At 38.5% G+C, this 238916-nt stretch overlaps 5 protein-coding genes, 2 long non-coding RNA genes and 1 pseudogene across 7 annotated transcripts; 6 read left to right on the forward strand and 2 right to left on the reverse strand.

Annotated features, from left to right (window-relative positions):
- Nucleotides 1-911: 911 nt before the first annotated feature.
- On the forward strand, nucleotides 912-8070 carry LOC148801918 (uncharacterized). The gene is made up of 3 exons (XR_016082001.1): nucleotides 912-1012; nucleotides 2048-2128; nucleotides 7055-8070. It is a non-coding gene; the product is annotated as an uncharacterized LOC148801918 (long non-coding RNA).
- Nucleotides 8071-26377: 18307 nt separating this feature from the next.
- Nucleotides 26378-43139, forward strand: LOC104594936 (clathrin heavy chain 2). The gene is made up of 30 exons (XM_010255494.3): nucleotides 26378-26577; nucleotides 27129-27333; nucleotides 29429-29517; nucleotides 29638-29716; nucleotides 29878-30005; nucleotides 31161-31259; nucleotides 31354-31462; nucleotides 31828-31907; nucleotides 31993-32220; nucleotides 32321-32386; nucleotides 32878-32994; nucleotides 35229-35426; nucleotides 35616-35732; nucleotides 35948-36007; nucleotides 36386-36472; nucleotides 36657-36740; nucleotides 36828-36962; nucleotides 37046-37108; nucleotides 37192-37296; nucleotides 37379-37491; nucleotides 37574-37826; nucleotides 37952-38088; nucleotides 38167-38445; nucleotides 38534-39536; nucleotides 39827-40312; nucleotides 40450-40620; nucleotides 40745-40930; nucleotides 41717-41839; nucleotides 41961-42071; nucleotides 42519-43139. Exons 1-30 carry the CDS (start codon nucleotides 26533-26535, stop codon nucleotides 42663-42665), a joined length of 5103 nt encoding a protein of 1700 aa, XP_010253796.1. The 5' UTR covers nucleotides 26378-26532; the 3' UTR covers nucleotides 42666-43139.
- A 7331-nt stretch (nucleotides 43140-50470) lies between these two features.
- On the reverse strand, nucleotides 50471-51339 carry LOC148801919 (uncharacterized; annotated as a pseudogene).
- Nucleotides 51340-56924: 5585 nt separating this feature from the next.
- LOC104594937 (ERBB-3 BINDING PROTEIN 1) lies at nucleotides 56925-65778 on the forward strand. The gene is made up of 10 exons (XM_010255495.3): nucleotides 56925-57093; nucleotides 57176-57293; nucleotides 57463-57547; nucleotides 57693-57842; nucleotides 57961-58114; nucleotides 63501-63716; nucleotides 63812-63948; nucleotides 64059-64150; nucleotides 64284-64466; nucleotides 65487-65778. Exons 2-10 carry the CDS (start codon nucleotides 57200-57202, stop codon nucleotides 65567-65569), a joined length of 1194 nt encoding a protein of 397 aa, XP_010253797.1. The 5' UTR covers nucleotides 56925-57093; nucleotides 57176-57199; the 3' UTR covers nucleotides 65570-65778.
- Nucleotides 65779-83167: 17389 nt separating this feature from the next.
- Nucleotides 83168-89072, forward strand: LOC104594939 (ran-binding protein 1 homolog b-like). The gene is made up of 4 exons (XM_010255496.3): nucleotides 83168-83403; nucleotides 83541-83692; nucleotides 83805-83930; nucleotides 88374-89072. The coding sequence occupies exons 1-4, from the start codon at nucleotides 83252-83254 to the stop codon at nucleotides 88604-88606; spliced, it is 663 nt and encodes a 220-aa protein (XP_010253798.1). The 5' UTR covers nucleotides 83168-83251; the 3' UTR covers nucleotides 88607-89072.
- A 3410-nt stretch (nucleotides 89073-92482) lies between these two features.
- On the reverse strand, nucleotides 92483-199486 carry LOC104594940 (ARM repeat superfamily protein). Its single transcript, XM_010255498.3, has 25 exons — nucleotides 199340-199486; nucleotides 199035-199201; nucleotides 198650-198759; nucleotides 191959-192031; nucleotides 177987-178048; nucleotides 174292-174433; nucleotides 160931-161149; nucleotides 160736-160802; nucleotides 146220-146619; nucleotides 135501-135648; nucleotides 135206-135366; nucleotides 134459-134558; nucleotides 130888-130962; nucleotides 130568-130702; nucleotides 123644-123733; nucleotides 122165-122347; nucleotides 121964-122068; nucleotides 111173-111331; nucleotides 110235-110279; nucleotides 109512-109733; nucleotides 95171-95277; nucleotides 95008-95064; nucleotides 94797-94869; nucleotides 94431-94697; nucleotides 92483-92819 (listed from the first exon to the last, which is right to left on the reverse strand). The coding sequence occupies exons 2-24, from the start codon at nucleotides 199173-199175 to the stop codon at nucleotides 94533-94535; spliced, it is 3039 nt and encodes a 1012-aa protein (XP_010253800.1). The 5' UTR covers nucleotides 199176-199201; nucleotides 199340-199486; the 3' UTR covers nucleotides 92483-92819; nucleotides 94431-94532.
- A 14510-nt stretch (nucleotides 199487-213996) lies between these two features.
- On the forward strand, nucleotides 213997-215910 carry LOC104594941 (uncharacterized). Its single transcript, XR_734807.3, has 3 exons — nucleotides 213997-215114; nucleotides 215198-215354; nucleotides 215480-215910. It is a non-coding gene; the product is annotated as an uncharacterized LOC104594941 (long non-coding RNA).
- A 5130-nt stretch (nucleotides 215911-221040) lies between these two features.
- On the forward strand, nucleotides 221041-228440 carry ATERDJ3A (DNAJ heat shock N-terminal domain-containing protein). Its single transcript, XM_010255501.3, has 7 exons — nucleotides 221041-221420; nucleotides 223987-224042; nucleotides 224162-224235; nucleotides 224446-224969; nucleotides 225105-225446; nucleotides 226031-226384; nucleotides 227776-228440. The coding sequence occupies exons 1-7, from the start codon at nucleotides 221322-221324 to the stop codon at nucleotides 228061-228063; spliced, it is 1737 nt and encodes a 578-aa protein (XP_010253803.1). The 5' UTR covers nucleotides 221041-221321; the 3' UTR covers nucleotides 228064-228440.
- Nucleotides 228441-238916: the final 10476 nt, after the last annotated feature.

The following is a 238916-nucleotide window of genomic DNA, read 5'->3' on the forward strand; positions in this document are numbered from 1 at the left end:
TCCTTCTGCATCAACTCTTTATATTTCTCTCTCTCAAAACTCAGACCCACCATAATGCCTACAAGCGATTTCTAAATCACGTATTCACGTATCCCTTTTTTATCTGGAATGAGATTCTCATTCTAACGGGGGAGGCCAAAATGGGCACTCCCTTAAATAAGGGAATGCCATTCTGCCCTGCCTAACCAAATGGTTGGAAGTTCCAAACCCATATTTTCACAAACCAAACTGATTCTAAGTTTTAAAATTTTATATAAAAAATAAAAAAAAAAATCAATACAGAAGAATATTAAGCGTGGACCCCTTTACCCCAAATAAAACCGAGCAGATATCTAATTATGGGTTCAACATACGATGCCGTAAAGATATGATATTGAGAAAATTTACAACCAATCAATCAGCATCACAAAAGTAGGAACCAATCAGATGAATTTTCATCAAAATTCATGAGAGTGTGATTGTGATGATAGAGTGGCCATAGGCCCTCGTTTGATCCTCAACATGTTGGAATATTCAATGGCTTTGTGACAAATCACATGTTGGTGGAAGATGATTATTTCATGGTTATCTCTATGCAATACCTTAACACACAATCATTTACATTTTTTAAATTATTATCTATTTATTTATTTTCTATACAAGAAAATTTATTTGATTGTTTACTGGAAGATGTTTTATGCATAAAGATACAATATCATTGGATTTTTCTGGATCAGCTCTTACTGGGTCAGTGGATATTCATTTGACCCAGTCTAGACTGGATAACCAAGTGGTTAGATCCGTGGTTAATATGAGACACTTGTCTCAAATCTGATGGGGCATGAGTTATACTGTTGAGTGAAAAAGGGGTCACTCCCAATTGCTTTAATATGAGTGATTACTGAGAAAGGAAAAGATCCTCTCTGCCTTCCATTCAGATTAAGAAGTGTCTGGTTGCCTTTTGGTGTTGCGGACCAGTGTCTTGGATCCTATGAATGACTCTGCTGATGCTAAAATTGTGAGTCCTCTTCAGGTGATCAGCTCTCCTAAGTTCCTTCCTTGAGATTGGTCATATCCCTTCAAATATCATATCTTTCTAACATCATAGACTTTTCTTTATTAAATACTTTCTTTTTCTGTTTTTCCCCTTTATGAGATTTTTTATCGCTAAACTCCTCTAGGAAAAGCAATTTTCCATTGGGTAAAAAACCATTATTGGCTTGCAAACCAAGTAACCGCTATAATCTTCTAGACCAATGTTAGCGTCACGGCATCGTTGCCCACCTCCGAACCTTTCTGATTTGTCCTGTGATTTGAGGCCTCCATAATGGACAAGGCCCATTATCACTGCTCATCTTCATGTGATTTGAATCTTATTTTCTGATAATTCAAAAAAGAATGCAAGGCCATGTACAGAAAAAGAGAGGTTAATTAATAGCAAGGCCCACGGTGGTGGCATTGCTCGTCTTCCTCTCTCGTTTTTTTCTGATCGAGAACCAAGAGTACGCACGGGAAACATGTAAAATCATGAGGCGATTAATAGCAAAGTTGCATTCAGTACAGTAGATGCCTCATGGCTGACTTAGTGACTTCTATTAAAAATGGAACCAACCGTGTAATCCAATAAGTTACTAGGAAAGACACTGTTCAGACTAGCTCTGACAGATAGAAAGGTTGTGGTAGCTTATGCTAAGAAATCTCCCTATGGATAGGTTGACTGTGGAACTTGATGCTTCCATTTCATATGTTATCCTCGCCGAAGGGTACCTTCTTTGAAAATCTCACCAAAATAGTTTAAAAAAATATATCCAGTCGGCACCATGAAAAGTTACTGGAAAACAACAATTAGAGTTTGGTGCAAAGAGCGGCAGAGAACTAGAGCAACTACTACTAAAGTCAATTGCGCAAAGAAAGACCCTTCACTGTGGACCACTAAATGGTTTCCGAGTCGTAACCCTCATAATAAATCATATCCACTCTGGCCAAGCTCAAACATTTTGGACAGTTGAGATCTGAAGTGCTCTTTGCGTCATTGCTTAATTTTCCGATGATCTGTATTCTCCTGCAGGTAAAAGAAGAAGACGTCCTTTCTCAAATTTACAAAATTCAAACCTATGAGGTATCAACTACCAAGTTCAGGTGTTTAACGGTATGGATAATAAGACTCCACTTGTTTGCTATGCAACTTTATTTGCACTTGTGCAAATGAAAATAAAGCAAAATCTGATTGAATTTTGCTTTCTTTTGCTTTACATTGCTTCAGGTTTCATGTTACTACGTCTGCAATGCAAACAAACAAAATAAGAAAGAAATTGAAACAAAAATTAATCAGAATTTCCATTCCAATCATTTATACCCTAATACATTTGCATCAGTGCAAATGAAATTACACTACAAACGAACCATAAGTAGGTTAGCTTACTTATTAGTTCCTTAATTGCTGAATACCATATTCAATTTATTACCATGCCTCTTTTTTTGCATTAATTAGAAAGAGGGGGCTACACAAATCTGGGGGTGGCACTTTTCCAACAATCCATAAAGAAGATAGAGTTCATTATGTTATCATCCGATATAAAATTTGATTGACAAGTTTTTGCTAATCTAATCAGCTGTCTGATTCACTTCTTTGTAGACATGAGTATGTTGTGGCAATCCCTTCAAATAGTTTATTGTATGACAATTGTATCATAATGGGACTTTTCTGGATGTGCCTTTTTTTCCAAAAAAACATAGAAACTTCATTTAGATTGATCATGCACAGTACAAAATGTTCTTATACAGATTTCATCTGCTACTATACTATTATATTTACATGCCTTATAAGCAGTTCATGAGCATCAGAATTTGCATATATCTGATTAATACATACATAATAATATAAAAAAAAAAAATTAACTAAGGGCGGTGTGGATGTGTGAACCTGATTTCAGCCCATTTTAGTGAACCAATCAAATAATTCGAGGTAGGGGTGTCAACAAGATCAGATTTTGTCCAATCCAATCCAGTCCAATATGAGTACATTACATATGAATCAGGTCTAATACAATCTGATGAATATTTTGGACCATTTTGAGCTGGTTTAATTTAATGTTTGGATCAACTAATCTGTTAAAACTGATTTTAATTTAGATTGATTCTAATCAAAACTTAATCCATTGGCACCTGTATTATTATCTTCTTTCAATGGACTAGATATTGGTTCAAACCCAATAAAAATCCATTATGGATGAGTCAGGCCCAATCCAATCCAATGAATACTTTGGCCCATTAAAAAAAAAATTCCTATCTCACATTTTCCATGGATCTAACCTAATTCAAATTTGCTTACAATTACTCCGCCCCCAACAAAGACCCTCCATCAATTATAGACCATTGTAGTTGTAGACTTGTAGATACCTTTAAAGACCCACAATGCTGTACTTGTTGCTATTGCTTTGGATTTTACATTTTTACTTATTAGGGAGCAATTCCCTTTAGAACCGGACCTGTATGGCTTCTTTCACTAGCAAACCCAAAAGAATGTCGTATTCGTTTGTATCATCTCTCTATCGGCTACTCCATAATGCTTAAATAACAAAGGGAAGAGATAGGATGTCAACCTTTGAAAATACCTTCAATGATTTGACTTTCCAATGTTATGAAAATAAAAAATCAATGAAAATATGTCAGCCTAAATGCTTTTTCTTTCTTCTGGAATCTTTCACTTTCAAGGCTATTGCTAAACTTTTGCTACTTGCATGGAAATTCCTGTTCAACAAAATCCCAACTCCTGGTCCTGGAAATAGATCTCTTGTCACGATCCCGTTTCAAGTAGAATTAGCTAGTTAGATTAGATTTAATCCAATTCGTTCAAGTTGGATTCTAATCTGTTTAACCATACCCCATCAGAACACATAAATGAATTCATTACATATTTGCCGAATATCAAATCCAAATCATATATCCAGATAGAATCAGATTTGAATATATGCCGTTTTCCATATTTGATCTACAAATTTGTAGCCTTAATTGCTTTTCCAGAGATGAATAGGCCATAGCAAATAGAAAGGGAGATATTGATTGGTTTATCTGCTATCCTCTTTTTTCCTCCTAGTGTTGGATGATAGAATAGTCTACATGCACATGATCAGTAAATAGAGCCACAGCGGGCATCCTAATCAAAAACCTCGTCATTTTTCAAGATAGAAGTGAGGTGGTATGGTATATTGTGACGAATTAGATTGATTTCTCAGATAAACCATATTCTTACCTGATCTCTTAAGAAATTCTCAATACCTAGTAGCTCATAGGAGTGTCAATTGGACTGGATTTGGTCCAATCCAGTCCAGTCCAATGTGAGTCCATTGTAAATGAACCTGGTCTAATCCAGTCCAATGAATATTTTGGACTGGTTTAGAGACTGCTCAATCTGTTCAAGTTCCTATTAATTTAGATTGGTTTCAACTCAAACTTGGTTCATTGACAAATATGTTCTTATCTTCTATCAATGGACCAGATATTGGCTCAATCCAATATAAATTCATTTTGGATGGACCAGGTCCAATACAATATGTCATATTGGTCCATCTAGTCCATCCAAATTCAATGTCTTATTGGTCCATTCAATCCGTCCAAATGGATTTTGATTTGGACGGAATCCAACCCAAAACTGGTCCATTGACACCCCTAATAACTCATGTGGCCTTTGTCCTTTTTTTTATAACTTTTCTCTGTCATAACATAAAATGAGTAATTTATCCATATTTTCTCATAATAATTTTTAATTAAAATTTATATAAAGAATAAATAAGATAATTTAAAAGGAAAAAATAATTTGAGTTTGATTACAATCCATTCATTAATATTGGATGTACATTAAATCCAATATTTTTCACATGTTAAAATATATTCGTTTATCATTGATTTATTTTTCACATGTTGTATTTTCATAGTACTTGCCATCACATTCAACCAATTATATTTCGGATGGAGTGGATACATCATAGATTTTTTACATAATTTATAGCTAAAAATCTTAAGATAGGATACAATTTGGGCAGGCCCAATCTTAATTTTATAGGCTGGTTTGTACTTCCAGGTTCCTAGCACTGCAGGTTTTGCCTTTGGTTGTACTTGTATTAGGACTAGACCCAAGCTTGACTTAGCTCGGATCAATCCAACCCAAATCCAGTCTGACTTTTTTTCTTGATGAGGTAGGATTCTGTTCTCACAAAATGGTGTTCATATCGTATTCATAGCCACTTGCCGTTGTGCATTGGAAATATTTTTCATTAAAAAAGCATACAAATAAGAAGACATTTTCAATACATGGTTGCAAGTGACCGTAAATATGATGTGAGCACCATTTTGTGAGGACTGAATCTGAGTTCTATCTTGACACCAGTCCAGTCAGAGCTTTTGCCTCAATAAATGTACTATATATAGTATACCTCATGCCCTTGTCATGAATCAGGATTTGCTCTTCAGAAAATACATTTTACACCAATTTCACAGGACATCCCACCGTGTATTAGAAACATCTTTCCATGAAAAACAACACACAAATACAGGAAATGTTCCCAATGTACAGCTGGGACGTATTGTAAGGTTGGAGTGAGGGAATTGGAATTTATTACTCACAGAGCACTCCTCACAGCCACATCCCACTGTAGGAAGATCTTGACTCCCTTACTGCTTCTTGTCTGAATTCTGTCTATTTGTCCACCTTGTATTGCGTAATTTTTTAAGTAAGTAGTAGTCATGAGCCTCATATGGTAGCCAAGAAAAAAAAATCCCTTTCTCTCATTTTCCTGTCAAATCAAACACAACCTTTATTTATTGCGAGATGAGATGCAGATATGGGTATCATTATAGGCTTTGGCAAATCTAGTAGGAAGATCTTTTAGGGCTGACAGGCCCGCCATTTAGTTCAATCTGGGATTGGGTTAACCCACTTGGACTTTACTTCGGACCTGGCTATGTTTGGGCTGAGGGTAGAAATCTTAAGGTTTGGACTTCCAGTTGGCCTAAACTCGGCCCAGCCACCAAGTAGCACCCGGTTTAGGAAAACACTCAGGCACAAGTCACACAGCCTTGGTCCTCGGCCAGCCAGGGGTGCAACTTGGGCTTCGGATTGGGACCATTGAAATTTTGAGAAATCCCAAATCTGTCCAAGTTGCACCCCATACGGCCAGCCCAGCCCAGCCCAGTGCTTTTGATAGGAGCTGTTTTTGTGAAGCCAATAAAATACAGTTTGGACGGGAATTCATGTTTTTGGCCTTCAGACAGTTATTTTAGGCTCTCCGTGGTTTTCATCAAACATGGCTTATAGACTGTGGCTTTTGGCTTTACAAGGTGGGCCTCACACAACAGCCTAAAAGCTATATATGGTGAAAAACCCAGAAAGCTCAAATATGCTCTCATTCGAATTCAAACAGAAATTGGCGTTTTTTATGAAATTCATTTTTACAGCTTTTTAAAAGCGGCTCAGTGAAAGTAATTCAATCAAAGTTGAAGCCTTCCACACACAGTCCTATATGGAAAGACATGATGAGAGTGTTTGGTTTTATGGGCGTTTATTCAATAAATGCTGTCACATATGCGCCACTTCAGTGGTTCCCCTCTCATTCTCTTTCATATGCATCGAGAATAATAAAATGTAATTTTAGTTTTTACGTACACCAATAATTTGAGAAAATTATATTTTAAAACTTCCTCAAACAATTAAATATTTTTTTCATTATTACGCTGATGTAATGCCTAATTGTTATAAACAATTGTACTTGTTACTTTTTTTGGTTTTACAAACAAATAAAATACAAATATTAAATGAAAAAAGTCAAAAACATAATAGGAACCAAACACAGATATTAAAAGAGTTTTCACCGATCAAGGCGCTCCCTGAATTAATTAATTTTGATGAACACCATGTTACCGCTTTTATGATACTGATAAATTGGCTCTAAATTTTTTCATGTCTTTCCAATAACATAGTCGAACCCTTGATTTGGAAATACGAAATTGATGTTACAGACCTATCTGCCGTATGATCTGTGCATTCTAATATCAACTAAAAATGATCTTATTGTAGCAGGGCCTAAAAGTACGGGAGAAAGAATGACCGTGGATATGGAATTAAGGATCTACCCTATCCACATGGACAGGTCGATCAATCAGTGCTGGTGGATGGTAATAGCGATTGTGTGGTACATATGTAAGGTGGAAAGCATGGGAACCATGTTATTTTTGAAAGGGTAAAATATAAAAACCTCTCCTCAGGTTTCTAATAATCATAAAAATCTCTTGAAGTTTCATTTTAACAAAACCTTCTCCTATAATTTTAAAAAATCCTTCAGTTACCTCCCTTTCATCAACGTCCCAGTCAGAAAACTTTGGCTTAATGCATTAATTTTTAAAAATACCCATTTTACCCTTATGTCTATTAATACAAATGGAGATTTATTGAAATACTCTAAAAAAGCATTTAATTTTTAACTAAAAAATTTCCTAGGTCATAATTTAATGTTATAAACTCATTATGATTGAATGAAGTCTAAAAGGACAAATTTGGCTTTTTGATTATATTCAAAGATTTCCTACAAATAATAAAGAAAATTTTGTAATTTAAAGTCTCTATTATGAAAACAATAATATTTTTTTCTTGACAATGAAATGAAACAATAATAGAAGGGAGGTAACTTCAAGATTTTTCAAAACTATAGGGAGGTTTTTATATTTTACCCTTTTTGAAAAGACCCGGCTAAATCATGAACCAATGCAAGTTTTCTGCTGTGTGGAATTTGAAAAGCTGCGAGGGAGGATCAGGCCGTTTCCAAGATGGCAGGAGTGGGGTTTGGTTAGAGATTGAAGAAAGAGCGGTCAGGGAAAGGATTTAAATGGCCATCCAGCTAGCTAGATGCAGCAAAGGTGAATAGACTGAAGGTGGAAAGTGACTCCCAAATGATTACTCAAACACTAAGGCCCCATTCGCTTCTTGGTAAGTTATTTATCCAGGTAAATGTATTTACCTAAGTGAGTGTTTCTCAGGAAAGATTTACCTAGGTAAGTACATTTACCCATACTCTTTCATTTTCTAAGTAAATAAGGCAATGACCATTTTAATTTTTATTATTAGTTATAAAAACTTTTTCCCAAGTGGGAAATTATTTAATTGCCCATGTAGGAGATGGGTATCACTTACCCACATAAATCTGAAAAAAAAAGGGTTTCTTGGTCAATGGGAATCAAAATCTCATTGACCAACTTTTCCCCCTCTCAACATCCCAAAAAATAATACCATTATGGCCTTGTTCATTTTTGGTAAGTTATTTATCCGGGTAAATGCAATTACCTAGGTAAAGTTTTCCTAGGAAATACTTACCTAGGTAAGTGTATTTACCATGGTTTTCAAAATCGGACCGGACCAGACAATCGGACTGGAAAAACCGGGAACTAGTCACCTGACCGGTTCTGTTTTTCTCCAAAACCATTGATTTTGGTCAGCAAATCGCTGAACATGCCAGTTAACCATTCGAACGGTTTTGACCGTTTTTCAATTTTTTTATTTTTTTTATTTTTTCGTTCGAACCGGTAACCAGACCCCTGACCAGTTCGATCATCGGGTCAGTTTTAAAAACCATGGTATTTGCCCATATTCTTTTATTTCCTAAGTAAAAATGGAATTGATCATTTTAACCATAAAAATTCATTATTAAGAGGGCATTTTTGTCTTATTCAAGTGTTAAAAACTTTCCCCAAGTGAAAAAGTTATTTACCCACCTAGGAGAATACCTGTGAAAATAAACTTTTCCCACATTAATCTGAAAAAAGAACATAAAATTCTTGATTGACCAACTTCCCCCTCTCAAAATCCTAAAAAGGAACACCCCCTAAAGAGCACTAATAACTATTCTTGTAAAATATGGGCAATTGCCAATAACTACAAAAGTTCTAGATAGAAAACCTCACATATTTGTTTCCCTGTAAGGATTTTTTCTTTTTTTTTTTGGAGGGGGGGGGCAAAAATGAGTAACTAGCTGTTGTAGCCAGTTCTATGACTATGAGATAAATTCCTAACTGTATATCCTGAGTAATCCAGCAAGAGACGGAGGATGTAATTTTTGTTGATACATGACCTATGTTGAACACTTGACAACGATTTTGCTTGGGATGAAATAAAGCTGGTCGACCTCTTTTAAAGGGAGATATTTCAGGATATGCGTAGAAAAATAAACTGCGATGACTTGTGGGGCGAGTAGTGCTATAGCTTATACTTATAGGGGCAAGTGGAGAGAGAAAGGACGAAAATTTTTACTTGAAAAGTAAGCTCATACATGTTTCCAAAAATAAAAAGGAACTAAAGTCATACATATCGGCCAAACCCTCTAAATGCTCTTTCATGACAATAAGAAAGAAAAGAAGGTACCTTCGTATGCTGCCTCGGGTCTAAATGAAGAAGACTAAAACCCACAATGTCAGTTATCCCATGCAGAAAAATAAACACATATCAAATGATTTTAATCACGATTTTTAAAATCGGATCGGACCAGATGATTGGACTAGAAAAACCGGGAATCAGTTTTTGCTTTTCCCCAAAATCGGATTTTTTTAAAAATCATTGATTTTGGTCAACAAACTGTTGACCCGAGTGGTTAGCTGTTCGAATGTTTTGATCATTTTTTATTTTTTATTTTTTTTGTTAGAATGGGCTAACCGTTTGACCCGAGATTCAGACCCCTGACCGATTCGTTCTCCATGTCAGTTTTAAAAACCTTGATCTTAATAATGCAGACTTACATTATTTTTGATACCATTGCTGATTTTATTTCAAATGTTTTAGCTTCTAGGCTGATAAATATAATTTTTGTGATAGAGATACATTTTTGTAAAAACCATACTGCATTCCATTTTAAATTCTATTGCAGATCTATAATAATTCAAAACTTTAAATACCCCATCTATAACATTAACACCTGCATGTGTATTGACATTAATTCCGAGTTGACACCTACCCTAACTGTATGGCAGAGTTAAGATTTATGAAGTGGACTGAACAATAAAAACCCCTATATTTTTTTCTTTCTGAAATGTTTTGGATTGATGACTACATATTTTTATTGATGTCTCTTATATGTAATGTGATAGGACATACTTTCACCAATTTGTATCAACCCAAAATGTCAACAGCAATCGTATTATCAAAATACAACCTTAATCTGACTATTCTAACATGTGGATAAAAATATTGTTGAAATTTTGAAAAAAAAAAGAACAAATCAAAGGATTAAAATTACCTGATAATAACATATTGGGAAACACCTAGCAGATGGTCTCATGGTTTCATGTGATGCTCTCTAGTCTCTATATGGAACAAATGGCCATTGGAGGTTTCCTTTTCCCAGGCCTGTTTGGTTTGTGGGAATAGAGGTCTGGAATTAGAATCGAAATCGATTGAGTGGAATTGGAATTGAAATCCCATTTTCATTCCTGTTGGAATGGCATTCTCCCATTTGAGGGAATGGTCATTCCCTTCCCCTTTCTTGTGAATAAAATTTCATTCCCGCTAATTCAAATTCTCATTCTCATTTCTGTCTGAACCAAATAGACTATGAGAATAGATGCTTTCAATTCTAATTTGGAAGGTTTTTTATTTCGATTCCGGATGCGAACCAAATGGACCCTCAATTAAAGTGAAGATATCCTCACTGTTATGAGTGATAGTTAATAAAATCATTGAAAAAAAAAAAACACTTCATCCAACTTCCTCTTACTGGGCTCATTAGTGTAAGATTGAGAGATTTTATGTCAGAGACAAAAAAAAAATTGCCAAGGCTTTAAGGCTTTTAAGAGGGGTAATAATAAGGCGATATCTGTTCGTTAAATACATGCATGTCCATGCATGTTGATAGAGAATACATTTTCATTTTATTTGGGGGAAGGGGTGTGGGGCTTTGAGATATGGAATACCAGATGAGCTTCATGTTATCGTTTATTGTTACAACCGCCGATAATGATCTAAATCCAACCATAGGAGATGAATATATATATATATATGGAGGTGTTGTGCACTAATTACATGTATACATCACCTTAACAACGTAGCTTTTAATTGCTCAGTTTGGAAGAGTACAAACGCAAATATGTACAGTGTAAATGCATACAAAATATAAGGTTTTGCATTCTACATATTTGCATTTGTACTCCTTCTAAACTGAGTCTAAGGCAAACTATTGGGAGTGCATGAAGTGGCCCACGATTCAAAAAGAAATGTATGAGGATGCATAAATTAATGGTGCATCACCTTTGTATTCTCTAGTTAATAAGGTGTCGTTTGGTAAGTTTTTTTTAGATCTTTTAGTAGACCTGACAGCCAAAGGACAATGTGAGCTTTTGCATTAATATCTTAGCAGTCTGAAAATTGTTTGGTTAAGGCGTCTTCCCATATGTCTTTTCATGCGAAGACATAGTGAAAAAAAAGTCGAAATACTCCATTTGGAGCTTCCCGAAAATAGTCCAAAACGGGCTTCACATGTCTTTTCGGGGTAACATCTTTTGGTGACTATATCTTTTCCCAACCAAATGAGAAAAGGTCAAAATGCAAACTGTTAGGCTTCTAAACATCCAATAGCCTGTGTAGAAAGACGCATCAAATGGGGCTTAAGTTAATGTACATTATATGAAGAGGCAAATTGTTTATTGTCTATAGCGGGTGCATGAAAAGAATGTTGTGGGAAGGTAATAAGTAATGATATGCCTATTAGATTTTGACACATGGCGGCATTGATCTCTAACATGAATCAATAAAGCATCTCACCTTGGGTGATAACCTCAATCTCCTTAGGGGTGGAGAAAGGACTTTTTTAATGAGGGCAACCAAAACCTAAAATATACATGAAGGGTTGATATACAAAGGAGGAGTAGAGGAGTGGGGGAGTGGGGGAGGGCAAAAATATACATGAATGGTTAATATATAAATGGAGATTTATGGGCCATAGGGCAAAAATTATCGAATTGGATTCAGATAATTCAAATATATAATTGTTTGAATCTGAATATCCTATTCATATCGTTTAAGTAATTAGATCGAATTCGGATATGACCTGATTCGATTTGATAAATATCTAAATTCGACTAATTATTTAATTCTTATATATAATATATAAAAATATTTAAATATATATAATTTATATATAATATTTAATTTATATATTCTTACTTTATATAAATAAAATATTTATTTTATATATTTACTAATTATCTAAAATAATTAATTGATTGAATTCAAATCGAATATTCAAATATATAGTTAAATTCGAATTCAAACATTAATTTTTAATATTTATTGGATATTGAATTGAATTTTGATATCACATCTTCTAGTTAAATTCACATTCAAATATTAACTGATTCAATTCGAATTTGATCCGTTAAAACAGTCTTACAATTCCACATTAGCTGCACCGATTAATCATTGCCACTTTAGTAGGAAGGTTGGGCCTTAATCTAATCCACTTATATTAAAACATGTCAATTCTCAATAAGACAGGTGGTCCAAGGTCATAGACAGTGTAATATCTGTTAAATCTGAAGTTTGAACATCTTCCCTATAAATAAGTGAGCATTTAGTTACTCCAAACAAACTAATAAATCCTAATACATTTACCTCACACACCTCGACTAATCACCACACCTATTCTCTTGCTTTCTTATTTCACACTAAACTCCTCAACTCCCACCTTCTCTCCGCATACCTCACCCCGGGGTTTCTAACAGTTAGATTGTGTTGTAGGTTAAATATTACCCCACGTGTATCACAATCCGAAGTTGGAAGTTTGACATAGCTAAAGTGATCTCTGACCCTACTTATTTTGTAAGTGAGAAATTCAATCGTTTTTTCTTTGAAGACAAATGCATTCATCAAATTATCTTTGGTCGAATTACAATAATTTATCATATCATTCATAGTAAAACTTGGCTCAACTGATCAAGTATACAGATATTGCTATCTCAGGAAATATACTTGACAATGTTGGACAAATCTGATAAGAGCACCCTACAATCGGCTAAAATAGTATTAATTTGCAAAGAAACATAAGATGTTTACTTCAACAGGAAATTGATAATCATATGCATGTCTCTATCAAGTTCAATATATATTAGCGGGATGCGAAAATATCATTTGGAGTTGTAATTTTTTTACGCCCATTTGAAGAGATATCATGATTTTAAAAAATGATTTGGAAATAGAATCATTTTAGCCATCGGTTTTCAGGTTGATGGTTCGATAGTTCGGTTTAAACGGATGATTTGTTTTGACAAAAAAAAATTAATAATTAAAAATAAAAAAACAGCCAAAAAAATATTGAACGGGTCGATGGATTGACGATTTGACCACCCAGGTCAACGGGTCATTGACTGATTCAATGGTTTTTGGACAATGACCGGTTTTGAGATAAAATGGAACCAGTTGCCTGAACGGTTCCTGGGCCGAATGGTCCAACCGTCTTGGTCAACAACAGTTTGAAAACCATGAGAGATACAATAATAAATTAGGTTATATTTTTTAAAATAAAATAACTATAACTATATTATTTTGAATAATAAACAACCACGTAGAACCAGTCTTGAACTGATTATTTAATTGGGATCAAATCATAGACTTCATTATATTGAAAAAAAATAGTCAAAATAATACTAATTTATTTTTATGTTAATAAGTTAAACATTTTGAAGTAATGTTATCACATTTATTATTTATCAAATTTACTATTTCAAACATGATAAAAAATACAAGGCAAATAAAAAATTATATATTTCATAAAATATTTGGTTTGCGGACCTGAATCAATTCTGGACAAGTAAGAATGAAAATCAATCCAATAATTAATCAAAACAAAATCATGGAACCAAAACCGTTATAATTATGTTTAGTCAATTTAGCTTCATCAGGACATACCCAACCCATTGGTTCAGTCCTAGTTTTTCTTAAATAAATAAATAAAAATCTATTGGGATGGGACTAGTATAGGCTATCTCGAACCAGACCCGACTCGTTGACAACATTAAAAATTGGGCTCAAGGGGAGAGAATAATTTGTTAGTAAATTATTTCTAAATAAATAAATAATTTAGTAAAGTAAATAAATAATTGTTTATTGAAATCTATCTCTTAATGTCACATCTCTTTTTCTATAGATTTATTTTATTAAATAAATAAATGTTTAGATAATAATAAAATAAATAAATGAATAGATAAAAGTTAAGATAGAGAATAGGAGAGAGAGAGAGATAGAGAGAGAGAGAGGAATGGCATTTTATTTATAGGATGTCATAATTGTAAATAATTGTATGTGGCACTACTGTAATTTTCGAATGCCATTGAGTCAATTATATAAGGAAATTTGTCTTATATGTGGCATTGCTGTAATTTTTAAATATTAATTATATAAGGAGGTTTTTCTGTAATTTTTGAATATTATAGAGGCAATTATATAGAGAGGTTTGTATTATATGTGGTATTCTTGTAATTTTTCAAACAAAGAGAGGTGGGAAAAAAGAGAAAATAAATAAAAGAAGGGAGAGAGTGTGAGAAACATGTCAATGATTTGGAGAACATAAAACATATAAAGGACAAACTCACAATGCTCTCGTATAAGGGTGTCAATGGACCGGTTTTGGATTGGACCCCGTCCAGTCCAAAATCAATTTGGGCAGATTGGATGGACCAACAAGACATATTGAACTGGACCAATCCAGTCCAAAATATTTATTAGACTGGATTGGACCTAGTCCGTTCGTAACAAATTTATATTGGATTGGGTTGGATTAAGCCAATATTTGGTCCATTGATATAAGATAAGAATATATGTATCAATGGACCGGGTTTGGGTTGAAACAAATCTAAATCAAAATGAATTTGAACAGATTAGACAATCCAGACATTGAATTGGACCGGTCCAAATTGGTCCAAAACTTTCATTGGATTGGATTAGACATGGTCCATTTATAATGGACTCACATTAGACTGGATCGAATTGGACCAAATCCAATCCAATTGACACCCCTACTTCCGTACATCTTCGCAATGCTTTAAGTATATAGATATAGATGTAAGAGTTATAACTCTCTAGATAATTTGACAGCTTCACCTAGCACCTAGGTTAGGGGTTGATGAATCAAATTTTGGTGATGTATCAATTTTTTGTGCTAAGTACCTCGTCATTTGGTCTGCTTCCAAGTGGTCGATGACTCAGAGGCCGAAGTGAACTTTTGCTGGATGAGGACCTGGATGCCGAGCTGGCCAGGCCGAGCTGGAGGCAGATTAGGTGCCGAGTTAACTGGGTCGAGCTAGGTAGGTTAGGTGTCGAACAGACTGGGCCGATCTAGGCAAGTTAGGTGACGAGCTGACTGGGCCGAGCTAGGCAAGTTAGGTGCCGAACTGACTGGGCCGAGCTAGGTAGGTTAGGTGACGAGTTGACTGGGCCGAGCTAGGTAGGTTAGGTGACGATCTGACCAGAGTGCCGAGCTGCCTATTAGTTGTCGAGCTGACCAGAGGGCCGAGCTCAGCTATGAAGGTTGTTTTTTCTTCATAGGCAGGGTCCATCTTAATCTAGTTGTATCCCGAGTATAAGTCCCTAAAAGCTCAACAACTCATGCCCTGAGGTCGCGTCCACTAGGCGGTCGATCTTAGGCAGTGGGAAACAATCCTTTGGGCGGGCTCGATTCAGGTTGGTATAATCGACGCACATGCGCCATTTACCGTTGGCCTTTTTTACTAGAACTGGGTTAGCTACCCAGCTCGGGTAATGGACCTCCCTGATGAAATCAGCCGCTAAGAGTTTCCTGACCTCCTCATCGACTATCCTCCAGCCTCCGGGGCAAGGTTGCATTTTTTCTGTCTAACGGGCCTGACTAAAGGATCAATATTTAACTTGTGAGTTAGGATTTTGGAATCTATGTCGGGCATTTCTGCCACGGACCATGCAAATACATCTAAATTTTTAACTAAAAACTTAGCAGCTGAGAACAGAGTGGTTCCTTGATTGAAGCGTCGATCTGGAGAGTCTTGGCTGGATATTCTATTGAGACCGTGATGTGGACCGTCTCTTCTGTTGGCGTAGCTCGCTCATCGGCCTACCCTGTAGGTCGCTCGAGCTCGATGTTAGCCGCTAGCTTAGCTTTCCCCTTGATGGCAGCAACGTAGCATTTGCGAGACTTGAGCTGGTCGCCTCGCACAACCCCTACTCCATAGTCCGTAGGGAACTTCATCGCCAAGTAGTAGGTGGATACTACTGCACGTAGGGCGTGCGTAATGGGCCGACCTACTATGGCGTTGTACGGGGATGGAGTTGCGACCACTAGGAAAGTGTGCTCGAACCTTAAAATGTTGGGCCACGTGCCAACCTCTACAGGTACTGAGACTCGCCCTAGCGGTCTAACTTCTTCGCCGCTGAAGCCTACCAAGGGTGTATCTGTCGGCTTGAGATCGCTTTCTTAGAGCTAGAGCTTGTCGTAGGCGTCCTTGAACAGAATATCGGCCGAACTGCCCGAATCCACTAGGACGCGCTTGACTTCAAAGTCGTTTATCCTCAGCTTTATTACTAATGCATCATCATGGGGTACTGGATCCCGCGTGCATCATCTTCTATGAAGTAAATGGAATCTTCGAGCCTGTGTCGCTTTGGTGGGTTCTGCTCTTCATGTTCCAGTTTGCGAACTGAGGCTTTACCCGCTGCTAAGGTGCAGCCCACGATGATGGACCCGCCAGTAATCATGTTGATTTCTCCACAGATCAGTCTTTCTTCTGGTAACTGCCTTTGCGGCTGCTCACTCTACCTGTTGCTGGATTCGGGAGCATTTCTCCTTTGCTCCCCCTACCGGTCTGTTTGGCGGTTAGCCTGATCTCTGTCTTCTTTCTGTATGAAATTTTTTAGATATCTGCGACGGATGTGCTCTTCAATCTCATCGCGGGGATTTCTACAATTTTCGGTGCTATGACTGTGGTCTTTATGAAAATGACAATACACATTTCTATTTCTGGTGGCGGGATCTCCCCTCAATCGAGGTGGCCACTTCACGTAGGAGGAGTCTTTGATCGCCATAAGGATTTCTCCTCGCTTCGCGTTGAGGGGCGTGTAGCTCCTTTCAACCGGCGGAGTTCTGGAACGCCAACCTGACTTATGAGATCGTGAGGGAGATCGGCTCCCATATTTGTTTCCTCCCCTAGTCGGGGACTTTCTCTTTCTTCGTTTGCTTCCATTGTTACTCGCGTTGTCACCTTCTCTTTTCCTCTTTTCCGCTGGATTTTCATTCTTCTGGTTCATCTCTTCTTTGGTCCCGATGAATTGATCGATGAGCTTGAGGAATTCGGTGATGTCTTTGGGCTTGTTGGCCACTACATGCCACTTGAATTCCCTGTGGGTAATACCTTTCTTCGTTGTCGTAAGCCTCACAGCTAAATCTAGATCGGGGATCTGTAAGCAGGTGCATTTAATGTAGCTTCTGATAGACTCCCCTACTCTTTGGACTACGTTGAGGAGGCTTTCTTGGGACTTCTTGCTGGTGATGAAGTGCGAGGTGAACATCTCTACGAACTGCGCCTAGCTTTTGATTGTCCCTGGCGCGAGGTTCTCTTGTACCATGTGCGAGCTACTCATTTGAATGTTGTGGAGAAGGCCACACACATGCAGGACTCGTCAGCCCCAGCTAGGTGCATCTGGGACTGGAAGGAATCCACATGATCATTTGGATCAAAAGATCCATCGTACTTATCCAGCGAAGGCATTTTGAAGTCCTTCGGCATCGGGGTCACCAGGAGCTCGGAGGACAGAGGGGATGACCCGGAGAGGAGAGGAGCGGTCTTTGTGCCTACTGAGCTAGCCTCCTCTTTACCTTTTACTTGCTCTGGCTGGCTGGGGCCGGCGAGCTGGTTATGAGCTGTAGTTCGGCGTGCCTTGCGACGCCTTCGTTGCTGCTTCTTGATCTGCTCCACATTGGTGCTGATGACCTCTGTGTGGTCGGGTACCGTTTTGGCACGGAGTGGCTCTGGATGCTGAAGCTGACTGCCATGAACAGAAGGGCCTTGCTTCGAGTCTGCGACCAAAACCCTGAGCCGGTTCCCTGGAAGCAAGCCTTCATGATGCGAGGGCCGGGGTAAAATGGCTCTAGCGGGCTGAGTATCTCCTGACCTGTTCGCAATGTTGCCCTGTGAAGCGGGCGGGGTGACTTGTCTGTCCCTCCTGCCGCAGGACGAGACCTAACTCCTAAGAGGAAGTGGAACTTGGGAGGTCTCGCCTCGACGGGGAGAGCAAGTGTTCTGCCGACGAGATTGATTCTGCACCTCTGGGTGTTGGGGTGGAACCGGTTGCTGATTTTGTTGCAGAGGAGGGAATTGCTACTGATATTGTTGCTGGTAGAAATGATGGAGGACTTGTTGTTGATAGTGTTGGTACTGTTGGACCTGTTGCATTTGGTCCTGAATGGCCCGAACATAGTGTACCAGGTCGTTAAGCTGGGATTGCCCGACTCCAGGGGGAACCACAGATGGTTCAGCAAAGGTCACGCTAACTACTAGAGGGAGCGACGCGTTTACCTGAGTCGTCGCTTGGGGCATGGTTAGCGTTGGGACCCCAGCCACAGTAAGCGATATGGTGAACTGACCGATGCTGACAAACGAGAACTAAGGCTGCCCCCCGGAGACGTTCACTTCGTTGTTTTGTTCGGCGTTGCTGGAGGATGCCATGGATTTGATTCTGTGATTGGTGGTGGAAAAAGGCTTTTGTAGCGTTTCCCACAGACGATGCCAATTGATGAATCAATTTTTTGTGCTAAGTACCTCGTCATTCGGTCTGCTTCCAAGTGGCCGATGACTCAGAGGCCAAAGTGGAGAATTTTGTTGGGTGATGACCTAGATGCCGAGTTGACCAGGCCGAGCTGGGAGTGGACTAGGTGCCGAGCTGACTAAGCCGAGCTGGGGGCAGGCTAGGTGCCGAAACTGATTGGTGGCGAACTGGATTGATTGTTGAGCTTCGTAATTCTTTAGAGACCTGCAAGGAATCAATGTCAGAGGACCCGGGGTGGCTAACCCGGCGAGGTCGCTCCAATGCTTAAGTCAGTACTCTCATAGTAGACTGCGAGCTAAATGTCACAAAGTATGAGAGCTAGAATATGCTTACTTGCGCCCCCTATGCCATTGGGGTTGATGCCTTTATACAGACATTGTTTGGCGTGGGCTTCACGCACCGCATCCAAGATTTCCAAGAAGTCGTCTAAGTGGTATGAGATTCCCTGAGGCAACCGCTATGCACGTTGACCACCCTCCGGATCGTTCAGCATGTGGGCCAACTTCCAAGGATTGTGGGAGTGTTAGGATATGCATGCCGAATTTGTCGGCAAGCACATCTCGCAGGTCGCCAATTCGGAGCCTGGGCCAGGCCGCCAGGCCACCAGGTCAGCGCCTGTGCCAGGCCGCCAGGTCATGCCTGGGCTAGGCTGTCAGGTGGGACACCATCAACTTGGCTAAGGCAAGTTGTTGCCTAAATTGTTCCGGGTGTCACCTAGTTGTTTCGAGGTGCTATGTGTCATAATATCATTGGAGGGCCAAATCCGCCCTCATCACGGGTGTATAGGGGTTTGGGGGAGTGCCACCCCGTGTTGTGTAGCGCATTAAAATAAATAAATAAGAAGAAAAAAAAAAAAGAAGATGAAGAAGATAATTTGGGAGCTTTAAGCAAAAAAATGGTAAACTAAACTGATCTTGGTAGGGTAGGTTTTGGTTACAAACTTCTAGAACTAACTCCTGCATTCTGACTTGGAATGAAACCGAATGACCTATGCCCAACCCTATTCACTTTACTCGGCCCTCTCTCTCTCTCCCCCCTTTTTAGTACTTCTTATCTTCATGTCCTACTTCTTCACCTTTTAATTATTGTAAATTATGCTGGTGCTACAATTAAAGATGTAAATGAGAAATAGGGGAAAATCATCAATATCGATGCAAAATCGATGATTAGTAAGCATTTTCATTTTTTTTTTATTTCCTATACAACGGAACCTATGAATTGAACTAGTTAGAGTCAAAATGAATAAATCGATCTTTTGTTACTTGTTTATGTTTCGCCTTGCCAATTGGGGCAAGATACGGGAAGGGCTATCTGAATGTTAAATTTGTTCAAAGAAAAAGTTCTCAAATTTATATTACCTAGAATGAATGTCCTTTTTCTAAAATTTTTATTGGTTGTTTTCTATAATAAACATAAAGAAGTCATATATGCCCTTTATTCTCATTTTAATAACTAATCACTTATAACTATTTAAAAACTATCCATGAATTAGAAATAGATTTATCTTAAAGATACCGCTACGTGCAAATGCATGTAGACATTTACTAGTACCCTATAAAAAAAGAACAATTAAATTGAATCATCATCCTCTACCTTCTCTAAGAGTTGAAAATGCTTGTAAAGATTAACCAGCCTCGAGAGTCCCTCATATGACATGTCTAGAGAAAGGTGAGACTGAGGCAAGAAAGATGCAAGAGAGCAACATTAGACAATATAACCTGTTTGTAAGTCTTCCATCCTCACTCCCCTAGCTTGTTGCGGTTGATGGTTTTGATTGATGGTTTTAGAGTTCAAAACATTAGGAGTTGTCTCCCTGCGTTATGGTTCTCCATGCATTGCAGAAGAAAGAAATCGGATTTAACTGTCATTAATTGCTTAAAATCGGATTTGGATATGTTTTTAATGCATGGTTGCAATTTAATGTGAGATTTGCGTGAGGTGCGCTTTGTGAGGAGTAAATCCAGATTTTAATTGTTTAATTTCCGTTAATTTTGAAACTCATCAGTTGAAATGACATGGCAGTTACTATAGGTTGGTCCAGGAAATTCATGGACGGAATGATCCAGCATATGCTGAATTGGGATTTGCTCCTCATATAACATATTTCACACCAATCTCACAAGCACATCGATTCCACCTTGTATTTGGAACATCTTTTCATAAATAAATTACAAACATGAGTATGTAAGATATTTCTGACATATTGTGAGGTTGCTGTGAGAAGCAGATCTAGACTCGAATATGTCAATTCGTTTTGAGGGATGATTAGCCACGTGACAAATTAAGCTGTCTAGTATTTTTTTTAATCTTGTGATATTAAGAATTGTAATAGTTTTTTTATGAAGTACAGCAATCATCTTAGTGGGTGCCATCACGAATCAATTGTTACGAACATCTGATGACATTGAATGGTTACAGCCGTTCATCAAGGTCTCCGACGGGTAGACGAATAACAAATCTGTCCTTCAGATTCTCAGTCCATAATCAGAAAAAATAATCGCAGTCCACGATGAGATCGCATTACGCAGCATTTACAGTTCACGTTCGTTCTATAACTCACAACGTTCAATGGCTTAGTTTTCGCGCTAGGCGCTAATGCGCCGGATGCGTACCTTTTGCCCATCATTTGCTTTGAAGCTACGCGGAAAAAGTTCGGCTTCTGCTGGGGGCAAGTCTGTGCTCACATTGTTCGAGCAATCATGCATTGAGAATACATGGACTCGGTTCAGTCAGTACAAGGCCCATCCCTTGTATTGGAAATATCTTGGACAACAAACATGTTAGGGGTCCAGTTTCCGGGTTGAATAATTCGATTGTTCGAACCAAATAGATGGCCCGTTCTAATAAAAATTTAAAAAAATTAAAAAACGACCAAAATTATTAGACGGTTCGAATGGTTTGACCATTTAGGTCAGCGGTTTGCTAACTAAATCAACAATTTTTTAGCGAAATAGTGGTTCTAGGGTAAAACGGAACCGGTCACCTGACGGGTTTCCGTTTTTCCAGTTTGACCGCTCGGCTTAGTCCGGTTTTGAAAACCATGATGGAGATATTCTCAATGCAAGGTTGTAAATGCTGTTTGAATGGGCATTGCACTAATTGAAGTTGATCTCCATGAAATAAATCACATAAGTACGGAGATATTTCTAATGTTAGGCTGTAAAGGTTGTTGGAACGGGCTTTGCCATGACTGAAGCCAAATTCACGCGGACAAGGATGTGACAATGATCCCATTTTGTTGGGACTGGATTCTATAGGCACAATATAGGAAACACATTTAGTGAGCATTTTATAAATATTCTGACAACTGTTAAATGTTGTCTTTAATCTTTTTAAAAGGTAAGTTGGGACATGTGTCAACAAATTTTGAAAGTACTCATTTAACGTGCTTACAATGAAGTGCCTACCTGATCCGGACTTCATTTTGTTTAGCAGGATGGCTGCAAGTCAGAATATTCTCAATCCAAATAACAACCATGAAAAAATTGGTGGTTTGTGGTGCTTTCTTGGATTGGACTCAACAAGTGCCCTATATCATCATGCGATTATCCTTTAGGCTGCATTTGGAAACGATGCAAATAAGTGCGAATGCAAATATGTAGAGTATAAAACGGTTCATATAAATTATAAGGTTGGGTTAGTTTTGCACCGACAAATTTACCTTCTTACCAAATAGACTTTTAGCTGTAATGGATGCAAATATGAATTTCAATCAAGCATATGCTTCTTTTTTTTTTTTAATCAAAAGCCCACTTGAATGCAAATTTACTTCTTTTTTGTTGATGTACATTTACATCTTATTATCAATATAAATATGCATTGGTCTATCATTTGTCAATGCATAAATGTAATATTGCCAAACACAGACAAAAGTGAACCAGAGTGCAAATTAATTTACCCTGAACTAGTATTTACACTCCATTTGCATCATTTCCAAATGCAGTCGTAGTTATTTCAGGAAAAAAAATAGAAACAAAACGGTTTTCAATGATAAAATGATGCCCCTCCCCTAATTAAGAAAAAAAAAATCCATTTGGAGACAAGTCCGGTGGATCCTCTAAGAGGGAGGGAATCAAGATAAACTTCAATGCTTCTCGTGTCAAGGATGGGTCTTATGCTATAGTGTGCGTAGCCGTGATTCTATGTTGATAATTTATTGTCTGAACAGGAAGACTGATATCCCGTGGAGACTAAACATCATCATCGAAGAATGTAGCAAGTTGAACGGGGCAATGGAGTGCCGCATCACTTACCGCCATGTCTTTTGAGAAGCTAAGGTGGCGTTTGATAAATCTGAAAATTCAGATATGGGAAGACAAGGGGAGAGAAAGAGAGAGAGAGAGACCAAATGAGTCATGCGCAAGAAGATAGGGGTAACGCATGTTATTTCCAAAATATTCTAAGGGTATTTTGGACTATGCACCAGCTCTGAAACACGTCTAAGCGCGTTAAGAGCCAGCCCAATCTCTATTATTTTCATATATGAAAATAAGATTCAGACCAAGTTTAAGAGGTAAAACCAAACAAGGGGTGAGATATAAAAAGTAGCATTTTCAGATTCAAACATATGAAAAAGTGCAATTAAACGACCCCTAAGTAAGTTGCTGACTGGGCGGTTCGTCAAGCTCTCCTCTCATGTGACACTCCTCTCCATTTTTTGTACTTTTGAGTCTTCTGACTTTATGATTTAATTTTTATTTGTAAAGTAGATGTTGGGGGCCGAGCTACCCCCGAGCTACCCCCGTTATATTTTAGTATGATAATATTTATAAAATTATTATATATGATATTTATATACATATATGTATATATGTATATATATATGCCACATCATCACAATTTACTCCTAGCTGAACTTTTAAACATGGAACCTCTCACTTTTTTTATTTTATGCACTTTTCAGTTCTTTGAACATTGATAAAAACCAATCAACCGATATCATACAAGTAATAATCATATTAAAAGAGTTTTGATTGGTCAAAACTCATCCATATCATACCTTTTGCCATCATAGGTATTGCATAGTTTATTTATCATCACTATGATATGCGCTTTCACAGCAATATATGTTAGTTGAAATGTTTGTAATGTTAAGTTTGTATCCAAGGGTGTTCATTATATGACATAGACCACCAAATCACATTGAACCAAACCAAAATTTGCAGTTCAGTATGGTTTTACATTACAATGTTTTCGTTTGGTCTAAAAATCTTTTATACTGTTTTTTTTTTTTTGGTTTTTCTGATTTTTACAAATTCAGAAACCAGACCAACTTATAAATTGAATTATTAATAGTGTTTATTAATGTACATAATATATAATACATATGTTTAAACATCAACAATTCGTGCATTATTGTTGTTTGTTTAAAATTTAACATCCAATTTGATGCCCAAGGAGCTGTTTGAGCTTGAGAAAGTGTGAATGTAATTTATATAAGGGTAAATTTCTTAAACTACCCTTATGGTTTAGCTAATTGACTAAGTCCACTCTTACTGTTTGATTATTGTCTAATGTTACCCTTATTATTTTTGACAATTGACTAACTCCACCATTCCCATTAATGTTCTTTTAAAACTCGTATAGACGTTATGTATAATTTTTTTAAAACCCAATATTACCCTTATCGTATTCTTCCTTTTAGCAGCTCAACTTCTTCCTTTCACAAAGGCAAACTGAGCTAGTTCTGTCCTTACCAATGATGGCGATAGCCCCCTCCACCTCCGGCCCCCTCATTTCATTCGAAAGTTTTTGGAATCTTAGATCGCTTCTCCCACTTTTCTCTCCAAACCCACCAAATCTTTGTTACTTCCCTACCTCTCCTACCGATGGCGAAGAAGGGCATCATCGGTGGTTGTTAAACTCCGGCGGCTGGCAATAGATATCGTGTATGATTCTTTCTTTTTCTTTTTTTTTTCTTTCCCAAATCACTCTATCCATAGCCAAAAACCCATGTTCACATTGTTCGCTTTCCAACCGGCGACCAATCGTTGGCATCACCGGCAACTGCTTCTAAAACCATCGTCTGTCTTTTATTGTTTTGGGTTTGAGTTCCATGGCTATCTTTGAACAAGTTCAAAGAAGAAAGACACTAGATAGGAGCTCAAAATCGAGGCCCCCTTCATCAGGCGGCGGCGGTGGCGCTCCCTCCTCAGGCAACTTCTTTGCTTCCGTTGGGGGCGAAGCACCCTCGTCAGGTGACAATGCTCCTCTTTCTACTCCTCAACAGTAGGGCTTTGGCGGGGATTGTCTTGCCGATGGAAACAACTAAGGGGATGGTAGAGCCTCCACCGACCGTTACTATTGCAAAATCTCTCTCTAGTTATTGTGTCACTTGTGTTTCTCATACTTTGCGTATGTTCAACAATTGTCGCTCGTATTTCTCCTCAACAATAGGGCTTCTAGTGGAGGTTATCTTATTGATGGAAACAAGTGAGGAGAGAGCAGGCATGGAATTTCTTTTGCTGCTCATACTAAACAACAAGTACTACCGAGGGTCATCAGCCACTTCGTTAGATCGAAACCAGATCTCAGTTTGGGATGGAATGCTTGAAACGTTCATCGACGATGTTTGCTTCAATTTATATGTCGATCCAGTCTGCGATCCATAGGACAATTCGTTAGCTCCACAACGGTATCTTCTCCAAGGCGGTGACAATCACCAACCGAAGAGAGAGAGAGAGAGAGAGAGAGAGAGGCTAGAGGTGGAGGGGGCTATCGTCGTCTCTAGTTAATGTCCAAGCCAGCTCGATTTACCAACAATAAAGGTAAAATTGGGTTTTAAAAAATTATACATGATTTTTGACAAAAATATTAACGATAAGGGTAGAACTAGGGTAGCGTTGAACAAATATTCAAACAATAAGGATATACTTAGTTAATTAACTAAACCATAAGGGTAATTTAAGAAATTTACCCTTTATATAATAATAATAGTAGGGGCACTCCTTAACATTTCAAATTGATATTCAAATTATATTTGTTATTTATGCAGATATACATGCTATTTGGGCATGGGTAAAATCCAATAAAATGGTTAAAACCATATTATTTGTAATGGAAATATTTGATCTGATTTGATTTTTATATTAGAATAGTGTAATTTGTTCTAAAACCATATTAATTGTAATGGACATATTTGGTCTAATTTGATTTTTATACTAAAATAGTGTAATTTGTTCTAAAAATGTCTCAAACTGTTATACACTCGTACTGATTTGGTGGGATTTTCTCTAAACCAAACCAAACCGCAGCGGAAAAACCCCTATTGTGTATCCAACCATATCATCTTTGTAATAAACTCTAAAGCATGCGCACGACGCATGGGGCACATTTTAGCACGTCGGTCCATTACGCTTTTGTTCTTCCCGTTAATTATTTACATTTTCCCCACCTGTTATATCCTTGATGTAGCTCGTCAATTGTTGGAATTCCATATAACACCGCACTTAAATATAATTTAATCTCCTTACAAAGGAGAGAAGAAAAAGAAGTTCTCGCAGTCTCTCGCTTATATTTTCTTCAGATCCGTCTCTCTCTCTCTCTCTCTCTCTCTCTCTCTCTCTGGCTTGGAGAGCTGGAAAGGTTTTCTCGCTCCGGATCTCACAGGGATCAGTCTCCCAGCGGTTTGCAGTTCCTTCGGTGTAGAAACCCTGGTTTTGAACCCTCGGTCGAGGGTTTCAATCCTTTTTCGCAAATCAGATTTTGGGTTTTGAAGCGTCGATCTGGGCACCATGGCTGCGGCAAGTGCTCCGATCACCATGAAAGAGGCCTTGACGGTTAGTTCTGTTTCATTTCTTCATCTCTCAAGAGTTTCCTGTCTAGATTAAGTGGTTGTTCTAGAATTTACGCTGAATCCGTTATAAGGGTAGACTTTTGGATTGATTTGATGTGGTTTTGGTCGTTCTGAACGTTCCCATGTTTATTTCCGATTTTGGTCTTCTTCTGTTTGTTACTGCTGGCATTGATGAATTTAGGTCATATTTGTCCCTCTCAATTGAAAAGGTTTGTAATCAATTTCCTAGAGAGCTTGTTGGCTGTAGTTTCACTTGAAATAGACTTATAGGAATACGTATGGTGGATTTGCTATTCATAGCTCAGGTAGATCCCGGATCTGTTCAGATCTATCGGACAGATAATTATGTCGTCCTCGAGTGCTTGATCTTTCTGGTCACATTTGAAAATTTCGCCTCTCCCATTACTCTGGATACCAGAAGTTCGGTGGCGCACGATCTTCTTCTATTTTTTTTTTTTTTTGGATTGAAGTTCTGATCCGGGAGGGTGAAGTGTATTGTTCTAATACCTCTTGCTTATTCTGCTTCTCTTACAGTTGCCAAGTATAGGAATCAATCCGCAATTCATCACCTTCACACATGTCACAATGGAATCAGACAAGTACATATGTGTTCGGGAGACATCCCCTCAGAATAGTGTTGTTATCGTAGACATGAACATGCCTAATCAGCCGTTGAGAAGGCCCATTACTGCGGATTCTGCTTTGATGAACCCAAATACAAGAATTCTTGCTCTCAAAGGTAAGATATATTTACTTCATTGAGTTCCTGTTGATACGAATTGTCAACTTCTGGTTTTGCATTCTTGCATTTGACGGAAGATGAAATAACTAAGAATGCTATTAAGCGATGAACAAATAGGTTCTCTGTTTATGATGTCAGTTTCTTTCTTCATAATTTTGAGATGCTTTGATGTGAAGTTTGGGAGTTATTGGCCATTTGTTATTTGCCAGTGTTCTGTTGTCTCCAATTATTGGATAAACTAGAAGATGAATCAATTGGTTTCCTTTTACTCTTGAAGTTGTACTATGCAACGTCAGTGAATTACTAGCACAGTATTAAATTAATAGTCACGGTCCTTTTAATATCTGTCAAACCACTCACAAAATATTGATCAGCATTCTAATTACACATTTTATGTTATTAAAGTTAACAATGTGATATTTCCTATCAATGCATATTCTTATACTACTTTCCTCGAGATATGTTCTTATAGGATAAACTAGGTTGCGGTCTTGCAGATGGTAATAAGCATGCAAGGATGTATGTTAAATTTTGATTAAGGTGTATAATTTCTCCCTGTTTAATTTTAAATGGAAGGTGTATAATGTTTCTCTATTTTACACGGTATTGTTGTATTTTCTGGCTTACATGATTTATTCAGATGATCACCTTACTTGCTAGTCCTGGCTGGAGTTTTAACTTGTGGTTCCAAATCACTGATTCCAGCTTGTTCAAACCTAAATCTTGAAAAAAACCTCCTTGTTTCTTGTTCTTGTCCAAATTCTGGATCAAAAAATAAAGAAGAGGAAACACTAGTTGTATATTCTTCTCTTATCCTATCCATTCTAGCCTTTTCCTACTTCATTTTCATTCCTACGTAAATCTCCTACTACATTCGAATTTTATAATATTTATCTTTCTGAATATTCTAGGTGAAGAAAAAATACAGAAGATGAAGCACTAATTGTATATTCTTCCCTTATCCTATCTATTGTATCTTTTTCCTACTCCATTTTTGTTTCCATGTAATCCCATATCCAAATTCTGTAATACTTATATTTCTGAATATTGTAACTGAACTTCGGAATTTTGAAAATTACTATAAAATTCAAAACTTTCTTTTGGCATCATAGCTTTTTTTATATGAATGAAAATTCAATTTTGGCATCATAACTTTCTCAGTGACTTGTGTTTCTGATGTCAATAATAGTGCATTTTCCAGCATTTCCTTTCTCACTTCGCCCATCCTTATAGTGTCTGGATTCTGGAATTCAAATATATTTTTCATCTACTTTAAGACCTTCCCTTTTCAAGACGATGTCAGTTGATGTATTTTGGACTTGATATGTCTGTGGTGCACTTATTGGAATTGTTGACTGTTGGCACTCCTTGATATGTGACCTTCACTCCCAAATTAGATCAGTAACTTGATCTGTATGAACTGTTACAACATTTTCCTTTTTTCCGCTTATAAAAAAATCCCATTTTTTTCTGAATTTATCATGTAGGTCTTGGTCACTTCCTACATTTGTTCTGCTTGTGGATACTTGTTTTGTGTATAAAAGGACAAAAGGCTGGACATGAATAACCATTAATCTGATGTCATAGAATGCTTTAAATGTCCATGTTCAATTTCTCTTTTTGATTCATGAACTTTTGATGCTTATGTCACATTCTCAGTGTGGATATTCATGAACAAAGTGTCAAGTTGCTGTCAAGACTAGTGCAAATTTAGTTAAGATGGTTAGAAGGTCTGCCAATGGATTGGCGGATGGGTTAACTAAACAAGGAGTTAATATACATTATTTGTTTTGGGCTCAATGTTAATTGGGTGGTGGGGCTCTTTGTTGTAAAGGGTGTTATTTCTAACGACTTCTTGTTGTACTCTCTTCTTTTTAAATTTTAATAAAATTCTTTGAGTTGCTGATAAAAAAAATCATGAACAAAGTGTCCTAAAAAATTCTAGGAAAAAGGCGAAAAAAGAAAAAGAATATAATCTGCATTCTTAATGGCAACATACTCCTTACTGATTCCATTAATTTGTGTACACATTATGGGTGCTTCTTACTGTTTTATCTTCTATCTGGCTGATGAGTTGACATTCTATTTGAAGCTCAACTTCCTGGAACTACTCAGGATCACTTACAGATATTCAATATTGAAATGAAAGCAAAAATGAAATCACATCAGATGCCTGAGCAGGTGAACACTGGACCTCTTCACTCTGTACTGATACAGGAGCTGTTTCTGAAGTTTTATCTTGTTTTGAGGTGAATGATCTCATTCAGGTCTTCAACACTTCCAACCTTTTTGTTTGTTTAGGTTGTCTTTTGGAAGTGGATTACCCCCAAAGTGTTGGGCCTTGTCACACAGACCTCAGTATATCATTGGTCTATTGAAGGTGAGCCACCTTTTTTCTTCTTCATTGCAGTTCTATCTGCATCTACTGTATTTCTTTCTTTTCTCCAATTATCATGTTTGATGAAATATTTTAGTTTTCATGTAATGCTGTCCATGGTTGGGTTGTTTGCTTTATTGTGCCTAACTATATTACTTGTATAGGTGATTCGGAGCCTGTAAAGATGTTTGAGAGGACTGCTAATTTGGCAAATAACCAAATAATTAATTACCGGTGTGATCCCTCAGAGAAGTGGTTGGTTTTGATTGGGATTGCTCCTGGATCACCTGAGGTATCTGTTTTTTTTATATGCCCTGTGTCATCATGTTTTGCTGTATTACCAAGGCCTCTATGAATCTGCTATTTGCAGGCTGAATTGTGTTAAAAAAGATAGCTCTAATTGCATCTCTAATCCTATATTGTTCCTTTTTGGTTTCAAGACCTGGATCTTTCAAGAGAATAGTCACTATCATGCCACAATTTTATAATAAATTATGCATATGCATACTTATGCTCAAGTTGGTGAACAGGAATGTAAGAGATGCATATGTTGAACAAGTTGGAAAATAGGGAATTTGGAATAACAGTTTTATGCCATATTATCATTACCTTGAGGGTGTTACACCTGAGCTTTTGTGACTGTGAACAAAGTATTTTTCAGCCAAAAATTCCGATATCTTTGCTGTTAAGGTAATATATAAAGGATCAAGACTACATTTGATGCTGGAACCTGTGGCATGTGTTGAAAATTATGCTGGTCAAAGGTCCAGCTGTCAATGATGGTAGCACCTATTTAATATATGGAACTCCCCTTTAATATTTCCTGCTTGAGTTGAATTTTGGCCTGAGAGGTCTCCTTTGTGAAAACCATAGCTAGTAATCCTGATTCCATAATTGTGGTATACCATGCCAGTTATAAAGCTTGAAGTGTCATTGTACTGATGTGTAGTTGCGTGAGTAGAATTTTAATTGAAATTGTTAGTTATCTTATGTGTACCACAAACTGATCTTAGTGGCATTTGATAATGGCCGAAGTGGTCAATTTGAATGATTTATTACTTTGACTTGTAGTGGGTAGTATAATTAAATGATAAATGGTATAATAATCAACTCAACTCAACTTCAGCCATTAAGGGGCTCTCAACCTTCTAAATGACTTAATCACTAAAAGACAAAACAACAAGTCATTCAGTTCAGCCACTTCAGATGTTAACAAACATCCACTTACTTTGAGTATAAAATATGTTTAATTACAACTGTTGAGTTTGCTCTTTATTTTCCCTAATTATACCCCTTTTTATGATCTATTACTGGTAATTGCATAGTTTCACAAGATGCTAGTACTATTTTTTTCCTTTTTTATTTTTTGCCTAACTATGCTCCTTTTTTGCTATTTGAGTACTTCTAGAAATCTAATTCTACTTCTTCTTGCTAATCTTGATTGCAGAGGCCCCAGCTGGTCAAAGGAAACATGCAGCTTTTCTCTGTAGATCAGCAACGCAGTCAAGCTCTTGAAGCACATGCTGCATCATTTGCATCATTTAAGGTGCAAGCCTTTCCCTATATTCCATCAAAGAGCTGTGATTGTTTAAATATATACACTCAGTAGTATTGAGGCGTCATACTTGTTTTTGTTACAGGTTCCTGGAAATGAAAACCCTTCTACTCTTATTTGTTTTGCTTCAAAGACTACAAATGCTGGTCAGATTACATCAAAGATGCATGTGATTGAACTTGGTGCTCAGCCAGGTCCTTTTTTCTTCCTTGGCATTTGTCTCCCTTTTTATAACACTTGAGACTGAACTAATTAAACCAATGCTTAGCATTTACTTTTATTCATGCGTTTTTGATCTGGATCTTCTCTCAGTGCTTCCTGAAGTAACAAAATACATTTGATTAACTTTCCATATTATAAAAATGTTTGTAAAAAACATATATATTGGTTCTCTATTTCCTTTTTGCTCTGCATATACTCAAGTTCATGTATGGACTTGGGAAATAATGTGTTTTCCGCATCATCTGTGATATCATACTTTCCTGTTCAAAATATCTTAACCTGTTTTTCTTTATAGCTTTTGTTCTTTGCACTGCTGATGTGCAATTCTTGTTAGCAGGCAAGCCATCTTTTTCAAAGAAACAGGCAGACCTTTTCTTCCCCCCAGATTTTGCTGATGACTTCCCCGTGGCAATGCAGGTACATCTTTAGCCAATTAATTATTGTGTTGGTTCTTGGTGAAATGTGGCACTGGCATTTTAATCGTTGACTTCTTATTTTACAGATATCTCACAAGTATAGTTTGATATATGTGATTACAAAGCTTGGACTTTTATTTGTATATGACTTGGAAACAGCAACTGCTGTTTATAGAAACCGCATTAGTCCAGATCCTATATTTTTGACAACTGAAGCGTCATCAGTAGGAGGATTCTATGCTATAAATCGGCGAGGGCAGGTTTTACTGGCTACTGTAAATGAAGCAACGATTATTCCTTTTGTCAGTGGTCAAGTATGTTTATGAGCTTCCAAATTGTGCTACTAAAGAAATCATGTAATTCCCTTTTTTCTTTGGCTGAAGCAATCATCAAATGCTGTCTTGTGACTTACAGTTGAACAATCTGGAGCTTGCTGTTAATCTTGCCAAAAGAGGAAATCTTCCCGGGGCAGAGAATTTGGTAAGTGGCAACACATTCTCTTTTTGTATCCACATAACCAAGATTCACGACTGTGACTGATTTCTGAAAAGTCCAAGCAGGCAGGCAACGAGTCTTCAATATGATGCCTGATGTTGTTGTGTGCCAGATCCAATTTCTTATATGATCAAGAATTCGGTTGGATCCACCAATGGGATGTAGCATGGTATAATTTAGGACTTGATGGTTAGAGTTGGCCAGTCATGTCGTCACCTTTACATGGAAGGAGGGGTGAGGGTGGGGAATGAGAGGGATAATCATAGTATGATTCTCAGTAAAAAATTTTTAGGCCTTTCTCCATTGATTTACCATTTTTCTGTAATATGCTTCCAAAAAATTAACATGATGCCATTTGGTACTTCTGTTTTATCTGTAATTTTGAAGTGCTTTTTGTCTTACTATTAAATGGTTTATATACTAGGGTCTTTGGTTCCATGTCAAAAGCTTGTTATTGACCATCTTTTCTTTCTCAGGTTGTCCAGCGATTCCAAGAATTGTTTGCTCAGACAAAATATAAGGAGGCTGCAGAGCTTGCTGCTGAGTCACCACAGGGAATTCTTCGTACTCCTGACACTGTTGCAAAATTTCAGGTATTACATTTACATGATACTCCTCTCTTTGTTTGTGAAACTTCTTTAAGTTTATTGTTTGGCATGTCTGCTTTTTCAATTATATTTGTATACACACTCGTAGAAAGAGGCATATAGATAAGGAGAGAGAAGGCAGAGGAGTTCTATTGTAGAAAAAAGATGCAAAAGAGAAGCATGCCTGAAACATGAGGCAAACTGAGAAAATAGAGCAAGGTATCAAGAACACTCCAAGGGACAACATTACATCAAATAAACAAGCCAACCATTTCCAACCTATCTATTAAAAAACCATTTCTAACCTAGTGATAGTACTCACTGCAATAGTGCCTACTAAGTTCACTACTTGACTTTGTATTCATATGCTCAATCTAGACCACAATGATGGAACCTTTCTGATATCGTGCAATGTGTACCATAGGCATTCAAGGGACTATGCAATCATTATCTTGAAGAGGATTCCCCTGTATGATAAATCTCTCATAACTGAAAAGGGAAAAATGCATTAGGCTAAAAAATGTGCAAGGACCATGGATTTGGTGAAGTTGTTCTTCCAGGTAGGGTTCATAAGCACTTAACATGTTACATTGTTACTTTCACAGTCTCTAAAAGCACCTCCAATTCCCATCAGACCTCCAGAATCTAAAGTGATCAAATGTAAAGGCTCGATTCGATGGTGATCCTTTTTTTGTCGGGGGTGGGGAGGGGCACAGATAAATGTAATATGGTATAATAGATCTCAAATCTGTTTCTCACTGTCAAACTATTATGCTTCTTAATATCTCCATCATAGAAATTTTAGTGAAGAACTTGGTCATACCAAAATGATGTCCTATTATAAAGAGTGGTTCTGTACTGAAAGATGCCTCCACATGGTCTTCCTTCTTTTGCTTGACAAGGTGCTGTGCCAACACCCAGGAAGCTTGTCTGTATCCTTTGGAATAGACAACTGAATATAAACAATAGAAGCAAAGAAATAAACAAGTTATTTACCGAGTCCACGTAGGCCATGCATGTGGTTCAGATATTGAGATGGGTTTGCTGATTCTCATTATATTTTCTTCAGCTCTGTTTGTTTAAAGTGCAAATCTGAACCAGATAGAAAATTTGCACCCAGTTCAGATATCAGATATGTATATGTTTGTAACTGTTATTTGCTCTCTTACCTGATGCAAAATTTGTACTGTTGTCTTACTGCACTCATAGATGGTGCAAATTGTGTCCCAAAAACTTATGTGAAATTTGCACCACCTTCTCTCTACCTTAGCATCCTCTCATATAAAGTGTAGAGGACATCATTTTACTCCCTATTTTACTCCTCTGGATCCTGAACAAACAATTTTCCACTTTCATTCTCTTTTATACAAATTGGGGACCACTTCACTTTACTTTCGTTGTACTCATGAAACCAACAAAACAAATTCAAACCTGAAGCAAAAGTGAACTTGAATTTTGCACAGCCATTTGCACTTCCATGCATTTAGATGCAGTGTAAGATAAAGAAGCCTTCACTCTGATGAGATTGTCTTCTTTGTCCTACCTTTCTTGTCCAAAAAAAAAGTGCCACTTTGAATATCTGTTTTTTATATGTCTATTCCGATACCTGTACAAGGGTGCTATATCATGTTGGATATTTCAACTTTTATTGTAAATTGCATATGCAATACCATAACAAGCCCTGTTATTGTTGTAACTGGGTAACATAGGTCTATCTATTTTTCATTTGGCGTCCAGGATACAATAGTAATAAAAAATCTATTAGAAAATATAATGCTTTTATTGTTAAAAAACAAGAAACTACTATTTATGTTCATCCTTTGTTTTGGTTATATTGACCTCATTGCTAGCAATTGTTTCTATTCTACAACAAAAATGTTTCTGTTTCAGACTAGGTTCAACCTTAAGCATGTGCCTTCTTTTATGTTTTGTTAATCCTTATCCAACTATATGTTTTTTTTTGGGTAGGATATCATTCCTCAATAAAATGAAACATTGCTGTTTTTCTTCGTCTTTTTTGGGGTTATACATTCCTTGCTGCTAGTAATTTCTTCTGCTTCCGACTGGATTCAATCTTCTAGATATGCTTCATTTGTACCAGGACTTCTCATTTGCTTTATTGGATATTGTGTATATATTTTGACGAAAGAGATTGCTTTTATTCTCTGTATTCTTGAGTGTCTTAGAATTGTGAATAAGGTTTTAACTCTATTTCAACTTGTGGTACTTGCGTTTTGTAGAGTGTTCCTGTTCAAGCTGGGCAAACACCACCTTTGTTGCAGTATTTTGGAACACTGTTAACCAAGGGAAAGCTTAATGCATTTGAGTCACTGGAATTATCACGCCTTGTTGTGAATCAGAACAAAAAGAACCTTCTGGAGAATTGGTTGGCTGAAGACAAGCTTGAATGCAGTGAAGAGCTTGGAGATCTTGTGAAGGTTTGATTTGGGATTTGAGATTGTACTTTGGTACACTACTTATGCAAGAAATTTATGAGACTGCATTCAGCATTTATGTTTGAAATGGGATCTTATTTCTATTAGTCCAGTTTATGGGTCTTTCCTTTTAATATGAGTTGATGATTCCTGTCACCTATCTCATATCATGTTTGTATGTTTCTATTGTAGACTGTTGATAATGATCTTGCTCTGAAAATATACATTAAGGCTAGGGCTACTCCAAAGGTTGTTGCAGCTTTTGCTGAACGAAGAGAATTTGACAAGATTCTCATATACTCAAAGCAGGTAATTGTTGTATGCTTTGTATGCTGGTAACTATCCTACATCTCTTGTGAACATGTTTTTTGTATTTGTAGTTAAAGAAGCTACACTTAACAAACAGTTGTTTTTTCTTTGTTGTCATATTTTTTATTATTTTATCATTATTTTGATTTCTTTTTTATATTATTGAATTGTGATTCTAAGTCTCTGACCCAGACTTGATTGCTGCACTAATACAGGTTGGGTACACACCTGACTATCTATTCCTTCTGCAAACAATTTTGCGATCTGATCCACAGGTATTACTTTTGTTCATTTCTCTTCTTGCAGGACTGTTAAAGAGTTTCGATTTATGTTATGGATATACTGGTGTAGAGCTCAAGGGTTTAAATTTTAATCATTCTTTTTCAGTAAAAGGAATGCTGTGCTTATCAATCCAAAAATAGGAATTTCTTTTTCCCACATTGAAAAGAACTTCCAAGGATCTTTTTCCTTCTTTTGGTTCCCCTTGTACAGAAGCCCCTTTTCCATTTGTACAAACACAATGCATAGAAGAGTTTAACCTTTGGAAATGGTGTATTTTGAGCCACATGCAGAATGTGTTAATTAATACTAATATTAATGCCTCTTGAAACCTATTTCTCAGAGAATAGCTAAAATTTAGCTCTGGATGGCAGGGAGCTGTTAATTTTGCACTTATGATGTCGCAAATGGAGGGCGGTTGTCCAGTTGACTACAACACTATTACTGATCTCTTTCTTCAGGTTTATCTTTTGTATTTTCCTTCTTTGGTTTTTTTTTTTTATAGTTTCACTGTAAAATGCAGCTATATTCATTTAACCATCCAAAGTGTATTCAAGCTGCAAGTTTGCTCTGTTCATCTCAATTTTTGTTGTTTCTCCATTCGTTTTTTCTTATAATTGTCTTACACGATATTCTTTACTCCAGAGGAATATGATCCGGGAGGCAACGGCTTTTCTGCTAGATGTTCTGAAACCAAATCTGCCAGAACATGCATACCTTCAGACAAAGGTTATCCATTTACCCATTGAAGCTCATAGTTTATATTCATCCTTTTTTTTGTACTCATGTATTCGGCCCCCATAATGCTGGTTCCAGGTCTTGGAAATCAATCTAGTGACTTTCCCGAATGTAGCAGATGCTATCTTAGCCAATGGAATGTTCGGCCACTATGATCGTCCCCGAATTGCCCAACTCTGTGAGAAAGCTGGTTTATATATGCGTGCCCTTCAGGTAAAATATATTCTCATAAGGGATTTATATATTACAGAGGACTTAAACAGTTCCTTGAAATAAATCTGGTGTATTTGATGCAGCATTATACCGAATTGCCAGATATTAAACGTGTCATTGTGAATACGCATGCCATTGAACCACAGGTTTGTGTGCTATACTTCAACATTTTATATTTTCATTTAAGGGAAGAGTGTATAATTGATACTAATTATTTGTGGTATTCCAGTCACTTGTAGAGTTTTTTGGGACTCTTTCCAGAGAGTGGGCACTGGAGTGCATGAAGGATCTTTTGTTAGTTAATCTTAGAGGGAACCTGCAAATAATTGTGCAGGTAATTTTCATTTTGTTGTTGATTTTTTTTTTTTTTATCACTCCCGTTCTTGAGTTGAGGCTAACTTGTATGTTTTCTGCAGACCGCCAAGGAATATTGTGAGCAGTTGGGAATTGATTCTTGCATAAAACTCTTTGAACAGTTTAAGTCATATGAAGGGTTATACTTTTTCCTGGGATCACATTTCAGTTCTAGGTATGCACTGTGGAATAAAAATACTGTCCCTTATTAGGTTTATGCAGCAGACTTTTTTGCTTATCTTGGGTAACTTGGCCAGTGAGGATCCTGATATTCATTTCAAGTACATCGAGGCAGCTGCTAAAACTGGACAAATAAAAGAGGTTGAGCGTGTCACTAGAGAGTCAAACTTCTATGATGCTGAGAAGACGAAGAATTTTCTAATGGAAGCAAAGCTTCCAGATGCACGGCCCTTAATAAATGTCTGTGATCGTTTTGGTTTTGTTCCAGATCTTACGCACTATCTCTACTCAAACAACATGCTTCGATACATTGAAGGTTATGTTCAAAAGGTAAGAGTTTGTTCAAGGAGTTTGATTTGTAAGGATGCTTGAACTATGCTATATGCCTAGTCAAGTTTGGTTATTTTCTGAGATGCAGAGGGAAAATCAACTAAGGTCTTTTATCTCCTTTCTAGGTCAATCCTGCGAATGCTCCTCTAGTTGTAGGTCAGCTGCTTGATGATGAGTGCCCTGAAGATTTCATTAAAGGTCTTATTCTTTCTGTCCGCTCTCTACTTCCAGTAGAGCCTCTTGTTGAGGAATGTGAGAAAAGGTGTGATTGATCCCTTCTCTATCTCCATCTCTATCCTATTTTGCTCACTTGGTCTCATAATTTGTTTGTTCCTTGTAGGAATCGTCTTCGCTTGCTTACTCAGTTCCTGGAGCATCTTGTGAGTGAGGGAAGCCAGGATGTACATGTTCATAATGCTCTTGGTAAAATCATCATAGACAGCAACAATAATCCGGAGCATTTCCTCACTACTAACCCATACTATGATTCACGTGTTGTGGGTAAATATTGTGAGAAACGAGATCCTACCCTGGCGGTGGTTGCTTACCGCAGAGGACAGTGTGATGATGAACTTATCAATGTCACAAATAAGAATTCCTTGTTCAAGTTACAAGCCAGGTTTGTATACTGTTGTCTAGTTTTTATGGTTATTGCATCCAGGGGTATTTTAATGTTCAAAGTTTATTTACTTATTCTTTTCTTTCAGATATGTGGTTGAGAGGATGGACTCTGACCTCTGGGAGAAAGTTCTCAACCCTGATAATGTGTACAGAAGACAGCTTATTGACCAAGTTGTATCAACTGCCCTGCCTGAAAGCAAGAGCCCTGAGCAAGTTTCTGCAGCTGTTAAAGCTTTCATGACTGCTGATCTCCCACACGAGTTAATTGAGCTTCTTGAAAAAATTGTGCTCCAGAACTCTGCCTTCAGTGGAAATTTCAATTTGCAGAATCTGTTGATCCTGACAGCTATTAAAGCAGATGCATCAAGAGTAATGGATTACATTAATCGGTTAGACAACTTTGATGGACCAGCAGTTGGGGAGGTGGCTGTGGAAGCACAATTGTATGAAGAAGCATTTGCCATCTTCAAGAAGTTCAACTTGAATGTTCAAGCTGTGAATGTCCTTTTGGATAATATTCAAAGCATTGAACGGGCTGTGGAGTTTGCATTCCGTGTTGAAGAAGATGCTGTTTGGAGCCAGGTGGCCAAGGCCCAACTTAGGGAAGGGCTAGTGAGTGATGCAATTGAATCATTTATCCGTGCAGATGATGCAACTCAATTTTTAGATGTCATCAAGGCTGCTGAGGATGCCAATGTATATCATGACTTGGTGAGGTATCTTTTGATGGTGAGACAAAAGTCCAAGGAGCCCAAGGTGGACAGTGAACTTATTTATGCTTATGCCAAGATTGATAGGCTGGGTGAAATTGAGGAATTTATCCTTATGCCAAATGTTGCTAATCTCCAAAATGTTGGTGATCGCTTGTATGATGAAGCCCTGTATGAGGCTGCAAAGATTATTTTTGCATTTATTTCTAACTGGGCCAAGCTGGCTATCACACTAGTGAAGCTGAGGCAGTTCCAAGGTGCAGTTGATGCAGCTAGGAAGGCAAACAGCTCAAAGACATGGAAAGAAGTATGCTTTGCTTGTGTTGATGCTGAGGAGTTCCGCTTGGCACAAATATGTGGGCTCAACATCATTATTCAGGTGACATTTTTAGACATTTTCTTTGATGTCTAGTTGCTTACTTTGACGGTCTGTTTTTAGTGTATTCTTTAGTTGTGGCCCTGGGTTATGTGGATCTCTAGAATATAGAGGCCAAAGTGAACAGAGATTTGTCCATTATCCATGACTTTCCTGTTTCGACATGTGGAAAGGTTCCACAAATCATTGTTTGTCTGTCCAACCCTAGCATTTTCTTCTTTCTCAAATTTTGAATTTGATAATGATTGGCATTAATACACATTAATATCACAATATGTTGTTGGCCGTTCTAGGTGGATGACTTGGAGGAGGTCAGTGATTATTACCAGAGCAGAGGATGTTTCAATGAGTTAATCTCTCTCATGGAAAGTGGTCTAGGATTGGAGCGTGCACATATGGGCATCTTCACTGAGTTGGGAGTTCTATATGCCAGATACCGTCCTGAAAAGCTTATGGAACACATCAAATTGTTCTCAACCCGTCTCAACATTCCTAAGCTTATACGAGCTTGTGATGAACAACAGCATTGGAAAGAACTCACCTATCTGTATATACAATATGATGAGTTTGACAATGCTGCAACTACCATCATGAACCATTCTCCAGAGGCATGGGACCACATGCAATTCAAAGATGTTGCAGTCAAGGTTGCAAATGTGGAGCTCTACTATAAGGCCGTGCACTTCTACTTGCAGGAACATCCTGATCTTATTAATGATCTTCTTAATGTTCTTGCCCTTCGTGTGGACCATACACGTGTAGTAGACATAATGCGGAAGGTATGGTTTTATTTATGAATTTTATGCTATTATCAACATTTGTCTCCTCAATGAGGTTCAAAATGTATATGAAGGTTGGAATAAATTATACTGATTCAATCTTGTCCTGGTTTTGGATGTCTTCTTGCGAGTTTCAGGCAGGTCACCTGCACCTGGTGAAGCCTTACATGGTTGCAGTTCAGAGCAACAATGTTGCTGCAGTCAATGAAGCTTTGAATGAGATCTATGTTGAGGAGGAGGATTATGATAGACTGCGAGAATCAATTGATATGCATGATAACTTTGATCAGATAGGCCTTGCCCAGAAGGTCAGCATAATTTTGATCTCCTTGTTTCCCAAACTTGTACTTCCTCCCCCTGAAAAAAAGAAAAAAAAAAGCAAACTCGTTACAAAATCTATGCTTTTTCTTACATTGCAATGTGTCTGAACAGGTTGAGAAACATGAGCTTCTTGAGATGAGGCGTATTGCGGCTTATATCTATAAAAAGGCAGGTAGATGGAAGCAGTCCATTGCATTGTCAAAGAAAGACAACCTTTATAAAGATGCCATGGAAACATGTTCACAGTCTGGCGATCGCGAACTTTCAGAGGAGTTGCTTGTTTATTTCATTGAGCAGGTATTTGAGCCTCTCATCTTTTACCCGACTGTTCTTGTTTTCATCGTCTTATTCTACCTTCACATTTTTTGTTTGCATTTTGTGTTTAGATATCTATTTTGTTATGATATTTATGTTAAAAAAATATTATATTTTTTAAGAGATGCTTTTTCTATAGTCATCAAGCAAGGATATCCAACACAGCTTGTGAATCTTTTACACACGTCAGATGGCATGCTGGAAGGTCTCCACATATTTGCAACACAATCTTAAAAGTTTGCCATGCGACCGCTAATACCACTTATGACATGAATAGGAAATGCATCCTTTTTTTTTAAGGATTGCTGGAACTAAAAAAAATCAAAACCTGGTTAAAACTTAAAAGGAAAAGAATTTTCTGGGGTCTATGGTGCTGAAGTGCAATAGGGCTATGAATTCATGGGCAATCCAAATTTCAGTCAGTTCCCATCTTTAAGACATTTGGATTGACAGCTAATCCATGTGCGTTTGGTGAGGGCAGTTTTCCAGCAGAGGGATATGAATGAACTGTAACTACTTTCAGTAATATCATTTATCTGGAGACTGTTTTAGGTTTTCTACAAATCCTTTTTAGGCAACAGATCATTTATGAATCTTTTTTTTATAAAACTTTTCCATAGCCTCGATAGAGATTTAAGAATTTCGGACAAATAAACCATTGTTTCACCCATTTGCTTGAGTGCACCTGCCTTGTAAGTGCCCGATATGCCTTCCGTTGGGTTTAGTGAACTTGAAGATGATAATTTTTTGTTTATACTGTATGTTCAGGGAAAGAAAGAATGCTTTGCTTCTTGCCTATTTGTTTGTTACGAATTGATCCGGCCAGATGTTGCGCTAGAACTTGCCTGGATGAATAATATGATCGACTTTGCTTTCCCGTATCTATTGCAGGTGATCTCTTTGTTACTACCATCTGTTATCTCCCATCATTCTTGAATTTTATGTTAGAACTTCTACAAATGTATTTCTCACCTTTCTGCCTTTCTGCCTTTCTGTCACACTGTATTTGCAGTTCATCCGTGAGTACACAGGCAAAGTTGACGAACTTATCAAGGACAAACTTGAAGCTCTTAGTGAAGTGAAGACCAAGGAGAAGGAGGAGAAGGAAATGGTTGCACAGCAGGTTGGCCATGAGAACCCTTTTATCATATTTTTATTGCTTCTCTTATTTTACATGTGGGGAGCTTTTCTGAAAGGAATAGTTTACCTGTCGGCGCTTGCACAATTCCAGGTTGTGGATTATTCTGGGACACGGTGTATCTCAAGTCAGAAATACTGTGTTGTTGAGATACTGTGTATCTCAAGTCAGAAATAGTTATTTTTAGATTGTCAATTTCATTAATTTCTCCTACCTTTGGGTGGGGAAATGTTTACTGTCTGATTCATTATGAGGTCATTTTTGGCCATGCATATAAAGTGGACAGTAAAGTTTTAGTCCTGCTGCCAAGGAGGGGAAGGCAGGTGTCCGCTGGCGCTGTTTCTTTTTTGTTGGATAATTTTCTAAGCTATTGGAGATTTAATGAAGTGAAGAAGTAATGTTTAAAATGTTGTTTATGCGTTTTGGTTGCAGAATATGTATGCCCAGTTGCTGCCTCTTGCTTTGCCTGCACCACCAATGCCAGGGATGGGTGGAGGTTTTGCACCACCACCACCAATGGGTGGGATGGGTATGCCTCCAATGCCAGCTTTTGGCATGCCCCCATTGGGCACCTACTGATCGAGAGTGGCAACGAGTAAGGAATAGAGTTAGTAGTCACAACGAGCAAAGGGGAAGTTTGCGGTCTCTAGGATATATCCAATTGCACTTGGGGCGGATGGAATTCTTTTCGTTTCATGTGGGGGGAATGTGAAGGTCTCAGGTCCCGAATAAGCTCTTTTGTCGTGTTTATTTTTGTTGTAGGGTGTGGTTCAAAAAAAAAAATATTTCTCAAATATTCTTTTGGTAGCAGAGGCTTATTTTTTGCTGCCGTTGAGGCCGAGCTGAGCATTTTCTGCCTGTCGAACTGTGTTTTGTGGCGCCGGGAAAATGTTGTGCAGTCGATGTTGTGCAGTCGATGTAATCTGACATTGGCGAATGTTGTAGGCATGGTGGTGGCTTGTTTGCCACGTGTATAGGTCGATGGTCTTTGTTGTTTTAGATATTTTTGTTCGTTCTTCAATTTTAGAGATGTAATTGATTACTTCTTCCCCTTGTTTTGGGCTTTTTTCCGCTCTTGGCATGATGCCTTTTTTCTTGTTCATTTGCTTACACCAATCAAATAGGCCAGATGATACGAGAATTATTTGCGGTTTTGTGGTTTTTTGGCATGCTCACAAACCGTATTAGATGTTATGCCTAACAAATTATTCAAAGACAGAGAAACATGAAATATGCATTCTTATAAAAATGTATAGCAAGGATTTCCAAAAGGGTTATTCCTAGCGTGTACGAGCACTGCTCATTCTATAAACCATAGAAATGCTCCACCCCTCTTGTTTCATGGTTGCTGAGGTTATAAAATGGGACCTGGGGTCATAGTGGCTGCTGCATGCATGCCAATACAAAGGTGGCTGTCATATGGAATGCGCAGTGCTCCTACAGGCTAGTACTCGCCTTTTGTATAGTTGGGGAATTGTGATGGGGGGAATTTGTTGCCAATTTAAGGGGGTATTCGTATTTAGCCGGGGGTGTTGTTAGACCGTGGAGTTAAAATTTCTGAAGTGGGTTTCAATGAGGTTTTCCCTTCAAAATATTTTATTGTTTTATTAATATTTGGGTTTGGAGGGTTTGTCAAGGATACCTTATTATCATACAAATATAGCATGACATAACATTATCATTATGTACTTAAATTTAGGCTCAGCTTGGAAGGAGTACAAATGCATCTAAAATAATACAAAATACAAGGTTTTGCTCTCTATATACTCCTTTCATTTCATGCACCAAAACTAATGCAAATGTCCTCTTTATAATAGTAAAAATGAATATATTTTGACAAAATGAAAATTCATAAAAAATAAGTCATGAACTCATGAGATGTATAAACTATAGAGGGCAAGTGATATAGACATAGAAAAACCCTTGAATTCACTTTTGCTAAGATACTGTCGTAACAGAAAATAAGTCGCTTCATCTAATTCAATGTGGGGCCATAGCAGCAAATAAAAGGCTTCGATTTAGTTGTTTCAGTGCATAGCTAAGACACTGTCGTTGCAAATGTGGATCTAAAGCTTTTGAGGGGAGAAAAATAGCGCACATTGATTAAGAGAAAAATAGCAAATAAAAAATGAAAAAAAAAAAGGAGGAAGTGCCACCTAATCGACTCTTGCTTTGATAATTGATACGTAAGTTGCAGCCCGTGCAACTTAAGTATTTTTTTTTTTTTTTTGGGGGGGGGGGGTGGATATGAGAGAATATAAGTAAGACTAAGAGAGAGAGAGAGAGAGCACATTTTTTGAGTGAAAGAGACAAATAGGAGAAAACGAGTTTCGAGAAAGTTGGCCTGCAGTTATGAGATGCCTGATCTAACATATGGATAAAGTTTCACAAATTTTTCGAGAAAATATGAAAAATCATAAAAACATGGTACCCAATAGACCTTTTCATGGGCCGGGTCGGGCCGGGCTTTTACTGTTATTAATAATTTTTTTTAAGGCCCGAGCCCGAGCCCGGCCCTCATAAAAAGCCTGAAGCCTAAGCCTGGGCCCGGGCCCGAAATTTAGCCTATATTATTATTATTATTAATGTTGAAGCAGCTGAATAAAGAGAGAGATAGATTGAAATTATAAAGAAAAGATTAAAATATATATATATAATTATAAATATATATTTTAATAAATATTATATTATTTATATATTTTATATAATATATAACATACATATTATATATTTTATAAAATATATAATACTGAGTCGGGCTGGGCCGGGCTCGGGCCGGGCTTTTTTGACAAATCCCGAGCCCGGCCCGAAACACAGTTGGGCTTACTGTGTTAAGCCCGAGGTCAGGCCCGCGGGCCTAATTATATGACCAAGCCCGGCCGGGGTGCGGGCCGGGCCGTCGGGCTACCCGGCCCATGAACAGGTCTAGTACCCAACCTGATTTTAGTTTTTCCTGTGTTTTCTATAAAAGGATTTAAAATACAAAAAAAAAAAAACTGATTTTATGCTAGCTAATATAATCCGTCCATTGTTGGTCCAAAATCCAGTCCTTTGGATATTCTGTTCTGTGTTACAACACACTTATGACCTGATTTTGAAAAATTCATAGGGTGATTAGGGAAGTTGTGATGCAGGAAAGACATGATATGGGAAGAGTTTTGAGTTTTGACCAATTAAAACTTATCCATAATTTTGATAAATAACATCTGATTGGCTACCATGTTTATGATTTCAGTTGACTGGTCAGAAGTTTTTCAGATGTCATATCTTTCACATATCATAGTGGAACCCGGGTAACTAATAATCAGGAATGTCACCTCTGCTTTTTTTTTATTTTTTGAACACTAAGGGTGCATTTGGTTTGTTGGAATAGGGGTTTGAAATTCTCCATTCCAATTTCAACTATTTGGTTTGATGGAATGGGAATCCCATTTTCATTTTTAGTGGAATAAACCCCTCCTTTGGGAATGAGAATCTATTCCAATTGATTTCTGAGGGATCAAATATGTAGGAGCAACAAATCATTTCAATTCTGATTCTGACTGCAAGCCAAACAGAGTTAGGATTGGCCCGATTTAGAATTTCACATTACTTCAAACTCGGACCTTTGGGTTAGGCCCATCCAAATTTATCAAAAGCTCAACCCAAGCCTGCCCAACCATAATGCAGTTACTTGTTGACCTAGTGCTTAAGATGCTTGACATTATTTTTATCATGACAATTGTATGACATTGCAGATAAGCTGTCAATTTTTTCAAATTTCAGTGCAACATCAGTTTGGTGATCCAAGATCACCAAGGTGATTAAAGAATCAATTTGGCAAATAAAAAAACCTCCCCTCTCATAAACCCTAATGTGAACCTTTGTAGTAACATTTAAAAAAATTGGTTTGTTAAATTTGATTTCTATTTGATTTATGTTTGCTATCCTGCTGTTCTGTTTTCTCAAAAAAAAAAAAAAAAAGGATTTCTATTTTTTTCTTTTGTGATGAAATAACATTTCTATTTTTATCCTTGTGTCGCAGGCTTGTGAAATGGAACACTTGTGAACACATAGGTGCCAAAATATACTAGGATAGTTTTAGAGTTAAAAAGCTATAGGTCCACCATCCATCTAATATGATTTTGACCATGGGCTTAAACTAGATTCAAGAAAAACATAACAAAAATAGATTTTATTTACATTTTTTATACGTATTTTCTCGAACCCGCATTTTATGGTAAGTAATATTTCATTTACTTTCGAGGGAAACTATGGTGCATGTCAAAATTTTTATTACACAACACCTATTTCAACCAATCGCATCAAAGAGGTCAAATGGTCTACTACCTTTTCATTCATATACATTTCAAAAGATGTATATAACAGTACATATTACTTTTATTTGTTTTCATCTTTTTTTAATTTTTATTATTATTTAATTATGACATTAATGGTGTGCATATTTAACCTAAAAGGTTGAATTGTTAACTTCCTACTAATTAGGAAAATAATTCCATTTTTGGTTGATTTTAATTTTGTATTTTATTCCTATCATTAATAAAATAATTATTCTTTGGTACATTTTTTTTAAGGTAAAATACAAAAATCGCTCCTGAAGTTCCTGACAATCATAAAAACCTCCCCTATAGTTTTATTTTAACAAATACCTCCCTTGAACTTTTGAGAAACTCAACAAAACCCTCCCTTTCGTCATTGTTCCAGACGGAAAATGTTAGATTGATGCACTAGTTTTTTCCAAATACCCATTCTATCCTTTTATAAATTATTTTATATACAAAATTACCGAAATCACCCCATTTTAACTCAACAAAAACCTCTTTTAACGATCATTTCAGTAATTTTACATACAAAATTACTGAAATATGTTTTTTTGTTGAGTTAAAATGGAATTATTTCAGTAATTTTGTATGTAAAATAATTTATAAAAGGGTAGAATGGATATTTGGAAAAAATGATGCATCAATCTAACGCTTTCCATCTAAAACAGTAATGGAGGTTTTTGTTGAATTTCTCAAAACTCCAAGGCATTTGTTAAAATTAAACTATAAGGGAGATTTTTATGATTGTCAGAAACTTCAGGGGAGGTTTTTGTTTTTTACCCTTTTTTTAATATGGTCAATTAATGTAGGAGTTAATGGAAAATTGGAGTTAATACCTTAAATATAATATTTAGGGCATGCTTGTTTCCTCTTAACTCTTATCTCTCAAGAGGAATCTTTTAACTTTAAGGGGGCGTTCTTTTTTCGGATTTTGATAGGGGGTAAGTTGCTCAATAGGATTTTGGTTTCCATTGACCAAGAATCCCATGTTCTTTTTTCAGATTTATGTAGGGACTAAGGAAGGTTTATTTTCTAGGGTATCACTTACTCCTAGGTGAGTAAATAACTTTCCCACTTAGGGGGAAAGTTGCCAACACTTGAATGGGACAAAAATGACCCTTTTAATAATAGATTTTTGTGGCTAAAATGGTCATTGCCTTATTTACATGAGAAATAAAAGAACATGAGTAAATGCACTTACCCGGATAAGTGTTTCCCAAAAAAAACTTACCAAGATAACTGCATTTACCTGGTAAGTAACTTACCGAAAAGCGAACGGGGCCTAAGAGAAAATTGGTTTTTCGTTTCCTCTTATCCCTTATCTCTTAAAGTGCAATAACCAATACCAATATACCTCTTAATGTAATTATTGCACTTTCAGATGTTAGACTTCAGAGCAAATAGACAAGCTCTTAATGAAAGGGAATTGAATGAAGAGAAATGTAGTAGTTCAAATTATATTTTAGGCCCTCTTAATTAGATAGACCAAATTCAAAAATAAGGGTATTCTAATTAAGAATATGATTCAAGGAATGCTATTGAGTGTTATCGGATACTTTAGATATAAGAATTAATGAGAATGATTTGAATGAGAAAAAAATGGTTGTTCAAATCACATTTCTATCTTTACAATGAGAGAAAGACCAAATTAAAAAGTTGGGGTATTTTGGTTAGACAAAAAATTCACACACACTCATTCACACTATTAATAGCATTATAGATGGGGTTTTAAATTTTTTATTCATAAATGTTCATTTGGTTTATTGTCTCAATTAAAGCTTTTTATTAAAATACAAGTTTGCCCCCATGATAGCTCAAGATTAAGGGGTAAATCCTATCCAATGAGAATTCCAAAAAATAAGACCCATTCACAATATATATTTAGTTTAAAATGCCATTTTGATGTGTTGCATTATCACCTTTTATCATTGGTTTTGCATCAATTTTGATATAATGCATCATAGATTTTGCCTTTACTTAAATTGTAGTAATTGGTCTATGGGCCATGTAGTATTTGGAAAAGAACTAAAGATGGAAATAGTAAACTATTCATGGGTTGGGATTGAGCTTGGCTTTTGCCAAAATTCTAATGGGTCCATCTTGAAGCCCAAAAATAAAACATTGTAAAATTGAGCCGAAAGCCCCATTCATGAATAGGTGTTAGGTAGTAGCTTACCCAAGTTTAAAAATAGCAATGGGGCGAGTTTGGGGAATTCGGATTAGTTGAATGTTTTAGCTGTTCAGCATGCTGTGGAATCAATGATGAGGTTCCACACCAGTAATAAATTCATGGGCCCCACTATAAAAGATGCGGACCCATGCATGTAAATAATGGCGTGAAACCTTATCATTGGCTCCTCAGCCCATTGAACAACTAAAGCGTTCAGCTAAACCTTACTCGAGTTTGGGGTGGAGTCCATATTCCCCATCTCCAACCTTGACTTTAAAAAAATATCCATCATTGACTTCAATCCTCATTAGGGATAAAAGTTACCCTCCATACTTTCTCCCCGTTGGAGATGGGTTCCCTATGGGGACCTAAATCCTTGAAAAAAATTTAAATAAAAGTATTTTTTGAAAAATATATTTACTTAAAATAAAATGAAAATTTTAAAATATAAATAATATTTTAAATATATTTTGGTATATATAATATTATTTACAATATAATATATATTTAATATAAATAATATTTAGGGTAAATTATAAAAGCCCCATATACTTTAATGTTGCAACAAATACCCCCGGCCATTAAATAAGATGACAGAAAGCATTAAATTACCAAAATACCCCACTAAACTTTCTATATTTTCTTTCTCGCCATTTTCTCTTAAAACCTATGCAAAAATACCTTCATTGCTTCCATTGGAAAGTATTTTTGTCATATCATTGATGATCGTTGCTGAAAAAAAAAATCTCTGGTAAGTTTATTAAGAAGGGACACTCACCATTGGAAAAGTGTTGAAGAAAATTCTTGTCCACCCTCCACGCAACACCATATGAACTCAAACTATTGGATAGAGTAGAAACTTAGAAAATGATTGGAAGGAGAAAACCAATAATAATGATAATACAAAAGAAACAAAGAGAAAGTCAAGGCCACAATTTTCTATTTTGTAATTAGTGTTAACCCAAACCATAAACCAATAAGAATAGTAATAGTAGTAATTGATAAACATTAACATTTTATTGCCAAAACTAGTAGTCTAGTATCGTATTTTATCATGAGATTACTCATTAGAGGCTAGAATCAACTTCCTAATGGGGGCTCAAACAAACATGCTCACCAGTCACCACTCTATTTATGCAAAGAAGGATAATAAAAGGGGAAATTAAAGATTAGTACCCTGTATTTTGGCTCAAGTGGCAATTTGATCCCAAACTTTAAAATGTGACAATACAGTACTTGAATTTTTAAAATGTGATAATCCAGTACCCGAACTTTCAAAATGTTACAATCCAGTACTTATCGTTAATTAGTCCATTAATCAGCCGCTAAGTGATATTTGAAAAAGTAAAAAATACCCTAAGAATGCATCTAATTCTCTTTATCAACCATCTAAACATTGAAAATAAAATGAACAGTCCCAAATTGTAGATTCTTCTAAAGAATCACCAACTTTTTTGAATAGAAGATGCTATGATTTGGGACTGTTCAGTTTTTTGTCAACCTTTGGATGGTTGATAAAGAGAATTAGATGGCATTTGAAGGGCATTTTTGACTTTTTAAATGTCACTTAATGGCTGATTAACGGACTGGTTATGGTAGGTATTGGATTGTCACATTTTAAAAGTTCGGGTACTGGATTGTTGCATTTGAAAGTTTGGGAACCAAATTGTCACTCGAGCCAAAGTATAGGGTACTGATTGGAAATTTTCCCTAAAAAAATAGGAAAGGAAAAAGCCCAAAGTATCACCAACTCAAACCTTTATCTATATGATATCTCTATGTATTGTTAACATCTATATGCGTGTTCAAACGAAGAGCGAGGGGATTTAAACTCCAAAAAGAAAAGAAGAAGAAGAAGAAAAATTGGTGGAGCTAGGTGACAGATTTAAAGTCTAGATATGCTGGAACATATCAGAACTCGCTCCAGTTAAGTCCTTGGATAGTGACGTCAATGGAAAACAACTGAAATCACATGATCTTTGTGTTTGTTTTTGCTCATCTTGCTATGAATGTAGCTCCAATTATTCATATTTGATCCCGTTGAACTAAAACTGGAAAATAGGTTCCAACCTAGTCTTAGAAGAGTCCCAACAGAAGCTTGCATTGTCGACCATGTTCATCTAAAATTATGCCCGACTGCTCATGTTGCAATTGTTTACTATAACTTTCCTTTGTTTCGTTGTAGAATAAGCTGCTCAGCCTCAAAGTTGAATTGTTTCCGGAAGTATCTGTCTCATTCACACTCGTTAATTGGGGCATCAAAGTAAACTCGAAATCAAAGGTGGTCGCCATATGGATTTGATTGAAAGGTTTGAAATTTTGATGATGTTGAGACACAAGTTTGGAATTTGTTCCAACGGGATTAGTATCCTTCTAGAATTCAAACAAAGGAAAGGGATCAAAGATTTGTTTTGTTAGAAAATTTTCTTCTGAGGTTCCATCGAGTCCAACAACATGGTAGCCTGAACTATTAACGGAAAATGCCTGCCCAAATTCCTTTGAGTTCTGTGTGCATTGAGGCCTTTTAAGCTGAGACGGTTGCAAAGAGGCTTCTTCCATGCTTTTCTTGTCATCCCGTAATTCAGCTTCACTTAGCGTGCGGCTTGTGGGTGGTTGGGTAAATTCCTTATTGCCTCAGTTTCTTCTTCAAGCATGAATTCCATGTAACTGTGCTACAATTTGCGCTCACATGTAAATCAGCTTGAATTGTTTTGTGATAAATCCAAAATTTATAGATGTATGTCGAATCTATGCAAGACATTGTTGCCGGGCATTCTTCTTCAAGGTTGGATCTGTTAACGTCAATGATTTCGTCTTTCTTGGACTCAGCTCCATTGTTTATGAAATTTTGACAAGAGGAAAAATTTTTCTTGTATTTCATTAATGAGTGGGGAGGTATAAATAGATATTACATAACAGAGACCCAACTAATTGACAGTTGGCAAGAGAGCAAGTGGGAACATAATAGTTTAACAGATCTTTAACAAACTCTAGGTGGAGTTAATACTCCCCCTCAAGTTGGCGCGGAAGGAGGTTGGGCGCCCAACCTGGGTAATAGGAAAGCAAACTAGTCCCGACCTAAAGCCTTAGTTAAGATATCAACTAGTTGAAGCTTGGATGAGATGTCAGCTGTAGTAATGGCGTGGGACTGAAGATGAGTGCGAATAAAGTGACAATCAGTCTCTATGTTCCCTTTCCGCTCATGAAACACCAGATTAGTAGCAATATGAAGAGCAGCCTGGTTATCACAAAAGAGCTTCATGGGCTAAGGATGTTGATGCCCAAGGTCTGCAAATAAATGTTTGAGCCATAACAATTCACCAGTAGTTGTTGCCATAGATCTATATTCGGCTTCTACGGAGGAGCGTGAAATAATTGATTGCTTCTTGGACTTCCACGATAAAGGTGAAGTCCCCAAGGTTACAATGTATCCAGTAGTAGAGCAGCGTGTAATTGGGCAACTAGCCCAATCCGAATCGTAGTAAACCTGAAGCATAAGATCAGATGATGAAGGAAAAAATATTCCATGGTCAAGAGAAGACTTGAGATATCAGAAAATGTGCATAGCTGCATCTAGATGACGTTGTCATGGATCACTTAGGAATTTACTGAGGATGTAAACTGAGTATGTGATCTCCGGTCTGGTGATAGTCAAATATATGAGGCGTCCAACTAATCTCTTGTATTGATCAGGCTGAGTTATTGGTGGACCAGAATTAGGTCCAAGGTGATGTTGTTGTTCCATAGGAAAAGAACTTGGGCGACAACCAAGCATGCCAGCTTCCTTAAGAATGTTGAGTGTATACTTTCGTTGGCTTAAAAGGATGCCCGAGGAAGACCAAAAAATCTCAATGCTCAAGAAATATTTAAGGGGTCCCAAATCTTTGATGGGAAAACAATTGTTGAGATATTATTTGGTAGAAGCAATGTCACCATAATCACTACCGGCGATGATCAAATCATCTACTTAAGCGAGAACAATAAGAATGCCCGAAGGCCTTGTAAGAGTGAAAAGAGCATCATCTGCAGAAGATTGAAAGATTCCTTGCTGCTTAAGAGCATGGGCCAAAGTTTTAAATCAATTATGAGAGGCTTGTTTGAGCCCTATATTGATTTATTAAGTTTACAAACATGCTTGTCACCATTGGGGAGGAGGCTCGAAGGAGGCTGCATATAAACTTCTTAATGAAGAGCACCACAGAGGAAGGCATTGTTTACGCCCATTTGGTGTAAATGCCAATGTTATGTTACAGCTAAAGCAAAGAGGCACCGAACAATAACAAGTTTGGCTACTGGTGCATACATCTCGGTGTAGTCCACACCCTCAGTTTGTGTGTAGCCCTTAGATACAAGACGCGCTTTATAATGCTCTATGCTGCCATCTGGATTGATCTTGATTTTGTGGACCCATTTACAACCAATTGGAGTTTTTTCGGGAAGATCTGTCAAAGTCCAAGTCTTAGTGGACTCAAGGGCAGCTAATTCAGTTGCCATAGCCTTGCGCCTTTAGGGATGTTGTTGGGCTTGTTGGTAGGTGGTGGGTTCAAAATGTGTCATATGGTCAATTGGATTTAATGATGGGTCAGGGTGAGAGGGGTAGTTACAAGTGGAATGTTGTGTGCTACAAATCAAATATAGTATAGTTTTGAACCCATCTTTAAGGTAAGACACACAAAGTCATTTAGTTTGGGTGGTGATCGATGCAATCTAGTAGTCCTGGGCTCAAGGATGGTTGTGTTAGTATTGTGGACAACATCTTGCAATGGAGATGGGTCTGGAACATGAGGTTGTATGTTTTGATTTTGTGTATCTCGGACAAAAATTGTCAAAACATTGTCTGAAATCTAAGAATTAGTTTGAGCCTGAAGTGGGCCCAAAGTGGAGGATGATCTGTTGGTCCAATGTCTTGTAATGTGGCTGATTCCAAGGGGATGACTAATCATCTATAACTAGTAGAGGTACCACAACTGTAGAAGTATTTCCAAAATTCAAAAGAGGGAATTTATCCTCAAAAAACACCACATCACGAGATACAAATATCTAAGTTGTGTCCAAATTGTAGACACGATAATCTTTTTGGCCTCGTGGATACCCTACGAAAATGCAACGTTAAGAATGGGAGCTGAATTTGTCCCTTCCATGCTTTTGTGTGGCAGCATAACAAAGGCACCCAAATGTGTGCAAATGTGCATAACATGGAGGTTTCTGAAACAATAATTCATATGGTGACTTTCGTGGGAGATTTGGGATAAGTAGGTAATTAATTAGATATGCCGCTGTTAGGAGACATTCACCCCAAAATTGGATTTGAAGTTCAGCTTGAAATTGTAAAGCTCTAGCCATTTCAAGATTATGACGATGCTTACATTTGACCATTCCATTTTGTTGTGGAGTGTCGATGCAAGACCACTGATGAATAATGACATTTTCAGTGAAAAACTACTACATAGGTCCAGAGAGGAATTCCAACCCATTGTCGGATTGTATGCCCTTAATTTGGGCACCAAACTAAGTGCGTATCATAACAAAAAACATGAGCAAATAACCATAGGCATTAGACTTACACTGTAACAAGTAAACCCAGGTGGCACAAGAGTAATCATCCACAACGGTGAGGAAGTAGCGAGCTTCAGAAGGAGATGGAGTACGATACTCGCCCCAAATATCAATATGCACCAGTTCAAAACAACTACTAGTGTGTGTAAGGCTATGGGGAAAGCATAAACATGTTTGTTTAACTCTCATACAAATGTCGCAACAAGCATTATTGGGAATGCTAAAATGTAAATTAGAAATCAAATCCAATCAATGATAAGAGGTATGTCCTAGTTTGGAGTGCCACTATTTTGGATTCGACTTCATGTACAATATGTAAGGCCACTGATGATGTACCAACTGTGAGATGGTATAGTCTGTTATGCATCAAACCAAGTCCAATCACCTTCTTGGAGCTCAAGTTTTGTTTACACAAAAACTCAAAAAGAATATGACTACACAATTAAGCTATGAGGTTAGCTTACTTATGAATACCAGTTTACATTTGAAATTTGGTATGAATAAAACATCCCGTAAAGGTAAACCATAAGGTAATTTCAAATCACCACATGATTGGACTGGTAACATGGTACCATTAGGTAAATGAACTGGCTTAGTAGATGTGGAAGAAGTATGAGTGATGTGATCTACAATGGGAGGTGCCATATGATCTGACGCTCCACTATCTAGTAACCAAGATCCTGATTCCAATATCGAACATAAGGGAAAAGTCTTACCAACAAAGTTGGATGAATCTATAGACTTATTCGAGTTGAGAAGACTCAAAAGATATTGTTGGAGTTGTTGTATTTGTTGATATTGCTCCATTGATAAACCAGCTATTGGAGATGAATCTATAGGTACTGTCGAAGCTTGTGAAGAAGAAGAAAATTTTGGTGGATTTGGTTTTTTTGGAGCACCACCGTTCTTGGAACCAGTTCTACCTCTCATATCCCAGCCAAGAGGATAACCAACAAGTTCATAGCAGCGCTATTTAGCATGTCCTGTCTTTTTATAGTGGCCACACCATAATTTTGGTCAATCTTTGGAATTCTTGATTCCATTCTTGGACTAACCTATCACATGGAAGGCCGCTGCTTCTACTGAAGGGGAATGCTGACCAACTACTAACTGGTGTTTCTCTTATTGTAGAATAAAGCCATATACATTGCTAAACGATGGAAGAGGATCCATTCCAATGATGCTAGAGCGGATGGTGTTGAATCAATCACCAAGCCCTATCAAGAATTAGTAGACACGATCCCTTTCACGTTCTGTGACAGGATCTTTAGCCATACCATAGGAACAACAAAAACAAATTGGTGTTGGTGCACAAGCTGCAAGTTCATCCCAAAATAGCTTTCAGCTTGGTGTAGTAAATTGAGATAGAGATTGTTCTGTCTGAGTAAATTGAGATAGAGATTGTTCTGTCTGAGCAATGCTAGCTCAGCAGCTCTTGCTTTAGTTGAAAGATACGAGGTCCGTTGCTTTGTGAGAATCGCTCCTCCAAGTCTAACCAGATTGCCTAAGCATCACCCATGTAAGGTACACCATCATGCAATTCCTTAGCCAAAGCATTGTAAATCCAATAAATGACCATTGAGTTGCATTTCTTCCAAGTAGACTTGTTCATGGGCTGGGTAGCCCGAGCACGATGGGCTGGCCCGACCCATTATAAGTCAGGCTTGGCCATAATTTTAGGCCCGCGGGCTTGAGCCTAAAGCACTGGGCCCGACTTGATACTATATATAAAATAATAAAAATATATTTTATTTAATATATATATATATATACACACACACACAATATTTCTTCTATGTTCTTATTCTCTTTTTTTTTTCAAGGTTATCAGAGGAATTGAGGAAATACGTAAATGAAGGATAAGAGAAGTTATTGGCTACATTGCCAATACTTGCTTCAGTCGCCATCTTGTAAAAGTTACGAAAAAAAATGAAGAAGACACCGAGTTAGAGAGAAAACGAGGAGATGCAAGGATAATAGCAACTTGTCGCTCTGATATCATATGAAATGTTGACAAGAGGAAAAATTCTTATTGTATTTCATTAATGAGTGGAGGGGTATAAATAGAGATTACATAGCATAGACCCAACTAATTTACACTTGGCAAGAGAGCAAGTGGACCCAATTGTACAAGTGGGAACATAGTAGTTTAACATATCTTTAACAAACTCCAGGTGGAGTTAATATTGTTGGAGTCTAAACGAAGGGAAGAAGGGAGGCGATCTTGTGAAAATAAAAGAAACCAAATCAATTAGAAAATGATAATTTGGGCATTTAAGAATATTTAAACAGTTGGATGAAAATTTCTTTTAAGGTTAATCGATGAAACACTATTAGAGCGGGGTCTTTGCCTAAAGGCTAAAGTTCAAGAAGGTCTTTGTCGCTAACTCTATAGTGCAAATGGGTTTTATAATTTATCCTAATATTTAATATATCTATAATTGAGATCAGGGTGGGAGAGGGACTTCAGCCCATCATTGTTCTCATCCCTAATTTGGGATCTCTATTAATTGTAATTATTAGAAAATTGTAATTGTAATTGGCGAGAATGGGAAAATTGTCATCCTTACAAGTTATATGGGGTGTTAATTGTAATTATTAGAAAATTTAGCGGAAGATAAGTGAAATATTTTCGTTTTCTAAAAAAATCAATTCTGGTTAAAAAAACAAATGTTTACCCATTATTACATAGGTTGAAGTAACCAATGAAAAGGAGTAAAAACAAGAAAAGGGAGTGTGGCTCATGACCGGTAACGCTTCTATATAAATCAGGGTTGATGCCCTAGTTGCCCCAATGTACAAGCTGTATACTTTATCTAGACGCAGGGAGACGGCTTCGCTTTAGCTCCCCAGTCCTAAAACCCTATTTCCGAACGGGTTGACTAAAACCCTAGTAATTGGTTCAAGTGGTGTTGTTCGGTCAGTTTTTGTGTTTCCCTACATCTTCTATACCCTTCTCGTAAGTATTCATATATTTTTCTTTGTTCTGATCTCTGCGTCTTATTGCTCATTTAGACATTTGACATTTCATTTAATCGCAGTGAGAGATTCAAAGTGTTGTAGTGATGTCTGACGAAGAATTGAAGGAGGAGAAGGAGTTAGATCTCACTTCCCCCGAAGTCGTCACCAAATACAAGAACGCAGCTGAGATCGTCAATAGTTAATATCGTTCTCAATATCTCCCTTTGTCCTGTCTTTATTTTCTTTTCCGTTTTATCTAGCTCTGTAACCCTAGAGATTGAAAACTGAAAATTTGTTAGCTTGTTATTGATTTCCTGGCGGTTGTGTTTTTGAAAATTGGTGAAAATCCAATTTTGAAAAATTGCAGAGGCATTGCAGCTGGTATTATCAGAATGCAAACCGAAAGCTAAGATTGTAGATATATGTGAGAAGGGAGATGCTTTTATCAGGGAGTAAGAATTTGTTTTGCTTGGGTTATCATGTTTATTCATCTGTTTGGTTGTTCTTATCTACTTATATATTTTGCTTAATTTTAAGTGAGTTGGTTATATTGGTGGGTTTTATGTTAGAACATGTGCCCTTGGGTTGTGTATATAGGCAAACTGGGAACATGTACAAGAATGTTAAGAGGAAGATCGAGAGGGGTGTCGCCTTCCCAACATGTATTTCCGTAAACAACACCGTTTGCCACTTTTCTCCGCTTGCCAGTGATGAAACTGTTTTGGAAGAAGGTGATATGCTAAAGATGTGAGTTCAGTTTTCAAGTTCCATCTCCTCGAGTACATTATTTTCCATATGCATAGTTCTTTAAATGCGAAATGAAGTTATTAAATATTGTAGTGAGATTTTTACTGGTTTGTTGCAGAGACATGGGTTGCCACATTGACGGGTTTATTACTGTTGTTGCGCACACTCACGTCCTAAAGGAAGGGCCAGTGACAGGTAGGGCAGCTGATGTTATGGCAGCTGCCAATACGGCTGCTGAAGTTGCTTTGAGGCTCGTGAGGCCTGGAAGAAAGGTAATAATACATGTTAGGGTTATAAGTTTATAATTTATTTTTAGTTGTTTTCTCCATCTGCTTCAGTTCTTATATTTTCTTGATCATCTTTCTAGTGCTGCTATATTTTACTTGTTTTGTTTTTGGAGTGCACTCAATAATACGTGATGCGATACGTCTTTCCTGTTGAGGAAGGAAAAGCAAATAAAGAAAACATAGTATTTCTTTGAATGTTTTCCTCTTGTTTTGTGTATTTTATATGTTGTTGATTAGCTGTAGATTCCATGTGGTATTTCTTTCATATGATATAATATGATTGCTTATGTTACCGTGTCAAATTGCCAACTCCATGGTTAACCATATATATTGTATTCTGTGTCCAGATTATAGAACAGGATTTGATAAGTAATGGTCAACAAATTGGAATTTGTCTATGTATCATTTTTGCTTAGTGAGTGGTTCTGTGTGAGTTAATCCTAGAGGAGTTCATTCGACAAAAAATCTTGCTTGGAGCTTTCCTTTTGTATTTTTTTTTGTGGCAGGCCTATGTCAACATAGGAAAAGGAACATTAAGTTACAAGTTATAATTCAATAATTTGTCAATTGAAGTTATCTGATGTTGTTAGTTTTGTAATCTAGGTGGCTGATTGGAAAAAAGTTGTATAATCTAGGTTTCTATTGTCTTTGCATTATCACATCCATTCTGAGCGAGGAAATTCACTAAATGGCATTACTCATGTGACATTTGACTTTTCAAATACTTTTTAACTAGTCTCACTGTTTCAATGATTGGACATGGTTCATCTGAATGATGTATTATGAACCTTTGCTTATGGATCAATGTCCTTGTGAAGCTTATGTCATAGTTACCCTGACAGAGGGATCATGTTATTGTTTTTAAATTGAAGCAGGGAGGAATCATCATGTCTTCAGTGACTGCCTTAACTAGCAGAAAATTGAAGGATAAATATTAAAAATATTTATGAGCTCCATTTGGGGAGGTTTTTTCTAAGAAAAATTCTAATCCCTTTATTATTTTTCTCCTTATGATTTATTTTTAAGTTTTAATTCTTGTTTGTTGATATTTTTTGGTCTGCTACTCTAATATAATTTTCTTGAATATGGTACTTGAATGTTTCAAAAGTCTTGAACCCAGAATCTCTGGCATGATACTGAGTCCGTAATTGTACAACTAAAGTTCTGCAGCCTGCAATCTTAAATTTTAATATTCTTTTGTATTATTTGGCAAATACCTTTTAATATTATATTTTCTACATTATGTTATTTCAGTGGGTACCTAATGCCTATGTTAATTAGCATGCATGAATGCCAAACCTCAATTCTACTTGGTTTGAGATGCTGGAAATTGAATGCAATCAATAGATTCTATTTTTCTTAAAAAATGACCATCCAAAGGACTGAGGACAGTTGAAATATTTACTCCCGTTTGATCTTATTTTGCGGTTCAAGCAATAAATAGGGTGTAGGTGCTTTTGAAATGCCATTTAGATGCTTAACCCTTAGTTTAACACATTCAGTTTATTTAAACCTGTTTGATCTTATTTTTCAGTTCAAACAATAAATATGGTGTATGTGCTTTTGAAATGCCATTTAAATGCTTAACCCTAAGTTTAACACATTCAGTTGATATATTAAACCTGTTTGATCTTATTTCACAGTTCAAGCAATAAATAGGGTATAGGTGCTTTTAAGTGCCTTTTAGATGCTTACCCCCAAGTAAAATCAAGTTTCTGTTTGCTTACACTTTCTGTTATGAAGTCAGTGGACATGATTTACTAGATGATGAGAACTCATTGAAAGCTATGGAATAAACTCCAAATGCAGCTTTAGTCATAGTTACACTGATAGATTTCATGTTCCACAGAGCCCCTTTTCTCTACCTTTTTTTTGTGGGGGCGGTGAGGGGATGGGGAAGATGTATGGGCACACCCAGTGCTCTTCTTATTCCTTCTCAGTCAAAATTTGCTGCCATTTTCTGTATTCTCTCTGCCCTCACCCCTTTATTTAATTGTGTTACCCAAAAAACTGCTGATAATCAGTTGGTTCTACTTCTGTTGAGTTTCATTTATTATACTAATGGGTATATACGTCTCATTTAACGTGGTGTTTCACCTTTTGCCACTGTAAAATTGATTTCTTGTTCCTATGGGTCTATGGCACTGTTGAATGTTTTTTCTCATATAATTTCACAACATGACCACCAGGTAATTGTTTAAACTGAAGTGGTAGAGGCAACTTTGCCGAGGTGATCAATTGTTTATTGGTTCCCTCTTTTCCCTGTTGCCTATATTGTTTGGCCATGCATAGGTGCTTTTAATCATTCTATATTCTGTTGATTGATATTTGGCATCCTTTATTGGCCTACATGTCTTTTGGAGTCCATTGTGTGGGCTTTTTCTTGGTTTCGGTCCCCCTTTCTCTTTTTAAACAAGGACAGTTCATTAGTACTATGCTTTGTTTGTATGAAATAAGCTAAAAAGTTATACTTGCTGTTTGACTAAGTTGTTGTTTCTTTTCTGTATTTTGAGATTGATTGCTATCTTTTAAGGCGTTTGTTGAATGTATTTGTGAATTGCTGCTCGTTTATGTAATTTGCTATCAGCTTCTGAGAAAACTGATTATACTCTTCATTTTTTTTGCCTTTTCTCATTCATATATGATGAATTTGAGTAGTCTTATGGCAATTTTTTTTTTTACTGCAGAGAGATTATCCAGGTAGCATTATTTATTTATTTATTTATGTGTTAGTGGACATGATTTCTCTATATGATGACTTATCAGAGCTATGGAGCAAGCTCCGATGAAGCTTTTAGTCATAGTTACACTGATAGGACCTCATGTCCCTTCAATTTCCTATTTGTTTGGTGAAATAAGTTTGTTTCTTTTTTTTTTTTGCTTATTTTTGTTTCTTTTTGTGTCTGAGTTGGCCAACTCTAGTTGTGTGGATAATGAAATTTACTTCTGCACAAAAGGTAGTTTCCGGATGGCATTAGAGACCTAGCATGCTTGCTTGTCACTGTAAATGCTGAACGAAGTACACCAACATATGGCTTAAGCTAATGTCTCTATTGCTACTCTATTATTTTCTGCTGAATTATCTTTTCTAAAAAAAAGTAGTGCAATCCAAATGAATCCTTCAAATTTTTGGCTTTCCTTGATCTTTTTTCCTATACCTTTTTCTATCTTCATGTAAATATGCTAGCCTGAATTATAAAATACTTGTAAAGGTTTAATACAGTCTGACTATGATAACCGGTAAAGATTATAACCAATAAATGATATTATAAAAGTGGTAACCAATCAGGTGGTATTCGTCAGAATTCACCAGGTGGGGACTGGGGTGTTTGATTGGCCAAAGTTTTCTAGTGTCATGCCTTTCCAGCATCATATATATTTCTTCATTAATATCCAAACAAAGCTTTTGTTATGGTTACATAGATAGAGAAATATCTTGTTCTCTGCCATGTATTTTTTTTTTTCATTCTGGTGATACTAAAAGATGTCATGATACCCATGAAATACAATAAAGTGGTATTCCTGTTGACTGAATGGACTGACATCCCTGTAGGCAACTTTGCCGAGGTGATCAATTGCTTATTGTTCCCCCTCTTTTCCCTGTTGCCTATATTGAGTACTTGGCTAGGTTTGGGTGCATTGATTGATATTTTGATTGATGTGCGTTCCTTACTTTGGCCAACATATATTGTTAAAGTCTACAGATTACAAAGACAAATCTGTATGGTTTCTGTGGAGCACAAGGTGTTTCCATATGATGTGAAACATGCCTTGGAAGTTTTCCGTTTTTGGTCACTGCTAAGCACTGCTTTGAAGTTATCAATCTCTTGACTATATTGAAAGAGGTGGCATCACTGCAGGGAATGTTACCAAGTTGGCCAATTGCTTATTGCAATCTCTCTTTTCTCTGTTCTAAATATGGTACTTGGCTCTGCGTGCATTTGGTGACGTCTTGATAGACGCACATTCCCTTCCATCAAAATATGTCAAAGCTTACAGAGTAATTGCATAGAACTGCATGGTGTCTGTTCGTTGCCTAGTGTCTCTGAGTTGATTTGATGCATGCTCTGGAAAATTTTCCTTCCTGCATTGAGGTAAAAATCATAGGATGCGCATTTCTTTGTCACTGCCAATTAGCATGTTGAAATAACCAACTTGTTTAGATAGGAGGAGGCAGTGTTCCTGTAGGCAACTTTGCCGAGGTGAACAATTGCCTTGTTGTCCCACCTCTTTTCCCTGTTGCCCATATTGTAATTGGCTATGTTTGGGTGCATAAGTTGATACCTTTGCTGTTGTGCACATCCTTCTTTAGCCAAAATATCTTATTACAGGTTAGATCACAAAAATAAAATTACATGGTGTCTATATGGGGTCAGGTTCTTTGAATTGATGTGGAGTTTATCTTAGAAGCCTTTCCTCCTTCCTTTAATTGTTGGTAAAGGGCATGGGGATGAAGACCTAATGATGTGCATTTCTAGGTCATTGCCATGTTAAAATTATGAGGAAAGTAATATGGCTGGAAGCATAAGTGGGATATTTGCATAGAAACAATATGGAATATTTTCAATATTCTCTTTATTGCCTGTCTTTTTTTTATTGGAAGCCCAAATTAGAAGTTTTATTCAAAGTACAAGGAGGATTCCTGCTGCTAGAAACCACTGGCAAAGAAAATACGAATTTCATCCACAAAATTTTTACTAGGGCATGAGAGTGTGGGAATGATCAATTTCTTGTTAATCCCTTTTTTATTTGTTTCAATGTGGGTAAAGGAGTGCCTTTTCTCAAAATGTTTCTAATTTGATGTATATTTTCTTTTCATTTTATTCTTGATGTATGCTTTTGCACATCAATGTTTTATTGCTTGGTAGGTGCTACTAGGTGCATTTTTATCTATTTTGATTTTATCTATGTTATTAAATTTATTGCCCTGAAATATCTGTATATTTGTGTGCATACACATGCTTGCAGTTTCTTCTGCATCCCTCTGTGCTGTCATCTTTTATGCAGCTTCTTCTGCAGTCGTGGTGAAAGGAGGATTTCTGAAAAGGAAACAACATTCTGAAACTATCCTTTAAAAGACCAATGCTTATAATAGGATCTAATTGGTCTGATATTTTTGTCACTGCTTGTAATTATCATTGTTGATTAATCTGTCAAGAAAGTTCATAAGATAACCTTGGCATCCACAAGATTGTCTGCACTTAAACCAATCATTTTTCTCTTTTTATTTGCTATTATCATTCTTGCTTCCATGTTTTTATCATTTCTTTACTTAGCTAGCTCCATCATGAGTTTATATCCGGACACGTATTTATCAAGTTTACTTCCAAGCTTTCTGCAATTCTTTACCAAGTCACTCTGGGTTTGGCAGAACAAGGATGTTACAGATGCTATTCAGAAGGTTGCTGCTGCGTATGACTGCAAGATTGTTGAAGGTGTTCTCAGTCACCAACTTAAACAGTTTGTGATTGATGGAAACAAAGTCATACTGAATGTATCTAGTCCGGAGACCAGAGTTGATGATGCAGAATTTGAGGAAAATGAAGTCTATGCAATTGATATAGTCACCAGCACCGGTGATGGTAAGGTATACGAATGTGCAATTGACCATGATGTTATTTTTGCTCAATGATATGCCATCTTATTCTTGACTTTCTATTTCTGGGATAAAATAATTCACAGCCCAAGCTGTTGGATGAGAGACAAACAACAATTTACAAAAGAGCTGTTGACAAGAATTACCACTTGAAGATGAAATCCTCCAGGTTCATCTTCAGTGAAATAAATCAGAAATTCCCTATCATGCCATTTTCAGCAAGGTTTGCTACTAGCCTTCCCTATTGTTTACTTCTAGTGCAATTATGATGTTTTTAGTCATCTTGCCTTTATATGTTACTAATTAGTACTATAAGGGACTTTTTCCTATCAGGGCTTTGGAGGAGAAGAGGGCCCGGCTGGGATTAGTGGAATGTGTAAATCATGATCTCTTGCAGCCATACCCTGTTCTTCATGAGAAACCTGGTGAGCATCATCTATCTATCCATGTTGACATTTAGAAATTTCAGAAACTGAGCATCATGCTAGCAATTAACACGCGTATACTGATGTTACGGGGCTATAGTATATGACCAGTACTTTATGTTTGTCTCTGCAGGTGATTTTGTTGCCCATATTAAATTCACAGTTTTGTTAATGCCGAATGGGTCAGACCGCATCACATCCCATGCTCTGCAGGAGCTGCAGCCCACAAAGACAATAGATGATGATCCTGAAATCAAGGCCTGGTTAGCTCTGGGCACAAAGACAAAGAAGAAAGGTGGTGGGAAGAAGAAGAAAGGTATGTTGATAAAATGATAAGTTAATAAAATTTACTAAATTGTACATATCTAACTGGATAAATTGCGGTTTAAGAAGTTGGCCCAGCTAGTGTTGTTAAAATGGAAAAAAGCATATGGTGTATGAAGGTGTGTGACCCGCTAGAAAAGCTAAGTAATACTTCTGTGCCAAGTTTTTGTGGTAACATTTAGTAAGCTACGTCCAGTTATCATTCATTGTATTCGTTCTTGATTGGGATCATGGCATCAGCTAGATGTTAGAGAGCCATCAGTTTTAATTGTTGGCTTATGCTGGACTTGGAATGGAGTTGCCTATTGGGATAATGTTTTTTCCCTGGTTTCTTGTGATTTGTACAGTTTTAGTTGTTTGTGGGGTTGGTGCCATTCGATAGGTGATTTGAAACTTGAAAAAAGCCCTACATTCTATTGTGACACTTTTTGGTAGTTGTAGAACCGAGGTGGACAGAAAGTGATTGCATTTTTTTTGACCTTCAGCGTAATTGAGATGTATTAAAAAATGAAATCCATTTCTTGAAGCTGTTCTAGTCAGTTTAGTTGCATCAACTTGTCCACACGCATAGCTTGGTAGACTGGCTGCTTGCAAATTGTTTGCTCTTTTTGTTCTATTGATTAGCTGAGATGGCTAATGGTCTAGAAAGCGTTAAGGGCATTAGATTTCTCCCACAAGGATTGACATCTGAACTATGGTATTGGTATATGCATTGCTATAGTAGGCTTCCACCCTTTTTTATTTGGAGCTATTAATTAAAATCATTGTATCTTGGAAAGAGTTGGGCTCCATGTTCCGATTACTACATGGGAGTTCAGAACAAATCATCAGAAAGGGAAGAATTGGATTTTAGTTAAGATGTTTGATATGCTAATGCAGTAATGCCAAATGGTTTAATCTGCTCCAAACCGGATTTCATCTGGACCTTGTTTTTATCACGAGTGTGTTTTGGAAAAGAACTGGGAATATATTAACGGTCTTCATTGATGGATATGTATTTTTTATTTTGCAGGGAAGAAGGGTGACAAGATTGAGGAGTCAGCTGAAGCCGAACCTATGGATGTGTCATCAAATGGTGCTCCATTGCAGGAATGAGTTTTTTTTTTCCTCCAATTTTGGTACCCCTTTTTTTAAACCGTGTATTTGCTTGCTTATAAGTTAATTAGGGCTACGACCCTCTCTGTTGGGTGTGTGCGGTGAAAAGATTCTGATGCACACATGCATGTTGTTCCCTGTTCCTGTACCTGTTACATTTTTCATTGGTAACAATGGGGAAACAAAGAGATGCATCTATATTTTCCTCACTTCTGTTGGCTCTCTGGAATAAACCCATAAAAATATTAAGGTATAGCGGATCATGCGTCAATGCAATGGTTTACTGAGATTTTCATTTATCAAAAAAATAGTTACTGAGATACCAATTCTTGGTATCAAGTGAAAGTTCAGATTTTTCTCAAGGCGTCACATAAGCGACAAGTTTAGGTCGCCATTTGATATTGAAGCTTCATGGGGATTTCGTTCTTTCAGGCAAGCGTCCTTCCAGGTGTTCTAAGAATTTACTGATCAGGTCTTCGTAATCCTGGAGAAGGACACGTGAATTCGATGCACGAATGCTGTGATTCTTTTTTTGTTTTGTTTTGTTTTGGTAAGGGCAAAAAGAAGAGAACGTGATCTTTATTACATAAACCAGAAAGGTTCGACCACGGCATTTATGAATGGCATGTCTGAACACCGTGATCTACTGCTGAAGCGTCGCCAGCAGCAGATCCCCCCTCGAAACAAAAGCAACGCACCGTCCTTCCCTGTTATATTCATTACACTTTTACACCGACTGGGAAACCACTGTCATACCATTGATACACTCCATTTGACTCAAATTGGTTGGAAGCTTGGAACACAAGTTACAGGTAGCACCTATGTTCCAAGTAAGCTTAGTCATGTGCTGGAATCAGATTCAGGCAGTTCAGGCATCCTATTTTTCATTGGTCAAAAGCCGGGTATTCAGTTGTCAGTATGGTCACTCGGCATTATTTGGATTAGATGAATGCAATATCCGTGTAGCCGTCTGTGGAACTAATGATCATACCCCATATTAGCCATAAAATGCATAGTGGTTTAATGGTTGTGAACCTTTATGATTGGTGTGGGTATCTCTTAGCCTGTGTTACCACCTCTGTCATCGTTGCAGATTTCAACTCCCCCAGTGATGAAATTGGGATTACCTCCAGTACTTGTATGTGTTTTTTTATGGGAAGCCGATTTCCTTGTTGCCGAGTTTGGATCTGCTCCTTCCAGCGTGCTCTTCACATCAACCTCACAGCATGTTTTAACTGTACATAGGGCAATACATAGTGAGATGTAGCTGAGGTTCGTATGAGGAGTGGCTTATGAGGAGCAGATCCCAATTCCTTTCTGCCATGCATTGGAAATATCTCTGTAATGGAATGTTTTTATTCCTAGAGAGGAGGTTCTGTGAGGACCAAATCGAAATTCCCCGGTTAAAAGTCTGTCGTCTCAATTATCTTGTTAACAAATTACTTTTCCAGTGAAGATTTGCGGGGTTTATATGGCTTGCTTATTCATTGGATAAACACATAGGGCAACCGGTACTTAGTTCTTGCGAGATGCGCTTTATGGGAAGAAAACATTGTACAACCAAGCACCCATTTTATGTATTTTGTTTTAAGATAATGTTTTTAACCATTTTGTGGGTCATGACAACTGCGCATTGGATCTGCTACCCACGAGATGTTCCCACATTTCTACCCATGAGACATGACAACTGCGCATTGGGAATATCTCCTTTGTCATTCAAGGTGAGATATTCCCAATACATGATGGTGGTGCTCTGTGGATATACACTTTTGAATAACTTGTGAATAACAGATCCCAAGTGGAAGAAAACACCGAGTTTTTTTATATACACTTTGGTCCTATTAAATCCAATGATCTGAATTTATATGCGTATCCTCTTTTGTAGGTTTTGCTCTGTTTTTTCATGAGGGTAATTGATAGACGTAACGTACTCATGTTGCAAGGCTCGAATTGAGCAAGACTGTCGAACTTGAAAATCGTAAGTTGATGGGCCTTTTGGGTCTAAATTAACTGATGGTTTTTTATGAGTTCGACAGTCTAACCATCTGGTTAACTGAAAAATGTCGAAAACCGTCACGTGTAGAGCATTCTGGTTTTAGTTCGGTCCGAGTCTTCCAACATAATAATGTATTGCATTATTAAGGCCTCTATCTCTGCACTAAATTTGACAAAGAGTTATTTTAATAATTTGAAAATCCTGGCTGTTTACTGATAAGACTCCCGAATAAAGTGGATACTGTTAAGAGTAAAATATAGATTTGCACTCTATACTTTACTTTATACTTTACCCTGCATTCAAAATGTGCGGAAAGTCAACTTACAGTTGAAAATTTTAACAGACTTTTCTCTATGGAACGTCTTTCCTTCTTTTTTTTTTTCATCTGAAACGAACCCAGATTTCTTATTCACCTTTCCTATCTATTTTCTATCTATCGTGAATAGAGAATTGATAGGAAAAGTGAGTAGAAAATCCCGTTTGATCTAAAACAAAGAGTTCTTTAGACAAGTCTACAAGGTTGTTACGTGCATCCATCAGTTGAAGGGCGCAGACACCGAGCTAGACCAAAAGTAAGAGTGCTAAAAATGTTCACTAAACTCCTTGATGATTGTGCTTTAATTGACTCGGGTGGTGCCAGTCTTCATTTTACTTGGTCAAACCGTCGCAATACCTAGAACCTAGTAAAGCAGTTTTTGGATCGGGGTTTATTTTCCCAAATGCAACTGTGTTCCATTTGCCAGCACTCGCCAGTGATCACTCAACTTTGTTCTAAAGCAAAAAAGAACTGGACACACCCGGTTTGAATCTTTTTGGTTCAAGGACAATGACTTATACGACAATTGTTCTTTGAGAAGTGGACTCTTGCTCCAGGATCTTTCATTGATAAATGCAAAACGGTTAAGAAAGGAATGGTCTCTTGGGCCCAACGTAAATACGGTTGTATACACCACCACATCCATCAGCTCTCTTATTTAGAAAGCCTTGATGTGGCTTGCTGTATGGGTGAAGAGGAAAAAGCTATGCGACTCGAGCTTGAACGTTGGTTGGACAAGGAAGAAAGAATATTGGAAACAAAGATCCCGGGATTCAAAGATACGTGAGGGGGATTGTAATACCCATTACTTTCACATGTTGGCCTCCAATAACAAAAGAAGAACATCAGTCCATTGGTTAAAGAATGAGAATGGATCTTGGACGTCCTCAATCATCCCTCATGAAAATAACATTTTGTGTCGCCTTCTATAAGTTGATGAAATCAAGGAAGTTGTCTTTGAGTTCGGCTGGGCTACACATTTACATGTTACAGCTGCACTTCCATCCGCGTTGTAACACGTAGATAGTTTAAGTGACGTATAAAAAAAGTAAAAACGAGAGTTTTAACTTTCGTTATTTGTCTTTTTTACATTTTTTCAACCTAAAAAATAAAAAAAAGCAATTTTATTCATGGTTTTTGAACCATTGTTCAACCAGACGGTTAGACTATTTGACCCGAGAATTGTCCAAACAACTGGTTCCGTTTTATCTTAAATCTGGTTCCTGACAAAAAACCTATGAATTAGTCGATGATCCATTGACCCGTACAACGATTTTTGGCCATTTTATTTTAATTATTATTATTTTTTAAATTTTTATGTCAAAACGGACCATTTGTTTGAATCAGACGATCGAATCGTCAACTCGAAGACGATTGCCAGAATGGACCGGACCAGACAGTCAGACCAAAAAAACCATCCATTTTACCCTAGAATCGTTACTTTTCCAAAAACCGTTGATTTGGTCAACAAACCATTGACCCGGGCGTTCGAACCGTCCAATGGTTTTGGTCGTTTTTTATTTTTTAAATCTTTTTAATTTTTTTGTTAGAATGGGCCGTCAGTTTGATTCGAATGGTCGGACCGTTCGACCCAAGAACCGGACCCCTGACCAGTTCGTTATCTGATTCAAACAAATGACCCATTCGTTGGACCCTGGTCCGCGTCGAATGGTCTGACTATTCAAACCTAACGAATGGCCCGTTCTGACAAAAAATTAAAAATAAAAAAAATTAAAAACGACCAAAACCGTTGGACAGTTCGAACGCCCAAGTCAGCGGTTTGCTAATCAAATTAATGGTTTTTGGCAAAATAATTGTTCTGGGGTAAAATGGACGGTTTTTCTGGTTTGACCGTCCGGTCCGATCTAGTCCATTTTGGCCACCGGTCTTGTAGTCGACGATTTGACCGTCCAATTCAAATGAATGGCCCGTTTTGACATAAAAATTTAAAAAAAATTAAAAAATAATTAAAATAAAAATGGCAAAAAATCGTTGAACGAGTCAACGGGTTGTTGACTGATTCAAAGGTTTTTGACCAAGAACTGAGTTTGAGGTAAAACGGAACCAATTATCTAAACGATTCTTGGGCCAAATTGTCTCACCATCCGGTTCAACAACAATTCAAAAACCATAAATAAACTTAAAGCTTTTCTTTTATTTTTTAGGTTGAAAAAGTGTAGAAAAAATAAGTAACAGAATTAACACTCCCATTTTTACTTTTTTTGTACGTTATTTAAACCATTTACGTGTTACAATGCGGATGGAAGTGCAACCCGCATTGTAACATGTGGATATGTAGCCCGGCCGAACTCATTGTCTTCAGCATTGGAACTACTAAGGTTCCAGGACCTGATGGATTCAAGCTATAGTTTATCAACATTTTTGGCACCTAATTGGCCCGGAGTTAACTCAATTGATCCAATAGTGTTTCTAAGATCCTTCTCAAATCGCAGAGGTAAACCAAATTTCAATTTGTTTAATTCTAAAATCATATAGTGTTGAGGAAGCAAATGACTTCAGATCCATTGGACTCTGCAATGTAACTTATAAAATAATTGCCAAAATCATCACTCTGACACTCAAACAGAAGGGCAAAACAGGGTACTTCATGCTGAAGGTGCATCTCTCTAAGGCCTATGATAGGATTGAATGGTTTTTCCTCCTGAAGATTTTGTAGTCACTGGGTTTCCAGTATAGTTTCTGCTCACTTATCTCAGCTTGTATCTCCACTCCTAGCTTGGCAGTGTTGGTCAATGGCGTTTCTAGGCAAACATTTAGGCCAATGAGAGGACTTCGTCAAGGATGTCTGTCGTCTCCATACTTATTTATAATGTGCATTAAGGCTCTCTGTTCTCTCCTTTGTGATAACTTAGAGCACCATACTCTTCATGGAATTAAATTCGGAAGATTGGGCATCAGGATCAACCATCTTAGTTTTGCTAATGACTTGCTTTTGTTTGGTAAGGCCTCTTGGACTGAAATCAATCGTCTTAAGCAGATTCTTGATCTCTCCTGTAGATGGTCAGGACAAAATGATAAAATTCCATAAAACAGCTATCTATTTCAATATTCCTAGGGGTGAGACAGATGAACAAAAGTGAGGGCTATTTAGGCGGGCCGCTGTTTTTAAGCAATTCTAAGATTAAAGATTGGAACCTTATTGTGGAGAAAATTCAAAAGAAATTGAATGGGTGGAAAAGTAAAACTCTTTCCCAAGCTGGTCGTACAGTGCTTATAAAATCAACCATAGAAGTCATTCCAAATTATCATATGCAAACTCTCTTATTACCAAAGATTATATGCTCATCAATCAGACTTTTGGTGAGGCTCAACTGAAGGAAAAAACAAAGTTCAATTAAAAGGAGTGGAAATTGTTGTTGAAACCCAAGGATCATGGTGGAATTGGTCTTGATGATACTGAAATGAGGAACAAGGCATTAATATCAAAATTATGTTGGAGATTTCTAAAGGGAAGTAATGCACTTTGGGTAAAAATTCTCAAGGCCAAATATTTAGAAACCAAAACTTTTGGTTAGCAATATCAAAAGCCAGCACTTCTACCACTTGGAAAAGCTTAATGGCTTGCAATCATTTCTTGCATCAAGTCAGCGGATGGTTAATAGGGTCAGGATGGGATATAAATGCTTTTGTGGATAACTGGATTCTAGGCATCTACACTGATTGGACCCAAGTAAGTGAAGACCTCTCCAAGATCAAAGTAGCTGAATTCATTAATCACGAGAGGAGAACATGGGATTACGACAAATTGGCCCATTTCTTTGATCACAACACTATCCAATCAATTCTATCAATTCGATTGCCTGCTCTGGAAGCTCATTTTAACGACATGGCTCCCTATGCCCAATGGTAATTACTCCTCATTTGACATGAAATCCTTATTAAATGAACTTTCTTCATCTTCCAACAATGATTTGTTGTTTGAAAACATAAGGTCGAATTCATTTTGAAGGATCAAGTTACTGCCACCAAATATTCTACTCTTCATTTGGAAGAGTGTTTCTAATCTCTTACCCACTAAGGTTAATCTCTTTAGGATCCACCGCATTCAGATAAATTATGCCCCATATGCAATTTATAGGAGGAAATGGTTCAACACTTATTTTTTGGTTGTGAGATGATCTATTGTATTTGGTTGGGTTCCAGTTTGAATATTCATATGAACAATGAAGTTGGCCCACCTTATTAACTGGATAAAATGATGGATGGAGTTGGACAAGGAACAAAATGGTGAAAATTATATTTTCCTAAGAAGCACAAGCCTGTTATGGTTCATCTGGATAGCTCGTAATGATTTGGTTTTTAAGGTTGTGTTTGGTTTGAAGGAAAAAGTAGGGAAATCTTTAAAAACCTTGTATAGGTTTTCATACCATTCCCTTCCTTTCCCTACCTTTTCCTTCAAACCAAACATAGTCTAATGGTTCAATATTCCACCCACCTTCCATTATTAATCAGGCCCAGATCTTTGCAAATATGATTATCCAAAACACACTCAATGAATCCAGTGTTCACAACTTGCCTCACTCCCCTTTGATTGTCAACTCAACTAGGTGGTCAAAACCATCGGCAAGAGTGGTGAAACTCAGCATAGATGGTGCTATAGGAACCATTTTTCTGGTGGCGGTATGATTCTTCACAACGGTGCTAGAGAACTTTTTGCTAGAGCAACTCCCTTCCAAAAAGAAAGCCTGTTGATCACTGAAATTTTGGCATTGGTGGAGGGTTTGAAACTGGCTTTAGAGGTAGGTATTTCTTGCATCCTGGTTGGGAGCAACGCCTTCACATTAATCAGATGTTTGTCGGTAGATTCGTTGGATCCACCGTGGTCTATTAGTGTCTTAGTTGCCGATTGTAAACAGCTGTTGCGTTGCTTCTCAAGTTACTCAGTTTATCACATTCCTAGAAGAGCTAACATGGCTGCACATAAATTGGCCAAATTTGCTATTACTTGTACAAGAGTTAAAACTTGGTATCAAGTGCCTGATTTCCTCCTCAATACTATTGTACAAGAGATATAAACCGATTTTGTTGATGAATGAATTTGCCCTAAGGTGCCTTCACCTTTTACCACCGAAACTTTCGAATTTCAGCAGTATTCCGAGTTAACTTTGGAAAAGATTCTCTTGTGATGTATGTTTAAACATTTCTAAAATCTCAAACTGCAATAGAAAAATAAAGAAAAGTAAGAAATTGCAAAAAAAAAAGAAATACAAAAGAAAATGAAGAAAAAGAGAAATAAAACTCAATTTAAAAAAGCTGAAGATTGCAAAAGAAAAAAAAATATGACAAAAAGAAAATTGAGAAAGTACATAAAAAGCACAAATTGTACACAGAAAAAATAGGAAAGTACAGAAGAAAAACACAAACGATTACAAAACTTTGATTGGGCATTTTCATAATTTTATCTTCACCATTATACCCAATAATGTGGGTATTTGTAACAAATGAAAGTTCAGGGGGTAAAGTGTCACTTAGGCTCAGTTTGGAAGGAATACAAATGCAAATATGTAGAGTGTAAAACCTTATATTTTGTATTATTTTGTATGTATTTGCACTGTACATATTTGCATTTATACTCCTTTCAAACTGAGCCTACTTGAATATACAGGGTGACACTGTAATATATCTTGTTATCCATACTTTTATGATGACCACTTGTTAAATCGTGTGATTTGTTAGAATTAGAAATTATAATTTACGCTTTTAACTATTTACTTAATAATTTTTATTTGTATTAGGAGTAATTAACTCAACTTGCTAAGAGTGTAAATACAAATATGCACAGTATAAAAAACTTGTAGATGGTATTTCTGAACTTTGTAACTTACCCTCTTTCCAAAAAAACGTCCTTGATCAATTTCCTTATTTGGGGTGTGTTTTTTTGTTTCTGGATTATAATCAAATCAAAACCATACACATTGACGAATAGCCCCTTAGTACCGATACTTTGGCTTCTTGTTTGATCTCACAGGGAAATTCTCTCCAATCAGGATGGTGTTCTTCGTCGAATCAAGAATTGACGTTCGGAAGCAGAATTGAGGGCATGGAGAACGATTTTGGCTTATGCACTGACAGGTCAAAATTTTTAAATGGGAATATCTATGTATAACTAGAAGGGAGTGTTCGATAACAAGGTTGATTTTGTTTTTGAAAATAAAAACAACAGCAGCAAACTGACTTTCAATTGATGTATAGGGATCAGATGATGAGTTCAAATCTTTCGGTGATAGTACCATAAATAATGATGTCATCATCTGGAGATATTCCCAATACACAACAGGAATATACTTTGAGACGTTGTGGGGCGTAGTCTTGTGGGGGGTTGATTTGAACTCTCAGATGGTCATCTTTGCCTTTTGCTTCTTTTGGCTTGACTCTAATTAAGCAGCATTTGCTTAGCTACCACAACCAGGTAATAGAGCAATTTTAGGCATACAAAATTACAAATATGTTCTCTTATATCTTGCACCATACATGAACTGTAGGAATATTGTCCCATTTCAGTGTTCGTGTTTAGGGTGTTGATTATACCGTCCAGACAGTTAAACTGAATTGAATTAAAGGCTCAGTTTGGAATTTGTAGAGTGCAAAATTTTGTATTTTGTATTATTTTGTATGTATTTGTACTGTATATATTTGTATTTGTACTCCTTTCAAACTGAATCAAAGCAAAATTTGTGATTTGATTTGGTTTGTGATTCTTCTAATTTACAGTTTGGTCTGGTTTCCTACTTTAAAACTAAACTAAACAATAAACTGTATATTATATATATATATATATATATATATATTGTGTGTGTATAACATATAAATTGCCATCAAAGATTATCACTAAGCTGGAGAGAGATGTGGATTATATACTGGTTCAATCTCACAAAATTTATCTTCACATCGTCCTAACAACACTTGCATCCATGCATTTAAAACATCTTTCCGTGGATGAAAAGATATAGAAATATTACAAATGCACTACTGTAAGTATTGTAGGCTCCATATAGAAGGAGTACAAATACAAATATGTAGAATGCAAAACCTTATATACTATACATATTTATATTTGCACTTCTTCCAAATTAAGCTATAAGGACGGTTGGGAACAATTTTTTTAAGGACTGAATCCGGTCTCTGCCTCGAAAAGCATAATCTGAAAAACCAACATATAAGGTTTTGAACTCATGGCTCGATATTAATAAACTAATCCTGAAAATCCAAGTAACGTGGAATGGGGGAATTGTATAGTATACGATGTTCCAAATTAGCCAAGTTTCATAAAAAAGAAGAAAAAAACTATGTAAATAATACACCAAATTAACTCAAAGATCTGGACCATCAAAATGATTTCTTAATATTAGCGTATTTATATCAACCATCCAAATGACCGAAACGATGTATCAAGATTGAACTAATCTAACCCTTTTAAAAATGTACCAAATATTGCAAAAATCTAGAATATCAAATTAACTTAGGGCAACTAATCAATTTTAGGTGGCGTTTGATAAATCTGAAAAGTTAAAAAGATATTAAATGTGTCTGAAATCTGAAAAGAGGCATACTTGCTTTTCTATTTTTTAGAGGATCTGAATCCATAAGTTTGTTTGTATTTGATCAACCCTTTATCATATGAAATTTATTGATTTTACTATTTTACCCCTAAAACATACAATTTGGAAATGTTGAATTCAATTTACATTATCTCAAAAAAATAATTTTCAACATCAAAATAATATTGAAACAATACAAATAAAAAATAATAAATTACTAATTACTAATTAATAAATGAAACGATTAAAATTAAAAAAATAGTTAATGATTATAAAAATATTAAAATAATTAATAATTTACACAAAAAAAATTAAATAATTTTTAAAAATCAATGAAGTAATTAAAGGTTTCTAGTTAATAAAAATAATTAATAAATAACACAAGTAAATTTAATAAAACAATTAATGTTTGATAAAAAATATTAAAATAATAATAAAAATAATTTATAATTAATAATTAATAAAATTATTATTATTATTCACTGAAGTACCGAACCACCACTACTACTTGTTGCAGCGGCGGTGGCGGTGGCGGTGGTGGGAAGACAGGGGAGGGAGAGAGAGAAGACAAGGGGAGAGCGAGAAGACAGGGGGAGAGAGAGAATTGCCGTTGGGGGGAGAGAGAGAAGATAGCGGTGGTGGGAAGACAGGGTAGGAAGACAGGGGAGAGAGAGAGAACACAAGGGGAGAGAGAGAGAGAGAAAGTCGCCGCCACAACTTGCAGTGGCGGTGGCAGGAAGACAGGGCATAGAGAAAGAAAGAGAGGTCGGATGTTTTTTGGGTTTGGGGGTATTAGGGGTAACTTGGGTCATTTACGAAAAATTGTAAGGATATTTTGGACATTGGGCCATCTCTGAAATGCGTCTGAGTGCATTAAGAACTGACCCAAGGTCTATGATTTTTGGATCTGAAAATTAGTTTTAGACCTAGTTTAGGAGGTACAACCAAACAAGGGGTGAGATTTGAAAAATAGCATTTTTAGATTCAGATCTCTAAAATGTGCAATCAAATAACACCTTAGTCATCTTAATCATATAATGAAATTTGAAGTAATCTAGACTATTCAAGTAGTGCACCATTCTTTTAACATATAAGCCAAATAAAGTGATAAATCAGATATTTAGACCATCAAAATTATATCTTAAACAGTTGATCTCAGCCATCCAATTAGTGTACAAAGACTTCAACCAATCTAGCCCAAATAGGTATCGCTCAACAAAAAAATTTAGGCTATGAAAGTTTTTTCCTATGATAAGAAAATCAATCCCAACCACCAAATTTCAATTAATTTGACATATACAAATAATGTACCAAATCTAATGGTGCAAATTGGGTCAGGATAGGTCGGGCGGGTTGAGGTCAACCCTAGCCCAACCTGAGGTTCTGAACCCCAACCCAACATGAAGTTAAGCTTAGGTTGGGCCTAATCCAACAATTCTTAAAGATTAAGAAACCTACATTAATTTTTTTTATAATCATAAATTGATCAGATTTTTTACTGGTACGTTTGTATTAATTTTTTAATATATAAATGAAAAAAATAGAATGTTTCAAATGTTCAGTCTTATGTATTATAATGATTATTTCATTGAAAATCTAAAAGCATGAAATTAATAATAATAATAAAATACACTTATGGAATGAAATCACTGATGACAACTTTTTAGGATTAAGGCTTAAAAGTTAACGAAGACTGTTCAAGTAATTTATCAAAAAATCAAGCCATCAAAAGTCACCTCCTTGTCACAGTTTAATTTGCCATTGATCATGATGAGATATCACCAATCACCATCATGATAAAATTAATATTTCTTATTTTTTGTTAAATTATTATTTTAGGAAAATTATTATTCAGCCCACCTCAAAATTTTTAGTTCATCGTGAATCCTTAACATGAATTGATGTCAAAATCACGGACATGATGCAATTTATAGGGGGAGACTATGAGGGACTTAATTTTATAAATTAAGTACTTATTCATTTTTTTTGGGATATTGGCCTTAATATCAATAAAAGTAATATTTTTAAAAATATTTCAGAAATAAATAAACTTTTTAAAAATAATATCAATTAAGAATAAAATCATTGTTCATCTCCTTTTTCTTGCAATCTGTTCACCAGCGCCGCCGCTTCCGGCAACACCTCCGCCTCTGCCTTCGCCTCAGACAACGTTGTCCGAGGTGGGCGGAGGCAGATGAAAGGAACAATGGGAATCGGGAGTATCGCACCAACAATCGCCTCCGAGATCATAATTCAGTGACATGCAACAACTAAATAGACTTCGTGCTTCTCATCTCAGTCTCAAAAGATCCAACCAGACGACCATTAAATCTAATTAACAGAACAGGAAATATAACTCTTGAAATCAGAGTAAATTCCATGCCAGTATCAATTTTAAGTAAAGCAAACCTAACGAATAACAGATCGATAGAACTACTGATTGAAAGGGAATGATACATCAGGATTTGAAACTTCACAGACTTCTTAAACAGAGTTTAAGCCTTGAACAGAAGAAAAAAAAGAAAACTAACGCGCCATGGGCAAGCAAAAGCATCATCGGAAGAGAAAACAAAAACAGATAAAAAAAGTTGCAGAGAACTGATTGATTCTTTCTCAGAAACTTCTAACAAATATATTAATTCAGAACCGCAAAAGATAAGCACAACTAAAAGAAGATAAATAACTAGTTAACCATAGATTAAGTGTGTGAAATACGGTAGGGGTGGGTGTGTTAGAAACTTGACTGAAGCTGGTTCGGCAGGGAGCTTCTTCACTGGTTCCGAGAGCCAGTCCAATGCCTATAACTCCATGGCAAGAAACTAGGAGAAGAAACGGATATATATAAAAGAAAATGACGCAAGCAGGACTTACCTGGGCAGATTTTGGCCTGACTGAGGACGATGTACACGGGAGATATCAATTAGCTCAGCTCCGAACTGTTTTCTCAATCAACGGTGGCCAAACGGTTTGCGATCGAAAGTTTGATGGGAAAGGACGATCCCCTTAACTCCTTAACTGTAAATCTCCTTCGAAATGGAAAGGAAGGATGGAAAGGTCAGATTTCCGTCGTTGCTAATGTTTCTGATTAACCGGTGATGAGGACTGAGAACAGAGCTTTTGGGTTAACCAGTGATGAGGACCGGGAACAAAGCTTTCGTAGATTGTTTACAAAAAGCCTTGAACAGTGGGGTGGAGAGGAGAAATGATACGGGAAGAAAATGAAACCGAGCGATGGTTGAGATATCAGATATACGCCGGAGTTGTGTGAGAATGCTGGGATAGTACTGCCTTTGAAATTTCGGTGTTCTAGAAGAAGGTGGTGAACAGGGCTGGTCGAAGGTAGTGAGGAAGGAGGAGAAAAAATGGGTAGAGAGAGAGGTGGCTTTCTCGACTGTTGGAGACGACAGTCGGAGGCAGCTGTCGGAGACACTGCCGGAGGCGTGCCGAAAGCGTATTGAAGGCTGCGGTGGGCGGCTCTGAATACAAAGTTAACTTATTTTTGTAATTTTATTAAATATATTATTTTTATTAATATTAAAATCCTAAAATTGCCCTTAGCTGATATAACCCATGGGGACCGTCAGGGGTAAATTATGATTATGCAAGAGACATGTCATAGAAATTAGCGCAGGGAGACTTGAAAGTACTACAGAGTCTGAATCTGCTGCTAAAACACTTTTGACAAAGCAATCCATCCGCACATCGGGAACATCTTCCCATATGTTCCCGATGTGCGGCTGTATTTTTGGGTTAACAGTTATCACTTTCGCTAGAAGAGAACCTAACTTATTATAATTTACCTACTCTCTAATATTACCCTCGGCCTCACTCCTCTCAAATCAGTAATGTTATCTGTTTTAACTTTTAATTTTGGGCAAATTTCTTAAATTAATCAGTTTTAGTATTGTTAAAGTATTCCTCTTTTATTAAATCGTAATAGAAAAAAATAAAATATGGAATTTGTTCTTCATTATTTTTTAAATTTCCAAAATAAAATTTAATGGGTAAAAAAATTTCATCACCACTGCCATTGCTACATCCATCTTCCTTATATATCTTTGTTTTTACATGGCATTTCTAGCGAAAGACAGGATTAATGAAGGTATGAGGCTACTTGGTTTTACAGTTTTGAGAAGGTTGAATTTAAGAGAAAATAAAAGTTGCAGCCTTATAGGATTGCAGATGGAAGCAGTTTTGAGAAGATTGAATTTAAAAGAAAAATAGAAGTTGCAGCCTTGTAGGAGTGCAGATGGAATTCACAATTGGAGCTATTCTTTGTGTTGTGATAAAACAGAAAAAATACAAAGGTGATGCACTTTATCAGTTTTGTCATTTAGGCTCAGTTTGTAAAGAGTAAAAATACAAATATGTATTGTGCAAATACATATAAAATACAAGGCTTTGCATTCTACAAATTTATATTTATACTTCTTTCAAAGTATAAATATAAAAAATGTATAATATAAATATATTTAAAATAATACAAAATATAAGATACATATTTGTATTTGTACTTTTTCCAAATAATAGAAGGCTTTGATTGCTGCCGTTGGTTTCTAATTTCTACGCCATACCATGTCGTATGATGGTGGCCTTGTGGGGTTGTATCCTTTGAGGCCACCCAAGTTCAGGAGCAAGCTGCCTCTCCGGCACTCTACCCTTCCTCGACTCCTTTCTCGGAACCGAGAATGGTTGCTTTTGACTTTGTGATTTAAATTCTTATTGCAGTATCCGGTATTTTTCAGATGGAATAAAAAGTTGCTTGCTTGTTTACATGTGCTTAAAAAGATCGATACATTCTTTTCACTTTCTCTCCCACTCACTCCATCTTTTAATCTCCCTCCCATTCTCTCACTTTCACAATTGTCTCTCTCTCTGTTCAACGACCATCTAATTTGAGAAAAAAATTTTTACATTCTCTTAGTTAATCTTTTTTGTTCTCTCTCTCTCCATCAATGTACCATTCTCCCTCAATCTTCATTTAATCTCTCATTCTCCCTCATTTTCTTTCTCAGTTGATCTCTCATTCTCTCCTTCTTCATTATCTTTCTCGGTCGATCTCTCCTTCTCCCTCAATCTCTATCATTCTCTCTCATTTTTTTCTTATTCTCTTTCTTGTTCTTTTTTTTATATTTTTCTTACACACTTATATGGTATTAACCACACCGTATTAAGGAACATAAAACCAGTTTGGTATAGTTCTAACTCCTTTAGCCCAATTTGATAAAAAATTCACAAGAAACTTTTGACTATAAAATCTACACCAATTTGATCGAAATTTATAACTTGATTGTACAAATTGTTGGTCCTTTGACTAACTTTATAACTTATATGGGCTGATTAATATCGTATAAATTTCTAAGAAAAATAAAAAAGAACGACAGATGGAGCGGGAGAAAGACTGAATGAAAACGATATAGAAGAGATTGATAGAGAATGAAAGATTAACCATGAGAGAGAAAGAGTTTGATTTGGCTATAGATAAAAATTGAGAGAGTGAGAGATTGAGAGATTGAGAGATGACTTTTGAAAGTGAGAGAATGAAAAGGAAATCAAGATATAGAGGGAGTGAGAGAGAAAGAAGGAGCGAGAGAAACAAAGGGAGCGTCCCAAGCAAGAGAGGAAGTGAAAACTCCTTTTTCTTTATTTTCAAATAATTCATAGTGTGTCTAACATAGATTAAGAGTGAAATACAAAAACCTTCATTCTATTTTAAAAAAATTGATAAAAACCTCCAAGACGAAAACGTTAAACCGATGATAATTTTTATCAAAATACCTATTTTACCCCTTCAGCTACGATGCATGGCACAATCACGATTGCTCTCTCTACGGCGGCGATCCCTTCGTTTCTAATTCCAGTCGGTTCAATCATTTCTCCAGCAAGATCCCGACATCATTTGGGAGATTGCCGGCGACGATCTGAGGCATAACAACCTGATCGGAGAAATCCCTTAGACTGAAACTTTTGCAAATCAAGGCCCGACCGCATTCCTTCACAATCCCTCCTTGTGTGATTTCCTCTCTGGAAACCTTGCAGCGGGAATCCCCTAAAGAACACCTCAATGAAACAGAATCAGACAACGGTATTTGATACCAATCCAAAAATAAGAAAAAAAGAGAATTGAAAGCAAGTTTAATAATCTTAATTGTGGTGTCATATGCCGCCGGAGTCGCAGTAGTCGGTTTGCTCATCGTCTATGTATATTGGAAAAGAAAAGATTCAAGATTCAAAAAGTTGCAGCTACACTAGTAAAGGAAAGTTGGGCGGTGGAGGTGAAGGCAAAAAATTGTCTACTTGCTCTTGTTCCTGAGCAACGACGATTCGGAGCTGGAGTCTGATGAGAAGGCAGGAAGTAATGAAGGAGGAGAAGGTGGTTTGGTTGCGATTGATAAAGGGTTCACGTTCGAACTGGATGAGCTTCTGAGATCGTCGGCTTATGTTTTGGGTACGAGCGGATTGGGGATCGTGTACAACAAGGTGGTGTTGGGCAATGAAGTTCCGGTGGCGGTGAGGAGATGAGGTGAAGGTGGAAGGCAGAAGTATAAAGAATTTGCAGCGCAAATACAGGCGATCGGACGGATTAAGCACCCCAATATTGTGAGATTAAGGGCTTATTACTGGGCTTCTGATGAAAAGCTTCTCATCCTTGATTCATCTCTAATGGCAACTTGGCTTCGACTCTTCGTGGTGAGTTCTTCTGCAACTTCTTTCCATTTTTAGTTTTTTGAGTTTCAGATTCTCTCGAGTCTGGATCTACTGCACTTGTTGTACAATTGCGTTTAATTTGTGACACGTGTTTCATCACACGTCTAATGAGACATGTGTCAGCGATTAAATGCAAGTGCAGCAGATAGATCCTCATATAGTAATATTACTGTTTGTGAACAAACGTTCTACCATACGACAATGAGCGAGGGCTTCATGCAAGAGAATATGGCCATTGGATATTAGATATAGAACGCGGTTAGTATTGAGACGATTGATCGATCTCCTTGATGGTGATTGATCTCTTTTGATGACAGGAAGAAATGAGGTATTTACAGATTAATTACGGTCTATACTCCTTCGCAGGAGAAGATGGGGATTGCTGTTTGTTGTGGCCCACATTTGGGATCTCCCCGGGTTGAATAGATTGAAGAGATAGACCGGATCTACTTCTCACACTTGGCGCTTCACACACATTGGAAACATCTCTCCTATTTATTAATTATTATTCACGAGAGATGTTCTTAATGCACGATGGATGTACATGTAAAGCGCCCATTTGTGAGGAGTAGATCCCATGCGGTTGTTATGCCTCAGATCGAAGCTCACCGTCACCAACAATCTCCATTGTATCATGCATCACAGCCGAAGGGGTAAAATAGGTTTTTGAAAAAAATTATCATCATTTTAACGTTTTTCGTCTTAATCATTAACGGAATGGAGATTTTTATCGATTATTTGAAAATAAAAGACAGATTTTTACTAAAGTTAAACGAAAGGTTTTTATAATTGTCAGAAATTTTAGGGGAGATTTTTCTATTTTACCCTAATTTAAAATATACTAAAGTTTATGGGTTTTTGAACAAATTGTAGGATTAATTTTCTCTTAAGACAATAGTCGTACAATAAGGTTAGCGTTATTCAATTAAACCTTAGGGTTACTTTTAAGAAATTTGCCACTTAACTTTTTTCTGCTGCAGGTCATTTGTGATCACTATATAAAGCTTGGAATCTCGGCCTTCCAGTTATATCTCCTGTATTTTTTCTCCCTGTTTAGCGGAACTTCTCTCTCCCCACCACTCTCTCTCTTTCTTTCGATTGCAATGGCGAGTATCGATCCCGAGCACAGAGAAGACGACGAGGCCGCTGCAGGAGGCGAAGATGAAGATACCGGGGCACAGGTTGCTCCAATTGTCAAGCTCGAAGAAGTCGCCGTCACCACTGGTGAAGAAGAAGAGGATGCCATTCTTGATCTGTAAGCTCTCGCTTGTTTGCTTTCTAGGGTTTGCGATTGTTTCCTTTCCAGTGCTTTATTTTTTGTTCTCATTTTTGTATGACGATTGCTTGATTCTCTTTCGATGTCTGCTTCTGTGTTGCCGGACAAACATGCAGGAAAGCGAAGCTTTACCGGTTCGACAAAGATGGAAGTCAATGGAAAGAAAGAGGCACTGGAACTGTAAAGCTTTTGAAGCACAAAGAAACGGGGAAGGTAAGGTTGGTCATGCGGCAATCGAAGACTCTCAAGATCTGCGCTAATCATCTAGGTCGTTTTCTTACTCCAATTGTCGCGATTATTTGCGTTTCTTCTTTCGGTTGCAGATCGGCGTTTTTTGGTTTATTTTGATTTATATTTGATTTTCGTTGTGGCCTTCACAGTTTCGCCCACGATGTCGGTGCAAGAGCATGCTGGGAACGAAAAGTCGTGCGTCTGGCACGCCACTGATTTTTCCGATGGTGAATTGAAGGATGAACTTTTTTGCATCCGATTTGCATCCGTTGAAAGTAAGTTTTTCTCTGATCGGGTATTTTTCTTGTATGCTATTGTTTTTATGTATTTATTTATTTTTATCTTATGCTGTTGTGGGTTTTCATTTTATATATTAATCATTAGTAAGTATTGCTTTGAGTTAATATCTAGCCTGGTGTACAGAACAACACTGTTTCAATAGAAGACCTCGATTACGGGTTTAGTATTTTGAGGGCGTGAGGAGACGTGGTCTTTAGGTGCTACCTTTCCTTGTGATTCATCCTAAATTAAATTAGAGGGATTTGGTGGTTAGCGGGCTGATTGTTTTTTAATTGTTATGATCTTTCAGCAAAGGATAACTTTATTCAGAACCTTAAGAAATGAAATTATAAGAACTCATATTTATAGACTGAACATAAAGCGCTAGAAATCTCATTATTGACTCTTAGCATGTGTTAACATTTCTGACTAGTACCTAGGTAAGGTAGGTTTACTTAGCCCCCCCCCTCTTTGTTTTGCAACGAAGACACCCCTGTACTTATAGATTCCAGCACTTTGCTTCTGATACCTTAATGGTGAAAATGAAATTACCAAATTGTCCATTTGAGATTTTATAGACTAACAGTGACAGTGGAAAAAAAATACTAAAATACCTATTCTAAAGAATAATATCTTCTATTGACCGTTACTGTCTTTCCACATGGTTTGGATGAAACCCTTGCCAAAGAAGATGCCAAACTACCTATGGATAAATCCAAATATGAAGATGAACCACTTGTTCATAGCGTTGAAGATGGACTACCTGATCAGCAGCACTTCCACAAAGGGTGTAAGTTGCTACCAGCTTTTGTTGAGAGAAGCTTAAGGGAAACATGCAAGAGTTTGGGTTATAGAAAAACTAAATTAAAAGGGAAAAATGGTCTCACAAAATAATGAGGTTAATTTGGGGTTGTAAATTTGTATAAACTGCATATAACAATGACATGGGAATATTCCATGTTTAACTGAGGGAATGGCAACAACAAAGGTGACGTGCTAGAACTGGGGGGGTCTTTGTTGTAGAACAATGTTTGGGGTGCTAAGTATCATGACTCCCTAAGTACAGGGTGGGTGCTTGTAATTTACCTGAAATATATTTTCTTGGTTTTCATGATCTTTAGAAACACCTCTTGATACTTGCTTGCGGAATCAAAGGTCCAAGCCCTTGTTACCATAGTTTTGAAAGCACCAAGGCGAGGCTAGGAAATATTGGGGGGGGGCTTGTCACTAGACCTGTTCATGGGTCGGGCCGAGCCGGGCTTTTACTCTTCATTAACAGGATTTTTCCAGGCCTGAGCCTGACCCTCATAAAATGCCCGAAGCCCGACCTTTTTTTTTGTAAAAAGTGGGCTGGATGGATACAAATCAATCTCCAACAAATTCAATTCAGGTTGTTTGCGTTAAATAACCAGAGAGAAATGCCACCAAATTTCCACTTTGGATCTGCTATTTTAAACGAACTAAAATTCTACTCAGATAAAGAATTTAGTAGAACAGAGGATGGATTTGGATAGGGGTGGCAATGAGCCGAGCTTTTCACGAGCTGCTCAAGCTCGGCTCGTAAAAAGCTCGGTTTTAACCGAGCTTCGAGCTGAGCTCAAGCCCGATTTAGAGGCTCGATTAATAAACGAGCCGATCTCGAGCCTAATAGAGCTTGGCTCATGAGGCTCGCGAGTCGAGCTCGAATATATATATATATATAATTATAGAAAATAATATATATAATAAAAATATTATAATTCTTATTTTTTTAAATATCAAATAAAAATTATTTTTTTATATATAATTTTTTATTTTTATAAAATATTTTCCCTCAAATCGATCTCGAGCTCAATGTTCTAGCTCGAACTGATCTCGAGCTCGAGCTCGAGCCTTATACAACCTTGACGAGCCGAGCTCGATCCTCATACTATTTGGCTCGGCTCAACTCAAATCCACCACTAGATCTGGGTACCTTTTTGAGCTTGAGTAAGATGCCGGTGATAGAATTCCGGAGAGAGATGGCGTCGTCGCGGAGGCGAATGACATCACGGCTAGCACAAGGGACTCGAAGGAGAGGCACTGCTCTGCTCCTCCAGAGACGCAACAATCCCTTTGGACATCATTTGCAACTTCATTTCTAGATCCGCCAAGTGCTTCTACACTAGGTCTTGAGGGTGTCGAGATTGGCAGATTGCATTGATTCATTTCTTCGCATCGAATTTCTCGTTAGAAAACTCTCCCAAATCAAGTGAGCCTGAGTCTGAGATTCTGAGAATGAGAACAATGAAAAGAGAGAGAAGTTGCCTAGGCGCATTGATTTTTTTTTTTCTTTTTCAATGTAAAAAACATCTATCCTAGGGTAGTTCCCTAGGTTCCATAATCATATTTCCTTAATAACTATCCATAATTTTCATAAAAGTATAAACTTCATATTAAAGTATAGAAAATCAACATATTCATGAGAAAAAAAAAGAAGAAAGAAAAGAAAATTCAAAAAATACAGGGGCTGAAACCCTATTTTTTTATAGGAAATAAAGAAAAGAAAAGGGGTTGATTAGACAAAATTTTAAGTTCTTCTTTATTGGTTCAGGTTTTGAAGTCCTTGAGGGTTCAATACAGCAGTTGTTGATAAAAAAATACAGCAGTTAGCAATGTCTATGTTGATTAAACCCTAACAAATAAGAAATTAATATATAAACACACAAAATGAATGTTTTAATTTAATAGTTTCTATTTTATATTTATAATCTCAAAATATTAAGAATATAAAAGTATTTTATGACAGCATACAAAACTGCTTGATGATTAGGCAAGGCGAGCCTCTAAGGGTGCTTTGTTGCCTAGGCACCTGCCTAGGCGTTGCTTTGACAACTATGCTTGTTACTGGAATGCGGATTGCTTGCTTTATTCTGGCTTCTTCTATTGTGGTTGAGGGATACTCCAGGAATGCGTTTGCTTAGGCTAAATCTGATGAGACAGGTCCATGGAGGCTCGCCTATCTCCTACATGAAGTTCATGAGCTGATCTTTTGGCTAAATCTGGTTTGGGTAGGGATTTTTTTCCTGTTGTTTTTTTTTTTACTTAGTTTTTGCTGCTTTGCCGTATCAGATTGTAATCTCCTCGTGTAGTTCCCTTCCCTTCTTTTGTAAAAAAAAAAGAAAGAAAAAACCTCTTGATATCTTATTACTTTCTAATATCTCAAACCCAGAAGATCTGGTTCTACCCTTAGATATGCTAGGATTGAGCTGGCTCTGGGCACAGTCTGTTTCAATTGTTGGTGCAATTTTGATTGTTTCTAGTGTGAACAATTTATGTGCAGTTAGTCTTCCATGGATAGGATAGGTTTTGGGTTGTTGAAGTTTGACTCAATTTATAATGAAGTTTGGCTTTGTTTGAGTTCTTAGCAATCTGAAACATCAAGAACTTGACCATAATATTCTACAAGCCTGACCATTGTACCATTATAAATGCATGTTAGCTAGGTTGTATATTTTGTTACACCAAGACGAAATCATTGAAATATACCCTCCTATTCCTATACGTCATACTAACGGCCTATCCTCAACTTTTTGTGAATCCAACTTTTGCCTTTCCCTCCCTCCCTCCACTTCTCAGGTGAGCCAGCTTGTGCCATAAATCTGATTGGGTGGATCATGGATCCTTTCTTTCTGTTATTTGGCCTCATCCCCCTTTCCACCCACTATGGCCTAACATCTAAAGGGTCTTGGGTTAAAAAGTTCCAATAATATTTTTCTTGTTTCCTGATCCTCTTTCTCTCTATCTAAAGGTTTTATCATCATCAAAAGATTGTGTCTTTATTTTTTGTATTATTGTGGATCTTTCCAAAGAAATTTTGTTCAAGCAATATTTTTGCTCTTCCGTCTTTATTGAACTTTTTAACATTTCTTCGTTCCATTGGCATTCTTTTCTTTATTTTTTAATCTTTTAATGATTGATTGGTCATGTAGGGTTAGGAGGGCTCAACAATTGCACTCTTGTCTGAAACCTATTCCACTTATTGGGGATATAGAATCACTGGAAATCCAATTATTCAAATCCTTATGAGAATATACATACTGTCTTTGTCCAGCATGTCAAAATCAGGTTGTATTAATAAAAAAACTTTTGAAGTATTATATTAGTTCTATTTGCTTCTGTACTTTGATCGAGTTGGCTGTTCTGTTGCGTGTGGGTTTATTTATCATATAGACACGTTAAAAACAATATCCATTGAAATTGGAAACTTTCTGGTGTTAAAAAAAATGCCAGAAAGCCTTCAGGATGAGGTGTGAAAAGAGTTATGTAATTTCTTTAATTCTTTATATTTCTAGTGTATTATGGTGCCATGCTTGCTTTTATTCTGGTGAATCATATCATGGTGCCATATTTTTAATCAGCGATAGAGTTCTGTTTGTATGCACATTAGACACTTTAGTGACGCCATGTTTTTATTGCAGACTGTAAGACCTTCATGGAAATGGTTCAAGAGGTTGCTGAATCCCAAGGGAAGAAAGAGGAGAACGAAGAAGCAACTGCAACTGCTGGACTTATTGAGAAGTTAAGTGTTGCAGAGGAAAAAACTGAGGATAAAGCTGGAGAAAAAACTGGTGCATCGAAGGAGAAGGAAGATGATAGTGGGCATGCGAAACCAGACGAGAAGAAGAAAGAAGAGCCGATTTCTTCGGCTTAGATCTGCTGGAAGGGAGTTTGCATATTTTGGGTTGTCCTCTGAGGTGGTGATTTTGTCCACTTTTCCATACAAATTGTCCGATTTAAAGAAGAGCTAGCTTTGAGTGGACATGGATCTGTAGGTGGAAGTGGAACTGGTGTCAGTCGGTCAGTAAGTTTTGTCAAGTTCATCGGACTGGGGTCCAGTATGCATGTCAAGTCAAGGGATCTGGTTCTGAACTGGTGTCAGTCGGTCATAAGTTTTATCAAGGTCATTGGACTGGGGTCTAGTATGCATGTCAGGGTCGGGGGTCTGGGTTACGCTGTTCCTGTGAGAGTTTCATGAGAGATTGAGAGGTTTCGGTAATTGGGTTAGGGTTTTTGATAGTTCCCTCCCAAAGGGCTTGGCCGCGTAGGAGTTAGGTCTGCAATTTGTCTGCGCTAAAATTATATTTCTAAATGGTAAACATTACTAAGATTATTCTCTAGCTATTGCCATAGCCGATGAAAATGCTAATCTCAGCATGCCATGCCGTTTCCGATGCCTTGGACTGAAGTCATGTAAACAATAATATCTTTTTGGATGATGTCTAAGGGACTATTAGGTCCATTACCATTTACCAATTCGTGAAAACCAATCAACACACGATTTCACAAGTAATGCCGGATGTACCAATAGGCTCATCGATCCTCCTGGCCGGTTTTTGATCCTATTTTCCATTCTCGTGCCGTCATGCGGGTAGAGCATTTTTTTTCTTTCATTTTTTTAAGCTACTACTTAAGCGAGAAGTTGCAAAAAAAAAACATACATATATACAGGTGAAAAGGTCCGTTCTCCGCTGGGTAATGAGACCGTGTTGATCCTAAATTTCCCAGAAGAATGCCAATCTTGTATGCTTTTCTTCCTTCATTATTATTTAACTACTGGGATTGCAGGCTCCAGATCCCCCCCCCCCCCAAAAAAAAAAAAAAAGACTAGTCTCCCAGATGAAAAAAAAAATACGTACATTTATTTTAGAAAAACAATTGCTTCACCATGGGATTCTCAAGTCTTGTAGATGGTAAGAACCACATATCCTATAAACTAGTGAGACCGGGTCTGCTCCTCGAACTGACCTCATGCACATCCAACATACATAGGGAACATCTCCTGTATTTATGTGTTATTATTTACGGGAGATGTTCCCAATACATGGTGGGATATGCATGTGAGGACGTTGTGAGGTGCCCTGTGTGAGGAGCAGATCCCAATTCTAAGCCAGTAAGCCCCCCATTGTAAGATTCTAACTGAACTTTATCTCCACTGATTTAGAACTACTGAGAAAGCTCAGAAAGAGGGGATTCATTGATCGATTCTATTTTTGTCAAGGGTATAAGGTATCGGAAACGCAAGCTATATCGGAAAGATAATTTTAAGAGACCATCGGGATACGCTTTGGATACATATAGATACGGACGAAAAATCAAGATACGCATAACTATGCTAAAAAATTCAAATAAATCCTAAAAATATATTAATAATGATAGTTACAAGTTTTATATGATGGTAAATAAGTTATTTAAAAGTAAAAAACTATAATTTAATGGTTTATATAAAATTCAAGGTATTGGGACACACTTAGTAACTATTCACAAATGATGGAATAACTAAAACGTGAAAAAAAAAACTAAAATGTATATTTGATATATATTAGTTTTAAAAGAATCAATATAATTTATCTTTAATATTTATTAATACATAAATTTTAATAATTAATTTTAACATTTATTGATAAGCTTACACTAAAAAAAAGAGAAAATTTATTTAAAAATAAAAATGCATAAACTTATAACAAGCAAATGGGCATGGCTTAGTAGTGAATCTCTAGTTGTTAAAGGCTTAAAGCCTAATATCCAAGGTTTGAATCTTTCTATTGCTAAGTTTGTAGTTTTATACTAACAAAACGAATTTAATGAGAAAGAAGGTTATTAATTAACGAAATTAATGAGAAGAGAATTCCAATTAGGTGCTAAAATTGAAATTCAAATTTAAAATTATGCATTAATTACACGAGTAATTAACTAATTAATGAGAACAAAATTGCACTTAACTATAGGAGTAAATATAAAATTAATGAGAGATAATTCGACCCTAAATATAATTTAATGAAATTAATGAGAGAGAAGCAGACTTGTATTAGGCTGTACCAGATTGTTTTGGAACTGTATTGGCCGATACAAACCCGAAACAATCGGATAAAGACCAATACATACAAGGAACGCTACAGATAATTTCTATGCATTCTTTGTATCGGACTAATACCGGAACGATACGTATCGACCGATACAGTCCAATATGTTGCAAAATTTTGAACCTTGGTTTTTCATTTCATAATTCTTAGTAGATGATCAAATGGTTTAAAATGATTATTAGGGTAATAGTGTCAACTGAATCCATCTTTGGCATCTGCAAAGCGAACAAAAAAGTATAGAGATTAAATTATTGATATCACCTCACTCGAACAAGACATCTATTCTGAGATCCAACATGTTTCACGAGATCAACCGCCTGATTCATTTGTGATATTATTCACGTCTTGTTTTTTTAGAGACTGGATCACACATGACGCCTCACACCAACCTCGTAAGCATATCCCACCGTGCATTGGGAACATCTTTTGTACTTATATGTTATTATTTATGGGAGATGTCCGCAATACATGATGGGATGTGCCTGTGAGGTCGTTGTGAGGCACCCTGTGTGAGGAGCAAATCCCAATTCCTTTTTTAGGATTCTCTACAGACATTGACATAACTGGGATGATCCCCAACGTTCTCATTTTTTTTTACTAGCATAAAAGGATAGGGATGTCCATGGATCGATTAACTGAACCATGACCCTTTTTTGTAAGCCGAACCAGTGGTACCAATTTTTTCATTTCGCCAAACCGAAACCGAACTAGTACCACTGGTTAACCGATCCGCCGGTTTCAATTTTTGACCGATTCGAATATTCAGTTTTTCAGTTTTTTATATTTATAATATATATATATATATATATTATATAAATATATGTATACTACTATATTATAAATAATAAATGATATATAATATATTATAAATATTTTAAAAATATATAATATATTTTGTAAATAGATCATTATAAATATAATATAAATACATATTTATATAAAATACATAGAAAATATGTGACATTAAAAATATTTATAAAATATACATATAAATATATATACTTGTCGGTTTTTTATAGGTTAACCAAAAATCAAACCAGTCTTTCAGTTTTTCAAAAATTCCGAACTAACCAGTTCGGTTAACCGCATTTTGCGGTTTGGTTTTCTCGGTTCAGTTCAATTTTTTGATTTTTCATTAACACCCCTATAAAAGGACTTTGAAGTCGCTGTGTACATATCTACAAATTATGCACCAGAAGTAAGGATGTCAATGGACCGGTTTTGGATTGGACCCCGTCCAGTCCAAAATCAATATAGACGAATTGGACGACCAACAAGACATATTGGATCAGATCAATCCAGTCCAAAATATTTATTAGATTGGATTGGACCTGGTCCATCCGTAACAAATTTATATTGGATTAGGTTGGATTAAGCCAATATCTAGTCCATTAATATAAGATAAAAATATGTGTCAATGGATCGAGTTTGGGTTGAAACCAATCTAAATCAAAATGAATTTGAACAGATTGGACGGTCCAAACATTTAATTAGACCGGTCCAAATTGGTCTAAAACATTCATTCGATTGGATTGGACCAAACCCAATCCAATTGACACCCCTAACCGGAGGTGGAACTGGAAGGTTCACAATAATGGTACGACCTATCGTTCTTTTTTTTTTTTCTTTTTCTTTTTTTTTTTGATAAAAGATAGGACCTAGCGTACTTGATACAAGCAGCAAAGCCAACTCCTGATTCCTTATTGTTTTGGGCAAAATTTCACTCATCCGTAAAACACCTGTGACCTTTTGACCTCCAAGCCTTAAATACCAGGGCAGAAGGTCAACCGAATATTTACAGAGTTTACCACATCCAGGCTGCACTCATTTCAGTATTTTTACAACAATTGAAATTAGAAAAAATGGAATAAACCACATTACCGAAATGGGGAAAAATAAAATAAAACACATAATATGCAACCAAAACATCAATCCTTGAGAGAATCCAACCTTCGTCATCTCAGAGCCAACCTTCTAGGGCATAACGCTTTGAACGTTCTCTACCTGGAAAAAACATGCAGTGATTAGATGCAATAAAGAAACAGATCAGCATTTAACAAATGAATGGGAAGGGAAGGGGTGCACAGAATAGGTCTCCCGCACAGGTCAGGTCATATTAATCTTTATACACCCCCTTTCCAGCATTGTCAACGAAATGGCCTGGATAAGATCCCCTTATAAATATGAATATAAATGTATCAAATTTGTAAATAACTATATCCAAATCGATTCAATCCTCGCATCCCTATATCAGTTCTCCCAATATTCTAATCTTAGGCCAATAGCCCCATGTGGAAGGGAAACAATTGGTTTCGTCCTTTTATCTTCTTTTTTAAAATGATTAACGTACATGGTTGGGCATTCTTGAATGCAGTTTAGCAACTCATGTTACATGGCAAAAGACTACTGATATGATTCCTGTCCCCCTCTTAATAAATTTAAGTACTAAACAATGACATGATCACATGAACCAGACATGCCTTTATTGTTGATAAACTGATGTTGTCACCACATCAGTGAGGGGGAGAGTGAAAATAGGGGCTATATATAGATGCAATTACATCCTCAAATATTAGTACACTCCTATAACATAGTATCTTCATCTTATTACTTACCTTAGAGGGGCAATATTGTAATAATATATAGAAGTCTCTCTTACCAAAATACCTAGCCTTTTGGGGGGACGGGTAGAAGTTGATTGATTCAAGGAACCCTTTAGAAGCTGTAAATGTTTTGGGTTTCTGCTTGTTCTCTTTTGACTTTGTTTTCTTAGTTTATAGACATGAACCCTAGAGAATTTAATCTCTCCAGAAGTCTGACAGGCTGTTGAACAATCGAAGGTTCCCACAGTATAAGGCATATAATAAGGGAGGCAAGAGCCCGACATCTAGAGTGAACATATTGTTTAGGTGGATCCCATTGTCTACTAATTTTATCACTGCCTTGGTCCACTTGTACAATCTCCACTATTTTTCTTTGATAAAGATCTTTCATTTGATTGAAAAAGGAATCACACTAGGAGAAGATTTGGGTAACATAATAAGGGAGAAAACGGTGACATGGCTTTGTTGTGTACAATGGAGACTAATAATGCATCAACAAGGATTGAACAGGTTCAGGATTGAAGGCACTAAAACGTCAAAAAGGAGTGCAGTCTTTATTTTCTGTTACAAGTATCACTTTTCCTCCTTGAAGGGTGGTTGTCAGCCTATAAGACATTTATTGAGGCAAGAGAATATATTTCAAGACAAAAGTTTCAAGCTATACCCGACTACCTATTTTAGTGTGCCACTAAATGTCAGATATATCAACTGTGTAAATTCAATATCTGGCACTTTGCCAAGCTGTGCCCTTGCTGTATCTGGGCAATAAAAGTTTCAAGATGAGACATGGCCTACAGTGACTACCGACTACAATGGAACATTATTCACATAGCCAATTCAAATAGCTCAGGCAAGACTCATATGGTGTGACGATGAACTATGATCCATAGAGCGGGTAAGTTATTGACTGTATGGTCTGGATGAGACTGCATTGCACTTAGTAAAGCTACTTATATATCTTAATATACTTACGAATCATATGACTGCATGAGAAGGGTTCCAAGTAACTTACCTCCACATACTTGCAATTTATGGAAAGATGGAATAATCTGTACCACAAGAAAAATCTGATCAAGCTGTGAGAAAGAACGGCTACATATGGAATCAAGCTTGCCTATGGCATCTTCAGTGCCTTCTGTACTTGTGCAAATGCAGCAGGGTGCATTCTACTGATGGCTGCATTAAAAGATGAATCTCCATGAAGAGCAGCACAGGTTTGAAGATTCTCTCTTACTGAACTCTCCAGTGATAACTGTTTGATAGGATCTGAAGCTTTTATCTGATGATAGAAAAAAAATCATTTAAAGTTATAGTAAGAAAAGTTTAAGGACATTGACCTATAACCCCCAAGGTCAGGAAAAGATCCAAGAAATCTTACTTGTCTCCTCCTTAGTTCTTTACTTGAAATGGTGCCTTCACAATGAGATTCAGTAGAGCTAATGTTATCACCACTGTCATTTAGAACAAAGAAAAAAAAAAGATATTATAACTAAAAGGTTGAAAGAGTGAAGTTGTTAACCCTTCAATACCACTAAAATTTACAGAAGTATACCAATTGAAAAAGATAGAATCTATGCAGGAGATCTCACCTTGACTCTTCCTCACCAAAGTCTTCACTTGCACCCAATATCACACTTGTACAGACACTACATGAATTGCTTTGGTAAGTGACACTACATGAATTAAAAAACAGGAATGCTGGTATATATAATTAATTAACTCATGGCATGTTATAGTGCATCAAAGTGATACCTGAGGATCTGATCAAGTTTATCAAGGACTTGAGGTACTCTCAAGGTCAAAATAATTGAAAGAGCTAAACCAAAAGTTTTTCTCTGAATGGATGTTACATTGTCAACCTGTGTCCATGCAGAAAAGAACACAAGAGCTCAATGATACTGGTATCGGTATCAATCCAACATAGGACGAATTAAGGAGTCAAGAGTGATGAATCATCAATACAATCAAATGTAACTCAACTATCAGAATTAGCATATGCAGAATTTCTTGTCTTATAGAGCTTGAAAACCAACTTTGAAGAAGCTTCTTATCTTTTACTGGAAACAAAAAATATCTTATAGAGCTGGAAAGATAAAGTTCAAATAAGCTATTACATCAACACTAAGATGAGGGCACAAATTTCTCCTAGATTTCCAGTCCAACCGTGGGGACCCATAGAGCAATGTCCTCAAGCCAGAGTTGGAACCAGGAGGTGTGTTGAATCTCAGTGACTAATGAAATTTCAAGGAAGTCAATTTTCCTTGATGGTTGACCTATCTATACCCAGAGTCACTCTGGAGAGTGCTGTGTGGCACTTTAAATTGATAAACAAGGGATAAAGTGCTCTAGTATTTAATAAGACAGTTAAAACAAATATATAGCATCAGTAAGACACCAAATAGATCATTTGCCAAGTCACAAAACAACTGAACAAGAACACAAAAGAGTGCACCTTGTCTACCAAAAAACGTTTAGACAAATGCCATAATGTTCCTCATGAAAATGGAAACCTTTTAGGTGATATTTTTTGCTTTGGATTTGCTGAACTTAACTCTAATGAAAGTTAGGTTGTGGAGACTGGAGAGGGCATTCTGATGCATGATCTTTAATGCAGCACAGAACATGAAGATATCATCTGACTAGTATTTCATTCGGTGATTTAAAAGGTGTGCCTAGGTGCACAGACGAGGTGCATTTTAGGGTATGTGTACATGAAATGCGCATTTTAGGGTTATGTGCCTCGTCTAGGTCCCAGGCGAAGTATTTTCAAAAGGCGTGTGCCTGGTCGCCTCAAGGCAAGCCCAAACAAGTCCATAATTCCATATTAGGGTCTTAAATTCTTAAATGTCTTTTAAAAATATCTTTTATCAGGATGAATGAATGAGCAACATTGGCAAATATGGGGTTTTTAGAGCTTCGGTGAACAAGCGAAGTGAGCGAATTTGAAGACCCTAATATGGACTTGTTTGGGCTTGCCTCGAGGGGCTTGGTATAAAGGTGGCTTGTATAATCAAGAATGCGTAATTTTTAACATCACATTAGCTAATTGAAGTAATGCAATTGGGAAAAAAAATAAAGAGATTAAGCATGCTTGAATATGTTTTATATGTTATGCTTGATTTCATTTTTAAATTTTTATCTTAAATATGTTTTACATGTTATGTTCATGTATTTTAATGTGAGATAATATGCTTTTTTTTAAAGAATTTATTTTAAATATTAAGTTTACATTTTTAATTAATAATGTGTTTAATATTTTAATAATCTGCATTTTTATTTTTTTGGCTTTTTTTTTGCATTACTATGCCTTGCTTCAAAAAGGCATGCTCCTCACATTGTGCACATTTTTTGCATTTTTTGCGCCTTTTTTTGCATTTTTGAGAACAAAATGGCCCTTGCACTTTTTTTTGTGCCTTTCACTTTTAAAACAGTAGTTTCATCCTTGTGGAATTAGTGACAGAAAAGGAAATTTCAAATATCTCTACTAAATTGACTATTCTGAGTGGAGAAGAATACTTTTTATGATAGAAGAAGAGGAGAAAAGCACAAGGAGTGAATATAAGCAACATTGTTCCATTTTACATTGAGAAGAAATCATGAAAGGTGCATGTTATAGAAGGAATCACCATCATCATCCAAGCCTCATCACAACTATATGGGGTTCGATACATGAATCCTGTTTCTCCATTCCGTTCTGTTTAATGCCATTGCCATAACCATAGTTAAATTATTATCATTTAAATCATTTCTTACTACTTTAACTTGTGCTTTTTTTTACCCCTACCCCTTTAAGCCCCTTCAAGTTGCAATAGATCAGTTCTTATGGGTGCTGTCAAAGGCTGCCTTCTATGCATGTGATCAAACCATCTTAGTCTACTTCCTCTCATTTTATCACCCCTATTGGAGCTACTCCCAAGTTCCTTTGAATGACTTAATTTCTGACCCTATCCTTTTCTAGTTTTTTCCACTCATCCATCTCAGATGAATTTCTGCCACAAACAATGGACATGTTTCTTGACTGCCCAACACTCTGTTCCATACAGCATAGCTGGCCTTACAACTGTTTTATAGAATTTTCCTTTTAATCTAAGTGGTACTTATCACATAAGATTCTAGATGCACCCCTCCATTTTGCCCATCTTACTCTGATATATGCTTTGTGAAGAAAAGTAGAAGAAGCTGAAAGGTTTCAGCAAGAGAGAAAGAAAGAGAAGAAGAAAAGAGAGTGGGATGTCGCCAGAATTGAAAGATTTGGCCGCCAACCTCTCTTGATTTATATACTTAAATAAAAGAATGAAAGATTACAAAGATACCCTTTGTAGGGAAGCTACTTTAAGTAGCTGAACAGTCACAACTTAAAATTAACATAAACTAATGGGCCTAAGGCCCAATAACTTCCTAACTAAATAACATAAATAAAAATAAAACAAAGCTGGGCCCAATAACTTAAAATTGGCCCAAACTCAACATTCCCCCTCAAGTTGGGAGTAAATGTCACCCATTCCCAACTTGTGTAGATCATGCTCTAGCTTGTTTCTTGTAACACCTTTTGTAAGAAGAATCAGCAAGCTGCAAATCAGAAGCAATGTATGGAAGAAAAACTTCCCCTGAGGTCACCCTTTCTCTTATGAAATGTCTGTCCACTTCAATGTGCTTTGTCTTGTCATGCTAAATTGGATTGTGGGCAATGTTAATTGCTGCCTGATTATCACAATACAACATCATAGGTTCTTCTGCCTCAAAACCAATTTCTCCTAACAAGGAACGGATCCAGAGAAGCTCTGAAACTCCATGTGCCATGGCTCTGTATTCAGCTTTTGCACTTGACCTTGCCACAATTGTCTCTGTCTTACTTTTCCATGAAACTAGATTGCCTCCAACAAAAGTGCAAACTCCTGATGTAGATCTCCTGTCATCTAGGCATCCTGCCCAATCAACATCTGCGTAAGCCTCTAGCTTCAACTGTCCATGGTCAGCAAATAGTATTCCTCTACCAGGGTGTCCCTTTAGATAAGTAAGAATCCTATCAACAGCCTCCCAATGCTGGACTCATGGGACATGCATGTATTGACTCACCACACTCACTACATAAGAGATGTCTGGTCTTGTCAGACATAAATATAGCAACCGCCCCACTAGCCTCTGATATCCCCCAATGTCCTTCACTAGCTCACCTTCTGATGCATTAATTCTGTGATTTTGATCAATAGGAGTACTAGCTGCCTTTGTTCCAAATTTCCTTGTTTCTTGTAAAAGGTCTAGAACATACTTCCTCTGAGAAATAAAAATTCCATGCTTTGATCTTGTGACCTCAATGCCCAAAAAATACCTCAGCTCCCCAAGATCCTTAATTTATGTTAGAGTGAGCCGAATAGGGGTAGTTTAGTAATCTCATGTCAGTTAAGTACTTTGCTTATGTGGCTATTTTATTAGAGCACTCTGCCCCACACTTAAGTGTGAGCAATTTAGTCTTCGTAAGGGTAATTAGAACCTAATAAACATAAGGGGGTCGACTGAATGGGTGACTAATCAGTTTCGACTAAACCCTCCTATTCTCTCTTTCTCTTGTCTTCTTCCTCGTCTTCTTCTTCTTCACTGGTTCGGATTACTGTAGCTGCTCCAAAACATGGTATCAGAGCGAGGTTTCTGACCTGCTTCCGCTTGCAAAGCATCTCAGCTGTGTTCGTGACACCCTCTTCTTCGTTTCTGGTTAGTTAATGGAGAGAGCTGGTTCGCCCTAGGTCTGAGACATCACAGTTCGTTGCTCTCTTCTGCGCACAGTTTTCTTCATCAAGGAAGGTGATTTCAGCAGTGAATGGTTGGCTGATACTCTCAAAGGAAGGTTGGTTATTTAGTCCTTCTGTGTTGCTGGTATTTCTGGGTAGGAGCCCTTCAAGAATCAGTTAGTACTGATTAGAACCTAGAGAACTAGGTTCATTGTTGCCCTAAGAAGGGCTGTGTGTGCAGTAGCCGAATGGTGTAGGGCTGCTGTGAGTTGTTGAGTGGTGTTAGGGCTGCTGTAGGTGGCTGAGTGGTGTAAGGTGGAATGCAGTGACCTTGCCGAGCTCCTTGTGGTCGTGTAATGCCCTCTCAAGTGTGTTAAACAAATCTGAACTGGGTGTAGCAGTTTGACTGTGTTGTGGTGCTTGTGATGCACAATTTTTTTTTATTGTGTGGTTGTAAGAGGGCTTACTGTTGTGTTGTGGTGCTTGTGATGCTTATGTGGGTCGTAGGTGTGTGAAGTCAGCAGTAGTGTGAAGAAGAACAAGTGTGTGCTCCCACTGTTGTGTTTAGGGGCTGCAATAGGTGCTGAAGTATCAAACTGTGAACAACATCAATCAGCTTGTAGCTGAGAAGTAAGGTTAGAGGCAACTGAAAAAAAGTACAATGGCAGCAATAGGAGATGGCTACAATGATCAGAAACCTAATGTGGTAATTTCCTCCGACTACCTAGGGGTACAAATGACCTCAATTAAGCTGAATGGGGAGAACTATGTTCCATGGGCTAAATCAGTGGAAGTGTTTCTCAAGGCAAAGAAGAAAGTAAAGCATGTAAGAGATGAAAAGCCATCCAGGGTTTGATGATTGGGAGCAAGAAGATGCTCAAATCATGACTTGGCTGTGGAATAGTATGGAACCCAAAATTAGTGCCAACTTCATGTTCCTTGATACGGCTAAGGATATATGGGTGCATGCTAAGAAGCTACATTCTGGACAAGATAACACAACAAGAGTGTATCAACTTTATCAGGAGTATTTTGATTTACAACAAGGAACCAAAACTCTAGAAGAGTACTATGCCAGCATGAAGAATATAAGGAATGAACTCAATGTCTATCACCCCCTTACTCCAGATATTAAAGTTCAGCAACAGCAAAGGGAGCAACTAGATGTTACAAGATTTTTAGTGGGGCTGAAGTCGGAATATGAACCAGTTAGAGCCCAAATATTGGGGGGCTCTACTCTTCCTACACTTGAGGAAGTATTCTCAAGGCTTCGTAGAATTTCTTTGGGACAGACAGAGAACTCCACACAGTCTGATAGATCAGCACTTGTGACAGCTCGAGGGTTTGGACATAGTACAAGAGGGGGAGGTCATGCTCCCCGAGGGGGCCGTGGTAGTTCCATGATTAGTTGGGGTGGTCGTGACTCAGGGGTTGGCCGTGGCAGAGGGAAGAATAACTCTACAAGGAAATGTACTCATTGTGGTAGAGAGGGACACACAGTGAATTTTTGTTATGATCTACATGGCCCTCCCTCTAAATGGGCTAATCATGCTGTAGCAGGTGAGGTTGATATCAGTGACAGTAAACTGGCAGACCGAACTCCTCCCACATCTACATCTACCTCTGGGAGGGAAATGGTAAGCATACCGCGTGATGAGTATGAACGGTTCCTTCAAACTACTTCACATCATACCACTGCCACACTTGCCCAATCAGGTATTGCTTGCATGTCATCTAAAACCTCTCCCTGGATTATTGACTCTGGAGACTCAGATCATATGACCGGGACTCCAGGTGTGTTCTCTTCTCTTTCTGAAACCTCCACATCATAAACTGTTACACTTGCCAATGGGTCCTCATCTCCCATATGTGGGGTTGGTAATGTTGACATGGCTTCTGTGCCCTTATCATCTGTTTTATATGTCCCTAAGTTTCCATTCAATCTTATGTCTGTTAGTAAAATAACCCAAGCTCTTAACTGTTCTGTTACCTTCATTCCTTCCACTTGCGTTTTTCAGGATCTCAAGACGGGGAAGAAGATTGGTGGGGGGCATGAAGCTGGTGGACTGTATTATCTTGATGGCGGTGGATCTTCAATTGCTCTTCAGACTTCACTTACTCCTCTACAATGGCATTGCCGACTGGGACATCCATCTCTCAAGGCTCTCAAGATTTTGGTCCCGTCATTGAGTCATTTATCAGTTTTGCAATGTGAGTCATGTCAGTTTGGGAAACATCGTCGTGTGTCCTTCAGTCCAAGAGTTGAGAGTCATATGTTGAGTCCTTTTTCTTTGGTTCATTCAGATGTTTGGGGTCCAATCAAAATAGAGTCTTATAATGGGTACAAGTATTTTGTCTCCTTTATTGATGATTGTTCAAGAATGACATGGATTTACTTATAATGGGTACAAGTATTTTGTCTCCTTTCAAAAATTCCATGCTGAAATACGCACACAATTTGGTGTTCCAATCAAAATTCTCTGTTCAGATAATGGTCGTGAATACTTTCTTACTTCATTTCAATAGTATTTAGAACAACATGGCATTATTCATTAGACATCATGTGCATACACCCCTCAACAAAATGGGGTAGCTGAACGAAAGAACCGTCAGCTTCTTGAAACTGCTCGGTCTAATCTTCACCACATGAATGTTCCTAAACGTTTTTGGAGTGATGCTGTATTCACTGCATGTTTTCTCATTAATCGGATGCCCTCCTTCATCCTTCATGGTCGGTCCCCCTTCTCTATCTTGTTTCCCACTTTATCTCCATTCCCATTAATTCCTCGTGTCTTTGGTTGTGTGTGCTTTGTCCACAATCTGAGCCTTGGAATAGACAAGCTAGATGCACGCTCAATTAAATGTGTCTTCCTTGGCTACTCACGGACTCAAAAAGGGTACAAGTGTTATAATCCCATTACCCGGAAGTGCTATGTCTGCCCTGATGTCACCTTTTTTGAGTCAGTCCCCTTCTTCTCAAGTCCTGAAGCGCCTTCGTCTCCACCCGCACTTCCTCTTCCTCTCCCTATCAGTGATCCAGTTCCAGATGTTGTTGTTGGAGTAGACTCATCACCTCATCCCGTGCAGATCACCACCGAACGTCCACCAATCCGGCAAGTGTATACACGTCGAACGACACCGGCCCCTCCTCCAGCTTCTACCTCATCTGCGGATCCTCTCATGGCTCCTATTGTTGAACCTTCAGACCTTGACCTACCCATTGCCTTACGGAAAGGTAAACGCAGTTCTACCCTCCATCCCATTTCCAATTTTGTTTCATTATCTCGTCTTTCTACATCACATCGCCAGTTTGTTTCCCTTTTATCCTCTATTTCCATACCTAACAATGTTCAAGAAGCTCTCAGTTCACCTGATTGGCGGCGGGCAATGGAGGAGGAACTTTCTGCTCTTCAACATACTCAAACGTGGGAACTTACTACTCTCCCACCTGGTAAGCATGCTGTGGGATGTAAATGGGTGTATACTGTGAAATACTTGCCAGATGGTAGTGTGCAGCGTCTGAAGGCCAGACTTGTTGCTAAAGGTTACTCACAATTGTATGGAGTGGACTACATGGAGACATTCTCTCCGGTGGCTAAGATTGGTTCTGTTCGTGTACTAATTTCCTTGGCAGTTATGTATGATTGGCCTCTGTTTCAGCTTGATATAAAGAATGCCTTTCTCCATGGTGATCTTGTGGAGGAGGTATATATGGAGCAACCACCTGGGTTTGTTGCTCAGGGGGAGGATGGTAAGGTATGCAGATTGAAGAAGGCAATTTATGGGCTAAAACAATCGCCGCGTGCTTGGTTTGGGAAGTTCAGTGAAGTGGTGAAGAGTTTTGGAATGAAGCAGTGCCAGGTAGATCACTCAGTGTTCAGCTATGACTCAGAAGCTGGGAAGATTCTATTAGTGGTCTATGTGGATGATATTGTCATTACTGGCAGTGATAAATTGGGGATTGGAAAATTAAAGGTATTTCTGCAAAATCATTTCCAAACAAAAGATTTTGGAACATTGAAATATTTCTTGGGAATAGAGGTTGCCGGGTCAAAACAAGGTGTAAATCAGTGCCAAAGAAAATATGTTCTTGATCTATTGGAAGAAACAGGATTGTTAGGTGCAAAACCGGCTGAGACCCCTATGGAACCAAATGTTAAGTTGGGCAGTGATACAGGAGAAGTATTTGAAGATCCTGGAAGGTATAGATGACTAGTGGGGAAGCTGAACTATCTAACTATCACGAGACCCGACGTATTCTTTGCAGTCAGTGTGGTGAGCCAATTCATGCAGGTCCCTCGTATACCTCACTGAGATGCAATTCTTAGAATTGTGAGGTATCTGAAAGGAGCCCCAGGCCGTGGACTATTGTATAAACCAGGAGGAAAACTTGAAGTAGTGGGGTATACAGATGCAGACTGGGCAGGCTCAGTGAATGATAGAAGATCTACTACGGGCTATTGCACATTTCTTGGAGGAAATCTTGTGACGTGGAAGAGTAAAAAGCAGACGGTTGTGGCCAGAAGTGGTGCTGAAGCCGAGTATAGGGCCATGGCACATACTACCTGTGAGTTAGTGTGGTTGAGGAATCTTCTACAAGAAATTGGGTTTCACATGGATAAACCTATGAGACTGTATTGTGACAACCAAGCTGCACTCCATATCTCATCCAATCCTGTATTTCATGAGAGAACAAAGCACATAGAGGTTGATTGCCACTTTGTGAGGGAGAAGGTCCTTGTTGGAGAGATAAACACAGAACATGTGGGCTCGAATGATCAATGGGCAGATTTGTTTACAAAAGCTCTAAACTCGGGGAAAGTGAACCATCTATGTAACAAGCTGTGATTATATGACATATATTCTCCAGCTTGAGGGGGAGTGTTAGAGTGAGCCGAATAGGGGTAGTTTAGTAATCTCATGTCAGTTAAGTACTTTGCTTATGTGGCTGTTTTATTAGAGCACTCTGCCCCACACTTAAGTGTGGGCAGTTTAGTCTTTGTAAGGGTAATTAGAACCTAATAAACATAAGGGGGTCGACTGAATGGGTGACTAATCAGTTTCGACTAAACCCTCCTGTTCTCTCTTTCTCTTGTCTTCTTCCTCATCTTCTTCTTCCTTCTTCACTGGTTTGGATTACTGTAGCTGCTCCAAAACAATTTCAAATTCTCTGTGCAGATTCTTCGTCAAACTGTCAATTTCACTCAGGTCATTTCCTGTAACTACAATGTCATCCACATAAACTATCAAAACTGACACCAGGGACCCCCTTCGCTTCATAAACAAAGTATGGTCTGACTGAGTCTGAGTATAGCCAAAAGCGATCAAGACTTTCCTGAACTTGTCAAACCACACTATGGGAGACTATTTTAAACCATAAAGAGACTTCTTCAATCTGCATACCCTCCCCTTTTTAGCATCACTGTAGAAACCAACAGGAAGATCCATATATACTTCTTCTTGCAGGTCCCCATTAAGAAAGACATTTTTTACATCAAGTTGGAAAAGGGGCCGAGAATATGTAGCAACGAGAGAGAAGAAACCGAGCAGAAGTCATTTTTGCAACTGGTGCAAAAGTCTCTAAGTAATCAATGCCATAGGTTTGAGTGTACTCTTTCGCAACCGGTCTAGCCTTATACCTTTCTATACTTCCATCTGCCTTATATTTAACTGTATAAACCCATCTACACCCAACAGTCTCCTTGCCCTCTGGTAGATCCACAATCTCCCACATCTAATTCTTAATTAAAGCTGCCATTTCTTCCTGCATAGTTGTCTTCCACTCAGGTTTGGAGAGAGCCTCACTAACTCCCTTGGGTATAGACACAGAGCGAGGGAAAAAAGGAAGGCTCGATAAGGAGAAAGTCCATTGTTGGAGAGATACTGTGAGATACAATGAGTAGTACACTTTCTCTTCCCTTTTCTGAGTGCAATAGAAAGGTCCAGGTCATCTGAGTGTAATGGGGTTAGTGGAATCAATAGGAACTGAAACACTAGAGGGATCAAGAGGAATACCTGAGTCAGTGTCAACCGAATTTGGAGTCTCTGAGGAACCGATAGGATGTGATGTGGGTTCTTCTGTAGTGGAATCAACCTCCCTGTGAAGTCATAGGCACTGCCGTGAGTAACACTGAGAAACTGGACACAAGGGAGGTGGTAAGGTAGGTGATATAGGTAGATTAGACATAGGACGGTCAAACACAAGAGTGGACACAAGGACTGAAACCGGAAGAGGAATAGACTGCTCACTTCCTTCCCCAAAACACTCCCCCCTGAGAAGAACCCTTCGGGAAAAAAGATGTGGACTCAAAAAAGGTGACATCCATAGTAACATACTGACTCCCAGAGACTGGGTCATAGCAATAATACCCTTTCTGATTTTCTGCATACCCAAGAAAAACACATTTCTTTGCTTTCGGATCAAGCTTCGAGCGGTGAGGACCAAGAACATGAGCAAAACAAACACAACCAAAAATCCTGAGAGGAATATGGAACATCTCCCCCTCAAGAAAAAGGAGGTTGAATGGGGTGCCAAATCCAAGAACATGAGAAGGCACCCTATTAATCAGAAAGACTGTTGTGAGAACTGCATCACCCCAAATCGAACTGGAACAGTAGATGTGATCATCATGCTCCTCTCAATCTCAACAACGTGTTTGTTCTTCCTTTCTGCTGCACCATTTTGCTGTGGATTGTAAGAACTGCTCTGATGAATTACTCCATACTCTGATAGATACGAAGCAAGATTCTTTTCAAAATATTCCTTTGCATTGTCTGATCTGAACACTTTCACTTGTACCCCAAACTGTGTTAGCACCATCTGATGAAACTGTCGAACCAATGATGGTACCTCATCACGGGATCTCATCAAGTAAATCCAAGAATACCGAGAAAAATCATCCACAAATAAAAGAAAGTATCGGTAGCCACCCATAGAAGGAACATGGTATGGTCCCCACACATCAATATGAATAACATCAAAAGCAGATGAACACCTTTTATTACTGGCTTTAAATGAATGTCTACAATGTTTTCCAAGCATACAACCTTCACACTCTAAGCTAGACAAATTAGCAGACTCAAATAACTTTGGAAATAAGAAACGCAAAGAAGTAAAAGACAAATGTCCCAAAAGATTATGCCAAAGCATAATCTGACCCACAGACTCTGACTCAAAATCCCTGCTAACATGATAACTTTGATGATTGGGAAGCGCATCCAGAAAGTAGATTCCATTCACCTCACGACCACTCCCAATCGTCCTTTTTGAAACCAGATCCTGCAAAACACAATGGCCAGGAGAAAAAATGTTATGGGCCCGGGAATAGGATCTCGTCACGGGTCGGTCCACGGGGAAAACCCTCTGTTTTCCCTTGTTCCTCCCTTTGTTCAAGAGATCACCTAACTCTCCTTTACTCTCTTTCTTAACTGAATATTCGATATCCTCATTCAATAATGGTGTCTCCTTAAATAGGAGATTACAAGAGTCCTAATCTTAGGGAGTCTCCTTGCTGAATAGGGAGACTTCCAATTCTATCTTGCTAAGGATAAGATAAGCTAATCCTAATCTGATAACAAGATAAACTAATCCTAATCTGATAACAAGATAAACTAATCCTAATATGATAATAAGATAAACTAATCCTAATCTGATAATAAGATAAACTAATCCTAATCTGATAACAAGATAAACTAATCCTAATATGATAATAAGATAAACTAATCCTAATCTGATAATAAGATAAACTAATCCTAATCTGATAACTTACTAACAAGATAAGATAAGAGCAATAGAATAAGATAAGAACAGGCAAGATGATCTAATCTAATCTGGCGGTGGGTCAGGTTCCTGTTGCTGCCGGCGGCGATGGTACGTCTTTCCGAGGAATGCGTCCATAACAAAAAATCACTGAGCAATTCAAGTTCTTAGTCAAACTACTAATAGATAACAAGTTAGTACTCAATTTGGGTACAGGGAGAATAGAGGGTAGGGAAATAGAACCAATTATCTTGACAGACCCCATTCCAGCAATGGAAAAATGAGATCCGTCGGCTGTGGAAACTTTGTCTCTACCAGAGCAGAGTTGTTAAGAGGAGAAAATAGTGGAACTATGGGTCCATGCTCTGAGACTCTAGAATCTATAATCCAAGGAGGTCCCTCCTTACCTGTAGTAGAAACATAGTTTGCAGTGGCATGTGAACTACCTGTATAAGTAAAGGAAATAGAATGTCCACCACCAGATCCACCTGTACCTAGCTATCCAGCTGGTAACGGATTAGGGCTGACTGTATCTCGCTGATTAAGTAATTGCCCATATCTCTCAAGTTTGGTCCTCACTGCAGCAGCTGCAACAAACTCCAAAGTAGTTGTAGTAGGGGGTCCAAGTAAGTCACCAGTTACTGCCATATTAACATTTCCCTTCTTGTTTTTGAGTCTATTCGACACAAGGTGAGGGTGAAGCTTCCAGCAAGTATCTCTCGTGTGTTTAGGCTTCTTACAGTAGTCACAGATCAAATCCTTCTTATCTTCCTTCCTGATTTCACTGCCACCCCGATCTCCACTTTGTTTAGGTTTCACAGTACTAACCATGCCTAACTGCTCAAGACCCAAATTCTTCATCATCACATTCCTACTCTCTTCCCCTAATACAAAGGCATATGCCTGAGAGAGTAACACTAACCTTGGAAAGGATATGCCTTGGAATGTCATACTCGGGATTAAGGCCAGGAAGAAATTCAAAGACTCTATTCTTCTCTAAGAGCTTTTGGTAGGTAGCTGCATCCTTACTACTTTCCCAAACCATTGTCTCTAGACGGTCAATCTCCTGCCATAGGGTTTTAAGGGCCGAAAAATAAACAACAATAGGTTTATCTCCTTGTCTGGTAGCAATAACCTGGTTCCTCAACTGGTAGGCCCTAGCAACATTCTCACTCTGTGAATAGGTTTCTGCAACCCCATCCCAAATTTCCTTAGCTGTATTTGCCTACAAAAAGTTTTTACTTATATGGGGCAGCATAGAGTTGCACAACCAAGTCATTACCATATAATTTTCCTGTACCCACCGGGAGCAGTTAGTCTCGGGTTTCACTTCCTCACCAGTGATATACCCCAACTTCCCACGAGCACCAATGGCCATCTTTGCAGATTGTGACCATTCTAAATAGTTTGTACCATCTAACTTAAATTGTAGTGATGGTCCTAACCCCGAAAAGGTCTCCAACACCTCCTCCCCCTTGTCCCATTGTTTTCAACTCTGTGGCCCTCCATTATTCCCAAAAAAGGGTTAGAAAATCACTTTAAGATGAAGAAATATGAAATAGTTCCCTTCAAGCACCACAAACACCCTTATGGTACCCTAGATGGTCCTCTCACAAAAGATTCCCTTTCCGCGGGAGTAGGAGAAGGGAGAGAAGAAGCAGCTGCTCCCTCTAGAGGCCTCCAAAACAGGTGGGGCTTGAACCACAGCCTTTAGAAAACTCCAAGAAACCCTAAAAAATTAGGGTGCCACTTCCTAGGTCAAAATTGAAGAGTCCTACAAAAATAGGACTCTCCAGCTACAGGGCAAAAAAGATCCACCAAAAAATCCAAAAACTGGGCTTACCTGAGGTCTTCGATCAGCCTCTCATATCACCATGCAGTCGGCCGATCTAGGGCTGAATGATAGAGCAGCTTAAGAAACCTTCGGCCTGCTCTAATACCAAGTAGAAGTTGCTGATAATTGATTCTGATATATGATTTGTGAAGAAAAGTAGAAGCTGAAAGGTTTCAGCAAGAGAGAAAGAAAGAGAAGAAGAAAAGAGAGTGGGATGTAGCTAGAATTGAATAGATCTGGCCGCCAACCCCTCTTGATTTATATACTTAAGTAAAAGAATGAAAGATTACAAAGATACCCTTAGTAGGGTGGCTACTTTAAGTAGCTGAACAGTCGCAACTTAAAATTAACAGAAACTAATGGGCCTACGGCCCAATAACTTCCTAACTAAATAACTTAAATAAAAATAAAACAAAGCTGGGCCCAATAACTTAAAATTGGCCCAAACTCAACAGTCTCCAATCCTAAGTACCCTGATTTGCACTCTTATTATTACTTGACTTACATATCATATAAAAATATGCATTCCTTATTCCAAAACTCTCATTAGACTGGTAAGCTATATGAATGTCAAACATTATGCATCAAATATAAGTATGCATTCATGTCTAGAATATATAATAAGAATCATAAAACTGTAAGCAAATACATCTCAAAATAACCAATAGTTATGACTAATAAATGCAAGTAAAAATGTTAAATTAATTAAAAGTACGTAGGTTACAACAAGTTTCAGAAGAACCTATCACATATTAATGCTTGTCATATAATTACCTTATCAAGCCATATATCAACAAGACTGAGTAGGATATTTTCTTCCATAGAAATGCCTGCCTGTTGGAGTGCTTGCAAAAGCGATGGCTCTGACGTTAAATGGGCAAGATAATTGCTATTCATAACCAAGATCCTTGCTAGAATAGCTGCTGAAGATGCTTTGACTGCTGTCTTAGAAGGATCACGATCATCCCCTCCACTCAAACATATTACAACTAATTTCTATCAACATCAAAAGATACCCATCCCCAAACAAAAGGAAAAATAAATAAATAAATAAAAAGAAGAAATAAAAGGAAAGGTGAAACAATGAAGCCATCTTAAATTAGTATACAAATAATTGGCTACTATGGAGATTAGGCTCTATTTGTCATGCAACTGCATGGGAGTGCAAATTCTGGTTCACTTTTGCTTCAGGTTTAACTTTGATTTGTTTGAGGAGTATAATGTGCAGTAAAATTATGTAGTCCCTACATCATATGGAAGAAAATGAAGGTGGGACAAAGTGGTGTAAAATTTGCACCAGTTTTTGGATGCAAAATTTGCATCACCAAATAGTGCAAGTTCTACACCAGTCATCAGGTAGGAGTGCAAAGCTTCACTACAAACAAACACCTCCAAGTTGAAAGGGTGCATATTTTGCACCCAGTTCGGATTTGCACTGCAAATAGAGTCTTAAGAACATCCTCCATCAAATTCTACTTGGCTAAGAAATTCAAATACCTGAAGAGTGGTGCTAATTAATGGGGGCGCTTCCATAGGGAAACACTGCAAAAGCAGCACCAAATAATCAACTGTTGTTCTTTATATCTAAATTGAGGACATTGACAAGTATAGGTGGATATTTCATGCAACTATGTTCAATGTTGTAATAATTCAATGTATTTACTACCTATGCCAAAAATTTAAATCAATTCAAGAAATGGAAGGGCATTCTTAGCAATCATATGAAGAATAAGTTCGATCTTTTGATCAAAGGGGCACATCAGGGTATATGTAGTCTAGCCTGGGGATTCTTGGTAGTCTTCTTTAATTTTAGTGGGCCAAGGTTTGAGCTTAGCTAACTAGAAACCAAATGATAATAATGTAGTTGCAATATAAAGTTTTGTAAAATGAGCATGGCAGAAATGTGTATGCTGACATGGATGAGTGGATAAACTTAAGGACAGGGTCAGAAATGAAATCATTTGAAAGAACCTAGGAGTAGCTCCAAGCCTCCAATAGGTGATAAAATGAGAGAAGGTAGACTATGATGGTTTGAACACAGGTCTGAAGTTTCACTCCCCCAGAACTTACCAACTAAAATATATCTATAGTTCTATAATGAAAAAAAAGCACAAAAAAGTTCTTTTTTTCACTAAATACTATTTAAGTCACTCCCAATGAGATCACAAGCGTAAAATATATTATATAAGAGCAAGTACTATGGTAACTAAACACATAAAAAATGTGACATCAAATAAGAGTATCCAAAAATATTTTGGCCTTGCATTAGGGGAGGTCCATCATGAAGCCTATCATTCTATATTGACAACAAAATGTATATAAAGAAAGAAGCATTGCAACTTAAAATATGACTTCTAACAGGATTCACCAAATATCAAAATGCAAGAACCCTACAACAATTCATTGATATACAATAAATAAAACTAAAGCAGCACCTGTATTAAAATTTCAATGACTGGAAGCATTGATAGCAGTCCTCTATCATTCACATTTCCAACAATCAAATCAAGAAGCTTAGCCACACTTGAAGCATGCATGTTCAGGAACTCGGTTCCACCCAAAATTATGTAGCCCTCTATGATATTGACAGCAGCCTATAATTAAGAAGTACAGAGTGTTGACATCATGATGCTAATATGAAATAGAAAGTAAAAAGTCATAACAAAGAACTACTAATTAATGATCTGAAAGAATGCAAGTAAAAAATTTGTCAACCAACAACAAATTTAACCATGCTCAATATTCCTCCAACAACAGATTTGGCAGGTCAAATGTGCAGTCTTCTTTCTCCCTCTTTTCAATAACAGGTGAACTTTATTAGAAATGAGTGGAAGAAAATGTAAGGAACAATAAGCTAACCTCAATTAGGAGGCACCCGCATGTGATACTAATAGTTACAATTTCTCTGATATCCACAAAAAAAATTCCCTAGTAACAAGGGTTGAATTACCATTAATCCATATTGATTGCATTGCAAGGGAGTTTGCTCTTATGCCGTGCATTGTTTGAAGAGATGTAAGATTCTCCAAGTACTATCATATGCACTATAACGTATCTATCTATAGGATAAACTTTGATATGAGCATATGGTCTAAATTTCATCAATACATATGGCCGGAATCCACTATAGAAAATGAAAAAACATTAAAAAAAAGTCTAAAATTACTAAAAACATATATTTCTTAATTTATCTTTAGAAGAATATAATGCAAGTCTTTTTAATTTTATATATCATAATAATTTCAAATGGTATACATGAGAATTTTTTTGTGATGTACAAAAAAGATTTATAACTAATAGGTGCATTGACATTTATTAGACCATGGGAAATGAGAAAGTTCTACTAGGATGAATGTGGCAAGAAGAGGAAGAATATCAACTTAAATTCTTAATTGTGAAAAGAAGAGATTCAGATCTGAACACAAATGAGAAAGAGAAGAAACAATGCACTTCTAAAAGAAATGAGAGAAATAATATCACACTATTACCTGTAGATAGCTTAAAACTAAACCTCTATTCCAATATATCAACTCTTAAATTCAAATAACTATGACCCTAATTATAGACTAAACATGAGAGCTAGGCTATCCATTTGCAGACTCCAACTTAAACTAGGAAACTGACCCAAAAAATATTCTAAATTTCTATTTACTTTTAAATCAAGGAAAGCAAATAGGTAACCCATAGGGACATTCAAATAAGGACTCTTAACTCCTAAAACAACTCTACCAACATTTTCGGATCCGACTACAACTAATATATTGTAAAGACACTAGAAATTACTGAAAATAGTATATTGTTTTTTTTTTCCTGATCCTACTACAGCTAACTTAATCATCAATTTTTGAGTGCCCTTCTTTTTTTGTATAATAAAAAAATCATTAAAAAATAGAAAGAAGGTGATAAGTTATCACCTGAGGGAAAAAGATAGATGCTTAAGACACAAAAAACAACTATTGAAATCTTATAACAAAACTTAAACAAGGAAACAAACCTTCGAGCCCAAAGAATCCCGCACACCTCCACCTGTACCGAAGCCAAGCAACACTTTTCAAAAGCCAACATCTTAGTCCTCCCCCTCGAACATTTCTTCCCGCCCTTTCATCATCCTCATTCCAAATCTCACCACCTTCCCCAATTATAGCTTTTGAATTTTTCCAACCTCTCTTCTTTCCTTCTCTCAAAATCCTCAAAGGTTCTCCTAGAAAACCCCTCACTACTCCAGAAAAACAGGCCAATCCTCTTGCCAATCTCTACATCTCTTTCAGCAATTTTCTCAACAGGCAAGTGTTAGGAACCTGCATAACTCAGGGCTCTTCGAGGTGCCAACCTCCTGAATTCTTGGAAGGAGAGAGAGAGAGAGAGAGAGTTTAATGCTGAAAGAGTCCTCCTCTATTCCTTTTCTGCTCTACTACTTATAGTGCTACAATCTTGACTGTCACAGCTGTTACAAGTGGATGGCAGTTGTTACAAGTGGCTGGTTAGTTGAGCTGATGTGGCCTCCTCTTGTAAAACTGACCAACTGCCTTCTATTGGTCTGTTCCAACAGTCTTGACAATCCAATTGGATGGCAGTTGTTACAAGTGGATGGCAGTTATTACAACTGGCTGGTTAGTTGAGCTGATGTGGCCTCCTCTTGTAAAACTGACTAACTGCCTTCTGTTGGTTTGTTCCAACAGTCTTGACAATCCCCCCTTCCTTTAGAGCGACCTTGCCCTCAGGTCTAATGTAGGAAATTTGATTGCAGATCTAAGTAGGAAAATTTGAGTCCATGTGCATGAATATGGGCGGATCTGGGTCTCCTCTTTGCTTTGTCAGTGTTGCAAGACTGATGGGCCTTGGGCCCTTGCATGTCTGCCCTTGTAGATGGACTGTAGAGTTTCCTGATGTGAAGTCCATGGTGAGACGGGCCCAGTCACAGACCACGGGTCCTAGCTGCCTTAACCATTGAATGCCTAGCACCACGTCTGCTCCACTGAGATGGAGAGGATATAGGTCCACTGCAAACTGATGACCCTGAATCTTTAGTGGTAGGCCCATTAAATGCTATTGCAAGATAGGCTGTTACCGTTGGCCACATGAACCGTAAAGGTCATTGTTGGTTGCATCGGAAGTCCCATTTTATCCACCAAGATTTGAGTTATGAAGTTAAGGGAGCTGTCACTGTCTATGAGGATTGACACTTGGCGTCCTAGAATCAGCCCTGCAACTCTCATTGTTTGAGGGGACGCAAGTTCCGTAAGGGCTTGTAAGGATATTCCAGGTGTGCCATTGGATTGTATTTCCCACCCTGGGTTAGATTCTGCGCAACCGGTGATGTCGTCTTCCTCTTCGGCATCTGTTTGGAGGAGAAACGCTTGCTGTTTCCTGTAGCGATGGCCCGACTCAAATTTCTCTTCGCAGTTGTAACAGAGACCTTTGTCTCTGCGGGCTTGCATCTCTGCCCAGGTCAGCCGTTTGAAAGGAACCAGTGGGCCTGGGCCTAGTACTCCTTCCTCCTTGTTTGGTGCTGTCGTCCTTTCTTGCTCCCTTCTTGCTTTTGGACCCCATGGTCGCTGCACCTTTCTTGCTCGACTGAACTTGTCCTCATAAAATCTTGCTAGTGCTGCCGCATTGATGACCGAAGTGGGCTGCATCGCTTTCACTTCCAGTCGCAGTTCTTCTTTTAGGCCGCCAACGAAGCTTCCCACCAATGCCTTCTCCGTCCACCCTTGGACTCTTACGGCTAGCCTTTCGAACTCCATCTGGTATTCTTTTACTGATCCTGCCTGCCACAGCTTTGCCAAATTTTCATCAAGATCTTCGAACCCAGATGACCCAAAACAGACAGTCATGGCATCGGTGAAGTCTGCCCAAGTTTGGCGAGGGTGCCCCCTTCGGTACCATTGAAACCAGAGGATGGCTTCCCCTTCAAGATGCGCAGAAGCCAGAGCTACCCTATCTTGCCCCGGTGTTTCATGGTAATCGAAATACCTTTCTGCTCTGAGAATCCAGGGAGTTGGGTCGCCGCCTGAGAAGATGGGGAAGTCGATTTTGGCCATTCTTGTTGCTGCCCCTGTTCTGCGGCTGTTTTCATTGCTGCGCTCTTCTTGGCTTCCTCTGTCAATGTTCGTTGCCCCCTTGTAACAAGTGTTCTCTTCGCTGCGCCATCAAGTGCCAACCATCGTGCCTACAGCCGCCACTCCAGTGTCCAAGTGTGTCATGGGTGGGCTATGCATGTACTTTTGTATGGGGGGATTGCCAATGGCATTATTGTAATACTGTAGTATGATTTTTCACCTTTTTGATGTTTCTTATTGTCACTCCCCCAAAAGCTTAGCATACTCTTGGAGGGGAGGTAGGTAGTCAAGTGAGCTCATAAGCGTGTAAAGGTTAAGTACGAGATCCCCTCGACACTGTACTGTGTGCTTGTGCTTGCCACTGATTATTGTAATACAAATAGCCTTTTGCTAATTCGTGTTCCATCTTGTTGCCTTTTTGTGTGTGTTTGCTTTGTTGTATAGGCTTACTCGCCCCTTTCGAGTGCCGCACGGGGCCCCAACAATTACTCCCATGACGGTTGGTATCAGAGCAAGAGCTCCTTTTAAGCCATTCGACCCGCGACGCGAGTGACAGCATGAAGCACAACAGAGACATCGCGGAGGAGATCGAGCATGGACTCTTCACAGCCCATGAGGCCGATGATGCGCCCGCCGATGACATCGGCAAGGACAAGGAACCGAAGCCCAGCAAACGTGAGAAATCTTCCAACAAGCATGCAGCCGTTGAGTTGCGCATGCTGCGTTGCGAAGCCACCATAGGTGAGATGCAAGACTCGATAGACGAGCTGCACCAAAACATGGAAGCCATGGACAACACACTGGTCGAGATTGAAGGTCGCTTGAGTGGAGTTGTGGACGAGGTCCGAGACATAATCAATGGCACGCTCAAGCAAATTTGCAGCACTGCGCGCCAATGAGAAGCAAGCTCCTCCAACTCGCAGGTCCAAGATAGGCTTGCCAGTTTTCAAGCCCAGCTCGATGAGATGAAGAACAAGTGGCCAACGTGGAGAAGAAGCACCTCCACATCAATGGCCGTCCAGGCCCAACTAGATGAAATGAGAGCGGAGTGGGCCTCAATGAAGTCCGCCGCATGTGCCTCCTCCGACACCCAAGCTCAATTAGAGGAGCTCAAAGCAAAATGTGCAATCCTGAAGAGGGTCGTCGCTAATCCAGCCAGCACTTCCTTTACACATACTCCCTCCCACATCAAGATTAGGGAGCCAACTCCCTATTCGGGTACCCGCAATGCACGAGAGCTCGACAACTTCCTGTGGCAAATGGAACAATACCTTGCCGCCGCCAACGTGACTGATGAAATGACTCAGGTACGTACTGCTATTATGTATTTGACTGATGTCGCTATGTTGTGGTGGCGCAGAAGGTGTGTTGATATAGAATGTGGTACGTGTGTTATCCGTACCTGGGCTGACTTTAAAAGAGAGCTGAAGAGACAGTTCTACCCAGAGAACGTGGAATACCTCGCTCGTCGCAAGATGAAGACTCTCAAGCACGGCGACTCCCTCCATGACTATGTCAAAGAGTTTTCAGCCCTCACATTAGAAGTCACTGATATGTCAGACAAAGACTTATTGTTCAACTTCATGGATGGCCTAAAGCCTTGGGCCGAGCTCGAGCTCCAATGACACAATGTTCAAGACCTTGCCTCCACCATGACCGTGGCTGAACAACTTAGTGAACAGAGACTGTCGGATGACGAAGGAAGCAGACCAGCCAGCCCGCGTACCACACATTCGAGTGGGGGAGATAGACAACCAAGTCCCCCGAAAGAGAAGCCACCCTTCAACCACAAACCAGTCGAGCACCACAAAGGGAAGCAGCCATAAGGAAGTCAAAGCTACTACAACAACAAATATCAAGGGAGACCAAGCCGTCCTCCCATTTGCTACATTTGTGGGGAGGAGCACTTCACCAGGAATTGCCCAAAGCGAGCAAAGCTGAATGCCCTCATTGCCAAGCTAAGTGATGATGAGCAGAGTGATGGGGAACGGAGTACCTAGGCGCCAAGAGTGGGTGCCCTCCAACTTTTCAATGCCATGATGAAGAAAGGGGCTACCTCCAAACAGCCCTCCTCAGTCAAGAGAGGACTGAGGTATGTTGATGTAACCATTGGCGGGAGGCCAATCAGGGCCCTAGTTGACACAGGTGCCAAACCTACTAAAGGTTTGGCTCGCCGAGTAAGACTACAACTCGGCACCTGGGATGGAGAGATTGACCTCTCCGTCGTCCACATAGATGATTTTGATATTGTCCTTGGAATGGACTTCATGATACAGGCAAAAGCGGCACCGGCGCCTCACCTCAACTATTGATGGCAGAGAGATCTACAACCACCACCAGCGCAACCAGAAGTGATCGTAGCAATTCCAGGAAGAAGTCAGCGCCAGCGCCAGCGTCAGTGCCAATGCCGCCACAACAACAGCAGCGGAAGCCACCTTTGCAGGAGAAGCCACACACACCCACAACTGGTGGGCCCAATAGAAGACCCAAGGCCGTGTCAAACTTTGCCCACATCTACTACCACAACCACCGGGGAGAGCGAGTGCCACCCAAACCATTTAGGGACCACATTCACATCATCCCTCAAGCTAAATCTCGTAGTAGCCCTGTGAGTCACCCTTGGGGACAAATTTATGGGAACCAACACCCTAATAATCCAAAATACCATTTTGACCCAGCCTTGGCCACCAATTTTCCTACCACCATCGGGAACCATCCAAAATCCTACCTCGAAGCAGCCAGGCAGGGGCTTAACTTAGGGACTAGCCATAGGTTTTCCCACCATCCGGAACATCCACTAGCCATCTACCCAACCTCCTATCTGGGCCTTGGAAGAAACCCTGTTCGTGGAGTAGTCGAAGAACCTTCCTTCACCAACAAGTTCAAGCCTCAAGCAGAAGCTAGTCTTCGAGGACGAAGACTGAATTGAGTGGGGGAGACTGTAACAAGTGTTCTCTTCGTCGTGCCATCAAGTGCCAACCATCGTGCCTACAGCCGCCACTCCAGTGTCCAAGTGTGTCATGGGTGGGCTATGCATGTACTTTTGTATGGGGGGATTGCCAATGGCATTATTGTAATACTATAGTATGGTTTTTCACCTTTTTGATGTTTCTTATTGTCACTCCCCTAAAAGCTTAACGTACTCTTGGAGGGGAGGTAGGTAGTCGAGTGAGCTCATAAGCGTGTAAAGGTTAAGCACGAGATCCCCTCGACATTGTACTGTGTGCTTGTGCTTGCCACTGATTATTGCAATACAAATAGCCTTTTGCTAATTCGTGTTCCATCTTGTTGCCTTTTTGTGTGTGTTTGCTTTGTTGCGTAGGCTTACTCGCCCCTTTCGAGTGCCACACGGGGCCCCAACGATTACCCTTGTGACACCCTGCTCCAGTCGAAGGAGGAGAGCAGTGAAATTTTCCTTCATTTCCTTGAGATCTGAAGACATTCGATGGATCTCGACTTCCATTTGATCCACTCGGGTGTCTACTGATGTGTTTCTTGTGTTGGTCATGCTGGCTCTGATACCAAATTGTTAGGAACCTGCCTAACTCAGGGCTCTTCGAGGGGCCAACCTCCTGAATTCTTGGAAGGAGAGAGAGAGAGAGAGAGAGAGTTTAATGCTGAAAGAGTCCTCTATTCCTTTTCTGCTCTACTACTTATAGTGCTACAATCTTGACTGTCACAGCTGTTACAAGTGGATGGCAGTTTTTACAAGTGGCTGGTTAGTTGAGCTGATGTGGCCTCCTCTTGTAAAACTGACTAACTGCCTTCTGTTTGTCTGTTCCAACAGTCTTGACAATCCAATTGGATGGCAGTTATTACAACTGGCTGGTTAGTTGAGCTGATGTGGCCTCCTCTTGTAAAACTGACTAACTGCCTTCTGTTGGTCTGTTCCAACAGTCTTGACAGCAAGTTTCCTGACCTCTCCTTTTTTTTCTTTTTTTTCAGAACATGTATCCAACACACCTTCAACAGAATCCAAACCATCTACACTTCTTTTCCTGCTGAAAACTCTCCATCTGGGAATCTGGTCTGATGTGAATCCGAGAACCTTCCCTGTCAATCTCATCAACAATCAGCGCCATCATCTTCACACCTTTTCAAATTTTTTTGTAAGCCCTGCTCCCACCAGACCAAACTTCAGCTGAGAGAAAACTTTAGTGACGTGAACCAATTGAAGATTTCTTGAACCCTGAGGTTCCTTAGTGACTGCCACAGCAATTACAACCAAATCTTCTCTTTGACCCTCCTCCATCCCAACTCCACCCATATCCTTCCAATTACCAACTCTTCAAAAACAAAGTGATTATCAACCGAGATCTCATCCTGAGTAGAATTTCTACAACCCATTGCATCAACCAAACTTCCCCCTTCACCCTCTCCAACACCTCTACCAACTTCAACACAGACTCGGCATCCTCTCGATTGCAAAGACCTGGAGCGCAATCGGCATCTGACTCCCTTTGATCATTCTCAATATCAGAAACCTCCACCCCAGATTTCAAAACAAACTTCTTTTGAGAAGAAGTAACATTTATATTCAGAAGGACCACCGGGGGGGGGGGGGGGATGTACATGAAAGGATGTACAAAAACACAAACAGAACAAAGCAAACACCTATTAGCAGGGCCAAAAATCTGTATTTCCAGGGTGCTGACTGTATATTCTTTGCCCAAGAAATCACCAATAGAGCATCTCCTTCCACTTCCAAATCTCTAACTTCTACCTGCAAGGCTATTTTTAAACCTTGCAGCAGGGCCAAAATTTCAGCCAGAACTAAGTCTCCAAAACCTACTGGTCCTGGGAAGAGAGACTTTACTACTCCTTGGTGGTTCCTGATAACTCCCCCTATGCCTGCCCTTCCTGGATTGCCAAAAGAGCTACCATCAAAATTTAATTTCAGCATATTTACCTCTGGTGGTTTCCAATCTATTCTCAGTATTTCTTTATGTATGTTTGTCTGTACCACTTCAGTCCAATTCCATAATATATCATTTGTAGAAACATCCTAAAGAGGTCCAATGTTTTCACCCAGTGTGCTAATCCCATTGAGAAAATGACCTAGACTCCATGGGTGGCCCAATCAATGGTATTCCTAGAGTCACCAACACCCTAACTTCAGCTTCAGAAGCATCAGCAGCACCAACTGGACCACTGAAAGCCCAAATCACAATGCCCTCTCTGTCAGTGGTTTAAAAGGCACGCCTGAGGCGCAAGGCGAGGCGCATTCCAGACTAGGCGCCTCACATGGGTCAAGGCGGCCAGACTTTAGAAAGGCGCTCGCCTCTGTACCTAAGGCGTGCACCTCAGGCCAGGCGCCAGGTGACCCAGGCGAGCGCCTATTTAGGTTGCCCATTGGTTATTTATTTGTTTTTAAATTTAATTTTATACATGATTATAATTGTATATAAATTGTTTATTTCCTTTTATGTACCAAAATACTGCATATGTATGGCAAATTTGAAAGAGAGAATACACGACCCATATCGAGAGAGCAAAAAATTTGCCATGCAAGGCTTTCACCCAAATCGTCTCAGACTCTCAGACTCTCCCAGTCTCAGTCAAAGTGTCGAACGGCAAGTTCAGAGCCCCTCAGCCCCCATATTCTTCTTCGATCAGCAGGTTCAGGCCACCTTCGAAGTTCGATCATCAGGAGGCCATCTCTCGGTCGAACGGCAACTGCAGTGTCTTCAGGCCTTCAGCAGTTCGGCACAAGGACAAGGTACTTCTTCTTCTTCTTCTTCCTCACAGAAAAACAGGGGCTCTGCCCAATCTTTTTTTTTTTTTCCAAATATTTCTTCAGTTTTTACATTGAAAACAGGGGTTCCACCCCCTTCTTCTTCTTCTTCTTCCAGTCTTCCCTTGCACTTTTTTACACTAAAACAGGGGGCTCCACCCCCTTCTTCTTCCTTTTTTACAGTAAAACAGGGCTCCCCCCATTCTTAATTTTTTTGGATTTTTTTTCTATTTTTTAAGTTTTCCTTTTTTTTAAATTTTGTACGCATTTTTTAAAAAGGTGTGCGCCTCGCCTTGCACCTCAGGCGCATTTGGAACCTGTCGCTTTTTGTGCTCCTTTCACTTTTAAAATACTGCTCTCTGTTCAGAATAAGACCCCCAAGGCCAGCCCGCAGGAGGCAGGCCTGAGATAGATCTACAGCTACCATCAAACATCAGGAGGAAATCTAGATCTGGACTGGGAATGAGAGGGTGACAGGGTTGACTATCAAGATCAGCATACCTGAAACCTTTAAACTGATTGGAGGAGAGCAATGCGGGGTCTGGGGAGGGATGGATGTACGTAACCTTACCTCTGCATATACAGAGAAGCTGTTTCCAATGACAAAGCTCTACGGAAAGATTAGGGTAGGTAACAGCAGACACCAAGATGTCCTTGTCCAGGGTTAGACTGAAAAAATTAGCATAGGTAACAGACAAAGGTTGAGGGCCCCACCAAGTATCAGTCCAAAATCTTATAAGATTTTCATTACCAATCCTAAGTCTCACTAGAGGGGAAAAGAGAGGAAGGGTTTGTCAAATTTCGAAACAAACTTCTTTCCATTTTTGTCAAATTTGGTTATCCCCACTCCCAATTTTCTTCATTTCCCCTTCACTCATTACACGGAATATTCTACTCGAAGCCCCAACTCTTTTATCCACTGAGAGTTTGAAAAAAGTACCTTTTATCTACCTTTAGCTTTGTCAACCGGTTAAACTTCAAAACATCTTTAAGCCTTGCTTTGTGGATTTTGTTCTCTCTCTCTCTCTCTCTCTCTCTCAATTTTAGCTACATTACCATTCTGGCACATAACCTCTTCTCAATTGATTTTTCATTTATCCCAGAAAAAAGATCACATGTATCCTTCAACTCTATTAACATTACATCACATCCAGCATCTGTTATATATTACTGTACATGCAAAAAGAAAACAATACAAGATTCAATAATAGTTGACCAATATTGCAAGAAAAAGCTACATGTAATAGAAGAGCTTAATAAGATCACAACTGTATCACAGAAAGTCTAAGAGAGCATCTATATGGAAAACAACCCAACTACCACTTTTTTTGCAAGGATTTAAAAAAAAATAAAAATATAGAAGACAAAAAGAAATATTACTAGGCATATATTCTAGATGAGAATGACCAGTTAGCTTTTTCTGTATTTCTGACCTGCAGGTGATCAAATGTTCGTTCCATAATTTCCACTAGATATCGAAAGAATCCTAATAATTGAGGCACCATTGAGGGAGCATGAGAGAGTGTGGCCTCCCATAGCTGCAAAAATTTCCATTAATGGCACAAGTATGGAAAAATTGCAAATAAAAATAGTGAAGAATAGACAAAATCAAACTATCAAACTGAATAACCCACCAGCACACTGTCCTCCAGAAGGTTGAGCTCATCCGGACTATTTATATCGATACCCCTTTGCACAATGGGCAAGAGCATGTTGTAGCAAATGGGTGATTGATAACCAAGAACAACCACAAAGTTTCGAAGTGCAATAAGAAGTTGAATCTGCAGTAAACTTTCACCAGTGGATTCCTCCCAGACCTTGTTGAATTAAAAAGGAACACACAAATTAAGTACCACCGGTTAATAAATCGGAACGAATCAGTGTCAAAGGAAGTTGCATAGATGACCAGGTACACAACCGGATAGGAGACTAACCACCTAGGAAACACTAATCAAGGTTCAAAATATCGATACAGGCTGATATGCCGGTTGGAGCATATCGGCCTGTATCTTTGCTCGCCTTTACTTTTTTTTTTTAGTTTTTTTTTTTCAAACTGGTTCAGAGGGGTCAATTTAAGGCCCGTCTACCCCTTGAACCAGGTTACACCCCGAAACACCTCCTGCAGAGGCATATCAGTGGCCTCCTGATATGATGTGTATCAGTCGATACGGCCTGATACGTATCAAAATTTTGAACCTTGACACTAACCTAGATGCAACCATGCAAGTGCAGTCCTGTAGACAATCATCAATGAAGGACATGCTTAAGCAAGACTTTTGAACAGACAAATGCCAATTATGGAGTCTTGATGTCACTTGTACAGCTATGATTACTGAAAATGTAGACAATAAATGAGAGGCAGACATTAGAACACCTGACAACCAAAGGATAAATCCATAACCATGCAATGCATATACCAATTATACACATAAAGATCCATTATCCAATGTTGGTTCCAGCGCTAGGGTCTTGGGAGGGGGAGACTGGATATGGAGCTTTGGCATTTTTCAGCACAAACTGGTCGCTCACAGACTTGAATCTGTATTCTCATGCTTGTCAACCAGAGATTTTACAATTGCACTAAGCAATTGCCCATATGACATATAGATTAAAAATAAAGCCATAAATTATGTTGGTCCCAGTTATCCAGGGTCCTGGGAGGGGTTGACTCCATGTGGACCTAACCTCAAACACTTTTAACAGAAAGCGGCTTCTCTCAAACTAAAACTGGTATTTTCATGCTTGTCACCCCAAGAATTTTATCATTTCACCAAAAAACAGCCCTTTATACACATGGACTTGTATTTGAAATTTTAGGAACATTACACAATATTATCTTATTTAGAATACAAACAAGTTTACCACAGTTATCTAGTATTCTCTACAAATTAACTCCAACACCCTAACAGATCTGTCTTCATCCAAATTACTGGATTCCTCATTGTAGACACCTATCCACATATATCCATGTTGGGCATGTGGTTATTACATACACTATAACTTCTAAAAGCAGAAAGAACATCCAAGTCATTTAATGGTAGACATAGCAATTTATTCCAAACTTATCCATCCAAGTCATCCATATGAAAGGAGATAAATATTCAACTTAATACCTTCTGAAAAAATTCCACCAGCTTGTTTGCAAATGGAGTGACTTCATCAACATGTGCAATAAGTACAGAAATCAAATTCAGGATCTGAACCTGAAAATAAATATCAAATTGTGACCTCTCAACATGACGATGGCAAATAAGCATTAGATGGAAAGGGTATATAAGTACTTCGTTGTTAAAATAACCTAGAAACACAATAAATGCTGTAAGGAGATAGTAACCCACCTGTAGAGATAATGGGCCGAATGGGCCTTAGTTTCTTTAATTTTCTTTAAGTTATGTTTATGAATTCTGTTAGTAGGTAGTGGGCCTTAGTTATGGACCTGTTTTCTTGTTTTTTATTGTTTTTATTGCTGTCTTAAGTGATGGACACCCTACTAAGGACACTCATGTAATTGTTCTTATTTTTTACAACAAAAGAATAAAAGAGATCATTAGGGGCTGAAGAGAGGTTTCAGAAACAACTCTCTCTTCTTCCTTTTCTCCCATCTTCTTCCTCCATCACCTCTCTCTCTCTTCAATCTCCTTTTCTCCTATTTCTTTTCTTTTTAGTTCAGATTATTGCAGGTGTGATTTACAACTTGGTATAAGAGCAGGTTCTCACCTTCTTTTCTTTCTTCTCTCTTTGCCCATACACAGTGTGTATGGAGAATTGATCATCTGATTAGGGAGCAGCTTATGTAGCCCAGGTGGGAAGGTTTTTGGAGAGGTTTTGTGAAGTTTTTCATCCCCAGTTGAAGCCCAAGGCAGGTTTTTGGAGTTTTTTCCCAAAAACCCTAGACAACTGGAGAACACTAGTTACAAGTCCTAAAGACACTTTGAAGCTGGCGCTTGGAGATCAAAGGGTAGCCTTTTGATTTTCATTAAGGGATATTTGATTTGGACAGGGTTTTGGAACCTCTGGTTAGAGCGGTTGAACTTTCTCCTCTTCTCCCCTTCAGGCCGGTCTTGTGAAACTCTAGATTTGGTTGTTTGAAGAGTAGTTTTTTGCTTGGGATAGCAATTCTAGCTTAGTTTAGACTTATTTTGATTTTCGTTTCACTCAATGGAGCAAATTGGAGGAGAAACCAAATATTACACAGATTCTGGGTTTGGACATGGGGGCTCAATGGGGAATCTTTTTGGGGCAGTGACCATTGTGAAGCTGGATGGGACCAATTATTTAGCCTGGTCTCAGTCTATTAAGATACATGTGTGTAGTAGAGGGAAATGGGGTTATATCACCAGGAACAAGAAGAAACCTAGGGAGGATGACCCTAACTATGAGAGGTGGATGCAAGAGAATTACATAGTAGTGGGTTGGTTAGTGGATTCTATGCAGCCACATGTTAGCCAACACTACTTGTGGATGGAAACTCCAAAGGAGGCGTGGGATAATGTCACGAAGACCTATTCCCAAAAATTGAATGTTTCCCAGGCTTACAAATTAAAGAATGATGTGAATAATCTAAGACAGGGGGAGAAGCCCTTAGTTGTTTACTTCTCCATGCTAAAATCTCTTTGGCAGGAGATTGATTTGATGGAGATTGTGGTTTGGGGGTGTACAAAGGATGCTGAAACACATAGGTAGCTAGTGGAAAGAAATCAGGCTTTTGAGTTCCTTACTGAACTCAACCTAGAGTATGATATTGTGAGACAAAATGTTTTGGCGAAGGATGAGGTGACTTTACCTCATGCTTATGCTATGATGAGTAGTGAGGATAGCAAGAGACAAGTTCAATCTGTGGGCCAAAAATGGATCACTATGCTAATGTTGGGATGAAGCCAAAAGTCACTGGGAAGAAAGATGTTGTTTGTGAATACTGTAAGAAGCCTAAACATATTAAAGACACCTACTGGAAACTACATCCAAAGCTTATACCTGCCAAACTCAAAAATGCAAACAATGGAAAAAGGAATGAGAATGTGAAAGGTGGAAATGCAAATGTAGCCACCTCCTCACAGAGTGAATAGGGGCATAGTGGTGAGAAGTCAGTGGGAGAGCAACCGCTACCCCACTAGGGCTGAGTATGAGAAGTATGGCCGAACAATTAGTCACATAGAGTCTACTACTACAACACCTACTTCATCAGAGACAATTCCTTGTTCATCTACATATGCCCATTCAGGTATTTGTGCTATTGCTCATGCTTCTATCTCATGTAATCGTAGGATCTCTTGGATAATTGATTCTGGAACCTATGACCAAATGACTAGTGTGTCCCATTTATTTTCTACTTACTAGTTTTTATTTAGCCGAGATAGGATCACCCTTGTTGATGGCTCTCTTGCTCCTATCTCTGGCAAGGGAAACATCAGAGCCTCAAAAACCCTCACCTTATCCTCAGTTCTTCATGTTCCTAAATTAAACACTAATTTGCTTTCAGTTAGTAATTTGAAAAAATCTTTGAATTGTAGTGTGACCTTTTTCCCTTCTTACTATGTTTTTCAGGACATGGACTCTCAATTGGGAGTGGCCATGAAGGTGAATGGGTTATACCTGCTGGACATGCCTGGACAAAGCCAAGTATCACCTCTGAGAGTAGCTTTTGGTTCAAATATGTCAAAGTCAATTAGTCTTATTATGTTATGTCATTATCGTTTGGGTCATATTTCTTTTTCTTCGTTGAGTCTTTTGTTTCCAACTTTATTTAAAGAAACTAAGTTGTCAAGTCTACATTGTGACTCATGCTTGTTGTCAAAGCATTGTAGAAACTCTTATTCTTGAAGTAATAAAAGATCTATAGTTCCTTTTCATATTGTTCACTCTAACATGTGGGAGCCATACCATTTACCTGGCTTTATCTTATGCATACCTAAACTTGTAAAACAGTTCCATGAATTTGTGCTTACCCAATTTGATGCCCGCACCAAGATATTCCAATCAGATAATGCAAAGGAATATTTTGAGAATAGTTTTGTTTCATACTTTGAGAAGTTTGGGGTTAAGTTATACATCAAAGTTCTTGTCCTCGTACTCCAAAACAGAATGGGGTAGCAAAGAGAAAGAATCAACATGTTGTTGGAGTAGCCAAGAGCATCCTTTTTGCCTCCCATGTTCTAGTGAGATTTTGGGGTGATGCAATGATGACAGCTACCTACTTTATTAACTGCATTCCTTCTCGAGTCTTGGGGTTCAAATCTCCCTTTGCTATCTTGTTTCTTGAGAGTGAATTGTTTCCTATTCCCTTGTGTGTCTTTGAGTGCACGTATTATGTTCATGTCCCTAGCTCTCAGAGACATAGGTTTGAACCTAAGGCCCAGAATTGCATTTTCTTAGGGTATACCTCCACACAAAAGGGTATATTGTTGTTTTGATCCCACTAGTGGAACTTGTTTTGTCTCCATGGGTGTTACCTTTGTAGAGTCACTTCCATTTTATGGTCATTATTCTGAGGGGGAATATTCCGTTGAATTGTTTTCTCCACCACTTCCTCTGCCTTCTCTTGTTGATCTTGAGGTTGAATCTCCTATGGTTCCTTTTGTTCCAGACTTCCAATGGCAAAGCCTTCGTCTCCCAGTTCTACCATTCATGTTGTTGCTCCTCCTACTAGTCCTCCAATTTTCATTACTCATCCTATTGTTCAGAGGCGGTACCAAAGACAAAGGCTACGACACGATCAGGTTGTTCCCTCATCTACAATTGAGCCTCATACACTTTCAACCCCTCATCCTTCACTACTACTCCAAAACCTCCCTTCCCACACTTGGACCTACCTATTGCTGTGAGAAAAGGTAAGAGGAAATGTACAACACATTGTATTTCCAAACACCTGTCTTACAACCTGTTATCCACATCTTATTATTCTTTCTTAGCCTCCATTTCTTCTCAGCCTATACCCAAGTCAGTTACAAAGGCCTTGTCTAAGCTAGAATGGAGGGATGCTATGAGAACTGAAATAGAAGCACTTCATAAAAATCATACCTGGGACATTGTGGATTTGCCTCATGGGAAGGAACCAGTGGGATGTAAGTGGGTGTTCACTATCAAGTATCATGTTGATGGCACCATTGAGAGGTATAAGGCTCGACTAGTAGCCAAGGGTTATACTCAGGTATATGGAGTTGATTATATGGAGACATTCTCACTAGTTGCAAAAATGACCACAGTGAGAGTTTTGTTATCCTTGGCAGTGAGTTATGACTAGCCCTTATATTAATTTGATGTGAAGAGTGCTTTCTTAAATGGAGACTTACTGAAGAAGTTTATATGCCATTTCCATCGGGTATGTATGGTAAGGAAATGTAGGGCAAGGTATGCAAGTTGAAAAAATCTCTTTATGGCCTCAAGCAATTCCCACGAGCTTGGTATGATAAATCCAAAGCTGCACTTGATGAGTTTAATTATACACAAACAGTCTAATCATACCTTGTTTGTGAAGAAGAGAGGCACTCAGGTTACCTTCCTCATTGTTTATGTTGATGATGTTGTTGTTACAGGGAGTGATACAAAGGAATGCTTACGCACTCAAGACATTCCTTAACTTAGAATTTGAAATTAAGGATTTAAGGGAATTGAGATATTTCCTAGGAATAGAAGTTTCTAGGTCAAAAGATGTGTTAGATCTTCTCACAGAGACTGGGAAACTTGGTGCCAAAACTCTGGGTTGGCATAAACTCTTAGTGATGATGGTGAGCTTTTGGCACACAGGGGTGTGTTCCAGAGACTTTTGGGGAAGTTGATATACCTTTGCATGACACAACCAAATATCCCATATGTTGTTAGTATGATCAACCAGTTTATGCATGCCCCTAGAGACACACATATGGCTGCTGCAGAACAAGTTTTGTGTTACTTAAAGGGAACTCTAGGAAAGGGTCTCCTCTTCTCTAGGCATGGACACATGAAGTTAGATACATAGATGCCAATTGGGATGGTAGTATTGACGATAGGAGATCTACATCGGGTTATTGTGCCTTGGTTGCAGGGAACATTATCTCCTGGAGGAGTAAGAAATAGTCAATAGTAGCCAGGTCTTTGGCTGAGGCATAGTACAAGGCAATGGCACATGGAGTTTTAAAGTTGTTGTGGCTCAGGTCACTTCTACAGGAGATAGGTATTACACATGATAAGCTCTTAATGCTTTACCGTGATAATTAGGCTGCAACCAACATATCTCACAACCCTGTTCAGTATGACAAGACAAAACATATTGAAGTTGATCGGCATTTTATAAGAGAAAGGGTAGCTTCCAAAGAAGTTTGCCTTCCTTTTATTGCCTCGAGCAACTGTTAGCAAATGTTCTAACCAAGGGTGTCACCAAGGCAAAGTTACAATATTGTGAAAGTAAGTTGGGCATGACTAATATCCATGCTCAACTTGAGGGGGAGTGTAGAGATAATGGGTCGAATGGGCCTTAGTTTCTTTGTTTTTCTCTAAGTTATGTTTATGACTTGTGTTAATAGGTAGTGGGCCTTAGTTATGGGCCTGTTTTCTTGTATTTTATTATTTTTTACTGCTATCTTTAGTGATGGACGCCCTACTAAGGGCACTCATGTAATTGTTCTTATTTTTTACAACAAAAGAATAAAAGAGATCATTGGGGGCTGAAGAAAGGTTTCAGAACAACTCTCTCTTCTTCTTCTTTTTCTTCCATCTTCTTCCTCTATCACTTCAATCTCCTTCTTTTCTCCTATTTCTTTTCTTTTAATTCAGATTATTGCAGGTGTGATTTACAACTCCACCAAATGCTGCCCCAATCATCTGGAGTCAGCAATTGATATACATGCATATATTTTTCTTAAAGCACTACGTAATGCGTTATATTAAATAAACTTTGAAAGCATGTACATGTATAGCTCGTATACAGTGGCAAGCCATACAATGAAGATAGTCTACATCAAAATAGTGACACCAAATATCCATCCAGCACCTGCCTTGGTGTTGCATAGTCAAACCATGGATGATTGGATACACTATAAAAGGACCTGTGATTGTGAACTTCCAAACATGAGAGGCAAGTAGCTACTTCCTTTTAAAGAACCTTCTCCTTGAATGATGACTTAAGACTCAAAAACTCTTAAGTTTACCTCCTACCAAACCACCCAGAAATCAGCAAATAATTCCAGGACACAGAGAGGTACATGTATCTCATGTAATATACTTATATCATGTGTTTATATATAGTTTTTTAAATAACCTTTCTAACAAGTGCAGATTTCTTTATGGTATAATCTGTTAAAGCATACCCTATACATATTTTAAGCACCTCGGAGTATCCATGAAGTATCTGGTATCATATCCGATATCCAACACTGGTAAACTAGGCATATACAGATACCCAGGTATCTTAGATCAGCAATGGTAGGAGACTCCAGAGGACCGTGCCTCTACTATTCAGACCCCTCGAGGCACACTAAAGGAGACCAACTAAACAACTTTTATTTTTAATCTCTGCAACTAATAGTTGCAGTGCAGAGAGTAAAGTATACTGGTCTTTTAATTTTACTTATTCTTACATCCCACTGGCATTTCTATGTAGCAATTTGTACCATACTTTTTCCCCATATTGATAATGGAGGCTCTTTATCTCTTCTTGCCTGCCTTTTGGTCAAGGATTTTTATATATTTACTTTTGATAGCTGTAAATTCTTCATCTATGATACCCAGATACCAGTACAATAGTGCTGTATCACATCAAATACTTCAATTCTTGGTGTAAATTTCATTTCCAATACCATAACCAGCCGTGTCCATGCTTTATCCAGGTAACATCATTACCAAAATTCAAAAAATATAGCCATCTTGGCTCTGTACCACGTTAAAGTCAGGTTCAGATATTGAACTAACACCTTTGTTACAGGTGTACAATTCCAAATTAGCATTTTGGAGAAAGTCTGACCCAGCCACCAATCAAAAGAGGAGTAGGTATAAGTGCAGTGTGGCATATCATAACTACTTCCCTAGATTATGGAAATTAACATAAACTATTGACAACAACTAACCTTTGAATCAAACTCCTGAGCTTCTTCTACCAATTTAAAACATAAATCCCAGCATGCTGGTAGCAGATCAGCAAAATCGTTTTTAGAGAAGTTTGCATCTTCAATAAGGAAGCAGAGAGACCGACAAGCTGCCAGCTGAAACAATAAAACCAATCTTAAGGAAAAAGAGCAGCATATTAAAGCAACATAAATGCTGCTAAAAATGAGGTGGAAGCAAATTATGCATATGGCTGAATCTGAAAGCAATGAAGAGGAAGAAAATCCATAGCAATAATTAACCAAATAAATTGGAAGAAACACCAGGGATGCAAGCATCATACTCTGACTGCAAAATCTTTGCCCTGAAGCAATCTGATCAGAGCACAGTAAACAGATCTTTTTGTGTCATCTTTAATCTGCAAGGAAGAAAATGATGAGAAGTTGAATAATCCATAAACCTATAGAGAATTGTCAAATTCAAGCACCTAATTGAAAATACGTTATCCTCATCAAAATTTGCGGATATGGTTGCCCTCATAATATATAGCGAGAAAACCTATGATATTTGCTTGAATGCCCAAAAAAAGGTATAGAAAAAAAGCTTGATCTTGACCCTGTAGTACAATTTACTCTGCACCACAACCATGAGTTTACTGAGCACAGATTATGCACATGAAATATATTTTTCTCACAAAATTAGAGCTTTTTTTGGGAGCTCATGCATAAAAATCTTATACCTGTAGGATGTGACAGTGTCTAGGAGATTTTTTATCTGGTGAGACTAATGTTAAGACAACCCATCATCTTTTTATCTAGTGTGATTTTGTGACAGGGAAAGAGATATTTCTTTGGTAGAAGCTAGCAGATATCTTGGTCCTGTTCTTTGCTAGCCTTCCCTGCCCCCCCCCCCCCCCCCCCCCGGCGGAAAAGAAAATAGGAAAAATTGTGTCTGGAGTGTGAGATAAGCCATTTTATGGTCCATTCTAAAGGAAAGAAATGTCAGAATCTTTAAAGGAAAGGGTCACCTGGTGGAGGAGATAAGCATTATAACTATTGAAGTTGCTTATTGGTTACTGACTTGAGACGAGTTTACAGAGTCCCATATAAGTCATCTGATACAAGGATGGACTTATGTAGCAAATTCATTCACACAAAACATGTATCTGACCAGGACAAAAGCCCATTCTAGTAAGGACAACGAACCTAAATTTTATTGGATGCTTTTAGGGAACCCAAGGCCATCAAGGGTAGGGGGTTTTCAGGGATGCATCAAGGGAGATCTTATTAGCTTTCTCAGGCCTAGCTGGCTCTGGTGATTCTAGTCTACACAGGTCTAAGTTCAAAGTCCTGCAATAGGGAATGCATTTTATAATAGTTTTAAGGCTGCAGAATGTGGATTTTGAATGGTATTCCCAAGTGGTACTGTGGTAGTTGGCTTATTCAGAAATGGCAATAGCGGTCCTTATAAATTAAGATATCTTGTGAGAGAGGCAAGAGATCTGATTTCTAATGTCAACAACATGAGCAGATAGGTCCAGAGATAGGCAACTCACTTCATAATATAGGCCAGACACAGGTAGCATGAATAGGAAACTTGTGTATTGAGGTCCATTCTTAACTTCACTAATCAATGCTATGCTGTTCAAGTTGTTAGTCTATCCCTTTGAAGAAGGTGTATCTGGTTAAAAGTAGGATCAAAATGATTGTTCTGTTTTTTTTTTTTTTTTTTTTTTTTAAGAAGAAGAAGAAGGGGGAGGAGGTAATGAAATGAAATTCTATTCAAAATAGGGGAATACATCCCTCCATGTACAGAAAGGCACTATACATGACGAGAGATGTACAAAAAGGCATCTATTGACGAAAAAAGAGTTGGAATTGAAATACAAAGTGAGTCTTATCTGTCTTTTTCTCTTATTGTGGGCATTAGGCAATGCTAGTTTCTGCTTTGTATCATTCATAATTTCCTTTTATATCAATAAAATTGCTTACTTTTACTGATCAAAAGGCAAAAAAAAGGCGGATAACTTAAAATAGGTATGGTCTAAAATCTTTGAGGAAAAGGATAGGAGAAGCTTTTCAGGACCCGAGGGATTTGAAATTTCCATGGCATGTATTTGATGTAGGATAGGCAGAAGATTGTCCTAACAATTAGGTGAGTGGTAACTAAATTATAGGTCTAGAGAATAAGACCACTTGCCCACCTGAGACTTACAGAAAGGATAATAGAAACTTTAGCAACAACTTTGATGGTAGAAATGAAGAGAGGATAAATAAAGAAAGCACCTAAAATACATGCAATGTTAATATATTCTATCAATCAACATATGGTTTCGATCTCTCTTTATAAACTCCAATTGACATCTGCACCAGTAGCCCTCTTATGTTTTTTGTTCATTTACTTATAAATAATAAATTATTATTGATTGAGAACTTTCCAGGCAACCACTTCACGATAATATATACATTCAACTCAATGAATTGCAAAATAGGCTAGTATCATTGTACCAAAGATGCTGCCAACGTGAAGGACAAGGAATTGCTTCTCATAGTACTACTGCCACATGGAACTTCCACTAGTATTCAAGGAAATGGTGCTTCTCCCAGACAAAGTGCTTATGAAGTCAAAACCAGTCATAAAAAAGTTTTAGTGTAGGATACCAAATTCTCAGACCAATGGTAACCCAATTTCTTTCCAGGGAAACCAAGAACTACTACTTTTGGTAAGAGAAGCTTAAATGGGGGACACAAGGCTATTTTCTAAGAAGCCTAAATGGGAGACACAAGGCTATTTTCTAAGAAACTACTACTCCAATTTACATCTTCCCCTTCAACTTATCCTTCTTGAGTATATGACCAATGCCACCACAATGCTGTGAATCGAAGGATAAAAAATTTGTTGCCACAAAGTTATGAGCTATCAGGTCTTGGTCTCTATTGCAAGAATGCTACAAGCTAAAGCATCAATTACAACCACATAAACAGGAGTAGATTAGCACATTGTCAGAAAATCAATTCTGACAGACTAATATTTAATCAAAGGCTTTAGATTCAATTCCAAAACCAAATCAACAAGATTTATCAGTACATCAAAAAATTCATTGGTTACAAAATTAAGTCCTCTGTTAAACGGGAAGAAATTTTGGCAGTGCACCATCAAAACAGGTTAATGAATTGCAAAAGGTTAATTATGGAGCATGGGGGAGCTCTCCTAATTGAAAAATCTTGTGTTTAGCTCCTTCCATGGACTCCAACAAATGGAAAAGGACAATAAATTCCACAAGATTCTACCATTTTTTGAAAAGCCTCTTGCCAGCCATGCTGTGAAGAGGGATTTTCATGTTATCTGGAATTAGCCAACACCAGACAAAGAGCTTGATGAAGTGACTCCATTCTTACTATGGGCACTAGAGATCAGAAATGGTGACGGTTTTGTCTGAGAAGATTACAAGAAGACCATAGATGGGTTATTGGGGGTCCAATATTAAGACTTTAAATAAGAACTACTGGATTCATATTATTTATCTGTTTCCAAATCCCAACAAAATCAAACTTGGGAAGAAGCAAAAATCAGGAATTACTGCAACAGCTAGGACTGATAAATAGGTAATTAGCTAATATGTACGACTTTGTTTAAAAAATTGTTTTTACTGACTTGAAAATTGCATTTGTTTAAAAAATAAAACCATGCATATTGGCAAACAGGATTCATGTAGCTGACCCAATACAGTTGGGATAAGGCATGGATGATGATGATGATATTGGCATGCAGCCCCTTACTAAGTATTATATGACAAGAGTGATGCAGCAAATAAAGGTAATAACGTAAAAAAATGATTGCAAACAAAAATGCATCCAGAACCCAAAATGAAAACAAGAACCAAACATGGGCAGATAACCAGATAACATATTTACCTCAGAAACCCACTGTCCAAGAACCAATGCAACTTTTCGATGGATAATGCGCATATTTGGATGATCATTTGTGAGTTCAAGAGATAAAGCTCCACTGAACCTGCAAATAAAAAGTTCAAAAGAATGCAATACCTTGCTAACATACAAATTAGAAGTAACAAGGATAAAATTAAAGGCACACATTTCATATCATGTAAGCCATCTTACTTGACTTGCACAAGAACTGCCAACAATAGATTGAAGTTTCATGGTTTTAAATGATGAGGAAGATGCTGAAGATTTGCTGATTAATTAGGAGTTAACTGCCAATCATAGAATGCATTGAACAAATTGGAACTTCAAGCCTATGAGATGGAAATGATAGGATTACTGATTTCTGATTTCTTCAAGCAAGGCTTCTATTGTTAGTTTCCTTGTATAGGTACTTCTTCTTTAGGCATAGGTGTTCTGGGATTTGGTTTTATCCTTAAAGTATCCCCAATTTCCCACTCCCCGTAGACATAACAGTCTGAATACTCCAACATTGTAGAATAGAATGAATGAAGTTTGTTATTATCACATCAAAACTAACACTTTTATAATTTCCATCATGCACAAACAACAATGAGCAGTTACAGAAGAACAATATTCCCAATTTTTAAAATGCTGTTATAAGTTTTAACAATGAAGATTAGAAATATATGGAACACTGTGAAAGAATAAAAACAGCAACTAAAAGATACACGCCAATGCATGAAAAGAACTCACCAGTCCTTAAAATTCAGATAATTTGAAAGTTCATAATATACATGCCCAGTAGCTCCATAAGCAGCATCCTTAAGAAGCATTGCCGGACTGATTTCAGTTGCAGAAGCTGGACAACCATTCATTGCCTCCTGAAGAATGGAAACAACCACAGGACCTAACAGCTGAAAAGAGCAATTAAGATGATATAAGAAAGCATCTCAGTACCAAACTATATTGTAGGATTTAGGTAGAAATACATTGACAACATGACAATAATACTGACTAAAAAATGGATGGAAGAAGTGGATATGTTTACTTGACTATTGTTTTCAAACAAAACAATGTATAAAGCCTCTGCACAGGGCCTTAGTTTTTCTGTCCACTGAACCATATCCTGCTCATGATGAAAAGACTCAGGATTGTGGTACCATTCCTCCAGATCACTTGCTGTGAAAACAAAATACCTGTTATGGAAGCACCAAAATACAACTTGCCTTAGAGATATGTAAATGGAGAAAACTGCTTCCTACAACTAAAGGAGCCTGTGTAAACAAGAAAAAGTCACTTTCACAGTGAACCTTTACAAAAGAAAAATGATATATAAAATCTACAATCTAATTATCTAAACTATTAACCAGAAGAAATATATAGATCAACATCATCATCTAAGCCTCGTCCCAACCATATAGGATTGTCTACATGAATCCTGTATATAAGTAAATGCAGTGTTTTGAAAGGTGCACACCAAGGCACTGTCCCTTTCAGGAGTGTGCCTTGCTTCTCAGCCCAGGCACACACCTTTTTTAAATGTCTTTTCTTTTTTGTCAGTTTTTGCAGATTCTTACGTGTTTTGCACCTTTAAAATGGTTAATCAAGTTCTAAATTACATTTTATTGCTATTTGTACACCAGTAATGGTCTGCTAACTTTTAAAACAAACAGAAAAGAACCTTTCAAATACCTAAAGCCTTAGTTCTTCCAAATAGGATCTCAAATAACGAAGTTTTACAAGCTTAAATTGTTGAGTGCTTGATGCACTTTGGCATGATCCATGTATGTTTGCTTTCATTTCCACATTCACTTTGAATATGTTTTATATGTTATGCTTATGTAGTTTAATTTGAGGCAATAGGCCTTTTAAAACATATAATTTCTTTTGAAATTCAGGTTTGCATTTTATTGAAAGGTAACTTGTAGTACTTTTTAGAAAAACCATTTAGATGGTTGTTCTATAGAATAGTTCATCCCAATTAATCCCATGCTTTGCTAAGGGATCGGCATATCTCTTTGCTGATCTATGCACCCATTTGAATTCAACAGCCAGTTCCTTTTCTAGATTTCTTGCCTCCCTCAAAGAATGTCTGTGTTGCCACTTCTTTTTTTTTTTTTTTGAGAAAATTTAACCAGGATTCACTAAAGGAAGAAGAGGTACATGAGAAGATGTACAAAGCAGGGGAAGAACCCCTACAAATTACAGAGGAAGCTTGTCGCTATACAAATGCTCCAAATACACACCACATTTGGCTAAGCCATCTGCTGTATGATTGTGTTCCCTAGGAATCCAAACTAATTTTACATTTAAACAGTCCAAAGAGTCCCTAGCCTCTGCCAAATAGTGACTCAATTTCCAACGTCCCCCCTCTTTGTCTCTTAACCATTTCATAGTATTTGCTGAATCACCTGCAACGATTAAATTCTGGATTCCCAAATTTTTTATTATTCTGATTCCTGTGAGAGAAGCCATCACTTCAGCCTTTGTGGAATCAGCCAAACCAATTGGACCGCTGAAAGTCCAACAAATGTTGTCCCTTTCATCCCATACTGTGCCTCCAATACCAGCTAAGCCAGGGTTACCTAAGGCACTTCCATCAAAGTATAGGGTCATCACTCCTTCACTGATGGGGTCGGAATGTCTCAAGGATGTTTGGTGGAGGTTAGGGAGAAACAGAAAGGGGTAAGCATCTCTATTGAGATCATTGACTGAGAGTCCTTTGAACAGATCTGAGTTCCCCGTCCAAAGGTTGCGAAGGTAAGTAATGTCTGAAATTAACTCCTCCAGGGGCCTGAATTTGTTGTCAAAGAGGCGTTTGTTTCTTTCATCCCAAACTCCTCACAACACTGCATGTAGCACTGATTGCCAATAAACTTTACCCATTTTACTTAAACCTGTTCCTTGCCATTGATGCAGAAAATCCATAACTTGTTCTGGTATAACCCAGCTGTAACCTGCCATTTTCAAGAAATGGAACCAAATCTTTTGGGAGAACTTGCAATGAAGAAAAATGTGATCTGCTGATTTACCTTAACTAAAGCATAAAAATGCAAACATGAGGAGAGATGGACAGTCTTCCCAAAAACTTTTTCTGCAAGAGATACAAGTAATTAATTTCTGGGGACAAGCTTCCCAGACAAAGAAACAAACTCTTGAAGGGATGTGGCTACACCAGATCTTCTTTAAAAGGAAAGGAAGAATGTTGTTCATCAGCAATCAAAACCTTTAACATAGATTTAGAAGAGAATTTGCCAGTTGGGTGCAGGGTCCAGATTCGGGTGTCAGAATAGGAGGGGGAGATGTAAGCTTCTTTAAGGGTCTGAATTAAGTCTATTAATTCAGAAATCTCTGAATCCCTTATGGGTCTTCTGAGTCAAAAGTTTAGGCTGTTCTCAACAGTTTGGTCTGGAAGGCAGGAAGAAATAGTGGCTTCTTGGCCAAGGGTAAGGTTAAAAAGTATAGGGAAAGAGGCCGCAAGGGTTGTTTCCCCCCACCAAAGGCCTTTCCAGAATTTTATTTTAGAACCATTTCCCACTTTATATCTTATAAAAGGAAAGAAAGAAGTATGGGTGGAGACGATACCTTCTCAAGGATTTGTGGACTTTATCCTGATCAAATGGAGATTGCTATCCCACCCATTTACATTTGATCCATATTTTCTTGAGATGACAGCTATCCAAAGAGCATTGGATTCTTCAGGGAACCTCCACAGCCCTTTACCTAAGAGAGAAGAATTTTTCTCTTTTAAGTGCCCAATTCCCAAACCACCTTCCTCTTTAGGCTTGCATACTTGTTTCCAACTGACTAAGTGACTTCTCTTTTCCCCACCTCCTTCCCAAAGAAAGTTCCTTTGAAGCTTCTCAATCTGATTTCTAACTTTGGTTGGAATCTGGAAGACTGAAAGGAAGTAGACTGGAAAATTTGCTAAGGAGGCCTTCAAGAGAGTAAGCCTTCCCCCTTTTGAGAGATAACACTTTTTCCAAGATGATAGTTTCTTCACACATTTCTCCACCACTAGTCTCCAGAAGTTGAGAGATTTTGGATTCCCTCCAAGAGGCATCCCTAGATAGGAAATAGGAAGACTCTCTTCTTTACACCTCAACAAAGATTTGAAGCTTTCTAGAAGTTCCACTTCCACGGAGTTAAGAGCTACTATATTACTTTTGCAAAAGTTAACCCTCAAACCAGTGATAAGCTCGGAACATTCAATTATCCTTTTAGTCTTTGTGATGTTGGTTATGGAGGCATCAAAGAACAAAATTATGTAATCAGCAAACTGTAAGTGTGAAATGTGAATCTTGTCCCTTCCCACTTCAAATCCTTTCACCAAGTTAAGGAGAATAACCTTATCAAAGAGATAGTTAAAGATGCCCATTACTAAAGTGAATAGAAAGGGGGAAAGCGGGCAACCTTGTCTGAGACCCCTACTGGCCTTTAAGTATAGCCTCTCGCTTCACCATTTATCAACTCTGAAAACCATGAAGAACCATTTATCAACCTTGTCTGATGCCACTTCCTTGCATGTTGCTTTCCAGCCATCCCACCAGTGTTCAGGTATGCATTCTTATGTATCATTATTTTTTTTTTTAATTTGTCAAAAATTCATGCCTTGCTTCAAAAAGGCATGCACCTCAGGCACAAGTGCACTTTTAAAACATTCACCCCAGGGACTAGGCTCAAAGGCAAGAAAAAGAAAGAAAAACACTCCATGGGGAGCAGCATCAAAAGGAACCAACCATACAAAAACACCCCTTTATGAAGCCACTGTATGCCCCCCCCCCCTAAAGAAAAGAAAGGAAAAGAAAAAGCTAGATAAACTGCAAGAAACACACATCAAAGCCAAGCCATGGAAGATAAATACCAACCAGCCTAAAACCCCACCCAACAAAGCCAAAAGAGGTTAAAGCATCAATATTGCCAACTTGTCAGAAAACTGTTGACAAACATAACCACCTAAAGCAGCCCCCCCCCCAACTTAAACTTCTCCTCTTACCTTTCCTATGGTGCTCTCGGATTGATCCTTTCCACTCTTAGAAAATTTCTTTTCAAGTTTAGAAAGCACTCTCTCAATTCCTTTGCCCCTGTTGTAAGGCTTATTTAATTGTTACTTTATAGTTGCTGTTAGTAGGCTGACTTCTTAGGATACTGTCAGTTAGTTACTTGTTTTTTTTTTCTTATAGTTTGGTTCTAGGGTGTGCTGCCAGGGGCATACTTGTAATTTTATTCTTTTATTAAGTTAATATAAATAGAGAACTGGTGGCAGCCAGTAGGATCTTTTTCCCCCTCTCAATCGTATCTCCCTTCTCTTCTCTTTCTCTCTCTCGTCTCCCACTCTCCATGAATGATTACATGGTATCAGAGCAGGTTTTCTGGGCTGTAAAAGACCTACAATCCCTCCTGTTTTGAGCAAGGTTTCCTTCTTTAAATTGTTGGACGTGGAAGACAGAGAAACCCTAGTAGGCTATTGGCGGAAACCCTAGCAGATTTCTGGCAGCACTTCCTGTGTTTTTTATTGGTCGTAATACCAAGGAAACCCTAGTCGGAGAAGGGCGATGCTGATAGAGACTCTCTACCTTCTCTGTTCGATGCTGTGAAGTCGATTTCAGGTTGGCACCTTCGTACAGGTGCTGGACAGGTGTGTTCTTGTTTTTGTCTTCTTTAGCCAATGGTATGAAGGGCTTATTCCTTGGTTATATATACTTGTTTGGATGTTGGATTGTTAGACTGTATGAGCTGCAGTCGGACTGATAGTAATGTCTGCCTTGGTTGTGTTGAACTGATTACCGGGTTGGTTTAATGACTGAACCATCTCAGAGTTGATTTCAGCAGTGTCTTGTTCTCTTCCTCACATCCTAGAAGTAAATTCCTTGAGGGTTGGTATTCTGTTTGTGGCTGCTGTGCAGTTGTGTGGTGTTTGGACTGTTTTTCAGCAGTATCGTATGGCGAATTATGAATCAACCTCATCGGGGTTACACCAACCCGCAGCACAGCTGGTATGGGAGGTGAAAACATGATTTTTCCCATGCCAATTACCCCTTTAAATGGTCTGAACTACCTGGAGTGGGCTAAAAGCGTAAAACTCTATGTAACGGCAAGGAGTAAAGCTAGTTACATTAATGGAAGGGTGAAAGAACCCAAGGGTGAGACAGCTGAACACGATAGGTGGGACCAAGAAAACAGTATGGTCATGTCTTGGCTCCTCGCAGCCATGCAACCTGATGTGAAGAAGAACTTTATGTGGGCAGACACCGCTAGTGAGATCTAGGAACAGGCCAAAACTACCTATTCTGAGCAAAGGCATTATGCCAAGGTTTACCAATTGCAAGCTAAATCTTCAACCTATAAACAGGGAAACCGTAGTTTGTCTTCATATTATTCAGCCCTTACCTCCATATGGAAAGAATTGGATCATTATCAGGCTATAGAGTGGAAACATGATGATGATGCTAAGGCCTACAGGAAGTTGGTCTCTCAGCAATGTGTGTTTGCCTTCTTGTTGGGACTGAACCCTGCATATGAACCGTTGAGGGTTCAGATCCTAGGAAGCAAAGAGTTGCCGACGGTTCACGAGGTATACTCCCTTATTCAATCGGAAGAAAGCAGGCGGAGTGTGATGGTTACAGCTGAGGGGGAGCAACAAGTTGCTTTGGCTGCAACGAATAATAACTCCACGGGGAAGAAAAGTGACACTAAGAAGACTGATGATAAAGATAAGTTGTTTTGTACCCACTATTGGCGTTCACGGCATACACGTGACACTTGTTGGGACATCCACGGGAAACCCATGTGGGTAGTGAAGAATCAAGAACAAGGTAAAAGTCAAGGTCAGAAGAAGATGAACACAACACAGAATGCAGCACATGTGGCAACCCAAGATACTCAGGTTGCCGGTAGTACCCGGGACGCCCCTAATAAGTTTGACCCCAAGGAAGATATAATGAATTCCTTCAGAGAGCACCTGGCATCTTATGGTAGGGCTTTGCGACAAATGGACAGCTCAGTCACTGATACTCCATCTACTTCATTCGCATCTACTTCAGGTAATACGGCTTCTGCATTCCATGTCACTCCCACGGATTTCCCTTGGATCATTGACTCAGGGGCCTCCAACCACATGACCGGTAAGCCGAACTTGTTTCAGACTTATAGTCTTTTGTTAGGAAGGGAAAGAGTGAAACTTGCAGATGGTTCTTTTTCCTCCATTGCAGGCCAAGGATCAATATCCCTTCCCCATGGCCTTAACCTGAGTTGTGTATTGCATGTCCCTCAACTTCCTATAAATTTGCTTTCAATTAGTAGCATTACAAGCTCTTTAAACTGTAGTGTAACCTTTTTTGTTGACTCGTGTGTTTTTCAGGACCTAACTTCTAGGAGGACGATTGGTAGAGGGAGCCTAGTGGATGGACTCTACATTCTCGACAACAAAGCTGGTTTCTCGGTGTCATCCTCAGAGTCACATAGTCAGTCAAATAAGAATTTTTTTTGTGGCATAGTCGTTTGGGTCATGTTTCTTTCAAAATAATAAAGTCTTTGTTTCCGGTTTTATTTAAGTCATGTTCAGTGTCAAAGTTCTAGTGTCAAACGTGTCAGTTGAGCAAACAATGTAGAACAACTTTTCACTCAAGTAATAAAAGATCAAATGTTCCTTTTCATGTTGTGTATTCTGATGTATGGGGGCCTACCAATGTAATCTCTGAGGGCGGATATAAGTACTTTATCACATTGATCGATGATTACTCTCGCTATACATGGGTAATTCCTATGCGTAGTAGAGACGAAGTTCCAAAGATTGTGAGGGACTTCTAGAGGATGGTATTTACGCAATTCCATGTTGAAATACAGATCTTTCAATCCGACAATGCAAAAGAATACTTCCATGGGGAGCTCAATAAGTTCTTTGTCTCCCACGGATCCATTCATAGGAGCTCATGCGCCAGAACACCACAACAAAATGGTGTTGTAGAAAGAAAAAATAGATACCTCCTCGAGGTAGCTCGCGGGATGATGCTACATATGAATGTTCCAAAAAGGTTTTGGGTGGATGCTATACTTGCAACTGATTATGTCATCAATCGCATGCCTTCCAAAGTGCTGAACTACATGGCCCCTCATCAGTTATTGTACTCTCAGTCTCCTTTATTTTCCATTCCCATGAGAGTCTTTGGTTGTCGTGCCTTTATCCATGATTTGTCTCCATCTCGAGGTAAGTTAGACCCTCGGTCCATTCCTTGTGTCTTTCTAGGGTATCCCTCCTCTCAAAAAGGGTACCGGTGCTTTGATCCCGTTACTCGTAAGTTTTATGTGTCTATGGATGTGTCATTCTTTGAGTCTGAGCCATTCTTCCCTGCTTCTCCTCAGGGGGAGAGTAGTAGTGTGGAAGAGGAGAAGCAGGTACAGGTATCTCTTCCTTCTATTTCGAACCTTACTCCCTTCCGTGTCTTCCAACGTACACGTCGTAGAGATCAGCGATGTGATAGAGATGTGGAGCATCCAAACACAGAGCAACCAACACCATTAGACTCCCAGGAGGTAAGTCCAATCCCTGTTGCACCTATTGATACCCCTACTCCCACTGTGGATGACCTTGACATTCCTATTGCTCAACGAAAGGGAGTCGGGTCATGCACTACCAAACACCCCATTACCCATTTCGTCTCCTATGATCACATTTCCCCCTCATACCGAGCCTTCTTATCTGCAGTTGATTGCATCCCTGTTCCCAGAAATGTTGCAAAAGCCTTAAAATGCCCTGAATGGACAGATGCCATGAAGGAGGAGATTAATGCTCTTCACAAAAATCAAACTTGGGAATTGGTGGATCTTCCAAAGGGGAAAGACCCCATGGGGTGTAAATGGGTGTTCACGGTTAAGCACAAGGCAGACGGAACACTTGAAAGGTACAAAGCAAGATTAGTAGCCAAAGGGTACACACAAGTATACGGGGTTGACTATGATGAGACTTTTGCTCCAGTAGCTAAGATGAACTCAATTAGGGTTCTCCTGTCCTTAGTTGCTAATCTTGACTGGGAATTGCATCAACTGGACATAAAGAATGCTTTTTTGAATGGTGACTTAGAGGAGGAAGTATACATGGTTCAACCCCCTGGATTCTGTGCCAAGGGAAGTGAAAATAAGGTGTGCAAGCTGCGAAAGTCTCTTTATGGCTTAAAACAGTCTCCCAGAGCTTGGTTCAGTAAGTTTCACATGGCGGTTCAACAGATGAGCTTCAAACAGTGTCAGTCTGATCATACACTTTTTGTGAAGAGATGTCAGGAACAGGTTGCTATATTGATAGTGTATGTGGATGATATCATCATTACAGGAAGCTGGAGCTCAGAGATACAAAAATTGAAACAATTCCTTGCATCTAAATTTGAAGTGAAAGATCTAGGTCCCCTGAAGTATTTCCTTAGGATTGAAATTGCCCGCTCAGAAAATGGTATCTTTATCTCTCAAAGGAAATACACCCTTGATCTATTACAGGATACAGGCAAATTAGGTGCAAGGCCGGCAGATGCTCCCATGGATGTTGACCACAAGTTAGGTGACTGTGTTGGTGAACCTTTGAAAGATGTGAAACAGTTCCAAAGGTTAGTGGGAAAGCTGATTTATTTGTCTATGACCCATCCAGACATTGCCTATTCCGTTGGGGTCCTAAGCCAGTTCATGCACTCTCCTAAGAAACCACACATGGAGGCAGCGGAGAGAGTTCTTAGATACTTGAAGAAATATCCCGAAACAGGTCTACTATTCAGTAAACACAATCACCTAAAGGTGGAAAGTCTTTACAGATGTTGATTGGGCAAGAGTTGTGGATGACAGAAAGTCTACAAGTGGGTATTGCACATTTGTGGGAGGAAATCTAGTGACCTGGAAGAGCAAGAAACAAAGTGTGGTAGCAAGGTTGAGCGTTGAAGCTGAATATAGAGCTATGGCACATGGGGTGACTGAAGTCCTTTGGCTAAAGAATCTTCTAGGGGAGCTTGGAGTTGTTATTCATAGTCCTATGTCTCTTAACTGTGACAACAAGGCTGCAATAAACATCGCCAGCAACCCTGTCCTACATGAGAGAACCAAGCACATTGAGGTGGACAAACACTTCATAAGGGAAAAATTGGAAAAAAGAGAAATTTACATCCCTTATGTCAACTCCAAGGAACAACTTGCTGATGTCCTCACAAAGGGGCTTCCATACTCGGGCACAATGAGTTATGTGACAAGCTGGGCATGATAAGACATATTCGGCCCAACTTGAGGGGGAGTGTTGTAAGGCTTATTTAATTGTTACTTTATAGTTGTTGTTAGTAGGCTGACTTCTTAAGATACTGTCAGTTAGTTACTTGTTTTTTTTTATGTTATTAGTTTGGTTCTAGGGTGCGCCGCCGGGGGCATACTTGTAATTTCTATTATTTTAATAAGTTAATATAAATAGAGAACTGGCGGCATCCAGTAGGATCTTTTTCCCCCTCTCAATCGTATCTCCCTTCTCTTCTCTTTCTCTCTCTCTCTCTCTCGTCTCCCACTCTCCATGAATGATTACAGCCCCCACAACATGCCAATCCAGGTTCCACTAGACTACCACTAAACAAAGCCTGGACTTCCGCTTTCACTTACTAAAATTGTCCCCAATGGACAGAGATAATTGTTGATTGATCACATCAACCTCTAAAAATTGAACAGCTTTATCTTGCTAAACTCTAAAAAGCAGACTTGGCAAAATCAACTCCTCCCAAGAAGAGACCTAGCTTCTTGGCCACTTGCATCTCATTGAGGAAAACTTTAGCAACTAGGAAAGGACCTATCCAACTGATGAATCTCATTAATCACAAAATTATCAGCACCCACAACTTCCTCCCGATGTGCTAATTTGATGGTAATGCTTTCAATCAATTCTTCCTTCAACTTAGTTAATCCTCAGAAGATATGATTGTTCCTTTCTTCCCATTGTTAGCCCCCAAAAACAAATTTTCCTTTCTTAGTGAGTGAATCAGGTAATCAATTTGCAGATCTAGGTATCCAATTTACCAAAATAACAATTTCCCCTTAGAGTTGTTTGATTACTCTTGCTGGATGCCTATACTGCCATGTTCCTTGATGTCCTCTAGCCATTCAACAATACTCCAAGAATCCCCCTTCTACCACTAAATTTCTCATGTTTCTGCTCAAACATTTATGTATAGAAGCCTCTTTTACATAAAGTAATAAATGAACACTCATAGCCCATTAATTTACACAACTTCAGTTAAGTACTCTTTAACAGCATTTGAATCATAAAGCAACTCCAATCACAACCTTAATGCCTCCATGATAGGTAGGCAAAAAACTACAACAAATCCAAATACTCCAAAACAGTATGACCAGGAAATTTTTTGACCAGTTACTGGGATAAGTTTTTTTTTCTGAATAGTAAATAAAAGAACTTTAATAAACAGAAAAGGAAAAGAGTATAAAAAGATAGGATACGGGAGCTTTTTTGATAAGTTACTGGGATAATTTTTTTCCAAATAGTAAATAAAAGAGCTTTAATAAACAGAAAAGGAAAAGGGTATCAAAATGAAGTGTATACTAAATGGCAAAAACTATACACGTGTCTCCCAAAATAAGACTCTATACTAAATGCCAAAAGACTGTATACTAAATGCCAAAAGACTATACATGCTTTGAGATCCAAGACTGACCAGAATAAGTACATAACAAAATAGGGATAGACATGAATCCAGGGTCAAAATAAAGAAGCCAAGATAAAGGATGAAATTTCACTTACCTTCTTATCAATATGTTACACAGCAGTATTACACGATCTTTGGGCAAAAGAGAAGCAAGGATCTCACCAACTACACTAGAAATGTTTTTCTTCATCTGCTCTAATGTAATACCATTTTCATTAATGACACGACCAGTAAGGCTTGGTTTGTATTCTTTACACTCATTTATAGACTTCACCATGATCATACATTCAATCATGAATTGTTCAAACGATACTATTGATGGCTCAGGATTTGTAATCTGGTTCAAACAGAAGTCCATCACAAGTGGAAGAACACACTTATCTCCAAAGGAATAAGGATGCCTTCCTTGTATTGTCACTAAAATCTTCATCAATTTAGTGCATGCCTTCTTTGTAAACTCCCAAAATTTATGATGTTGCTCTTGGAAAGACGAATCTGCAGTATCAAGACAAAGAATAGCAATACTCAAATTGGTTTCAATGAATAGACACCTCATATTGGTCAAAATGAGTTACTGAATCATTACATGCAGCTAATAAAGATACAATTCTATGATTTTTTTCAGTCAATAAAGATATGCCACTGCAACAGAAATTGACCAACTGAAAGGCATCCTTCAGGAGCTTTACAAGATTCACAACATAAGACTATCAATCAGCATAGATACCACAATGCAAACTAGATATAGACAGCAAAATGAATCCAATAAAAGTCAAATTGACTATTTTTTCACAAACAAAACTGCTAACAAGAAAGGATCAAAATATCGATACACCCGATACCCAAAGATGGGTACCGGCACGTATTGATATCACCAATACTCTGTTTTTTTTTTTTTACTTTTTTTTATAATGATTAGAAGGATGCCTTTGATTGCCCCAAGGTATTAAAAGTTTTAAAATGTTTGTGTATCGATGTATCTATGTGTTTCGAGGTTCACCAATATGGATATGAATATGATATGCTCGAGACCATAGTTGTCAAGGCGGCGCCTAGGCGACTAGGCGGTTTTCAAACTTCACCTCGCCCGATCGCCATGTAAATTTGTATAAGGAGCATGCCTAGGCGACTAGGTGGGTGCTTAACTCCAAGGCGGGCGCCTAGATGCAACTGCAAGACACATTAATACAGCCCTTAATACATTGATCATTTAATATTTTTTATATTGTTTTTTACTTTTTTTTACCGCAAATAATTTTTATTGGTTTGTTTTTGTTATTATAATAGGGACCTATCACACATTATCACTCTTTTTATTAGAAGAATACTAGCAAACCTTTTTTTTTCTTTTTAGGGTTTTATTTTCAGAACTGAATAGAAGAGGGAGAGCAACCCGGTCAGGTTTGCTTCACACAGTCCAACTCCAACCTGTTGCTGCAATGCTGCATAACCAAAAAGAAATCTAAACCACTTCGAATATGCCAGGTACGTCAAATGAATCATCATTAGTTTTCAGTCCGCCTTGGACCACTTATTCTTCTTCTTACCCTCTTCGTTTTCAACCTTTTTTTTCTTCCTTTTTGTTGGCTTTTTCCTCTTCTTTTTTTCTGTTTGTTCCCTACATCTTTTGCATGATTTCTTTTGGAATAAAACAGGGGCTCCGCCCCCTTCTTTTCTTCTTCATTTTCCTGCAAACTTTTCACCCTTTTGTTCTTATTCATTTACCTGCACTTTTTTCCTCCTCAAAGGTGATCTGGAACAGGGGTTCCACCCCCTTTTCTTCTTCATTTCTCCGAGTTTTTTCATCATTTTTTCCCTCTTCATTGGTGGTCTGAAACAGGGGCTCTGTCCCCTTCTTCTCATTTTCTTCTTTTATTTTTGTGCTTCCCCAGTTTCTTGGCCTAAAACAGCAGCGGAGCCCCTTGCGATTTTTCTTTTTTTGGTCTAGAACAGGGCCTCCACCTCCCTGTTTTCTCCTTAAGTTCTTTTTCTTTTCTAGGTCAAACACAGGGGCTACACCCTCTTCAATTCTTTTAAGTCTGAATTTCTATTTCTAATATTCTCTGTTGAATACTTTAAGCATGACTGCAAGAATCATAAGCAGAAAATTTAGTTTAGAGGTTTGTAGGTTAATGTATTAAACCAAGTAACTAGCTCATGAGGGGTAGAAACATTTAGGCTTCCTACTTTCTGATTTCATTGCGCCTAGGCGCCTGGGCGCCCCATGGTCGCCTAGCCTCGCCTTGGCGCCTTGAAAACTATGCTCGAGATGGGCATATCATATCATTTAATCCCTGCTAACTAGTAAGGATTACAAAGTCATCCTAAGTGAATGTCTAGCCACACAACATAAGTTAGTGGCTTTAGATTTTTTTTTTTTTTGGAAAGGAAACGAAATTAATCATATATTGTTTAAAAAAATGTGGCTACAAAGATCCTTGGAGTATCAAAAGGTAGTCTAATTGATAAAGTTGTATTGTGAGTTTGAATATGGAAGAGAGGGAGATAACTGAGGGAGCAGAAATTTTGGGTTGTGTGGTTTCTCAATGGCTTATGACTTACTTGGGTTTACCCTTGGGGGATAATCCAAGAGGTAGCAACTTCTAAAACCCAGTGGTTGAAAGGTTCACAAAGAAATTGGCTTCGTTGAAAATAGTTATTTTTCTTCCGGAAGAAGGACCACATTGATTAAGTCTACAGTAGCCAATTTGCCTGTTTACTTCATGTTAGTGTTCCAAATTCCACAAAGGTTTAGTAGAAGATTAGAAAAGTTGATTTGGGATTTTTTATGGGATCCAGGGGAGGAAAATAAGGATCATAGAGTAAGTTGGGAGGTGGTCTATAGGCATAAGAAGTGGGGCCACCTAGGTATTGGGAATATTCAGCAAAGGAATATTGCTCTGTTGAATAAATGGTTGTGGAGATTGCCAAATGATAGAGACAAACTATGGGCAAAGGTGATCATTAGCATTCATGGGCTTGCAGCTGAAGATTGGGACACTGGAGTTCAGACTAGGGCCTACAAGAGCTTTCCCATGGAAATCCATCCATGCTATCCTATCTTCTTTCTTGCTATTTATCGGTATAACCCATGTTTTGGAAATCTTGTCAAATTTTGGGAACATGTTTGGCTAGGCAATTCATCACTAAAGGAATAATTCCCATTTCTCAGTGCACTTTCCAATCATAACAGAGAGAGCCCATTTCTTCTTTCTTGGTTACTTGTAACTCTAGGTCTAGGTTTGACTGGGACCTAGGTCTTAGAAGAGGTCTCCATGAATCTAAAATAAGTAATGTGTAAGGGATAGGCAAATTTGGACTCTTTCTTCCTCTAGTTCCTTCACTTGTGCAACTTTCTTTAGGTCCTTAATACAACCTGGCATAGTTGTCAAGGCAACTAAGCACTTTTTATTACTCGTCTCGCCGAAATGCCAACTAGTTTTTGTATTATCATTTACATCATTTTACAATATTTTTATATTTTTATACTATGAGCTCATAATATTAAAATAAACGGTGATACACCATAACATTCTTTCTTCTCACTTCATAAACCAATGTGTATTTGTTAGATTATTGTATTGTTAGGTTTCAAATGATACAGAGCAATTCGAAGACTTTGAAGACTTCAAAGACTCGAATTGTGAAGACCTAGAGGAACCAGAACCGGTGAGGCGATGACTTCTTGTAAACAAGGAATACCAATTGCTTGCAGATATGTTCCTCCATTGATTGCTGACTTCCTGCCGTCAGCACCTTTTTTTACTAAGATAGGAAATAACCCTCTCTGCTTTTTAATTTTTTTTATTCTTTTCCTTCCATTTCTGGAACAAAAACAGGGTTTACTCCCCTCCTCCTTCATTTGATGCTTTTTTTTCCTATCTTTTTCCTAAGACAAGAACAGGGGCTCCGCCCCATCATCATTTTCAATTTTTTGTCTTGCATTCTTTTTTTAGACAAGAACAGGGGCTTTTCCCCTTCTCCTTCATCTTTTTTGAGGGTTTTTGCATTTACTTTTCTGAGACAAAAAGAGGTGCTTCAGCTTTCCTTTACCTTATTTTTCTGATTTTTTTCTTCTTTTTTCTATGACAAAAACAAAGGTTTAGCCCCTTCTTTTCCTAGGCAATGATATTTCTTAAGGCAATAGCCTTGAAACATTAGAAAGAGAAGGATTATTTCTGAGAAACAAACCTTGAAACACTAGGAAAAGCAAACTTATATTTAATACACTAGGCAAGGCCTAGGTGGGCGCCTAAGCGACTGGGCGGGCACCTAAGCGACTAGGTGACACCTAGGCGGACGCCTAAGCTACTAGGCAACTAAGCGCTCCCTTGTCACCTAGGGTCACCTTGGTGCCTTGAAAACTATGCAACCTGGTGACAGTTTTGGAGTATCTTTTCCTGTTAAGGAGGTTTGGAGGAAACCTTTTCCACCTAGGATAGGAGATTTTAGCAAGGAAGTGTTTATAGAAAGAATTAATACATGTGATTTACTTCAAAGAAAAAGATCTATTTGGTGCTTATCCCCCCACCGGTTTTCGCTCTACAAGGCCAAGGGTAAAACTTGCTATCACTTATTGATCTCTTGTTCCATCACTTTTTCAAATTGGGAAAGGTTTCTCTCTGTCTGGGGGTAGGTGGAACCCCCCACCAAATGTACAAAACATGTTTGCCTCTACTTTTATTAGCTAGCCAAAGAAGAGGGGAAGAATTCTTTGGAGGTGAACAAGGGTGGTTGTATGCTAGACAACTTGGGAAGAGAGGAATCAAAGAACCTTTTAAAAGAATGAGATGAACAAGGGTAACCTGATTGAAATCCATACCATTAGAGTGGTCCACTGGGTGAAGTCCTTGAAACTCTTTGAGGATTTTCCTGTTGATGACTTGATAAAGCAGTGGTTTCAAGTAGCTTATTCATCTCCCTTTAAGGCTGTTATCAAACCATATTGGTCCCCACCTTACAATGGTTTCATTAAGTTAAACTTTGATGGTAATAGTGAAGAGAATCAAGGACCATCAGGTATTGGAGGAGTGTTTAGGGACAATGAAGTAAGAATTATTGCTCTATTCTCTGGTCCAATTGGTGTGGGTGACTCGTTGAGGACTGAAAATGATGGCTGTTTCGGAAGGTGTTTGAAAGGCTAAGAAATCGCATATCCATAAATTGGTGATTGAAGGGGATACAAAGTTGGTTATAAACTGGTTGCAAAGGAAGAGGATGCTGGTTGGTGGGGTTATATTTATGAGAGAAGAAAAATTGGAAGGCTGCTACAAGATATGGAGGCTTTTTTATCAATAATAATTAACTTTAAATAAAATAATAGAAATTAAGTACAAAAGGAAGGGGGGAGATAAGCTCACTTAACTCTCCCACCGAAAGAAACAAATAACAAAGTTATACATGAGCCCAAAACAAAGCATTCCTATTCACCCCTTTCTTAGCTAACTCAATTCTCCAATAGGGGAGTCCACCTACACCCAAACAAAGAAAAGAGCCATTCTCAAATGTTGATTCCTTACAGGAATGCTTCCCAACAAAAAACCCCAACCTTGGGCAGTGTTTTAAAAGTGCAAGGCGCAAAAAAGGCGCAAGGTTAGGCACGCGCCTTTTTAAGAAAGGCGCAAAAATTTAAAAAAAAAAAGCTAAAAAATCATTAAACATAATATTAATAAAAATATAAACTTAAATTTTAAAACAAATGTTTTAAAAAAACTATTATCTAAAATTAAAATACATAAATATAACATGTAAAGCATATTCAAATGAGAATTTAAAAATAAAATCAAATATATAAAACATTTTCAAGCATATAAAACCACAATCTATTTTTTTCTCAATTACATTACTTCAAGTAGCTGATGTGATGTAAAACATATTACATTCCTAATTCTTCAAGACACCTTTGTGCCACGGCCCTCAAGGCAAGCCCAAACAAGTCCACGTTAGGTCTTAAATTCTTAGTTCTCACACAAATGAAAATGATTTTATAGTTTTAATTGCTTTTTAAGAAGATATTTTATTAGGATGAATGAATGAACAACATTACCAAATAGGGCTGCGCCTAGGACCTAGGTGCACCACCTTTTGAAAGGGTTGCGCCTAGGACATGGGCGAGGCACCTACCCTAAAATGCACCTCGCTTGTGCGCCTAGGCACGCCTCAAGTGCGCCTTTTAAATCACTAACCTTGGGTGGAATAGGATTACACCAAATTTCCTTAATAGGAAAAGACAACCCAGGTTATCATTTGGTTGAGTTAAGTCTTTGAAAAAAGAGGCACAAGTGAACAACCCAGAGGTTGAGAGAGTCCAAACCCTACTATCAGATTTTGTAGGATCCAAGCAAACCCTATCAAGAATACCCAAAAAGAGGCACAAGTGAACAACCCAGAGGTTGAGAGAGTCCAAACCCTACTATCAGGTTTTTTAGGATCCAAGCAAACCCTATCAAGAATACCCAAAAGCGACAATGTGATATTTAACTCTATATCCCTGATAACCCTTCTCAATCGCATATTCCAACCAAATCCTAAAACCATGTTTGAAGGCACTAGAAAGATGGAGATACTCTCATTCTTCAAATTAGACAAGGCAAACAAAGAAGGAAACTAGTCCTCCAAAGAGGATTCCCCAACCCAGACTTGTTCCCAGAATTTAATAAGGTCACAGGAATGCAAATCATACCCGATCTAAGGCAGAAAAAGAGGCAAATAGCTTGGATGGCTTTCCATGGTGAAGCTCTTGTAGTCCTAGCCAGAATTCCAACATCCCATCCATTATCAACAAGCCCATGAATATTGCTCAGTACCTTAGCCCACAACTTTTCCTTCTCTAACGGAAATCTCCATACCAAATCCCATCTCAACCTATGGTCTTTTTTTCTCCTCTCCTGGTTCCCAAAGAAAATCTCTCATACTATCCCCTCCAGAATTCTAAACACTAGCAAAAAGTAGATAGGCAAGTTGGCTATTGTTGATTTCACAAGTGTAGTTCTCCCTCCAAAAGATAGATAATTCCTCTTCCAAGAAGCAAGTCTCATTTCACATCTTTCTACAATTGAATTCCATAAATCGCCTTTCTTTGGATTATCTCCTTGGGCATTCCTAGATAATTCAGAGGCCATTTGAACATCGCACAACCCAAGATACCTGCGCACTCTACTACCACCTCAATATTGATTCCAACTATACAACTTTTCTCAAAATTCACCTTCAAATTAGACATTGGCTCAAACAGTTGTATAGTAAGTGTTAGAGTGAGCCGAATAGGGGTAGTTTAGTAATCTAATGTCAGTTAAGTACTTTGCTTATGTGGCTGTTTTATTAGAGCACTCTGCCCCACACTTAAGTGTGGGCAGTTTAGTCTTTGTAAGTGTAATTAGAACCTAATAAACATAAGGGGGTCGACTGAATGGGTGACTAATCAGTTTCAACTAAACCCTCCTGTTCTCTCTTTCTCTTGTCTTCTTCCTCATCTTCTTCTTCCTTCTTCATTGGTTCGGATTACTGTAGCTGCTCCAAAACATGGTATCAGAGCGAGGTTTCTGACCTGCTTCCGCTTGCAAAGCATCTCAGCTGTGTTCGTGACACCCTCTTCTTCGTTTCTGGTTAGTTAATGGAGAGAGCTGGTTCGCCCTAGGTCTGAGACATCACAGTTCGTTGCTCTCTTCTGCGCACAGTTTTCTTCATCAAGGAAGGTGATTTCAGCAGTGAATGGTTGGCTGATACTCTCAAAGGAAGGTTGGTTATTTAGTCCTTCTGTGTTGCTGGTATTTCTGGGTAGGAGCCCTTCAAGAATCAGTTAGTACTGATTAGAACCTAGAGAACTAGGTTCATTGTTGCCCTAAGAAGGGCTATGTGTGCAGTAGCCGAATGGTGTAGGGCTGCTGTGAGTTGTTGAGTGGTGTTAGGGCTGCTGTAGGTGGCCGAGTGGTGTAAAGTGGAATGCAGTGACCTTGCCAAGCTCCTTGTGGTCGTGTAATGCCCTCTTAAGTGTGTTAAACAAATCTGAACTGGGTGTAGCAGTTTGACTGTGTTGTGGTGCTTGTGATGCACGATTTTTTTTTTTATTGTGTGGTTGTAAGAGGGCCTACTGTTGTGTTGTGGTGCTTGTGATGCTTATGTGGGTCGTAGGTGTGTGAAGTCAGCAGTAGTGTGAAGAAGAACAAGTGTGTGCTCCCACTGTTGTGTTTAGGGGCTGCAATAGGTGCTGAAGTATCAAACTGTGAACAACATCAATCAGCTTGTAGCTGAGAAGTAAGGATAGAGGCAACTGAAAAAAAGTACAATGGCAGCAATAGGAGATGGCTACAATGATCAGAAACCTAATGTGGTAATTTCCTCCGACTACCTAGGGGTACAAATGACCTCAATTAAGCTGAATGGGGAGAACTATGTTCCATGGGCTAAATCAGTGGAAGTGTTTCTCAAGGCAAAGAAAAAAGTAAAGCATGTAAGAAATGAAAAGCCATCGGAGGACTCTCCAGGGTTTGATGATTGGGAGCAAGAAGATGCTCAAATCATGACTTGGCTGTGGAATAGTATGGAACCCAAAATTAGTGCCAACTTCATGTTCCTTGATACGGCTAAGGATATATGGGAGCATGCTAAGAAACTATATTCTGGACAAGATAACACAACAAGAGTGTATCAGCTTTATCAGGAGTATTTTGATTTACAACAAGGAACCAAAACTCTAGAAGAGTACTATGCCAGCATGAAGAATATAAGGAATGAACTCAATGTCTATCACCCCCTTACTCCATATATTAAAGTTCAGCAACAGCAAAGGGAGCAACTAGATGTTACAAAATTTTTAGTGGGGCTGAAGTCGGAATATGAACCAGTTAGAGCCCAAATATTGGGGGGCTCTACTCTTCCTACACTTGAGGAAGTATTCTCAAGGCTTCGTAGAATTTCTTTGAGACAGACGGAGAACTCCACACAGTCTGATAGATCAGCACTTGTGACAGCTCGAGGGGTTGGACATAGTACAAGAGGGGGAGTTCATGCTCCCCGAGGGGGGCGTGGCAGTTCCATGATTAGTCGGGATGGTCGTGACTCAGGGGGAGGCCGTGGCAGAGGGAAGAATAACTCTACAAGGAAATGTACTCATTGTAGTAGAGAGGGACACACAGTGAATTTCTGTTATGATCTACATGGCCCTCCCTCTAAATGGGCTAATCATGTTGTAGCAGGTGAGGTTGATATCAGTGATAGTAAACTGGCAGACCGAACTCCTCCCACATCTACATCTACCTCTGGGAGGGAAATGGTGAGCGTACCGCATGATGAGTATGAACGGTTCCTTCAAACTACTTCACAGCATACCACTGCCACACTTGCCCAATCAGGTATTGCTTGCATGTCATCTAAAACCTCTCATTGGATTATTGACTCTGGAGCCTCAGATCATATGACCGGGACTCCAGGTGTGTTCTCTTCTCTTTCTGAAACCCCCACATCACAAACTGTTACACTTGCCAACGAGTCCTCATCTCCCATATGTGGTGTTGGTAATGTTGACATGGCTTCTGTGCCCTTATCATCTGTTTTATATGTCCCTAAGTTTCCATTCAATCTTATGTCTATTAGTAAAATAAACAAAGCTCTTAACTGCTCTATTACCTTCTTTCCTTCCACTTGTGTTTTTCAGGATCTCAAGACGGGGAAGAAGATTGGTGGGGGGCATGAAGCTGGTGGACTGTATTATCTTGACGGTGGTGGATCTTCAATTGCTCTTCAGACTTCACTTACTCCTCTACAATGGCATTGCCGACTGGGACATCCATCTCTCAAGGCTCTCAAGATTTTGGTCTCGTCATTGAGTCATTTGTCAGTTTTGCAATGTGAGTCATGTCAGTTTGGGAAACATCGTCGTGTGTCCTTCAGTCCAAGATTTGAGGTAGTTTAGTAATCTCATGTCAATTAAGTACTTTGCTTATGTGGCTGTTTTATTAGAGCACTCTGCCCCACACTTAAGTGTGGGCAGTTTAGTCTTTGTAAGTGTAATTAGAACCTAATAAACATAAGGGGGTCGACTGAATGGGTGACTAATCAGTTTCGACTAAACCCTCCTGTTCTCTCTTTCTCTTGTCTTCTTCCTCATCTTCTTCTTCCTTCTTCACTGGTTCGGATTACTGTAGCTGCTCCAAAACAGTAAGCTTCACGTTCCTAATACAACTCAAGTCCCCACCCTTCACAAAATAGTACCATATCATCCATGAATTGCAAATGAGTAATTGATACTTCTTTCCTTCCCACTCTCCATCCTCTTACAAGATACTTGGAATCTGCTCTAGAGATTAGCCTTCCCAGTACATCTTCTACCATGGTAAACAAGAATGGAGAGAGTCTCCATGTCTTATAGCCCTCAACACCAAAAAAATCAACAACTGTCCCATTAACCAAAACAGAATAATGACAAGTTCTAACACACCCCACTTCCCATTTGCACCATCTATCTCCAAACCCAAAGCTCACCAACACATCAAGCAAAAAGGACCAATCCACCAAGGCATAAGTTTTCTCTAACTCAAGTTTGCAAACCACTCCTGTTTTGCCCAACTTTTTGAAGTCCACACATTCATTGGCTATTAAGATGTGATCAGCTATCTGTCTTCTTGTGACAAAAGCTCCTTGATTTGGTGGAATAATTGTAGGGAGGACTTTCTTGATCCTAAGAGACAGCACTTTAGCTATAATCTTATACAAACCATTCACCAAGCTGATTGGTCTAAAGTCCCTAGGCTATACAGCTGTACAGCACCTTCCTTTTTAGGGATCAAAGCAATAAAAGTGGAATTCAACTCTGGATTAATTACTCCCCTCTTATAAAGCTCATCAAAAACTGACAATAAATCCTCTTCCAATACATCCCAACAATCTTGATAAAATGCTATTGTAAATCCATCAGGCCCCGGAGCTTTTGGTCTATCCATAGAAAACATTGCCTCGATATGGAGGTTATTCTATGATGGGTAAAAAGAGATGCTCACTCCTTTGCTGATTCTTTAGCTAAACAAGGGGTGGAAAGAAACCAACAATTTTGAGCTTTGTTGTAATCATGTTTCTAATTAAGGAAGAGCTAAGAGAGTTTAACTCTCCCTTAATTTAACGAAACTATTTCAGTTACTGATCAAAAAAAAGTAGTCTAAAAAGAGAGTGGAGGAAATAAGAAATTTAACAAGCCATTAATAGAGAAATTTAGATAACAAGGGAGAGATCTTCACCTGGTATATATTGGTTTAGAAAACACATATGATAATGTCAGAAATCATCTGGTGGTTTTGGGAAGGAAAGGAACTTCAAGTAGGCATACTTGGAACCCTCCTGAGAGTGTCCAAGGTTTGTTCTCCCCATCGTTTTTCAGATGGCCTAAGAAGCAAGGGAAGATGATGTGGAGGAGTATTAGGGCAGCCATGTGTTGGTCACTATGGGAGGAAAGAAACTCTCGAATATTTTCAGAAAAGGAAAGATCCCTGGAAGAACTATTAGACCTAATACTTTTAAAAGGCTGCCCACTGGCTAAAAACTATGGAACTGTTCTCAGACTTTCCTATTGCTGACCTGTTAAGAAACTGGAAAGAGATAGCAACCTCTACTCTGTGTAAGAGGACTCTTAGTCCCTTGTGGTCCCCTCCTCCCTCCGGATTTATAAAAGTGAATTTTGATGGCAGTAGCATAAGGAATCCAGAGCCCTCCGGGATTGGGGGAGTTTTCAGGAATGAGGAAGGGATTGTTATTGCTCTGTTCTCAGGCCCTATTGGAGAAGGAGACTCTATTACGGCTGAGATCCTTGCAGCTTTGGGAGGGGTTCAAAGAGCAAGGGAACTAAATATCAGTCGGCTGATTTTGGAAGGTGATTCAAAGGTGGTGATTAGCTGGTTGAAGAAAGAGGACAGTGGCTTGTGGAGTTACAATAATGAAAAGAAAAAATTCTTATGGCTATGTAGAGGCATTGATATACAATACAGCTGGGTGAAAAGGACTGCTAATTCTTTTGCAGATGGGTTGGCCAAGCAAGGGGTGAATAGGGAGGCTATTTTTTGGCTAATTTTTAATCTTCTTTCCTTGTAATTTTCTGATGGGGAGATAAGACTCTTTATCTCCCCCTTTTTGTACCTAAAGCTTCATAAGTCTTAATAAAGTTTCTGTTATTGATCAAAAAAAATATCATTAAGGATATACATTAAGGAGTAATATCAATGGAGATCTCAAGAAGTTTAGATTGCTTGTAAGTATGGTGTGGTTGTAAAGATAGGGGATTGGGGATTAGAAGGATTAGATTATTTAATAAAGTGCTGTTGGGAAGTGGTTGAGAAGGTTTGGGTGTGAAAAGGATTCTCAAGGAGGAGAGTGATTGCTTGTAAATATGGTGTGTTGAACTTTGGTTGAGATACAAGCGAAGTGAAACCATCATATGGATTCTGTATTTCTGTGTGTGGAAGGGAATCATGAATTTCCATTCAACTTTCTTGAGTTATATTTCTTTTAATGTTGGAAATGGGGCAAGCATTAAGTTTTAGGAGGATGATTGGTTGGGAATTGGAAAACTATACGTTTTATGTCCAAGGCTATATATGTTGAGCAGGAAAAAGATTCCAATTTCACAATGCTATGAAGTCATCCAGGGTTCTGCGGTTTGGTGTGTTAATCTGATACCTAAGTTGTAGACAGCAGAGTTGCACATAGAGAGGACTGATGCAAGGTAGTGGAAGGAGAGTAGCAATAGTGTATTTTCTGTAAAATCATTTTACAAAGCATTAACAAGAAATCAGATTGAAAAGACAGACATAAAGGGTGTTTAGGGCAAGTGGGCAACCCTTTTCCTCCAAGGGTTGAAGCTTTTTGCATGGCTAGCTGCTTTGTACAGCATTCTTACCCAAGATCATATCAAAAGCAGGGGTGTCCAGTTGACAGGAAGATGTTACTTTTGTCTAGTGGAGGAAGAGGGTGTTCTTCATCTATGTTTTGGTTTTCATTATGCGAAGATCATTAGGGGTTATTTTTTCTCTCTATTCAAAATGAAGGTATTGTTTCCAATGTCACTGAAAGAGATTTTGGCACTTTGGTCAGCCCTAAATGGAAGCAAGAAGGTGAAGATAGCATGAAGTTGTCTTATATTTGCAATCTGTCAGGAGTTATGGAAAGAGAGAAATAGAAGAATTTTTTAAAACCACAAATGTCACAACTGTCTTGTCTCAATCATTTTGGAAAAGAATTTTGGATTGGATTATGATTCTTTCAGAATTTGTGGATGATTGTAAAGGCGCTTTTGGGATTGGTTTTGGGTTAATTTGTGGATAATAAAGTAATGCTTTAAGGTAAAAAAAGTTTCAAGATAAGTCAGAATAAGACAAAATATGAATGCAATTTTAGTAAAAACAAATAGTAACAATAAATGTGCAATTAAGATTGGTGATCAATAGATACCTTAAATTAAAACTTTCATACTTTGAATTAATAATCCATAGGGGAGAAATATAACAAAACGTTGTCAGTAGAATTAGAAAAGGGTGAGTGAAGCAGAGAGGTGCATCTAGTGTATTACATGTTCAGCACATACCAATGAGACTTGAAAGGAAAATGTTATGAGGCAGCTATATGAATAGCACTACAACTTTTGATTGAAAGACTTAGTCTGACAGAAACTCTTAGTGCATAATGACTCTTAATTGTGGCAATTCTGAAATTTTCTTTCTAGTTCTAATAGGATTTCTTATCAACAATAATCAGAAATTTTATTAATGTAAATGAAAGAACCATATACAATAAAATGAGATTGTGCCAACCATCCCTTTTTGTAGGGTAGACCCTTCTCCCTATACATAGAACATTCTTGTAGCTTATACACCAGTCAGCTATCTTGGTAAACAAACCCCCAATACAACTGAGTTTTATAACTATTCACTCCTTATCTAGCCATAGCAGCTGTGTACCATTGGTCAATCACTTAGCCCAAGGTTGTTCAGGGTTCCATAGACAATTGTTGCACTTCTAATCATGATATATCTATATTTCCAAGAGCCCTTGTTGTTGTTTTTTAGCCACCCACTTTCATTTTTGAGCCTCCTTCCACCAATGATTTTAAAATTGCCCTGGAAACAGAACCATTTCATCCTCCAGGTGGTGGGTTAGCAATTCAGTCATCCTGATCAAGTGGATCAACCCAAGATGTCATAATTTAGAATTTTAGATAATAAAATTACTAGAAGATAAAAAAAAAAATAGCAGTATTGTAAGACCCTAATTAGACCACAATTGTCTACTCTGGTGGTTAGACGACTAAAAGCTCCGCCATTAGGGTGAACAAAAAGGGGGAAAGAGGGTCGCCTGTCTTAAGCCTCTTGTAGCTTCAAAGAAATTTTTAGCTACCCCGTTTACTAGAACAGAACAATACACTGATTTCAACCACCCCCGCATCAAAAGTCTTCATCTGTCACCAAAGCCACACAACTCTGGTGATTAGACAACTTTTTCCATTGCATTAATAAAATTCTATGATTGATGTTGCTGAAAAATTATCATCATCAACCTTGTCTGATCTATATGGGATCAGCTACATGTAAAATAAAATATTACTTTCAACATTCTAAAAGAGAGTAAATCTTACAGTATGGGAGAAATGATTGAACAGCATTCAAAATCACTGGACAGACTTCTTTAACTGGCTGGACCTCCTAAATAATATAATAGAAAAAAAAAGTGTCAGAAAACAACTTAATGAACTGATGAGGGACCAAAGTGAGATAACAGAAAGGAAAAACTGGAAACTGTGTAAGACCCTTCTTTTCAGGAAAAAAATTACCTGAATGGATTTTGCATCACTTGGAAATCCTGATACAATAAGCTGCCTTATTATCTTCGAACACAACAACCATCTCTCACAAGTTAGATACAGATCCTCTTGATGTTCCATTGAAGCATTTAAGGTAAAGCTCTGGGCTAATGCAGAAAAACCATTCAAAATGGTCTGCACATCCCTCTGCCACAGGTGCCAGCTATATTCAAAGAAATGGGATGATATCTGCAATAAAAGTATTCACAGAAAACCATAATAGCCTTTCTGTTAATAAATTAAGTTTGCACCTTGGGAACACAAAAGAAATTAAAGCTAATAAATATATTGCAACCTCAAAGAAACTGATGAGTTTCAAGATAAAAATGAAAAACATAGAAGCATACAATGCTTATATAACTTTTCAAAATTTGTTCATTAATACAAAGGTGGAGCAACGTATAAGCTACTAACCAATGTTTTAAAACACGGAGGCGGGACACGAGGCGCTCCACAACCTAGAGGCGTGAGGCATAGTTCAGAACGTAAGAGGTGTAAGCCTCCTGAACATGAGGTGTAAAGCCTCCTTGAGAGGAGGGGGGAATGAGGAAGAAGAGGAAGAAAAATCTCATTTTTTTTGTTTTTAATAAAAATCTTTTACATTAAGAAAAATGAAGATGCATAGCACTCAGTGACACAAGTCAACTCACCATCCCTTAATCCCCTACAAAATCCAAAGTCCCAGTTTAAAGACAAGGGATTAAACGGGTTTGGAAGAAACTGTGCAATTGGCTCATTTTTTTGAAGGGAGAGAGAGTAAAGCGAAGGGAACCGATCTTTGAAGGGTTGATTACCAGCCCAAACATCCTCCTAGAACCGAATAGAATCAGCAGAACAAGCATCATACCTGATAAACCTGAGGAAGCGAGGGAGAATGCCATGTATAGCCTTCCAAGGTGTTGTGAGGGTAGCTCGACGAGATATCCCAACATCCCAACCATTTACTGAGCAGCCAAAAATACTTGACACCACCACATGCCACAATCCCTCCTTCCTCCCACCACATGCCACAAATACTTGACACCATCACCAGTACAGTTATTGAGTGTCTGATTCACACTTTGTACACTTATTGAGTGCAGGATATGAAATCGAATTAGACACAAAGAATGAATTGCAAGAAAATCCCTTAATAGAGTTAAATAAGCTCTCATACAAAAGTAAAAAGCCCTACTAACCTAGGCATACACCGGTAGATTTGTTGTTTGAAGAACCAATGAAGCCCCAAATTAGCTATGATGGAAATACCTTTTATGAGTGGAATCTAGATGGAAAATCTGAATACCAGATTCATGAGATGGTTCATCATATGACTATATATGCTAGTGCCAGTAAACTAGCTGGAAATGAAGAAAAAGTAATAGCCACGATAATAACTGAGTCTTTTATCAGACAACTTAAAGGATGGTGGCAGAATTACCTAACTCAGGAAGAGAGGGATTGCATGCTTAATTCTATAAAAAGAGATGAAGATGGTGAAATGGTCTTAAGTCAAGGCCAACCCATTCAGGATGCAGTAACCACTTTAGTCCTGAATATATTGAGTCAGTTTATAGGAAACTCTGATGATATGACAGAGAGAATAAGCGAACAGCTTATTGATCTTAAATGTAAGACACTATCTGATTTTAGATGGTATAAAGATGTCTTTTTGTCCAAAGTTCATAGGTTAACCACCTCTAGACAAGATTATTGGAAGGAACAATTCATTTCAGGTCTCCCTCCATTGTTTGCAGAAAAAGTTAGGAATTACCTTAGGCATCTAGGTGGTGGTAGACTGTTGTACCCCCATTATACATTTGGGTATTTAGTACAAATGGTAAAACAAGTAGGCTTAGACCTATGTAATGATTTACGCCTGAAAAGGCAAATCAAGAAAGAAAAATCTGACTCTAAAAAAGAGTTAGGAGATTTCTATTATCAGTTTGGAGTAGCTCCCGAACCAACTAGCTCAAGACCAATACGGAGTAAGAAAAAACAAAAGTTCTACAAGAAAAAATATGAAAAGGAAACGTAGACATCAAAGTATTCTAAAAGGAAGAAAGAATACAAAACCCCTACATGCTTTAAATGTGGAAAAAAGGGACACTATGCAAATAAGTGTTTTAAAAACTCAAAGAAAATTAATGAATTAGAAGAATTTGAAAGAGAAGAAGAGGAAACTTCAGAAAGAGAATCTTCCACCTCTTCAGAAACCCACTGTAATGACATAGTCTGCACTTGTAAAAATGAAACAAGTATAGAAGAAGAATCAAAATGTGTTAATATGCTTTCATTAGATGAAAGACACCTTCTAGAAATCCTAGAAGAAATTTCTGATGAAGAAACAAGGAAAAAGCATTTGCTTATAGCAATGAAAAATAAAGGAAAAGATAAAAAACCAACATCTAAAAGATTGTTTGCGACAGAAAATATAATCCCATACGATGAATTATGAAGAAAGCCCAGGCTAGAAATTCGAGACCTCCCACTCTAATAGATCTCAAGCAAGAAGTCAGTGATCTTAAGAAGGATGTCAAGAAACTAAAGTCTAGAGTTGAACAACTAGAATCTTATAAGTATTTGACAGATCAGTCTAAGAAGACGTCAGAAGTAGAACCTGCAGAATTCATAGGAGAAGACAAAGAGTTTATATACTCTATTGAAGAAGTTAAATATCAAAAATGGTATTCAAAGGTAACCATTCGAATGAAAGATTTTAGCTTTTCAGCTATAGCCCTGATCGATTCAAGAGCCAACATAAATTGTATCAGGGAAGGAATTATAGCTACCAAATACTTTGAGAAAGCTTCTCAGCAGGTGAACACTGCTGGTGGAAGAAAATTAGGGATCAAATACAAAATCCCTATGGCACATATCTATAACCAAGGAACTTGCCTAAAAACCATGTTCCTTATGGAAAGGGACTTAAGACAAGATGTCATCCTAGGAACACCATTCTTATTGTCAATACTACCCTGCCAAAGACTCCACAAGAATTACACTACCATAGAAGAAATCACAATCACCTATAAATTCTGTCGGAACCCAAAATTACTACGATAAACACTCTAAAAGAGAGTTTTAAAGGAAAAGTCAAATTTATCTCTGAATTACAGACAGAGATAAAAGAAAAACAATTGGTTAACTCACTTACTGAGCCAAAACCCAATTGGAAATTGAGAATTTCCAATCAAAAGTAGAAAAAGAAATATGCACTGAAACTCCTAGTGCATTTTGGCATAGTGAGAAAACCCTTGAGTGAGAATTGTGTAACCTTCCAGTATTATTGCTTTCCAAAGATCTTTGTACTAAAACTCTATAAGTGTTTTTATTTACATTTTGTAAGCTTGGAGTTATATTTCTATCTAAATCTTTGCCGAAGCTTTGTTTCTACATTACTGTTATTCTTTACTTTGTTGTTATTCTACTCTCTCTCTCTCTCTACCGAGGCCATCTCCATAACCACTTCCCTAGGAGGGCTTCATTCTTCTACACTAAGTTCCCTATCCCCAGCCCCCTTCTTCCTTAGGTTTATTGACTATCTCCCATCTAACTAGATGGTCCTTTTTCACCTCTCCTGGTTCCCACAGAAAATCCCTCATTACCTTCAGTAGTCGATTTAGACTACTATCAGTCTTGAATTAAAAGAAAAAAGGATAAAAAATTGAAGAGAAGAGAGGAAGAGAAGAGGTACACGAAGAGAGTTTCAGAAAAGAGAGAGGGAAGGTTATACTTTCTGCCGACCCACTCTTAGTATTTATATAACTATTGGCTAACTAAAAAAGGGCTGAATTGCCCTTATTGCTTAATGGAAAATAGAACAAGAAATAACTAACTAAAATAACTAACAACTAACACTGTCATATCTAACAGAAATATTGCTGCCATATGAACACTGTGGGGACCACATCAGTGTTCTCTACACTCCCCCTTAAGTTTGGAATAGATATTTGTCATTCCCAACTTGCATAGATATGCCTCTAACTTCTTCCTTGGAGCAACCTTGGTGAGAAGATCTGTAAGCTGCATGTTGGAGGTGATATACAAAAGACACACTTCTTGAGATGAAACCCTTTCTCTGACAAAATGTCAGTCTACTTCAATATGCTTAGTTCTGTCATGCTGTACTGGATTATGAGCTATATTAATAGCAGCCTAATTATCACAATACAGCATTAAGGGCTTCTCATAAGCAATACCCAACTCCTCAAATAGTGATTTCAACCATAGGATTTCAACCACACCATTAGCCATGGACCTGTATTCAGCTTCTTCACTAGAACGAGAAACAACACTTTGCTTCTTACTCCTCCAGGAGACCAGGTTACCTCCTACGAAAGCACAATATCCAGAGGTAGACCTTCTATCATCAACACTCCCAGCCCAATCAGCATCTGTATAAACCTCTATCTTCATGTGATTATTATTCTTGAATAGTATACCTCTACCTGGGCACATCTTCAAATATGCTAATATCCTCTCAACTGCAAGTAAGTGAGTTGTCCTAGGAGAGTGCATATACTAACTAACAATGCTGACCGCATAACTGATGTTTAGTTGTGTGAGACAAAGCTAGAGGAGTTTTCCAACTAACCGTTGGAACATAGCTTTATCTTCAAGTGGCTCTCCACCCTCTACATTGATCTTGTGATTCTATTCAATAGGTGTATCTGCAAGCTTAACACCTAACTTTCCAGTTTCTTCCAACAAATCGATAACATACTTTCTTTGAGAAACAAAAATCCCATGTTTAGATCTAGCTACCTCAATACCCAAGAAATATCGTAGCTCTCCCAAATCTTTCACCTAAAAATCTTGATGGAGTTGTTTGAGAGACTTAATCTCACCGTTATCAGTCCTGGTCACTACAATATCATCCACATATATAGGAAGCAAGGTCAAGGAAGAGTCCACTCTCTTAATGAACAATGTATGGTCTAATTGGACTTGTACATAGCCGAATCTTTCAAGGGCTTGTCTGAATCTATCAAACCAAGCTCTGGGAAACTATTTGAGTCCATACAAGGCTTTATTCAACCAGCAAACCTTCTTTCATGTTTCTGCATCATAAAATCCAGGAGGCAACTGCATGTAGACTTCTTCTTGCAAGTCTCCATTGAGGAAGGCATTTTTAACATTCATCTGGAACAAGGGCCAAGAGTTACTGGCTGCAAGGGACAATAAAACTCTAATAGTGGTCATCTTTACTACTGGAGCAAAAGTCTCCAAGTAGTCTATAAGTCTGAGTAAATCCTTTGCAACTAACCGAGCCTTATAGCTTTCAATGGAACCATCAGCATTATTTTTCACAGTAAATACCCATCTACATCCAACCGGTTTCTTCCCTTTAGGCTGGTCAACTAGCTCCCAAGTATTATTCCTCAAAAGAGCATCCATTTCAACCTTCATTGCATCTTTCCACTCAGGAACTGACAAGGCCTCCTGCACTGTTCTGGGGATAGGAATATCAACAATAGATGTGAGGAAGGACTTGTAAGAGAAGGACAAGTGATCATAGGACAAGAACTGGGAAATGTAGTAGGCTGTGGATGTGGTGCAACGCCGTTTGCCTTTACGGACTGCAATGGGGAGGTCAAGGTCATCCAAGGGAGGTAAGGGATCAACAGTGGAAGGTATCTCAGTAGAACTTGGATCTGATAAAGGAATTGTAGTACCTGGATTTGGATCCGCAGAAGGAACTGGGGTTGGCCTGCACTACTGATGACCGAAATCAACCTGCCTCCACCGCCTGTGACAGACTCTCAAATCCCGGCACCTCTGACACCCCTCCCCATTACATCCCTCATCACTCAATGGAGCAGGTAAAGGAACTTCAGATGAGTTAACCCCACACTCACTACTCTCCCCCTGAGGAGAAACCCTAGGATAATAGGGTACATCCTCGAAGAAACTGACATCCATAGAGACAAATCTTCTCCCAGAAGTGGGTTCATAACAGCAATATCCCTTTTGAGTTTGTGCAAAACCGAGAAAAATACATTTGGAATCCTTAGGATCAAATTTGGAACGATGAGGTCCAAGAATCTGAACAAAGCAAGTACAACCAAAGATTTTAAGGGGAACAGCAAACAAGTCTTTATCAGAGTATAGGAGGGTAAATGGAGGCTTCATGTCAAGAACCCGTGAAGGAACTCGGTTAATGAGATACACTACTGTAAGAATAGCATCTCCCCAAAAACGAATAGGCACATTGGAGTTAAACATGATGCTTCTGGCCACCTCCAATATGTGCCTATTCTTCCTCTCAACAACCCCATTCTGCTATGGTGTATGAGGACAAGTACTTTGGTGGATAATCCCATGGTCAAGCAAATAAGAGGATAATTGATTGGCAAAGTACTCTTTCGCATTATCGAATCTGAAGATTTTGATTTTGACCCCAAATTGGGTTAAAACCATCAAATGAAAGATCTGGGTCAAAGCAGGAACCTCATCTCGAGAATGCATAAGGTAAACCCAAGAAAAACGGGTATAGTCATCAACAAACAACAAGAAATATCTATACCCCCCCCCATAGCAGTGATGTGATAAGGACCCCAAACATCGGTATGCACAATATCAAAAGGATTATTACTTCTTTTATTACCCAATGAATAAGATGTTCTACAATGCTTTGCAAGCTCACAACTCTCACATCTCAAACTGAACATCTGAATAGACTCAAATAAATCAGGAAACAAACTCTTCAAAGACCGAAAAGATAAATGACCCAACCGATTATGCCAAAGCATAACCTGACTAACAGATTGAGAAACAAAAGACTTCATATCTTCACTATCTTCCTAATGTGAACTCTCTCCAAGCAGATAGATCCCATTCGTCTCACAGCCAGTCCCAATCACCTTCCTTGTCTCCAAGTCCTGAAAAACACATCGGTCAGGGAAAAAGGTTATTGAACAATTCTAATGTTTTGTAATGCTACTAACTGAAAGCAAGTTAGTATTAAGCTTAGGAACATGCAGAACTAAAGATAAGGAGATGGCATTAGACAACATCATGTCTCCCTTGCCAGAAATGGGAACAAAGGAACCATCAGCAATGGACATTTTATCTCTGCCAGAAGATAAGTGATAGGTAGTGAACAGTGATGGCAAGTCAGTCATATGGTCAAATGCACCTGAGTCTATTACCCAACAATGTTCAGTGTTACCTGGAGCTGAAGCATGATAAGCTGAGGCCCGAGTACCTGAATGAGCAAAAGCTGATGTGGGAGTTGATGGCGGCTGAGATGATTGAGCTGAATTGCCAACTTCCTTTTCCAATTGAGTCAGGGCAGCCCGACAGCAGCTAGGGTGTCTAGAGGTGTGCCTTTTGTGTCTGATGAGGAGGCACAATCAGTATTAACAACCATATTAGCATTACCCCTTTTGTTCTTGAGTTTCGTTGGGACTAAATGAGGGTGCAGCTTCCAACAAGTGTCTTTAGTATGCTTGGGTTTCTTGCAATGTTCACATACTAGATCCCGCTTGCCTTCTTTCTTTATATCCCTATCCGTATCACCCCCAGACTTAGGTTTGACTGCTGCCAAGGCTGGTGGCAAGGGTTGATGCTACATCATAACCTTTCTCCTAGTTTCTTCACTATGCACTAAGGAGTAGGCTTGTGATAGGGTCACACTGTCTCTTGTCAGTAGTTGTTGCCTCACAATATCATACTCAGGATTCAGACCAGCTATGAACTCAAAAACCCAATTAGTCTCAACCTGCTTTCTATGAGTTTGTGCATCCTTCTGGCTTTCCCACTCAAGTGTTTCTAGGTGGTCAATTTCATGCCACAAAAATTTTAGTGTAGAGAAGTAAACCGAGACTGGTTTCTCTCCTTGCTTAAGGTTGTTAACCTCACATTTCAGTTCATAAGCCCTAGCAACAATAAGGGATTGGGAGTAGGTCTCTTTCATGACATCCCAGATTTCCTTAGTTGTTTTCACCCACAAATAGTTCCGGCTGATATGTGGCTGGATAGAATTGCACAGCCATGTCATAACCAAATAGTTCTCCTGAACCCATTTGGTATAGGTTTGGTCCTCCTTAGTTGGTTCTTTCACATCTCCCAACAAGTAGCTCAATTTTCCCCTACCCCCAATGGCCATCATGGACGATTGAGCCCATTCTAGGTAGTTTGATCCATCAAACTTAACTGTTGTAATCTGAAAGGTATTTTCAGACATGTTACCAGAATTGCTAGTCCCAAAAACACCTTCCCCTTGACTCTTAAACTCCATTCTTGATCAAGAATTAATAAAAAACCCCTTTTTTAATTACTGTAATAGGAGAAACAGCACCCAAACAACTGATAACAGCCGACCTAGGTCTTCCAAAGAACACAAAAAACAGAAATCTGAATGAAACCAGTTCAAATTCTGATCTGAAACAAATAACAGTTCTGAATTTTAGGGTTTTCTCTCAAAACCCTAAAGAGAACACAGATTTTCCAGCCGCACCTCTCAGACTAAACCAAGATGATCTTTTCTAAAGTCAATCACAAGAAAAAAGCTTACTTTATGAAAAAATCTCTGGCCGCCACCTTCTGGTTGATGCAAAACCCTAATCTTGAGGATCTGAAGCTTCTTCTGATTCTTCCTAACTACTGGAACTCTCCCAGACTTCTACAATCTCTTTAGTAGTAGCTGCACACTACCAGTAACCTCCAAGAATCAGCCGATCCTCCTTCCTTGTTGAAAAACTTCCAAACCTAGGAGGTTCTCATGCAGTCGGCCTAATCAGACTAGCATAAGAGCTCCTAGGTCGGCTCTGATACCAAGTAGTCGATCTAGACTACAATCAGTCTTGAATTAAAAGAAAAAAGGATGAAAAATTAAAGAGAAGAAGAAGAAGAGAAGAGGTACACGAAGAGAGCTTCAGAAAAGAGAGGGAAGGTTATATTTTCTGTCGACCCACTCTTAGTATTTATATAACTATTGGCTAACTATAAAAGGGTCGAATTGCCCTTATTGCTTACATGGCAAATAGAATAAGAAATAACTAATAATAAAGCTGAAATGACAACTAAAATAACTACCAACTAACACTGTCATATCTAACAAAAATATTGCTGCCATACGAACACTGTGGGGTCCACATCAGTGTTCTCTACACCTTCTCCAGTTTCTTAGCCTCCCTAGGGGGAATCCTAAAAACTGAAAGGAAGTAGGTTGGAAAGTGTTGTGAGGGTAGCATCCCAACCATTTACTGAGCAGCCAAAAATACTTGACACCACCACATCCCACAATCTCTCTCTCTCTCTCTCTCTCTCTCCCCCCCCCTCCCTAGGAGGGCTTCATTCTTCTGCACTAAGTTCCCTATCCCTAGGCCCCCTTCATTCTCCCTCCCTCCCTTAGGTTTATTGACTATCTCCCATCTAACTAGATGGTCCTTTTTCACCTCTCCTAGTTCCCACAGAAAATCCCTCATTACCTCCCTAGGGGGAATCCTAAAAACTAAAAGGAAGTAGGTTGGAAGGTTTGAAAACCTTCTTGCTGAAATCTTTGTGAGATAACCAGAATTTTTCCAGTTTGAAAGGGGTCTTTCTTTTGATAATCCTATCAGTGTCCAGCAATAAAGGCCAGTGATTTGAAGTACATCTTGGGTGAAGTCAGTGTTTTAAAAGCGCAAGGCGCAAAAAAGGCACAAGGGTCAATTTGCGCCTAAGGCACAAGGCGAGGCGTGCGCCTTTTTGAAGCAAGGCGCAAAACTATAAAAAAAAATGTCAAAAAATTCAAAAAAAAATGCCAAAAAATTCAAAAAAAATAAAAATAACTAAACATAATATTAATAAAAAATATAAACTTAAATTTTAAAATAATGTTTTAAAAAACCTATTATCTAAAATTAAAATACATAAACATAAGATGTAATTATGTAAAGCATATTCAAATGAGAATTTAAAAATAAAATCAAACATATAAAATATTTTCAAGCATTTAAAACCTCTAATCTCTTTTTTCACTCAATTGCATTACTTCACGTAGCTAATGTAATGTAAAACATATTACATTCCTGATTCTACGAGCCGCCTTTGTGCCACGCCCCTCGAGGCAAGCCTAAACAAGTCCACGTTAGGTCTTAAATTCTTAGTTTTCACACAAAAAATAATGCTTTTATAGTTTTACATGCTTTTTAAGAAGACATTTTATTAGGATGAATGAATGAACAACATTACCAAATTGGGGGTTCTCAGGCGGAGCCCCCGGCCCAGCCGCTATGTTCAAAAAAGACAAAAAAATGGCAAATTTTCAAAAGGTGCATGCCTGGGCTGAGGTGCAAGGCGCATTAGGCGCACCAGGCGTGCGCCTTAAAAGGATTGCACCTAGAACCTAGGTGAGGCACATACCCTAAAATGCGCCTAGCCTGTGCGCCTCAGGCGGCGCGCCTTTTAAATCACTGGGTGAAGTTCTTGGCAAAGTTGGGGAATCCTTCCTTAGTCCTTCCAGTCCTGAGAAAGCAAAAATCAGTCAAGTCTGCAGCTATAACATTTTCTTGCATATTTGACCAGGTGAAGAATCCGTTATTAAGGGGGAGGTCACACAAGTTGTGTCTAGAAATAAAATTAGAGAAGTTCCTCATACTTCTGGTTGGGGCTCTACCATTGGAGTGTTCCTGACTGAATCTAGTGGCGTTGAAGTCTCCAGCATAGTTGTCAAGGTGACGCCTAGGCGGGCGCCTAGACGACAAGGCGCCCTTTGAGGCTCACCCCGCCTAATCGCCAAGAAGTTTTCTACTTCCTACTATAAAATACTTTTTATTCATTCTTTTTTGAGATTATAATTATAAAATAAACATTATTAAACTAAAATAATCATTTTGTGTGTTTATATACTAATTTCTTTTTATTATTTTCTTATTTGTTAGGGTTTAATCAACACAAACATTGCTAAATTCTGTATTGAACCCTCAAAGACTTAAAAACCTGACCCAATAAGTAAGGAAGAACTTAAAATTTTATCTAATCAGCACATTTTCTTCTTCCATATATTTTCTTCTTATTTTATCTACTACTACTACCAATACTTTTTATTTTCTCCTTTTCCTACAACAAAAAATAAGAGTTCAGCCCCTATATTTTTGAATTTTATTTTCCTTCTTCCTTTTCTTCTCATGAATATGTTGATTTTCTATACTTTAATATGAAATTTATACTTTTCTTATGAAAATCATGAATAATTATTGAAAAAAAAATATGGTTATGGTACCTAGGAAACTACCCAAGGATTTATGTTTTTAACATAAAAAAATCCATCGCCTAGGCGACACCTAGATGACAAGGCGCCCCCCAGTCACCTAGCCTCGCCTTGGTGCCTTGAAAACTATGGTCTCCAGCTAAACACCACTGGATATCTTCCTCATGCAGGGAGTCCAATTCGTCCCAAAATCTTTCTCTATTAGGAGAGTTGGGGCCATACACTCCGGTAAGAATCTAGCTGAAACCATCTTTAATATTTGTGAACAAAACTGAGATTAAGAATTCACATTTGTCAATCTCCAAACCCGAAATTTCGTCTTCCTTCCATGCTAGGATGATTCCACCAGCAGATCCCACCGCTGGAACAGCAGTCCATTTCCTTCCCCTTATTCCTCAAATGGCTTTCATATGTTTTCTATCAATTACTTCCTTTTTTTATTCCTGAAGAATAATTATGTCTGGGTTTTCTCTTTTCAAAGTTTCTTTCACAAAGCTTCTTTTAAGCTGGCATTCCATCTTAGAGCCACTTGGAAATCTCCAGATCCCTTCTCCATCTCACAGCTTTAATTCTTTCAAATAACACCTAAATAGAGTGCCAGTACTATTATATGATGCTAACCTTGCCCAAAGACATTCATGATATAGCTGAGTTAGGTTTATAGTGGTTGCTTGTTTTCATATGGAAGTTCTAGTTTTCTTTGTTGTATGTAGACCTCTAGAATTATCTCAGAAATTCCTGTTTCCCCTCAATGTGGGCCAGTAACCAAAAATATCTTTTGGAGTTCTTGGATTCCACATATCAAGACTAAAGAGGCTGTAATTGTATCCCCGTTAATGATTCGAGAAGCAGCAACCAAAACATAGGTGCATCACATTCTCTTTCTCAGCTAAGCAAAGATAGCATCTTCCTGCCAGCTGAACTCCGCATAAATACTTAGGTTTCTTTCTCTCTTAGGTTGTAAGTGGACTCACCAGGAGATGCAGAAAACCTCTTCAAGACATCTTTCTTCAACCCACCTAAGAACAAGGGAAGATAATATGGAGATGCACAACAGCAGCAATATCATAGTCACTAAATGAAGAAAAGAATGTTCAAACATTATACAAGAAGCCACAATCCAAGGAGGCCATCACTGAAAATAGCTTGCTAAAGTTGGTGCATTTGATAAAACCATTAGATACCTTTGCAACATTTCCATAGATGATATCATGAGAGAATGGCATTATCTGGCACATTCATCTTCAGTTCAACCTAGCATCTCCATGGAGTGGCACCCACCAGCTGTGTACCAAGCTAAAGTGAACGTTGATGGGTGAGGTATAGGGAATCCTGACGGCATAGGGGGAGTCTTTAGAAACAGATACTGAGCCATTCTAATCCTTATTTGAGGGCCCATAGGTTTTAGGTGTGGGAGACTCTTCCACTGTACTACAAGGGCTGAGGTTGGGCAAAACTCTTTCGAGTAGACATCTCCAACTGGGCTTGAATTTTTGTGAATTGGTTCAATAATACTAGTTCAATAAGTTGCTGCAATTCCAAGGAATCCATACAAACTTGAAAGATCTTTGTCTGCAAAGCATCTGTCACTTCACTTTACAGATAGCTACTGAACTAGACACTACATATTATGGGGAAATGTAGCTGAACCAAAGAAACCCAGATGGGAAAATCCACACAGACTGACCACAACCAGAAAGCAACGTTTTAAAAAACTACCCAGATGCCCAAAACAGAAAGCTGTCCAGGTTATAGGTTGAATGGTTTCACTTGCAGTTTGCCGGGTGAAACAATCAAAACTGTCAAAAATCCAGAACCCGGTCAACCTTCCAGTTCAACCATCTGGATCAACAACAGTTTGAAAATATTGCTAGGGTATTCAAACCATTGTCAAGATATCGTAGAACAACCCACATATAAAGTTGACAAATCTTCAATTTCCCCAATAATATTAGTTAATACATCAATCATGCACCTGACTAGGCATCTACTTCAAATCCTAGAGAAGAAAAAAGGCCAATTTACAAGCTTTAAGGCCTCGAAAGACAAATTGGAACAAAAGTATGATTTAAGTTTAATCTTACTAGTTACAATAGATAGTTTGTAACTAGTAAAATGGAAAAACAGAAAAAGAGCTCTGGCCTATACATACCTCTGCAAAGTTCCTTTGGTCTGAACTAAGACGTTTTGTTGACAACTCCTTCAAGGTTCGGAAAATGACCATGAAAATTCTGTGAGAGGTAAGTATATCTGCCGATTGAAGATGTTGCGCTAAAACAGAAAAGAGCTCTGGCCTGAACAAATTGCACCATCAACAGATACTCAAGTCATTATCATACCAAGGTTGACTTGAAGAAGCAATATATTTCCCATTTTCATAAAATACAAATGCATCATGTGTTTGAAATAAATAACAAAAACATGATAAAATGCACTTGCGCTTACAAAGTCAGTTAACATGCATGACTGACACTAGAAAAGCAGCATTCTTGTGCAACAAAAAGGGTGGTGGCGTGGTGCATAGATCAGCAAAGTGCATTTCAGATACTCTTGCTAAACAAGGGGCAACTAGGGAACCTATGTATTGGGGTGGGAGTTAACAAATGGAAGAAATGGGTGGGCTGATTTGAAAGATTTGCGGTTGGGTGGTGAATGCCAGCCTAACAGGCCCCTCCTTGTACATTACATTCTTTCTCATAAGTTAACAAAGTTACTTTTTTTTTTTGATAAATAACAAAGTTACTTTTTTTGATCGATTACAAAGCAATTTATTAATATGAAATTTAAGCATGGTACAACAGAAAGCTATGGGAAGAGGTAAACTCTCTTAACCCTCCCCAAGAAACAAAAAACAGGTAAGAAAACTACCCAGAACATTTGCTCCCTTCCCACCCCTTGCTTAGCAAGCGCATCCGTAAATGAGTTGGCACTTTCTCCAAAAAGTAAAATAAAGGTGCTGCATTGTTTTAAGTCCCCTCCTTCAAAAGAGACTACTGTTCTCTCGTCATGGTCATCAATGCATGTATTGATGCCAACTGGGCTGGAGCCCGGATGGTAGGTGTTCTATGTCAAAGGTACAGGTACTACATTCTTGTTGATGATAACTTACTTGGAGGAGCAAAAAGCAGTTAGTGGTTGCCTGTTGTAATGCAAAAACTGAATACTAAGCTATGACACTAGGCACATGAGGAAACAAAAAAAAAAAAAACTATGGCTCATTGGATTTCTAAATTATTATAAGTAAATTAGGGGTAAATATCATTGTTCCCATGAGACCAAATTGTAACAATCAAGCAGCTATTAATATAGCTCACAACCTAGTACAACATGATCAAACTAAACACATTGAAGTGAACTGGCATTTTGTTGAAGATAAGATATCAGCTCAAGGTGTGTCTGCCTTTTGTGAAGATTAAAATTTAAAAAGAAACTTACAGTTACTAAGGCTCTGTTTGGTTTGTGGGAAGATTGGGGTGGGATGGGATGAGAAGGTGTAAAAATTTAACTTTCCATTGTTTGGTTTTATATGGACAAATAGTAGTAAAAGTATCCAACACAAAACAGAGGAGATGATGTCGGCCTGGAAGAAACTACTACAATGGTTCTCTGCTTTCAGATCATCCTCACTAGCAGCGGTGATGACTGGAAGTTTGTACTGAAGAGATTGACAACAGAGGACCCAAAGTAATTTGGATTTCTTCACACACTATCAGTAGGGCTGTTGTCGGATTAGAATAGGATAGATGATAGACAGATAGGCCACCTGTCTTATCTAGATGTTAGATGGGACTTGGTATGCCATTAGTTGATGTTTTTCATTTTTGGAAGAAACTACTACAATGGTTCTCTGCTTTCAGATCATCCTCACTAGCAGCGGTGATGACTGGAAGTTTGTACTGAAGAGATTGACAACAGAGGACCCAAAGTAATTTGGATTTCTTCACACACTATCAGTAGGGCTGTTGTTGGATTAGAATAGGATAGATGATAGACGGATAGGACACCTGTCTTATCTAGATGTTAGAATAGGATAGATGCCATTAGTTGATGTTTTTCACTTTTGGAGGTAATGAAATGAAATGAGAAAAACACTTTATTTTGACAACAGAGGAGATGATTCTGGCGCGAGCTTCGCCTGAATAAGACTTCTAATGGCGTCTGCTGTGGTTGGATCTGTTCGTCCGGCGAACGCAATAAAGAGACAGAGATCGGAGGAAGTGGTTCTCTGTTTTCAGATCATCCTCACTAGAGGTGATGGCGTCTGCTGTGGTTGGATCTGTTCGTCCGGCAAACGCAACAAAGAGACGGAGATCGGAGGTAGCGGTTCTCTGTTTTCAGACCATCCTCACTAGCAGTAATGGCATCTGCTGTGGTTGGATCTGTTCGTCCGGCGAATGCAATAAAGAGACGAAGATCGGAGGTAGCAGTTCTCTGTTTTCAGATCATCCTCACTAGCGGTGATGACTAGAAGTTTATACTGAAGAGATTGACAACAGAGGAGATGATTCCAGTGCAAGCTTCGCCTGAACAAGACTTCTAATGGTGTCTGCTGTGGTTGGATCTGTTCGCAGAGTTCTCAGAGGTGGAAGAAGAAGAGTCCCTATTCATCAAAAAAAAAAGAAGAAGAAGAGTCCCTCGAGTTTTCTCGAGAGGTTGAAGAAGAAGGCCCATCCTCCTTCAAGCGAATGAAGTTTCTCGAGTTTTCCCACCGGGGTCACACTGTTTTAGTGCGATCCCAATTAGACGATTTTGGGATCCCGCATCCCACGTTTTTCTCATCCCATCCCCCTATTTCCCTCAAAACAAATAAGAGAAAAAGGAATATTTTTGGAATATTCCCTTTTTCTCATCCCCATCCCACGAACCAAACAGAGCCTAAGGGAGGTTGAACATCAAAAAAAAAAAGAAGAAGAAGAGTCCCTCGAGTTTTCTCGAGAGGTTGAAGAAGAAGGCCCATCCTCCTTCAAGCGAATGAAGTTTCTCGAGTTTTCCCACCGGGGTCACACTGTTTTAGTGCGATCCCAATTAGACGATTTTGGGATCCCGCATCCCACGTTTTTCTCATCCCATCCCCCTATTTCCCTCAAAACAAATAAGAGAAAAAGGAATATTTTTGGAATATTCCCTTTTTCTCATCCCCATCCCACGAACCAAACAGAGCCTAAGGGAGTGGTATAAGGGGAAAAGTTGAGCATGACCAACATCTATGCTCCACTTGAGGAGTGTTGAGAACAAGGTTCAAAATATCAATACGATCAGCCGATACCTATCGTATTGGGAGCTTCCCTATACGCCCCTACAGAGGTTGTATCGGGGTTTTGACTGGTTCAGGGGGTTGACGGACCTTAAACTGGCCCCTCTGAACCGGATTTGAAAAAAAAAAAACTAAAGAACTGCCGATACTGCCTGATACGCCTCCACCAGCGTATTGGGCATATCGATATTTTGAACCTTGGTTGAGAAGACTAATAATTTGGGGCATTCTTGTAATTTGCTAGATAGGAGTAACTTTGTAATTGTATAGTATAGACCTAGAAGTACAACTGATATGAGATGATTGAGAGGCCCTGCTAACTTCTTATCCTTCCATTCTATATTCTTAATTCTGTTCTTCAAGTTATTACTCTCTCTATGCTTCAACACTATTATATTTATTACCTTATTCTCATTGCACAATCAAGGAGTATAAACTAACAGAAATTGTTTAATTACATTTACTAAACGAAATTTTTTTAAATTGTATAATATACATTGAAGCATAAACAATTTCTTCTAAGCACAAATAGCATCCTTCCACACAAGCTGTCAATTTAAAAGCAGTTAAAGAAGCATAGGTTAAAGAAATACCACTCTTTTGGATAATCAATGCGTGCAATTTTTGAGATCAGAACAGCCAATTGAAGAGCTATCTGCATTGAACCAAGCAAATGAAATACAAAGGGTTAAGCATATCATTGAAAAACTCAGGGAAGGTGCTGAAGTAGAAGTTAATAGTAAAGGGTTAATACAAAAGGAGGGGAAATCACAAAAAGGAAAAAGGCAAGTACAAATTAAACCAAATACAGGACTGAATCCCCAGGATCCACCTTAAAGAGTCCAGATCCTTGGCATCAGATGTAGGTGACAAGGGTCCAAATTATTCTGGGAACTGAGAATTCAGAATGGTTATTACTGTTTTACTATTGTTTCTTTTAAAGGCATGGGTTGTTTTGCCTAATTTCTGGACCTTGGATGCATGATTCAATATATATATATATATATATAGAGAGAGAGAGAGAGAGAGAGAGAGAGAGAGAAGTAATATATCTCACTTTTAATCCATATTTTCTATATATGTAATTAAAGCAACAGAGTTTCTATATATTCAATATATATATATAGAGGCATAAGATGATACAATGCAGTTTGACCTAAAGCCAATTAATCCTCATTAATGGCTCTTTATCCTACATATGATGGAAAATATACTCAATAAAGTTACTAAATGGCTTAGATGATCCAAATAAACTTTAGGGAAAATTTCATCCTCTCCCAAACCCTAAACTTTAGATCATGGTTGTCACCTAGGCAACAATGAAGCGCCTAGGTGCACCTAGGCGGCTGGAGGTCACCTTGACAATATATTTCTACCAAGAAAAAACTAGATTTAGATTAGTTCCCTAGTTTTATATACCAATCAGCATGCATATAAATTTGAAAATAGCAATCCTCTTTATTAATAACATCAATTTTCCTCTAAAAAAAACAGGGCAAATTGGCATATCTAAAAATATTAGGGGGTGTTCAACAATGTGAATGGTTTTGTTTTCTAAATCAAAAACAATACATTTTTGCAGATGTGGCAGTTCTTTTTGTTTTAGAAAACAAAACCAACCCCCTCCCCCAGCATATAAAATCAATTAACTCCAATATTTCAAAAAACAACTCTATAATATAATAAGTATTTCATAGAACAATTGCATGTCAAAAAAAAATATTTGAAACTAAATAAGGCTATAATTTTATACTAACAAAAATTTAAGAGAATAAAAAGAGGGAAAAGAATAATAGATGCAGGCATGGAGCAAGCCCCTATTCTATTTAATATAAGCAAGAGAATATTGTAGGAAAGGATCTTCTCGAGTAAAGAGAGAGGTATTGAAGAAATCTTGGAGATCATACACATTAGAATGATACAATGGTTGAGAACATTGGAGCTGTTCAAAGTGTTCTCAGTTGATGAGCTGTTAAGGAATTGGAAGGAGATTGCAGATTCAGGCTTATGTAGAAAGTTATCAAAACCTTGTTGGACGCCTCCACCTATTGGATTCACCAAACTGAATTTTGATGGCAGCAGCATAGGCAACCCAGGGCCTTCTGGAATTGGAGGTGTGATAAGGGATGGAACAGGAAACTTGTTAGCCATGTACTTTGGACCGATTGGGGTGGGAGACTCATTGAGGGCTGAGATTTTTGTAGCTATTGAAGAGATTCAAAGGGTCAAGAAAATGAAGATCAAAAAGGTGGTTATAGAAGGTGACTCTGAAATGGTGGTGAAATGGCTAACAGAGGACAGTGCTATGAAGATTTTGGTGGCAGATGAATGCGTAGTCGAGAAGAGAAGTGGAGGGAAAGGCTTCATTTGTATCCCATGCGACAAAATTTGACCTTTGAAAGACTGGTGTAATTGATTAGTAACCCATGGAAGGTAGGTTCTTGGACGAGGGCAGGTTCAGAGTAGTAGGAAGGTGGAGGTCTGAGGTGTCGATCAAAGCCAAGACTTTCAAGTTCGAAGAGGAAAGGATTAAAGGTGAGGATGTTTTGAAAATCAGAGAGAATAACAGGGTGACTGTGTTGGTGTCAAAGGAGGTCTTAGTCTGGTTGAAAGGTTTCATAGATGGGGCTATCAACTCTGGTAAGGTGGTTGGATGGACAAATTCTTTGGCTGTACCAGGTAAGAAGTATGTAACAGAATTGAAAAGAAACAGTAAGGGATGGTTTATATCTGTGGTGGAGTTTTTTGGAACAAGTGGAAAGCAACTACTGTGTGTGCCAGAAGGGAGGCTACGGAAAGGGTGGATGGACTTTGTGAAGGTGCTACAGTCTTTTCTTGTAGCCTTGGAAGTGAAGAGAGCAGAGGGGGTAAAGAGAACTGGTCAAATTTCCAAAGACCACGGTAAAAAAGCTCAGGAAGGGGCAGCCTCGATTAGTTCCTCTGGGAGCGTAGAGGTGCAAGGCACTCCGGTGGTGGTTGCTTGCGCTTCTAGCCTTCGAAGATTATTGGTAGGAGCAGGGAAGGATGAGTGGAAGAAAAGAAAGGTGTTAGTGGCTGATAGAGGAGTGACAGACTGGAGAAGGGTTCTGTGTACAGTGGCAGGGGAGTTAGGATCTGGGAGTGAAGCAATGTTGTTCCCTTTTACAGAGACGAAAGCTGTGCTTGATGTAGGCGACCAGGAGCTAAGTCTTAGAGCAGTTGAGGTGGATGGAGTTCTGATACAGGTTCAGAACTGGAGTCCATTTTGCAATGAAGTCGAAGTCCAAGATGGTTGTGTCCGGCTGAAGCTTGTAGGCCTTCCTTTTCACCTCTGGCGGAACTCTGTTCTTGAACACATCGTGCATTGTCTGGGAGGCATCTTGATGAAAGCTGATAAGCGATTTCTGGGTGCCGTGGAGTTACAGGTCGCTGGTGTAAGGTACGAGAACTTGCCGAGGGTCATTGAAGTACGCTCGGATGATGCCTGGTACAAGGTGTGGGTGGCCTCTGAAGTTGAATGGTCGTGGTGGGGAGGTGCTCCTAAGGTAGAAGATGATGAGCTGGCGGGGTGGTGGACACGTGGAGGGCGTAGGTTGGGAGTCGAAAAGGTGGAGCAGATGAAAGGTTTTTTTGGGGTTACTGAGCCGATTGGGGAAAACCAATTGACAAGAAATCCCGTTAAGGAAATTTTTTCAAATAGGTTTGAACTAAGCAACTTAATGGCGGGATTCTCTTCCTTTGCTGACGTGGCGAAAGGGCAGGGTGGGGTGGGGAGCCGAAAGGGTTGGTCTGAACCGTTGAAGGTGGCGGGTGGGTCGGGTGGGGTGAAGGTTGAGCCGGGACAGTATTGGAAGGGCCCACGTGACAACTTAAAAGGTCACGCGGGCGGGTCGGGTGGGCGTAACACCGAAAGGGGGATCCATTTTAAGGACCCACGTGATAACTTAAATAGTCACGTGGGTCGAGGCAAAGGGGCTTCTCTTGGGGCGCTGATAGACAGTGCTAATGGTCTATCATCGTCCCAAGTCGTGAGAAAAGGGGGGGCTTGTGCGCAGCGGCGGAAGCTGAAGAAGAAACCGGCGTTGTAGTGGGTTTCCCGGCGATGTTTGGAGGAGCATAGCCAACTGCGACGCTCTTCAGAAAGGCCGAATCCAAGATTCGCTAGGGAAAGATCTGAAGAGAGGGAAGAGAAGGATGAAGGATGGGCGCAGTGCAGTGAAGGAGATGAAGAAGCGGAGGACCTTTCTGCTGATGGTACCAGTGTGGGCAGTGTAAACGACGAAGGTAGTTGTGCTGGTGGTGACGTGGATGGGTGGAGTATTGCTAGCCTATTTCAGGGTGTAGGTTGCAATCAGGTCAACTCATTTCCAAGATTTCAGAGTGTGCAAGGATTACCAGAAGGGGTAAACCGGGAGAACAGAAAGCTGAGCAGGAACACACCATCTAGGGGTGAATCAGGGGCAGAGGGGAAAGATCACCAGGTTGACCAAAGGACAGAAGTACTTCCCAACCAACTAAGGGAGACAAATGTTTACCAACCTCTGGAACTTGAGAGGGAGGCCGAGAGCAATCCTTTTCTAGCCTGTCCACCAATCCCAGGTAACCCAGTGAATTCGGTTTGTGCTACTAACGTGTCTCCTGTGTCTTTGGTTCCAGATTCCGTTTCTGTTCCATGTCCTGTAGCCCATGAATATGCAGTCGTGCTAGAAGGTGGGCTCTCCGAACAGGGGGAGAAAGGGATGAAGGAAAGTGGGAAGGTGAGGGAAGGAAGGTTTAGGAGTGAAAAAGTGTGGGAAATCATTGAAAAAGTGTTTAAGGAAGTGGAAGGAAAATTGATTTGGAGGAGGGAAGGGGAGGAAGGGAGAGGGGAGGGGCTAGTGGAGAGGAGGGAAAGGTTTGAGGGTAGAGTTGGAGGGAAAGGAACAGGGAAGGAGGGAAGTAATAGGAGAGGGAGGTTGGATGGAGTGGAAAGAACAAAGGTGGGACCAAGGGAGAGGAAGAACGGGCAGATGGGCAGAGATGAAGGGGTTTCTGTAGGAAGGGTAGGGGTGGAGGACTCAGTGAGAGAAGACTTGCTAGCTGAATTTATAGAGAAGTTGGGCTGTAGGTTGGAAGATTTGAATGTGTTGAAAGAAAGATTACAGAAGAGGAAGAAGGAGATCAGAACAAAGAAGAGGAGATTGAGTGAAGTAGAGAGATTGAAGAGAGATGTAGGAGACAACAATCTCGGGGTAAAAGGAGATAGGAGGAAAGGGGGAAAGTAGTGGAGGGTGGCAAGAGGTTTAAATAAGAAGTGGAATGAAGATCCTTAGTTGGAATGTGAGGGGAATTGGGAGTGCAAGGAAGAGAGCGACAATAAAAGAGGTAATAAAACGGTTTGACCCAGACATTGTGTTGTTGCAAGAGTCTAAGAGAATGGAGTTTAATAACAATTGGGCACGGAGTGTTTGGAAAGCCAGGGGGATCAGTTGGGTGGCTGCTCCCTCTTGAGGTGCATCCGGGGGGATTGTAACAATGTGGAAGAGGGATGTGGTTGAAGGCCTGGAGGAGTTGATTGGAAAGTTCTCGGTTTCTGTGAAGTTTAAGCAGCATGAAGGTGATTTTACGTGGGTTCTCACAAATGTTTACGGACGAATGACTACAGAAAGAGAAAGGAGTTGTGGGAGGAATTGGCGGATGTTAGAGGGTTGTGGGATGGGCCCTGGTGCATGGGCGGGGACTTCAATGTGATTAGATTCTCGGAGGAATCCAATAAGGTTAACCAGAGGGTGACAAAAAGCATGAGGAAGTTTAACAGCTTTGTGGATGACTTTGAGCTTAAAGAGATCCCCCTAACCCATAAGACATTTACTTGGTCAAATCTCCAATCTAGACCCATTTGCTCTAAATTGGATAGATTCCTGTTCTCTCTGGATTGGGAAGTTCATTGGGGAACCTTGGCTTCTAGAGCTCTTCCAAGGGTGACCTCCGATCATTGGCCCATAGTGTTATGTAAGGAGGAAAGAAGGTGTGGAGGCCCTACCCCCTTTAGATTTGAAAATATGTGGTTACTCCACCCAGGGTTTAACAACAAAGTGAGGGAGTGGTGGTATGAGTGTAACCCTTTGGTGGAATGGGAGGAGATGAAATTTCATAAGAAACTTCAATTTTTGAAAGCAAAAATCAAGGAGTGGAATTTGGTGGAGTTTGGGAGGATAGAAAAAAGAAAGGGAGATCTGCTGGATAAGATTGAAAGCCTTGACTCTAAAGAAGAAAGGGGAGAACTTGGAGAGGAAGACATTGAGCTTAGGAGAGATTTAAGAAGACAGTTAGAGGACTGCCTGCACAAGGAGGAAATTAGCTGGAGGCACTCGGTGTAAATGGGTGCAAGAGAGGGACAGAAACACTAGGTTTTTCCACTCTCTAGCAGAAGGCAGGAGAAGGAAGAACCTGATCTTCAAATTGGTAGTAGATGGAGTTGAACTAGTGCATCAAGAGGAGATTGTCGGGGCTTGTGTGGAGCACTTCAAATCTATCCTAAGAAGGCCAGTGTGTAGAAGGGTGTGGGTAGAAGGTTTGGATTGGCCAGATGTAGGGGTGGAGAACAGGAGAAGGTTGGAGAGAAGCTTTAGTTTAGAAGAGATCAAGGAGGTTGTATTTTCTATGGATAGAACAAAAGCCCCAGGGCCGGATGGGTTCACAATGGCTTTTTATCAAGACTGTTGGGACATTTTGAAAGATGATCTTTTGCAGGTTTTTGAGGAGTTTTACAGGAGAGGAATTGTCAATCCGGGTGTGAACTCCACATTTATAGCCTTAATTCCTAAAAAGAAAGATGCTTCCCACCCGAAGGATTTTAGGCCAATTAGCTTGGTTAATAGCTTGTATAAGATCATTGCAAAAGTGTTGTCTTTGAGGCTGAAGAAGGTTTTGCCAGATATAATTGCACACTACCAAGGAGCTTTTGTGAATGGAAGACAAATTACTGATCAGATTTTAATTGCTAATGAGAGTGTGGAGAACTTTAAGAGGGATAAGAAGAAGGGAGTGGTTTGTAAGTTGGACTTGGAAAAGGCTTATGACTTGGCGGACTGGGATTTTTTGAGGAAAGTTTTGACTAAATTTGGGTTCGGGGCTAGATGGTGTAAGTGGATCATGGGTTGTGTCCGGAATTGTCATTACTCAGTGCTAGTGAATGGGACAGTGGTAGACTTCTTTCCAGCCAGTAGGGGTATAAGACAAGGAGACCCCCTTTCTCCTTTCTTGTTCATTCTAATTGTGGAGGTTTTGGGGAAATTGATTCATAGAGCAGATTCTATGGGGCTCATTAGAGGCTGGAGAGTTGGGAGTGCGGAAACCCCTCTTACTCACTTGCAGTTTGCTGACGACACGATTCTGTTTTGTGAAGGAGGTAATGTGAGCTTTATTAGGAATTTGAAGTCGGTGATACAACTATTTGAGCAAATATCCAACTTGAAAGTTAACCTTGGGAAAAGTTGTGTTGTGGGGGTGAATTTGGAGGAGGGAGAGATCAGGGAGAGTGTTGATGGGGTGTGAAGTCTCGGGATGGCCTTTGAACTACTTAGGGTTGCCTTTAGGGGATAATCCCATGAGAGAGAGCTTTTGGAACCCAGTGGTGGAAAGGTTCGAAAAAAGACCGGTGTCATGGAAAAAGAACTACCTCTCTCTTGGTGGGAGAATTACTCTTATTAAGGCCACGCTTGCTAATTTACCTATCTTTTTCCTGTCAGTGTTTAAAATCCCAATGAAGGTTGCTAATAGATTGGAGAAGTTAATGAGAGATTTCCTGTGGGAACCAGGAGAGGAAAAAAGGGATCATAGAGTGAGCTGGGAGATAGTTTGTAGGAGTAAGACTTGTGGTGGTTTGGGGCTTGGGAATATTAGGAGAAGGAATATGACTCTGTTGGGAAAGTGGTTGTGGAGATTCCCCTTGGAGAAGGAGAAGCATTGGGCTAGAATAGTGGCAAGTATTCATGGGCTGGAGCATAATGGATGGGACGCTGAAATCAAAACTAGGACCACAAGCAATTCTCCTTGGAAAGCCATTCATGCCCTGCTACCAGTTTTCTCCCCTAATATCAGGTATGATTTGAATTCCGGTAACTCCATAAAATTTTGGGAACAAACCTGGGTGGGGAGTGCCCCTCTAAAGGATCAGTTTCCTTCTTTGTTTGCTCTTTCTGATTTGAAAAATGAGCCAATCTCGTCTTTTACCACCTCGTCCTCTTCCATTTCTGGGATTGGGTGGAACTTGGGTCTAAGAAGGGATTTGAGGGACTCAGACTTTGACACTATTTTGAGCCTTATTGCAATTCTTGATAACGTTGTCTTAGACCCCACTAGGGCGGATTCTAGAATTTGGACACCTTCTCCCAATGGCATTTTTTCTTGTGCTTCTTTCTTCAAAGACTTAAGTCAGTCCACCAGTCCTACCTTCCTTCCTTTTCCTGTTGATGAGGTTTGGTGCAGAGCAATACCTCCTAGGGTTGGTAGTTTTTGTTGGGAAGCCTATCTAGAAAGAATCAACACTGGTGATTTACTCCAAAAGAAGAGACCCAATACTTGTTTGTCACCTCAGTGGTGTGTTCTTTGTAAAGCGGATGGGGAGGCTGGTTTTCACCTACTGGTGTCTTGCCATTTTGCGAGATTAATTTGGGAATGGGCTTTGTCCCTTTTTGGTTGCAGTTGGAACCCCCCATCAGACTTGCAAGGCCTTTTTTCCCCTTCTTTTTTCAGGTGGCGGATAAAAAGGGGAAGGACAATGTGGAGAGGACTAAGGGTTGCAGTGTGTTGGATACTTTGGGAAGAAAGAAACTCCAGGATATTCTCAGAAGCTCAGAGAGGAGCAGCAGATCTGAGGGCTATCATTCAAATTAGAGCGGTACAGTGGCTGAAATCTTTGGAGCTTTTCACAGATTACACTGTGGATGACTTGTTGAGGAAGTGGGGTGAAATTGCAAGTTGCACACAAACTAAGTCAATAATGTGTGTGGCTTGGACCCCTCCACCTAGTGGTTTCGTGAAACTAAACTTTGATGGGTGTAACAAGGGAAATCCGGGACAATCAGGGATTGGGGGTGTTTTTAGGGATGAAAATGGGGTCATGTCTGCCATGTTCTCAGGCCCAATTGGAGTGGGTGACTCCCTTAGAGCTGAGATCTTTGCAGTTATGGAAGGAGTCCAAAAAGCTAAGGAGTTGGACATCAGGAAACTCTTAATTGAAGGGGATTCAGAGGTGGTGATAGGGTGGCTGCTTAAAGATCACAATGGTTTATGGAAGTTCAATAATGAGAGGAGGAAATTCAAGTGGCTGGTGCGGGAGATGGAAGTTAAGATACGTTGGGTTAAAAGATCGGCTAATTCCCTAGCTGACGTTTTAAATAAACAAGGGGCAGAAAGGGACTCACTTTTTTGGGCCAAGCTGTAACTGTAGTGTGTTTTATTTCTTTCTTTCTTTTCTTTTTCTTTTTTTCCTTTTCTTGAGGTTCTTTGTTGCTCTTGGAAGATAAGCGTGTTTGTCTTCCTTTTGTAAATCTTCTATTGATGAATTAATGAAAGTGTTATTGATCAAAAAAAAAAAAAAAAGGACAGTGCTATGATGTGGAAATACAGCAATGAAAAGAGGAAATATAAGTGGTTAACCAAGGACATGGAAATTCAATGCAATTGGATAAAGAGAAGTGCAAATGCATTTGCTAACGGTTTAGCTAGGCAAGGGGTAAATAGAGACACATTATTCCGGGCTGTGTTGATCATTTCATGATCAGAATGTTTCTTGGGTAGTTGGAGTTAAGACTTTTTTGCTCCATCCCTTTGTAATCCTATTTTATCATTATTAAAATTTCAATGTTACTGATCAAGAAAAGGGGGAGTTGAGAGATGGGTTTATTGATGGGCTAGAGCTGCCATTGGTACTTAATGATATCTTACAAGATTTATATTAATACACAGTTTTGTTTGCTGATCAAAAAAAAAAAGAATATTGTAGGGAAAAAAAAAAGAAACCTACTTTGCCCATTTTTTTCTTTCTTTTTGTCTCTTCTCAAAACCCTTGGATATTTTTCCTTTTTTTTTTGAAAAAGAACCCTTGGATAATTTATGTTTCAATGGTAAAACCCTAAACAAAGCATAAGAATATGATAGGTAGCCAAAGTAATAATATTAAAATAAAGAATCCACCTTGTAATTTTTGTTGCCTAGACAAACTTCTTTCTTGTTTAAGTCAAGATGTTCAGGCTAGGCAACCCACCAAGGGCACCTAGTCACCTAGGCAATACCACAATAACCATGCTTTGACTATAATTGCAAATCCTCCCCCTTACACCTATTTACATTTGTATTAACTAGTCTATTTTCAATACCTCTCCTATGAATGTCAAATTCATTTGAAACTTATTCTAATAATACCTTTGCCCCTAAACACAACTAGGAAAACAAGCAAAACAAGATATGGAAAAAAAAAAAAACATTTTTCCCCTAAACTTTAACCAAAATTTCAAACCCTCCACCTATAACTTTTTCCTTTTGACTAGAAATAACAAGTTTTATTACTTTGTAGAAAAAGAATTACATTACAAGTAAACTATAACTTAATTCATTACATATGTACAAAATAAATTGAAGTGTGTTTTCAAAATCTCTCATAGAAAAATCAAGCTGATTCAAAATAAGTAAAATGAATTAACAAGTGCTTTATGCAACATTAATTGCTTGTACAAAATGTACTATATATTAGAAAAAAAAAATATACCGGAAATAAGTAAAATGTGAAAAGAAGCTTCTGGGGGGAAACCGAGTATCAATTTCTGGGATCCTGTGGAAGAGATATGTAAAACGAAGCTAGCCACGTGGAAGTACCTATTTCTTCTCTGTTTTTTGGATCCCTGGCAGAGTAAGGAATCAGATTGAGAAGTTGCAAAAAGACTTCTTATGGGATGGGGGAGGAGAGAGAGAGAACCACCTTGTTAGTTGGGAGCAGGTGTGCAAGCCAAAGGAATGTGGAGGTTTGGGTCTTGGGCATCTCAAGGAAATAAATATTGCTCTTCTTGGCAACTGGCTGTGGAGATTCCCCTTAGAGTCTAATGCCATTTGGACAACAGTCATCACTAGCAAGTATGGGAAGGATGTTAATGGTTGGTATAGCAACATAACAAACCCCTGGAAAGGTAGTGTCTATACCTTTTCTTTCTTCTCTACCTTTATTTGATATATAGTTGGAAATGGCTGTAAAATCAGATTTTGGACTGACCTCTGGTGGGGTGAGTCAACCTTTTTTTTGATAGTTAAAATATCATCCATTCAAGGACAGATTTACATGAAAAGTCCCTTTGAGAAGCGTGAGATGCCACCAAATCCAAGCAGAAAACACAGAATGCTAAAGCATAAAAATTACATGAATGCTAATACAAAATTACAGTTGAGCCCAGAACACAATCGACCTTGGCTGAGTCCTTTCCTAGACTTTTTAACCTTTCTAGAAACAAAGAAGCCACTGTTGCTACCTGCCTGCCCGCCATATCCTTTGGTTATAATTGGAATCTAGACTTTCGTAGACTCCTAAAGGATGTGGAGTTAGAGGATGTGGTTGATCTCCTCCAGGCTCTTAGGGAGGTTTACCTTTCCTCTGTATCCAAAGACAATCAACCACGGGTCCTAAATCCTGCTGGTATTTTCTCAACCAGCTCCTTTATTAAGGCTTTGACAGCAGAAGAGCTCAACCCTCCTTTCCCTTTTAAGAAAGTTTGGAGCTCTCACATTCCAACAAGAGTAAGTTTCTTTGTTTGGGAAGCTAATTAAAGGAAAATAAACACTTGTGACCTAGTACAAAAGAACCTTGGTAGGTTATCTCTCTCACCTCATGCATGTACCTTTTGCTTGAGAGATGGGGAGTCAGCTGAGCACATTCTACTTCATTGTCCTGAAACAAGGAAAATTTGGCACCACTTCCTTAATCTAGCAGGTTATAGTTGCTCCATACCTGAGAAGATTATTGATCTTATTTGGGAATGGCAGGGTGGAGGTCTTGGTAAGAGAGGAAAGATCTTTTGGGCCACAGTTATTCATGCTGTCTTGTGGGGAGTAATGGAACAAGCACATATTTGAGAATAGGGATAGATCAATTGGAGAAGCTGGTCTCCTCCACCCGAAGGCTCAATTAAGTTGAACTTTGATGGAAGCAGCATGGGTAATCCAGGATTATCCGGAATGGGGGGTGCTTTGAGAAATGAGAAGGGAGAGATTTTGTTGCTCTACTCAGGTCCTTTGGGAATTGGGAATTCCATCAGGGCAGAACTTTTAGCTGCTGTACAAGGGGTCCAAATTGCAAACCAGCTGGGGGTACAACAACTAATAATCGAGGGGGATTCCAAAGTGGTGGTGGGTTGGTTGAAAAATTCTGAAGAGGCTATGTGGCAATACAAGAATGAAATGAAGAAATTTAGTTGGTTGACAAGGAATATGTTGGTCACTGTACAGTGGGTGGAGAGATCAGCAAATACCTTGTCAGATGTGTTAGCTAAGCAAGGGGTAAATAGGGAAGAATTATTTTGGGCTCAGTTGTGATTCTTGTTTTTCTTTCCTAGTTTACTTGTAAGTTTCAAGGAGGGGCTGCAGCTCGCGCCTCTCACTGGGATGATGTATGAACTCACTCTAATTTGCTTCTGAATCAATAAACTTACTATTATTCATCAAAAAATTGGAGACCTGGTTACCCACATTTCTGACGTGCATTCTCTGGATGGTGAATACAAAATTCTTTGATGGGATTTCTGTGGATGATTTACACAGAAATGTGGTGGAATTCCTCTTTTCTTCCCCCACAAGTCCCTCATTTCCTAGGGTGCCTGGAACAAATCAGATGGAGGCTGTTAAATTAAGCTTTGATGGGAGTGCCTTGGGGAATCCTGGTGCTGCGGGTATTGGGGGAGTGATCAAAGAAAGGGATGGGAACTTGTGTTCGACTTTCAGTGGCCCAATTGGTATTGCAGGTTCTTCAAAGGCAGAGGTTGCGGCAGCTCTAACAGGGATTTGGTTTGCAAAAACCTTGGGCTTCTCTACCCCGATCATAGAAGGTGACTCGGAAAATACCATCAAGTGGCTAAAGGAAAAAGACAGAGACCCTTGGAGGCTGGATCACTATCTGAATAAGGCTAGGGATTTATTGTTTTCGATGAATGCTACTCTTTGTTGGATTCCCAAAGAGTTACTCTTTGTTGGATTCCCAGAGAGTTGAACTCTTTAGCTGATAGTCTAGCTAAATCAGGGATCCTAAGGGGCCGTCTATTCAGTGGAAGAAATCTGTCTGTGTAATTTCGGTTTGTGTTTTCCTCTTCTGCTCCCTTTCCCCTACTGTAGTTTCTTCTGTACATCTGGCTCATGTACACCTTTTTTCCTTAATGAATTTCGGTTACTTCTCAGAAAAAAGAAAAAGTAAAATGGACAAACAAGTTTTGACTTGAGATATAGATTTAACATTCACATAATTTGTAAAGAAATCTTCAGTTTAGAAATTGATATATTCAAATTCTTTTACAATATTAAAAATAGAAACATGTCATTTACGATATCAAAAATAGAAACCAATCTAATTAATCATCTTCTTTTATGTTGAGATCATCATCAGGAAAGTTTGAATTTTCATCTTTCTATCTATCAAATATTCTAAAAAAGTGATTAAATATTCAATTTGTTAGTGACAAAAGAAAATAGTCAATTTGTTGAAATGTACGACTACTATGGAAGAATTTGAAACCTTGGATTAAGTGTCAGAGGGAGATTGCAATTTATTGGTTACATATGTAAATAGTTAAAACTTAAAAGTAAAGGCAAATTTTGTAATAAAGGCTCAGTTTGGAAAAAGTACAAATACAAATATGTAGAGTGCAAAACCTTATTTTGTATTATTTTATATGTGTTTGTACTGTACACATTGGTATTTGTACATTTTCCAAACTGAGCCAGAAGTGAAAGTTTAGGGGAGAATGAAATTTACCTCGATTTTTATATTTGTAAGGGTTTTAAAACAAAAGCCCCATGAGAAAAATTAAAAATAATCAATGGAATGACAAAGTTCAGGATTAGTTCCTAATCAAATTGTTCTGAATCCAATCAATCGTATAAACCATAAGATTCAAGAATTAATACTGGATTATAAGAGTCAAACAGTAATCATAACTTGTAAATTTTTTTAGAAAAGGATTCAATCATAAGATTTGGATTGGAACCCTTGGGATTCAGGACCCAAATTCACGAATCTTATCATTAATCATAAGATAATGACAACCACAAATGAGATTCACTAACTACCCAAAATTAGAAATAGAAAATAAAGGCTAAAAGAAGACGCAAGACCACAAAAGAAATGGGAAATAGAACCTACACGATAGCCAGGAAGCACCCCCCCAAGACCAACCCTCCTAAGGATTACCACACCTAAACCAAAATAAAGACCAACAAAACATAAACCAATTATGAAATACAAAGCCATCCATTTTGACTCACTAAAAAGTCTATGAAGTAAGATTAATATGTCACTTCAACAAATGAAAGCAGTAAAAGATCTAGCAAAATTAGAATCCCATTCATCACCTGATAATTTTCCTCCCTCAAATGCGACAGCAGTTTTGTTCTCAGATATATCTTCTCCTCTTGGCTTATTCCCCTGCAAGAAATTTTCCTTGTAGATCTGTCTTACAAAATGGAGGGGGAAAAGGGGATGTAGGCTCATAAAGCCAATAGTAGAAAAACCAAGAAAGAAGATGAAGAAATAGAAAATCTAAGTAATTCTTTTCTTTGGGGAGGTAGTGCTAGAAAATTGAAGTTAAATATGAAGTCATAGCCAATCTCCCAGCATTTCAAAATATTAGAATCATCCTTTACTGTGAAGTAGTTAGAAATAAATTGAAGGACCCTTTTTTTCTGAGGGTCTATGATTTATTAATGGATATGACCATAGTTGTCAAGCCGACACCTAGGTGACAAAGCACCCTTGGAGGCTCACCTCGCCTAACTGCCAAGCAGTTTTGTATATTATGTTATAAAATACTTTTATATTCTCAATTTCTTGAGATTATAATTATAAAATAGACATTATTAAACTAAAATATTCATTTTGTGTGTTTATATACTAATTTATTTTTATTATTTTCTTATTTGTTAGGGTTAAATTAACACAGACATTGCTTATTGCTGTATTGAACCCTCAAAGACTTTGAAACCTGAACCAATAAGTAAGGAGGAACTTAAAATTGAACACTCAAAGACTTCTTCTTCTTTTCCTATAAAAAAATAGGGGTTTAGCCCCTATATATTTTGAGTTTTCCTTTCTTTCTTCTTTTTCTTTACATGAATATGTTGATTTTCTATACTTAAACATGAAGTTCTATACTTTTCTTATCAAAATTATGGATAACTATCACAGAAATATGGTTATGGAACCTAGGGAACTACCCTAGGATATATGTTTTTCACTTAAAAAAATCCATCGCCTAGGCCGCCTAGGTGACTAGGTGACAAGGCACCCCCCTATCGCCTAGCCTCACCTTAGCGCCTTGAAAACTATGGATATGACCATATTTAAAATGTCCCTAATTTCCCTAATATTTCCACGACATATTTCTATTTCCATGGGTAGCGACATGAAATTTTATTGGAATCGGCATTTCCCCAAATAAACACTACCAACACTATGTGGAGTACAAGAGATAGTTTCCACAACATACTTCCATTTCCACTTCCATGGGTAGCAATATGAAATTTTACCGGAATTGACATATTCCACATTGAACACTACCAATACTATGTGGAGTACAAGAGATAGTATTATAACATAAGTTGGTGACAATATTGTAGATATGTGAAGTAGCAAGTTACTGTCCACCTAACTTATATGATTACCACTTTGAGCTAACTCAATATTCATTTCAAATATGAAGTTAAATATTAGTTTTTTTGTTTGCATTATAGATTATTTGGTTTTAAATTTTTCTTTAACTTGTTCTATTATGAAGCTCTAAATCTTAAGGTTTATAGGGAAACTTTAGAACATATTCCTTTGTCTATAACCTTAGTTTCTTAGCTTTGTTTAATGATTTAGAATAAGATAATAATTTAAAAAGGTGTCCCTATGCTTCTTTTATCATTTCATAAAATACCATTCTATATTTTGCACATTTTACAATGTTTCCACCATATCTATAATTTTTATGACATTTCCATACGATATTTCTGACATGTTTCTTATATTTGGATGACTGACATTTCCACCAACATCGACATTTCAAGCTTTGGATATGGCACTGAACAAAGTGAAATGGCAGAACAGAATTAATGTAGCCAACCCCATATATGGAGGAGTCCACCTGCACCAAAAAGATAACAGAACCATTCCCAAATACTTGTGACAAATGGACAAGAAAATAGCAATTGAAAGCAAGTCTAACCATTAGTATTGCAAAGAAAAAACCAAGAGGGAGATAGACAACAATATCCTCTTCCAAAGCACATCACAAGTGCTAATGTTCTCGTGAAAATTCTCCTGATTGGAAGTGCTAACTCTAGAAGGAATAGGTCTACACAAAACCTCTTTAATAGGAAAAGGCAATGAGAAGAGGAGGGCTGAGATAGGACTTTGAAAAAGGAAGCAAATGAGAAAGGACCTGATCAAGAAGGAGTCCAAATCCAAGAGTGAGAGCTAGAGGGGTCCAGGTAAATTCCATCTAGTACTTGAAAGAGCCCAAGAGTATTAGGAACTTCGGAGTCCCTTAGACCCCTTCTAGCCCAAATCCCAATCAAAACCATTCGAAGAGCCCAAAGGAAAAACAAACTATGAAACAGCTTCTTCTTTGAAAGAAGATAATGCACAGAGAAGGGAATTGGTCTTTTAGAGGAGAGTGCCCCACTTCATTTTCCCATAATTTGACATTATTACCAGAACAAACATCATGCCTGATACATGAAAGAAAACAAAGAAGAACGGAATGAATAGCCTTCCAAGGGAAAGCCTCTAATCCGCTTGTCAATAATTCAACAACCGCATCCATTATACAATTGCCTATGTATACTTAATATAACCTTGTGCCACAGTTTATCTCTATCTCCAGGAAACCTCCATAGCCACTTCCCAACAAAGGCAAGTTCCTTAAGTCTATGTTCCATACCCTCAAGCCTCCATAAATTTTGTTTCTACACACTATCTCCCATTTGATTTAATCAAGTGATCCTTGTTTTCCTCCTATCTCTCACAAGAAATCTCTCATTAATTTTTCCAACTCTTTCCCCACTCTCTTTGGAATCCTAAACACAAACAAGTAATACATTGAAAGATTAGCCAAAATGGATTTGATCATCGTCATACTACCCCCCAACAAGATAGAGCCTTTCTTCCAACATGTTAACCTCTCGGACATTCTTTCTAAGACCATGGACCAAAAGTTATAATTCCTAGGATTCATTCCTAGAAGACCCAAACATTTTAGGTGTCAACACAACACAAAACAACCTACAATCCTTGCAAAAGCCTCTAACTCCCTCTCCTCCATAATAATGCCAGCTAAGCAACTCTTATTAAAATTTACCTCCAAACTTGAGATTTTCTCAAACAACTAAATAATTAGCCTCATGCACTTAACCCATTGTTCCTCCCCATCATAGAACAAAATAATATCATCAGCAAACTACAAGTTAGTAACCACCACTCTTCTCTTCCTATTCTCCATCTTCGAAACAATAGGATTTTATCTGCCCTCAAAATTAATCTGCTAAAACATCAGCTATGAGATCTATCAAAATAATAAAAAATAAAAAATAAAAATCAGCTATGAGGATAACCAAGAAGGGGGAGAAGGGGTCACCCTACCTTATTCCTCTACAAACATGAAAAAGATCTTTAACTATGCCATTCACCAAAATTGAATAATGACAAAATTGGATGCAACCCTTGCATCATCTCTCCCCAAATCAACACTTCCTTCACACTTCCAACATAAATGACCAATCCACCAAATCATAGGCTTTTTCTATGTCTAACTTACAAATCACACCATTCTTCTTGGATCTCTTCAACTATTCCACACACTCATTTGCTATCACAATCTAATATGTTATTTGCCTATTTTGCACCCAAGGCTCCTGGCTAGATTATCCCCCTCTTAACAAATCTCTAAATGTCTAGCAAGTCACACTTAAGAAGGGCTTGTGTGCAGCTCGATAGGGGACAAGTCGAATCATCTATCACTGTCTACTTCAATCCAGGGCTTCAGTTTGAAGCTTGCGTCTCAGCCTAACATAGTTCCAAATCACAACGAGGTTCATAATGGTGAAATTGTAAAGGGAAGGAAGAAAAATAAGAGGAGGAAGATCAGAGATTTCAGGAGAAAGGCGTTAGATATTCACAGACCAAAGTTTAAGAGAAGAGGGCCGATAGTGAGAAGTGCTCTGAATGAGAGCAGAGAAAAGAAAGGAGAGACGTGGATCTGAATTGTCGCCAAGTATGACAAGAGCAGCAAGAAGAGTCTCATTGGTGAAACAGGTACTAATCAAGTGAGAAGCTCAACGATTTTAGTGAAGAAAAAGCTTGATAACTGTACCCTGGGCAGAAGAGGTGCCGAGGTTTTTGGAGAATCCACTGAGTCCAAAGTTCCAGGTGGGAGCAGGCAGAACTCTGGAAAGCCTGCTGTTTTGACATCGGGAGTGGATCACCATGCGGGTTTACAGGGGCTGGAAGGGGGGGAGGAGGAGATTGGGGAAGGGCATGTCTCTACTGGTGATGCACCTAAGAGAGATTGTGAGAATAAAGGAAAAGGTGAAGCTGGTGATGAAGAAGACGCGAAGAGTCTGGAGGGGAGCCACGATGAGGATGGTTTTAAATCCGAGGAGGTGACGGCAGGAAGGTTGGAGGTTGATCCGGGTCGTAGGGGCAAGCTTGATGAAAAGAAAAAGAACCAGATAAGTGAGGCAATCAACAAGAAACCTCGTAGTTCGAAAAATCTTAACACAGTGCATGTGATGAAGGTATTCTCCATGATAAAACTTGGTCTAGCAGGGTCAGGCCCCACAAAAAAACTTCAAATGAGTTTATAAGAGGAAAAGATTTAGAGGCAATAGGTCATCTGGCATTGATAGCAGGGAGACAACGGTGCAATGCTAGCCTGCATCCCCTCATGTAGGAAAGGAGCAACAGAAGGACAAAGTGTGTGTGTGCAACAATGCAAAATAACGGTGGTGTTGACAACAAGACAAGGAGTGGGGCTCTTCGGAACCTGGTGAGTAGAGAGGTCACGATTGGAATGAGCCTGGGTTTATTTTTCTAGGATGGTGAGGAGTTTGCCGGAAGGGCCTTTGAGGAGTTTGAAAGAAGGAAAAGGGAAGAGAAGATTAACAAAAAACCTAATCGAGATGGCGACAAGCATTGGGACGAAGATGTTTTAGGCCGGAAGGATGAATTTGTGGTGGAAGATTGAGGCTTAGGTTGTGGAGCAAGGAGGACTTAAGTTTCTACTTAGGGGTGGGTTTGGATGTTTTTTCTCTTACGGGGATCTCTTGTTTTGTTTTATTAGCTTGTGCTTGAGATTGTTTTGAGAAAAGTTGTAAGTTTTTTCTATTTGGTTTTATGGGTTTTAGTACAAGATCTTTGTTGGGCTATTGGGTTTATTTCCTATTCGAGTGATGTCTTATCACCTTCCTAGTGTATTCTTTTTCCTTTTCTAATGAATTTTATCTTATTCTTCAAAAAAAAGTCACACTTAAGAATGTGTCAACAATCTTGGTAGAAGGCCATACTAAAACCATCAGACTCCAAGGGTTTTGATCTATCCATATAAAATATAGCCTCTCCAATTTCCTCCATCTTAAATTGGCATGCTAGCATTTCCATAAACTCTTTGCTTAGACTCAGCTAGTCCTGACCTTCCACCGCAATTCTTCTACTCAGTCGCCTTCTATAAATAGAAATAGATTTTAAATGGTTAATAGAAGCCCTAGTTATTCCCTCTTACTGATTGGCCATTACATGAAAATACTGTGTTGGTATCTCCCTCCTTAAACCATTTGCATCTAGACTTCTGCCTCTAGTTGACCTCTTTTTTGCATAAAATGTTCTCGAACCACCTTTTGATTCCCATCTTAATTTTTTGCCCTCTTCCCTAAACTCCTTGATTTTCTTTTTTACCCAATTCCTCAATTTGCTCAAAATTTGTCTTTTTCCCTTCCTCCAATTTCCCATAATGCGCTATAATTTGTATTCCATTCTTTGATTTTTCTCTTTTAGCACTTGTGGCTTTTTATGGAATCCCATTCCTTTCCATTTGACATCTACTCTGCCCCCCTCCCACCATTCTTGCGCCTTTATTTTAAAACCTAGGTGATAGAGCCACATGTTTTCAAATCTAAGCAAAGTTAGTCCTCCTCCCCCTACTCCTTCCTGACATAAAATGATAGATCAATGATCAATGTGACTCTAAGCAAGGCTCTACAACTTATATCTCTCCAATGCTCATCCCAATCTACAGCGAAAAGGCATCTATCAATCATGGAGCAAACGGGATTGATTACTTTGGAGGTTGGGCCAAGTGGATTTGGCTTGCATTAGAGGTTGTTCCTTTAATTCTCAATCACTAATGAACTAATTGAATTTCCTCATGCTTTGTGGTTACCTATTGCCTAGGGTTGTTTGTCTCTTGTGTGTATCTAATGACATTTAAGTCACCACCAAGCACCATGGACCATTCCACAATCCCTTAATATTACTGAGTTCCTCCCACATCTCATTTCTTTCTATACAATTGTTGGAACCATACATTTGTCATTACCCACTCAAATCCAACCTCACACTGAAAATCTCCCCACCAATTCTTCTAAACTTTCCAGGCCCTCATTCTCCCAAATGGTTACAATTCCTAGAGACCCCCCATGAAGGTGTGAAGGCCCGACTAACCCCTAAACGCTCCCAGTCCATCCCCTGTCAAAATTTGCCACCTTAGTTTCTTGTAGGATGACCAAGTCGGGGTTGGTGTAATTGTAATATCCATGTGGGCAAGGAAGAATTAACTAAAATTTTCACATATGGGAGAGTAAAAATAGCTTATTTCTTTGAGCTAAACCTGCTTTCCATCTCTTTATTTTTTTTCAAATCAATAGTGAGCATTGTGCAAGCATTACCTCCATTCTACAACATGCAGGTATGGGCAATGAATACATGTTAACAATAATAAGTAGCCGAACTAACAGTGACTTCAGCAAAATGAATAAAAAATGGGGTTAGAATACGAAAAGAATAACTTACGAAGAATCACGCCTATTTCTCCAGTATCGACCAATGCTGTTCTTAAAATAAACAGAAGCCATGAGACGAATATCTGTCTGAGAAGCTAGATCCTTTGCAGTAATAACTTCCTACATTAACTATAATATTCAGTACACATACCGAGGTAGAGAGACAAGATAATAAAGAAATCAATGCAATATCTGAATTCCCAAAGATGAACTCGGTCACAGTGAACTCCAACTCCACTTCAAATAAAATTCAAATCAAAAAAGGAAAAAAATCCTTTCTTATAAATTCGAATAATAATATCTACCAAGAGAAATGAAAATAAATGAGTTCCATGCATTTGTAGACGATGGTCAATCAAAATAAAACCCTAGAAACGAACAACAACATGAATTACCATGAGGCAAGAGCAGAAGCCGGGCCTGCTTTCAGACTGAGAAAGAGCTGCCTCTGCCGGTTTACGCAATCTTTCGTCTCCGCTCAGGGAATTGGCGAGCAGCGAGTACATTGTTGGAAGGTCAGAAGCGGACAGAGCCATTGCTGCTTACTAATCGACCACTCCAACTGATCAGAAAGAATGGAATCAATACCGAAATCGGATCGATAAAGCCAGACCTAACAATAATAAATGACGAGGAAATAAAAGCTGGTTTCTGAGAGGAGCTACGGGTGTATAACTTTTGTTGTCTTTTGTTTATTTACCTTCTTAATGATCCGACTAAAACAAAAGGATTGGACGATTGTTACGGGCAACGAAACGAAATGTTATTTTTTGAGGTTTCAGAAGGAAGACGAGTTCGGAAGCCGTGCTTGAGATGCTGTTTTGTTTTCTGAGCGAAACGAGGGAGTGGGAACTGGAAGTGGTCGTCCAACCGGGTATTTGACACTTGAAACTTCAGTTAATTTCCTTCTTTTATTAACAAAAAACGTTTTTATTATTTCTTTTATAACCCAGATTTTTAGTAAATAATAAATATTTTGTTAAAATGCATCTTCTAAAATTGAAATGTCCACATGCAGGGGCGGAGCTAGGATTCTTTATTGAGGGGGCCAAAGTATAATAAGCATAGATCGGGGGGTTAAAAGATAAAAAACATAAATAAGAGAAGCAAAATATATGTAAAATTTAAATAATTATTATGAGGATTTTCAAGGCATAAAAGGGCCATGGCTCCCCTCTGCCACCCCCGGCTCCGCCCCAGTCCACAGATGAAAATCAGTAGCATTAAAAAAAAAGAGTGAAGGATGAAAAAGATGTTATAGACAGTAAATAAATTAGTAAAATTAAGAAAATGATTAAAACATTTCTTAAACTATCTTTATGGTTTAATTAATTAACTAATTTATCCTTGTTATTTACATAGATCTTATTATTTCTGGTAATTGTTTAAAAACTATCTTTATGGTTTAATTAATTAACTACCTTTATGGTTTATTTACATAGATCTTATTGTTTCTGGTAATTGTTTAAAAACTCTCTTGCTATTAATTTTCAGTCACACTCCGTTTACATGTAACATTACTGATATATTTTGAAAAATCCTAAAATATTCCTTTGCAACTTGATGGTCAGTCCTATGATCAGAGCTAATTGAGTCTGTTTTTCCATCGGCCTCGACGGATGTGGGTAAAGATATTTCTCACTCTGATCTAATTGGATCATTGAGAAACCATGACAGGGTTAATCCGATTTGCAACACTAAACAAGGAATTGCAGAGAAAAAATCTCAATACAGCAAAGGGAAAACCAGTGGTACATGTTGCGGTTGTAAACAGTGCAAAGAAAATCTTAAAACATGTTAGCATTGCTCATTGCTTAATGAAATAAACACTTCGATGAATAGTGTTCTACCGTTGCCATCCACGAAGAAGGCATGGGCACAAACCATTGATTAACTCTCACGTCTCAACAACAATGACGGGTTCCAGCTTCCAAGGTCGAGTTCAACTCGCCTATGTGTTATAGGGTTCGAGTTTGGTTCGAGCTAGAATCTTGAGCTCGAACTCGGCTTGAGTAAAAAATTTATAAATTCGAGTTCGATTTGAGAAAAAATTATAAAATTAAAAATATATATAGTATTTTTTATTTAATATTAAAAAATAATAATTACAATATTTTATTTTCCATAATTATATATATATATATATATATATATATATTCAGGCTCAGCTTGTTTGTTAATCGAGCCTCTAAATTGGGCTCGAAGCTCGGTAACCAAGCTGAGCCGAGCTTTTCATGAGCCAAGCTCAAATAGCTCATGAAGAGCTCGGCTTGTGGCCACCCTTAGGGAGCCCTTTGGGGTAGGGGGTTTTTCAGCTCCGAGGTGGTTTTCCAATGCGCAAGAACAGCACCTCTGAGGAGGAGCTCTTCCCATGTACCCCACCACATCGTTGCCATCATCCCCGTCCTTGTAATCCTATTACAATCCATCTTATCCATTTTGAAAATTTTCATCAATTAGGTTTTATTTTGAAATTTTGAAGAAAAGTTAAGGGCAAATTCGATATTTAATTTTTTTCTGTTAATAAATAACAATGATGTCAATTGTTAAAATTAGTAATAATACTTTAAGACAATATGTAAACAGTAATGATAGAATTAGCCAATTAACTAAACCATAAGGGTAGTCTAAGAATTTTGCCCAAATAATTAGTATGATTTATAAGGTATGGTATTTATAAGGGGAAAGAGATGCAAAATTATCACAAGGAGTAGACAAAATAGTCATGGAGAAATCAAAACACACCATTTTAAATCTATATATATACTAAAGTAGAATGTACCACGTAGGTGGCCAAAGCTTTCTCCATTACCCCAACAGAAAACTCTCAGCCCTCTTGTTTTAGCTTTTCTTGCTCCCTCATAAAGCCATGTCATCAATGTCTTCTCCCTCTCTCACAAAGCCACGTCATCATGCCTGACCCACTACTTCATATTCCAACTCCAAATCATAATAGGATAGGAAAACAAGGCCAATATGCCTCTTAGTTTTATAGCCTTCTTCAAATTAATCCAATCACAAATCTTCATTAAGCCTTGTGGCAAATCAATAATGGAAAATATCAATTAAGGATTTGTGATTTAATAGAGTTAGAACCAATCATGATTCTAAATCGTGATTTTCATTCAACCCAAAATCAGACTCCTAACACATCTCACAGTCTTTCTCTTCCAAGTGAAACACCGACATCTTCTCTTTTCTCCAGCTCAACCAACTATTCAATCAAGAGAAGCCATCCCGTAGGTAAGGCGAGAATTGTTTATTCGTTTTTCTCCTTCTAAGCCACGAAACAAGGTTTTCGCTCTATTGTGTTTCTAACCTATAGTCTTCTCCTATTGCGGTTCAACCATAATTATACCAGTGGCACTACAAAATCCAGCCCATTGTGCTCTACAAGTAAGCAAAACTTATTGCCAAAATAGGGGAATCGTCTTTCTTCTTCTATGCAGCAATATATGGGCTCGGCCCCATCGTGTTTCTAAACCACCATCTTCTTCTCTTACAATTCAATCGTTCTTTGGTTCTCATGAAGTTACAGTTGGAAATCACTGGCAACATACCTCTACCAGTTAAAACCTCCCCCACATGTGAGTCACTTTGTTAATCATTCAGTTACATTTCACTGCTACTGTAAACATTTAGTTCTTTTCCAAAACACCTCCACTATTATTGTTACATTCAGTTGATTTAGGTGATCACGGACCCACAGTAGCAGTGGAAGAAGGGCTGTGTTCATTGCACCGGTTTTGGCATTTTGCTACTGCAGAGGTATGCGATTGCCCATTTGAGCGATCACTGTAGATGCAAAGTGGGTAATAGAGATTATTCAGGTGGGTCGGATCTTTGCTCTGTCCGTCTCAGATCCGACCCATTTTTTGTTATTTACTATGCTACTGTGTTATTTTTGTTATTGTGTTCTTCAATGATTTTTAAAATAAGTTTTTGTTTAATTACTTTAGTCCTCAACAAACTTCTTAAGCTAGGTTTGTTTACCATAATACAGTAAACTAATTAATTAAAAAATATTATTTATTTAATTAAAAATCTACTATGTTGAAAGTAATTATGTTTTCCATTCACTAATATTTTCAGTAGTTTTAAACTTTTAATAAATTTTAAAAAAAATTCCATATTTATTAATAGAGAATGTTGAATATATTTCTGAAAATTGCTAAAATTGATCAAAAATTACAAAAATTCTGAAAATCACTAAAAAGTACTGAAATTTAATATAATTACTTAGAACTTATTTTGAAATTATTTTAAAATAATTACAAAAAAATAAAATAAATACTGAAAATAATTGTTTCAAAATAATTACTAAAAATTTAAAATAGTTATTTTGAAATCATTATAGAATAATTAATGAATGTTTAAAATAAATACCATATTTCTTCGTTATGGTATTTATTTAACAATTTAATTTAATTAATTAATTAACAATCTTCTCTTTGGACCCAAGTAATTAGACGTATAATATATATCATGATTTTAGGAATCCAACCCAATATAATAGGAAACCAATCCCTATATAGTAGGAAATCTTCCCACCTTTCAAACTATCTCCTCTGTCTAAATATAGTAGGAAATCCTTCCACATTTGAAACTCTACAGTCTATTCTCTCTATTTATCTTCTACTCAATACAGTAGGAAATCTTTCTACAATTGAGTTACAGCTCTATCTAATCTCTAGTTCCAATACTCTTGGTTTTGTTCCCATAACGTCTTTTTACTCTGCTGTACTCTTTCCTTCTTTTTTATCTTTCCTGCTCTATTTCAGCAGTTGATTGATAGAAGGTGATCGGGTTACAGGTAAATCCAATGGAGGGAAGACGTGTCATAGCTGATGCTACATTTGCATTTTGTTTGTTGCATCCTGTCATTTATTATTCTATTAGTTGGAGCACAAGTTAGGATATGTTTCATTTTATTCATGTAAAAGGTTTTCTAGCAAAGTTTTACAAAAGATTTGGGAGTTTTTGTTGGTGCCATTAGAAGTTCGGTATTTTTTTTTGTTCATGATCTTCTATTTTTTTAGGTAGGTCATGCTAGGATCAAAGAGAGGTTAGTTAAATTAAATTAACTTGAGTACCTTAACTAATTTACTTCATTAGCTTAATTAAATTAAGTTAATTAGTTAAAACTAATTAATTGGTAGTTAGTTAACTTTGTGTATGGTTATTCGATAATTTACTTTTTATTTAGTTAATTTACTTTTATTGGTTAAAACAGTCAAATGTTAATTAAGTTTCTTCCATATAAAATTATATATAAAAATGATACAAATTATTAAAAATATTTTAAAAATTTTTATTAATACAAGATTTTTATTTAAAAAGAAAGTAAATACAAATTAATACATGTTTAATTTTAGTTTCAAAATTAAATCTTATAATTTGATTATGATACTACACTTTTTTTATAAAATTAAAAAAGTAATAAAATTATCAGTTTTACATTCAATTTATTATTAATTTAAATTCCTTTGATCCATTTAAAATAATAAAAACTAATACTAAATAAAAATTTAGTAAAAGTTAAAACAATGTAATAAAAAATAAAAACTAATACAATTAGAAATGTCACAACCCTATTTTTTGGGGTGCAACTTGGGTGGGTTGGGTCAGATTAAGGGTTAACCCAATCCTAAGTCTAAAACCGTGACCTTAGGCTTGGCCCAACTCAAGGTTAAGCTCGAGTTTACCAACCTAGGTGCAATTTCTACCCTACCCAATGGGGCGGGTTTTTGCTTGAAGGATGGGTTTTGGGATTCTACAACCCGTATGTTATGAGTAGGATATGGTACTAGACTAAACCCGACCCTCTAGTTCCCAACCCACATATTGTTGGAAAACATATAAACTTTTGTATACTAGGTGTTGAATTTAATAATATTTTGATTTTAACGTGAAAGATAATTGATAGTTTATGTGTTTTTTTTTTACGTCTTAATCAAATATTTGAAAACTTTGTTGTTTATTTATGTTACTTTACTTATTTATTAGTTATATATAACAAGAAATAACAGGAAATTAGATGTGGGTTCTAAACCCTATCATCCCTATCCTTGAACGTGGGGTCAAGGAGGGCTTTACATTTTCATTTGCGGGGAGGGTTTGAATTATCAAAATCCAACCCACTATGGGTAGGGGTGAGCATACGGTTTATTCAGTTAAAAACTTAATTGAATAAATTGAATTTTTAAAAACCGGATTTATACTAATACATATTAATATTATATATCATATATTATATATTAATATATTTATGTATACGTTAATGTATTTTATATAATATATATTATATAATATTATAATATATTATGTTTTACATATTAATAATATATATTATATTATGTATATAATAAATTTTGGTTAATTTAGTTTTTTCGATTAACCAAATTTCCAATATTGAAAACCAAAACCGAAACCGGAATTGATTTTTTAAACCAAATTAACCAAACCAAACAAACCGAAACCGAAAATTTTGATTCGGTTTTTTCGGCTTTAACTGAACAATGCTCACCCCTAACTATGGGTTTTGCTGTGGGGATGGATTGGGAGGTTTAGGGAGGCAGGTAGAGTCTAGAATTTACAAAACCCTTCTTGAACCCACTCCGTGAATTTACCAAACAAACCGAGCCCATGTGAGCTCGGGCCGACCCCCAAAGTATCCCAGGGGAGGGAAGCACGGCCCAATCCGGCCCGCGAACTGACATGACCCAATTTACACCTCTATTTTTAGGTATTGAAGCTGCCTTAACTAGACAAGGTGGTATTGTATAAGAAAATGATCCAGTGGGACTAACACTCTTGAGATTTCAGTAGCATCTTGATCAGTGGTTCAGAACCTGCACTTGGAATTGGGGGCCATGGAATATCATTTCCACCTTCTTTTAGATGCATAAAAGGCCTTCTAATCATATTTCCCCATTCAGTTTTTGTTCCTGATACAGGTTCCTATTCCTTCAAACCAAACAGACCCTGAATTTGATCCCTTTGCAGCCCTATATTAATTTGATTACTTGTGGATGGCCTAGCTAGTGTCTAAGGAGAAGTCCTCTTGGACATGTATTGTGTATCGGTAGGGTAGCCAGTATTTTTTTCAAATGGTGTCATTTAATAACTTGTATCAAAGAAATTTATGATTTGATTAAGAATAATAAAAACAATTTAAATGATTTAAAATGTAAATATAAGGAAAAATCTTAATACATTAATCATGCTACTTCAACAAATAATAATAATTGTTGTTTTACATTTGACCCCGATGGTTGTAATGCTTGTAATTAATCAATGTGGCAAGCAAGTTCTTGATTTTAACTTATCTTGCATAAAAAATAAGAAATTTGCATTAGAAATTCATACGCATAAGATATATGAAGGCTATTCGATTGGAATGGTAGCTTTCTTTTAATATTTCTTTATGGTGAATAATGGTAGCTTACCTTTTATGTAAGGTTAAACTGCCTTTCCTGTTCAACAATTAAAACCTATGTTTCTTGTGAGATCAGATTGGAGTCCACATGCATATCTCAGCATGCATTGGAAACATCTCTCGTAATTGTCATGTGAAGATGTTCATAATGTTGTGTGGCGCCAATCTGATATTGTTTCCTGTCTCGGGATAAGTAACCCATTCTTTAATTTTAAGTTACTAAATCAGCCCTACCTTTTTACATTTTTTATTCGATTTCATTTGATATAGCTGTTCATAATGTTGTGTGGCGCCAATCTGATATTGTTTCCTGTCTCGGGATAAGTAACCCATTATTTAATTTTAAGTTACTAAATCAGCTCTACCTTTTTACATTTTTTATTCGATTTCATTTGATACAGCTGTGGGGTCAATGTAGAAAATGGCTCAAAACAATACCTATACTTAGCATTTTTTCAACTTTATGTAGCGCTTGCACTGTCCTTGCCAAGTATGAATAAGCCATACAAACATGATCTAGTTGCACTCGCATTCCAAATGGTAAGTGTTTAGGCACTTTAGGGTGGTTTTCTATTTGATCCACCAAATGTTATGATGTTAAAGTGTGTCCTATATATTTTTGTTTCAAATTTGAATTTATTTGGCCCTTTTTTTCAAGCTATATGCCTAACAAGGGGTGTAATCAAGCCGAGTCAAGTTGAGTTTTGGGTGGCTCAAGCTTGAGTTTAACTTAAAAATTTGACTTGACCTCGATTGAGTTTTGAGTTTCATACTCAAACTCAACTTGAATTGATACCCACAAACTACTCAAGCTCAAATATGCTTGAGCCAATTCTAAATAAATTGCTAATAAAAATATATTAATAAACTTTATTGTAAATTTATTTATTTAGACTATAAATAAAAATATACTGAATAAATGTTTTATTAAAATCTCAATTAGGCTCACGAGCTATTTAATTTGGGTATTACAAAACTCAAACTCGGCTTGGCTACTCGACTCGATAATCTTTGAGCTGAATTCGAGTATTTAGTAAGTCAAGTACTCAAGCCCAAGTAGCTTGCAAGTTGGCTTGACTTGCTTACATCCCCAAGCCTACCCATGTAGCCTTACTCCAAGATCCAACAAGATATGCTCTAAATCTAAGAAAATTTCATGAAAAATAATTGTTTTTTGTAGTAACTAGTGAAAGTAAGTATTAACCATATACAACATATCATATATGGTATTTTGATTTAATTTTTATGGTATACACACAACCAAAGGCAATCATCTACCTTATATAATATAGATATGAAGTTATTAGGAAAAATCGATGAAGAGAATAAATGATGCATTTCTTTAACATCAACTTTAAGATGAAAATAAGAATAAATGTAGGAAATTGACTCATTCAATACCCATGTCACTTTTTTGTTAGAAGAAAGGAAAAGGAAATTCATTAAACCTTAAGGACAATGGAATACATCAAAGTCCTAAGCCTAATCATGATGGTATCATGAACGTCCAAAAGAGACAATTTGGAATATGGGAGCTTGCATCCTTTGTACCCATGGTGCAAAAAATTTCATGCGACCGTAAGTAAGAAATGAGAAGTCCTATCTTCTTTGTTGTCTTCTTGAAAAAAGGACAAGACTTCTACTTCAAATGTGTCCAAAACAAATTGGAAAAGGAAATTAATCCAAACACATGTTAGAGATTGAACGAAAAAATATAATATCATATTAAAACAAAGCATCTAAACAACAAGTATACTCTATACGTGTTTTTGACCCATAATAAAAAAAAAAAGAAGAAAAAAAATTCCGATATTTTAAACTATAATGGAAAAGTGTTTTATACAATGTCGTTTCAGGAAAGCCTATATTGATCATGCCAAAACCTAACAAAATGTATAAGATGCACACATATGCCTGACTTTGCCATTAGGGGTGTGTTGATGTAAGATGGCCTCCTAGTTGCTTATGAAAAAGTAGCAAACTCAATGAGGTACATTAAAGATACATAATACAAGAGAATGGGATGACAATTATTATGCACTGCCTCCACACATGGCAACACTATCTTCTTCTTCGCCCTACTTTGTGGTGAAGATTGACAATATTGTCATAATCTACTTTCAATATTAGAAAAAATGGGTTCAAAGCAAGCATGTTGGCAAGATTTTTTGGTCAATATTGACATGACTCCTGAGTACAAGCCAGAGTAGATGAACAAGGTTGTTAATGCTCTTAGTCAAAAATAGAATTGACCATCCTATCACTAGTCAGACCATCCATGTGCAAGATTGTATTGGATCTCAAAGATCACATTCGAGAAGGTCTTAAGAATAGTCCCATATATAGCAACTCGATGCAAGCTACTACTAGTGAATGAAAGACTTGTTGGTTATGGGTTGAAGATGGCCTACTACTTACTCAGGGTGGGTGAACGTTTGTTCCCCGAGTTGATGACTTAAGAAAGAAACTCCTATGTAAGGGCCATGATAACCTATGGGCCGGATACCCAGGATGACAATACACATATGCCTTATCATTGCAAACTTATTACTGACCACACATGGAAGATGATGTGATGGAATACACCAAGACTTGCTTGATTTGTTAGCAAGATTAGCCAAATCATAAGAAGCCCATGGGTGTACTTCAACCATTTCCTATCCCCAAGCGAAAATGTTTTTATGGACTTCATCGACGGCCTACCCAAAGTTGGAGATTATGCCTCTGTCATTGTTATGGTTGTTAGGCTTTGTAGGCTCTGTTTGTTTCTGATACAAATGCTGATCTGGGGTATTTATGTACCTCAGTTCGCGTTTGTGAGAGTTTGTTTGACGTGTAAAAAAGTAATGATTAAGTGATCAAAAATATATTTTCTAACATTTTTGTACTATGAGTAGAGAGTATTACAATACCTATTTTTTGGATATAATTTTGTGCACTTTTGATAATTTTGCTTTTTAACCAAAGTTTAAGGAATTGAAGTATAGGTAGTTTGAGCATTTAATGATGGGGCCCAGGATTTGCACCGATTTCAAACAAACAAGATGAGTACAAAAATGGTTCAAAAATGTGAGTAGCGTTTGCATTATGAACCGAAAAGAAGGTAATTATGCAGAGTACATATTTGTGTTTGCATCACAACCAAGCGCAACCTTAAGTATGCGACTTTCATTCCATCTTCAAAGTCATGTATAATAGAATGACATTTTTGTTATTCATGAAGGTTATCAAGTACTAGGGTGTTTTAGATAACATTGTTAGTATTCGTGACCCCCATTTCACCAACACCTTAGGGATTGAACTCTTCAAGCTCATGGGCTTACACTTAAAGAGTAGTAGTCACCCATAGTTAGATAGATAAACCAGAGAATGAGTTCCCCCTATAAATGTATCTCCGACACTTCATCTCAACTATACAAAATGATTAGGTACATGTTAATGATATTACATAATTCTCCTACAATGCATAAAAGAGCTTGACGACGAATCAACGTTCATTTAAATTCATCGCGAACCAACTACCTCAATGTCCACACATTGTAGCGGTCGAGTACCTAAGAAGAAGCCCATAAACCTATACCTTCACCATGGACTTTAAGGAAAACCTTGATCTTACCTGAGCATCCTTAGAGAAATCTACCAAAAAAAGAGAATAAAAGAAAAATGAGTATACCAAGGTAAAAGACCAAACCATTCCCAAGTAGGTAGCTTAGTGATAGTCAAACTCCACCTAAACAACCTTCAACTTTTTAAAGAGAGGGCACCCTAGTCTTGTAAGGAAGCATAAAGGTCATTATGAGATCATTTCCCAAATAGGACAAACCACATACTACCTTAAGCTACCCCCATGGCTAAAAGTCCACCTTGTTTTCAACCACCCATAACCTGTAAAGTAGATTCCATCTATGGCCATTGAAATCTCCCTTTACCTAAATTCCCCAATGAGAGTACCTGGAGAAGTAAATCGGACCTGGTGAAAATAGAATGTTGGTAGCTTGCTATAGACCTACCTTTTGTAAACAAAGTTAAAGAGTACATGAGACAGTGATATTCAAGGGTGTAGATTGAATCGTGAAAGGGAGACTGTCACAAGTGAAGCTTGATGGAGTGCCACAAGTGTATCAATGTATTTATCTTGGGTGGGCTATTATACTATTTTTGTACGGATGGTATTGCCAATGACGTTCTTGTAAATATTAGTATGATTTTTTAATATTCTAATGTAATCTTTTGTCACTTCCCCAAAAGCTTAACATTCTTTTTGAGGGGAGGTCGGTAGTTAAGTGCCATTAAGAACGAGGTCCCTTTACACAAACTTGTGTGTTTGTGCTTGTCATATCAATTGCAATACAATGAATCATTTGTATAATTTATGTGCATTCTAGTTGCTCAATTGTTTTGTTGCTTAGTAACGTGAGCTTGTTCGTCTAATTGAGCATTATATAGTGCCTTGCCATTCAATACTGTGACAAGTGTATATGGTATTATGATTAGGATTTTAAGAATGGGTATTTTGGTCATAAAAATCAAATTTTATCCCATTCATTGTTTCTATTAATGTTCAAAGAACCGAATTGGACATAGAACTAGAAAATGGAGAGGTTCATGGATCAAAGGTTCAATCGTAGTTAACCAATGATTATGTGGCATATGTATATTTTAGGACATAAAAATATTGCATATTATATAATTTACAAATACAATACACTTGCATGTGATTGATAAATAGTTGGTTTTTAAGTTTTTTAAAACAATGACCAAGGTTAAAAGTCCTTTAATTCATATTTTATTTAAAATACATGTGCATTAAAGAAATGCATAATTAAAGAGGCACAAATAAAGAGATGGATCAATAATAATAATAATAATAATAATAATAATAATAATAATAATAAGAAGAAGAAGAAGAAGAAGAAGAAGAAGAAGAAGAAGAAGAAGATGATGATGATGATGATGATACACATTAAAAAAGGTCATTGATTTAAGTTTTTGTCAATACCATTTTGAACTTTGTTGTGGCTCAAGTAGTTTCATAAAACTGACAAATTCACCAATCTTTTAGTTAAGCTGATTGGTTAGTTTTTTTTTCATCAATAATGGTTTTTAGGGTAATAATTGAACCACCTAGAAACCTAATCAAGGTTCAATCGATTGAATTGGATGACCCGGTCTAATTTTTAAACAATGGATTTTGTTGTTATCTTGAAAGTGTAATCAAAATTTCAACTTGACAAAGTTTTATGATATATATATATACACATACACGCACACACGCACTAGTAATTAAGCATATGCGTTGTATGTATGTTTTTTTTTTCATATTAACTACTTAAATTTTAGATATATCGTAATTAAGATAGACTTGAAAATTAATAAAAGTAACAATATGATTAAAAATAAACTTAAATACTTGTACTAAATGTGCACCTGTAGAAATTTTAAATTACAATAACAATTATTATTACAACTATTACCACCACCACCACCACTACTACTACTACTACTAAATTTTGTTTTTCATTTATGTCTTAAATAAACATAATTTTTATTTTAACTATTATATTTATTAATATGATGACTATATAACATTAGAAATGTTCCGAAATGTTTTTGACAAAATTCTGTACTTTTTTTTTGCGTTCTATCTTTTTTTTCAAATATTTATTATTCAATTATGGCATCATGGATTTATTTGAAAAGTTGGATCATTAACCCACCATTTAAATAACAAAATAGCTTTGCTTTTAGATCAATTTAATTTTAAATTATTATATATTTCATCAACATTATATAAATAATTTTTACTAATCACACTTAATTTTTGTTAGAAATAATTAATATATATTTTGTATATATTCTTTTGATTATATTATATCTTATGTATAATATTTATTTTTGTGATTCTTTGTATTTTCTATTTAAAAAAAAAGCATTATAATTTCTAGGTAGATTTGAATTTTGGAATTCCATTTTCATCATTTATGAAAAATACTTCCTACATTTCATACTTAATTTTTGTTTAGTATAATGAATATACAATATTAGTGACGTGCTCGATTCTTTTTATTTTTTTGTGTTATATATTTTATTTATTTTAATTCTTTAATATTTAATCATGACACTATTCATTAACGCATTTGTCCCCAAATGGTTGAATTGTTTACCCACCACGGAGAGGGAAGAAAATGGTTTTGTTTTCAAAATATTTATTTTTATATTATTGAAATTAATATTATGGATTTAATTAGTAGAATTTCATGATGAAAAAAATATATCTTAAATATAGGATTTAATAAGAGAATATACCTTAGATATGAGATTTAATGAGAGATAATAGGAAAATAATTTTACTTCCAAATTCCAATTGGTTTTAAATTTTACATTCCATTTCCATCGTTAATAAAAACATTTCTTATTTATCATCAATATTTTTAACCTATTATTGACTTGGCTGATTGAACCATTCAAACCTTCACTCGGCCTTGATTTTGTTGAAACTCCCCATTTCATTTAAAAGCTGTCTAACCTGGACAGTTCAACCATTGACCCATTCAACCTTGTAAGCAGGTCGTAGGTTGTGTATTTAATTATGTGCAAACTTTTGGAAGCCATAACTTTGCACTTTGATGTCTGATTGGGGTTATCTTTTTTTTTTTTAATTTTGAATAACTTTTCAAGATTTATACGTCCCAAGGGCCTTAGGTGCTTTGCCTTGCTGTTTTTGTGAAAACCCCTTTTTGGCCCCAAATTGCAATTTTAATATTTTTTATAAATAAAAAAATTTAAAAACATAAACAATGTAACATAATACATATATTATATGTAATTAGTTAATTAATATATGTAAAACACAATTATACTATTTATTGATAAAATATGTATTTTTACACACACACACACATATAGTGTTAACACAGAGCGGTTTGACTCATTTGACATTGATAGTCGAATCGGTGACCTATGACCTGAAGGCAAAAATGGGTCGGCCTCTGGGTGAGTTTTTAAAACACTACTTATCATACTTATTATTGTTTAATATGTCAAATATATGATGTTAAAAACATTCTCAATTTTTTTAATTATATATTTTATATATTTTTGAATTTATTATTTAATTGTGGCAACACAAATTGACTCATTTGACCCAAATGGTTTAATTTTTTACCATTTCCTAGATGAAAATACTATTTTTTTCTAGGTAGATTTTAAAAGTATAAGTTAAGTTTATGTTTGGTTTTAAGGAAAAGGTAGGAAAAGGAAGGAAAATGTAGGGAAACCTTTACAAACCTTGTATTGATTTTCATGCCTTTCCCTTCATTTCCCTACTTTTTCCTTCAAACCAAACACAACCTAAATATTGGATTTAATGTGAGAGAATTAAATGCATTGAATATTTTAAAATTACCTCTTTTCAACTCATTTAATATCAATAACCTATTATCCTATTTGTCCATCATTTTGATTAATAGATTTAAATATAGAGGGATAAAATTTGTCCTAAAAAAAGTATAGAAATATTCTTGATGCCATTCGTGCTTTTTAAAGTAGTATATATATATAGCTATTTGTCAAAAAAGGAAGAATGACTGTTCAGCCCAAGGTTAGAATTTTTAGGCCTAATATACAATGGGGATAGGTGCCAACTCGGAATTGATGCCGATTCATGTATAGAAGAATGGGGCTTTTTGACATTTTGAATGTTTATAGATCTGCAATGGAATTCAAAAATCTGCATTGGGCCTTTGATAATATGGGCATTTATCGTCTCGTTTTTCAAGGATAAACGCCTAAACTAAAAAAACACCCATAAACTGTTTGGAATTGTTGTTTAACCGGTTTTTTGCATATGTTGCACATCTTTTACAATGGGTGACATGCGTGCATAGCCACCAATCTCACAGTACAAGAAGCGTGACCTTTCATTTTTCATGATTTCAAATCCAATTTTAAATCCATTGACTCAGATACGTTGTCAAAAACATCCGACGGTTCAGATCTTTCTTTTCTCATTAATAACAATTTTTTAGCAAGTGAGGGGATAACGAGAAGGAGATGCATGATGGTTATTGTCGTCAGAGAAGGAGGTATGGCATTGATAGAACACCTAAGAATGAACCGATCACAGTTACATGTATATCTATTTAATGAAAAAAAGGGACTTCGAGTTCTAGTGAATTACTTGCCGGCAAAGGATTTATTACTACAAGGAGATGCGTAATGGTTACCGTCATCGGAGAAGGAAGTCTGGAAAAATTGATATTACCATTTTAGCCAGAAGTGCAGAGGTATATGAGAAAACGAGAAGATCCTGAGAGGTTTTAACCGAAAATGCTCGCCGACGACATGAATCCAGCGAGGAGTAGTGATAGTGACGAGTAGCAAGGGGAGGACGGCTCAAGGAAGGAACACCGAACAAAAGGAAAAAAAAAACTTCAAACTCAAATCTGGGTGTCTGAAATATATTCGACGGGGTTTTAATCAAACGTACTCACCGCACGAGGAGTATTTACCGAGGAGAACTAGCAGTGACAAGTAGCAACAGGAGATAATGAGCAGCGTGATCTACCAGACAAGTTCAACTTTCAAACATGTCATCGGCCATGTGAGTTCCACATCGGATCCACGCCGATAAGCTATTGCGCGGGAATGTGGGGCGTTGGAGGAAACTCCAGAGTCCAGATTCAGTGGACCCTTGGGAGGCGTGCGCGTTACCCACTTCAAATTAATCTTAACGTTAACAGGCTCTTGGGCGTTGATCAATTGAATCCGGTTGGATCGGACAAAAAAAATTACAGCTGACGTTCGTGACTGTGAAATACACCGGCGGCAAGAAATCAATTGGCGATAAGTATGCCTGTCTCCTCCTTCTTCTTCTTCTCATCTCATTATTCTGACGCCGGCGGTCATCAGCCATCAGAACGAAGGTCCACCAGGGGAACATGTACTCTCTCCACCGTATCATTCGAACCCTACCCTATTACCAGATCATCGGCGACCAACACCAACCGACGTCCATGAGGAGCTTCTATCCAAAATGGTACATCATGAACATTAGTGTCATGTTGCTTGATCTTTTTTTAAATAATTTTCTAAAACTGTAGTGACTGATATAAGCTACAGGTCTCTTGAGTCTTGATTATGAAATTCAAGCTAGCTCCTTACTAGAAATTGCTGGTTTCCCAAGACGTACTAGTTTCCTGTCATGAAGATCAATATTGCTTTGGCCATGCTTAATTTTGGTAGGTATGCTTTACCACATTCCTGCAAAGAGTTGAAGGTTAGTCTGAGCTATATTTTCTGTTTCCTCACCTATTTTCATTACTGAAGTTTAGTTTTTGGAGGAAGTTCCATTAGATGTTGCTCCACATTTTCTATGAAAGTTTAACACCATTTCTTTTCCAGTTGCAGAGTTTTGTTTGTTGGCCTATTCAAGATACTGGGTACTGGAAACAAGGCCAAGCTACTGGAAACAAGCTGATGCCATTCATTGGGTGCCCTAGGGTTGCCATGTGGCAATTCATGCCACTTGCTGCAATTGGTGCCTCACAAGATCATGTTCTCTGCCCCCGGTTGCTTAAGCCGGAAGATCTTGGTGATAGATTAGCCTTAATGTGCCTAGAAAAATGTTCAGTGTCTTTGATCTTTTTTCCTTGTTGGCTTCATTTTAGTTGGAAATCAGAAATAACCGGATTAGATGGGTTTAAAACATTCGGAATTTTGTAATTTTGTTAACCCGGTATTGTTGCTCATTTGTAAAATCGGATCCAAGTAATTTATTTTGGATTCTCGTCTATGTATGTTTGGCACGTCAATGTTATTCATTAGATATTTAATTTGCATATGCTATTGTTGCTCATTTAAGAATCATTATGTTCCTTGGGTTAATTTTATTGTCCCATGCGTGGTGTTGTCTGAACGCCAAGAGGCAGGCAGATCTTCTAGATAGGCCACCTGTAAAATTTGAGCCCAAGTTGAATGTTAACAGTTAACTCAACATTCAAAACTTGGTAGCACCGTTTTTGCACAGGTCCTACAAACAATGTTGTGCAGCATATGACAGGATGAATGAATACTTGTATTGGTCCCGATTTTCACTTGGCCATTGGTCATGTTAGATCATTGCCTCTTCATTTGTGGACTGTCATGCAGGATATGCTCTCATTTTCCGACAAAACTCATTACTAGTTATCAATTGAATGCTCTCATTTTAATGAATACTATTTGACTAGTTCATGTCTACAAGTGCAGGATGAAGTTTCCAGTTGTATTTTATCAATTGGCATTTTTCTTGAACATGGGTAACAACCTCACAAATGATTTTGAATCTTCGTAGGAGGCCAATTATATCGGCATTGGGCCACGACTGATCAGTCTGATATACCCGATATGTATAGAGTTTATATGTTTTATGATTAGCCAAATCTTATAATAAGGGGTATTATTATTATTATTATTTTTTTTTTGAAGCATTAGTGCGTTACAAGTTGCATCGTAGGCATTTAACTTACACACAAATTCATTATGGTAGTGTAAATACAAAGAAACCTCATAGAGCTAACATATTTATTACTTATTGAGAAAATAGGAACAGGGGCATAAAAATCTAGAGACAGAGAAGAGAGGGAGTAGGGCGGGGAGGCAGCTTTGTTCAAATCCCCAACAAAATCAAACAATGGATTTATACTCGTGGAATCCAAAGGCTCCAAAGGTGGTAACCAGAGCAGTACTTATAGCCATAATTGTACGGACTGATAATACAATGGAGGCCCTACCATATTTCACTATGGCCCTCTATACTACTAGCAACCCAAGAAGTGATGACACAAAAGTACCAATAGAAAAGATAATTTCATTTATGTGATCCACGCTGGCCGGTAAGTACTGGATTGTAGACATTGAAGAAGAGAATCAAACCATGAAGGAACAAGTGGCTGTTGTCACCAGCACACAACAAAGCCATGGCAAAGATGATAACTCACAGTGTAACAAACATGAATCATGATCTTTCATAGAGTTTACCCAGCTATTGCATTCATGAAGGCAACCCCAAATAAATGAAACTTTGCTTGAGGTTGTTTTTGTTGCACAAGATCATGATGGTAAGCCAGCCAATGCAGTACAAAACTCTGAGACTGGATCTAATTAGCAAGAGTACCTGTTTCCCTGGTGGACCTTCGTTCTGATGACTGACGACCGCTGGTGTACTTCACACTCACGGGTGCCGGCTATACAGTGAATGGCCTTGTAGGAAAAAATGGGAGGGAGTTTGAATGAACTCCCAAATCCCAAATAATTCAAATGAATTGTTTTTTTGTTTTTTGCCTTTTTGTCCTTTTTTTTTCTGTCTGGTTCAACTAGATTCAATTGACTAATGCCCAAAAGCCCGTTAACGTTAAAATGAGTTTGAAGTGGGTGACGTGCACGCCTCCTATTGGAGGGTGCATGCTTCCTGTGAACCCAAGGGTCCACTAAATCCAGACTCTAAACTCCAAGGCGGTGTTCGTTGCCCCAAAAAGTGGTGCCACATAGGCGCCACATCCGAAAAATGTTGCCCCAAAAAAATGATGAGATCTTTGGTTTTGTTTTTTATAGAAAAAAACGTTGCCCTACATCACGCCTTGGAAATCAAGAGGCATGATTGGAGACTCCATCAAATTTGGTGTTCTGTTGGTTTCAAAATCGTTGCTACCGATGGTACAATGACGTGGTATCAATGCATCATCATCTCAAGTGTTGCATAATATAGACTAATGCTGAAAACGGTTATAAAACATTGGTACCAAATAAAACTATTGTTGTTTCTCTAGAAAAATCCTATGTGGTACCATTGATGCCAAAAAAAAGGAAGTCATTTTCTAAGAAAATGGTGCAACTTACCTTCATTAATACAATACTATTTTCTCATAAAAAAAATGGATATGAAGCAACAACATCGATGTCAAACACCTACCAACTTTACCTCTTTCCAAACAACATTGTTTGTGAAAATTGAAGTGTGGATGTTTATTAGCATTTTTTCGTTCAATGCCCTAACCAAACAATGTAATTCACCGTGATAAACGACAACACCTATTTAACTGTTTATCTGATATACTATGGGGATGTTTGGTTCTGTTGGCATTTATTGAAAAAATGCCGCCACATCAGTGCCACATAGGCGTTGGCATTTATTGCAGATGAAGCAAAATGAAACAATTGTTTGGTTTCACCATTTATCAAATAAATGGTAGAAAACTGAAACATTTTGATTTTTGTGCATGGGGCATTTGGGGAAATGCCAAATTCTTGTTTCTCCAAATGCCCAACATTTATTGAAACTAAATGCTGATGTGGCACACTTTAATGGGTATTAATCTGAGGTGGAAAGTAAAAAACGTTTAAAGTGAAATTCAACCAAAAAACAAAATGGGGGGTTTTTACCATTCAATCCACCCCTAGGTGGAGCTACTAGTAGATTAGGGGTGGATTGAATCCTGCTTGTGGATTGATGCCAGATTCACGGGCAGGATGTGGTTTATAGGGGGGGGGGGCTGCAAATTAGATTTTTGAGGGGGATTGTAGTCCAAAAATCCCAAAACAAAAATAGAAAACGTTTAAAGTAAAAATCATTTAAAGCGAAAAAGTATAAATAAACATTTAAAGTGAAAAAGTGCAAATAAACACCCTACCCATAAATGACCACGAAACCAAACACATACTATATCAATAAATGGATCAGGTTTCGCCAATTAATAAGTACTAACCAAACCATTCCAATCAAACCGTCGAGACATCAGTCCTCTTCCATCAGAAAAGCATTAAGCATCGACATTTACTATAGGGAAAAGTATCAATTAGTACTCTATACTTTGGGCCTAGTGCCATTTTTGGTCATCGAGCTTTAAAATGTAACAATTCAGTATTTGAACTTTCAAAATGTGCCAATCCAATACATGCCATTAACCAACCATCAATTATCTGTATTACGTGATGACATGTTTGATTTTAAATTATGTAAAATGTCAAGATTACCCTTCAAAATACTGTTCATTTTCTTCCTTGATAATTAAGATTGAACCAAAGCAATGATGAACCCCAAACCTACTAGGGTTTCAACAGTTGTCACATCCGGATTTGAGGGGAGTCATTTGATTTTTGTAGGAATGGAGAATGGATCATTACCATTCCCTTGTAAAATTGTACCAAAAACTTATACCAATGTTTCATCTTCTTGAAAAAGAATGTGATGAACAATATTTTAGTTTTAAGAAGGGCATTTGGATAACTGACAAAATAGATGACACCCAAAGGGCATTTATGTCTTTCTAACAATAGTTACTAGATTGACACATTTTAAAAGTTAATATATTGAATTATAACGTTTTAAAGTTAGGGACCAAAATGGCACTAGCCCAATGTAGAAGTAGGGGTGAGCATACTTTGGTTAAAACTGAATAATTAATCTGGAATTTTAGGTTTTGTGTTTTTGGGTCGGTTAGTTTGGGGATTTGGTTCGGTTTTGGTTTTAAACATCGGTTTATTAAAGTTCGCCTTTTGGTTTCGGTTATGGCATTTAGCAATTCAGTTAACCGAAAAAACCGAACTTACATGGGTAAGTAGGTAAAATAGTTTCCCTCTTAAGTCTTAACCTTAACTCCCAAATTCCCATATCTTATTTCTAATAGAAATAACAATTTTGAAAAAAAAGCAAAACCCCTTCCTTCTTCCCCTTCGAGACTGTCTTCCCACCCAGGCGTCGGCAACCTTTTGGCTGGGCTTCAGCCTTCATCTTCTGTCATCTACCACCGGCAAGTGGCGAGCGGTGATATAAGTTAATCCAGCAGCAGGCAGCAGTCAGCAGTGACGAGAACACAAAACCCCTTCCTGATTCCCCTTCGAGACTTTGTTTTCCCACCCAAGTGTCGACGACCTTTTGCCTGGGCTTCATCTTTTGTCATCTACTAGCGGCAAGCGGCAAGCGGCAAGCGGTGACATCAGTTATCCAGTAGTGGGCGGCAAGGACGAGAATGCAAAACCCCTTCCTGCTTCCCCTTCGAGACTTTGTCTTCCCACCCAGGCATGCTTCATCTTCTATCATCTACCACCGGCAAGCAGCGAGCGACGACATCAATTAATCCAATAGCAGGCGGCAACGACGAGTTCAAGTTTAACTTCTTTAGTGAAGAGTGAAGACCGGAGAGTGATCTCTGCTGTCTCTATAACTGTACACACCCTGTGAACATCTACAACAATGAGCACCTAAGAATCTATTATTTTTTTTTCTTATTATTCTACAATGGTGAACATGATTGAGCTGTTATTCTCCAAGACTACAACGGTAAGCATCTATGAATCTTCAAGACTGCAACGGTGAGCATGATTGAGCTGTTATTCTCTATTTTTTTTTCGCTTCTCATGAGTAATCAAGTCAAATTTTTTGAAGTTATGATATTTTGCATTTTTGGTGGAATCAGTGAATGACCCACCTACTTCGATTTAATCGAAACAACCAAATTAACCAAAAAAATTCGGTTCGATTTATTCAGTTTAACCAAACTTCGGTTTCGGTTCGGTTTCCAATTCCACTAGTTCGGTTTTAAACCGAACAAACCGTTTACTCACCCCTGCAATAATTGAGAATTTCCCTTTACTATACCGATTAACCAAAATCCGGATATTGCTCTCATAGAGTGTGCCACACACAGTAACACTGAGATCAAGCACTTACAGCCGCACATCGGAAATATTTTCAACCTATTCATGGAAGATATTCTTAATACACGGCTATAACATGCAAACAAATCCGAAATAAGCGATAGTGCTCACCAGATCCGGACTTGCCAGATCATCCGCCATAATATGAGTTGATGATGATAGTAACCGGACATCAAGGATTTGATGTGATGAAAAATATCAAGTATCATGAAATCTGATTGGTCAATTGTCGTGGAGGTACAAGCCTCTACCACGTATACCCAACAGACGAAGCATCTCGACTCCGCGAAGCCTATTTCTCGAATTCTCTCTCTACGCCTTCCCTCCGACATGTAGTAACTAGCCACCGATTCGTTTCATCACCCTTCACCGAAAAAAAACCCTAATAAGTTGTGACTTGTTAGCGATTACAGATATTCAAATCGTGTCATTTCAGTCGTGACCTAATAGGATCGTTTTTCTTCTTTGGCATATAATACTCGTCGCTCCGAATTGAGAATCCTCCAAAAAGCAAAATTAATATCAAAACTTCTTTCTGATTCAAAATCTCATGATGAATCATCCTATTCTGTTACCGTTTTTTGTCTGTGCATTGTTTTTCTTCTTCCTGTTGTTCACTCAAGGAGCGAAAACCGTCGACCCGTACAAGGTAAGATCTCCAGTTTTTATTTAGAGGCATCCATATTCATCTCATATGTGGAAAGAATTATCGTTTTGTCCGAATTTATTTTCTAGCTCATTTTCTTTTGGTGCATAACTGAAATTTGTTGTTTTGTCTGAGCCCCGGGGAATGAACGGGGTTTAGACGAGCTAAATATTAACTTTGGCTAACTAGTTAGACTAGATTTGGGGAAACTGTTGCTAGGGATTGTATTAGTATACACAATAAGCTCAGAGTTTTTTACATGTTTTAGTTGAAGTTTAGTTCCTCATCCTAAGTTTCCTGGTAGTAGGTACATCTGGTTGAAGTATTGCACGGAGAAATGTTCTCTTTACCTTTCTCCCATTGTTGGAACACAAATTGAGAATATAGCAAGAACTAAAACCGGATACATTATCACATATGTACAGTTTGTGCCCAATTATAGTCAATGAAATACATAGATCGCCCCCTTTGTATTCCTGTCACATTTAGACCTCCCATAATTTCACCATTGGTTGTTACACCGGTTGTTTAGACCTCCTTATTGAATATCTATCTAGCTTTCTTTTTCTTTCATTGTTTAGTGGTGCTAAAATCCTCAATATTGTCCAGTTGCTGTAATGAGAACATCTCATTTCTTGCCTTTCTACTTTGGATGAAATATTGAATTTCCAAAATGCAATCCAGCACAGAGGCCATTCATGTTGATAAAAGTGAAACTAGTTTGCTATTAATTTACCAACTATCTCATAAATCAAGGGGAAAATGAAATTGTTCTCTCATTCATCCACACCCATTGAAACCCAAACAAATTGGACAAATTGATACGTGTTGCTAAAACAAGACTTTATACCAATGTTAAAGTCTAGCTCTAGGGATGCAATTTGGGCAGGGCAAGGTTGGGGTTTTGCTAAGTTTTTTAATAGGGCCAGGCACAGTGCAGTGTAAAATCTTAACTTGGGTACCCGTTTTATGCCCCTACATAAATTGCTTGAAAACCTAGAAAGTTGTGAATTGGTTGTTGGTTTGTTGCAAGTCACGTCATAAGTTGGTTTGTCAAAGTTGAAACATGTTTTAAGTTACCTTCTTCTTTCTTGAAAGATAGACTTGTATTGAAAGTCAAATAGTGCTTATCTATTCTACTTCAGAGAGAGTGAAGAGTGCAGATAGAGTTGTTTTATAATCTATTAAGAGAGAAGATTCCAAGTATGATCAAAGTAGCAAGAGCTTAGTTGTAGAACCCTCTAGGTTTGCTTAGACTTGAAAGCTTCTATTATGTGCCAAGCCCAAGAAAAAAGCGAAAGAGAAAACTTGTTACAACAAAAAACTGTTGAAGCCTACTTCCAATGCACCAGGTTTATACGTAAGTTGCAAATTATGAATCATAAACCAAATGAACCAATAAGTCAGGTAAGTATGGTTTAGATATTGCTGTGAACTGAATTGCAATATTAATATAAGATGATCTCTGGGGTTGCTTAGAGAAGGAAATAAAAGTCAGACAACAATTGTAGGTTGTTCTACTGCTTTTTCGTTGGATCTGCAATTCTTCACTGAAATATAGTTAGGTTATATTGATTGTGAAGCACATCTTTGTGAAGAGAATAATCTTTGGCATATTCCTGTTGATGAATTAGAATTATCCCACGATGGCTGTGACATCTTAAGGAATATTTATGTAATGAAGTTATGGTGGAGTTGGATTCAAAACTCTTTGTTGAGTACTGCTAACAATGTTGAAGCCCTATTGGTTCATATTTGTAGTGGTGGCCTGCACTCATGAATTTTCTGGAGGAACTCCTATTTGTAGCCATTCAACATGTATTGTGAAAGCAATGGAGTAGCAGATGCCCTTCCCAACTTTGAACCTGATTTTCAAGGGAATTCCACTTTTGATTCTAACAGAACTCCTGCAAGCTGTGAATTGTTTATTTCCTTCCACGTTACACTTTGCCCTTTTCTTCATTTTATTTGGAGGCTGTGTGAAAAATTATATTGTATGGTGGTATTTGGTTTAAGGCTCCTCATCCCACCCGGGGGGGGGGAAGTAAAGAAAAGGAGGAGCAAGTTGTAATCTTCGTTCTGTAGTAATATTTCTTCTTTGAGGTGTGCTTGGTAGTTTATGCTTTCCTTAGAAGAGGGAGTTCCCTAGAGGGGAAGCTGTTGAACTAGTGCTAAGCCATCCCTTTTTTCTCCTACTAGAGAAAAGTTCCTGTTGATAAAATTATGCTAGTTTATACCTTTCTCTTGGGAGCCATTTGATGACAGCTGGAATGGATGAATGGAAAGACTTATTGGTTATTAAGGAGGTTCTGAGCTCCTTAGTGGCTCAATCTGAAGTTGGATTGACCACAATGCCTCGGAATATTTTGTTATTTAATGATTTTATCCACGACAAAGCAATAATCATTCAGTTCAGCCACTTCAGCAGTTATCAAATGGCCCCTTTCTGTGGCGATTTATTGAAACTAAAACGAGAAGAATCATACCTTTCAAAATCTAAGCTCTCTTATTTCCTGATATCTTGATTCTTTATGAATCACTAATATTGCAATTTTATTTTTTTTCTCAGGTTCTTGGGGTTGAGCGAAATGCAAGCCAACGTGAAATTCAGAAAGCTTTCCACAAGTACGTTTTATTTAATAACCTCATTCTTATTGTTTTGCTTGGCACCTTGGCATAATCAAAATGTCTCCTTTTCAGCTAAACTTTCTAGTTTTTACAATATTCACTCCTTTTTTTTGCAGGCTTTCTCTCCAATACCACCCTGATAAGAACAAAAATAAGGGTGCACATGAGAAATTTGCAGAGATTAATAATGGTAATGTAGTTAACTTTCCTATGTGCAGCCTTTTCTTCTACTTTTATTTCTTTCTGTTATAATAATTAAATTATTGTTATTTTCTGATTCATCAAAAGAAAATTATTGTTATATTTTGTTATTCTTGGAAGTTGCTTTCTTCTATAACTAAAGTAATTATTTCCATTCCATATTGCTTTATTTATATGTTGCAAATCTTATGCGTTTCAGCATATGAAATTCTGTCGGATGAAGAGAAGAGGAAGAATTATGATCTCTATGGGGACGAGAAGGGCAGCCCCAGATTTGATACTGGTAATCCTGGGGATCATGGGGGATATACCTTTTTCACAAGTGGTGGGCAAGGAAATAACCGTTTTACTTTTAGGCCAGATGAGTGGCAAAGTATGGGTGGCCAAGGACAATCCAAGTCATTCTCATTTTCCTTTGGAAAGCCCAGTGCAAGTCAGAGTTCATTTAGTTTTGGTTTTGATGATCTCTTCGCCAATTTCTTTAGGGGTGGTATGACAGGTGGTAGCCATTTCAGTGGTTTTAGTGGCTCAACAGGATCACAATCTGAGCCAAGGAGTTCACCTAAGAGCATCCAGATTATAAATTCACAACTGTTTAAGAAAGAAATAACAGACCAGGGAATTACCTGGCTTTTGTTATTTTACAGACCTACAGAGAATAAACAGCAGTATTATGAATCTATCTTAGAGGAATCTGCCATGTCGCTAAAAGGAGCCTTGAAGGTAATCATCTTTTCTTGTGTGTTTTGTTGAACAATGAAAACCATATTCAAGATATTGTGATTTCATTAGTTTTTTTTTTTTTTGATTTTGTGATAATTACTTTTCTGTTTTCTTTCTTTATTCTATTTTGATCAGGTTGGTAGCATAAATTGTCAAACTGAACTCTCTCTCTGTAAGGATCTTGGTATAGCAGTTACCACAGCACCCCGGGCTTTTGTTTATTCATATACCACAAATGACAAAGGCTCCTTGTTAGAGTATAAAGGTGATTGGGATATCAAAAGTTTGAAAACCTTCTGTCTAGATCACTTGCCAAGGTTTTCAAGACGGGTTGACTTAAATAATTTTGATGTTTCCTCAAGAACTGTTGAAAACCTTCCTCGGGTACTCCTGCTCTCTACAAAGAGAGATACTCCTGTAATATGGCGTGTACTCAGTGGTTTACATCGCAAGCGCATTATCTTCTATGATTCACAGGTAAGCTTGACACCTATATCATCTATTCAGAACAAATAATCTGCTTGAATGTGTATAGTTAGAAGAAAGAAGGCATTTGAGTTCTCTCTCGTGATTTGGCTTACTCAAGAGGTTAATCTTTTTATTTTATTTTTTGTTTTTATTAAACCTATTGGGTTAAGAATATGATTTTTGTGGGTTTAGCAAGTTCTAGTTTTTTTAGTTTTTTTTTTTTTTTTTTCAAATCCGGTTCAGAGGGGCCGGTTTAAGGTCCAAGATCCGTCCACCCCCTGAACTGGTCAAAACCCCGATACACCCTCTGTAGGGGCATATTGGGAAGCTCCTGATATGATACATATCGGCCGATACGTATCGATTTTTTGAACCTTGGTCGACACTTTTACATGACTGAGTGAACACATCAACAATGGCTGAGGTTAACCTTCATTGTTTCACACTTGGAAGTATTCCATTAAATGCATGATTAATTTGGCTTAGTGAGTTCAGCAAATTCAGCTGCTATGATCAAGTGGATCAAAATTTAAATTAATAAGCTCCCTTCTAGGGAAAGATTGCAGTAAATTTTGCTTTATGTTTCTATGTAGGTGCATGATGTTTCTGATCCAATGGTGAAGAAGTTAGGAGTTGATGCACTTCCTGCTATTGTTGGTTGGCTCTCAAATGGGGAGAAGCACATCTTGAAAAAAGGAATTCATGTCAAAGATTTAGAATCTACAATTCGTGATTTGAGTGTGCTACTTGATGCATTTGAGAAAAAGAACAAGAAGACAACCTCTGGTCAGGGAAAAAAGCCACAAACTGAACAGCAGGAGAAACAGATACCTCTGCTTATGAGTTCAAATTCTGATACTTCTTGTGGAGAAAAAACACCTGTCTGCATTATAGGTGCTTTCAGATCATCCAAAGCAAGGGGCCAGCTTGAAACCATCCTCTCTACTGTAAGTAAAATTTTATGGCAGATGGGTTTCTCCCCTGATTTAGTGAAAATATCAAACTTTTCTCTCTCTAGGATCTCATTAATAGTAGATGAAGCATCCACCACCACTACCATCATACATGCCTTATCTCCAACAATATGGGGTATCCACTGTTAAATTATTAGTGCTTAAATCATTTATTACTACTTTTACTTGTCCTTTTTGGTCTACCCCTAGCTCTTATAGTCCCTTCTACACATATGGTGGATGATTGAATAAAATTATAACCAGAAAATGTGTACGAGTGCCAAAATTATGTGGATCAATGTTCAAAATATTGATATGCTGGTAGAGGCGTATCAGTAGTTTTTTAGTTATTTTTTTTCAAGTATGGTTCAGAGGGGCCGGTTTAAGGTTCATCCACCCCCTGAACCAGTCAAAACCCTGATACACCCTCTGTAGGGGTGTATCGAGAAGCTCCCAATATGATACTAATCGATATTTTGAACCTTGATGTGGATGAAGCATCTACCATATAAGTACCAAAATGTGTAAAAGGAATAAAGTTATAACCAGAAAATTCATGAATGTTGCCTAACAATACCCTGCCATCCTCTGTCAGTCTATGTATCTCATTTCTCTAAATTAAGGGTTGAATTCCTAATCTATAATAAACAATAAAAAATGTTTCCAGATTCTCCCTGTAGGATTTACTTTGTCTTGGGAAAAAAATAGTAGAAAACAACTTCTACTTCTTTCCTTCTAAATTACCCAGAAAGCTAGGAGTTATCCTCCACGAAGTTCAACATCCTATCTCCAGACAGAATCTGTCTATGCTGTGTCAAGACAAGCCCATGAGGCCTCAAGGGTATCCTCCTATTCCACATAATAGTTTCAAAGTGAGTCTTATATGTTATAGGCCATGCTGCCCTGAGTTTATAGGTATCTGCTATGCTTTTGGCTTTCTTCTACACCAGAGGTCCAGATATCTCATCTGTTTGTCAAACTGAAATCTTGGTCCTTTGTTCGATCCAGAGTTGGCTTCTATCCTGAAGCTGTGAGCTATGTGGAAATTTCCACCAGTCATCCTGAGAGGGATTGCATTGTCTCCATATAGAGTTAATTATAGAACCAGAGAATCACTATGAACCATTGAAGATCAAATCCACTCCCTCTACCTTTATCACTGGCTTAGACATCATGAGGTTCATGGTGGGCCACCTTTGGTATGGTTCAAGAAGATTCCTAGAAAATGCGTTTTTTTCTTGGTAATCTGGGGGGTTGGATCAAGTATGGTTGAGTGGTAACAAGGAGGCAGAATGAACCATTGCTTTTCTGAATTTTGAATACATAAAACATGGAAAATATAATATCATGCTATTTTCTTTCTGATGTGCCCACGTTTTTTCCAGGTCTCTCAGAAAACCCTAACAAGGAGGCAGAACCAATTCTCCAGCACTGGCGATGCTGTATCCTACTCTCTGTTGGATGCTACCAAACAGTCAGCATTCCTCGACTCCTTTGACAAGTCCGGATTCAAGTCTTTGGACAAACTTCTGGTGGCATACAAGCCCCGGAAAGGAAAATTTGCATTGTTCACCAATGAAATGACCATGGAAGAAGTGGAGAAGTTTATCGGCTCCATTCTTAACGGGGACATACCATTCAAGAAGATACGACAAAAGCCAGTTCTCAAGTGATTAGAAGAGAACGGAATATGACAGATGTGATGTGCCGGCGGTGACATGTTTGTACAAAGTTGCGCAATTTTATGCAGCATTATACTGATTTAGGCCCAGTTACCGAATTGGTGGTTTTCTTTGGAAGCCTGTGAGTTGTATGATCTGTCACAAATACTGTAGTGTAGTAGCAGAGATCTGTGTACAGTGAGCTTGGAGTAATCCGTGACAGTGCTTAAAGAAAATTTGGTTGCGACATCTTAAAATACATGGATGTGGCCGTACATCTTAAAAAAGTTCATAGATATTTTAACCGTGTACATTTGTAACTTGCTAGAACAAATTTTGTAGCATCCTTTTTATGATTTTTTTCCTAATGAAATTATGACTTCTGGAGACCGAGGATTGTCTTATTTCTTTTGTTCATTTTGTGGGGCATTTCTGGAGTGTTGGGGGGGCGGTGAAAGCAATTTGGGTCAAAGGACAAAAATGTAATAAAAAATTTTAAATTTCATAGATTGAAAAATGAACATCGAACAAACGGGAGACTGAACGTAGAAGATAGAACCAAGGTTCGAAGTACCAGTAGGTCACCGAAATGCCTATTTTGATTTGTTTAAACGTTAAATAATAGTATTATAACCCTATGCAAGTATGAAACCAAAAAAAGAAAAAAAAAGAAATTATATGATTACCTGAAACACCCGTTTTGCATGTTCGTGGGTATCGGGCGTATGTAGGTGGATAGATACTTCGAACTTTGTATACAAACCTAAGGTTGTGTTTGGTTTGTATAGGATTCTCTATCTTAATATCTTTCCCTCCCTTTTCTTTCAAATCAAACATAGTCTTAAATTTTTAATATTTTTTTAAATGCAATTGATATTTTTGTTTGAAACTGGGATGCATGATTTAGATGTATTTTCTACCATTTAAAACATGGTTTTAAAATTGAAACCATACAAAGAAGTCCTAAAATAAAATCCTTATCTGCATAGTGTTGTAAAATGCCTCCTCTAGGTTTTTGGGTGTGGGCTTCCACTATGACTTCAAAAAGCAATTTATGTAAAATATTGTGGACCAAGTTCAGACTATAAATTCATGGGGGTGTGGGCCTGGGCTGAGCACAAAATCTAGGCCCAAGCTTGAAAATTTGTGAGCTGCGGTAAGATAGAAATAATCACCCCTACTCCTTTATGCCTTTGTCTTTTTGCATGAAATTACCATATAACAATATATATTTAGAGAAGTAAATATGTAGTTTTTGATACACTCAGTATTATTACACGTAGACCAGGCTGGGTGGTTGGATATTCAGAATTGGGAACCGAGAGCCGAAACAGTTGTTAGGCTGCGTGGTTCTCAAACATGCTGATTTTGTTATACATACCTCTCATATAGGAGTGTTAAATGGACCACAATTTTGACTTGGACCTGTTCAAATCAAAATTAAATTGAATGGATTGGATGGACAAAAAGATAAATTGAATTCGACCAGTCTAAACTTAATGGTCCAAAGTATTTATTGGATTGGATTAGGCCTGTTCCATTTATCAGGAATTTATATTCGATTGGATCGGAATGAAGAGGTCAATAGAATTTTCATAACCCTTCTACCAAAATGCAAAAATCCAAAAACAGCTAGCTAGTTTAGACCCATTAGCCTGTGTAACACCTTATATAAAACCATAACAAAGATTCTAGTGAACAGGCTACAACCCACCCTATCAAAATTCATCGGTCCAAATCAAACTGCCTTTGTTCCTGGAAGAATGACATTTGATAATGTTCTAATATCTCTCATGAGTTAATCCACTTTATGAAGACTTTTAGGAAAAGGAAAAAATTCATGACTATTAAGTTAGAAACGAACAAGGCATATACTAGGGTGGAATGGAGTTTCATTGAAAATGTGATGGTGAAAATGGGTTTTGGGGCGGTTTTCATTAAGTGGGTTATGAAATGCATAAGCCGTCTTTTATTAGTTGCTTATAAATGGAAGCCCCAGCAAAAAATTCTATCCATCTTGGGGTTTGAGACAAGGGGATCCTCTCTCTCCTTGTGCATAATTGTCTCACAGGTATTATCCTTAGCTCTTCATCATGTTCACTATGTAGGTTCTATCTCTGGCTTAAGAATTAATCGGAACTGCCCTGCCATTACTCATTTATTTTTTGCAAATGACTCCTATATTTTCTCAAGAGCAAATATTGTAGGAGGTGTGGTTCTGGAGATTTTGCAGAAATAGCGTGATGCCTCTGGTCAGAAGGTAAACCTCTCAAATTCTGAAGCATTTTTTAGTCCTAAATTCCACCCAAGACTCCAGAAGATTATAATAAGATTGTTGGGAATTAAAAAAGTGAACAGTCCATCCACCTGCTTGGGTCTCCCTTTTCATTAGGTAAATCAAAAAAGAATATTTTTAATTACTTACGTGAAAGAATGGAGATCAAATCCAAAGGGTGGAAATCATCTTTTTTATCTTCTGTACGGAAGGAGGTTATGATTAAAGCTATCCTCTCATCAATTCCCTTATATGTCATTTCTTGCGTTCTGATCCCTATAAGTGTTTATGATAAATTTGCAAGGATTCAGAAGAAATTTATGTGGGGGGAAACAAGAGAGAAGAAAAAGGTAAATTGGGTAAGTTAGACAAATATTTGCAAAAGTAAATCTATGGGCAGTTTAGGATTTAGAGACCCCACCTGTTTAATTTAGCTTTGTTGGCAAAGCTAGCTTGGAGGTTTTATTCTAACAAAGAGGGTATATGGTAAAAATCCTAAGAGAGATATACCTCTCAAGGAAAAATTTTTGGAGCATTAGAACCCCTAAGAATTGTTCGTGGGGCTTTAGGAGTCTCTTGGCCGGAAGAGATGTGCTAAGAGGTGGGGCATGCTGGAGCATAGCCACAGGAAAAGAAATAGACATCTGGGATGAGACTTGGATCCAAGGGATTCAGCAATTCCAACCTATGGGACCAAGACCCAAGAATGGAAGGGGCAGGTGCATAGGAGATTTAATTGACACATAAAAAAAAACTTGGGATGTTAGAAAGCTGCAAGAATTGTTTGATCAGAATTTAAATCTCCAAAGCCGAGCTCGTGTTCCGCGACACTCATGAAAGTCTGTGTGGCGGACACTTGTGAGGCAGAGCCCTCGCTCAAAAGGCACTTCGACAAGGATACTACTGGCTAACAATGAAGGCAGAGGCCATCGAGCTCGTCAGAAAATTCGACAAGTGTCAAAAGCATGCCAACATCCACCATCAGCCTGCTGCCGACTTCAAGTACCTCACCAGTCCATGGCCCTTTGCGCAATGGGGCGTCGACCTCCTAGGGCCATTCCCACCAGCAACAGGTGGGAGGAAATTTCTAGTGGTGGTGGTAGATTACTTCACAAAGTGGATAGAAGCTGAACCTCTGGCAACAGTTATAGCCCGAAACATACAGAACTTCTTTTGGAAGAACATAGTATGTCGCTTCGGTCTACCTCGGGTACTGATCTCCAACAACGGCAAGCAGCTCGAGGATATCAAGTTCCAAGAATGGTGCCAAGATATGGGAATTCGTCAGAACTTCACATCGGTCGCACACCCGCAGGCAAACGATCAGACAAAAGTAATGAATAGAGCCATCCTCTGTAGACTGAAAGCACGACTAGACCGAGCTAAAGGGTTGTGGGCGGACGAGCTACCAAGTGTTCTATGGGCTCACCGAACTACGGAAAAAACCGTCATGGGAGAGACCCCCTTTAACCTCACCTATGGCACTGAAGCGGTAATCCCGGCGGAGATCGAAATACCTACACTGCGACTAGAAGCATATGACGATCAGACAAACGAAGATGAGTTACGTACCAACCTCGACCTATTGGATGAGGTAAGAGACCTCGCGTACATCTGGACAGCAGCCTACCAGCAAAAAGTAGCTTGGTACTACAATGCCAGTAAAGAAGCGGAACTTCCGCGTCGGCGACCTGGTTCTCTGTAAGATCATGGTACCCGAACCTGGCATGGGCAAACTTGGACCAAATTGGGAAGGGCCATACAGAGTAAAGAGAGCGCTCGGGGGGGGGGGGGGGGCATACGAGATCGAAACCTTAGAGGGCAAACAAGTATCCCGAGCGTGGAACATCGTCAACTTAAGGCGATACTACCTATAACCACCAAGCGAAGTGGACAAAATCGCTACCAGAGCCTAAGGGCTAGGATGCCGAGCTAACGAAGAAACCTCGGCATAGGCAACCAAAGAAAAGTATTGACCAAAGGCTCAGGCGAAGTGGAGACAACGAACTAATAGGGACATCGGCATCTCAGAGACTAAGTATTAACACCAAAACAGGCCGCGCAATGTAGTAACCCGGGTAAGAAACAGATCGGGGCATATGGTCAGTTTGACAAATACGATCAGTTCGGGAGAAAAAACAACCAGCACTTAACCAAAAGAAAGTCATTCCATTTCAAAATAAGGGAGTGTACATTTCGAAAAAAAAAATACATATCGAGCTCACAGGCCCGGAGGTGCTTATTCTTCATTAGAAGGCACTCCAACAACACCCGAAGGTCCTGCCTCACCCTCGGAATCTGGCTCACCATTAGCGGCGTCAGCCATCTCCTGAGTAATGCGCGAGGTGGATATCGCACTAATATCAAGCTCGGGGTATGTATTCCGAATCATCCACCGGCTTAGTTTAAAGCCCTTTTTGTACGAGTCCACCATCAGGTCATCAAAGCGCGGCGAGGCGATGTACTCATCAACGACCTTCTTCTTGGCGTCCTCAATGCCTTGAGAAAAAATCTGCGTCCTCTCCCTGATATCCTCTTGAAGATATTCAACCTGATGCTGCAAGTCCAGCCTCAGGTTCGCCATATGCTTCACCACAACTCCCATGGCCTCAGCATCTCTTTGAGACCTCGCCTGTGCAGCGCGAGCAGCCGCCTCAGCAGCTCGGGATGCCGCCTCGGCAGCACGGAAAGCCTCTTCGGCAGCTCGCGCCTGCCTCGAGCTCCTTTCCACCTGGGCCGCCAAGGCATGGATTGAAAAATTCACCTACCAAAAGGGAAGAACAACATGATCAAAAGAACGACAGCAAGAAGGATAAAAGCAAAGAGCCAGACAAGAAATCTGACTTACCACCATGGCATGAGTGGCAGCGCGACAAGCTACCTGGTTCAAAGGAAGCTCGGACCATGCCGCGACCTCCTCAGGATAGATGGCCTCCCTATTCTTTTGCAGAGCGTGGTTCAGTGACAACACGCTCCTAAACTCGCCTTGGGCCTAGCTCGTGTGTAAGCAGACTCAGAGTAAGCAGGAGACCCCGTGTAAGTAGCTTTGGCATAAGGGGCCCCTACTGCCTCATGGATTGGAGGGGCCATCTCGGGCTCCCTAGGCAGATCCACAGACGGGTAGTCTGGTACTTCAGGCTCCGCGTGACGGGGCACCTCGGCACAAGTTCGTTTGGCGACTCGCTTCCTCCTCTTCATGCCGTGAAACAGGTGCCCACCATGAGTCCTCTCTAAGTCCATCACACCTGCAAAATGAGCTCGGCATCAGAAAAAAAATGAAAGAACAAAGCAAAACAAAAGACAAACCTGAGTAAGGAACCTACCCGAACTCAAACCGGCCTCAATGAGCTTGGCCTCCGACAGATAATCATGGCATTTTAGCCCAAGCCGTGCCTATTGCCGGAGGCCCTTCGCCGTCTCTTTATCAAGCGTAACACCGGAGTCAGGGGCGGCCATCCCCCACCCGGTTTGAAACGGCCACCCCAATACACTTTGCACCCCTAAGTAGTCGCGCTTCCATGCCGGGACCTTGTTGGGAAGTTCATGTAAAAGCTTAAAACCCGGGCGGGGAGACAGGTAATATGCCCGCCTACGCCCGGGAAGGGGACCCGCTTGCTTCTTAAGCATTAAGATGGAAGAGAAGATCTCCAAGTCTAAAGGAAAGCCCTGTTCGCAAAATAGGGAGATTGTCCCCACCAAGTTACGAATGGAGTTTGGGTGAAGCTGAACGACAATAATGCCGAAGTGGTTCATGACCTCGACAAGGAGGGGGTGGAAAGGCAGTCGCAGCCCCGTAGTGAGCTGCTCCTAGAATATCACGATCTCTTCAGGACTGTGTTCCCAAGGAAAGCTACCCGAAGGTATGAAGTAGGCGTACTCCCCAAGCAAGTTGTAATAGGTAATAAGGGATTGGAGCCCCTCAGGCGTCATGGTCGAGGGACCAAACTTGTCTAACGTCCGACCTCGACGAGAGGTGGATGCCAAACTACCCGAGGCGACTTGGCCTACGGGTTCGAACTCTTCCTCGAGCTCTACCTCCGGTTCGCTAGGACCATTAAGGGATGCAACTCGGTTCGTAGAACCTGCATCTGACCCCCTTGAAGAACCGCCTGAGCTATCCGAGCTAGACATCGGGGAGAGAAGATGGATTCCAAGAAAGTACTCACCCGGAAAAAGGCTTGAACGGACTACGGGAACTTGAACACGAGCAAAAAACCTTGAATGCGAACTAAAGGCTTGGACGCGAGCTCAAGAAGCAAAGCGCGGAAGTGACAAGCAACTGGGGTCCCCCACTATTTATACCCACAGTAACCAAGAATCAACGGCTCAGATCAAAGCCAATCCGGTGGCCCGCAGTTGCGCTGACCGCACGTCTCTTGAGACCAAGATGTGACTGGCCACACGTCTCTCGAAACTGACCGCACGTCTCCTCACATTAAAGGTGGCAACGACACATTTTCAAATTTGAAAAGACGCCCGCTGTCGCATCTCCCAGCGGCGCGCTTTTTGAATTTTGAAATAAGGCGCGCGCTGTCACGTCTGTCAGCATTTGTAGGCAGATCGACGCGTTTCCCGTCTTTTGGGCGCTCGAGAAACCAAAAAGAATCCTGGCGACACACCTTGCGCTATCAGTTAACCGATTCGAAGTATGGGACAAATCCACCCGCCACCTCGCGAACTCCCCGCGCCAGGGCAAGACCCTTAGCACGAGGAGTGGGGGGCAATTGATGAAGGAAGATTTGGCTTGACCTCATAACCACTCAACACGTGGCAAAGGCAACAACTCGACACAACAGCTCGCCAAGGCGCGAGCTCCGAAAGGAGGAACCAGCGGTCTGAACTCCCTGCAAGGAGCCTGAACTCCCAGTACGAAGCTCGAGCTCTCCCTTAGGCCTCGAGCCTTATGAACACAAAGGGCAACAACCCGAACTGGCCTATCGCATGGTAGTTCGGGCCACACCTCTGTCTGACACCGAAGGAGTCCATATCCAACGGCCACCTGCCACCGCCATCTCCAGTTACAAAGATGGCTCCGACAAGGAGCAGTGGCGGTTCTGTCCCAACAGAGGTGATGACACCCGAATTGGCAGAAGCACAGAAGTAATCATACCCGACCTGACAGAAGCCTCGGAGTGAGTGCGCGAAGTGGTTATAAAAGGCTCTCTACCCCCCGAGGACAAGGTATGTGAATTTTGTGCCATCTGGTTTTATCTTGCCTTTGAGAGAATACTAACTTGAGCTTCGGAGTGATCTCGCCGGGTTCCTCCCCGGAGATTCCCCACTTTCTTCCCCGTTTCAGGTCCCCCTGTTGCTCCAGTCAGAGGCAAGGTCGTTGACAGCTAGGACCGGCTGCGCACCATCAATTGGCGCTGTCTGTGGGAAACGCTTCTAAAAGCCTCCCTCTAAAACTCTCATAACTTTTTTTTTTCCAAAAACCCCAACACTCATGGCTTCTTCCAGCAATGCCGGACGTGGCACGGAGGTGAACACCACCGGGGAAAAACTTCAAGTCCCCGTGGTGTGCATCGGACAGTTCACCATCCCCCTTCCGGTGGATGGGATCCCCAGCTTGAATGCGCCACAAACAGTGGCGCCCATAAATCTTCCTACCATGAACATCCCCTTTTCTCTCCCTGTCGAAACAACCTTTTCTGAACCAACTGCTGTCCCCCTGGCGACCAGCCAGAACCAGTTGGACGATCTGATGCAATGCATGCGGGCAATGCAAGCCCAAATGCAACAATTCCAGCAACATCAGCTCCAGCAGCACCAAGTACTGCACCACATCTCCTAGTATCACTATCAGCAGCAGTTCCCCCAATTGCCTCTGAACCAACCACTGCTTCCACCTCGACACCCTGCTCCAAAGCCGGTTAAGCCCTCCCGTCAGGGCGGACGCCGTTACCGAGGAAAGGCCTCCCAACCTTAGAACCCCCACAAAAGCCAGGCCTCATCCCCGAGCCGAGGGGAAAGAAAGATCACCCCCGCCTCGCAGGTCGCCGGCGGGTCGGGCACCTCGCCCGCCAAGTCAGTATCTCTACACTCCAAGTCTGAGCTCCCACTGACGGAGAATCGGTTCAGCGCCCTGGCAACAGACTACCAACAACCTGGGCCCATCGAGCTCGGCAACACAGAGGCCAGCAGCGCCAGCACCAGGCCCACTCAGCAACGAAGGCGCCGACGAAGTTGCTGAATTGTCACCCGTGTCCTGCCCAAGCTCAGAGGTAAAGAAGGGACGAGCTCGGACGAGGTAAAAGCTGCCCCAATTCTCTCAATTCCTTCCCCCCTCGCATCAGAACTCCTGGCAGTCTCCATGCCGAGGGACTTCAAGCTCCCACCTTTGGACAAGTATGATGGGTCCTTTGACCCCAATGACCACGTCGATGCTTTCCAGTCCCAAATGCACCTCGCTAGGGCCAGTGAATCGTGCATGTGCGTGGCCTTCACCACCACCTTCAGGGGGGTAGCCCGCACTTGGTACAGGAACCTGACCCCCGGGTCGATAAGATGCTGGGCCCAGTTCGTGCAGGTCATCACTGCACACTTTGTCACCAGCAAGCGGTGCCCCAGAACCGAGGAAAGCATCTTCGGAGTAGTCCAGAGAGAAGGAGAATCCATCCGGGGCTACATCAAGCGGTTTAATGAAGTGTCCTTGCAGATACCACGATTAGACCCCGCAGTGCAGCTCGCGGCGGCCAAGAGAGGAGTAACACACAAGGAGTTCAAATTGCACATGGTAGCTAAACAGCCCGCAACCGTGGCCGAATTCCTCAAGCTCGCGGATAAGTTCATGAGAACAGAGGAAGAAATCAACCAAAGGACCGAAAGCGGGATCGAGAAAAGAAAGAGGGAAGGCGAGCCCTCCAACCCAGTCGACAGAAAAAACCCGGCCTGGGAGCCGAAGCCGAACCAGCCGTTCCGAGCTCCCTTAACAGTTCGGACGGATTACACACCGTTATACACGAGGCAGACCGAGATCTTGATGACGATCAAAGACGCCCCATACGTAAAGTGGCCACATCGCGTAAAGGGGAATCCAAATGAGAGAAATAAAAATTTGTACTGTAGTTTCCATAGAGACCACGGTCATAGTACCGAACACTGTAATAATCTCCGGGACGAGATAGAGGGACTCATCCATCGCGGATACTTGAGGAATTTTGTACAGCATGATAATAATAATAACAATAAGGCAGGTCGGCAAGAAAAGCACGAAAAGGATGCCCCGAATCTAGCAGCAGGCCAGCCGAACCGTTGCAGTGATAGCCTCCGGAAGAGAGGTCAGTTTGGGGAACCATCCATGTGATAGTGGAAGGTTCGGTGGTAGCAGGGTGTACTTCGACAGCGGCCCGGACGTCAGTTCGCGAAGCAGCCCGAGAAGAACAGAACCCTCCAAAGAGGCCGAAGACTGAAGAACCGATCTTCTTCACGGAAGACGATGCGCGAGGGGTCCACTACCCCCACGATGACGCGCTTGTCATAAAACTAAGGATCAGCAACTTGGAGGTCAGGCGCGTACTCGTGGATTCGGGCAGCTTGGCAGACATCCTCTTCAAGTCAGCATTTGACCAGTTACAGTTGCAGAGAAGCGAGCTGAAGCCCGCGAACACTCCTCTGGTGGGCTTCAGCGGAGAGGAAGTCAGGCCCCTCGGGAAAATAACAGTAGCTGTGGAAGTCGGCACATGGCCTTGTGCGGTCAGACTCAACCACGATTTCCTGGTGGTCGCGACCCCCTCCCCATACAATGCCATAATAGGGCGGCCAATTACGCATATCCTGTGGGCAGTGGTCTCCACATACTATTTGGCAATGAAGTTCCGTACGGACTTTGGTGTAGGGGTAGCGTGGGGCGACCAGCTTGAGTCCTGCAAGTGTTATGTTGCCGCCCTAAAGGTAAAAACCAAGGCGGCCGACGACCTTGAACTGGAGCGGCCTACGGAGCAAGGCGAGGAACGAGCTTCGCCCACAGAGGAAATGGTCGCAATCCCGACTTCGGCTACAGACCCATCTCGCACGCTACAGATCGGTGCTTCCGTCAAGGAACCTCTACGAACCGAATTGGTGAGTTTTTTACTTCAAAATTTAGATATTTTTGCCTGGTCCGCGGCCGATATGCCTGGTATTGACCCCAGCCTTATAACTCACAAACTTAATACTGACCCTATAGTCAGACCCATTAGACAGAAGAAACGCAACTTAGCCCCAGAGCGCTGGAGGGCGGTCGACGAGGAGGTCGAAAAGCTCCTCGCAGCAGACTTCATAAGGGAAGTTCATTACCCGAGCTGGGTAGCCAACCCAGTGCTGGTGAAAAAGGCAAACGGCAAGTGGCGTATGTGCGTCGACTACACCGACCTGAGATGAGCTTGCCCGAAAGATTGCTTCCCCCTCCCCAGAATTGACCGCCTAGTGGACGCGACCTCGGGACATGAGTTGCTAAGCTTCTTGGACGCCTACTCGGGCTACAACCAAATCAGGATGGACCAGTCCGATGAGGAAAAAACCAGCTTCATAACTGAGTTCGGCCTGTACTGCTACAAGGTCATGCCCTTCGGATTAAAAAATGCTGTGGCACCTTCCAAAGACTTGTAAA

This window comes from Nelumbo nucifera, chromosome 2 (assembly GCF_055504915.1).
Source record: "Nelumbo nucifera cultivar China Antique chromosome 2, China Antique-T2T, whole genome shotgun sequence".
Classification (NCBI taxonomy): Eukaryota; Viridiplantae; Streptophyta; class Magnoliopsida; order Proteales; family Nelumbonaceae; genus Nelumbo; species Nelumbo nucifera.

Excerpts from the sequence above, each read along its gene's own strand:
- LOC104594936 (XM_010255494.3), top strand. The coding sequence starts at position 26,533 with ATGGCTGCGGCAAGTGCTCCGATCACCATGAAAGAGGCCTTGACG. Across the intron at positions 29,518-29,637 it reads CACATCAGATGCCTGAGCAG|GTTGTCTTTTGGAAGTGGAT; the intron begins GTGAACACTGGA and ends TTGTTTGTTTAG. Across the intron at positions 35,733-35,947 it reads TTCTCATATACTCAAAGCAG|GTTGGGTACACACCTGACTA; the intron begins GTAATTGTTGTA and ends GCACTAATACAG.
- ATERDJ3A (XM_010255501.3), top strand. The coding sequence starts at position 221,322 with ATGATGAATCATCCTATTCTGTTACCGTTTTTTGTCTGTGCATTGTTT. Across the intron at positions 224,236-224,445 it reads ATTTGCAGAGATTAATAATG|CATATGAAATTCTGTCGGAT; the intron begins GTAATGTAGTTA and ends TATGCGTTTCAG. Across the intron at positions 226,385-227,775 it reads TTGAAACCATCCTCTCTACT|GTCTCTCAGAAAACCCTAAC; the intron begins GTAAGTAAAATT and ends CGTTTTTTCCAG.
- LOC104594940 (XM_010255498.3), bottom strand. The coding sequence starts at position 199,175 with ATGGCTCTGTCCGCTTCTGACCTTCCAACAATGTACTCGCTGCTCGCC. Across the intron at positions 160,803-160,930 it reads GTGATGCAAAATCCATTCAG|GAGGTCCAGCCAGTTAAAGA; the intron begins GTAATTTTTTTC and ends TATATTATTTAG. Across the intron at positions 94,870-95,007 it reads TTTGGTGAGGAAGAGTCAAG|TGGTGATAACATTAGCTCTA; the intron begins GTGAGATCTCCT and ends TCTAAATGACAG.
- LOC104594939 (XM_010255496.3), top strand. The coding sequence starts at position 83,252 with ATGGCGAGTATCGATCCCGAGCACAGAGAAGACGACGAGGCCGCTGCA. Across the intron at positions 83,404-83,540 it reads GAGGATGCCATTCTTGATCT|GAAAGCGAAGCTTTACCGGT; the intron begins GTAAGCTCTCGC and ends ACAAACATGCAG. Across the intron at positions 83,931-88,373 it reads CCGATTTGCATCCGTTGAAA|ACTGTAAGACCTTCATGGAA; the intron begins GTAAGTTTTTCT and ends TTTTTATTGCAG.
- LOC104594937 (XM_010255495.3), top strand. The coding sequence starts at position 57,200 with ATGTCTGACGAAGAATTGAAGGAGGAGAAGGAGTTAGATCTCACTTCC. Across the intron at positions 57,294-57,462 it reads CGCAGCTGAGATCGTCAATA|AGGCATTGCAGCTGGTATTA; the intron begins GTTAATATCGTT and ends GAAAAATTGCAG. Across the intron at positions 63,949-64,058 it reads ATCATGCCATTTTCAGCAAG|GGCTTTGGAGGAGAAGAGGG; the intron begins GTTTGCTACTAG and ends TTTTCCTATCAG.